The sequence below is a fragment of the Hakea prostrata genome, chromosome 7 (assembly GCF_041222555.1).
Source record: "Hakea prostrata isolate BN-2017 chromosome 7, UWA_Hpros_2, whole genome shotgun sequence".
Lineage (NCBI taxonomy): Eukaryota > Viridiplantae > Streptophyta > Magnoliopsida > Proteales > Proteaceae > Hakea > Hakea prostrata.
In genome coordinates this window covers 10885094-11090183 of record NC_142606.1, presented here as the reverse complement: position 1 = coordinate 11090183, position 205090 = coordinate 10885094, and the positions used below count along the sequence as shown (strand labels likewise).

Here is a 205090-nt window from a genome sequence, read left to right as displayed (position 1 = left end):
TTGTGGTAATCATTTCAGCGTGGTGAAATCGAGACGATGCTTCATCTTCTCAATTTAAATTGAATTTTGATATCAAATTAGTATGGTGTTTTTTTAGTTGTTTGATAAAATAAAAAAATAAAAAAATAGGATACGATTGATTTAAATAATTATAGATAATTTGAGTTTTTACTATGATATTTTGATTTTTAATAATTATTTTAATTGAAGGTAATTTAATATTTTAACTGTTAAGGTGATTAACGATAATTTAAGGTTTAAATTAAAAAAATGTTTTCAGCCACGTTAGATTGGAATTTTAGAAAAATATTTAATGGTAAATATTAAATTTAACCAAGAAAGTTAACAGGTGAAGTTTTTGATATATTTGCTAAGTAAGAGGATAGGTAAGTGACATTATTCAACTAAGAGGGTGCCTAAGTACTATTTGTTCAGCTAAGAGGGGGATAAGTAATATTTACCTTTAATTTTATTAAACTTTTTACAATTACCATGAATAAACACTAAGCCCTATTAATATTTTTGCACAACCATCACAAAAATAATTTTTCTTATTAATCACCAACTTTTAAATAAAAAAAATATTATGAATCACTACATGCTCTTAATGAGTATATTATGAACTGGAAAATAAATAGAATATGATAATATCTCCAATGAATTGAAGATATAAATAAATGATATTCACTATTTTTAAAGACATCTAACCAGTATATATATTAATGATACATTATTAACTAATTAATTTTATTTTACTGATTAATAAAAAAATAATTCTATCATAATCCACTATATCAAAAACTAATAATTTGTCACAGTTTTTTCATGAAAAACAGTAACTGCTATACTCTCACGAAATGCAAGCTAAGTGTGTTAAAGCAACAATTATAAGGCATTTTAATTATGAATAATAGTCATGCATCGTGCATTATTGATTATAATATTATTATAAATACAGAGTGAATTTAATAAAGTCTCCCTACAATTTTTTTCATTTATTTGATTCAAATTCTTGTTCTAAATATAAATTTGAGAATGATACGAAAAAGAATTATAGTGATGAACTTTCTAATGTAAAGACTGAGATATTGGAGAAAACTAATTTGGTAACTATATGTTGATTGTAAAACCTTTAAATTGACTTTCATTTTCAAATCATAAAATTATATTGATCATAGACCGATTAGATTAGTTTTTGTTTAAATTATATAATATTTTTTATTATATTAAGTTTAACAAATAAAAAACATGATATGTATTTCTAGAAGAAGAGACATAAGAATATATTTTTTTAAATGATTGAGATATTTATTGATTGAGAAATTAGATACAAAATGATGTACCTTTGGTTTTCTAGGATCAATCAAAATACAAATGCGACTTTACAAGTAAGTAATCAATCACGGAATTTTGAGTACATGAGAAGTAGCCTATTCCATTTCATAGTCACAGTAATCATTGGTTTCATATAATCTTTTGACCCATCCGGGAACAATCTCATAATCACAATTACAAGAAGGATAAGAATACTATTACGTATAAGAATTTAAGTGAACCCTATCACGTGCATTTTCACATGTAATCTTACTAGTGATAAAAGAAAAGAAAAATAATACCGCATTAGTAGCCAATATAAAAATAAAAATATAGCACACATAGAATGTAAATTATTATAACTTTATCAAGTTGATATACTATGAATAACCCAAGTTAGGAAAGTTACCATCCACAAAAGAAATTGAGATTATCATGTTAATAAAAAATCAATTAATAAAGTATGGTTACATCCCAAAGTTTTCTTTTATCCTAATAATGCCACTCTTTCAAACCGAAGTAAGATAGACAAGCACAAAGAAGAAAAATACAAATAGTATATTTGGTCGATATCGTGGTTTTGGAGGCTCTGGTTGATGTATTTTGGCAAAGTGTTAGTTTTTTATTGTTGAATTCAATTGTTGTCTATTCTCTACCTCTTCAAATCACTCCTTATTCATGCTATTTGGATGCTTCAAGTTTGATTGTTCTGAAATATCTGTAAATTTCTCAGAATTCAGTCTGTAAAACTTATGTTGTCTTATGATTTATTTATTAACTGGTTGAAATTTTCAGAAGCGTTTTGCTTTCATGCTGCACAATTAATGCTGGATATAAGAACGGTTAATGTATTATATGAGAGGCGAAAATAAAAAGAAAAATGTTGTTCTTTTGCACTTCAACAGCACGAAGAAGAATGGAAAAACAGACTGAGTTGGTAAAGAAATGAGGATATCACCTTAAGGAAGTGAACATCACTCCTAAAGATATCCACAGTTTTCATCCAAATCACAAGGACCTGCAAAATGTGGGAAAACAAAAAATGATTTTCAGCAATAAAAAACTTATGGAATTGAAGAAACGACCAAACATGAAGAAACTTAAATGGTTGAATTTGAGATTAATGACACCCATAAGCCAAGCAGCCATGTTCTCTTATACACTCTTAGTGCCATGAGACATTTCTTCTTTACCCATCATGTAAAATTAAAACCAACTTGGAAGGCTATATAGGATAAAGGATGAAAATGAAACTGAAACTGCCATTTTATTTTTATTCAATACATGTGATAGCGTGGAATTTAGACCACGGTGATTATTTTTTAAAATAATTTTTATCTGTGGGTCCACATGTTTTTGTGGTGGAAAACCCGTCAGAGAGCACAGAGCGCTCCCCGTCATGCATATCCGGACTCGTTGGGCTTAACATTTGACAGGAAATGAGAAACTTGGGGTTGCTGTTTCGAGGTGGAAAGGGGTTGATTAGGTTGGCTTTGAGTGTGGGGGTCTAATGTTCAGCGGGTTCAATATGGAAAAGAATTGTGAGCTTTTGGTTTTGTTCTAAAAATTCAATGCTGAACTTAAATTATTGACTATCCATTTAAATAAGAAATATATTAAACTATCCCACTTAAATGAAAAATCTATCAAAATTCTTCACGTTTAATTTTTTTCAAAATATCAAAATTTTAATTATTAGCTTTTTTTATTAACTTTGAAAATGAAATAACCATTTTACCCATTAGGTGAAAGAAAATATAAATTTTAATTTTTACCAAATCTCACTTAATGTTTTTAAATTTATAAGAAAACTCCCTACTGGACTGCTAGTTCAATTAAAGAGATTCAGGAGGACCCAACTGGCTTAACTACTGAGTCTGAATTCTTTGTTTGAGACTTTTTCTTTGAGTATTTCAGATGGTCTAATTCTTGACATAGAAGACCCACAAGGTATATATCAAACTTGTTTATTTATTTGTTTTATTTTAACAATTTAATGCAATTCTAACTTTTTGTGATTTTCTTTCTTAGGTATATCATCACCACCCAGGTTCCCAAGTCTTTCCATGCTTCTGTTTGTAGGATTCAAGACAAGATCTATGGGAACCTCCAAGGGGTAATCAAGGTGGAGCTGATATTTAGGAGTTGTTCTAAAATTTAGAATTCTTTTATTAATTTCTTCTTATTTTCGTCTCTTTTATTCATTAATTTCTTATACAAGTTTTCAGTTTTTGAGAAGGCAAGAAAAATGAGAGAGAATTGGATAGATGGAGGCATTTCATTTTGTGAATTAGTAAACTACTAAACCCTTTTAATGTAAAAATGAAAAATTATACTTATAAATAAACTCTTGTTATTTGATTTTGCACTGTTCAATTTCATTTAGATTACGTGGCAAAATCTCAACATTCAGCTACTGCAAATAAAAAAATCGAAAGGAAGTGTTCTACACAAAAGGGGAAAGGAGAAAATGTGAGCTTGGATCCACCAAACCTTGAATAATATCATTACTATTGGCCTGTATTTAAGAAATTGCTTCAAAGACTGTGTGGTTACTTGAATCTCGAGATTTAAAATCTACGGAGTCATAATTCATAAAATTAACTGTGTGGTTAATCTGAAATCTGAGGATTCATCGTGAATTTTGTGAATGCACAAATGTTTAGTGCCTTTATAGGAAGGGTGAAATCTCCCCATACCCATAAATCCACAGGTTCACGTTTTTAATGTAAATGATGAATTTCTAGACTTCATCAATTTAGAATCACAACTAAACACGTATAAACCTTACATTCATGAATCCAGAGATTTCAAATCTTTAGAATTATAGAACCAAATAGGCCTTTAATGATTGACAAAAATAAAATTGTTCCAATGGGTTGACAATTGTGAACTAGGCTTGAAGTCAGTCCATTTAAGGTTTCAATGATCTGGAAGTAACATTAGAAGCCTCTTGGTGCGGACGTCAGGGTTTCATCTTGTTGATGGTATATGTAATCATCACCACCCCAATTCCTAGTAAATTAATATAAATCATTCCTTTCGAAAAATAAAAAAATTAAAAAAGCTTACAAGTATATTTGATTGCAATGGGAATAAACAATAAAAACTAAGGGAAGGGATTACTTTTCCCCTCTTGTGCCGTCGGGTTACAAGTAGAGTAAAGTAAAATTAATTTTATCAATGTATATATTATTAATAATTTTTTAAAATAATTTATTTTATTAATTTTACTCTCTTTAATAACGAAACAACTTATTCTAATACAATCTATCAAAGGTTCATAATTTTTTATAATTTTTTAATAAAAAATAAAATCTATTTAATTTTTTTAAATGCTAACATTAGTGTTATTAAAACAATAATAAGTAGGCATTTTATTATGAGCAATGGTCATGTAAATTTGCATGTATTATTGGCATGAAATATTATTATAAGTACAAATTAAATATACTATTGTCTTCTTATACATTTTTTTTAATTCATTGATTCACCTTTTCATTTTAAATGTAAATTAAGAGAATAGAATGAAAATAAACTTCAATCATAAACTTTCCTATGCAAAGATTGAGACATTGGAGAAAACTAATTTGGTAATATGTGTTAAACATAAAACCTCTAGATAACCTTTTAATTTTCAACACCTAAAATTAAGTTAATCAAAAATCTTGATATTTTTCATATTTAAATCATAAAAGTTTTCTAAATCATTATGGTCTTTCTATGATTCATTAGGACATATGATTAACAAGGCAAAAATGTGGTAAAGCAATCATAGATCGTCTAAAATTCGTCGAAATTGACCCAACTTAGGTTAGCATGAAATTCACTTTCCTTATTTCGTGTTGGTCATTTTCTTTCACAAGTTATTATCACTGCACAAGTACTACAATTCATCATCAAATTTTGATGAAAACTGAATAGGTAAAATATCCACACATTTGAATTAATTCATACTAGATTATACATAGTTTGAAGAAATTTTTATGTTTTTGTAGGATCTCCAAGGAATGGGAAATGGATCGGAATTTAACTAGGGTAAAAAAAAAACAAGAGACCTCATACTCCAGATGGTCAAAATTTTCAAACATGTATAATCTAACATGGAGCAATTCATCACTGTTTGAAAATTCGACCCTTCTACTTTTCGCATTTGAACTACCCGAGAAAAATCGGAAAACAAAAATAAATTGGGAGACACGTCAGCATGTAGTTTACCATTGCTAGCCAGTTTGATCATCTGGGTCATCTTAAATCTCACATGTTATTCACTATTTCCTCTTCTAAATTATCATTGAAGATTAAACATTAAAAGAAGGACGAATAAAATCAAGAAATGCCAGATTTGAACTACACTAAGAGAGTTGTCCACGCTTCATTGTGGGCTCAGCTCGCCATTCACTTCATTTGCATTGTCCATCTCTTCTAAATGGTCCTAATAAGAACACCTCACACTTTGCAATAAAAAATATGAAATAAGTGAAGTGCGAGATATTATGGTTTTTCACAATATTTTCGTTCATTCATTTTTTTTTCTTTACAATGTTTTTCCTTCAAACAACGATAAATCTTTCGCATTTTTTTCTCTTTTGTAAAGACCGTGTGCGTGGCGTCCAAAAATTCAATTAGTAAACCACTACGTAGTTATACATTTTTTACAAACTATCTGGCAAGAAAACGCAGATCAATATATAAAATTAGATTAGTAAAACTGCAGCACTATTTACATATGTGCATCAAGAGGTCCATTCAGGGGTACTAATAAGCACTGTTAATGTCTTGCAGGGTAGAATGAAGATTTCACTAAAAAAAAAACTATTTTTGGCGACGGCTTATATATATATATTTGGCTACGATTTATGACTGTCGCTAAACTGGTGTCGCGGAAAATCCGCGACGGTTTTTTGGATTCGACTGTAAAACATATTTGGCGACGATTTAACATAAACCGTTACAAAAATAAACTTTTGGGCGATAGTTCTCATAAACCGTCGTAAAAAATGACCTTTTTATTAGCTATTTATCGCATTTTTAGCGACGGTATAAAATATGACCGTGACCAAATTATTATTTTTTTATTAAATTAATGAAAATCATCATCCTAATCTAGAAAAAGACATACACCTAAAATGACAAATAGCATTGAAAATTATTAAAATTCTAATATGTATGCAATCAATCATTATATAGTACAATGAAAAATTGTTACAATTGACTTATGAAGTACATGAACCATTACAACAAAATGAAAGAAAAATATTAGCATTTTTATAAAACTTGCTTTGAAAATGACTGATGTTTCTTGTTATATCAATATATTCCTAGTAGTGTTAAGTACCTTTATGAACTTGGATATCAGTTGCATCAAGTTCATACTCTTTGACTTGACAAATCAACTTTCTCATTCACTCTTGCATCTATTCAAGTTTCTAGAGAAGCAAATTGCAATTTGATTCATTTTTCCATACTTGAAACACACAAGGAAAAATCAGATGATTTCATATAGAATCATAACCACTACATGTATTAATATGCATCAAGGCAAATCCATATCCATATGTTGTAGTGAATTAGTATCATGCATACTTACTAGAGTCATTCTAGTAATAGCCAAAGCAATAGAACGAAGAAACAAACTGTAATTAAAAATAACAATGGATTGAAATAATAATACAAAACTATGCACATTCATCTTCATTGCAAGAAGAATGAGAAGAAAAAAAATGATAATAATAATTTGTTCGTATTCTCTATGTTCAATTTTATGCTAAATCATCATTTAATTTTATTATTTTAATAGAAAAGGTGCGTTTAATATATCATAAGAAACACTTGTTCAAAACTTCAAAAAGGACGTAAAAGTGTTTTGATAAAAATAATGAAATTAATAAAAATTGTTAGATCATTAAGTGTGTGATTTTGTTTAGGTATGAATTGAGTCTGTAACCTTGCTTTCGCCATTCTGGTGTTGAACATGAATTATTGGTTAACCACTTTGGCTGAGTTAGTCCCTTCAGTTCTTTGCCCAATCAAAAAATGGACAGAGAAAGAAATAGCGGAAATGTAAATTGAAAGAAACGAAGACATCGAGTGATGCTCAGAAAATCACCGATCGGAGATGGAGAGGATAAGGGTTTAAGAGAGTCTGGATAACCTTCTCATTTTGTTCTCTTGACACTTGTCACCCCCATAATAGAGATAGGACCCACCTCTTAATACGGTCAAATAGATATAAGGTGAAGTAAATTGAAATTAATTTTATTAAACTATTTACAATTACTACTAATAAATACCAAGCTCTAATAATATTTATGCACAACCATCACAAGAATTAAGAAAAATAAATTTTCATATTAATCACCAACTTTTAAATAAAAACAATAATATGACAAATCACTACATGCTCTTGAGTGAGTCTATTACGTCTTGGAAAATAAATAGGAAATGGAAAAATCTCCAATGAATTGAAGATATAAATAAATGATATTCACGATTTATAAAGACAACTCACCAGTGTATATATTAATGATAAATTATTAACTAATTAATTTTATTTTACTGATTAATAAATAAGAATTCTATCTTAATCCACTCTATCAAAAACTCATAATTTCTCATAGTTTTTTTTCATGAAAAATAGTAACTATTATGATTCATGAAATGCAAAGCTAGGTGTCGACATTAAAGCAACAATTGTAAGGCATTTTAATTATGAATAACTGTCATGTATCGTGCATTATTGATTTCTAAAATATTATTATACAAAGTGAGTTTAATATAGCTTTCATACACATTTTTTTCGTTTATTTGCTTTAAAATTTTGTTTTAAATATAAAATTGAGAATGATATGAAAAAGAATCCTAGTGATAAACTTTATAATGCAAAGATTGAGATATTGGAGAAAACTAAAATGGTAAGTATATATATTCATTGTAAAACCTTTAAATTGGGTTAATTTTCAAATCATAAAATTATATTGATCATATACCCTTTAGATTATTTTTTGTTTAAATTACATAATATTTTTAACTATATTAAGTTTGACAAATGAAAAACATGATATGTATTTCTAGAAAAAGACATAGAAGTTTTTTTTTTTTTTTTGATTTTCTAATGCTTGAGATATTTATTGACTGAAGGAATAGATACAAAATGATGTATATTTGGTTTTCTAGAATTAATCACAATACAAATGCGACTTTACGAGTTAGTAAACCCATTCACGAAGTTTTGAGTGCACAGTTGAAACAGCATTCTCCATCTCATAATCTGCTTTAGAGTAATCATTGGTCTCATACAGTCCTTAACCAATCCAAAAACAATCTAATAATTACAATTATAAGAAAGATGAGATACTCTTACACGTAAGAATTTAAGTGGACCCTATCACGTGCATTTGCACACGAAAAAAAGAAAATTAATACTGCATTAGTAACCAATATACAAATAAAAATATAACACACATAGAATATAACCCAAGTTAGGAAAGTTACCATAAAAATAAAAAAATCGAGATTAACATATTCATACAAAATCAATTAATAAAGTACTGTACAATCCAATGCTTTCTATTATCCCAAGCTAGTGGTGGTGCCGGTCTTTCTAACCAAATCAAGATTGGAACACGAATGAAGTCGAAGCCCAGAGTCGAACAACGATTCTAGGGTTTTTAGTTTACTCAGTTTTCTGGTCGGTAAATTAATTTTACATTTATTATTTGAAATGTAAAAGTAAATTTGGTTGCAAATAATAAATTTTCTAGGACAGAAATATCTTTTATGAGTATATATATATATATATAAAATACTTCAAAATCTCTCTCGCCCGGGAAGAAAGGAGAAGATTCTGGTTTCTGAATTGAAACCTCTACGATCTCATGCCGTGTTCAAATGGGGAACTTGAAGTCTTGAAGATGATCTCTCATCGTGCTTGCTTTTATCGATTTCTGGAAGTCAGGTTTGTTTCTATTGCATTTCATTATTTCATACATGCATGTTCCGTTTAGCTATTTTCCCCAATTCCTTAATTACTGTATATGATTTTTTTTATTTTTTTTATTTTAAATTTTCCTTGAGTCTTTCTGGTTTTTGAAAGAACCTGTTTAACTTTGTATGAGAGTTACTTTTATCAAAATTTGGACGGTGTCGTGGTTTTGGAAGCTCTGTTTTGTGTAATTTGGCGAAGTGTTAGTTTTTGATTGTTGAATTCAGTTGTCGTCTATTCTCCTTCTTCAAATTACTCCTTATTCATGCTATTTTGATGCTTTAAGTTTGATTGCTCTGGAATATCTGTTAATCTCTCTGAATTCAGTCTGTAAATCTTGTGTTGTCTTATGATTTATTAGCTGGTTGAACTCTTCACGGGCATTTGTTTGAGTGCCGCACAATTAATGCTGGATGCACGACCCATTGCTCAATCATATGAGAGGTAAAAAAAGAAGAAGATGGAGAGATACTAATTGTGGAAGATCTATGAGTTGTGGACACTGGACAGTCTCTTCTTTTTTTTGAGCAAGGATAAGATAAAGGGACAACAGATTAGTCTATGATACTTGGACTTAACATTTGACAGGAAATGAGAGAGTTATGGGGTGCTGTTTGGAGGTGGGAAGGGATTGATTGGGTTGATTTGAGAGGGTGGGTTTAATGTGAAAAAGAATTGTGACCTGATTGGTTTTGTTCTGAAAACACAACACTGGACTTATTTCTAATAAAAGTGATAGAATCTCTAAATTTACAAGGCATCTGCTTATACACAAATTGGCAAAATGTAATAAAGTAATCATAGATCATGTTAAATTCATCAAAATTGACCCAACTTAGGTTACCATGAAATTCATTTTCCTTATTTGGTGTTTGTCATTTTCATCCACGGGTTATTATCACTAGCACAGGTCCTATGATTCATCTTCCAGTTTTGATGAAAACTGAAAAGGTAAAATCTCCACAAATTTGAATTAATTCATACTAGATTATAAACTGTTTGAATAAATTTTTATGTTTACGTAAGATCTCCAAGCTCAAGGACAAGAAATCGCAACCTCCCCGTAGTCATTAAGAGGCGCTCATACTCCAAGTCAAATGTTCCAACCATTTATAATCAAACATGGAGCAATTCACAGTTTGAAAATTTTACCTATCTAAATTTCATCAAAATGGAAAAACTCTAGGACCTTGGTTGGTGATGATGATAGCTCGGAAAAGAAAAGGACATCAAGTTAGAACACCATTGAATTTCATGATAAATTGGAGCATTTGGGTTCGCACCCACTCGGTGGCATTAATATAAAAAAGCTCCCTTGAGGATGTAAATCGTGGTGCACGCAAACTCGCCTGGATGAACCTCATATCAAAAAAAAGAAACAGGTCAGCACGTAGTTTACCAAAAAAATTCGAAAATAAAGATAAATTGAGAGACAAGTCAACATGCAAGTTACCATTGCTTGCGAGTTTGATAATCTAAGTTATCTTAAATCTCACCTGTTATTCATCCTTTCCTCTTCCAATTATCATTGAAAAATAAACATTAAAAGGAGGACGAATAAAATCAATAAATAACATATTTGAACTACACTAAGGGGGCTGCCCACACTTGATTAATGTGGGCTCAGCTCGTCATTCACTTAATTTTGCATCATCCATCTCTTCTAAATGGACCCGATAAGAACACCTCACACTCTGCAATAAAATAGATGAAATAAATGAAGTGCATGACATTATGATTTTTCACATTATTTCCATTCATTTCTTTTTTTTCCTTGCAATCTTTTTATATCAAGCAACAATAAATCTAGATCAATAGGCAAACTGAAGGACACAATGCAGTAGACAGTCAAATACATCGGATATGGAGAGGATGAGAATTAGTGAGTTTGAATCACTTTCTCGGCCGGGGACCACAATCGGAGATGGAGAGGATGAGAATTAGGGACTCTGAATCACTTCCTCATTGTGCTCCCTTGATGCTTGGCACCTACATAATAGATGTGAGACCCATCTCTTAATACGGTCAAATAGATCTAAAATGAAGTAAATTGAAATTAATTTTATTAAATTATTTACAATTACCACTAATAAATACGAAGCCCTAATAATATTTATGCACAACCATCACAAAAATTAAGAAAAATAATTTTCTATATGGAATCACCAACTTTTAAATAAAAACAAAAATATTACGAATAACTATTGGAAAATAAATAGAACATGGTAAAATCTCCAATGAATGAATATATAGATAAATGATATTCATGATTTATAAAGACAACTAACCATTACATAAATTAATGATAAATTATCAACTAATTCATTTTATAAATTTTATTTTATTGATTAAAAAAAATTTGTTCTATCCTAATCTTTTTTTTTTGGGTAAAAATTCTATCTTAATCCACTCTAATTTAAAACTCATAACTTCTCACAATTTTTTCATGAAAATTTGTAACTACTATGCTCTCGTGAAATGCAAGTTAAATGTTGTTAAAGCAACAATTATAAGGCATTTTAACTATGAATGATAGTCATGTATCGTGCATTATTGATATAGAATATTATTATAAATACAAATTAAGTTTAATATAGCCACTACATTTTTTTTTCCTTTCTTTGATTCAAATTCTTGTTCTAAATATGAATTTAAGAATGATATCAAAAAGAATCTCAGTGATAAACTTTTTAGTGCAAAGACTGATGAGATATTGGAGAAAACTAATTTGATAGATCGATTTTTATTTTCAAACCATAAATTTTTAACGATTATAGATCATTTGTGGGTTTGATAAATCAAGAGCTAGCCAATCTGAAATGCCCAGAAAATAAGTCTAAAGAAGATGATTAGCAGCTAAGCCAGTTGGGTCCTGCTGAACTCTATAATCTGTAAAGGGGCATCTATCCACTCTTGCTTGTGGCTTAAATCATGGTTCATTTTTTTATAGAAGTAAAAATTATGCACTAAAAACCAGGGAAAACACATATTAAATTTGGAAGTAAAGGAAATAAAAAACAATTGAAAAGAAGGCTCTTTTAAATTCCATCCTTTGTTTTTTTCTTCTTCTTCTGATTGAATTTTATATAGTAGAATTGTTTCTGAACTGATATTTCATCATTAATATTGTCCAATTTGACTGCCTGGCCCCTATTTCCATTATTTCTTCCAATTGAGTTCTTTCTGCATTGTGTCCTTCAGAAAGATGCTCAGAAGAAGAAAAACCTATACATTCCTTTAACTTGTGATTGTTCAAATTTCATACTTTGAGGTTAAATTCATGGATTCCTCCAAATTGACCTGAGTAGAGAAAAACTTGGCAATTTCCAATATTCAAAGGATCAATGTAACCAAACATTTAACTTTATGAACTATGATGCTATGGGTTCTAAGTTTTTCGGAGATTTGAAATCAAAATCAAACGCAAGCAAAATGAAATTAAGTAGCCATTCACACTATAACGAAACTTTCGGATTCATTTTGCATTTGCAGGGATGCCACCAACTAGCAATAATGTGCCATTGTGCCACTTTTATAAAGAACGATCTAATAGTATGTAATAAAATGGTAGTGCTTAAATTTAAATATGAATATTATTCCTTAAGTTCGAAAATAATTTAAATAAATGATTCATCTCACCATCAAATGCATATTCAGCCCCACCTCAAACCCAGATCTCCATGACTCCATCCTCTACAATTCTCATTTTTTTTCAAATCTTTGGATTCATTAATCTGAGAATTATACTTGTTTGGTTGTAAAAATCTCTAGATTCACTTTTTTATACAAAAAATGTGAATCTGTAGATTTATGAGTAAGGGGTGAAATCTAGAGATTTCAAAAAAACTATACATTTACACATTCACAAAAATCAATGTCTAGTTTTTTAGGATGAATCCACAGATTCATTCCACAACCAAACATTTAATTTTATAAATTATGACTCCCCAGATTTGAAATCTCTAGATATTTGAAATCTGCAGATTCATATAACCAAACAAACCCTAAAATTGAGCTTCAAGAAAAGAGGAGAGATAAAATTAGGAGACATTTTAAGAATTCATTATATTTAACTCTTAGTTGGGTTTCAAATTTAATCATTGGATAATTAACTGCCAGTCGTCACAATCCTAAATAGGAATTGTAGAGGGGTGGGAGTTGTAGGGAATGTGAATTGAATGTGTCAATTTCGTACTATGATCATTGGTTTAACTAGTAGCATCAATCCTGACCGATCCTACTGATGCAGAAATGAACAAGGCTAAGAGTCTAAATATCACAATAAATGCTACTTGATCTTGTAGGAAATATATATACTCGTAAGCAATTAACTACTAAAATTGGAAAATGCAACATTAACAGAATTAACAATTGATTCAATCATCTTTGAAAGGATGGAATTATTTGAGAACTGGAAATACACAGAGCCACCAAGACACTGAAGAGTAGAGTTTGCTTTTGCTATTCTAGTCTTGATCATGAAGTCTTGGCTAGCCATTCTGGCTGAGTTAGCTCCTATAGTTCTTCGCCCAACAAAGAAGATGGATAAAGAAAGAAATGGCAGAGACAGATTGGACGAAACGAAAGCATCGAGTGATGCTCGAAAAATCACCAATTGAAGATAGAGAGGATGAAGGGTTCAAGGGAGTTTGGATCACCTCCTTATTGTGCTCCTTTGACACTTGTCACCACGTAATAGAGGTGGACCCACTTCTTAATACGATCAAATAGATCTAAGGCGAAATAAATTGAAATTAATTATATTAAACTTTTTACAATTACCATGAATAAATTCCAAGCCCTAATAATGCACAACCATCACAAAAATTAAAAAAAAAATAATTTTTCATATGAATCACCAACTTTTAAATAAAAACAAAAATATTACGAATCACTACATGCTCTTGAGTGAGTCTATTATGTATTGGAAAATAAATAGAAAATGGTAAATCTCCAATGAAATGAAGATATAAATAAATGATATTTACGATTTATAAAGACAACTAACCAGTGTATGTATTAATAATAAATTATTAACTAATTCATTTTATTTTACTTATAAGTAAAAGAATAATTCTATCTTAATCCACTATATCAAAAATTCATAATTTCTCACAATTTTTTCATGAAAAATAGTAACTACTATGCCCTCATGAAATGCAAGCTAGGTGTCCTAAAGAAACAATTATAAGGCATTTTAATAATGAATAACGGTCACGTATCGTGCATTATTGATTAGAATATTATTATAAATATAAAGTGAGTTTAATATAGCCTTACACATTTTTTCATTTATTTGTTTCAGATTATCATTCTACATATAAATTTGAGAATGATATGGAAAAGAATCCCTAGTGATAAACTTTTTAATGCAATGACTGAGATATTGGAGAAAACTAATTTGGTAAGTATGTTGATCTTAGAACCTTTAAATTGACTTTTATTTCCAAACCATAAAATTATATTAACATAGACCCTTTAGATTAATTTTCGTTTAAATTATATAATATTATTAACTATATTAAGTATTACAAATGAAAAATGTGGTATGTATTTCAGGGAAAGAAAAAAAGACATACAAAGTAAATTTATTTTTTTAATGCTTGAGATATTTATTGACGAATGAATAGATACAAAATGATGTATCTTTGGTTTTCTAGAATCAATCACAATACAAATGTTACTTTACAATTTAATAAGCCGACTCACGGAATTTCGAGTACAGGTGAAGCAGCCTACTCCATCTCATAATCCGCTTCAAAGTAATAAATGGTCTAATAAGTCCTTAACCCATCCGAAAACAATCTCATAATTAGTATTACAAGAAAGATAAGATACTATTAGACCTAAGAATTTAAGTGGACCCTATCACGTGCATTTTCACATGTAATCTTACTAGTGATGAAAGAAAAGAAAAATAATACTGCATCAGTGACCAATATACAACTAAAAATATAGTACACATAGAATGCAAATTATTCTAGCTTTATCAAGTTGATATACTATGCATAACCCAAGTCTCAATTAATGAAGTATTGTTAGAATCGAATGCTTTATTGTATCCTAGTAGTGCCATTCTTTCTAACTGAATCAAGATTTAAAAGCATAAAGAAGAGAAATACAAATAGCACATTTAGAAGATGGGAGCATGAAAAGAAAGTTTTATCTTGATATGCATCAAAGCTCGGAAACTGCAAATTCACACATCAGGGGTTTGTGAAAATGTTGGGTCCTAAACTAGATGGGTTTTCACTCAAAAAGAATAAACTAAACGGGTCTTAAAGTGGGTTTTTTCACTTGAAATTGCCCTTTTCAATCTCAACCGTCCGCTTAGTATATTCTATGTATCACAACGTAAGAGCGCATTAGTGTGCACAACATACCATTTTTTTTCCTTGGAATGCTTTCTTCTGGTGTCTTTCTAGTTTATGAATGAACCTGTTTAATTTTTTCTTAGAGTTACTTTATCAAAATTTGGACGGTGTCGTGGTTTTGGAGGCTTGATTTATGTATTTTGGCCAAGTGTTGGTTTTTGATTGTTGAATTTAGCAGTCGTCCATTCTCCATCTTCAAATTACTTCTTTTTCATGCTATTTTGATGCTTCAAGTTTGATTGCTCTGGAATATTTGTAAATCTCTCAGAATTCAGTCCATAAAGTTTTTGTTATCTTATGATTTATTCACTGTTTGAATCTTTCAGGTGCATTCTGTTTCAATGATGCGCATTTAATGCTAGATCGAGGAATTGTTAATCTATTGTAAGAGAGGCGAAAAAAGAAGAAGGAAACTTTACCTTTTTGCACTTCAGCAGAATGAAGAAAAATCGGAAAAATGCAAACGTTGCTCTTACAGATACCCACAGCTTTCATAAAATCACTAATGACCTGCAAAATCAGGAAAACAAAATTTGATTTTGAACAATAGAACTCAGACTAAATTAAAATTTTAAAAAGTAAATCATTTCCCTTAAATTTATGGTGAAACGAACCTGAAGGAGGAAGCTTAGATGATTGAATTTTGAGATTATTGACACCCAGAAGCCAAGCAGCCATGTTCTCTTTTATCAACTCTGATAATCAATGATTTCGAAGATTATTTGAGCAAAACATCAACCTTCTCAATATTTCAGGAAACTTAATGCTCAGTTTTGTTACAAAATGGTTGGTTGCAACCTTCTAACCTAATTCTAAGGAGAGATGCTAATTGTGGGGGGGAAATTTATCTAGTCCATTTACTTATCAGAAATTGATCATCAATTTTCTTGTAAATGTGTGACATGTATCACAGCATCACATCAAATAGTTGAAATTTATTTATAAGTCACACTAAAGAGTTGTGATTAAATTAAAAAAAATGATATGACTTGTAAATAGACCTCAATCTTTTAATATGATATTGAGACACATATTACACATCTACAAAGAAATGGATGGTCTATTTTCTTATTAGAAATGGACAGGATATTAGTCCTTCTAAAAGATCTTTGAGTTGTTGAGAATGGCTTCGCATTTGACAGGATTTGAGAGAATTATGGGTTGCTGTTTCGAGGTGGGAAGGAGTTGATTGTCTATTTGAGTGGGTGGATATTTTGTGAAAAAAAAAAAAAAAAGAGTGGGTGGATTTGGGGTCAATGGTTCAATATGGAAAAGAATTGTGGGCTTTCGTTTTGTTATGAAAAAACCAATGCTGTTCTTATTCCTAATAATAATAATTTGCATGAAGGGAATTTTTGTTTTTTTAATAAGTTGGATTACATTCTTAATTGTCTACTTAAATGGAAAATATATCAAACTGCCCCAGTTATAATTTTTGCCTACGAAGGTTATTTGATGAAGACATTATTGTTGGATTTTTTTATTTTTTTTCTCAGATTTTGGTAAGGGCATTTTTAGAATTAAAAAAAAAAAAAAACAGTGGATTAACTGTTTGATTAATAGAGTAATCTCTTTAATGAATTGGGGTGTCTGTGTTTTTCAAATATAAAGTAATGAATTGGAGTGTATGTGTTTTTCAAATATAAAATAAAATTGTCAGTGTTTTAAAGCCTCCATTTTGGGTGCTCGTGCAATTTGCTCTTTTCAAAATATCAACTTTTCCACTATTAATTTTTTATGTTAATTTTGAAAATTGAAATAACTATTTTGCCCGTAGGTGAAGGAAAATATTAATTTTAATTTTTACTAAATCTCACTTAATATTTTTAAATTTACCAATCGTTGAGATTCAGGAGGACCTAACTGGCTCAACTGCTGAGTTTGAATCCTTTGTTTGAGAATTTTTCTCTAGGTATTTCAGATAGTCTAGTTCTTGACATAAAAGACCCACAAAGTATATTGAACTTGTTTATTTATTTGTTTTGTCTTGACAATTTCATGCAATTCTAACTTTTTGTGATTTTCTTTCTTAGTTATATCATCACCACCCCAGGTCCCCAAAGTTTTTCAATGTTTCTGTTTGTAGGACTCCAAGACAAGATCTACGGGAGCTTCTTGGGGCTCAGGGTAATTAAGGTGGAACTGATATATAGGAGTACTCGAAAATCTAAACTTCTTTAGTTAATTTCTTCTTATTTTCTTCTCTTTTATTCTTTGATTTCTTGCATAACTTTTAAATTTTAAAAAAACAAGAAAAATGAAAAAGAGTCAGATAGATGAAGGCATTTCATTTTTTAAATTAGTAAACTATTAAATTCTTATAATATAAAATTATATTTACAAATAAATTCTCACACTGTTCAATTTCATTTTCATGATGCGACAAAACCTCAACTTTCAACTATTGCCGGTGTTAATGACTAAAATAGTCATTCTACCCTGACTGGTCCCACCAACGAGTTCAATACAAATGTCTCGACCATAGTGTTAATGGACGGTCCGACCATCTTGTCAAGAGTACTCAATCAGGATAAACTTCTATCATCTGCCAACTTCCTAGAAAAGATAAGTTAGGTAAAAGACTCTTTCTAGAGTTACTTTCTTAACACAACTCTTCTTAGAGTTATATTCGGAGACTAACTTTGATATCTAAAGCCATATAAACACCTCAGGTGGGTTTTATGTAGTAAGTATTCATATTCAGTATGATGAATTACTTGAATTCTATATTAAGTAGTTGAGATCATATCATTGGTACTAACTTGTTCAAATATAACACAAGGTCGGCATGTATTTTGGGGTTCGTGATGAGGGAAGGACGAGAGATTGATCAACAGCCGGCAACAGTAGTTGCAAATAAAAATTCAAAAAAACTACATGAAAGGGGAAAGCAAAAATGTGGGCTTGGACCCACCAAACCTGAATATTAAAATAATGGCTATTTTAAAAGTTTTAATTTTAATATTTGACAAACTCACAATATTTTAAAATTTACCAATGGGTTGACATTTCAGACCCAGTTGGGCTCAACTGCTGAGTCAATCCTTTGTTTGAGAGTTTTTCTATGGGTATTCATCGAGTAGCCTACATAGAGGAGGAGGTCAGGTATATCAAACTTGGTGATGTATTTGTTTTGTCTTAACGACCCCATTCACTAGTAAATTTATGTAGATCATCATTTTGGAATATAAAAAAGCCATACAAGTTCCACAAGTTTCCATGTTTCTGTTGGCAGGACGCCAAGACAAGATAGAAGGGAACCTCTTGGGAATGATTTATTTTTCCACGTTAGGACGCTGATATTTAGTTGTCGAAAATCAAAACTTAATTTATTAACTTTTTTCCTATTTTAAAATATTTTATCACTTTGATTTCTTGTATATCTTTTAATTTCCTAAAAGACAAGAAGAAAGGAGTTTATTGAGAGCCAGATAGATGAAGGCATTTATTTTGTAAATTGGTAAACTATTAAACTTTATAATATAAAAGTAAAAAATTATATTTACAAGTAAATTTTCCCTATTGGTTTTATACGGCTGATTTTATTTTGTTGGCAAAATCTCAATTTTCAACTATTACCATGGATTCTAGCTTTTTGATCTTAGTAAAAATTCAAAAGATATGTCTGCGTTTGTTTTGAATAAGGAGCCGTTTAAAAAAGAATAATAGATAAAAAAATCGGTTAATAATGGGTAAATTTCTTACTTTTCCTTTAAATCCAAAATGGTAGAGTGTTACGCTTTGGCTGGGAAAGTGCGGAAACAAGGTTCCTTAGAATCATAGGCACCCAAATCTATGATTTATTTCACATTTTCAAGTAAATTATTTAAAACCCCATATTTGGTGGCATTTCCAATGAAAGGAAAGTTGGGAAAAGTAAAAAGTGGGACCCACCCGATCACTTTTCAACAAAACCTTTCTTTTCCTTTTCTTCTCCCTCACCCCATTACATTGTGGGACCCACATGTTTTTTTTCCTACCCGACCTTTGAAAACAAACGAAACCAATAGATTTGAACTATTCTAAAGAGCTGGCAGCTTAGATCCCACCAAATCTAAATATTATCACTAATATTGACCTGTATTTAAGAAGTTGATTTAATGATTGACAAAAATAAAAATTGCTGTAATGGTTCCTACAATAAAAAATATGAAATAAATAAAGTGCAAGCTACTATGGTATTTCACATTATTTCCTTCATTCCTTTAATAAATCTAGATCAATGGGCAAACTAAAGGACACAATGCAATAGACAGTCAAAAGCAACAATGGTCAAAAAATCGCCAATTGGAGATGGAGAGGATGAGGGTTTAAGGGAGTCTAGATCACCTCCTCATTGTGCTCCCTTGACGCTCCTACATAATAGAGGTGGGACCCATCTCTAATACGGTCAAATAGATCTAAAGTGAAGTAAATAGAAAATAATTTTATTAAATTATTTACAATTACTACTAATAAATACCAAGCACTAATACTATTTATGCACAACCATCACAAAATATATATATATATATATATATATATATATATATATATATATATATATATATAAATGGAATCACCAACTTTTAAATAAAAACAAAAATATTACGACTCATCCCTAAATGCTCTTGAGTGAGTCTATTACGAATTGGAAAATAAATAAAAAATGGTAAAATCTCCAATGAATGAATATATATATATATATATATATATATATATATATATATATATATATATATATAATATATAATGATATTCAGGATTTATAAAGACAACTAACTAGTGTATAAATTAATGATAAATTATTAACTAATTCATTTTATTAATTTTAGTTTACTGATTTAAAAAAAAATTCTATCTTAATCTTTTATTTGGGGTAAAAAGTCTATCTTAATCCACTCAATTTAAAACTCATAATTTCTCACAATTTTTTCATGAAAAATTGTAACTACTATGTTCTCATGAAATGCAAGTTAAGTGTTGTTAAAGCAACAATTAAGGCATTTTAACTATGAATAACATTGATATATTGTGCATTATTGATATAAAATATTATTATAAGTACAAATTGAGTTTAATATAGTTTTCTTACACATTTTTTTACTTTCTTTGTTTCAAATGCTCGTTATAAATATAAATTTAAGAATGATATGAAAAAGAATCTTAGTGATAAATTTTCTAATGCAAAGATTGAGATATGGGAGAAAACTAATTTGGTAAATATATATTGATTGATTTTCATTTCCAAACCATAAATTTTTGTTCATTATATACCCTTATGCGTTTGATAAATAGAGAGTTTCTCCATCTGAAATGCGCAAAAAATCAGTCATTAAAGGATGATCAGCAGCTAAGTTGGTTGGGTCTTCCTGAACCTCAGAATCTTGAGTTTGCTCATTCAATGAGTTTGCTGGATCATCTTCATTTTAGGTTTGCTTATCCGATGAGCTTGTTGGACCCTCCTCTGTTTCACTTGAATCAGCAGAAATTTCTCCTTCAAAATAATCTAGGATGAGCGGGCTGCCCACTCTTGATTTTGGTCTTGGATCATGATTCATTTCTTTATATAAAATTAAGAATTCTTCAAATTTCATGTCAGTGATTTTACATGTTTTACAAACTACTGAAGCGAAGGATTATTTTGAAGCAATTTCAGTTCTATGCCTTCCTTTTCTTAATTTGTTCTATAATTTTGGATAATTTAAATTGTCATATCATACAAATTATATAAAATTCAAAATATAATAGTGATAGACAAATTTTTTTAGAGGATCAAAATACTTCGATTTTTATTTGCAGCAGTCCTGCTCAGCTGAGGGTGAGGATTTTGCCACATGTTTAAGAAAAAATCCCACAGGCTTAAATCAACTAATTAAGATATATTTTGTTTTTTTACATTTAAAAGATTTTTATTTACAAAAAAAGGTTTATTATTTTTTAAATTTACAAATCAGATCCCTAAATCTCAAGTAGTGCGGTAACAACTCTATCTTTGTAGTTCTGGATTCCTGTTCTTGTTTCTCATTATTTATTCGATTTAGCGCTTGGGAGAAAGTTGTTCGACTTGATTTCCTTTCTTCTGAAACATTCAAATGAAAATGAAAAAAAAATGTACTATTGCATGAAGGTGTTCGATGGTGACAAAAATGACTTTTAATGATTATGCTTGAGGCTCTACTTTGAAGAACCCACCAAAGATTCTTCTTATTTCATGGCTTTTCAGAGCATGTTATTTGATAGTAATGAAAGTTATCATTTATTCTCAATCAGATCCCCAACTGTCCTTTGGTTATATGATTCTATGAATTTCAAATACCTTGTATCATGAAATTAGATTTTTAATAACCGTTTGATTACTTTTATTAAAATAATTCACCATAATCAATAATTCTCTAGATCTTCGAATTTTGTTAAAAACTGGGATTGTTCAAATTTTATAGTTTGAGGTTAAATTCATGAATTCCTCCAAATTGACCTGATTAAAGAAAAACTTGGTAACTTCCAATATTCAAAGGATCAATGTAACAACTTGGGAAAATCATGAGAGAGACAAGAATTAATCAACACTAACAAAGTAGCCAACAATGCTCAATGCATTAACTTTCAATTGGTTTTGTATTCTTGTTTCTTTATTCTGCTTTCACTGTTCACTGTTATTTCATTTTAAATAAAAATCTTTAGTCTAAATAATACTCAGGAAGCTCACCTGCAGAACCTATCTAAACTTTTATAAATAGCTTAACTGTGTATTAATTCCGTTTCAGGCACTCCAAGATACATCATTGATTGTTATAATATAGCAGGACTGGTAACAAAAGAATCATGCAAGAAGTCCTTTTGTTTTACCCCAACCTACGGCTATGAAAAATAAAACTGCAACACCTGCAAGGGTTCCAAACGTGGTCGCCCAGAATTGCTCAGGAACCCCATCAAAGAGGGTAATATGAATGTTCATTCCGAACAAACCCACAACAACAATCCCTGCATTGAGAACTAAGTTTGCTGTAGTAAGCATCACTCCCATTTGCAGCAGTTGATTCTGTTTGTCATCCAACATGATGTTGACATAGTCTTCAGTGTCATCCACATACTCTCTCAACTTAGGACAAACCAGAAAACTTTGTTATTCCAATAAACTTTGATGATTCACGATTTGGAAACAGAAAAATTGTAGAATTTTGATGGTAATAATATTTCTAAAGCTATACCATTTAACAAAATCTGCCAAACTTCAAACATTTCTAAAGAATTAAACATAGACATAAAGAGAAAATACTTACAGTGGATAGTTTGTGTAATGTGCCATCTATCTGGACAAAGTAAGCTTCTAATAGCATTTCCAGTTCCTCAATTTTAGGCTTTACGGCGCTCAACGTTTCACCATAGAATTCAGTCTCTCTTTCTTCATCCCTGGAAATTGCAAAGATATTATATTAACATGTTTAAATGACTAAGAAACAGAGAAACCATGGATGTCATCACAAATAACCTCAAACAAATGAAAGTGAATTTAATGAGAGAAATTTATGCTGTCATCATACTCGGCGGTGCTCCCCATTAGGTTGCTTGGACATGCAGGTAGAATAATACAAAGGCTAGGATCTATGGATCTAACTGAAACTTCTAAACATTTTTCTTAAGGAATCTTGTGAAGAGCAGTGAGGTAGATAGGAGACACAGCTGCAAAAATATAGTAGCCTAGAATTTCTGAATCTAAATGAAACTCTTCAAATTATTGTTCTCAAGGAATCTGTCCACATGCCCTTTCAAACCATTAGAAAATATATAGGAAGAAGCATTTTCTCTCTTCTGGAAAACAGGACCGAAATGGATATTTGCAGGTTCTTAAAATTTGACCAGGTTAGGCTTGACCATGGTGTATCCTAGTTAAGTTATGCTATATTTGATCACTATACGAGCATGCTTGACTAATTGCAAATTTAGCATGTACAGTCATTCCAGTCACAAGCCTTGATCAAATATTGTGGATGGATCCAATATCCCAGCCTTGCAGGTAGTGGACTTAAAGAAGTAACAACTGAATAGGGTTGGCTAAGCAAAGTCCTTGTGAAGGTGAGACATAACAGAAGTAACAAATACAAACAAAATAGTGAATAGCATCAACTACATATTAGTCCTATACAAACTAAATAGTGTCTGCTACAGGGTCCTGGGCATCTAGTTAGCTCTATTGAAGTCATACTTGAAACAAGGCCCAAACTAAGCATGTCTTTCCACCACTTACTCACGGTTCATTTTAGGCCATCACCGTGCTCTTTTGGAGACTTCAATCTGAGTCAAGTCACTCATCTGAACTGGAGTATCTGAAGGCCTCCTCTGGACATGGCCATGCCAAATTAGGCAAGTATTGAAGTTTATCTTGAATCAGGGCTGCTCCTAAACCAGCTCCAATATGAGCATTTCTTATTTATTTTTTCTGGTTTTACCACTTTTCACCCATATCAATATCCTCATCTCTACTATACTTGGTTTATCCATGACACCTAAGTGCGTAATTTAACACTCTATGCAATACATCATTGCTGATCTTATGGGACTCTCCTGTAAAATTTTTCGCTTGTGGGAGAGGTAGAATACATGTTTTAGATGTTCTTGAATCAGTTTGACTTTCACCATCAGCAGTGTTACACAGTAGAACTGGAAATCAACTTCTTTCAATTCAAATGTCCCAGAAACATGCAAGTTATGGTGACATGCCAGAAATATAATCTATTGTATGCGTAAACGTGGTAGAAATATAGTCTATTGTATGCACAGAGATTGCTCAAAGCACCTTCATTGGAACAATGGTAATCTAAATCACTATTTCTAGTCAATGATTGAATTGAATTATATTTATGACATAAATAGATGACTATTATCACCTTTCATCTAAGTTAATTGAATCCATCTCTGATTCACCTCTGGAAGGGGTGTGATCTGATGGCTGACTGTCAAGTTTTTCTGTTAAATACATCTCGGCCATATCATTGTCATCATCCAGTAGATGTTCGAGTTCATCTCTCACCTAAAAACACAAATATGTTATAAGAATGAAAAAGCAATGAACTGAACGTTCTTACTTGGAAAGCTCCTTAATCAAATAAAAATTTTAAATATGTCCAAGGAAGAAGCTTTCATAGCCACCTCCCCTAAGAATGCTTACTTGTCCAGTAGAGAATCAATTTAGGGGCTGAACATAACAGTTTTTGTTAAATTTGCATGGGCATATCTGAAAAATAACAGCTCCAATGTTTTACTAACCCCTGTGCTTGATTGAAGAGATATTGTCAGCTTCCTACTTAGGGTTTATATATAACTGAGGAAAAGAAAAAAAACTTGATAGTTATTGATGGTTGCTGGATGAGCTCAAGAGTGCATTCTCATACCCAAGAGATAAGGTGACTTTCCCTAGGTTCCCTTGAATTCCCAGTTACAAAGGTGTACATGGTTCTATAACAGGTGGTGTAGGAGTAGCCCCAATTGATCCAATATAATTTATATGGTCAAGAAAGAAGCTTCAAGAGCAGTCTAATTAACAAAAACTTGGGCGTGTTTTTCTTGGAGGAGAAAATCAAACTTTCTTTGTCCTGCTAAACTGATGATTCAGAGATCCCTGGGGTTGTATGCAGTAACAAGATCCTTATTCTCTTTCTTTTAGGGAATGTTGCTTTGGAGTGGCAAGGAATCTTTTCTTTGGAATGTTCCAACATTGATTCATTGAACTACTACTTGAATTACCTGAACAACAAAAACCCTGTAATGAGATAAACTATATAGGATGCCTCCTTGAAATGACTTAACCATTGGAGAAAGTTCATCTAAGAAACAATTTCGTCATAATACTTGAATTGGATGTTGTATTTTTCTTAAAAGGCAGATGACTTGTGTGCTTTTGGTTCATGTACACACTTTGGATCAAACACCGAAGTGATCTCACCTAAGAGAGGAATTTCTTGTTCCAAGCATGTTCAGCTACAATGGTTGGTCTTGATTATCCAAATTTTCAATTGTTTCCTTAATTAACTTATGATTTGGTCCATAAAAGAAAGAACCACGTATACACTCAAAAAATGGTTTCCTAGAATTCTCCAAGCTACCATCGTTATTCCCATTTTCCAAAAGTGTACCAATAGCAGAAGATGCAATGACTAAAGTTGCAAAAGATAGATAGTTAAGGAAAGATAATATCTCAATCGTTCCTTGCTTCCCCCCAAAAAAAAAAAAATCACAACATAAACAAACATTCAAGGAATGTCTATTATATGTTAATTTCTCACAACTCACAACATTCAATCAGATGAATCTCAAATATACTTCAGCCTAGAATCATGGAATTAATCATTTCAAGTAATACTGGAATATACCAAGCATAGGATTTCCACTTACCTTTTGTACACGACCGGATATTGCTACTAGACGACTCTTTATTTGCCTGGCACGTTCTAAAGTAAGCGTGCTAATTTTAGAGGTAAGTTCATCCAAAGCTGGATATGCTTCTTGCTCCAATGTGGAAGTCTGTAATAAATCAGAAATGAATGAAAGGGTTAAAAGGAGAACAATTAAAAATAGATGTTACTATGGTAAACTCCCCACAATTAAGATTGGTAGAACACTCTCATAGAAGTCTTATCTCTCTATAGGAAGAGAGAGAGAGATTAAATGGCCAAAAACATACCTCATACTCAAGAGATCTGCAAGCAGATTCAAGGCAAGCTTCAAGTGCTCTGAACTCAAATGGCAACATCATGTTACCCACAGCTCCATGATGAGGACAAAATGAGGATAAGCCCTCTGATTCCTTGGCTGTAACCTCCATGTCATTATCAGAGCTCTCAGTTGCCTTTGAACAGAAAATAAATCCAATAAACAACAAAACATTCATGTCAAACTCAAATAATCCAAGAAGGTATTTAAATTAACTCTCCGGCAAAGAAATGTTTGCAGAGGGAACCATTGGTGAATTCTTTGAAAGCATAAGCATGCATTGTGTCCCAATGCAACAGCAAGAATGAAACAGAGGCCCTCTCTAGCATAACTTCAAGGCAAGATGACTAAACAATGGCACACATATTAAGGAATAATCATTACTATGCAAAATCATAGATTAGGATGTCATAGTTGACTTTTAACCTATTGACTGTGTCTGCCAGGTTGAAATTGCATCGTGCTTACTGAAGACAGACAGTGTCACAGTGTTTTGCCAAAAATAACCATGGTATGAATGTTCCCCCAGAAAAGAAATATGCTTGCAATGCAGTAAGAATATAGCATTTTCAATTCAGGACAGCCCAGAGCAAAAATTAAAGGCTTATAACAATTTCATCTAAAGTTGGAGAACAGTCTCAAAGGTCATAGATGATGAAGAGTTGAAACTTATTATTTCCATTTTTCATAAAATCAAATCCCTTTGACTCTAAAAAAATATATGGAGTTCAGCATGTCCAGAAGCACAAAAAACTTGCACTATTATTCCCCCCATTCAATACTGGGACATTTATAATCATAGCATTACCATACCTTTTCATAGTTGTTCTGGGTGGGTTATTCGTCAGCAGGTGTTTAACTTTCTACGCATTGGAGGCCCTTGGCCAAATAAGTAGTTCTTATGGATCGGACTAGGAAAAGCAAAAGGATATCTGTTTTGGACAGGTCAGTTCAATCTGGGAAAACCCTCGTGTAGTTTACAGAGGAAACCATCAAAATATTTAGATGGGTTTGCTGCTATTTGTCTGTTGAGAAGGTTAAATATTAAAATTTTCATCGGAATTACAGATCAGCTTTAAGATGTCATAGCAAAAGAAATATACAGCTATTTATTAGTGAACTGAAAGCTTCTTTGGGGTTTTGAACACCTGAATATGAAGTGGGCTATAATTCGATCAACAAAACTAATCTAGAGCAATGTCTTCTGCTTAAGCATCTAGTGGACTCTAAAGGTAAAACATTTAAAAAAAATAATTCTAAATCAGCCTGAGTTTTAAAATTCTGAAGCAACCACCGTTAATCTGAAACAGGAACAGACACAGAAACATGGAAAACATTACCTTCCTGGAAGCCACATTGGAAGACACAACACGATTCTGAAGATCTTGAATGAATGGAGCAACAGCTGGATCCTTGGAATTTAGCACGAAAACCTCAGTCGCGGTGATTATTGCCTTAATGTGCTCCAAATTGATGACAATTGCTTTTTCTCTTCCAAAAATCGACGAGGGATAAGAGAGTATTGGATCAAGAACCCTAAGATCACGCGCAGGTAATCCAGTCCTTTTCATGATCGAATGTTTTCCAATGTCTTCGAGATGCGATTGACCAGATTCGGATACAACAAGCCATGTCCTAATTCCAATCCCTTTTCTTCTTATTTGTGGCGGAACGACTGGAGTCTGGTTGAATTCTTCGTCTGATGAACATTTTGTACCTTTCATCTGATCTACCTGCAAAATTTTCTTGGCTCCAATTTTTGGGTTTTTAGGATTCCAAAGACTCGTCAGGTATACATGATTTCAATTATGTTTTCCGAAATGCAACCCTAGAAATCCGTAGTTCGATCCGTATCTGAAAATCGATTAGAAAGAAAAGAGAGAGAATCTGAATAAACGTTCAATAAAGGAAAAAGAAAGAAAAATTATTGGATAACAACTAAAGTTGTAAAAAGCAAACGTGAAACTAGGAATTGTTTATCGTCGAGGAAACTCGGACGAAAATTAAGGCGGGAACTTTCCAACGGTTACTTTCCATTTTGGAATGACTGGAAAGTGCTAGACGTAACGGGAGTTCTCGACTTGGGCCTTTGGGTGTTGTTGGGCCCAAGGGCCCTTGAATCTTGCAAAAAAAATGAGAATTTTAGTTTACTGTGGGCTTGATGCTATGAAGTTAAACAAGCAATCTAGTGATGGGCTTTTAGCGCCTTTTTTTTGTATGATTTTAATAATTATACATTTATTGTATTTTAAATGTTTTTAGAAATAAATCGAAAAGTGATTTCTATAATTGTCTTGACTATAGATAATATTAAATTATCAGATCTTCTGAAAAATATGATGTTACAAACTAAAAAAGAAAAGAAAACTTTTAAGTACACCTCAAAAAAATTGAATAAAAAATAAAGCAAATTGTACTAGCACTCCTGTATTATTGGATATAATGAGATTTCTGCAAATATTGCTTCTTCTTTTTTGGCACATTTATTTAATGTTTTGTCTTTTGACACTTCTATTGGTTTTTATTATATTACTTTTTAGTTTTGGGTATTATACAAAGTTTGATTTAGTTATAGTTTGGATTAAAACTGAATCAGATTTAGCATTTTTTTTAAGGTTTCAGCTTGGCATATTTTTTAAATAAATTTTGATCATTTGGTAAACCTTGTATTTGGTAAAACTTGTATTTAGAGCTTTTGAAGAGATTTTTTTTTGTTAGGATAAGGAATTGGAAGTTGAGCGAACGAAATTTGCATCTTGTGTCGGTTTTCATTTATAATAATTCTTTGAAATATGCTTCATATTTTTAGAATGACAAAAATAAGTTAAAGTTGTTCTGAAAAAAATCTTTTGAAACTCAAAAAATAAGATAAATTAATTTCTTAAAAACAATAAAATGATTCATTTTGCCACAATTTTTTGTCATCTTTTGAGAATGACAAAATGCCAAAAATAACTCCTTGGTCAAAAGTGTATTACCACCCGATCATCTGATTCGACCTAAAACGATTGTTCTCAATCCCACATTATACATACAAAATGAAAAATCTTTGTTAAAAGATATCATTGAGTTGCTTAAAAGATATCATTGAGTTGCTCAGTAGTATCGCATGGTATCGTGAGATACTTTAAACCTTGATGAAAAGGCCACAGGTATGACTTATTGTGATAAATGTAATATTTCGTATCCTCAATATAAATCAATTAATTCCAAAAAATTTGCTAAAAGATTCTAATCTAATGGGTGTGAATCTTCCTTCAAATGTACAAAGTCGATCCTTCTGGACTCAAGGTGCTGCCATTACAGCATCACTGGAGAATTGGGGTTTCGGGGGTTTAAGGGCGGTCGGCGAAGGATAAGCAGATGGCGTGGGCAAGCAAAGCGTGGAGTGGAGTTATGAGATCATCGAACAACAACACAGTGATCCATTTGTTCTTGTTTGGATCGTTTGTGGCGTTGGGCATTAGGTCGGTTGATCAACAAAGAGACATCGAAGGCTTAGAAGCAGAAAAGGATTCGCTTGTTAAGGCTAATAAAACCCTAAAGAAGACTATGTGGGATTGGAAGCAACAGCTATATGCGGAAGCCTCTGATGATTCCTTTCCTGTTCCTCTTCTAAAACTCAAAGCCATTTATGGTGAAGCGCCTGTTCAAGCCCAACAAATTGGTACTGTACCCTCCTTCCTTCTCTCCCTCTCTCTCTGCACACACACACATTGTTAAAGTCCTTAGATTGTTTTCGGGCTTGTACCAATTTTGGCTGCCATTGGTTGTTTCGTGGCGATTGAAAACTCTGTTTTAATGGATTAACGATTGTATTGGGACCCTATGGTTGTTCTGAATGAGATCTGTGACTCGCACCTCCTGTTTCATTAGATTCTCATTGAGAAACTTTTGACATGAATCGACAAATGTTCTTCCAACCGTTGTTATTCTAACCTGTGAGTGTTTTAAGATTTTGGGTATGAGGTTACGAATTGAAATTCTTGAAACTTATTCTAGCACCAGAGGGTTTATGAATCTTTCTAGACTAGTTAAACATGGCCTTGGAGGTTATGTTGCCATCTTTGCCACCACCGGAATTATTGGTGTGGGTTTGGTTAAAGTAAGGGTTTACAGATTGTTGGGGCAGTCTTAGTGAGAGTAGGGAGAGTGGAAGATAATATTTAGATTGTCTCCAACAGTTGTTCATGTGATGATTGATTAGCAGCTTACTTGGTTTCATTCTTTTCCTTTGGGGGTATCGATATCAAGGCTAACAAGGAGAGCAGGCATTTCATATTTTCACCATTCTTGTGCCCATTTCCTTAATACGATTTTCAGAGAATTGTTGAGTTGGTTCATGATCCCTATGTGATCTTCTAAGTACTCATGGATATTGTAATGCTAATGTCACCTGTCACAATCCAATTCCATATTCCTTACTGACTAGAAGATGCTAAGAGATGATGGGAATTATGCTTCCAATGATCCTTGTGCTATTCTGAATTTTAGAACATCATACAATTGAGCTGCAACTATGGGTCGAACTGGAACCCAGACTCCATGGAATAATGTTATGAACTATCTCCGTCTGTTCAATAACATAGATTCTGACCCGATGCCGTACTATTTAGTGAACCCTGCAGCATTTTTCATTTTGATCAAGAAGCTTTTCTACCTTGCATTTGTCAATGTGAAGCTGAATATGATTACAGGATTGGGAAAAAAATTATATTCATTAGACTTGGGAGCAAGCACTGATTTGGGCAGCATCAGCCCTTAATATACCCATTTGCTTTAGTATTCTGAATGGATGTGCTGAGTAGCAGGAACCTTACTACCTATCCATCAAGCTATTATATAATAGATGGTTGTAAAAACCCTGTGTTTGATCCTATTGGAGATTCTTGGTCAAGTTGGTATGAGTTTGACAACTTCTCATTGTCAGTGCATTAGTGGGTGTTTGAGTATTTGAATAGTTGGCATCTTCAGTGTCTATGTCTTGTCATGAGAAATCATCAGGCATTAGTGTCTCATGATTTTATCATCATACATAACAAGTCATGTTATAATTAGGTTAGCTTGTATATGTGCTTTATTACTTGAATTAGGTTCTATGAATTCGTTCTGCATTTTTCCCATTTGATAACTAAGTGAAAGTTGATTTTGTTGGTACTGATTTGGAGATCTGAACCCCACATTAGAGAACTTGGATGTTGTTTGGTTTAGACATTGGTTAGATGGTCATATTGCTTTTCTCCAATTGTTGTCTTGGGACTTATTATCTGAGTGATTTATTTTACTATTTTCTGTTTTTTTCCCTAGATAAATGAGTGAGGCTGAATTGTCCTTATAAATGTATCAAACTTCTTGGTCTCCCTTATTCAACCATTTGATAGAGAGAAATATGATGCTTGTAATGAATGGTTATTATTCCTGCCATCTCTGGTATCTTTTCTTTTCTGACTTTATGGATCCTATGTCCTGAGATGTCTTTTCTATTTTTACTACTTTTTTAATTTTTTCCTGGATAGATGAGTGAGGATGAATTTTACCATATAATTGATTAATTGTATCATACTTCTTGGTCACCCTTAATCAACTTTTGATGGAAAGAAATATGATGCTCACAATAAATGTCCATATTATCCCTGCCATCTCTACTCTAGTATCTTTTCTTCTTACTTTATGGATTCTCTCAGGATCCTCCAGTGCAGGTCCATACTGCCTCTCATAGGATCCCTGTTTTTATGCTTAGCAATTTACATAATCAGCAATCACGGGATATTATTACCTTACCACCTGTCTTATTAATGTTGTTCTTATTGTTGGCTAGAACTAGTATCTATATTTAGTTATTCTTTTTTTATGGTAGAACTAGTAGAATGATTATACTGGCTCATGAAAATAACTGCTCGTCTAGGAGTAGTATTGTTCAAGGAGTCTAGAGTTCTAACCATGTATGCAGTTAATTGAGTGCATTACGTAGTGGGTCTTCTAATATGATTATATCTAATAAAATAGCCAACACAGCATACTTTTAGTTGAATTGATTCGTAGTTGCAGGATGTATTACCAAGATGTTTTCTATTCAGTGATTCACTTTCTAGCCACTAGCAGCTATGATTATCATGCTCTCTGAGGACCAACATGTCTGAATTAGCTCATTATTATTATTGATGGTGGTAACCTGACTTCCATTCAGATATATCAAGAGTTTGGCTCGCCTTCTCCTTCTGCCTAGCTCAGTTAACCTTTTAATACCTAATTGTGATTTGAGGCTGAAATTTTTTATTCTCCTGCTACAGTAGAATAAGGGAAGGATAAAAAAGTGTTTCTTCATGGGTAAAGTGCATCATTGTCTTAAATTACCAATGACTTGATTGAATGGGAAATTTTAAGCATCAAATTTACATTTGGTTTGTTCCTTTAGCTCCTCTCAGTAGGCAGTAGGCATATTTTACATGTAATAGTTTTTCTCGTGGACTGACATATTTTGTGCTCACAAGGATCTTGGACTGCTTCCCATTTTGCAGGTGTAGCTGGTGAGGCTGTAAAGGAAGAGTCAAAATCTTCTGTACCAAAGTTTGTTATATGAGATCCTGTAACAAATTACTGATGAGGCTAATGTTGTTAAAGAGGCTTCTCCAAAGATTCTTAACTGTTGTCTGTACCCGTTAATGTCAATACCATCCAATGGAACAGCTGCTGCTCATAAACACTTAATTTTTGGGGACGAGGTCATTTTCAAGCAAGTGTTTTTAGTTGATAAGCTGATTTCTTGGGTTCTTAGTTCAACAAAACTTACACGTCTTTTCAGCAAAGGATGCTTTTGAAGATCACTATCTTCAAGCTCATGATCAAGAAATGTTCTGCAACTCTGGTTGATTTGTTTTCATTACCTTACTCATGCAAGGGGATTCTAATTCTTAGCATATTGCAGTGGCCAGCGCCCTGAAATTTTATCCGATAAATTATCGGCCTTCCTAAGCCAACCATTTACCATTTGTGCTCAGATTTCCTTTGGTAATAATTGCGAAACTGCTTGTATTCCCTTTCTTTCTTATTTGTTAACAGGTTTGTAGTTTTGACATTGTGTTTGGAATCCAATGCAGGGTAGGCAATACAGAGCAATAGACTAGAAACCTTTGGTTGTTTTCTCTGCAAACCTTAACAAAATTACCAACTCAACCGATTCAAGATATTGTCTGGTCTGTACTCTGCTTTCAAATCATCCATATGTTTTCCTGTGTTTGCAGTCCAAACATGTGAGGGTTGCTGGGATTGCAATAGAAGTTCCCATCTCCTCCAAACCAATACTTGGTATGGTAACCTGGAAAATCATTCAAATTAAAAAGCACTGCTTTTATGAAATTAAGGCCACTAACTTTAGCCAGGTATTCTATGTTCCATTTAGTATGGAACCCATTCGATTTAAGAGAAACGTGAATTTTTCCATCTTGAGATAGCATCTTCTTGGCATTCTTCAAGAACAAAGAAACCAGGTTTTGATGTCGACTGCATATGTTAAAAAGCCTTCTGCCAAACAAGCAGAGAAGGAGAAATCTCAAACCCTACAAGAAGGGCCGTTAATTGCCAGTAACCCATCTAGCAAGTTAGAAACCAAGGGAAAAAAATCATAACTGGTTCGACTTCATCATATATACAGAAATGTATGTTGAATGTTGATCGATTTACTTTGAAAAAAATACTCCTAAACTGGTTAGATTTCATCATAGAACAGTTACACAAACATTGACATCATAATGTTATCTGAGTTAGGGACTAAGGTCAGATAAGTAGGAGCTCAATCGACTGAATCACCTTGAAAAAGAAATCTGCAACAGAATTAGATCACGGAGTACAATAGACCAAACATATATTGGAGATAATGGAAGCCAACTCAACACCTGTGTGGTTCTTATTGATGATGTTCATCAATTCAAGATTCAAGAATAGTATTCTGTGAATAGAAGATTCTTTGTCAACCATTTGTTGAGAGTTTTCCTTGATTTGATATTAAAAATTTAAAATGGCTTTTCAATGGAACATGTTAGGCAAGTTTATGTGCATCTCGACTATACTCTCAGGTATTTTTATATACATATCATTTCAAACAGGCCAACTCTGGAAAAAAATAAAAATAAAGAAAAAGAGCCTTGAAAATCACTTAAAACAGAAGGGGCTGATTTGATTTTTCACAATAAAACGGTAGATGGAACTGCTATGAAAGGACTGAACAGCAGAATAATACATCATACATCTTATATCAAGTAAAAACTTGGTTTTAGCAACCCACACTACAAGAAAAGGATTTAGCCCAGCTTTTCCGCAGTTATAAAACCACCGTCACCTAGTAATTTTTCCTCCGTATGCATAAAAACCGCCCAACAATATCTCCAATGGTTTCTATATAACCATCATGGAAAATGAATATATTGACAACATCATTGTCTTCATCAATTGATGTATATTACAGTCCAAACATGTAAGTGTTACTGGGGTAGCAATTAAAGTTCCCATCTCCTCCAAATCCATATTTAGTCTGGTAACCTGGATAATCATTCAAATGAAACTTCACTTTTTTTATAAAATTGAGGCCTGAATATGATGCCAGAGACTCTATATCCCATTTAGAATGACGCTTAGATGTTTTGTGAGAGACATGAATTTCTCCATTTTCCAAAAGCATCTTCTTGGCATTCTTGAAGAACAATGTGACCAGCTTTTGATGTCGACTGCATAGATAATAAGTAAATCAAGTTAATTAAAATTATAGCCAGAGATCATTCACTTGTGAAAATTGACCAAGTATTAATAGCAAATCAATGTGCAAATGTTCATGTAGCTAACAAGGGTCTCTTGAGAACCTGGAACGTTAGGGTTAATAGCAAATCAACCTTGCTTTCACCGGATTTTTTGCAAATCAAACTCTTAAACTCGAGTTTGCTATATTACAAAAAATGGAGGATGATCAGCATCCTTGCATGAAAAATATAATGTATTAATTAAGACTTAAAAAAAACCTAATTCTCATTCTCTATTTTGCCTATTTAAAGAAATGAAATATGAGAATCATTTTTGGTAAAAAATGAAAATGATTTGATAACTCTTGCCCATAAAAAATTATAAATTGTTGAATGAAAAATAAGATTAGTATGTCAACAGAAATTAAAAATTGATAAAAATAATAATGAAAATTGAAAATAGATCATTAAAGATTGGGAGTAAGAAAATAAATGAACAATATGATTTTTATAAAAAGAATGTAGTTTGCTATTAAACTCTCAATTCTAGTGAATAGAAAAAAAATTTATTATCTAAAATTCATCACAAACAAAAGGTCTATCAAAATTTATTACCTAAAATTCATGCTAAACAAAAAGTTTATAATGAATTTTGAGTGTTTTTTTATTTTTAAATTTTTTAAACAAAAATGTGTCTTGAATGGATTCCAAACACATAAAAATTCCTCAGCTCCAAACAGATTACCTGAGTTGGGATGACTCGGATTCCTTGTGGGAAAACCCAGCATGGGGGAAGTTAAAGATGATCCGATCAAATCTCATGCCCTTAAGGAACTTATTGCCTGACATATTTGTAGCATCGACTCCATGAAGAACCATACATCCTCCACTCTCCAAATCATCAATATTAGACATGGCATTGCTGTAGTGTTTCTTCAAGAAATCTGAAATACAAAACCAACAATCTTTGACAAAAGTGCAAAACTCAAATATTGTTTATAATCTTAAACGAATTTAATTGAAAAACTGAAATACCTTTTGAATTGAGAGAAGTGGCAACCATGTTCTCAGCAGAACCAAAAGCCTTGGCCAAACAAGCAGAGAAAGAGAAATCTCCCTCCCCAACCAACAGTATCTTCTGAGAACTTCTGTAATGCTTTATCTTTTTCTCTTTTGGCAAACCATCTTTGGAAACTTTGATCTTGGCAACAGTAGAGACATGAGCAATAGATTTAACATCTTCAATATCAATTAGAGTTGCCGTTTCATCTTTTGAAGCTGGGTTGGTATATGGGTTAATAGAGGCAGGAGGAGATGGCTCAACAGCTTCTCTGAACTCAGCATTAGGTACAACAATAACTACCTCTCCTTCATCTTCTTTTGAAACTCTTAGTTTCCACATACCTGGAGTTGGGTTGGTTTGACTTCCCCTCATTGCAGGAAGCTAGTGTTTTGTATATACTCTCTTCATCATTTGTCCATACTATCTTTTTTCTTCCAAATAAAATGCTTCTCACGTACGATATGATCTGACCCATCTCAAGTAAGATTCAGTTCAGTGTGGTAAGAACATGAACTTGTAGAAGAAAACCCCTTGCTTTTTTCCTCTTCCTCTTGATTCAGTCGCACATCTCAGATTTGTAGAATAGGAAGAAGCAAATCACACACAGTGAACACAGATATTTTTATATTTTACTTGGTTCCCCTCCATCCAAGGAAGAGGTAGACCTTAAAGAGTGACATTTCAAAGTGGATCCGTCAGTCTTTTCTTCTTTGAGATTAACTTTTCTTTTTGTCTTTTCTCTTTTGAGATTAATTTTTCTTTTTTCATTTAAGAAATGACAGGAATAAAAAAAAATTAAGACTTAGAATTTCAGAAGTTTATTCTAAAGGATTTCATATGTGACTGAAAAAGCAAAAAAGTTAGAACGCTATTTTGAACATTTTTTAATTTTAAAATCAAAATTTTAATTCAGCCTTATTATTATTTGATGTAAGAAGTGCACTGTTGTGCGCAGCAAACAGATGTGCACAAAAGAAGATTGAAGCAACTGATAGACCCATAGGCCACCCATTATAGCATCATATTATATATTATAGATGCATAAATAAAAATTTGCAATTGGATATTTACATCAAGAACAACTTATCTGATTGGATCAATTTCTGCAGCTATTAAAATCCCATTTATCTTTCAAACAAAATTAACAACATGAACTCGTTTCTGAAGGGGCCTGTTTGGTTACATGAACCAAGGATTTGAAATGAAATAGGATTTCAGATCTATGGATTCATGAATTAAAAAAATTAAGTGTTTGATTAACCTCCAATCTATCAAAGTTCAAAAGTGCATTAAGCGAGGCAAAAAAGTAAAATCTTAGCTAGGATTTCATGAATCCAGGACATAATACAACCAAACAGATATAAATCTTCGATTCATGAATCCAAGGATTTCAAATCCCTGGATTCAGATAACCAAACATGAATCCGGATCTTCTCCCCGTCGGGGAGCTCAGAGTGCTCCCCCATGGCTTCCTGACCACAAAAACCAGTGGGTCTCACTGGTGAAAAAGTTTTTTTTTTTTTTTTAAATTTTTTTCAAAAAATGTTTTTCACTATGGGCCCCATTGATTTTTGTGGTGGGGAAGCGTTGGGGTCGCTGATCCGAACTCACCAAACAAGCCCTAAGAACTTTCATCCATTTTGACATGTCCTCCTCCGCAACAGAACGCGTAAGAACAAGCATTGTTTTTCCCGAGGTAAGAGAATATATAACATGAAGACATGGGTGTCTTTTACTAAATAATGTCTTTAGAGAAAGGGAAAGGTATTGATGTGTGTTGGAACATTTTGAGACGGTGAGACTTGAAAGATGAGAGTGCTTTACATCTCATGATCTGGAAATCCCTATTAGATAATTAAAGAGGGAGAGCTATGAGACTTGACAGATTCAAGAGTGCTTTATATCTCATCATGATCTGGAAATCCCCATTAGATAAATAAAGAGAGCTATGTGTTGGGGGTACTCTATGGGTTGCATGGAAGAATGACATGAATGAGAGTAGAGACCCATATATGGTTGCCAATTAGCACAAGGAGAAATAAATTATGGAAAAGTTTCACTTAAGTGGAATTTGAATTACAGAGCCATTTGGGTAGCAGCAAATTAACTAGTGCTCACTGCTTCATGTTCTTTGTTAACCATCTCATCTCCTGTGGCCTTTTATTTCTTCTTGTGCTAATTGGCAACTATAGATGTTAATTCTCATGTCATTCTTCCAACCCATAGACCCAACACATAGCTCGCTCTCCCTCTTTATCTAATAGGGATTTCCAGATCATGATGAGATATAAAGCACTCTTGTATCTGTTCCAACACACACTACCTTTCCCTTTCTCTAAAGACATTACTTACTAAAAGACACCCATTTACTTGTTTTTTTCTTTCAAATAAAATGCTTCTCAGTACGATATGATATGATATGATATGATATGATATGATCTGACCCATCTCAAGTAAAATTCATTTCAAATTGGTAAGGACATGAATCATGTAGAAGAAAATCCCTTGCTCATCACACTTGTTTCAATCATACATTTCAGATTTTGTGAAATATAATATGAAAAATAAATTTTGCATACAATGAACATGCACAGGCACTTTTAATTTTTACTTGATTCGAATCTTGCAGTCTTACGTCCAAAGCAAAGGTAGAACTTAAAAGTGACATCTCAAATGGATCCGTACTGTCTTTTCTCTTTTTTCAGAGTAATTTTTTTAATTTAAGAAATTGAAAAAAAAAAAGTTCAGATTACAAAATTTCAAAAGTTTATTTTAAAGACACATCGCATACTCACATTTGACAGAGAGAGGAATAGTAAACAACATAATTCAAGTAGAAACGTCATTATCATTATCCTTTTGAAAAAGTTAGTTTCTTTGAAGATAAGTAAAGGTTGAACTTCAGTGTTACACATTAAATGCACATAAATAATGCTCTAAAATATATAATATTTACTGTCAAAATTATAAGTTAAATATAATTAAGGTTTTCTTCTCAGTGGTGAGTAACATGTCCTTATTTTTATTTAATTTATTTAAAATTTTAAATTCAAATTATCGCCTTTGAAACTTAAGGCTAGGTGACATTATTGCCACCAACTTAACTTACTAAATAATCTAAAATATACCCTTTATTTCCATTTAACTCATTTAAAACTTAAAACACAAATTACTAAAATACCCTTTTCACAGTAAAATTACAATATTACCCCAACCCTATTTTAACATCTCCCAATCGATCAGAGTACTGTTCTGCTGAATTAGCATTTTGTCATAGAATCCCCCATCAACATGAAGGAGCAGCAACCGGAACCCGAAAACAAGAAAAGAATGGGGAGAAGGCAAAGCCAAAGATTAACCAAGGGGTGAGGAGGAAAAATGGAGGAGATGGGAAAACCAAATGTTAAAGAAAATTAAAGGATTAAAAAACAAGATTCAAAATGTTATGCCTATAGATTGTTGGAGGAAGGAGACAAGCAGAGAAAAAATGGGCACGAATAGGAGGGTTGGGCATTTGCAAGCAAAGAAAAGTGGAACACTTTGTCCGTTTCAGTTTTCCTTTTTCTATTTTCACTTTAGCCAACTTTAATGGTTATTACCGATTTGGACCACCTTGATGGTGTTACATGACTAATACCGTGTTGAGTAAGGTTGTGGGGTAATAGTGTAAGTTTACTGTTGAAAGAGAATTTTGATCATTTGTATTACACACTTTGAATAAGTTAAATAGGATAAGACATTTAGATCATTTAGTGAGTAAAATTAGGGGCAATAATGTTATTTTTTTGCCCAATAAGTATTTGGATAATTTGTATTTTAAATTTAATTCAATTAAATGAGGCAAAGGGCATTTAGGTTATTTAGTCATCACTTAATAGAAAAACTTGACTATAGGTAATTTGTAATTTTGACAATGATTACTAAATAATTTAGAATATATTAGTAGATGATCACTAGTTTTATCTTAATAATAGTGAGTGCCTTGTAAAAAACTCAAAAGAAAATTTATCTTTTAAATTTTTGTTTAAAATTTGTAAAAAACTTAAGGAGTTTTTTTTTTTTTTTTTTTTTGGTTACAAAACGGGGTCAAAAGACCCAAAAAAACAAAACAAATCAAACTAGAGCACAACTCTTGAGACAATCCTCTCTAAGGATGTCATTTCTTGGGGGATCATTGAAAAAGACCAGATCATCTCTTCCAATTAGCCGCCTCTTAGACAACCAATCAGCAACCTTGTTATTTTGACACCTCACATGACTAAATCTAACATGGCCTCGAGAATTATATAAACTTCGAATTTCAGCAACTAATCTTCCCATCGATCCTTGCTCGTTAACTTCTGCTTCCAGTAAGCTTATGGCCTTCAGCGAGTCTGATTCTATTTGGAGTGGCCATGCTCCCATATCCAACGCTACCTTTACCCCTTCTTTAAGGAGTCTTTTTAATGAAAAAGAAAAACAATAGATAAAAAGGAAACAATTATAAATGTGAGGTGATAATTTTCCTTTGTAACAAGGTTTCGGAATATTAAGTGGACTATGTTTTAATAGTATTTTTTTACGGCCCTCTTAAGTTGGGCCTAAATTTTTACTCCTACTTAAGTGGAAAAAATTTTAACCTACCTACTTTTAACTTTTTTTTAAAAATTTCAAGTTACCCATTGTTAAGGTTTTTGGCTTTTAACTTTTAATTTTTTAAAACTTGAATGGTTAATTGACTAAAATATCCCTCTATTTGTCAAATTACTAAAATATCATCTCACTCACTTAAGTGACCCAACCCCTACGTGTGTCTCTTCACCCTTCTTCTTCCAATTAATATAGGGGGACTTCGCCTCTGACCCTGAAGGGATTCAAACTCTGACCTCCTACACAAGTGATTTCAAAGATATAAGAAATCAAATTCAATCAAAGCCTCAAGTTTCTTTAGCTAATAAATAGTCTATTGTAAAGTTAACTATTTCCCTTAGAATGTCGACAGGCACAAAGTGACCATTAGTAATCAAAAAAATACAAGCGCACCTTGGATGGTCAAAATCATAAGATCCATAAACATTAACAATTCTGTGAAATATACTTTTTGAGAAAGCGAACATTATTATTCCATTAACTTGCCAACCCATTAAGGGTTTTATGAATGTGTGATACTTCCACACAAATATTAAGTTGGAGACGTATAATACTCTCATAAACCTCAAATAAAGAAAAACAAAAGTTTTAACTAATACAAGAATCCTCTTGCAAACGAATAAATGATTTTCAATCTTATGGTTAGTGGGTTAGATTAGGCTGCTTCTTAGTAGTGATTTTGATTCGATCGATTTAGGATACAATACATACAAAAGAAAGTTGTCAACTTCTCATTGTCTCTATGTCTTGTGATCAGAATTCATCAGGCATTTATGTATCATGTTTTCATCGTCGTAAATAGCAACTCATTTTATAATTAGGTTAGCTTGTATATGAGCTTTATTACTTGAATTGGATTCTATGATTTCTTTTTGCATTTTTGCCATTTAATGACTGAGTAAAGGTTGGTTTTTGTGGTACTGATTTGGAGATCTGAAGCCTACATGAGAGAACTTGGCTGTTGTTTGGTTTAGACATTGGTTAGATGATCATATTGCTTTTCTCCAATTGTTGTCTTGGGACTTATTATCTGAGTGACTTCTTTTACTAATTTTTTTCCAAGATAAATGAGTGAGGCTGAATTAACCTTATATATAATTGTATCAAAATCATTGGTCTTTCCTAATCAACCATTTGATAGAGAAAGAGAAAAATATGCTGCTGCTGTCAGGACTTGTTTGGTTACATGAATCTGGGGATTTGAAATGAAATGGGATTCCAAATCGATTTCAAATCTACGGATTCATGGTTCAAAAAATCAACTGTTTAGTTAGCTTTAAGTCTATTGAAGTTCATAGAGTTCTATTGGGTTACCTTTGAATGCACAAATTTTATCAATTTTATACATATAGTGAAATTCATGGATTTCACCCAACACCCAAGAATGGCTTAATTTACGTTTTTAGGCAAAAAAATGAAATCCCTGGAATCCAAGGATGTAAATGGATGTTTTACGACCAAACATTTATAAATCTCAGATTCATGAATCTAGGGATTTGAAAAATCTCTAGATTCAAATAACCAAAATGGCCCTTAATGAATGGATCCTGCCATCTTGGTATCTTTTCTCATCAAGAGTTTGGCTCGCCTTCTTCTACCAAGTTTATATAACTTTTCAATCCCTAATTGTGATTTAATAAATTTTAAGCATCCAATTTACATCTGGGTTGTTCTTTTTAAATTATTTATCTCCTCTCAGTATATTTCCTTGCTTTCTTATTTGCTAACAGGTTTGTAGTTTTAACATTGTGTTTGGAATCCAATGCAAGGTACGTAGGCAGTACAGAACAATATACTAGAAATCTTTGGTAGTTTTCCTTGAAAACATTACAAAATTACCAACTGAACCCATTCAAGATATTGTTTGTTCTCTGCTTTCATCATCCATGTGTTTCTCTATTACATTCCAAACATGTATGTGTTGCTGGGGTTGCAATCGAAGTTCCTATCTCCTCCAAACCCATATTTAGTATGGTAACCTGGGAAATCATTCAAATTAAAAGTCACAGCTTTTATAAAATTAAGTCCACAAACGTTGGCCAGGTTCTCTATGTTCCATTCAATATGGAACCCATTTGATTTATGAGAGACGTGAATTTCTCCATCTTCTGAAAGCATCTTCTTTGCATTCTTGAAGAACAAAGTAACCAGCTTTTGATGTCGACTGCATATGTTGAAGAAAAAAAAAAAAAAAAATACAAAGATATTAAATGAAGTTCTGGAAAGGGAATATAGATATATAATCATTAATCTCTTTTGCTCCGAACAGATTACCTGAGTTGGACCTCCCGGGATTCCTCTTTGAAAAGACCAGCATAGGGGAAGTTAAAGACGATCCGATCAAATCTCATGCCCTTGAGGAAATTATTGCCAGACATGTTTGTGGCATCGACTCCATGAAGAACCACGCATCCTCTACTCTTCAAACCATTGATATTAGATATGGCATTGCTGTAGTGTTTCTTCAGGAAATCTGAAATACAAAAACCCAACAATCTCGACAGAAGTGACAAACTCAAGTATTGATAATATTGTTAATCGTATTTAATTTAAACTAGAATACCTCTTGAATTGAGAGAAGTGGCAACCATGTTCACAGCAGAACCGAAAGCCTTGGCCAAACAAGCAGAGAAAGAGAAATCTCCTTCTCCAACCAACAGTATCTTCTGAGAACTTTTGTAGTGCTTTATCTTTTTCTCTATTGGGAAAGCATCTTTGGGAACTCTGATTTTGTCACCAACAGAGACATGAACAATAGATTTAATCTCTTCTACAGACTCAACATCTCCATCAACAGCAGGAGTTACCCATTCATCTTCTGAAACTGGGCTGGTATTTGGGTTAATAGAGGCAGAAAAAGTTGGCTCTACAGCTTCTCTGAACTCAGTATTAGGAACAACAATAACTACTACTCCATCTTCTTCTGATATTCTGGAGTTAGGTTGGAATAGTTTCACCTCATCGCAGGAAGCTGGTGCTTTGTATCTATTCTCTTCATCATCAATTAGAGTTACCGTTTCATCTTCTGAAGCTGGGTTGGTATTTTGGTTGATAGAGGCAGGAGGAGAAGGCTCTATAGCTTCTCTGGACTCAGCATCAGGTACAACAATAACTACTACTCCATCTTCTTCTGAAACTCTGGAGGTAGGTTGGATCGGCTTTACCTCATCGCAGGAAGCTGGTGGTGCTTTGTATCCATTCTCTTCATCAGACGTTGTACAAACTTCATTTTTTGTTCTAAAGAAAATGCTTCTGAGGTATGATATGACCAGACCCATTTCAAGTAAGATACAGTTCAGATGGGTGAGGACGTGACCATGTAATTAGAGACGAAGAAGATGATGATCTATTTATCCAATGTGAAGATAAAAGAGATTTCATGCATTAAAGAGGTGAGAAACTTGGGAAGGTTTGTTGCCATTTCACGAGGAATAGACTAATTGTACAGTACTGGCTCCAAAATACTATGCGTAAGGAGTTGATGCGTCGTTGGCATGGGAAAGCCAAAAGGCATGCAGATTATCTTTCTTGGTTTGTGGGTCTACTCTTCTGCACAGGTTTTTAAGGATAGGTTACACAAAACGGCTCCTTGGGCATTGGAGAATAGCTCGATCCCTACAAGACGGGATTTTAATTACCAGCTATCTTGCAAAACTAAGAAAACAAGGGAAAAAAAATCGTAACTGGTTAATCCATGAACCTGATAATTAATCTTTCAAAGTGAAGTTCACTGCTATCATAAATTCATGCTAGGGATACTATATTCCATTCATAATGCAACCCCGTTGTTGCGAAAGTAACTTTCTGGAGTGGTGTTGGTGTTGGTGTTGTTATTGTTTCGGAGGTTTTGTTTTACATCCTGTGAATTTGTATGGTTTGGTATTATCGCTACTGCTGACAAATGTTGTTTAGCTGCTTCATTAATGAATTTCTAGTTTTGAAAATTAATTTCCATGGAAACCTATCTATTTTATGAGTCTTTTGAATACTTATAGTTTACTCGTTCTAGTTATTGATAATCTGCATGTGCTTTGCCTTGAAATGGATTTCCAACTCTTTATAGTGGCAAATGAAATACTTCAGCTAGTTCATGATCTTGAATATTGTAAATTTTGTTTGGTAAATAGAGTAGAAACAGGTTCGTTGATTTATCTAGCTAAAGGAAGCTGAGAAGTTTTCTCTTAATCAAGTTTGATGGCAGTTCCCATTTCCCCACCCCCTTTCATGGTAAACTTTCCTAATTTTGCCTCAAGGTCTTGATCCTTACGTAGAGCTTAATATAAGTCTTCTTTTAATAAAAAAATAAAAAGAAAAAAATTTAAAAGAGCTCTTTACCTATACAAGCATAAGAGGACAAATGTTAATGTTGGGACTCAAGTACTCTTCATTTTGATAACGGTAAACTCCAACCTATTTGAACTTGCTACTTGGTGATGGATTTGTAATGAGAATCTGGATTGTGGGTAGATGATCCCAACTCTTATAATAAAGAACTTGAAAATGATAAGGTAGTTGATCAGTTTTTTTTTTTTTTTTTTTTTTTTTGTTTTTAAACTGCATTTCAATTAAAGGGGGCCAAGAAAAAGCCAAAACATCCTGATTACAAACATCAAGAAGCCAATGAATGGAATTAGGCCAGAGAATCCAATTTGCAACAGACTGGGCCTTCCTAACTAGATGATCAGTTTACTTGCACGATTAGTAGATAAATAGAGTACAAAAATATTTCCACATGATACCTTTAACACAAATGTAGTACGAAAGCCATAGCCCTCCCTCTTTATCTAATGGGATTTCCAGATCATGATGAGATATAAAGCACTCTTGTATCTGTCAAGTCTTTCCGTCTCACCATGTTCCACCACACACATTACCTTTCCCTTTCTCGAAAGACATTATTTAGTAAAAGATGTTTTCATGGTAGCTAGTGCTTTGTATCTATTCTCTTCTACATTTGTCCATAGTTTTTTTTCTTTCTTTCAAATAAAATGCTTCTCATTACGATATGATCTTGACCCATCTCAAGTGAGATTCAGTTCAAATTGGTAAGGACATGAATCATGTAGAAGAAAATCCCTAGCTCATTCCACTTGATTTAATTGTATTATCTCAGATTTTGTGAATTTTATTTATTTATTTATTTTTATTTTTTTACAATGAACCTGCACGAGTATTTTTACATTTTTACTTTATTCAAATCTTGCAATCTTACATCCAAAGCAAAGCAAGGTAGAACTTTGAAGTGACATCTCAAATGAATCCAAATGTCTATCCTTCTTTGATATTATTTTATTTAAAAAATAAAAAAAAATGATTATTATGACAAAATTTCAAAAGTTTATTTTAAAGACGTGTCACGTGGGTAGAGCAAGGAAGTGATAGTTTGTGTATTAAATGCAAAGAAGTATTGCCATCTTGTAACTTAAAAATTAAATAAGAAAAGGAGAAAGAATGAATTTTTTATACTGCACCCACCATTATTATGGTGAAAACTAATGACTACCCACTATTATATTCTAAATTATATAAAATTCACTGTCAAAATTACAAGTTATCTACAGTTAAAGTTTTCTGTTAAATTATGAATAAAATATAAAATAACTGAAGTGTCCTTATCTTTATTTAATTTATTTCAAATTTTAAATTCAAATTACCCAAATGGCATTTGAAAATTAAAGCGACATTATACATCATAGAATCCCCATCAATTGAATTTTGAATCACAGCAAAATTGCCCTTCTCTCCTCAATCTTCTAGTTCACTCCAAGAAGAATGGCAGTCAATCTCCCTTGGATCGCAGATTTCAATGAGAACAGGATAATAGTAATTGAGTGACTGGAAGAGCAATAAGGATCCAAAAGAGAAGACTTAGGTCTACCTCTTATCTCCTTTATTTTATTACATCTCAAGGTGGTCGAGGATGAATAATAATGAAGATGTAGAAAAAACTCAAATGATTAAAAGAAATTAAAGTTCTGCTAATGGATTGTCGGAGGAAGGAGAGAAGCAAAGAAAAGTGGAACACTTTGTTCGTTTCAGTTTTCCTTTTTCTAAAGTTCGTATTTTCGAATATCAAAGAATGGATTTTCACTTTAGCCAAGTTTGAGGTTTCTCATTCTTCGCAATTGATGAAAATTCTGATAGGGCTTTCTTCTTGTGTAAGACTGATTGAATGATATAAAGTTGCTTTTTCTAATTTCCTTAAAGATTTTTAGAGTAAATAATCAACAATAAAGGGAAAGAAAGAAAGAAAAAGAAAAAAAAAAAAAAAAAAAAAACCTTAAAAATCACTCACAACAGAATGGTTTTTCAGAATAAAGCAATGGATGGAACTACTATAAAAGCACTTATTAGCAAATTAATACATCACACATCTTGGATTAAGTAAAGACTTTGGTTTCCAGTAAATTCATTAGGAATTGATGATCTCCTAACAAAGATATGATATCAATTCACAAAAAATTTAGGACCAACCCAACCCCCCCCCCCCCCCCCCCACCCCCCCCCCACCCCCCAAAAAAAAAAAATTTTTTTCCCGATCTCCGATGGATTACTTTTCTAATCAAGATGAATGCATTTATCCTAATCAATTGGTCTCTTCATCAAATTGTCCAATATTGGGTGGGGGCCACAAAGTTCCCATCTCCTCCAAATCCATTTAGGACGAGAAAAATCGGATAATCATTCAAATGGAACTTCACGGAATATGGATTTTAAAAAAAATCCGGGGCCATGAATCCGATCCGGGAGATTCTATATCCCATTTAGAATGACGCTTAGTCGTTTTGTGAGAGACATGAATTTCTCCATTTTCCAAAAGCATCTTCTTGGCATTCTTGAAGAACAATGTGACCAGCTTTTGGTGTAGACTGCACAGGTAATAAGTAAATCAAGTTAATTAAAATTATAGTCAGAGATCCTTCATTCATGAAAATTGATCAAGTATTAATAGCCAATCAATGTGCAAATGTTCATGTAGCTAGCAAGCGTCTCTTGAGAACCTAGAACATTAGACTCGGAGAATTTACTTAGGATTTTTTGCAAATCAAGCTCTAAACTCGTAAGAGTTTCTATATACCCAAAATGAAGGATGATCCAGCATCATTGCATGAAAATATAATGTATTTGCCTATTTAAAGGAATGAAAATGTGATGAGAATCATTTTTCCTAAAAAATGAAAATGGTTTGGTAATCTTGCCCAGATATATATTGTAGAATGAAAAATGAGATTAGTATTTCAATAAAAAAATAAAAATTGACAAAAAATGATAATATATTGTTAGGGTTTGGGAGTAAAGAAAATAAACGAACAATAGGAAATTTATGTTTACTATTATGTCTCCAATTTAAATTTGAATTTAAGTGGCTTGCACAAATATGAATAGAATGAAAATTTCACCAGAAACTGACAATAACCATCAAGTCTATAATAGATTTTGAGTATTTTCTATTTCTTTGAAACAAAAATAGGACCTAATTAAAATGGATAACAAACAGTTAATGAAAGAAAAATGTCAAAGATGGAGAAATGAAAATTGATACCAATTCCTTAACTCCATAACTCCAAACAAATTACCTGAGTTGGTACTCCTCCGATTCCTTGTGGCGGGAAAACCCAGCATGGGGGAAGTTAAAGATGATCCGATCAAATCTCATGACCTTGAGAAACTTATAGCCTGACATATTTGTAGCATCCACCCCATGAAGAACCATACACCCTCTACTCTCCAAATCATCAATATTAGACATGGCATTGCTGTAGTGTTTCTTCAAGAAATCTGAAATACAAAACCAACCATCTCTGACAGAAGTGCAAAACTCAAATATTGTTTATAATCTTAAACGAATTTAATTGAAAAAACTGAAATACCTTTTGAATTGAGAGAAGTGGCAACCATGTTCTCAGCAGAACCAAAAGCCTTGGCCAAACAAGCAGAGAAGGAGAAATCTCCCTCCCCAACCAACAGTATCTTCTGAGAACTTTTGTAGTGCTTTATCTTTTTCTCTTTTGGCAAGCCATCTTTGGAAACTTTGATCTTGGCAACAGTAGAGACATGAGCAATAGAATTAGCATCTTCTTCAACATCAATTAGAGTTAACGTTTCATCTTCTGAAGCTGGGTTGGTATTTGGGTTAATAGAAGCAGGAGGAGATGGCTCAACAGCTTCTTTGAACTCAGCATTTTGTACATCAATAACTACTACTCCATCTTATTCTGAAACTCTGGAGTTAGGTTGGATTGGCTTCACCTCATCCCAGGAAGCTGGTGCTTTGTATCCATTCTCTTCATCAGTTATACAAACTTTCTTTTTTCTTCTAAATAAAATGCTTGTCAGGTATGATATGACCTGACCCATTTCAAGTAAGAATACAGTTCAGATTGGTAAGGTCCGTAAGGACGTGAACCATGTAATGGGAGACGAAGAAGGTGATGATGATCTATATATCCAATGTGAAGATAAAAGACATTTCATGCATTAAAGAGGTGAGAAACTTGGGAAGCTTTGTTGCCATTTCACGAGGAGCAGACTGCGTAGAGTGGCTCCAAAATAGTATGCGTAAGGAGTTGATGCGTTGCTTGCATGGGAAAGCCAAAAGGCATGCAGATTATCTTTCTTGGTTTGTGGGTCTACGTAGTCTTCTGCACAGGTTTTTAAGGATAGGTCACACGAAACGGCTCCTTGGGCATTGGAGAATAGCTCGATCCCTACAAGACGGGATTTTAATTACCACTAATTATCTTGCAAAGCTAAGAAAACAAGAAGAAAAAAAATAGAAACTGGTTAATCCATGAACCTGATAAGTAATCTTTCAAATTGAAGTTCACAGCTATCATAAATTGATGCTAGGGATACTATATTCCATTCATAATGCAACCCTGCTGTTCCGAAAGTAACTTCCTGGAGTGGCGTTGGTGTTGCTACGGAGGTTTTGTTTTAGATCCTGTGAATTCATATGCTTTGGTGTCTTTTGAATACTTAATAGTTTACTCGTTCCAGTTATTGACAATCTGCGTGTGCTTGTCTTGAAATGGATTTCCAACTCTCTATAGTGGCCTTAGTGCAGTTTATCAGATGAAATACTTCACCTAGCTAGCTAGTTCATGATCTTGAATATTATAAACTCTTGTTTCGTAAATAGAGTAGAAAACAAGTTGGTTGATTATCTAGCTAAAGGAAGCTCGGAAATGAGAATAAGACATCACGGTCAGCAATCAATAAGAAGATTTGTAGGTATGCCATGAGGAAATTTGTTGTCTATGCCTCGAATGGTTATGATCCCTTTGTTAATGGCAAAAATTAGAATTTGATGCAATTTCATTCTCCAGTACCAGGTTCAGAAATGAAAAGCACTCATTGTCAAGTGTGTGAACCTCGTCAATGACCATAACCTTTTTAAGGATTTGGTAAAATAAAAAGTTTATATTTATAACTAAGCCTTATGTTTTCATATAACTTATCCAAAATGTTATTAAATAGTAAATCAAGGGTATCTTTAATCTTCTACCAAAAAAAAAAAAAAAAAGTACTCCTGTAAATAAAATAAAAAACTATTTATCCTTAAATCAGTTTTTGAAATACCTCATAAAGGCAAATGAAAGATGTCAATTTTTTTTACTCAATATGATTTACTTCAAACCTAAGGCCTCAAGGTTTCAAATAAAAATTACCCTAAAAAATAATACAAAAAATACATTTATCGTCTAATATGATCAAAATACTTCGGGTCAAAATTAAGATTTGTATCAAGGTTAATATTAGGATGGAATCCATGGTTAAAATCACGGTCAAAATCAATGTTAGGATCAAGGTCAATATCATGGCCAAAATCAAGGTCAGGATCTGCGACAAAATCAGGATTAGAGTCAAAACTATGGTCAAGACTAAGCCAAAAGTTAAGGTAAAAGTTATAACAAAAAATAGGGCCGGATCGGGAAGAGTTGGGCAAGTCAAATAGTAATTCCAGGCTGGCCCTTAGCCTTGTTTCAAGACTATAATATTTTAACTTTGACGCACCCTTAGGGGGCCAAAATCTTAAGCCTAGACCACTTCAAGCTTAGGACTGATCGAGGCCAGCCAGGCCAAACTTGCACCCCTAAGCCCCCCCGCCACCTCCGCATGTGCTCTTAAACTTTCTTTACCTTGCTCGAGCTTGACTTTACTGCTGCACAATTAATGTGAAATATTGTGCTACGGACGGTCGAGATCGACTGAGATTTTGATCTCGACCGTCCGTTTCTCAAAAATGTAAAAACGCAATTTTAAAAAATAGACAGTCAAGATCTCGATCATGCGATGCAAGTGCTGCGCAGCACCCAAGCAATTTCCATCTTGCAACTTCTGCTGAACCATGTTTGAAAATGCTTACTTATTTGAAGGGTTATCATCTCATTTGGGTCATCCCAAACGTAGGCTGCGACATATGTATTATATAGACTATAGTCTTCTTCCTCGACCGTCAAACACATCTCGACTATTTATATATAATTAATTAATTACCTCTTCGCATTCCCATCCGTTAAACACGACGATTATTTAAACTTTGAAATCTTGTGCGGCGCAATTAAAAGCTCCATGTGTCATCTTTTGGATTTGGATCCATTCTTTGGTTGCAAACGAAATTGAATGGAAATAGAGATGAGGAAATACAAATTTTAAAATGAAGCTTTTCTGTTTCTTTCTTTATTCAACATAATTGTATCAACAGCTAACAGTTTTTTACTTAATTACTTAATAAGAAAGTTTTCTCATAATCTTTTCATAAAGCATCTTTCCAAACTTTTAATGGTAAAATATAAACCAACACAACTACGGTTGGAAGTTTTGATGAATTTTTTCCAGCAGAAATTTAATGAAATTTAATCTCCAAGGGTTGACGGTAAAAGGCCAACACTTCAATATAGAAGGTAATGACTGTTGGAGGAGCGAAGAGTTAATAAAACTGTTTTACGATGATCTCTTAAAACCACTCGTGTAAACTCTCTCTACCTTACTAGAAAACAATGAATAAATATATAATATAAAACCGCTTACTTAATTGGAGGGTTAGCATCTCATTTGGTTCTCCTGCCAAACATATACAAGCATTAGAGGACAAATGTTAATGTTGGGACTTAATTCTTCACTTTAATAAATATAAACTCCCACCGTTTTGAACTTGATAGTTTGTGATGGATTTGTAATGAGAATCCGGATTGTGGGTAGATGATCTCAACTCTTATAATAAAATAAAAATAAAAATGATAAGGCAGATTAATTTGATTGCACGATTAGTAGATTAAAAGTCTCAACTTCCTTAGGGGAGGTCTTGGGTTCACACCCGTAGACCAGCAGGGCCAAACTTGCGACCCTAAACCCTTAAGGCTGAAATCTTAAGCCTAGACCTCTTCAGGCTTAGGACAGGTCGAGGCTAGCATGGCCAAACTTGTGACCCAAACCCCACCTCCGCATGTTCTTTGAAACTCTCTTTACCTTGCTCGGGGTCAACTTCAGTGCCACACAATTAATGCACAAAATTGTGTTGCGAAAGCTCAAAATCGACCGAAATCTCTATCTCCACTATTCGTTTCTCAAAAATGTAAAAACACGTCAAAATCTCGAGTGTTCGCTGCATGTGCCCCCACAGCACCCGAGCAATTTCCACTTTCATCCACTACCTCGCAACTTTCTGTTGTAGAAAGTTTGAAAATGCTTACTTATTTGAAGGGTTATCATCTCATTTGGGTCATCTTGACCGTGAAGTCTTCTTCTTCCTTGACCGTGAAGTCTTCTTCCATGACCGTTAAACACTAGCTTTAATCTCGAGTGTTCGCATTCCCATCCGTTAAACACGACGATTAATTTAACTTTGAAATGCGCAAATCACGAGCGGCCATCCACCGGCCCCGCTGTGGATTTAAACTTAATGTTTTGCTTGTCGTATAAGTTGATCTGAAGACCGGATCATCCCCCGACGGCTTTACAACCACATATTGCAGTGGGGTCCACATTTGAAAAAAAAACAATGAATTTCACATGCGAACCCTACTTATAATATGTGGTTTAATGTGGTTGAAAAGCCGTGGACCGACAGAGAGATGATTCAGAGTCGTGAATAAGACGGTGATTCTTTTCATTTTTTGATTTAGCTCCATTGGTTGCAAACGAAATTGAATGGAAAGAGGATGAAGATATTCAAATTTTAAATGAAGCTAATTCTGTTTGTTTTTCAACAGGTAGGTAGGCATGGATATAGCCTCTACCATATATAGGTGAACCGTTGTAAAAATAAATTCTATTATTAAATTTATTCAATCAAATCTGAACCATCTATGATATATATATTAAAAATTTAAAAGAATAAAGATTTACAGGCGATTGAATTTTTTTTCATTAGCATCATTCCTAATAAGACAGCAAAGAGCTACACGGAGATAAAGGGGGTGAAGATGGAGTTCTTGAACGGATTGCGAGAATCCAGCCAGGAAGTTTGCATAAGAGTTCACTTCATGCAAATTATATTCAAAAGAACATGCAACAAAGTCCCCCAACCAGCTCAAGAATTTGTTTAATCAAATCCACTACATACCATGGCACCCGATAGACCTTTGTATCATCTTAATAGCTGACTCAGAATCGGATCATATCTGGACTCTATTGTGCCCCAAATCGTAAGCTTTCAATAGGCCAACAACAATTGCTTTCATGAAGGATGTTAAGACTAGGCATACCATCGGATATGGCAAAGATCAATTTGCCAGTGTTGTCACGTCCAAGTGTACCGTAGCCTCCATGGCTACATTTTGTGAATCATCGCAATCAATTGCAATCCAACCATCTGGAGGAATCCAACCATCTGGAGGCCGTATCCAGCGAAACATCTTCTTTTTGTCAGATATGAATTGAGCTTGAATTTGTCAACGATATTTTAGATTTAATTCTATCAAATTTAATAATAAAATTTTTGAAACTGTTAACAAAATACACGGTTGTTCAGTCACCGTTTTCTCTTTAATTAATTATTTAATAAAAATAAATTATTCATAATCTTTTCATAAAGCATCCATTTCCAAACTTTCTAGTATTAAAATATATAAACCAGCACAGCTACCGTTGCAAGTTTTGGCAATTTTTTTGCAGCTGAAATTCGGTGAAATTCAACCGGTTCGGTGGATGGCAAATAAAAAAGAGGGCGAAAATAATATTTTCTAAAACGGCCAACTGCCGAATTTATTCTTTTGCTTTTTAAAATCAAATTGGAGAAAAAAGAAATCACCTAAACAATAAATTTTTGTACACCATATAAGGTAAGGACTATTGGGAGAAACAAAACTTAATAAAACTTTCTCACAATGAAAGCAAGGTCCGAAATGTTTGACTATGTCGTCATGTAAATGGCTGGCAACGCCACTGATACTGCGATATTTAGCCGACGGCGGCCTTTGACATGGTGTTGATGAAAATTTGATGCCAGGTTTCGGAAAGTATTTAGGATTTTTTTTTTGAATTTTGTTGTGTAGTATAATTTGAAGCCGATAAACAATTGAGAAAATTATTTTGGCCTAAAACATCACTTAAAATTTAAAATTTTTGATTGACATATGCTCGGCTATATGCGGGCAAAATTGAAAGTTTAAAAGACTTATATAAATGGATTTTAATCGTCTACGGCCAACATCCCTAGCGGCCATCCAGAGGCCGTTGGATGGCCACCACGTGTCAGTGATTAAAATCTCAGCCGTTGACACTTACTCATTTGTTAGAAAAATCACTAAGTAAGTGTCAGCTGCCGCTAGGGATGTTGGCCGTAGACGATTAAAATCCCATATAAATTAATGTAAACATGCAAAGAGAACACAAATACACAACTAATGAAAATAAGTAAAAAAAAATTCTACAATTCATTAATTATGTTAAGTATGCCTCATGCTTCACATTTTGTTGCCGACAGGCGCGGCGACAAACAGGGTCCCACTCCTTGATGAGATACTGAATGAAAACTCAGTGAAAAATCAAATGAAATTTTGTTAATTATGATGAATTTGACGATATTTCGCTGAAAAATCGACTTTTCACGATATATCGCCGATTTTTTGAATAAATTGTTTCGTTAGGAGGAGTTGTGTTGCCGGTTATATATTGCCATATACACATTGAACCTTGGGAGAAAGTCTCTCCGAACCACCCAACCACAACTTGTAAACTCTCTCCACCTTACTCTCCTATCCGGACAACCCTGCTAAAAAACAATAAACAAATAAATTAATATAAAAATGTTTACTTAATTGAAGGGTTAGCATCTCATTTTGTTCTCTTGCCAAGCATAGCGACAAATATATATTTTTAATGACCATCAAATATAATTATTATTATCTTTTTTTATATATGTTCATCGTGATCAACTTACCCACGATACAAGATTTTTGTTTTTTTATCAAACACATAAAAACTTTATTCAAAGAAACATGTACGAGGAAATCCTTCCAATAGTAAATCCTAGCCCACGTGATGACTACATCCATCAAACTTTATACATGTCTAAACAACGGAACGGCCGCTTTAGCTGACAAGTATTCCAATTGATAATTTAAATTATCATGAAAAAAAAAACGAACCTATGACTTTTTTGCATGTCTTTGTCAATCATTTTTATTTTTGGACAACTATTAAAGATGGGTTACTTTGATTTTTTTAAGCCCTTTTTGGCTTTTTTTTTTTTTTTTTGATTTTTCAAATCTTTTGCTCTAGTTAATGCTTGTATGAGTGGATTATCGCTGATTTTTTTACTTTAAAAACAAAATTCTTCTCACAATTTGAAAAATTCAATTTTCTTTATATTGTCCTTGAACCATATATATATATATATTATTATTATTATTAATTTAAATGTTGAACATACGGTTGGGTTTATCCAGACAAATAAATAAACCATATGTTTTTGTTTCTGTTTTTGACTTTTTGTCTAGTTGCATACAGCTGTGTAACACAAACATCATGACCCTTGCATCATTGCAAGCGTCCAACTTTGAAGAAATTTCCAGGAAATTTCAGATGTCATTATCTTTCTTTACTTTTTGTTCAGATGTCATTATTTTTCTCTTAAAGGCTTTCGTAGAGGCTTCAAATGGGGAATCCGTTTATCCCAAAGCAAAGTGATCCGCGCCGAGAATCGGTGAGATGAAATTTCCAAGATATGTCCAAGAAAGGATCTTCTGGGTTCGAGGCAAGTCAAGTTGAGATTCGTTTGTTTGAGTTTTTTTCTATAAATTCAGTTTTTGTTCTTTCAATCCGAAACCGATGTCAGAGCAATTATCGATTCCTATAGAAAGAAAGGCTTGATCACAGAAAAGGGTTAATTTGCAACCTTGAATCTTTCCGAGTCCTTTGTTTTCAATTTAGGGTTTTAAGTACAGGAAAGGGTACTAGAGAAGGAGAGAAACCAACCGCCATGGCTGGGCAGTTCCCTGAAACGGTTCTTCTTACTCCCTCTGCTCAGGAGTTGAGGAGAACGATTTCAGATGTTATTCATAAAACTCCTCAATTGAAGCACTGTTTAGACCAGCTCCAATTTACCTTAGATAGCATAATCCCTCGAATTGAAGAAATAGATCGTTTTAGAGCTGAACCGACAGACCACCAGATACTTGATGTAGGAAAACTTAAGACCCTTTTAGAGAAGGGTGTAAAGCTTGTAAGCAAGTGTTCTTCTGTGTCATCTCGGTTCTGCTGCTTCAAGAATTGTAGGCTTTCGAAAAAAATCCTTCGATTGAATAAAGATTTGCTGCAGTTCTTTAAGATTGATGTCCCTGTTGATATCTGGCTTGACAATAAACATATTCTGGTTAATCTGAGAGACATGATCGCCAAATTCGATTCTTCCGTCGGTTTGAAATCCGAGATTCCTCAAATTAGCGACAAGGTTTTTGGTTTGGACGTGCCTCTGATGGAACTGAAGATGCAATTGTTTAGCGAGGATATGATGGTTGTGGGGCTTTGTGCTCCTGGTGGCTGTGGCAAAACAACGTTGGCTTCCATGATCTGCCGAGACAGCGAGGTTAAAGGTGTGTATAAAATCTGCAAACGTTCTTCTTGTTTACCCTCTCGGTGCCCTAATTTTTCTTCTTCTTTATTTTTAGTTATATTTATTTAAAATTTGATTTTATAGAAACCCTTTTGATTTACTTAGTTCTATTTAGTTCAAACACGTCTACAAATTTAAACAAATTTTTTGACAGAGGTTGCTTTTTAGTCTCCTCCCATGTTTTTCATTGCAAACCTTGTGAAGAAGCCGGTTCTTAGTCTTGTTTCCTTTTTATTTTGTTTTGTGAAATATGTTACCAACTGGTCAAGTTCAAGCTTTTTGGGAACTTGCTTCACACCACAGTTAACCTCATAATATGATTTCACATGCTTATGTCTAAGGTTTTCTCATGGAGACAATCTAAGTTATATACTTTTGTCTTTAAATACCTTTAAGTTTGTATTACCGAAAACATCAACTGTATGCTCTCCTGATTTTATGCCTTCTGTTCTTATTGAAACAGAGAGGTTCAAGAACATATGCTTTCTCAGCATTTCAAGCTCACCTAACTTCAAAACAATTGTACAAAGATTATCAGAACAGATGTTTCCAAGGTCACCAGTCCCTGAGTTTCTAAATGATGGAGAAGCAGAGATGAAGCTGGGAAACCTGCTGATGCTGAGTGAAAAACAGCCTTTACTGTTGGTTCTTGATGATGTTTGGGAGGATTCAGTTGTTCATAAATTTATCTTCAGAACAGAAGGATATAAGATACTGGTTACTTCAAGAACTGCATGCCAATCATTTGACTGTAAATATTCTCTAAAAATGCTCGGCGATGCAGATGCCATGGCTCTTTTCTGTCAGTCAGCTTTTCCTGGGGATGGGAATGGGAACGGTGGAATCTGTGAGGAGCCTGACTGGGATCTTCAAAACAAGGTCTGATATCTTAATCATATCCACTTATATCATGCATTAAGTTTTTGTGTGAAAATGGGCAAGACTTGGACATTTTGTAATGGATGCTTCTGTACTGACATTCATCCGTTTTTTAAATATCACTGACTTTACTGGAAATTGTTAAAATTGCAGATAGTGCGAGGTTGTAGGGGACTTCCATTGGCTCTTAAAGTTATTGGCAATTCATTGCGCGGACAGCCTGTGAAAGTGTGGAAAAACACTGAGAGGATGCTTTCAAGTTGCTCCATTTTTGAGTCCCACAGTGATTTGCTCACTTGTCTTGCTTCCAGTTTAGACTACTTAAATAAAAACGTTCAAGAATGTTTTATGGACCTGGGTTTATTTCCTGAAGACGAAAGAATCCCTGCTTCCACTCTTATAGATATGTGGGTTGAACTCTATGGCATTGATGAAGTGGATGCTTACATCAACCTTCTTGAACTTTCTGACAGAAATCTTATTAACCTGATTGATATAACAAGGTATCCTAGGCATCTCCTGCAAGCCATTATCTTTAGTTCTCTTTTGTGTTTGACGCTCTAAGCCATGAAATTCTCTTGTGAACAGTGGAGATGCTGGGCGAGTTGATGGTAACTTGAATGGGCTTTTCGTTACCCAGCATGATTTGCTCAGAGACCTGGCCATCTACCGAAGCCGACAGCAGGATACAAGATTAATCATAGAGGACAGCCTTCTAAAGACATGGAGTGAACAAAAGCGCCAATTTCTGAATGCACGCCTTGTCTCCATCTACCCAGGTTTCTTAAGACTACCTGTGTTTTATTACTTCTTTAGTGCTTCTCCAGTCTATCATCTTTCTGACCTTCATATCTTCTTCTTATCTGTCAGGTGATATGGTTAAATCAAACAGGTGCAACATTCATGTACCTCAAGTTGAGGTCTTCATCTTGAATTTCTCTGGAACAGAGTATACTTTACCCTCACTTATGGGTAAAACTGAAAAGCTGAAGGTTCTGATCATTTCAAATCATGGGCGCTACTGTGCTCAGCTGAGATGGATGACAGCACCCTGTTATTTATCCAATTTAACAAGACTTACACTAGAAAAGATTTTGATCCCTTCCCTTGATGAGATCACAATGCCAATGAAGAACTTGCAGAAAATTTCACTGTTCATGTGTGAGGTTGGCCAAGCATTTAAGACCTGTAACTTCAATTTCCCTCACATGTTCCCAAATCTTGTGGAGATCAGCATCGACTCTTGCAAGGATCTTGTGGAGTTGCCTAAAGGGCTTTGTGATCTTGTCCATTTAAAGAAGCTCGGCATAACCAACTGTCATGAATTACTTGCACTACCCCAGGAAATTGGATGCATGACAGATCTAGAAGTGTTGCGGTTGAATGCCTGTACGAAATTGTTAGAGTTACCAGACTCGGTGCAAAATCTCCTGAAGCTTAGGTTTCTTGATATATCTGACTGTTTGAATATCGATAGGTTGCCTGAAGGGTTGGGTGAGTTAAGTCATTTGGAGAAGCTTGACATGAAACAGTGTTGTGGTGTGCGAGAATTGCCCGATTCAGTGATGAATCTTGTGGATTTAAAAGAGGTAATCTGTGATGATGAGACTGCTGATCTTTGGGAACCTCTTCAACAGTATTCATGTAAACTAAAAATCACTGTTCCTAGAGAAATCAACTTGGCTTGGCTTGGAGTTGATATTTAGTCTGGCTCAGGAGAAACTTTCGGATCCTTGGTCAGGAACAAAAACATTTGTGTGGGTGTGTCGGGTGTGTATGTGTGTTGTTGTATAATATTAGTAAGTGGCTGTGTATTTGAAGTAACTATGATGGTGAATGGAGCCGTTCATCTTTGGAAACCTCTCTAACAGCTTTGATGTGAGATAAGAAATTTCTCCACCTATAAATATCTACTTCTGTTTGTTTTTTTTGTTTTTTTGTTTTTTTGTTTTCAGAAGAAGCAGCACTGGGGCAAGGATCTAACAACACTTAGTGGTGAATAATATTCTGAGTGGTTATATTGAGCTTCAAAACCTAGAAGGCTAAATACTCTATTATCATCCAAGATCGGTTGCGAGAATGGAGGAGATCGGCATTTGCCGCGCATAATTCTTATAAAATATGTCATCTTTGTTAGAAGTCCTTCTTATGTATGTCAAGAAATAAAAATGGTTTCTATGTATCTTCTTGAAATATTTGAATAATAATAAATTGGGTAAATATTCATCAAATGATATTTGGACTCTTTTTAATTGATAATTTCACTTGCCTCCTCTCTTTTCAAAACTATTAAACACCTCTTAATTTTTTTTCTTTTAAATTTTATTTTTAGTGTTAAATATTTCTTTAAATTCCAAATTACCATTCAACTGAAAATTTGTTTTAATTTAAGTTATAAATTACGTTTAATTATTACAGTAATTAAAATCTTAAATTACGTTCAGTTAATATTATTGTTAAAACTTAAAATATCCTCAATTATTTCAATAGTTAAAATTCTAAATTACCTTTAATTAATTTTATTATTAAAATTTTAAAATGCTCTTATGTTCTTTATCTATATGTTTCTTTTTCATTCAAATTCTTAAAAAGAAAAGAAAATCAATCAAAATTTTTTTTAAAAGAAATGCATCTAAATTGAAAGACAATGGGGGCATTTGTGGATCTTGAAATAAAATTAGTTAAGACTAATCTAATGTTTTAGCTACTAAATTAATTAAGGGTATTTTGAAATTATAATAATAATATTTCTTTGGGATAATTTGGAATTTAAACTAAAATATCTTTTTAATTTAGAGTAATTTGAGAATTTTAAAGGGGTTGGATGAGCATTCTAAAGAGAAGATCATGTTAACCAGCAAAGGCATCCAATTACAAGTCAGTAATAGAGTAATGACTAACATCCACAGGAATCCTTGCGTAATCACACTCCTTGCGGGAGAGATTATAAAAATTAAATTTTTTATGATGAATTTTTTTTTGGAATGATAGGGATGTGAGAAATAAGAGATCATCAATTTTGACAAATTAAATACAATAGATAAATTGGAGGCTGACATTCTTTTGCATATAAATAGGGATTTGATGAAACAAATGATCAAATGCTAGATTTAAGAGAAATATGAAGCAACCATTCAGTGCTATTAATTCTCTTACCAAAGCCAACAACAAGAATCTGATTTCTTAATATAATATCTAAGTTAATGCATGCATGTTGTTAAGACAACATAAACAATCAAGTTTAATGATGCATTCTCATGTCTAATGTTCCAATGTTACTTTGTTAATTTAGTCATAATATCATCCAATCATGTAATAGAAACTAGTGGAATTCGAGCTAATATTTGTAAGTGTTTTCAGTAAAATAATGAAAAAAAATTCATAAAAAAAAAATGTTTTGTAAATGTAAGATTGTAAGTTTTCTAATGTTTTTTTTTTTTAACTCTTAATACAAATAACTCTTAATGAAGAAGTCGCAAGTTTAGCTCTCCCTAATGATATATGTATTATCCCTTTCTTTATATATAAAAAGTGTTTTTGTATCAAAACATAAATTAATAAATTTATTTGAAATTTTTTTTGCTTAATTTCTTTTGAAAAGAGAGAGTGGTGCTGCTGCTGGTGGTAGTTTTCATTAAATAAATTATTTCATAGATTCAAGAATGAGTTAGACATAAACCCCAAAGTGGTTGGTTGACGATTACATTTTATATATATATATAAGAAATAAAAAAAAAACAAAGTTGAAAAATATTAATACTTCGTAATATAAGGTTAAGAGTTTAAAATTTCTTTAAATTTATGTATCTATAATAATTAAAAAATATTTTATAATCAATTATGTCATATTTTGTTCAAGAAAAATCATGTCATATAGCTAACGTAAAGTTGTTCTAGCGGTAAGACTTGTTCCTTTTAATGAAGAGATTGTCGGTTTGACTCTCGCATTTTCACTAAAAACGTAGTCAGAGGTGTACCCAAACGGACTTAAATGAACTTTAGTTCAAAAAAACATTTTTCAATTAATTAATAATTAATTAATTAAATTGTGGATTACTTTTTTTTTTTGGGAGGAATAATACATTAATACCACTACGTTTTTTATTTACCATTTTTTATATTATAGATGATACATTAAAGGTTGCTCAAACGCAAAGAATTAGATTCTTTTCAAGAAACTCTACTTTTCGTACTGGAGAAACTATATTTAGTGACGTGGAAAAAAAAAAAAAAATTTTATTTGGTAACAAATTTTGGTTGTGTTAGTCGACACCATTAATATGCTTATCGCACTAACTTTGATAGATGATTCTCCATATCTCACTTTTTGTGGCACAATGTAGTTGGCACACCACACCATTCATAAGGAGTCCGGATTTGTACCCTGTCAGGGAAGCACTCTGTGTTATTCGACGACTTTTCCATCACAAAAATATATGGGACTCACAGGAATAGTATCAGCTATAAGTTTCCTTTGCTTCATCCAAAAGCTCTTATAAACGAACTCTCTTGAAAATAATACATTAATGTTACTTGAAGACTAGACTCCTCGTCTCCTTGCTTTTGTTTTGGTCATTTTGACACTCGTAAATGTGGCTAGCTCCCCTTAAGAATTCCTTATAAGATTTTGTTTAGTATGTTTAGGGTAGATTACTTTTACTCCCCCAATTTAGAGTTTAATTTATTAATTATGTTTACAATTTTTATGATTTGAACTATTTAACAATTGTATCCTTTTATAAGAATAACAGAGTTAAGTAATGAGTCAGCATATATTGGTTTTTTTTTGACAATTTTTAGTATTATCTTTCTTTATTTCAAAACAGGGTTTTAAAAATGTATATTTAAATAGTAAAAACTCAGTGAACTATCATTAGAGCTTTAAAGTTTTTTCACAAAATCTTAAATCCTTGATAAAAACAAACTCTTTTAGGGCCTGTTTGATTACTTGAGTTTGGAGATTTAAAAAATCTAGAGATTTCAAATCTATAAAGTCATAGTTCATAAAAATAACTGTTAACTTGAAATTTTGGAATGAAATTTGTAGATTCATCTTGAAAAAACATCTATGGAGTCATGGTTCAAATATTTTAGCGTTTTTATACTAAGGGTGAAATCTCTGGATATAAAAATGTGAATTCCTATATTTCATGAATCTAAGAATTCACACAACCAAATTGATATAAATCTCTCATTTGTGAATCCAAGGTTTCAAATCTCTAAACTCCCATCAAAAGAAGTTGATTCACCCTAACTTGTCTTATTTTAAAAAGAAAAAAGAAAAGAAAAGATTAAGATGATCAAGGGTAAATATGTCTTTTAATGTGTTAAACCAACAAATAACAATATGATGCTTGTAATAAAATAATTTAAAAAATGTTTGAAATAAAATAAATCCTAGGGGTATAAATATAATTATTTATAACTAAATAGGGGTATAAATGTAATTTTTAATATATTTATTATCCATGACAAAACGCGTAATTTTCTTCTAGAAATGAATATTCTGCACTGTCTCTTAGCAACTTCTTGGTAAAGTCTCTTCGGCTTTCTAAAATATTACACTGGAGAACACGAGAAATTTCGCTTTATGCCCAAAAGAGTGGAAAAAACAAAAACAAGTAATTTCCCCTTTATGCCTAAAAGAGCGAAAAAAAACACAAGTAATTACTTCACCGGCACTTTTCAGGGCGTGTTTGGTAATTTTAATAAAAATGCTTTTGGTGTTTTTTTCGTCCTTTAGTAGTGGAATAATAGATTAGACGCGTTTGTTAAAATGATTTGTCTTTCTATTCTTTAAAAACAGACTAGTCATAAAAGTGGTATGAAGAACATTTTTACAGAACACTATATTTGTATCAAAGAAATATAAATGAAAGTGATAAAACTTAACCCTAATTAAAATCTTAGAAGTTAGAACGAGTTTTATCAAACACGTTAATTTGAAAGAACATTCTTTTGGCACACAATCATTAAAAAAACATATTACATAATAACTCTTAAAAAGGAAACCTTACCAAACGCATACTCGGTGTTTGTCTTCGTTCTCACTCGCTGCGCGTTCGAGCCAAACTTTTGGAGGGAATTTCTCTGCAACTCTGCAGCTCTGCAGCTTTGGGCTTTCCTGGAAACTTCGTTGAAGTTGCTATCATCAATGAAGGGTATCCATTCTAGCTAAGAAAGATATGTGTCTATAAAACCCAGTTTTAGGTGTTCGAAAATTCAAGATGGCTTGGCAAACTCCAGTTGGGATTATTCTGGGTCCTCCAGCGCAAGAGTTGGTGAGGTTCATCGTCGTTCATATGAACAAAGCCCTGCATTTCAGATCTTATCTCGAAAAGCTTCACAAGACTCTTGAAAGCATCATACCGATGATCAATGAAGTGCATCGTTTAAATGCTGAATTGACAGATCTCCCGAATTCTGATATCGATTGGTTGAAGGGAGAATTAGAGAATGGTAAAAAGCTTATCATCAAGTGCGTCACTGTTCCATCTTGGAACATCATCAACAGGGCTAGGTATTCGAAGAAGATACTTAAATTTGAGAAGAACTTGCGGCGGTTCTTCCAATTGGAAGTGCAAGGGGATGTCTGGCGTAGCAATAAACAAATTCTGCTCGACTTGGAGGAGGTGAAGTGGAAATTCGATAGAATGAGCGTCAGAGTGGGGCATTCATGTCCTTTACCTGAGTTACCGGACAGGACCGTTGGACTGGATGTTCCTCTGAAGGAATTGAAGTGGCAATTGTTCAGAGATGATGTGAGGGTTCTTGGATTGTGTGCTCCCGGAGGTTGCGGGAAGACAACGTTGGCTTCCATGCTTTGCCGAGACAGAGATGTCACAAGTATGAAAGTCTCAAACCCGATTAGTGTTTTCTTGCTTTCGAATTCCCTTTCTGAGCCTGAAAATTTTTCAGTTTTGTCTTCTGTTTGTTACATTTAAAACTGCTTATTAGTTATCTCTGTTTCCACCGAAAAAAATAAAAAGGTTACCTCTGTTCGTCGAAATCTTTTTATTTATTAGCTTTGTCGATAGTCTTATGCTGCAGTAGGGTTTCTTTTAGATGGAATTCCCAATATTTTTAGTCTTTCTGGTGGATCCATTTAAGAGTTATTTGTAAATGCAATCTAAGCTTTGGAATGGATGGTGTAGACTGAAGTGGATTTTGATCAGACTGGCTAGACACAGAGAACGATCAAAACAACATCAAATAGTTAACAAGATTCTTTTTATTGCGGTTTCTGAACTAGCTGATTTTGTGTTCTGTTTACTTCTCTTACAGTTTTCTGCTAACAGGTTTGACTTGTTAAACCAGCATGAAATGGGCCTCCTCGTTCTCTCTCTTTTTGCATGAATCCATGTTAAGTAAAGTAATTCAGAACGAAACATTTATAGATTCATTTAAGGCCAATCAAGTGTGCATTTCAAAGTTCAATAGAGGATATGGGGTGGAATAACATAAACCATTTGTTGGACTTTTGTGCCTTTCAAACCCAATTTGGTAATTATTTATTAATTAAAACTGTACTGTATTATTCGGTGCTTGACTATCCTTGGTATGTACCTAAAATTTTTTTGCAGCTGATAACCGAGGATTGAACATTCTTTTCAGAAGGTTGTTACATTATGTGTTTTTAACAATGGATATTGTAAGCACAGGTGTGAATATTCATGTGTATATTGAACTGGATTACTGTCTGATGTTTAAAATAAGATTTTTGGTACTAGTTCGACATCAATCTTTAGATGTGGGAAGTTCTTATAATTGTAGATAGGTATTATGAGTTATGTTATGTTGATGCTTAGCGTTTCCCTGACTCTATATGGCAATGCATTGAATTTATGATTTCTACTTTTAAGTGAAATTGACGCTTGAAAAGCAATGAATGCATGTTCTTTTTTGGATGAAATTCCAGATCCTGTAGTATTTTTTTAAACTTGTTTAACATAAGTTCTCAAATATCGTGAGTTAATTAATAATTATTTTCTAATAGGCAGAAAATTATTATTTTTTATGCTCAACCAATAATTTACTTTTTGATTATGATGTTCTGATGAACTAGGCTGATGATTGTAAAGGATTTCATGCCCATAGATACATTATGGTTGTATCTGAATAAAGTAGAAAGACTTAATTGTAAGAAAAAAATTAGTACTTGGGGTGATACTTGTTATATGTGCTGTACGCGTCCTTAAGTGGGAGTATCTTTTATCATTAAAATAGATCACTCCCCAACAGAGGAGTACTTCCCGTATAAATATTATTTGGCAGAATCACCCAATGGGGTTCCACCCTCTTGAGTTATATAGCAGCGCAGGCATTATAAAGTGTCATGTAAATAAGCAGCTGAGGGGAGAGTTGATCTTTTTTGTTTTTTGGGTGAAAGACAAGAGAGTTCACATTCCCTCCTACGTTTTTCGGGATCTCTTTTCTCTGTCCTCATGCAAGAGAGTTTTCCATACTCTCTCCTGTGCAATAGAGATTTGTAGGTGCCATGTTTTGGAGGTCATCAACCTCTGTGGAAAGGTTGCTGCAGTTGAGCCTGTGTTTCTTACTGCAGTTGCTCATTTTTTCAAGAGCTGTATTCTCTATGAGGTAGTATGCTTGAGATACATTAGGAGAACCCTAGCTTTTATCTTGTATGATTTGATGATCGATACCCTATTGGCAACATGGAGATTAGACTAAACATTCTAATTCATCAAATCAATAGCATCACTATGCAATTGTAACAACCATTATATTTAATGTATTTATTTCTTTTCTAGGACAATGAAATCAATGCATATCATCTGATTCGGAACATGTCATTGTGAATATTTGGAACTCAACCATAAGAAAAAGATTGTTACTCGCTGTGTCATGGACAAATCCCTTTGAGCTTAGGAATGCAAGTACATTGTCCAAGTTATGTTATAAGTGAAGCCTGATCACAGTGATATTCAGGATTATCTTTATTATTCACCTATGGAGGTAGCCTGTCTTGAGTGGATCACATAAATCACTGTTTTCTGTGTATGTGATTTCCTCGTGTTTTTTTTGCAATTGTTTTTGTGCTTTGCTGTTAAATTCCTAACAGAGTATCTATTTATTGGCCCTGTTAATACTCATATGGGTTACCAACAAGCTGAAGTATATCTTCTCACTGAGTCTGTGCTTTATTCATTCACTATAAAAATTTGAGTTTTTATGCTTTGGTTATCCTCAATGAAGAATATGAATTTTCTTTCTAATGGCAAGTGACAACTGTCTTACTTTCTGTTTGGACAGGCAGATTCAAGAACATATACTTTCTTACCATTTCAAGCTCACCCAACTTTAAGGTGATAGCACAAAAGCTATGGGAGCAGATGTTTCCAAAAAGTCAAGTGCCCCATTTTGTAAGTGAAGAAGAAGCAATTATGAAGCTGGGAAACTTGATGAAGTTGATAGCAGAACCAACACTTTTCATTCTTGATGATGTTTGGGCTGACTCACATGTTCGGAAATTTTTAATTGAAAAAGTGAACTATAAGATCCTAGTTACTTCAAGAACTCAATGTCAGGTCTTTGATTACAAATATTCTATGAAAATGCTCAACGATGAAGATTCCATGGCTCTCTTCTGTGACTTGGTATTTCCTCAAAATGGGAAGTATAAGGAGCCTGACGGGGAGCTTCTAACTAAGGTGCTTTATTATACTTCATACATAAAGATGCTTGCAAATAACTTCAAGTTGCATTCTGCACCAGATGCATATATACTATCGTTTTTCAGTAGCTCCTTCCAAGCTATGACTGATTTTACTGGCTATTGCTTAATTGCAGATAGTGAGAGGTTGCAAGGGACTCCCACTGGCTCTCAAGGTGATTGGCCATTCATTGTATCAACAACCTGCTATAGTGTGGCAACAAAAAGAGAGGATGCTGTCAAGTCGCTCCATTGTTGGATCCCATAATGATTTGCTGAGTTGTCTTGCAACCAGCTTAGATTGTTTGGGTGAGGAGGTTCAAGAGTGCTTTATGGACTTGGGTTCCTTTCCTGAAGATGAAAGAATCCCTGCCTCATCTCTTATAGATATTTGGGTTGAGCTTTATGGAATAGATGAAGTTGATGCTTACATCAACCTTCTCGAACTTTCCTCACGAAGTCTTGTTAGTCTGATCGAAATTACCAGGTATGATATACTAGCTCTCTTCCTCTCTCCGTGCTGCTGTTTTTTTTCTTTTTTCTTTCCCTCTCTCTCTTCTCTTTAAAACCTTGAGTTGGTATACCTTGATTATAGAAGAAATGATTGCAAAACATGTGGTCTAGCTTATTTTGAACTTGGAGCTAATAAAATTGATGCTAGAAGAACACAGGATTTTAGGTAAGGGAGAGGATTAACTGACTTTACCCAAGCCCGGTTAGAAAGAGCTGTCACCGAATTTTCATTTATTAAAATGATTTTCACATTTAAGGTCAAATGCATTTGAACAAGTGATAACAACAGCCTTCAATTGGCTTCCCATCTATTTTGGAGTGAAAAGAAATTAATTGAGCTATTGTAGACAATTCAATGAAATTCTTTAGCGTTTGAGTTCATAGTACTGTGATTATCATGGTTCTTGCAGATCAATACAGAAAATTTGTATTATGTAATTGAAAAGGAATCCTGAAATTCAGATGGAACTGGAGGAGTTCAGGACAGAGGCACCTCAAATTGGGATTGCGAATCTGGTGAAAGATTGGCTCTATCAGAAAATAGGAAGCAAGACATAAAAAATCTTAGATCAGAGCATCAGATTTCCAAAACAGTAGTGCTAATGTTTCAGGGAAAGGCCTTGCTGGTTTCAACCATAACTGAATAACATGGCCTTACAGCCTAAGAAACCACAGGCTTCTGAAATTAAAGCAAAATTACAGGTTCTGCTATGCAATTTCTACAACCAAGAGAAAACTGTGGAAGGCAAAAGGAAAAAGGTTAATGGCTATGTGCCTACGATAATGAAATTGTCATTTTGGTTGACAAGACAAAAGTGTCACCCCACTAAGTCACTAACTAATCCAAGAAAGAACAGGCTCTGAAATTTGGATCAGCTCAATTCTAAACAGCTTATCTTCTCTTTTTGCAGAGAAGTAGGTACCTTTATTCACTCAATCCTGTTGTAAAGAAAATAAAGGAGAGGGAAGCTAAATTAGTTTAAAAAAGAAAAGGCAAACATCATAAAAGAAAAATGATTGCATCATTTTTAGCTTACATGATTGCATAACTCCAAATTTTTCCAAATATATTTATTTACTTTTACTTTACTTTGTAACCAAGTATAAGAAAAGAAAAATGAACTCAAATGTATAATTACTAAATATCATAAAAGTTGTAAATATGTTAAATATTCATGGTTACAGTGAGAAGGTAATCTGGACTCATAGAAGAGCTTATCAATTATTTGTTTGATCTTTATCCATTACATTCTTGCCATTATATAAATTTCTTTTTGAGAGGAAACTTTTTCTTTCTATATCAGTGATGATGCAGGCCAGATTGATGGTAACTTGAATGGATTATTCGTTACCCAGCATGATCTGCTCCGTGAATTGGCTATGTACAAAAGCCAGCAGAAGAATACAAAATTAATCATGGAAAGAAGAGAAGAGGGCCTGCCCCAGAGATGGAGCAGAGAAGAACACCAATTTCAGAATGCTCGCCTTGTCTCTATCCAAACAGGTTTCTACATCTGCATGCTGATGCACAAAACTTTGTTTTCACTGCATTTTCTTTTCTCAAACTTCATGATCTCTGCCTCTTTGTTTGCCAGGTGAAATGTCAAACACTGACTGGTGTAATGCGCATTTTCCTGAAGCTGAGGTTCTAATTCTGGATTTCTTTGCAAAAAACTACACCTTACCCTTATTCATTGAGAAAATGGAGAAGCTGAAGGTTTTAATCATCATTAACCATGGCCGCCACTGTGCCCAGCTAAATTGTTTGACAAGAACAGGTTGCCTGTCCACTTTAAGGAGAGTAAGGTTAGAAAAGCTTGTGGTCCCTTCCCTAAATGAAATCACAATGCCATTGAAAGACTTGCAGAAGATATCATTGTTCATGTGTGAGGTTGGCCAAGCCTTGAAGAGTTGTCACCTCAATTTCCCATACATATTGCCAAATCTTGTGGAGATCAACATCGACTATTGCAATGATCTTGTTGAATTGCCCCAAGGGATTTGCGATCTTGTCCACCTACAGAAGCTCAGCATAACCAACTGTCATCAGTTATCTGCATTGCCTGAGGGAATTGGATCTATAAAAGGTTTAGAGCTGTTAAGGCTCCATGCTTGTACAGGATTGGTAGGGTTACCTAACTCAATACAGGAACTGCAGCAACTAAGGTTTCTTGATATATCTGACTGTTTGAACATGGAGAGCCTTCCTGAAGGGATGGATAAATTGCTTGGTTTAGAAAGACTGGACATGAGAAGGTGCTCGGGATTAAGTGAATTGCCTACTTCGATCATGAATCTTGTGGGTTTAAAGGAAGTGATCTGTGATGATGAGACGGCTTATCTTTGGCAACCTTTCAAGTTCCTTGTGCATAAACTTCAAATTGTGAAGCCCGAAAAAAACCTTCTGTGGCTTGGTATATAACTTTCATGTTTTTCTTATTGGAATAAGTATGTACTATATAGGGTTCAAATTTTTTGAAATTTTAATTATTCATTACCCTGTACCCACATGTTGGTGCTTACGGTATATGTATGCTAAAAGCTCACTATTTACATGTTGGGTACTTGTAATATATGTGTGCACTGAAAATTTCTTTATGAGAGAGTTACAGTTCCTCTTTCGTTGTTTCTTGTCTACAACCCATTTAAGCATTTCATAGTGGAAATTCAGATTTTTTTAAACCTTACAAAAAAGAAAAATGGTGATCGTCCCAGTATTAAGAGACAAGTCTCACAAAAAAGAGGTTTCATTACGCCTGTTAGATTTGAATTTGTGGAAAACATCACAAGAAATGTGCAAGTTTACATCTTCTACAATTCTCAACTCCTCCAATTCTTATCTAAGATTGTGACACTTTGGTCATTAATTATCTAATGATCATAATTAAAATTAAATTAAGAATAAATCTAATAAAATTTCTAAAATTTAAATTCCTCTTAATTTTATCTCTCCTCTTTTCTTGAAGCTTAATTTTAGAGATTTAGTAAATTTAATTTTTAATTGAATTCTAATTTTGACCATTGGATAATTAACTACCATGTGTCACAATCCTAGATAGAAATTACAAATAACTATAAAGAGTCAAAATTGTAGAGATTGTAGAGAATGTGAATCCACAAAGGTGCTAGCAGGTGTTAGACAAAAAATTATTTTCCAAGAATGGTTAAAACCACGTGTTTTGCATGAGATTTAATGATTAGTATGAAATAAAAAGGAAAGTAGAAGACGATAAATTGATAATAATAATAATAATAATAATAATAATAATAATAATAATAATAAGTATCTTTTAAATATACTTGATAAAAAGTCGATGTGCAACTCGTTATTTTCTTAGCAGGTCCTTTTCAAGGCAGACAAAAGAAAAAAATAAAATAATTAATTGGAAGTCTTGTAAGTTTATCTTGTTTTGCACTTCCCAAGTGCAAGGATGACTTACTGGATATACATTCGACTAAATTCTGATTAACAACATTCGATTAAATTTTGGTTGTTTTTCACCTTCTTTTAAGTCTCTTGGGAAAATAGAATTCTTTAAATTGGATTTGTTTTTCTATTTAGAGTATTAGATTTTTATTAATTTTATTTGACTAAAGAGGTTTTCAGTCTTTAGTCGTTGGGAGCAAGATTGTTAAATGTCTCTAAAATTTAGTGGTTACAAGTTACAACTACTTTTTATATGTTAAACAATGTAGCTTATTCTTTTGGGTATTTCAACCAGTTAATTTATTATCATCATTTGATAAAAATAAAAAATAAAAAATTCCGACATGTATATCACCTTATATAGATAAGAATTTGTATATCATGCGTGTTGATGAATTTGCCAATGCCACATGTCAAGCATAAGGATGATGAACAGTCAAATTTCCTTATATATATAAATGGATAAGAATTCCTTGGAATGATATCATTTCAAATTGAGAATGGTCCAGATTGTCACACCTTCATAATACATAATCCAAATTGCTACTCTACGTGTTGATGAATCCATTCTTCGAGCTTTCTGGTGCATTTTTTTTAATATATAATATATATACTAAGATTATTGGCGGTAAATGTATAGTATAAAGTGTTGGCAATATATCGCCAACATAGGGTAATATATCGCTATATTGATGGGGGCGATATAACTTCACCAACGACACGACACATACCAAATGTTGAGATATATAGTGAAAAGTCAATTTTTTTTGTGATAGATCGGCAAATTCACTGTATTTAACAGATTTCATTCGGTTTTCAACGATTTTTTATTCGACTTTTGCCAAAATGACGTAGGACGTCTATAAGTTCCGAGAGCGCTGTTGCCCCCACACCCCTATAGAGTAGGCCTCCGCAGACACAGTCCGTTCACCGAGGAGCAGGACCCCCTTGTCTGTTGGCAGTAGAATGTAAAGCATGAGTCATACTCAGCATAATTGTATAGTGAATTATAAACTTATAACTTCTCTTCACTAATTGAGTATTTGTATTCTTTGTATGTTCACATTAGTTTATATGAGTTTTCCAAACTTCCAATCTTGCCCCTTAGTCCGGCATGTGTCAATCAAAAACTTTAGATTAAATGATGTTTTAGGCCAAAATTATGCTCTCAATATGTTTATTGGTTTAAAATTAGGTTTTACAACAAAATTCAAACAAAAACAACCATAAATACCGCCGAAACCAGGGGTCAAATTTTCATCGACATGTCGGTGAAATGTCTCTAGCCACCGACACGGTGATTTAGTCCGACATTTCGGACCTTGAGTAAATGTAGCATTTAAGTCTGGCCCTATATACCAACCCTCTCCCATGCAAGTTCGTTCTCAGTTTAGAATACCCAAAATTTAAATACACCAACCACCACATGGAAAAAAATAAAACCCACCTAACTCCTCTACATGCACTTACCTTAGAAATATACAACTTTAGAAAGCCATGACAAGTATTACCAAAAAAAAAAAAAAAAAGAAAGCCATGACAAGTAATAAAAGAAAAAGATCATAATTTCATTACAAAACTCTTCCTTATAAGTTTTTCAAGTTATTTACAGAAAGTTAGATGATTCCTTCACAGTAGCCTTGCACACATACTTATATATATATATCCATGGAAAACTTGGGCTTCTCGAACCCATGCATATTTCATCATCTCATCTAATTTGTTGTGAGTTTCAAGAGAAAATAAAACCTGATCAAGTGACTTTTAATGCTGTAGCAGGTGCTGCAAACTGTAGGCAATGTTTGGGAATGACCATATGATGAACTTGCTTCTTTTGTCTTTTCAATACAGAATCAATTGAGTTTTGCTGTTGCTGCTGTTGCTTGTTGCTTGGGACAAAATCTTGTATAAGGAGCTGACCATTTCTTTTCCATAAATCTTCTCTTTCTCCATGGACCCATATGGATTTTCATTTCACTCACCGATCTCTTCGCTGCATCGCATACGATTCGTAAAATTGTATTCAACTTTTCAGGTTTACCAACAAAAAATTCCGGCAGTTGATTTATCAAATTCCGATATTCATCGCATGCTTTTGCCATCTCGAACTCAGAACGGAAATCTAATTCGATCAAGTACCTCGATTCCTTCTTCTGTCCTAATCGACTGTTAAAAATTATATCTATATACTCATGTGTTCCTGCATAATCAATAAGAAACGATTTAAAATCCGAAAAAATCATGATCATCTATGATAATTGATAAGCAATCAAGAAGGATCTACTACCTCCGGGGATTTTTGATTGATGTGTCCATTTGGAAATGCAAATTGCAGCATTGAGTCCTTTATCGCAAAGATGATCGACGACGGCTTGTCGGAGACATTTAGAACAACCATTAAAGCTAGGTTTGCTACATTTACAAAATTGTCTCTTTTTCGCCTTTTCTAATGCTTTTCTAACTTCTTCACGAATCTTCAATCCTGTCGGACGATTATACTCCAGAATTTCCTGCAATTTTAGATTCAAAAAAGGAATTTTCTTTTGAGAATTAGACGAAAAATCTTCTAAACAGAATCAGAAAAATTCCTCAAAACGAATTCGGCTTTTTGAAGATTAATTACCACAAGTAGGTCATGTTTTGATTCCCAAAACGAGGTCTTTTCTGTAGAATCATGATCTCCACTGCCATTTGATTCGCAATCACCAAAATCGTCTTCGAAAGTGCGATCAAAGTCACCGGAATCTTCACCGTAAAACACAGAAATCTGCTCTTCAAGGCTGCTGAGGCAAGGATGATCAACTCCAAGAGCCTTCTCTTCTTGAGAATAAAAACCCATTTTTTCTCCCCAGAAGATGGTAGAAGGCTCTTGCAAGAACGGATGGATGAAGAGATACTACACAGACATATATATAGGATCTTCCACGTCAGCATGATACAGAGACTAATTAGGATTTATTTTTAATTCAAAAAATGGTAATAAAGATTTATTTTGGTTCGAACGTTAAAACTGAAACGTGTTTAGTTAATTGTTTTTGTCAAAAATTTGCTATGGTATGTTTTCAATCGTTGGATGAGAATCTTATCTTTCAAATAATTTTAATTATTTTTTGGTAGAAATGTCAGTTTTTTATTTTTTGCTTTGTGGTTCTATCCATATTTTTTATTTTCGAGTAAAGATATATGAGTTACAAGCTTAGTTAATAAAAAACTATTTTTTAGGGTGTCTATGGATTTGGTTTTATTTCGATTTATAAAATAATGGTGCCTATAGATTTGGTTTTGTTTCAATTTGGATAAGATCAATTTCCATAAGTTACATAGTCAACACGAAATTAAAACATCTATCTAATTAATTTGCCTATTTTTTGCTATTGGACTGTAGTCAAATGAATGTCGGATTCGTTCTTAACTAGTTTTGGCATTTTACATGTGTTCGTTGGCTATTATTGTAAGCAAGTCAACAACTTTATCAATTGATCATGTGATATTATTAATTACTTCCATTGATTTTAGTCAGTCCAGATGGATCGATTATTTATGGTTCATCATGTCACGGGATAATTTTGGAAAGGAAGTTCTAGGGAGGCCGAGATACGTAGTGATGTCTCTTGCTGGGCCTTTGATGATAAACGGTCGGGTTCTTAGTCTTAATCCATCGACTGGCCTTGCTTCGAGCGATATCCAAAGTATGGTTTGCTTGGCCAATTTAGCGGGATCTTATTCGACAACCTCACCCATAGCTTGAAGTCACATTTTTAATGTTCTGGGGCCCTAAAATATAGATAAATGGATATTGAATAATAGAACGTATACATGCTTTTAATTTGCTTGTTGATCTCATCCAAAATAAGGATGAACTTTGATAAGTGAAACTACAATTGGTAAAAAAATTGATTGGAACTTTCATGTCTAAGTTGAACCAACAAACCTATTTTTAGAGTGAGAAGATAAATTAAGGGGGAAAAAAATTGATTAGGAATGAAGTGAGATACTAGGTAAAAATTGATGAAGTCATAGACCAACAAGTTATATCTATTTTCTATTGTTAAACTCTGAGATTTTACCTATTCTTTTGAATATTTACTGTTACTATGTAAACTAATATAGTCATTTGGATGTTGTGTTTTTTAGTTTATTCCAAGAAATCCTAATGGATTTATTTGTATTTCAAAAATATAATTGTCAAATATAAAAGATAAAATAATAAAATAATAATTGAAAATTATTATCAATTAAAGAAAATTTAATAATATAACATATATTTTTTGGTTCAAAGCCAAAATAAAAGTATAATATTAATAAAAAGGTCACATCTTGCTTTTTTTGATGTTTTACATTTTGTCATTGAATTCGTATGGATAAAATAAGTGTAGAAGGTCACACAATGCCACGTTGAATCAACATGAAAATAGCATCCAAAAAAATAAATTGACATGAAAAGCTATGTGAACAACGAGCATATAGAAATTAAAAGTATAAATTAAAAGTATAAGAACAAAATATATTTACATCATGTCATCAAATGAAATAGATACTAATTTTTTTACTTTAATTTGCAAATATGCATTAAATAAAAAATAAAAATACAAACTTTTTTTAGTAGGAAAGAAAGAAGAAAAAAAACAATTTTGACCTTATCAAATAGGAAAGACCTTGTTTCCCCTAATCATTAACTATAGACCAATATGTTCAATCTTGCTCTTTTAAATAATTTACATTTGGGTGGTTTTTATTGGTGGATTAATTGTTTTCCACCACCTTCTATATATATATATATTCAACAACTTAATGATTTGTATTTTTTGATCATTGAGAAATTCAATGATTTAGAATGGATTATGAAGAACAAAGACAAACTTAGTTGCGTTAGTATGCTAAGCAATTAGTATTTTTCAATGATCTTATTTGGTTGTGTTGGCCTATGTTATTTGATGCATAGTCTATTCAATCAATTATCTAATGGAACTTTGTATTATCCTTTACATTATGATTTAGTAGTCTTTTTATTTGATGTACACGTAACATGTCAATAGTGCATAAACATATATAAATGTCAAAACCCGTGTAATTCATGGTAGAGTCATACATGACATCGAATGGTTTTATGTCGCTAGAAAAATAACAATGCTATTTTCCTGATTTACAAGTAACACGTTGATAGTACATAAGCAGACATTAGTGTCAAAATCGTGTAACTCATGGTAAAGTTACCATCAACCTTGAAAACCGTGGTTCGGAAAAGCTAACCAGTCAAACACGACATTGAATGGGTTTTCAGTGCCAGAAAGAAAACAATGTTATTTTCCTCCTTTGGAATATGCTGAAGATTATACGAAACAATTTTTTTTTTCGTGGGAAAGAAAATTAATTATATGAAATAAATTGGGTGAAGATGAAAAAATTGAGAGGATGAGATAGAGATTGTGCAAGGTTACCAAATAGCACAAGTGGGTTTCTTGCAGTTGCCAATTTGGATCAAGATATCCAAAATCTCATACTATAATTGCTTCTTCCATGGATTTCTTGACTTCATTAATTTTGTTCTCTCTCGTTAGGCAAGTTGGGGAACCGGTCAAAACCTGGGCCCACCTTACCTTGACCCGATTGCTTCAAATTCTAGATTCGGTCTATAGAATTAGTAATCTAGATAACAAGTTGAAAAATATTTAGGTCAGTGGGTCGGGTAATCAAGTTGGATCCGATGACTCAAAAGTTAAAACGTTAAAACTTGTGGTCGTTATGGAAAGAAGAAGCATGATCCAATCGGATCTCAACACCGACCCGCTTTCGGGCGCCGACTTCGTGAAAGATACACGTCACCAGTCCAACACGGTTCTGGGAGGTATTCTAACGCACTATTTGACCCAATTTATGGTCAACTCCGGCTTTTTAATTTAAAAACCAGTCAACGCTGACTTTCTGGTTTCTCAACTTATATATTCATTCTCTTCTCTATTCATTTTCAGATCAACAGATTTGTAGATGGATTGCTCAAAAGGAGAAGGTAGTTCTCATGGAGATCAGAAGAGATACAAAGGAGTTCGTTGCCGGAAATGGGGGAAATGGGTGTCGGAGATTCGAATTCCAGGCACCAGAGAACGGCTCTGGTTAGGTTCTTATACTAACCCAGAAGCTGCAGCCGTTGCTTATGATACTGCAATGTTCTGTTTGAGAGGTCCTTCATCAGCAAATCTTCTCAACTTCCCTTCATGTCTCCCTAGCTACCTCCAGGCTGATATGTCTCCAAAATCGATACAGAGAGCAGCGACGAATGCTGCCATGGCGGTCGATTACGAGCTGGGGAAAAGGGCTACTCAGGGTGCTGATGATAAAGCTGTAAATGAAGGTGAACTGCAAGTTCTTCAAACTGAAGGCTGTGAACAGGCAGATGATATTGTTCATGGCATGAATAACGACTTCCACAAGACATCAGAGGAGGAGAACTTGAATATTTCCATTGACGACATGGAAATATATCTTGGGTAGCTGACTTTTTCTGAGAACAACATAGATTTTGTAGTAGCACAGCTTTTTCTTTTCCCCTGTTTTTGAAAACTTTCAGGATAGCTTATTAGAACACTATCTTTTATGTTCTATCATGCTTGATGCTGTTTTTCGAAATTACATTCGATCCAATCTTATGGGTAATACAAATTATGGATCAGAAGGTCGCTTTGTTACAAGGATGATTGCCTCTGGATTCTTTAGATTCAGATATACTGATTTGCTTATTAGGAAAGCCGAGAAAACAGAGTCATGCTCTTAATATTTATATGAGCTCAGCTCAGGTCAAGCATACGAATCCAACATAAACAACATAACATTTGAATCCAAACTAAGCATCATGAAGCAGCAGGAGGTACAGTATTAAGCTTCCTTGGAACAGATGTCTCTAAGAGAAGTCTTCTGGATCTTGGTGGGCTTTCCAAGAGAGACCTTCCAGTGCCAACAATGGATGTTTTTCTTGGACTAGCTGTTGTGAAGATGAAACGAAATGTCCACACTAAGAGATTGGGTGCAAGAACCCTGAAAACCATAAAAACATCATGCCATCTGGGGAATTTTACATATGGATCTCCTCGGCACGCGCTGGCTACAATCAACTTTGCGTATTCTTCCACTGGCCCTCCGGCGACTGGCACCTATACAGCTCAAAGAATATGTTAGAACCCATACTAAGGCTTTCAGTCAAACCACTATGTTCAGTAACTACATTTTTCAAAATGAGAATATGATATATGATAACAGGGAATTCACTAGTCATTCATGTAAAACAAGATCATTCCAGGAATTCTGCAACTTGAGTTAATTATGACCATTTATTGATCCAATTTGAAGTTTCTCTGCTCATCTAATGGAGCACGAGTCATGCAGTGTCAGTGAACACTACTGTTCTGGATCTGGTTATAGTAACCACTTTAGAAACAGACCAGATGATTTGGTGTTGTTTCGAGGGTTCCTTGACCCTGAAGCAAGATTTTGCAAGCCTTATTGTGTGGTGGGTTCTTGAATTTCTTTTGAAGAATCATATAGATCATCAAATTGTAACTTACTTCTCTTTCTTCCTTCCACTGCATCTCTGCACCCTCTTCTAGCATGATCTTCCCAGTTGTCATCTCGCTCCCTATCCAACCATGTGTTGCGATTGTTACTCCAACATCATCTTCCATTTCAATCCTCAATGTCTCATAGAAGTCTATTAGAGCTGCCTTGGCTGCCTAATAATGGAAATTTCAGTGAAAGATAACAATGATTATAAACCTTTTTCCTGCCAAATCAAACTAGTAATCCTTTATGTGCCAGAAGAATACAACAATAAGCACCATAATGATCATTAAGATGGTTCTGAAACGAGGGTTTGGAGATCATAACACACAGAACAGATTTCAAAGTATTTCTTGAAAATGAAAATACACTAAGATCCCAGTTTTCAGTACTCACAGCATACAGGCTCATTCTTGGCATAGGTAACCAGCTCTCTACTGATGCATTAACAATTACTCGACCATGGGTCTGTCTTAGAAATGGAAGAGCTGCATATGTTGGATATACATTTCCCCAGAAATTAATGCCCTGAAATAAAAAGAAAAAAAAGTAAAGAGTGTTGATCACCAACGATTTGGGGATTATATACAAAAACAAAGCTTCTATGATACAATCTCAAAGCTGCAAATATGTATAAATTCTGATAGTACTTACATTTTCAGGGGAAATATATTTAATGGTAGAAATATCCATGGAAACCATAGCTATAAATGGCTACATGTTACTATTGTGTTTTGGATTCTTACTGTGTAAAGAGGAAAAAAGGAAGTGTCTCTGGCTTCCTCGAAGTAGAATGTGTGTCCCAAGGTAGCTGTGTTTACTAGATGATCAACTGCTCATTTGGAAATAACAATGAAGAAGGAACATGAAAAAAGGATTTTGCTCATTTACCCAAAAAAGAATAAGTTAAAAGGTGAGCCTTACCACGACCAAAAATATTTATAGTCTCATGGATGAATCTTCTACAGTCCTCTTCCTTGACAACATCTCCTGCTATGACCATGACATGCCTTGCACCCATGCGCCTTGCCCTCTCGTTAATTCCCCAGAGTCGATTTTCTCTTCTCGCCACCAGTACAAGATTAGCCCCCTTTCTTGCATATTCATATGCAATTTGCTGCAAACAATGTTGTAACACATGCTTGATAGTTCAAGATTGTAAAGAAGCTTATATAGCATTTTCTTGTAAGAAATGTTAGTAAGAATGTGCACAATAAGTAACGTTGGATTGGATTTTTGAACACATGGCACCATCTGAACAACGGGAATTGAAGCAGAGTAGCAGGGGTGTTAGGCAGAAGAGGATCAAAATCCTCACCTACCCCCTCTACATTTCCTGATTCTCTCCCCAAATTGTCTTCTGTATCCTCCTTCGCTGCCCCTCTGTAATTCCTCTGCTCCACCCACCCTGTTTGAATCTCTCTCCCCAGTCATTTCCTCTGAGCAATCCCAACTATGACCAAGCTTCTATTAAGGTATTTGAGTTATATCCAAGACAGTAACTAGACACTCGTGGTGTATTTTTTTTAGCAAATCAAACCCAAAACACTAACAGCTTCTTTCAGAAAAGTGAGAGAATACAAAAAATTCACAAGTCTTACAAATATTACAAGAAGAAAAAAAATACTGTCTAATCCTTTGACATCAGTACAGGATTCCAAAGATAACTATAATACAAATTGGATCACAGCAGGGGTTTTTTTCGTTATGGATGAAAAATAGCTAGAGGGTCCTATCCATTAAATTTTTAACGAACTTTATGAGTCCTAAACTTTTTAATGTCAAAGAGCACAAGAAAATCATCACTAGCCCAGCATGTAGAGGATGAATAAAAAGCAAGAAGAAATCCAAATCATAAACGTGGAAATATCACTGCAACTTACTGTTATATTCTAAGAGAAAACAAGGTTTATAAAGATGAGCACAAACAGAGTAGAACTTGGAACCTACCTCTCCAATCCCAGAAGAAGCTCCAGTTATGATGACTACTTTGTCTGCCATGTTTTCTGTATAGAAGGTATGATAAATCCTCTCACAAGCATTAATGAAACACAATGTTGGCCATGCAAATGCTAGCATAAACAAGCTTGCTGGAGGCACCACTAGATTTAACACAGAAGTTAGAAGACCCATCAGTAGAAAGTCGAAGGAGATCGAACAGAAAATCAACAAAAAAATCTATGGCAAGTGCGTAAGATATTGTGTGCAAAGTTCAAAACCTGGGACTGGTATGCAGGAAGACGGACGGCACGTGGTGATGGAAGTGATGCACGAGTTTCTCACGTGTCATTCATATAATTTTTAAATTAAATATAAATTTTTATGTGTGGGTTCCAATCACACTAATGCTGTTTGTTACCCTTAAATATATTCGAATCTCAAATATGTTGCAAAGATGAAAAATCAATATTTATGGATAGAAGATGGATGCCAGGAGGAATAGAAGTGACGAAATAATCTTGAAGACATTTGACAAAATTTGTTTTGGAAACATTATTAAATTTGTTTTGGAAGAAAACAATACTCTTAGACATATGATTGAGATTTCAAATATAGAAATTTCAAATCTATAGATTTCAAATCATGGAGTTATAATTTATAAAATTAGATGTTGGTTGTGGAATGAAATCGGATTCATCCTAAAACTATTTGAGCGGATTTTTGTGAATTTTGCAAATGATAGTTTTTTGAAATCTCCCGATTTCATCCCTCACCCATAAATCTATAGATTCACGTTTTTAGTGTAAAAAGGTGAATCTATAGATTTCATGAATCTAGAGATTTTTACAACCAACGTTTCAGTTCATGAATCCAGAGATTTGAAATCTCTGGATTCATGTAACCAAACAGTCCCTTAAGACATTTGACAAAATTTATTTCTTTTTCTCCAAAAAATTTAAAAAATTAGTTTATTTATAAAAAATTAAAAAAATTACAATAAACTTTACAAAAATGGTCATTATTATGTTTAGAGACCGACATTTTATAAATACCCTTTCTAAAACTTTGACTTAAATCCCCTCACACTCAATTTTTGCTTTTAAGAAACAAACGTAACAAATTAGAAATGTTTTTTTTTTTTTAAATAAAAATATTCATAAATTTGAATTTATGTTGCAAAAAATATACAAAACAAAATGATTTTAAAGCCGACTTTCTTGCTTCTTTAAGCGAAAACTTAATTAAATCTGATTGGTAATTAATATTTAAAATAAGCGAAAACCTACCTGAACCTCAAGGGGTTGCTAATTCCAAAAGAACAATGCCTTATAGTATGAGTTTAGAGTTTTGAATTCCATCAAACCAGAGAACAAAGCCTCACCCTAAACAACTATCTCTTGAAGATGTACTTAAGATCTCCACATCACCTTATCTTTGGGAGAGCATATACATTTTTACGTGACAGTAGAGGTGGTGGGGTCAATGTAAAATCTATTGTAAGTCTCACTTTGAAATTATTTTATCCATTATTAGATATAAGTTCTATCTTTATTGTATGGTGAAAATATATTAGAAACTCTTCAAATAGAAAAATAATCCGCTATTTCCAATAGAAAAATTGTTTAAACTCGTCAAAATATGTGTAAATTAACCTGACAAATTCAATGAAAAACAAACCCACCTTCTAGTGCAAATTTTCATTGACCTCGCAAACATGCATGATAAATGCTTCCAAATAAAATAAAGTATTTTTCTTATTGGAACGTGCTTAAACTTAATTCTAGAAATTTGACCAAAATACAGAAATTGTCATTAAAGACATGGGAGGACTGGAATTTCATCCACCCACCCGTGACCCGTCTCAATTTGAGATTTTAAATACAGAGGCCGCCGGTCATTAAATATGATATTTATTTAAAAAATGATATCATGAAAATGTGTGGGTCACGTAGGACCCACTCGTTGCACATGTGGCTTTGTAAGAAAAATAGAGGGGGACGGTCCCACTTCTACAAACGAGCCGGCACGTCGTGAGAAGAAACCGGGTCTGAGTCTACTCTCGTGTGGTGTCAGCAAATCTTTCGTCGAATCCTCACAGAGGCGTTCCCTTCACGGGAAGGCCGTGCTTGCTTCGCCTTCCTGTGTTTGATCCCCACCATTTCCCTCAACTCTCTCTTACTCTCTCTCTCTCCATTAACATTTTCTCTCAACCTCAACTAATCAAATTTGATTTTCAGGGAAGAGAGAGAGAGAGGAAGAAGACGACTTGAGTAAGTCAGCCAAGGTCAGATCGTCTGTACACTCTACAACTCTTCTAACCATTCTAACTGTCAAATCCCAAAATCTCTCGGCCAATCGCATTTCTAGGGTTTCCCAGATCCGAAAACCCTTCGCTTTTCTCCTCTCTCTTTTACTACAACTCACATTTTCAAAATCAAAGATTTTTTTCTGAAAAAAAAAAACAGAAAAACAGGAGGAATTTCCCCCCCCCCCCCGGATATTCTAAGTTTTTTTTTTTGGTGTGGGGGATTATCGATTTTTTCTTAGTTACTTCTGTATTTTTTTCTTCATTTTCTCTCTCCTTCCATCTCGATTCTCCAGAAAATAGAATATAGCTCCTGTAATGGCTTTTACCCGTTGAAAACGCAAAAGATTCGAGGTCCTTGGTACCGACACGCCGTCGGAAGTCTCGTCTAGGCCAGAATTACTGCTGTGGGAAATCCTGTTGCCAAATTCGTGTCTCAAGGTTTGATTTTGATTCGTTTTCTTTGGGTACGACTGAATCTGGCCTAATAGCGATTCTGTTCTCGTTACTTTTCTTTTTGACTCGGATGAATTTATTTTTCAGAAAATTTGATTTATTTGGAGCGTTTTAATCGATTTCGTCTGATTTGGGGATCTGGGTTTTTGAGATTTCATTTCGGGTATTTGGATCCTGTGATTCTTGAATTTGGTAATTATTCCTCCTTTTCCCGTTGATTTATTTTCTTTTATTCAAAATAACTATATACTTCCTGGGTTAGGATGTTGAATGTGAGTATTTTTTGGCACTAACAGGTTTGAATTTTCAACTATTGCCCTTGGGGGTGGATTCGGGATTTGGAGCTTTCACCAGGAAAAAAGAAAAAGCAAAAAAAAAGTTAGGGATTTGGAAGAGGGAAGAAAGCAGCTGTTTTGGATTATCTAGCATTTACATTCGCAAGTTTTGGAAGTGGAATTCAGGGATTTAGATGATCAGCAAGAAGGTTCAGTAGTTGGCTAGGATCAAGGTTTTTGGATTGTGGATATTGCGAGAGCAACCTGTCTGAATGTTCGTTAAACTCTGTCCTTTATGCATGAGAAGTTACAGGCAATAGCAAGATACTTCTGCAAGGGAGTTGCAGGAGCCTAGAAGTTAGTGTGACAAAGGAGGAGGTGAGGTGGGATTATGGGTTGCATTTGCTCAAAAGGGGTCTCTAGCGATCATCCTGCTGAGATCCAGACAGAGAAAGAATCTAACAAGTCCTCCAAACGGTTAGTTGCTCCCTCTAGGAGAGAGGAAGTTCTTGTGGAGAGAGAGGATGTTGTTAACGGAGGGTCTGATGGAATGGCATTGCTTAAGGTACGACAACAAGAAAATACTAATTCCGCTCCGATTCCAACTGATAAAGGAGAAAATAAACCACTGGTTGTCCAACCAACGCCAAAAGGCCATCATCAGAGACGGGCTACTTTAGATAACAGCACTGGCCGGGGCCAGCTACCAATGCCAAGGATGTTTAGTCCATCAAATGGTGTAGGAGGGGAACATGCTGCTACAGGTTGGCCGTCTTGGCTTACAGCAGTGGCAGGAGAGGCGATCAAAGGTTGGGCTCCTCGAAGGGCTGACACATTTGAAAAGTTGGACAAAGTAAGTAAATTTTTTTTTTATGTATGCGTTTTTTTGAGTACACGCTTATTTTCCCTATAGAAATAGATGGTTATTTTCACTTTGATTGTGAGGTTCCCCTTCTCAGATTCAACTAGTAATTGTTTTTTTTTGTATGATTCCTTATACTCTATAGGTAGACCTCTTCTATCCCTAAGAATAATTTATTAGCTTCTACTTTCGTCTACTGATGGTATTTTATTTCCTACTAAAGGTTTGTTTAGGGGTGACACTTGATGATCAGTATGATATGTTGATATATGTGGAGAACCAGATGTTTATATTTAGTTTCAGCTCATCTAAAATGTGCAGAATTTGAATAATGAGTATACCCACAAATTTTTTTTATGTGTTTTGTATGAAGAGCAATGAATTGGAAATATATATCCATATTATTTATTATTTTTTGGGATAAATAGGTTCTCAATATTATTTGAGTTCACTGTCAGAATAAGAAACCACTTAGTTGGTGCATATTCAATAAAAATATTGTTGAGTATGAACAGCTTTTTGGGATTGTCAATATTCAGTATAATGTAATGGTATGACGAGATCCAAAGAATCTTTCTGGCTTTCATGATTCATTTCCATTGATGACCAGAATTTTTTTGATTTGTCATTCGTGAACTATTAGCCATTTTTAGCCCTTATTCTTCATCTTTCTCATGCACAACATTTTTCCCCATTCAAATGATATTCTTTTATTTTTTGGCACAGATTGGACAAGGAACTTATAGCAACGTATACAGAGCCCGTGACCTTGAAACTGGCAAAATTGTTGCAATGAAAAAAGTTCGGTTTGTTAATATGGATCCAGAAAGCGTCCGTTTTATGGCTAGAGAAATCTATATTTTGCGTAAGCTTGATCATCCAAATGTTATGAAGCTTAACGGTTTGGTCACTTCACGTATGTCCTGCAGCTTGTACCTTATATTTGAATATATGGAACATGATCTTGCTGGGCTAGCAGCAACACCTGGTATTAAATTTTCCGAAGCACAGGTGCCTTCTCAGTCCTTTTATTTTATTTTATTTTTGTCTTTCTAACCTTCAAGGAAATTGATGGTTTCCACTAGATTCACTGCATAAAATTTGTTGACATATACGCAGGATTCTTTGTGTTTGGACTTTGGAATATGTCATATGTCCCGCTAGATTATGTAATAAATGATCCTTGAAGTATCTAAACGTATTCCTAGGGCATTTTTTATTTTGGGTTCATGTTTTTTCTGGTACTTAAAGATGATCTAATGAATATATTACAAAGAATAAATTTAACATTTTGACAAAGTGTGAAGGATAAACATCATCTAGGAATAGGAAATAACCAATCTGAAAAATATATATGACATTTTTAACCAAGAATTCCTCTGTTGGACCTCTGAATACACATCATTATGAACCATGCAGCATGTGACTGAATTGTAGGCCTAGTCACTGTAATATTTAGACTACGTGTGGTGAGTAGGTTTAATAATGATTTGCTGTGAATGTTTGGTACTTGTCCTGTGGTGTAGCCATCCCTTGATGTTCCTAATGCATTCCTTGGGACCCTAATTTTAATAAATCCAGTAAATGTCATCTGTTTTCTGCACTTATTATTCATGCGGCACACATGCTTTCATTGCAGATTAAATGTTACATGCAACAGCTACTTCGTGGGCTTGAACATTGTCATAATCGTGGGGTGCTTCATCGAGACATCAAGGGTTCAAATCTTTTGATTGACAATAATGGTAATCTCAAAATTGGTGACTACGGGTTGGCAACCTTCTTCAATCCTGAAAACAAACAGCCATTAACGAGCCGTGTTGTTACTCTTTGGTATCGGCCTCCTGAGCTTTTGCTTGGTGCTACAAATTATGGTGTTGCTGTGGACCTCTGGAGTGCTGGTTGCATTCTAGCCGAATTGCTTGCAGGGAAGCCTATAATGCCTGGAAGAACAGAGGTACTGTACTCATCGTGCTTTCTGCTTGGTGCCTTGGAGGGTCACACATTTAATTTTCTTTATGTTTTAGTACTTGATGAAGGCCTCCTTAATTATGAGCTGGATGAACTTTATCCCCAATGTCTACTGTTCACTAGTGCTCCATTTTGGCTGGGCCAGTCCAAAATTCTGATTGATCTGAAGGATCGCCAGATCAGTCAGTGTTTCTTAACCATAAAAATATTGTAATACTTAGAGCTGCAATTTTGATGGGTAATGTTAGGTATATTGTAAACCTGACAGAAAAAATCAATGTAAAAAAAATGCTTATCTGGGTACTTTTACCATAACCCACCTGAAGGTGGTCCACTGGTTTAATCTCTTGATTGTCAGTGCATGGGCTATGTTTTCTGATATATGTAGTATGCACGACCATTCTAAGTGCTTTTACGGTTCATTCTCAGTTTATAGAACTTACTCCTTGAGCAATATATTGTCATCAATATTATAAGTATTTTTTCTAGAGTTCTTCAAACCGATTTCTTCTTTTTAAAAATAAAAGACCTAGTTAGATGCTATGAAGGAATTAAATTTCTGTATCATAATGTAGCATGGTCTTGATCGGTGATGACAACCTCCATATTTTTTGTCTCTAGGTAGAGCAACTGCATAAGATCTTTAAGCTTTGTGGTTCCCCTTCTGATGAATATTGGAGGAAGTCAAAATTGCCACATGCAACTGTCTTCAAGCCTCAACACCCTTACAAGCGTTGTCTCCTTGAGACATTTAAGGACTTTCCTCCCTCTGCTTTGGCCCTCCTAGATGTTCTACTTGCAATTGAACCAGAGGCCCGAGGAACAGCTGCTTCGGCACTCAACAGTGAGGTAATTTCTGCTTCTTTCTGATTTTATGGTTTTTGGTTTTGAAATTTCCAAGCTGGCGATGTCCTGTGCAGTCTAGTTATTTAGAATACTAAAATATTGCACTCTTAACAGCTGACGAGAGCCTCTACAGAAAGATAATTCTACCTTGTTAGAGTTACTTTTGTGTGGTAAACCAAGTCACTGTATATTAGAATTTGCGAAAGATGACAAAATGATGTTATTGCATATATCTAGAATTAGTGTAAATTCTGGGTTGTATTATATGCAAAGTAGTTTTTACAATCATATTAAATATATATTCATGCTATAGACTTGGATGAGCAATTTTTAAAATTCTGCTGGTATAGACATAGTGCATGAAAAAAAGAGGATTCATCATTCGTCATTTTTTTAGTATCATTTATGTCCTACTTAAGAAGAAAAAAATTTGGTGTAACTGTTTATTAACCATTTGAATTAATAGAGTACAAAATTAGAAATTTTTTGGTAACTTTCTATTTGTAAATAATTTAAATTGGTAGAGGGAAAGATTAATAACAACAACAAGAAGAAGAAGCCTTGTCCCAACTAAATGGGGTCAACTACATGGGTTCTTGCCTTCCAATTAGTTCTGTTTGAGGCCATGCTAGATATGAGGCCTAAGCTATGCATATCATTTCTCACCACCTCTCCTAAGGTTCTCTTAGGTCTTCCCCTAGCTCTTCTAATTCCTTCAATCTAGATTATATCACTTTTCTTTACAGGGGCATTTACAGGCCTCCGTTGAATGCGGTTGTGCTACCTCAAATGACTTTCTCATAGCTTATCGATTATCGGAGCTACTCCCAGACCAGCTCTAATATGATTATTATTTATCTTATCCTTCTTAATTTTGCCATTCATCATCTTAGCATCCTCATTTGTGCTATATTGAGTTTATCTATATGATGTTTTTTAACAATCCAACAATTTGCATCATACATCATAGTTGGTTAGACAACGGTTTTATAGAATTTTCCTTTGAGCTTTAAAGGAATACGTGGATCACACAAGATCCTAGGTGCACCTCTCCACTTCATCCACCATGTTTTAATTCTTTGGGAACAAAAGGGTTTGGTTAGATTTTTTCTAGTGCCAGTTGCCGATCTGATGCACCAACCCTCCTTTACTTGATCTTGGGACTGGCAGCAAACACTGGTGAAGTTATTTGTCGTAAAATATAAACCAAATTACACTCGCCCCCCTGATTTCGAATTGTCCGAGTCCACCCTCCATTGTTTGGACATATACATGGACCTCAAACTCTAGACTTAGTTGACAACTGTGGGGCTTACAAGTAAGTCCTGTTGGTTAAGTTGAATCTGTTACTTGAAGCTAAACATTAAAAAATGATCATATTTTCCTTTTACCTCATGTTACTACAACCCTAACCTTGCTGTAGTTTTTTTTACTTTTATGTTACAAGACCCTCTTTATTCGGGGTTGTGCAAACTTTCACTGTCCCATCCGGCAATCTGTTGGGGATTGGCGGGGGGGGGGGGCAGGTTCAGTTATTTTTCTGGATGGATATCCTATGGAGACCATCACTGAAATTCCCTCTCTTTGTCCCCAATTCGAGCTAGGGTTTAGATGCTTGGAAGACTATCCACTGTCCTCCCTGGTGAATTTGGCTCTGTCAATGCTATAGAGGACAGAGTTGATGGAAGTTGAGAGCTGATATCACTGGCTAACAGTCATTGAAAACCTTGCACTTGCTTGCAAGTAGTTCTCAACCTGCTTAAGCCTTGAAGAGCCGAAAAGGAAGTATTAAGAACTGAGTTGAAACGTGTGGAGAAAGAAAAGAGTGTAGCTGCAATAAGCCTCTGACATTGTTGCAAGACAGCAGCAGAGATGGCAATGATGATGGCCATGGCAGCAGCAGTGACTGCAGTGGCAAGACCAGGTGATGGTGTCCATACCGGAATTTGTAGGGGCAGAAGCAGTGGCCATGGCAGTGTTGGTGACTGCAGAAGTGGTGAAGCCAGCATCTCTGGTGGAGAAACTCTTGATTGGCCATGTTTCTCTCTGTCCCTGTCCTCCCCATTTATAGTTAAGTTAGGTAAAGGTTGTTGTGATCTGTCCACCCATTGAAGCTTCTATGAACTGACCACCTAAAGAGCCACATTGAAGGATGATTTGGCAACTTCATCTGTTGACTAGGATGGCATGGTTTTAATTTTCATTGCAAAACTCGTATATTACCATTTTTCTTTTGTGGTGTTGTTTATTCATTTGGGTTTTAGAATATAGAGAATCTTAAAAGCTTCATGCTTCCACATGAATAATTCTGATTGAGTTTAGACATGTAATCAGTTTACCATGGGGCATACTGTATCCAATTTTTTGCCCTATCTTGTCTGCCACATCTGTGCGAGTCCTGTGGTCAAACTGAATTACTGCTTATTTATAATGTGTTGTGTTTTAAAGTAGTAGTTTGCTTGTATCCATGCTTACTCATGCATATCTCAAGTGTATCCATGTGTTTCTTTCTGTAATGTCCCAAGCCATGAAACCACTTTCTTGATATGCTGTGTGATTCCTATCATTTGCTGCAGGCCCACTAGTTCTTGATTTATAGTAATGTGGATGCTTATGTTCTAAACTTGAATCCTTTACAGAAAAATCAGTTTCTTTACTGCATCATTCTATGAGGAAACTTTCTTATCTATTTCTTGTTATTTGCATATGATACGGTATAATGAGTTTTCAATTACAGACAACTGTCTTCTAAGCTACTACTGGCTGTACAGTTAAAAAAAATTACTAGTTCTTGGGACACCTATATTAACTTTGTTTCAATGTCTTTGTTGCTATTAGTAAGATGCTCTTTCTTTTCTTTTTTCAAATCATCTTTCTAATGTAGCGCTTTGTTTTCAGTTCTTCACCACAGAGCCTCTTCCTTGTGATCCATCAAGTTTGCCTAAATATCCACCGAGCAAGGAGTTTGATGCTAAGCTTCGAGATGAGGAAGCTCGAAAGTATGTGGCAAACATATTTATTTCTATTCTCTTTTATTTGACATTATTTTCCTTCCTTCACTCTTGGTATTCTATCCCTGCAATGTCACTAAGGTTGAAAAGCCAATGTATGCATATGAGATGTACTCTGCTTTATCATCTACTTCCTTGGAATTAGCATCAGTAGGGAAAGAACAAAAATATACTGCTAGCGTGTGGAAAATACTCTCTCGCTCATGCACAAGTCCAATAGGGTGGAAAAAGAAATTCTGGGGTCTTCAGTTGGTCGTGGGGTCTATATAACACCATGCTGACTGGAAATTAAATTCTATGACGATACTGTAATATATTTACAGCCATATAATAAGGACCTTATCCTCGATCAATTGTTCATTTTGTTATCCAGGCAAAAAGCAGCAGCAAAAGGGCATGGACATGAATATACGAGGAGAGGTTCAAGAGAATCCAAAGCAGCACCAGCACCAGATGCCAATGCTGAGCTACAAGCATCATTACAGGTATTTCTGGAACTCCAGGGCTCATCAGACTAGTTATTTCCTGTTTTAGACTTCTTACTTTGTGGCTTATTCAGAAACGGCAGGGACAGTCAAACCCTAAAAGCTGCAGTGAGAAATACAATTTCCAGGAAGATGGTGGTTCTGGCTTCCCAATTGAACCTCCTAGAAGAGTTTCACAGAATGGTTTCTCTGGTTCTGTCCAATCAAATCTTGCCAATGGGTATGGATCTTCATTTAGTAGGCTAGAGGGTGACACTGTTGGTGCTCCAAGCCAAGCATATGGATCTTCAGGAAAGAGTGCAGACTTGCGGGGGTCGAGAGGCTACATTCATCAGGCAGCCGAGTTGTCCAAGTTTTCAGGTTCGGTTACTGGAAGTTCACGTATCGGTTCTCAAAGAGAGAGGAGCATACAAGCTGCCTGGCCGGAACAAAAAGTAAATTGCAGATACAACCAGCTGGATGATGCTGAGCCCTCTGAAAAGTCGGAGTGGAGCCATCATTTGTTGGATAATCCTACCCACAAAAAAGGAGAAAAGGTGTCTAGCAGGGAATCCACAATGGTAAGTGATTACTTTTGTTGTCACTTGATATTGTTGACGTGTTAACATCCATGGTCACAATGTTCTGCGTTTTCCTTCATCCTTAGTTTAAACCATGCTCGATGAGCAGAATCTGAATGTGTTTTGTTGTATATTGCATTGTTTAAACATGGATAATGACATTCCCGTCAGAAAAGAAGGATGAAATTTCCGGGGCTGCATTTAGAGCCAGAGATTAATGAATCTCATAGGCATTTATGATGCTTGATTTCACACCTTGTCAGCCATCTTTTTTTATTTGAATAATTTTATCCTTATTCTGCCTTTGCTTCGCTGCAGGGATATGCCCCCAAGAAAAACAGGATCCACTATTCTGGACCATTGTTGCCTCCAGGGGGAAACTTGGAGGAAATGCTCAAAGAGCATGAGCGGCAAATTCAACAGGCTGTCCGCAAAGCCCGCCATGACAAGGCAAAGACCAAGAACTTTTTCAGTGATAGTGGCCAGTCCGAGGCATTATTACGTCCAACGAATGTCCGGTGATGGTTTTGAAGCAATTTCTGCTGTCATTTCTGTTGGTAAAAGCATAGCTCTTATTTACCGAAAAAAAAAAAGCATAGCTCTTATCTGTGGAAAGCAACATTCTTTTCGGGATTTGACTATTCTTGTCACTGTCAAGGGGAAAAGGAACTTACACAGTTCGAAGCTCTTATGACACGCGACAGCTGGGCTTTATCAGGTTATACGTATGTTATCTAAGGAGCATTATGCATTGAATTATAACCTCAGAGAAGCTCATGGTGGTTCAGCAAGGTGGGTAATTGCAAAAGTAAATGAAACTCATGATCTTTGATAGCTGATTTGTTGTCGGAGCCTCTTTTTTTGATCAATCCAGCCGGCTCTGTAACCTTTGTTTGCTTGAAAGCGAGGGATGGGGGGTTTTTGCCACTTTCAGTCTGTTTATGTATATTTTTCTAGGCAGGGGATATGTTTTGTACAGCTTAAAGGGGTGGTTTTACTGGTTCTGGATCACCATCTCCATGTAAGACGACACCCTTACCCAAAATTTGAATGAATATATTCTTACTTTTAAGACATTACATGTTTGATCGTAATTGAAGTCACCTTAGGAGAATTCGTTGTGTTTCTGTAGCTTTACTCGCACTCTTGGATATGGTATATATTGGATGTTGGTTGATGTTTGTGGTATTTATTTTGTTTGTGTTTAAGCTTTCTTTTGCAGTAGGAAATCAGGATATCGTTTTTGTTACCTGACTTACTGATCAAGTACCCACACAATTAACTGGAATTGTTGCAGGTCAAGCTAATTAAAGAAGAAAGGAAGCCCTTTAATCGTGGGGAATAAGGCAGCAAAAAACCAATTTAAATATCAACTCTTTTCCGTTAATTCAGTTATGGGGAGGTTCTGTTTTTTACAATGTATCTAAAACTAACCAACTCAGAAACCATACTAAAAACAAATAGAGTAACCTCGTTAAATTTCTGTCGTAATGTCTCGATGGCACATTTAACTGAAAGCAAATTACTCCCATTTTGGCAGAATTTTGAATTGAAAACTTGGAATTGTCAGGCCATAAAGCTGAATTAGTTTCCCCATTTCAGCACACTGGCTCAATCAGCCGAAAATCCGGTAGCCATTATTCTCTTCACCAGTACTAGAATTTGTTGGTTCAACTTTCAATTTCACCTCCCAAAAAAAAAAAGAACAAAAAAGAAAAGAAAATCTACCTACCCTGACAAGAAGGGGGGGGGGGGGGTGAACATAAAAGAAGTGAAAAGAGTCATCTTGATTGATCAAGAGTAACAAATACAATTCCCTGACGCTTCAGTTGAACTGCACTTCCTCAACTAAAATTGCATAGGATGATGGATGAATAGCGAATCAGCATTCTACTGAACTTTATGTACATTGGTGTTCAAAGATATCTTCACTGACTATCTCGCTTGGGCTTCCGACTCAGTTCGGAGTAGTGACCGCCCATCAGCTGCAAAATTTCCTCCCACAGACCTTCAGATGATGAATCAGGTGAACCACCAAGAATCAAATTTGCACTACATGCAGCGACAAACCAATAATCTGATTCAATCTCCTCTCTCAATTGATCAAATTGCCACCCTGCATACCCAACAAAAAATCTGAAATCCTCTGGATTAAGCATCCCCTTCTTCACAAGCCCAGCAGCTTCAACCAAACTGTTTCTAGCACCAAAACTAAGGCCAGGAATCACCTGCTCAAACCCTGGAAATTGGGAGTTCGCTTCATTCCTCAGTAAGAACATGCTTGCCTCGAGTGGTCCACCAAAATACAGAGAGCAATCGGCAAAAGTGGTTGCTAGATCCAGATTTGAGGGCTTCATTTGTTTGATTCTCTTGTTAAGTGGACGGTTGATGACAACTCCAAAGGGCCCTTCATATGGGGATCTATTTCCAGACCTGAGGAGGAGGACCACTGTTCTTTCAAAAGTGCGAACACCATCAAGCTTCTCGGTGGCAACAAGCACACAGCCAGCCTCTGGAACAGGAATTGGATGGGCCCATTTTAAGCCAAGGGGTTTGGAGTGATGCAAATCTGCATCTTCACCAGGAATTTCAGTATCCTTTTTTTGCACCTACAGAAGAAATGTCAAGCATAAATTTCTTTTTGGCCAAAGGTGATAATTTCAAGCACCAACCATTCATCAGCATGACCAAAATAATTGTACATTTCTTAAGAAGGTGGCTTTCCATTATTTGGTCCAAATCATCTCAAATGCCATCAAAAGTACTGCAAAACAGGATTCTATGGTGAAATAAATAGCAACATACTTCCTGGTCCCCTAAGCAACTGTTTTGTGGAATCCCAATTATTCGGATCCATCAAGACCAACAAGGTGCCTTTTGGAATACCAAGTGTTTGGAATCATCTAGGCTAACAAAGTGCTTTTCCCCATCTGAAAAAAGGTTCTTTCTTTCCTGCATCTTTTCACACATAAAAACTTCGATAGCATAAGGGAAAGTCCAATACATGGGAATCCCATACAGTTGATGCTGCCAGGGGAAGGAGGCAAGTAAAAGGGCATTTCTACCAAGATGCAGGATCTGGCTGCCACATTATCTTGATGAGATCATGAAAGCCCCTTCCTTATATGCCAATAAAAGTAGGAGAAAGAATCAATATCTTAAGAGTCTTGACCATTTTCCCCCACAAGGAAAATGAATAAAATTAAGACATAAAAAGGAATAAAAGCCTAGTCCCAATCAATGGGAGTTTTTATATAAATCCTGTTCCACGATTTCCAGCTCTATAGAGCAACAATCATGGCCTAGCATGATATCCAAAGGCGTAACTTTCAGAACTTCTGTGCAAATGATTTGGCCAGAAGCAACTAATGCAGGTTATGAAATATATATATAACCCTGACTAATTCATCTTCAAACAGGCAGTGTAGACGCCAGCAAATTAGATGTTTCATCATGAAACTCAACAAAGTAACCACCAAATATGAGAACTTCCTACATCTTATCATTTTTCAGCCTAGCTTAAGAAAGAAAGTGTAATTTCAATTTGAATTAAAAGAAAATGCTACAGTTTACCTGCTCTTTTGCAACAAGATGTGCTCTGAAGGTTCTCCAATCTGAAATTAATTTGCCAAAACCATGATTCTTCCCTTTAGATCCATCTTTCCCTGGTGTGGATTCATCACCATTTCCTGTTATAGAAATCACCCAGAATATACAACTAGTATACATTATGGATCTTGATGTACATATCATGGAAACATACACAACTGAATAGTACCTAAAACTAAAACAGAGTAGTAATTTAAGGGGAAAAAAAGGAGTACCATGCATAATATGGGGAAACTAATTCTTTCTTTCCTGAATGCTATATTTTTTTTTTCACAAAACCCCAAAAGAAAGGCTCACCAAAAAAATTCAACAAAATGAATAAATTTATAAGACCAGAAGAAGAATAAATATTTTAACTAGCAATGCAATACTGGGGATAAAGAACTTAGTAAAAAGCATACAAGAGAGAGAGAAAGAAAAAAAAATGATGTGTTCTGTAAACAATAAACATACTGCACTGATTCAGGAACTAAGGGAGTACTACACATTACTTGTTCTTCATGTGGATAAATGACAAGTTTTCTCTAAGATGGGTGTTGATGATATATGGAAATTCAAGGATGGTTTGTCAATGGAGTTCTATATAACATGGTATTTCCACAAATTTTCTCCATTTAAATTCACAAAAACAGCTTTTCAATAGGTATGCTGATCACAAAACCATTCTCTCTCTCTCTCTCTCTCTCTCTCGTATTGAAAAAACAAAAAACAAAAATAAAAAATAACTCAATTTCACCCAAGAAGATTTGAACCTGTCTCTTGTGGGGAAAGAAGGTCACATGTATCATAATGGGCAACAAAATAATAAATTAATAGATAGCAATGGGCACCAGTTTAAACTTTGATATTTGACCTGCATGCTAGTGATCCCTTGTCCTAAAAGGCTCAAGAGCAGTCTTCCATGGGATTTTACTCGTTTCAAGAATTCCCAATTATAGATCAAAATGACTAAAAACCTTGAAACCTTCATGCAGAATTAACAGGGAAGTTGAAAAGTTAAATGGCTAGAGATGACTGGAGTTATAAGGCTTTCACATGTTAGGCAATCCATTTTTAGAATAGAATGCGAGCACCAGAAGCGAAAATTGTCTCACTCAGGTATATCAAGAACTAAAAAGCTATTGTCCAAGAACATCGGCATCTACAGTTTTGTTTAACTATATCAATGCATTCAAGTAAATTGAAAATCATCTCTTCAATTGGAAGCAATCAAGAGTAAACTATAACAATGGAAAGAAAAAACCAACATAAAAAGCGTCGGGATCACAGATATCAGTCTGTACCCAAAAATAAAAATTCACAAATTCTTATAAACCCACATCATTGAACGCTCGCCAGATGCTTAAATAGTGAAAAGAAAAGAAAAAGATGAAACTAACTCTTACCAGACGAAGATGGGTTGTGACGATTCTTCTTTGCCATCGCAAAGATCAGAGATCGACATGGGGAAACCTTATACTTCGGGATCCTACTCTCTATTAACCTTCCATCTTCGATCCTGAAAGATGAAATCTTTCCCAAATTGCAAGAGAAGGGTCTCTCTACCCATGTACTTCTGTGTGAGAAAGAACAAATTTTAGCAGAGAAAAGGCCTTGGTTGCTGTTCTTCACTTGAAGGGACCGGAGATCCATGCCCCCCACTTAGAAACAGTGCTCAAATTTTCTTTTACTCTGAGATTGAATTTTTTTTCCTTCTTCCCTTTCTCCTTTCTTTCTCTTTTACTATTTCCTCAGCTTCACAGATGAGCATATGAACTAGGCCCCAAGAGGAGGTGATCAATACCAAGTGAAGAGATCAATGCAGAGAGAGAGAGAGGAATATGCTAAATATTCTCAGCTTAAAAGAACCATTGAGCGCATCAGACGAAAAGAAGAGAAACCGTTAACACACATTTAGCAACGGATGTGATGTTGATGGTCATGGTCATGAATAAGATGGAGACCCATATGCATGGTGATGAACCCCCGGTCTGAATTCAAAATTGATCAATATCGGTCTCAGCAATTCCCGGTTCAATATTGATCTTCTTTGGTTATAACTTATACCTATCCTTATTTAATTTTAAATTTTATTTTTTTCGGTTCATTAACTTATATATTAATTATTATTGTCAAGCTATTACCTTTTAGAAAAAACGTCAAGAAAGCACATACCTCTCCTCTAACGAGAATGCGATCTAGAAATCACACAATGGGGGTGAGTGGAGTCCGTATAGGACCCGTTGCACAATGGGGGTAGGGTTTAGGGCCCACTAAAGGTCCTACATTTGATTCATTTTGTCAATGATCAAAAGTGAGTCCCACCCCCACTGTATGGTGAAGAAATATGAGAGAATCATAGATATCTACCTAGTAGATGGAGGATCGAGTCTTGAATAAAATCTTCTATCCACGAAGAACAAGTTCAGTACTTTGAAACAATAAAATAAATAAATAAATGATTTTTTCTTTGCAAATTTTTTTTTTGGGTGTAAACTTGACATTTCAATTCATGTCTTTATCAATAAAATTAAAAAAGAAAGACAAAAATTGGCAAAGTCAAAGATAAAAACTAAACAAAATGAATATTCAGATAAAAGAAGATAATTAATTAGATCCATTTGATAGACTTTGTCAATTAAATATATTGTCCAATATCATCCCCAGTTGAAGGTCGCTGCTCAAATTAGTCTGTATGAACTATAAATGAAAATATAAACTATTGAAGAATTGGGTTCAACTGATGATTAGTCAAAAACCAAATTTAATTGGGAATTAAGAAAAATTGGTAGGCACTTCCGTCGGTTAAATTAGTTTTTCTATTTACTTGGTGAAAATTAAATAAGTAACAAATTTGTTTTCTTTTTCTTCGTTATCTTATTTGAGCTTATTAATAGAAAAAGAAATGGAGTTTAAAAACCCTAGCTCCCACAACTTCCAGTGGGTATTGTTGATATGAAATCCTGCTCATCCTTCTCGCCAAGTACTTGCAAAACACTGCTCGACCTAGGGGGTTGAGGTATGTCTCCGACGAGCAAGTCAATACCAATGAGATATGATCACAACTACTCAATGAAGAATTCAAGTAATTGATCACACAGAATATGAATACTTACTTTCTTACCTGCTTGAGGTGTTTATATACTTCTAGATATCAGAGTTGGATTAGAATATAACTCTAAGAAGAGTTGTATTAGAAAAGTAACTCTAGAAAGAGTTATTTACCTAACTTATTCTTCTAAGTAGTTGACTGGTGATAGAAGTTTACCTTGATCGGTGTCTATGGGAAAGTATCCCTAAAATTTGAATTTAGTGCGAACAACTTAATTGTAGAGCAAAGTCTCTTATGGCTAGGGTTTGATAGAATTAGAGCTGTAGGGGTAAACCAACTGATTGAAGAAATTTAATGCTTAAACATATAATGAAAAGTGAATCAAAGAATTGGTTCCGCAATTTTGTGGAATCGGGTTCAAAATCATGTTTCTAGGGAATCATGAGTCTATGGAATTAGGTTCTGTAGAGTCATATTCCTAAAAAAACCGTGCTTGGTTACCTTGATTTTGAGAAGAGAATAACCACTGCAATGTCACTGGAGATGGAAAAGATGAAGAAGACCAGCCGCTTTTGCAAAGACAACGCTACGGGTGAAGCTTAGTTAGAGAAGAAGACAAAAAAGAAACCGACAATTTTTTGGAGGAGATGGTTCGATGGTCTCACCACATCGAGTTCACGATGCTGAAGAGAAGCTTATGCAACTAGGGTTTGGAGGAGCTTCTGGTTCGATGGTCAAGCTTCGATGGTCTCACCTCTTTTGCAGCGCTCAGGAAACGAAGAGGAACTAGTACCGGTGACGGAGAAACCAAAACCAAAACCAAGGGAAAAAAACCCAAACCAAAATCAAGAGGTCAGACGGCACATTTTGGGAAGAGTTGCAGAAATTTTACAGTAGAAGAGAGGGATGTCGAAGGCGAGGAGAAAGACAAGAATTTCACGATAATGGGTGATTCCCATATTTATATATGGGTTTGATTTGGGTGTGTCTGTTTGGAAACCACCTCAAGAGGTGGTTTCCAATGGATTCCGATTTTTAGGCTAAAACGTGGATTTCAAGTGATTCATGGAATCACCTGGATTCCGACTCAATTTTTAACCAAACACGTTTTTTTGTTGGACTCATGATTCCCTGGAATCAGATTTCAGGGAATTGTGGAACCAAACACCCCCTAAAGTGATCGAACAAATAATGTATCTGAAGGGATCCCAACTGGTGAATCCTGCTCTCTAATCTAACACTTGTCACCTACTGCTTATTTACAAAACAAAAGAATTTACTAAAAAAATAATTAAAAAAGGGATAATTACTATTGGCCCCTGTACTTTGATTTTATTACTACTATATACCCTGTACCTTTCAAAATTTTTAATCCAACCTTTAACTTTTCTACAATTACTATTGCCCCCTACCGTTAAGTTCCGTCAGTTTACTGATGATGTAGCATCTTTATATTTTCTCAAAATACCCTTATACTTATCTCTCTCTACTTATTTACCCTTTTGTCAAGTTACAGTAGTACCCTTAATTAACTGTGGAGAAAAAAGTAACTATAATGCGTTTTATTCTAAAAAAAAAACCACAAAATAAAGAAAGAATGAATAAACTCAAATAGAAACCGAAGAAGAAGGAAAATTGAACTCTAACTCAAATTGGAAATTGAATATCACCTAATATATTTTTAAAATAAATGAAGTTTAGTGAAGGTGGGAAACTAAATTGGATTTGGATTTTGCCCATTTCATTAATTCAAAATAAATGAAGTTTAGGGTAAGATTGACATTATATCTAGTTTTTATAAATGGGATATCATTGTCTTTTGATTTGTCTTTTGATTTCTTAATTTTAATGAAGGGCAAATTAGACATTACATATTCAAACTTAACGGCTACTTAACACCATTATAAGAAAGGGGGGCAACAGTAATTTCGTAAAGAATAGGATTTTATTAGTAATAAAATCAAAGTACAGGGGGCAACAGTAGTTATCCCTAAAAAAAAAACTAAATTAGAACATATGATCAAACAATCTACACAGAGTGATCTTCTTGTGTTTCTTCTTCTTGTGTTTCTTGTGAAATTTCTTCCAGTGACTTCCCCTTGGACTCTGGGACCAAGAAAGTGAAGCAAAATCCCAGAATATTTACAACTGTAAGCATAATAAGAGAATTCCTCACACCAATCCCAGGAGAGAAACCTTTGTCAGTCTTTTTGGGATCTCTGCTTTGTGCAGCATACAAGAATCCAAAAGCTCCCACAATTGCACCAGCTTTCCCTGATGCTGCTGAGATACCATGACATGTTGATCTAAATCTTGCTGGGAAGATCTCAGCTGGAACAACAAATGTGGTACTGTTGGGTCCAAAATTGGCAAAAAAGAAGGTAAGAGCGTATAATACAATAAACCCTATGTGGTGGCCTTTCGTAGTCCAGTAATGGTAAGGAATGGCAATTGAACCCATGAATATTGTCATGAAGAAGAAACCCATCAGTTGAATCTTAAACCTTCCAATTTTATCAATGAAGAAGACAGTAAACCAATAACCAGGCACGGTACCAAAGAGTGCAATTAGGGTTTGTGCCCTTGAAATCATGAAAAGCTCCTGGATACCATTCATGGTTTTTGCAGAAGGAATCCACCCAACTGCACTAAAAATATCCTTCTGAAACAGGTTCTGACTGTAGTAAGCAATGTCCAGCAAAAACCAAGTTGTTGTAGTTCCCAACAAGTGCATCCCATGACGTTTGAAGAACTCAGCTGAGAATAACCCAAAAGAGTTGTTTGGATTATCTGCCAATGCAGTCGTCCTGACTTGCTGCTCAGCTTGTTCTATGTCAACGTCAAGCATCTTTGACATATCTTTTGCAACTTTCTCAGCATCTTTAGCAACTAGAGCAGTGTAACGAGGTGTCTCAGGCATCTTCAGACGAGAGTAAAATGTTAATGCTGCAGGAATAGCTCCAAACATAAGAATTATACGCCAAACATAATCAGCTTGAGGAACAGTAGACCCAATTGGATCTTTAGAGTAAGGCGGTGCGGGAAAATAATGGTTGAAAGAAGATGAAACAATTAGGGCTACTGCTCCACCAGCTATAATCCCAAAACCTTGCATTGCAAAGACAGCAGCAATGAAAGCCCCACGAGTCTTCTTGTTGGAATACTCCGACATGATTGTTGCAGAGAGAGGATAATCTCCACCAATTCCAAATCCAAGCCAGAAACGAAAGAAACATAGGGTACCCATTACAGTATTAGGTTTACTCCCAAAGGATAAACCAGAAGCAATAGAACACAAGATCATGAGTAAGAGTGTCACGCCATAAACAGCTTTTCTGCCTAATTTGTCACCAAGCCAACCAAAGGTGAGTTGCCCAGCTAGGGTTCCACATAATGCAACACCATTCACAGCTGATGAAACATTTGGAGGAAGCGTTCCTGGTTCTGAAGATCCTTCTACATGATAGTATATGCGACCAAGAAGCTTAGTCACTAGGGAAATGCAGAAGAGATCATAAGCATCTGTGAAAAACCCCATTCCTGCAACAACTATTGCTGTAATTTGATACCATTGTGTCTTTGCAGAGTCTAAGGCACTCAACACATGCAGGTCTTCTTTCGCCATTGCCGACCCAGTTCTCCCGGAACCTTCAACAGAAAAACAGAAGTTACAAAAAAGCTGGGCGCAGAAACATAGTTAACAAGGAAATCAAATACAAACCAGGAAAGAAATGGAGTGTGATCCTCAAGAAGAAGCCTAGAAAGAATTGTGTGAGTGTGAGTGACGGGGGAGTTGTGAGAATAAGAGAGAATGGATATAAAGATGATGAAAATCGAATATTCTCAAAGAGGGTTTTTTACGTACTAAGTGGAAGGAAGTTCAGGTTTGAATGAGAACTGAAATATACGTGGATGCCTTGGAGACATCAATGCAAACTGTTTTCTGGTCTCAAGGAAATAGTCAACACTTTGAGCGCGGATCTCTCCCCGTACATTTGATTGTTGAGTACTCTCTATTGAAAGTGATTGCAAAATTGAGCACGATCTTTAGGAGTTGGTTCAGGTATTTCACATTAGTTTGTTAGTTAGTTACAGATATGCTTCTTAATTGTGTGCTCCTTATTTTTATGTGAGTTTGTTAGTCAATTGAGGGATACGTGTATTCCTTGCTTTTAAAAGAGTTTTTTTAAAGAGTCAGGTTTTTTAGGTGAGTTTGTTAATCAATTGCTTTTTTTTTTTTTACTGTTGGATGAATTGTGAGGTGGAAAATGTGATTGCCTCCAAGTATAGTTTTCCATAGTTGTAAATGAGAGTTAATTGCTGTTACTGTCAATTTTGTTGTTGTTTCTATTAATTAAAGTTTATAGAATTCTTGCAGATTTGACTACATTTCTTCCTTTCTATCCCTTACACTCCCATTTCTGGGCAGCAGTTGCCTTCCTGCAGACAAATTTATCCAAATGTTTTGGTATTTTGATGCAATAGGACGCACAGATGATAATCGTTTGTAGCCTTGCAGGATATTATTAGTTAAGGATAATGATTCAATTTCTGGAACATGAAAGGAAAAAGAAATAAAAATGAAATGCTGGCAGAATTTGAACCCATGATTTTTACATGATAATGGAGATAACAACTGTTGAATCTCATTCAACTCACATGAATACTTTCAGAATCTCATAAGATTATTGATCCCACACAATGGTGCCCAGTAAATTAACACCAAGTTACAATAGAACTCTCACACCTGGAAGGGCTACCAGCTGGCTGTTGAAGTCACTGATGATGGATTATGCGTCCCTAGCTAATAATGTTCTTTATGTCCTGTTTAGTAGTTCAATAGACTAAGGCAGACATCTAGGTTGCATTTTAGTGTAAAAACAAGAGCATCAACCCTTTCGAATCGAAAATTCTAATATTAAAGAGTAAATAATTAACAACAAAAAGAAACACAGAAGCTGCAAATCCCCTGTTGGTGTCAGCTCTGTTATTTTCTTCCCAATGGAAAAGTGAGGATCTGGGTAGTCTAAATTTGAGGTGTACATTCTCTGTCTTGGTGAAATGGTTTTGATGAGAGTTAAGGAAAGATGATCGGTTGTAGGTCTTTAACTGTTAGATATGGCTGGGCAAAATTAGATGGATCTCCTACCCTCCTTTCTGTATTTCTGCTGGAATAACACAACTGAATAACATGGCATTAGATGGATCTCATAGTTTGCACTTGTTGTTCCTAAATACATTGAAGCTAATTATTAACTTCCTGTGCCAGTCTTTAGCTCAAAATGGAAACTACAGGTCCGCCCCTGGATTCCTCACCCGGCTAAAGCGCTCAGTGCTCTCTCTCTCTATATGTGGGAGATATCGTCCAAAGCCTCCAAGGAAGAGAATGTATCGTGAATGAATTCTATTCTATTCTATTCTATTCTATTGAAAGCCCTAATATTTTACAGAGAAAAACAAGTGGAGAGAGAAAGAAGGAGAACCCTCCCCATGCATCTTTTTCCGGTTCTTACGTCTCTCTCTCTCTTGTTTCTCTCCTCACAATCTCCCCTCTCTCTACCTATTTTGCCTCGCTCTCATCTACCTCTCTTCCTTTCTCCATTTTCAGATTTAAAACGAAAAATATAGTCCTTAATATCAGATGTTTTTTCCTTACGAACTAAGAAGAAAATTTGATCAAATTTCTTATGAAGTGCAGAATCTTTTATGATCCAGTTTCAATATTTTCTCCAAGCTTGAAAACAGAAATCCATTCTTCTTCATCAAGAATGAAAAATATTACTTCAAGAAACTTGTCATAGTCTGCAATCTAAGCTACCTTCCAAAGTTCTTCATCTTCTCGAACTCTTCTGTTAGCTCTCTTTTGCTCAAACCCTTCCAAGGAGCCAAAAAGCTGGTCATGTAATTTTTACGTCTCTGTTTCTAGAATGCAAAAAGACAGGTGAAGATCCTACTTTCCTTCCTTCTTCCATTTATTGTCTCTCTTGAAAGCTCTCACACAAAAACTAAATTAGGAGTCCATTTTATTTATTTATTTATTGTCTTGCATGCTTTTGATAAGTAGCATACTGGAAGTTTGAAATGAATACTATATATATATTAGTAATGACACACGTGTTCAAGCACGTATGACGTGTTTTTGAATATATATATATATATATATTTTTTTCTTTGAGTTAAATTTTTGATAAAATAATGATAATTATTATATTATTTTATTAATTAATATTGTATCTATGAGTTATAATTACAATTTATAGATAATCTACAATTTATCCATCACATTATATTAAGTTGGAATGACGATCTCCAAATTATTGACGACAGATTTTTGATGTCAATTCAAAATCACCTTTCACAACGAATCAGATTTCATGAATCTAGAGTTTTCAACCAACGGTTCATGAATCCAGAGATTTGAAATCTCTAGATTCATGTAACCAAACAGGCCCTAAATGATTTATAGATCGAATGAATTGTATAGACAAGGATCTTTTGGAAAAGATAAATGTAATCATGTTCAAATGTCCTTTGAGTTAATGCCAATTAATGATAATTATTATGGTATTCTATTAATTAATATTGTGTTTATGAATTATAAATACAATTTTGGATATGTTTGTTAAAGGATTCGAAGATCTAATGAATGGAATGTAAGGATATTTTGGAAAATAAAAATATAACTATGTCCTTTGAATCCATACTCAATGAATGAAAATTGTTACATCATTCTATTAATTAATAGAGTCTTTCCTATGAATCGCTTGAACATAAAATAACTTCATCATATGCATCAACCCAATTAAGCTCATTAAGTGATTCAAAATCTTAGTCAAATTTGCTATACAAACTCGACCGCTTAATCTATTGAAATTGTAAGATATATGGTAAGCCCAAAATGAAGGAGTTACAAATTTTTATCATGACATCTCATACAATCTTATCTTATATTGACACTTCACCTGATTGTAGATTGACTATTGGGGAGGCCAAATAATGAGTTTGGATCACCTGTCCGTCGGACAAGTACTAATATTTTTTCACCATATACATTATGCGGACCAATGCGGGACTCACACTGCGTCCTACCTCTGAATTATTTTATTATATTTGGAAGTAGGGTCCACATTAAAAATTTAGGTAAATTAATAAGAGGAATAAAATATAGATAACACAATTATAAGTAAATTATATAAAAAAAAATATTGAAATAAAGCATAGGGGCTAAAATTGTGGGGAAAAAACTTTAAAAAAATCGTGAAAGAAAAAGGTGAAAAATAAATTGTGGGAGACATTGTAGGAAAAAACATAAATTTGAAGTCTATTAACTAAATATGAGAAAAACAGTCAATTTCCATATTAAGTAACAAAAAAAAATTCAATGATTATGATTAGATCTAATAGTATTAATGGCTGAAATTCCAAACATCAAACTAATGAAATTTGAAATTTAAAACTTAAATTGCTATTAGTAGGAATCAAAAGTTTAGGGGATTTAAAAACAAAATTAAATGATTATGATTAGATCTGATAAAATTCATGACTAAAATTCTAATCGATATTTAAATTTCTAAATAAAAAATTCAATATGTTTTCTAAAAAGAATACTAGAAAAATCATGAATGAGTGTGAGGGAGAAGAATAATTTGAAGAAAGGAGAATAAATACCTGATAATTGTAGAGAAGATTTATAAAACTTCAATGTATACCAAGTACTCTAAAGTTTTGTGAGACACGTGAGATAAAAAAAGAGAAATAAATAAATAAAAGAGGAGATTCAATAGACAATAAATAAGAATGAAAATATGACAGAATAAATAAGGAGAAATTCATGGATTGTGAGTTAGTTAATTTTTAATTAAGACTTAACTTTTTATTCCTTTAAAATATGAGAGAATAATTGGGGAAAACTAGGGTTTAATGGTAGCCATAACCCATAGCCCCCCGGCCCTAATGTGGCTCCACCACTTTATCCTATTATATAGTCCTTAGTTATGTAAATAGGATTAGAAAACTCTATTCCTATAATTGTGTATTTCATCTATGTAATAATTATATTAAAAAAATTCTTCTTGCATACATTCATTGAGGCTTAGTATAATATACACATCCATTGCATCAAACATTTCTTGTGTTTATTTTGTTAACACAAATGTTTTGATTAAGTGTAATTTTCTTCTTCTTTATTACAATTTATTTTCAGCTCTGTGACATGGTTAGTGATCCCCGGAGTGGATTCATATGACTGTAATTGAGTTTTCTCCAATGTGATAGTTGTACATACAAACACCACAAAGGTTGAATTTCTAAGGTCTGTATTCAACTTTTTTCCCCATTTATATTCATCACTTGGTTTATAATATCGCTCAGCCCATTCCATTTTTTAATTTATACATTGGTTTTAAATAGATACAATAATGTCTATTATGTATTCTTTTATACATTGGTTTTAAATAGATACAATAATGTCTATTATGTATTCTTTTTAATTACAAGCCTCGAGAAACAAACAACAACAAAAGAAGATACGGGAAGTCAAGCTATGATTGGGGAATCAATGTCATTTCATCTTTTCTTTTCTTTCTTTATCTGGGTAATCAAGAGATTACGAGAAAATTCACCAATAACCAAGGTTTGATCAATTCGATTCTTCTTTGGTCGACAGGTTGGTCTATTATAAATTGTCCATAACAATATCCATTAAATCCAAGAAGACTGGATAAAAATACAATAATTTTACTACAAATAAACACTCTTGGGTGGTAAAATTTTTGCGGTGTTTGTGTAATTATTAGACGTAATAAAAAAAAATCATCTCTATCTTGTATAATAGTAATACACATGGACCAATATCTTATCCATTTCTGATTAGGAAATGGACCATCATTTACTCGTAAATATGTGCCATGTGTCACATCATCCAGTTTCCTTTCAGCGTTTACTAAATAATAGACACCATGAACAATTCAAACCCAACTTAGTAGGATCACATGTTCCTTCTTTATATAAACTTTATTTACTCAGCTGAGATGATAATCAAGTTTTATCCAGTCTCACTTCAAGCTTCACACTTCACTCAGGTTGGAGGACTAGAAACACAGCAAACATGTGCAACTCCACAGAGAATCAAGCTACTGTTAGTATTCTCTCCTTTCTCCTTTTGGTTTCCCAGGTTTCCATTCGTTTTTGAAGACAAAATGCTTCTCATCTTGGATCTCACCGGCTTTGCAGCAAGATTCAAGAACCGAGGAAGAGAAGAGCCTGGATAATTGGCTGCCAGTGACAGCATCTAGGAATGCAAAATGGTGGTACTCTACATTCCACAATGTAACAGCTATGGTGGGTGCAGGTGTTCTTGGGTTACCTTTTGCAATGTCCCAGCTTGGATGGTATTATTATTCTCACCTAAAAAACCCATGAAATATGTTTCCAAATGGGTCTCCGTTTTTAACAATTTTAGGTTTTCATCTCATGTTTCATGCATGCAGGTTTCCTGGACTTGGTATCTTGGTTCTTTCATGGATTGTCACCTTATACTCCCTTTGGCAGTTGATTGAATTGCATGAAGTTGTACCTGGAGTACGTTTTGATCGTTACCCAGAACTAGGGAGTCATGCTTTCGGCCGAAAAAGAGGTTATTGGATTGTAATGCCTCAACAATTAGTGGTTCAAGTAGCTACAGACATTGTGTATATGGTCACAGGTGGAAACTCCATAATGAAGTTCTGTGAGCTGCTTTTTCCAAGCATGGGTTCCATTAGAAAAACCTATTTCATATCATTCTTCGCCGCTGTACAATTGCTGCTTTCTCAAACTCCCAATTTTAACTCACTAAAGAGTGTGTCATTACTTGCTGCTTGCATGTCTGTTTGGTAATTACAATTTTGCTTCGGCTTCTAGACTTCTAGTCTTTCAGTGTGAGATTTTTATTTCGTTGTTTCAGCTAACATGTACAGATCTAAATTTTGATTCTATGAACAATGTCTGCAGTTACTCTACCATAGCTTTTGTTGCATCTGCGATAAAAGGCACACAGAACAGGAACCTCCATGTACAATATGGGGTTCGAGCAACCACAACAGTAGGAACTGTGTTCGACGTCTTCAATGGCATGGGAACTATGGCTTTTGCCTTTGCAGGCCACAGTGTTGCTCTTGAGATTCAGGCCACCATCCCCTCCACACCTGAGTTGCCATCAAGTAAACCTATGTGGAAAGGAGCACTTGGAGCATATTTTTTTGTAGCATTTTGCTACTTCACTGTTGCTATCTTTGGCTACTGGGCTTTTGGCATTCATGTAGATGATGATATTCTTGTGACACTGAGCACCCCTAAATGGCTTATTGCAATTGCTAATCTTATGGTATTCTTCCATGTCGTCGGAAGCTATCAGGTATAGAACTTGACACTATTAATCACCATATAAGTAGAGGATTCAAACACTATTAAGAACAGGTTTCGATCAGCATCTGAATATGGAATTTATTTTCTAGGTTTTTGCAATGCCAGTGTTCGACATGATTGAATGCTACCTTGTAAAAGATTTAAAACTCACTCCTGGCATCACTCTACGCCTAGTTGGACGCAGTGTTTATGTTGGTGAGTATGCTTCTCATCCTCATGAATTGTATCTGCTTTGCCTGTGAAATCAACCAAATGCTCAGTGCCAAATCTTTTTATATATATGGTCTCCATTTTTTCTACCCTAATCTGGTTTTTTGCCTTGCATTTTCAGTTGCCACAGCTTTTGTAGGGATATGCATCCCTTTCTTTGGGGGGTTATTAGGGTTCTTTGGTGGACTTGTCTTTGCATCAACATCATATTCTGTGAGTGATCATTACCTGATCTAGTTTATATCTATATTTTTTTCAATGTTCCTGCTTAGATATATCAGAAAGGCTTTTTGATCCATATATTAATGGTTTTGATGTAGCTCCCTTGTGTAATCTGGCTTATCTTGAAAAAACCAAAACCATGGAGCTTCCACTGGACGGCAAGTTGGTTCTCTATAATATTTGGAAGTCTGATAATGATTCTTGCGCCAATTGGAGGACTACGATCAATTATTCTTTCTGCCAAAGAATACAAGTTCTTCTCTTAGAAGTTGTTGCAGAAAATTTGTTCAATTTTGCTTTTTGTTTCGGTTTGTTTAAATTTTTAATTTTTAATTTTTGGTTGTGAAATATCAGTTAATTTCTGCATTTTGGTAAATATTTTGACCAAAGATAATGCAAAAAAAAAATGTAAATATGACATGATAATAAAAACTTCTGTCGATTATGTAAATATAATAAAGACTTTTGTTACTCTCCCCAGGGTTCATGCATCAAGCTCTTCTCCTTTTCCCTTTTGGGCATTTTTCCAAATAATTAATACGCTCAGACTTCTTGATTAGGAATTGCTAGAGAGGGACCGGAATGAAAACATATCCTACAAGAAAAGAATGCACATTTCCATGTGTGAGAGAGAAAATAGGGTTGACACTTCATCTTATTTTGTATTTTTATACTCTATTGTATAGTCTTTATTTGTGTATATAGGATTAGAAAACTTAATTCACATAGCTGTGTATTCCATCTATGTAATAATTATATTAGAAAAATCTTCTTGTATATATTGCTCATTGAGGCTCAATAATCAATACAATATACACTAATGCATTTGAATCAAATATTTCTTGTGTTTATTTTGTTAACACAAATGTTTTCATTAAGTGTAATTTTCTTTTTCTTTATTACAATTTATTTTCAGCTCTATGACATGGTTAGTGATCCCTGGATTGGATTCGTATAACTGTAATTGATAACCATACCTTACACTAGGACAGTTTGCAGTGGAGGAGTCACATTATGGCCGGGGGCCAAGGCCCCTTGGATTTTTTAAAAATTTGATTTGTTCTATAGTTTTTCTTTATTCTTCTCACTTCACATGTGAAATACCATTATTTCCCCTTCCCCAAATTAAATATATATAGAAGTTTAAGATAAAAATGATGGGTATATATGTCATTCTTAATCATTATTTGATGGTTATCATTAATCCCCTAGTTTTAAGAAATAAAAAGTTAAATTCTAATTAAAAACTAATTCAATAGTGTTGTATTTGCTTAGCTTTTTGAGTCAACCATTTGGTACAAAAGTGCATTGTGGTGCACAGCAAATGATGTTTTCTCAAATCTTCTCCACAATTATCAAGTATTTACTCTCTTTATTTCAAATTATTCATCTCTTTGTCACTCAAGATTTTTCTAGTATTCTTTAAAAAAAAACATAATTGATAGAATTTTGATTATACTAATAGCAATTTAAATCTTGTTAGAATTTAAAATTTGATTTTATCAGATCTAATCATAATCATTGATTTTTTTTTTTTAATCCTTAAACTTTCTCTTAAATTTCAATTCATATTAATAGAAATATAAATCTTGTCCTAAACTTTCTCCTAAAATTTCAATTCATATTAATAGAAATTTAAATCTCGTTTAGAATTTCAGCCGTCAATTTTATCAAATCTAATGTAATAATTTTATTTTATTTTTGAATTTCTAAACTTTCGAGTTCTACTAATAGCAATTTAAATTTTATTAGCTCGATGTTTAGAATTTTAGCAATTAATAATCACAATCATTGATTTTTTTATTTTTTTTATTTTGGTAAATATCATTTTTTTTTAAACTTTTACCGTTAAATATTTTTCTAAAACCCAAACAACCCTTGGCTAAAAATATATTTATTTTAAACCATAAATTACCATAATCACCCTAACGTTAAATACTAAATTACTCTCAATTAAAATAATTATTAAAAATCAAAACATCATAGTTAAAACCCAAATTATCTCCAATTATTAAAAGCCCAACATTCCTTTTTTTTTTTTTTTTTATCAAACAATTAAAAAACACGTACTACTATTAAGTAAAATTAAAAATGCAATTAAGTAAAAGAAAAGGTATGTTGATAAAATTAAACACGTCCTATTATTTTGGATTTTTTTAATTGTTTAATAATTTTATTTTATTTTTTTGAAAAAAAGGGTATGTTGGGCTTTTAATAATTAAAGATAATTTATGTTTTAACTATAATGTTTTGGTTTTTAAAAAATATTTTAATTGAGGATAATTTATTATTTAACTGCCAGGGTAATTACTGTAATTTAAGGTTTAAAATAAAAAAAAAAATTAGCCAAGGACAATTTATAGTTTTAGAGAAATATTTAATAGTAAAAGTTAAATTTAATCAAGAAAGTTAACAAAGATAGGTGTTTGAAACATTTGTTAGGTAAGAGAGGAGGTAAAAGTGACATCATCCAATACATCACGACTGGTATTTTCACTTGCTTCGACATGTTATTCTCATTCTCTTAAACACACTAACCACTAAATGGATAGGAAATAATTTGATATGTTAGAGTATCCGTGGGTCGAAACTCTTATTGAAAATTTGGGGTTTTCGTGATGAATGAGCGCAAGCAAATTATGATGGCAGACACACTGATTTGAATCCCCAAGAAACCATACATCCAATTAGTTGCGTTTTGGCCATTAGAGTGGTTAAGTCACTCTGCTATTAGGATTCCAATTGTCACACAAAATTGGAACAGCATGGTGAGCGACCACCTGATCTTGAGTGAAGCAATTTGTAATATGAACAATGGAACCGCTTGTATTGTGATACCTCAACACCATGGGAGGTATGATAATCTACCACAAGCACTGGAACAGCCTTGTCAAATTCACTTTCTAGGGTATTATTACCTTCATGTAATTTCTAGGGTAGCCTTGTCAAATTCACTTTGTGCCAAAAGCCCAGTAGCCAAAGATAGCAACAGAGAAGTAGCAAAATGCTAAAAAAAATATCCTCCAAGTGCTCCTTTCCACATAGGTTTACTTGATGTGGCCAATTGCTAATCCCTTTCTTTGGGGGGTTATTAGGGTTCTTTGGTGGACTTGTCTTCGCATCCACATCATATTCTGTGAGTGATCGTTACCAGATCTAGTTTATATCCTATATTTTTTTTCCATGTTCCTAGTTACATATATCATAAAGGGTTTTTGATCCATTAATGGTTTTGATGCAGCTCCCTTGTGGCCTTGTGTAATCTGGCTTATCTTGAAAAAAAATCGAAACCATGGAGCTTCCACTGGACGGCAAGTTGGTTCTCTATAATATTTGGAAGTCTGATAATGGTTCTTGCGGCAATTGGAGAAATTGCTTGATCAATGGTTCTTTCTGCCAAAGATTACAACTTCTTCTCTTAGAAATTGTTGCAGAAAATTTGTTCAATGTTGATTTTTGTTTGGGTTTGTTTTTATTTATTTATTTATTTTATCCAAACCGAATTTACTTGATTGAAGAGATCTAAATAGATTTTTGCACGGTTTGCTGGTCTAGTGAAGGTTTTTTTTTTAGGGTTTTTTGGTATCTATTCTCACTCTCATATTTTTTTTTTAGGAATTTGATATCTATCAATTTAAATCCTATTTTTATTTAAAAGAGTAAAAAAAAATCTCAAAATCTGTGATAGACTTTTTATCTATTATGGATTTTGGTCAAAAATCCATTCTATTCATTTTTAGACAAGCCACATAAAATTCAAATGCAAATTTGAGAGCATAAAAATAAAATTATATTATTTTTATAAAAATCCTATTATTTCACATTTTTCTTCACTCCCCAAATTCTAATCGTGTATTCTTAATTTTTCATTTTTCATTTTAATATACCAAACTTATTTTTCATTCCATAATCAATTCTTGATAAAAGGTACACCCTTTTTTATTTTTGACCAAAATTAAATTCTTGTATTCATTTATTTTAAATAGATAAAATGGAGAATGAGAATTAATACCCAAAAGGCCCTTAATAAATGAGAATATTATTTGATTCATCTCAGGTTCAAGAAATTCTAGTCCTTGACATTCTACAATGAAAATCAACACTAGAGCCGAAAATCTCCACAGAAGAAAGAAATAAAACTGATTCATTGTTATTTCTCAAAAAACAATTGCAGGAAGAACCTAGGAGAGTTTTAAAATGGAAAGTAAAATAGGGGAATAAGAATTACAAAAGAAAGGAGAACAAATAAATATACATTTTCAAAGAATAGTGAAGTGAAGTGGAACTGGAAAAAAAAGAGGGTGTAACCGAATCAGATACCCTTCTCATCTAAGCTACATTACGCTCCCCAGGTTATCAAAAGAGGGTAGAGGGGGCTGGCATGCCACATTTATCATACACCTTCTTGAGCTTGATCATGCTGGCAGCCTCTTCAAAACATTTAGGAATTCCTCTTCAATAATTTAACATCTTTCTTTATCAACAATTCTTTTTAAGTTAAAATTCCCCAACTGCAGACAATTTGATAGCACCACATTCATGCTCCCATGCATTTTACAGAACTCTTGAGTCTCTATCGCAAGTGCTTCTGTGAATAACAGCCGCTGATCACGAGGCTGCAGAAGCCAACACTAGATGGTCTCGCCTACTCTGCATGAATCTTTGCCGGAATACATCAAATTCACCCTCCTTGATTGCTTTCCTAATCGATCGGAAGAATCCCAGATAATGATGAGTATTGTGTCTGCAAAGTGTAAGGAAAATTGATCTCAGATGTAGACACAGAGTATATAAGTAACAAAAAAAGCAAAAAGATACAAAGAGAAAACTACTACATTTCCAGAAGAATCTGTGCCAGCATTTCATGAACATTCAGCAGGTGGTTGATATAGGCTTTGGTATGATTCTGACATGTGTAGCAGCTACAGCCATCAGCAATTGGAGATGTATCTTTCCTGAACATTAACCAACAATAAAACCAGAGATATTTTATTCGTGTCATATTCCATATTCTGGCATCACAACTTAGAAGAAAAAAAAAGCATTATATACCAAAATGTAGCAGTGATGCTGGTACTAATTAAGATAATGTTTTAATGTACCAATTCAACCACCTTAGATGATTAACCCTCTGCAACCCCTTCCCCCCCACTTCCGTTCTCCCTCTTTGACAATACCATTTTTTGTACAAGGACAAATAAATGAACACCTCACAAGGAAATCGAGGAATAAGGATTTGCTGTCAGTATTTTTATTTTAGGGTGTACAGTTTTTTTGTCTTGTCCCGTAGAACAAGTAATAAAAAATAAAAATAAGTATTCCTTGATTTACCAATTCCAATAAACCTGAATCAGATTTAGGGTCAAACGCAAATACAAAGAACCAGCAAACCATTAAGCTTGAACTACCAATTATAAAAAAAATTAACAAATTTTGGAGTCTTAACATTCTAAGAATGACAAACTCATCCAACTGTACTTCTTAATTAGTATGAATTCTCAAACCCCATATCCTTAGAAAATTGAAAAGTTCAGTCACTTGGCACAAAGGAAAATCAACCCATGAAAATAGAGGAAAAACACATTTCTATCCCCTGATTATGAAACAAACTGATTTAAGCCCGCAGTATTTTCTTGGTAACAGCCCTCCAAATCAAAAGTCAACTCAGATCTCACTCTTGAATTTTAAGGAGTTTTCATCTTATAGTTTTGTTGGTGATTGAAAAGCCACAACCAATCAGATTTGTATCCTCACAAATGCAACTAGACTATATCATATCTACAAGGCCAGATTTGGCCTTAGAACATTAGCCAGCTCAAAGTCAAATCCTTTACCAACATTAACATCCATCTTCATTGACTAGGTAAACTGCATAGAAAACAGAGAAACTGATTCTTTACATCAAAAGTGAACATTATCACAGATATGACACCTATAAGGCTATAAATTCCAGAACATTTGGAGTAAGCAAAAGTAAATATAAATCTTTCTCAACTTAGAAGGAACCAAATGTAGCTAGAGTAGTAAATTGGCGACAAGAATCACATGATAAATATCAAAAAGATCAATGCAGCAGTGATCAGTCAATAAGCATCCCAGAGAAATCAAAAAGACAGTATCTCGTACAAGCTAAAGAGGTATTTTATGTATTTTCAAAGCTCATGAGTCACCTGTAAAGTGTTGCTCGTAGATTTATCTTTGTGTGGTCACTACCTAAATCACTGAGCTGTGAACCAGAAATGTGACTGTCAGTTCCATCTAGAGGAAAGGTGAGTGCAAATCCTCCAAGTGTAAGCTGGTAAATGTACCTGCCAAATTGTAGTTGTTTTCCTCAGACCGATGGAAGATGAAATCAATATAGCAACAAGGTAAAGAAACTACAAACTGAACCCAGGGACATACGTTGAGTCAAACAGATCAATCCCAGCAGCAACTCCCTGCAAAATCTCCTCTGACATGAAAAATAAAATGTTAGTTCATTGAGGGAATATATTGGAAAAAATTATAGTGTACCTTACCTGAATCAAACCATATCAGTCTGGTACGGTTGTGTAACCTCTATAAGTTGATACAACGTTTTTAACAAGTATTATATTGATACCCACAGATCCTGATACATATCAGATAATGCAATGCTTAACCATAGTTATAATCCTTCTGGAAACTATACAGAGAACAATTCACTGCTATCCATATAGGGATGTAAATACACAAAAGCCAACACTTCCCTCAGTTCACTTAAAAGACCAAAATGGTACTAAGAACTGAAGCAAATAAAGTGAGTAAATATGATTCATGACTGGGTCAAGCCTCTAAATTGTAAGCTCACTTCATTTAATAACCTGAGATGAATTTTAATGTTGTTTTTAATAATCAGAAACAAATTTTTATTTGTGATTATAATGCTACAAAGAAACGAATTTAACATGGAGGATGCAAAGACTAGAATGAGAAAGGAACAAGAACCTTTTGCCAAATATTATATGCACAAGTATGTCAGTTTCTCCAGAAAGAATTAAAATTGCTAGTTAAAAGGAGCAGGAAACAGTTGGATTACCTGGAAGTCCAAGCCCACAGACCTGGCGTGGCCTTTCATGAGGTAACACATCCTGGTTTTGAGGGAAGTATTAGTTCTCTGAAATTATGGTGCAAAAGATAAATTTTCAATCTAAAACATTACCTCTGTAACAATAGTGAGTTTGTAACAACATACATGGTGAAACTGAAAGTTCCCCCTAACAGCCTTACATGTAAAACTCAAAGTTGATTTAAGCACTAAAAAGGAAAGGCTTAACACAATCCTTACTGGGTACGAAACCTAAATTGACTTGGAAGTGAAATAGCTCAAACGATGGCAGGACTAATAGAATCCTAATCCATCCAATTAATAACAATTATTTGCAACTTAATTGCACAGCATACAACCAGATCAGTTGTAGCTAACACAAATCAACTTAAAATAAACCAAAAAAACAAACTAGCTATAATCCATATACAATTCTATTACCCATACTTTAGGCCCATTAAAGTGCCATACTGAAAAACCCATGAACCAATGACTTTTGGTCCCAACATATCTACAACCCAAAGTATATTCCTGAGCAAGCATGTCTATGACCAAAGGTTTACTCCTAAGAAAACAAGCACAGCTTGGTGATGAATCTGTATCAGCAAGATCTGCTTAAGACCCACGTTTCAAATGTCAAATTCAAGACAAACTTCCAGCCATCACAAAGTTATTTGAAAACCCATGAAGTCAGAGATCTAGACTGGCAGCTGGAACACTACCAGACACAGTAACAGTTCCAGCTTTCTGGAAACTACTTATTTGTACTGGATACTTGTAGGGAACTCCATAACATCATAAGCTTGAAATAATGAATATTCATATTCCATGAATGAAGAGTTTGATAGACTTCTCTTTTTTATGATCAACCATCTCTCCAATGAGTTTAATTGCCCAAAATTTAAGAAATGGCATGAGAACCCCAGGGTGATACCTACAATGGTAACATATGAGTGCAGTTCACTCTTAAAGGATACCCACCCACGCACGCACACAAAACAACTTTTGGAATTCATATTTAAATGCCAGCTAGCAAGTTGACAACTTTTTTTACCAGCAGTCCAGCAAGATTGAGGGTTATCATACAAGTAATATGCTAAAAGTTAATCGTACATGATACACTCTAATTAATAATACACAAAAAGTGAGTAATCCGCAGTCTTGACATCGGGTGCTCATTATCAAGATACACAAATGTTTTCAGGACAGGCATAAGATTCCCAACAAATGTGAATATTTAGGTTGGCATAGACTAAGGGCTCATACTTACAATCACAGCATTAAGAAGAGCAGAGCGCTCATCAATACTCTCTCCAAGTCCAAAACCACCAATCCAGAAACCTGTAACAAGCTTTTTCTCAGAACTATCAGCAAAGCAAAATAAGAAAATGCAATCTTGATCTGTGCACCATATTCAAAGCCTGACTTACTTTCACATTATCAAAAAAACTAAGAAGTATGGAAGTTCAAAGTTCACAAGCCTAGAACAGACATAGCGGATAAGAACAGGAGAATCTGAGTAACTCATTTTCACTTTTAACTTTTATCCAGAAGAATTCACCCAGATCAAATAATCAAGATGGTAAACGACATGAAAAGGTTTACTCATAACCTGTAAATATGTTATCCCATTACCATGAAAAAATGGTATGAATAACATAGTCATCATATCTATTTCAAACACAAGAAGAGAGTTATCGAAAAACTATGAAGAGCTAAGTCACCTGATACATCTCGCCTCATTACTTCTTCAGCACAACGACGACGTTCTTCTAAGCTAGAACCCCCAACAATAGCCCCGAAAATTGCTCCTCCATTTGCCTAAATTTCATCAAATAAACTGATATGAAAAAACCAGGTTCTAGAAGACAAACGAAGAGTGTTCTTAAAAGAAGCCCTAAAGAAGGATTTTAACACTGGAAGAATCTCCATAAATAAAGAAGAAACTCAAGATTGAATACAATAGGTTCTAATGTCAGAAACAGCTTCTATGTAGATGCAGGGTAAGGCTGCATACAGTATGCCTCTCCCCTTGCAGTGGCAGGAACCTCTTGCACTGGGTACGCCTTTTTCTTTCAGGCTCTGGTGCTAGAAGAAGTTTGCACTAGAAAAGTAAGCGATGGAACTTTAAATCATGACTTTAGACTACAAGCTTTCAAAACTAACTTGCCGACCATAGTGTACCTAGGCCATAGAAAGGAGAAAGAATATGAATATAACTTTTTTATGAATACTGCAGGAATTTTAGAGCTGGTCATTTAATTATTGATATCACAGAACAAAAATGGTTTCAGAGAATTTCAAATAACAGAGATCAGATATAGTTTATGTCACTTCCAAAATGAATGAAAATATTCCTTTTAAATCCCATTTCAGATCAGTTCCCAACAGTCTCCTTTTTATCACCTCACAATAATGACAACAATCTTCTGATTTACTAGAGAAGAGGAAGAAGAAGAAGAACCAAAAATTTAAAAATAAACAAATAATAATAAAACAATTACTTTTACGTTTTTTCTTCACATGTTGCATAAATCTTCATTGGCCTGGCAAAGTTATCATCAACATATCATACGTGTGGCATATTTGGGATCATGTTAGATACCTTTTGTTGTAGATCAAACTTCTCCCACCCCAACATCAAAATTTTATCATGTCAAAAATGAACCATCCATTTTCCTCTGGATGAAGGACACATGTCCATCAGTCACATCCAAAGGTTGAGTTAAGATTTAGAAGATAGAATTTTTTTTATTTAACTTAATCTTAACATTTGGATGTGACTAATGGACATGTGTCATTCATCCAAAGGGAAATGGATGGTCCTGATAAAATTCCCCTCCAACCTCCCCCCCCCCCAAAAAAAAAAAAAAAAAAGAAGAAGAAGAAAGAAAGAAAGAAATAAACTCAATTTAAATATATAGTGCAAGCTGCACTGGCACCCCAAAACGGAGGCCTCAAGGCACTAGCACTCCCACTTTATGTTTGAAAAACAGACACCCCAAAATTGGATTTTCATTGGACACGCTAGTCCAATTTGTCACTGAAAACTGTTATATCACTGCTTTTTTTTTTTTTTTTTTTTTTTTTTTGTTTTGGGGGGGGGGGGGGAAGTAGTACCTCCTTTAGGATATGAGAGGAAATAGTCCTTTTCAAGAAAATAGTGAATTATATTTCTTACTAAAATACCAATTTAGTGATTATAGTTTCAAGATTGAGGTCTAGGGTCCCAAATGCAACCTTGATGAAAAACTTGACAACCGGATATAAATAGAAGCAGTAGTTCTGCATGGGCTAAACAATGGTAGGATCTCCACAGCTACTCACTGGGATCACCTTATCTGTTGCATAGCTGCTAATTAGTCATCAGACATTGGAAGCATATTGCCAACATTGACCCCTGTCCATGTAACTATGTAAATTCCATCTCAAAAAGAAACATATCATAACAATCATTCCAAGACTAGTCAATATCAATAGTCACCCTACTATCTGTTGAATGGTTGGGAAAGATCAGCCATACATCATTTTAATGGCTGAGGATACAAGGGGAAGAGATTCAGCAGATGGAGAGCAATAAGATTCAGATGGAACACGAAGTTTGACATTTGGGTAAACCCCAAGGGCGTTCAAGCTTTCCAACAGTGGGATCAGCCTTCATATGGCAACCAACCTCTCTACAATTAGAAATTACTCTGCCTCAATAACATTCGATGCAAATCTAGGCAAAAGTTGAGGTTGTTTGATCCAAAGTGTTCGCAACTCACACTACGATGAAATTTACTGATAAGGACAAGCAGAATATGAGCCTTGGTATTGGACTGATAATAGGTACATACCAGGTTTAAGGCAATACAGTCATCAAGCCAACGCACAGTTCTATCCACTGAAGTCTTGTTCCTTTTCTCAGAAACCCATGCAGGGACCTCGTCAGCCAAACTAGACCATATATTTGGTTCCATTGAAGAAATCAATTCGATGTATTCTTTTGGTTTTATCTGCACACAGAAGTTCAGATAGGGACATTCTCAATACACTTCTACAAGAAAGTATAATAGCAGAGTAAAAGTTAATGCTTATCAAAAACCATTAAGTAAGTGATACTTAGAAACAACACAAGGGCATTACCAGTCGGCGACCGCAAGGTGTCTCAAAAGAAGCTCCAATTTTGTTAGTTCCATCATAGTCTGGAAGGCAGTGAATAGAATCCCTTGGGGCAGCTACAAATCCATAATCAGTCAATCCTACCATCTGGTGCAATCCCCCAATATCTGAAATTGTTTTTGATGAAGGGCACTCTAAGCTGAAGGAATTCCCAATGTTAAAAACATGTCATCAGCCAATATATGCACAACTTTCCTATTTTTTTAAACCTTGATAGACAATATCAAATATTTCGACAAACAGAAAATTTTAGAACCCGCAACAAAGGATGATAGGTTGAACCAAGGATCCTATAGAAGTTTAAAAACCACCCATAAATAAAGAACAGAGCACACATTTTCAACTCAGCTCTTCCCACAACAAGGAGTCTAGGGGAAAACATTGCCCAAAAACTCCCAAGTATATTACTAAGCATTGATTATCTAATGGTAAAAGCTACCCTAATAAATTAACATATATTACCACTTAAGGCAATACCTGAACTGCAACCTCTAAACATGAAAATTTAAGCACAGTTTGGATGATGGGAGACCAAACTGCAGTGAAGTCCTAGCAGTGCCACCATGCACGTTCATAACTTCACAATGGTGTTCCATCACCAAAGTCAAAATCACATACAACTTACGCAGGCAAGCAATTGGTATGGAATACCCACTTGCCCATAAGGACCAGAACCCCATGACCAAATCACAAACACCATGTTTGCAACCCACAACTTCTACACAGTGATACCTGCTTCCACGTGGCCAGCATTAGCAAGCAAGAGAACATAACCCAGAACCAGTGCTCCCATTGAACACTGAAGCATCTAAAGCAGCATAACTTTGTGTTAAGTGAACTAGACTTACAAGTGGAGAGGGCTTGTTTGTAGCAGATGAGAATCGGGAGAAGGGAGGAACTGGAGGAGATTCGGAGCAATGAATACGGGCAAACCCTTCCTTGTAGTGAGCAGAAGGGCAGGAGTTTCTATTGGGTTCGGGCAGCTGCTCAACTGGAGAACTCCTGCCCGTGCTCTTCCATTGCTCCATGCTTTCACTGCGAACTTCATCTTTCCCTACTTCAGTTCTTTTTCACACCACGGAAACCCTAGCAGCTCCTTCCTGAATCCTGACAGCGAAACGTAACAGATTCTCCGTACACTACGAACTCTTCTATTGAAATAATCCGAATCTCTATAGTCCGGATCACTCCGGTGACGGGTTTGTTTTTTATTTTTTGGTTTTTTTTCAGGTAAAGATCCGCGTTCAGCAAGGGGCAGAGGCCCAACAACAAAAGACGACGACCCATCAAACGATGAGTAGAACAATGGTTACTCAATCCTAATAGGTATGGTGAGTGCCTTCCTAGCTAAGGAGTGGACAAGCCCATTGAAATCCCAAGAGAGATAAGAAAAACTACAACTTTCAAATTCTTCTAATAGCAATTCCATATCAAACAAATCCCGACCAAAGATGAGGGAGGAGGAGGTTATGATCTAATAGTAACAGGACAACAGATTCATTATTAGAGTTAATTCTGATGTTTTGACCACATCAATAAGGTGGAGGCTTATTGAATAAATATTTAAAATTAGTAAAAAATGAGAATCCATTGGGTCTCACCCCTATTTATCTATCTATGGTCAAACATCAATTGTGTTCGGGCTACCTTCGGTAACCCTAACCGCTAGACTAGCCAATCCTAGACCGCTAGACCAACCCTAAATCGCTACACTAGCCTAGACAACAAAGTTTGTGTGATTGAAAAGGACATCCATAGGTGGAGATTTTGGGAGTTTAGATCCTCTATTCATATGTGTTCCTCTTTTTTATTTATATATATATATAAATTTTTTTATCATACATTAAGAGTTAAATTCATTTTTTAATATTGACATGAATAAGATGTGAGATCTTCAGTAGGCTCCACTCTTAATGTGTGGTGAAAAGTATGAAAATAACACAGACATTTATCCTGCAGAATAGAAGATTCAAACTCGTATTTTCCTAAGATTCTAGAATGGTAGAGATATATGCAACTCTCACATCTGTCCACCACATAACAAAAGTGAGATCCATTGAAAATTCACTAAGGGTCATACCTTTTATTTATTTTATTAGCACTTAAATGGTGGTCTTCACCCTTAATTTGAGATTTAAAAAAAAAAAAAAAGCAAGGGGAGCATAGAATTCTCCAATCAAAACCTTAGCCTTAGAAATCTCCAATGGAGAGAGAAAAAAGGACCCCCTAATGGGTTGAATCAAAACCTGGCAATATTCCATTTTCTGAACCACTACCATGTTGTGGAAACAGTACTGGCTTCACCTTCCAATATAAAATAGCAATATTCCAACTACAAAAATATTCCTTCACCCAACTACAAAAAGAAATCAAGAAGAAAAACGCACACAGAGAACCTAACTTGCAGGTCCACCAACTAGCTACCTACCTGTTGTTCTCATGTCTCATCAATCATCTACTCTGTTTTACCTTCACTTCCAAGAATCCATGAAAAAATAGCCAAGCAAACAATATCTTGACTCCATCTTAAGTTATCCTTAGTATTTCTTCTCTTTCATATCAAAAAGCAAAATATGTAATTCCAAATCACACAATCCCAAACTAACCTCTTCATTGTTAATTATAATCCAAGCCCATCATTCACCATTTTTTTACACACAACACACAATCCATTTCTTAAATAGAGCTGCAGGAAAGCAGAACAATGAGAACATCAGCAGAACACACAAGAAGAAAGATGAAACCCAAAACCCAAAACTCACCCAACCTTAAGCTTCTCATCTTTGGTTTTGTCCTTGCCTTCCTTCTGGTTCTCTTCATACTAAGATCAAACTTCTCATCATCCTCAGAACCATCAAACAGCAGCAAGGAAGAAACCCAGTCTTCGACTTCTTCTTGTCCACCTCATGATCATTCAACATCCACTTGCACCAAAATCCCATCTTCTCTAGTTGAAGCTCTCCTCCATTACACAACATCAAACATTACTCCGCAGCAAACACTGAAAGAGATCTCTGTTACATCCAGAATATTAGAGAAGAAATCCCCTTGCAACTTCCTAGTCTTTGGCTTAGGCCATGACAGTCTCATGTGGAGTTCACTCAATCATGGAGGAAGAACAGTTTTTCTTGAGGAAGATAAATCATGGATCGATCAAATTCAAAAGAGGTTCACATCATTAGAATCTTATCATGTCTTCTATGATACCCGGGTTCGAGATGCAGATGAACTGATGGAGATTGGCAAGGGAGATGAATGCAGAGTTGTGAGTGATCCAAGGCATTCAAGGTGTCAACTTGCACTGAAGGGTCTGCCTTCTGAGATATATGATATAGAATGGGATTTGATAATGGTGGATGCACCAACTGGTTATTTTGAAGATGCACCAGGAAGGATGAGTGCAATTTACACTGCTGGCTTAATGGCAAGGAACAGGAGAGATGGTGAAACTGATGTGTTTGTGCATGATGTGAATAGGGTGGTAGAGGACCAGTTCTCTAAGGGCTTTCTGTGTGAAGGTTACATGACAGAACAAGAAAATAGGATAAGACACTTCACAATTCCAAGTCACAGAGCTGATCCGGGCAGGTCCTTTTGTCCAGAGAGTTAAGAAATATTACTATTTTCTGACTCATGACACTACTCCATTTCTTTTTACTGTCATTTGAGACCATTTATTTTTCTGGTGGTGTATTTTGTTTTGTCAGAGTTATTTCTTTTCTTTGAAGATTTTTATTCATGTAAAGGCACAGAAAAATAGCTGTTTATCCCTCAATAATATAAACTCTTTTTTTTAATTCCTTTCCCTGCTCCCTCCCTCTTTTTCTTCTTTTATAAGGTCCATTTTTTTTACTGTAAGAGTACTTTAATACATACTTGGGGATTGGAGGGAGGGGAGGGAGGGGGAGTTGTTGTGGACTATTATACATACCACGAAGAAGAGTCGAATCTGTTATACGTACATTGCTTATGAATAACATTTTAAAACAAAAACAATGAGTTTTTAACACTCCATCTCACTATATAATAAAGATTCCGCCCCAACAACCAACACCATGGAGCATTGTTTATACCATGAATTAATTAAAGGCATGGAATGCTTATATGACAAACAAGAACAAAATTTATCTTTTCAATCATATATAAGCAAAAATATGATTTTCCTAAAGAATAAAAAATGGCTTACCGACGGATGGGAACTCTACGAGATTTTTATTCCAAGTGGATCACCTGAGGGTGTAAAGACTCAAGTCAAAGTCTATGAGTTACAAATTCCAACGGACAAGCCGCAGGGTGGCTGCCAACCCCAGTGAGGAGTTGAGCTTAAACTGGCGAACTGAAGTCACTTTTGGAACCATACTCCTATAGCTAAGACATATCCAGTTTAGCAATAACGTACAATGCAAATAAATGTAAGTTGCTATACTGAATTCCCCGCTGACCATTGTACTACCCAATGTGTGTACTCTATGTCTGGGGAGACACACGCAATAGAGAGTCTCCCACTTCAATATATTAAAGAAGTTCTTCCACAATTTTATCGAGAAAAAAATTTTGATTTTTAAAATTTTAAGATATATATGGACCAGTTTACAGGTACTTTGACTACATCTTCAGATAGTTAAGAAAAAAAAAAAGAATTATTTAGGCATTATTTAGGCATGACTAAAATTGAGTCGAGATAAAATAAATAATGGCCACCTGCCTTTTCAAAAAGTTTTTCCTTTTTGTTGTTTTTTAATTTTGTACGCAAATTTTGACCATGCATGTAGATCATGAGTTCATGACCATGTATGTTATCATGTACCAAACAGGAAGAAAAAAAAACAAAGGAAAGAAAAATAAAAGGACGAAGAAGAGAGATTTGAACTACTAAAAACAACCAAACAAAAAAAGATATTATCGTGACGTCCACGTCCAGATTATTTGACGTGTAAAAATATAACATCCTAACCACTTGATAACTCTGCAAAGATTCCATAACAGCGGTCTTTGATTTGGACATATGAATGTCTTTGTGGAATCTTAGGTTTATTTAATACAAACCCACCTAAAACAGCAGAAAATCATCCAATCATATCACTAATCTAAAAGATTAATTAAATTTTAATACAACCCTAACCAAATAAAACAAGTAGTAGTTCCACTAATGACAGCCAAATTCAATAATTAAGATTAGATAAGATTCTAATATTCTAGAGATTTAGAGAAGCTTATCTCTTACTAAATATTCCAATCCAACGAATTGAAGCACAAACCCAACTGTGCTGCTCAATTATGACACTCGGTGCGACGGCTCAAATAAAAGATTAAGAAATTCTTAACAGCTCTTACCGTGGTTGACATTTGTCTGCCACTACCTAAAATCCACCAGCTTTCTTGATTAGTGTGGTGAATTGAAAATCGATAAACCTGGTGGGTTTCTCACTTTCTATCCCAAGAAATCTCTCCCCCATTTCTTCCAACCCCAAACCCAATTCGAAAACACCGCAAAAATGAGCTCTGCAACTCAATTACCTGTTCAAATCAAGCTTCTCATCTTTGGGTTCTTCCTTGCATTCATTTTCTTGATGTTCAGGTCAAGCTTCTTACCTTCTTCTGCCCAGAACAACCCATTATCTCCAATGCCAGAAATCAAATCAACACAGACATGTAACAAGATCCCATCACCATTAGTTCAAGCTCTGATCCATTACACAACCTCAAACATCACTCCACAACAAACATTCAAAGAGGTTTCAGTCTCAGCCAGAGTCCTAGAAAAGAAGTCCCCTTGCAATTTCCTTGTTTTTGGCCTTGGCCGTGACAGTATCCTCTGGAGCTCGTTGAACTATGCTGGCCGAACAGTTTTCCTCGAAGAAGATGAATCATGGATCAAGCAAATCAAGGAGAAGTTCCCAACTGCAGAATTAGAGGTTTATCATGTTGGGTATGATACCAAAGTGAGAGACGCAGAGAACCTTTTGAGGATTGGTAAGGAGGAGGATTGTACAGTTGTGACCGACAGAGAGAATTCTAAGTGTCAGCTCATGTTGAAGACATTGCCCCAAATTGTTTTTGAGGTGGAATGGGATCTGATAATGGTGGATGCGCCAACGGGCTATCACGATGATGCACCGGGGAGAATGGGAGCTATTTATACTGCTGGAATGATAGCTCGGAATAGGAAAGGAGGAGAAACTGATGTGTTTGTGCATGATGTGAATAGGATGGTGGAGGATAAGTTCTCTAAGAACTTTTTGTGTGAAGGCTACATGAAGGAGCAAGAAGGTCTTCTTAGGCACTTCACAATTCCAAGTCACAGAGAGAATCCTGATAGGCCTTTTTGCCCTTCCAGTTCTTCCTAGAGAAGTTAACAGAAAGGGTTGATTTGTTTGCTCATGCTGCAACCATGGTCCTTCTCATTTGTTGAATTTTGGAGATCTAGTTGAGACCATCTGGCAATTTATGTGAACTGCAACATTCAAGTTTGAGTTTCTTGGGGAACCAATATTGTAATTGCATCTACAGTTCATGTGATCTGGGTTCCAAGGCTTTTGGGGCTATGGCTTGGCAGGATGGAGATCAGTATGTATTTATAATTTGAATTTTCCTGTTTCTCCCTGTTTCTCTGGGCTTTCAGTTAAACATAATGTTAGTTTTTCTTCGTTTCCCCTTTCAATGTGAAAACAGCTAGATTATTTTCCCCTAATGTAGTAACAAGTGATGAGTTCAACCATGCGAATTGCTTCGAATATGGTTTCTTGGGAATCAAGCATAGTTCCAATTTGTTCTTGTTTATTCACAACTATCAATCAGTTGGAATTGTGGCATATTGCATCTTAATTCAGATGATCTGTGTTTTTAAGGCTTTTCTGGCTAGGGTTTGGTGTGATGGAAATGGGAATGTGGTTAGATTTTAAATTCTGGCACTTCCACTGTTCTTTAACATTAGAATTGAAAGAATTGTGACTCAATTTCATTGCCAAACAGAGTGGTGAATCACGTCATATAATCTTAATCAGTGGCCTTTCTTAAGGAACATCAGTTCTCTAGTACAACAAAATGCATATCAATGAAGACTGCTAATTTAAAGACAACTGACTGTCATTTCTTGTTCAGAAAGATTGTTTAACCTTGATGTGTTCTTAGAGTCTTGTAACCTGACCATAGCATAGAAGTACTTTCTAGAATCCTTTTGGTTATTTGACATGATATTAGATTATATCCTAAAATGAGGAAGGGAAGTCATTTTTCCGGTATAGTGACCTCAATTATGGGCTTGCAACCAGGCAGAGACTACCTTGATCTGGGGCTAGAGATCAAACACAGAAGGGCACTTCAAATGCACAGGTTTGTATATCTAATTCTACTAATGCATAACTATTCTATTTGCTCTCTTCCACTTTTTGAATTCTGTGAGTTCCATATCTGAAAAAACTCTTCACAAAATAAGTTCTAATTGCAAGATGTCTAGTCAACATTTAACTCCGATTTTCAAAAGTCATAATGTGGTAACAGATCTCTCGAGGACAGAACCTAGTTTAATTCATGACTACTTTGGGTGAATCTGTTGATGTGCTTCAAAGTTTTTCACATTGATATCTTGATGGATGAGCAAGAGATTCAAATAAATCCAATCCAACTTGCTTCTTCTACATCTTTTCACATTCTTACCAACAAGGTGAAAGATGTCACTAGGATGCAGGAAGTGATGAGTTGAAGAATTACAACTCCACATATAAGGAAGGGGGAGGACCTTGCTTACTGGCCATACAAAATTTATGCATGCTCTCCAGTGACCAGTCAATGTCTCAAGAAAAAGCACAATGGTTTAACCCAGAGGACTCAACATACACCATTGCCAAGGACTACTACCTTTGATGCAGCATTAAGCATGGATGAAGTCTACACAAACAGTGATCCATGAAAATCTGGTCATTTCCTGTTTTGCATTGTTGTATAACTTCTAAGGGGTGAAGAGCTGCTCAAATAACATTGTCCTCCTGCTCATGGAGATTGGCATTCAAAAGGTATTACATAATCAGTTTTTGAGCTGAAATTAGCCTGAATTGGAGTCAGTCCAACAATCATCTTGATAAGTACCAATATGAGTAGTGCAGCCCCTTGAATCAATACTGATGCTCTAGAAACCAGAATTTAGCATTGTCATTGAAGAACACTAAAATTGCCATGGACGCAAATTATTCGCCCATCGTTGAAACACAAGAGTATCTCACTGAAAGATTTTCATTAAGTTCAAATGTGAGCCTCCTAGTCCCTGTCTTCTTCTCTTCCATCATTTTGGCTGATATTTATGCCTTCACTGTCTTTGTTCTTTTGGATTACATTAGGTGGCTCAGGCACCTGGGAGGATTGATCCATGAAGACCCCTTTACTCCTTCAGCATATTTTTAATGACTGCAAAACCCTTATTAACTGAAAAATAACAAATACTGAATGTGAATGATCATTGTACACTCCATCAAGCTGGTTAAGCTTTTTATGCTTCAACAGATGTCTTGTAGTAGTAGATTAGTTCATATATATGATTCTCAGATGATTTCCTTATAGGAATTCGCAGCAAGTGTACACAAGAATATATGATTGTTTATTGGCTTCACCTTATTCTCAGGAAATATTTCGTATGATGGAACAACTTAAGGTTATTAGAGATTTTTGGGCCTCTCCTGGGGAAGGTTGAAGTTTTTTCTAAACAGTTTGTTTCTTTAAGTGGATGAATTGCACTTTTTTTTTTTTTTTTTTTTTCGATTCCCTAAATTGAAACAGGCTGATTTAGTTGTCAAGTTCAGACCAATTGGACCATCCAACTTCATTTACAATATCACAGTAACTTGTTTCTGGTGATGCATCTGCCCTCCTGTGTCGCTGACACCAGGCCACCGTGTTGCGTATGTAGCTGACAGGTTAATTCAAGGGAACATTCTCTTTGCTTATGAAGCTTCTCATACTGTTCACAGGACAAGAGGGAAAACTGTGCCTCATGGCTCTTAAGATTGACATTTTGACATAGCAAGTGAACACAATGAATTCAAATGGTGGTGTCAAGGACTCACTGCTTATTATCCAAGGTGGGTGGGAGACATCTCCTCAGGAACCAAACTCAATGGTGCTCTATTCTGCAATAAACTTGCCAGTAGTACATTGAAGAGAAAAGCATTCACTTGACCTCACCTCTCTGTTCATCTAGCTTTCCAGAAGATTATGAAAATCTCATGACGAGAGTTCAATCTCTCTGTTTTGCAGGCTCTCTCTCAACCTTGATATGCTTAGTCAACTTACAAGTATATAGAGGCATTATCAATTTATCATCTGTGAGACTTCAAGCAACCCTCATCAGATTTTAAAAATCTATAGACTAGCAAATATCCAACACTTCTGTGGGGTGCAGACCATGCAGAGGTGCATTTCAATGTCAGAATCCTACTAAGGAGATTACCATTTCAAAGATTTATGAATCACCATGTATAGATGATAGATCGTACTGGTTTGAATCGTCGGAGAATCGGTCTGAATCTGGTTTGAACTGTCGGAGAATCGGTCTAAATCAATACTGAAACGGATTGACTCGGTTCAATGCCCCGGCGCAGGAACCACGCGACCAGTAGCTGTCTTACGTGTCACCATATGACAGGTGGTGTAGAATACAAACTTCACGAAGTGGTTGGGTATAGAAGGAAATAGATAAGGACCGAGACGAGAAAACCTTCTAATCGAGTCACCCGAGTTACCTACGGAAGCAGTTGAAGATGAAGAAGGAGCTTCTTGCTTCTGCCCCATGGAGGGATGTTGAGAAACCAGAAAAATTTCAAGACGCTAAGCTTAAAGCTACTAACCAGCCTGGAACGACTCCTAAGATGTACGTTCCTCGCAAGAAATCAATCTCTTCAAATTCCTCGACTACCGAAGACGATGATTCGCTGGCCGAGCTTGACCCTGAACTCAGATACAGTTTCCAGAGGAACTTCCAGGTCTTCATTGTTCTGAAACTCGATTTTCTGCAAAAACTTCTCTCCCGTCTTTTCTCTAAGTTTGATGATGCTTTGAATTCATTAACATATGTTTGTTTATCTCTTTATGCCACGTCTGATTCGTATTCTCACTAATATTTGATGAATCTCAGTAAGTTAGGTCGATTAGAGAAATTGACTAATTTATCTGAAATCTTTGTATGATTGAGTGAATTGTTTGTTTGCCCTGGACAACTCCCTCTCAATTGGTCAACATGCAAGGTTTTGTGATAAATAAACATCTAATTGGGTTATGTTTCAAACTCATTTCCTGTCAAATAATTAATTTTCAGTATCAAAGAAGAATGCGAAATTTCCATCCTCCAAAAAGGCCACCAGGAACCCAGGAAGCATAAAGTAAGGACTCATCATAGTAGAGTTGGTTTGGCCAAAAGAAAAAAAAATTCATAATAGAGTTGGTTTCGAAGTTGCTAGAAGAAAGGATTTTGAGGTAGTGCGGCCATGTTCTAAGGAAGCCTTTGGATGCTCCAATTAGAAGAGAGATTTGATTCAGATTGAAGGAATTGAAAAAAAAAGCTAGGGGCAGACCTAAATGATCCTGAGAGAATTGATGAAGAAAGACATGCATGGATTATGCCTTGTATATGGTATGATGTCAAATAGAGCTGTGGGAAAGCAAGGAGATCCATGTAGCCAACACCATTTAGTTGGGATAATGCTTAGTTGTCGTGTCAATGTCTTCATACTTGCCCTCCTCTTGTTGGGGTTTTTTTATCAGATACTGAGGTTGCCAGTTTTCTTCCTCTAGTTGCACTGGGAAGAAGTCTTCTTATTCTTTGTTGATCTAATTTTCTCCATTTTTATGTAAACTTGGTTGCCTTCTAAGATCTTGAACGAGAACTTCTTTATTCCTGCCTTTCAATGGTAAACTATCTAGTGCTCCTTTATGGCCTTCTCAAATAATTTCATGAAGCTTGTGTTGTTTTTAACTGATTAACTCAAATTCTACCAGCATCTTATGTGAGGTCATTGGCCATGGTGCTTGTTAAATTTATAAGTAGGGCACTATTTCGTAAATCTTGGATGATTCTGTATTCAGTATTAATGGAATGTAATGTATTATCTCTTGTATATGCAGTTTCTTCAACGAGTCTTTAGCATCGACACCATTGTGAAGCCTCTTCCTCCTGCAATGGCATATAATGCTTCCCGCAATCTCAGCTTTTTCACTCGCATTTTCACTCAGTTCTTTGGTGAGTTTTATTTGATATCCTGTGGCATTAAAGAATTTCAGTTTTGTAGCCATGGGGATTGCTTACATCTGATGCAATGCTGGTCCAGTTCTTAACCTAAACGACTGACAATTTTATGGCCATTTTGGAGTCTGCCATATAGTTGGTGTTGTGTTTTTTTTTTTTTTTTTAATTTTTTTAAATTTTTTATTTAATAGATCTTCCCTCTTCCTCATGGCCTTCATGGACTAATGATGGTTTGAAACTAGAAAGCATGAAAATTTTCTAGTCTTATCGATGTGGAAGAGGATCTCCACTGTGTCAGTATGGGGAGAAGTACAACATAAAAGATAAATGCTACAGCAGCAAAGATAAAATCTCATATCGAGTCCAGTACCTGCTCCCCCTTACTGAAATTCACCTAAAATACCTGCAACATAAAGAACAGCTTTGGCCGAACAACCTCAGATTTTGCTAAATCATTGGCAGCTTCATTTCTGTTCTCGGTAGTCCCTTGGAATCTAGACTGTGTTTTTAGAATGAAGATCTGTTTCGGTCTGAAACAAGGAGTATGAAACAAGGTTGATCTACCGACTTCTTCATCCATTATATAATATGGACTGAATGTCCCTCTATAAACTGCAGCCTGCAGGAAGAGGAAGGGGTGGGAGGGAATTTTCCCCCTTTCCAGCTGTATTCTAGAAGAATTCAACAGCAGCAGCTTAGGTGTTCTGCTAGTTTATTATGCAGAATAATGAAGTTAATCTGTCATAAAGTTCTGGAAGTCTAGTTGCAGGTTAGAGTTACTAGTTTTTTGTGTTTCTAAGTTGGTTCCTATTTTTTTATGCTTGAGTTACTTTTTGCAAAGCTTGTCCTCTAGTATCAAACAACCAAGATGCCTACATTATAAAGAGGCATTGGGCTCCCACAAACAATAATGGTTTTGATCAAATTATGTTTGTTATGTTTAGTTTGTGTCTTTGCTTCCTCGTTGTATGTGCTGTTTATTAGTTTTTGGCTTTTTCAATAAATTACACATAAGATGTCCTTACTGTTTAATTTCAGAATTTTTTAGTTATCATTATAAATGTGGTCACACGGTTTAGAAATCCAACCGTGAGCCTTCTCTTTCCCCCTCCTTCAGTGCTGGCCTGGGGTTTATAATGAAAACCCTCGCATATAAGATTAGTGTGTTTATTCTGTTCCCTCATGTTGCCATCCAATGCATCTGGCTGCAGGATTGAGCTTCCATTTTCCTATTTTCCCCCTTGGTATCCATGTTTCAACTTGAATGAATGACGGGGTTGTTGGGGGGTGGGGTGGGGGGTGTTGTAATGAGGCGCCTATGAATGAAAAGTCAACCACTTCACTAATATACATATTTTTGGATGTTTAATTTTGTTCATTTCTCATCATTTTCTCTGAAGCATAATTAATGTTGCCAATTTGCTTTTCTGACTTCCTCTTCTCTCCTCCTCTCAGATCCTGAAGGCATCTCAAATGCCCAGAAATCACTTGGATTAGGACAAGAAGAGAGAGTACGCCGTGTTCGTTGAGAATAATTTTCCAAAAAAAGCACTAATGTGATTTCTAGGTTCATTTCATTTTCAGTTTTGATCAGGTTGTTAAACATATTCTGTGTTTTGTATTTGATCAAGCAATGAAAGATTTTAATTGTTTAATTTTATTTCTATGCCATAGTATCTTATGACTTGCCTCTTAGGCTATAACACACCTGTTGTGTATTTATTTAATTCAGTTTCTGTAACTTAGGATCATAATTCTCGGGGAATTCTTTTGTTAGTTGATAATGAAATCACCCTTTCCCTCTAGGCAACAGAGGTCAAGGTACAGATGAGCCAAGAAAATCTTGGATGTCAAAAGCTTGAATCAATTACAAATGATACATTCATCAAAAATGAAAACCTGAACGAAATGTGTCACTGTACATTTCCTTTATAAGAATCTACAAACTACATTATCACACCATGTGCCAGATCCACATAAAGATCAGCTTTGCCAAGTAGTGAATCAATCTGACGTTACAAATTTCTCATAGCCTTGAGCATAACCAGTTCTAAGACAGCATTTATTCTGGGGAACCTCCACGCCAATACCCGTATTTGTTCATTCCACATTCTGATAGGAATTTCTGATATGTTGGTTCGAGCTTACCATATGCATGAAAGGGATCTTCAAAAGGAACTTGAGACTGATCTTCTGGATATTTCTGCACAAAATATGGAAAGTTCAATTTCATTTAGTCGGAGAACAACGAATGTTTTCGCACTATGAACAGCAATGCTCTGTAGAAACACCCCTTCCCCTTTTTTAAGAAAAAGAAAACAAAATTAAAAGAAAGTCATGTACAGAATCGTCAATAACCAATTTTTCTAGAAAAATATATGATTGCAAATGTATGATCACAAGACAAGAAGAGAATTTTCAAACATTTTAACTATTTCACATAATGTGTACGATGATGTCAGTCTGATTATGCTTCCAGGCCCCCAACCAGCAGTTCCTAGGAACTTTCTTATCTGTTCATAATACACTGATCACGGACCAAGCAAAGGAACTTCTCAGATCTCAAGACAAACCAACAAAAGTATCAGAATATGGAGGTGGTATATGTGAAGGCTATTCTCATTTAAAAGGAGAATACTAACTTCTAAATGGTATAAAGTCATTTGTAATTTCTAGAGAAACATGGCATTTGTTCAACAATAGCTTTTACAGAAAAAAGGATATCGGTGAACAAAAAGAAAAGGCCTTCACAATTTCACCCAACTAAGTCCTTCCTCCTTAAATGTGAAACAATCTCTCGTCCCTTTGCATCCCAAGCAAGAGGTCTGTGAGCCAAAATCCCTATTGGGTTGGTCAAGCACTCATGCTTGGTCATGGGATCAAGTCCCAGAAACAGCCTCTCAAAAACATACAAGGCTGCCTACATCTAACCCTGCTAAATGCAGGTGTCCTGTGCACTGGGTATCACCTTTCTATATGGGTGTACAGGTAGGAAAGAGTTAGATCCCTTCATTTCAAAGTTCTTTTTACTAACTTGATGCCATGTACTTCTGCCAAAAGTTAGAGCTAAGACCTTTGAACCCACTGGAACATTGAAATAATCATACACCAAGCCCTACCAAAAGTTCTATACAATTGTAGCTTCTAGAGTTCTCTCTCAATCAAACTAAAGACAAATGCACTTGAACTGAAGGACTTGACAGAATAGTTGTCACGGCACCTTGAAGCTGAAGGGGAAAGTTTAAGGCAATGCCTAGCCCTTCCAGCAAAGGGAAACTGAAAGCCTAGGCACCACCTTGACAAGCATGCTTGATGAGTTGGTTTTCAGGAAACCAGGATTTCTACTTGAGGAAGGTGTTTGACTTTTTATAGAGTATCTAATCCAGAAGCAAATAACCCAGGCTAGCAAGAATAACATTAATAGATTAATGAATTTCAGCATACTTGCTGACAAACCTATATCTTTTTGTCCTGAAAAACATGATAGCAGGAAAAACCATTTACTACTTACGGCAGAATCCTGTCTTGGTTCAGCATGCAGGGCTTCTGGTTCAGTCATTTCACTTAATGCAGACTTCCAGCGCATGGCTCTGGATCCTTGGGAATGTGCCTTCAATTCACGTACAGCTTGATTCTTTAAAGTTTTGTCAACTCTACAGTGAAAGGCCCCCATAATGCATCTCAAACAAAATGCAACAAGAGGGAGCAGAATTAGAAAATAACCAGTCCGCCTAACCTGGCATTTAAAATAGACGAGCCTGTTGAGAAGCACATTTTAATTATATTGAGAGAAAAAGAAATAATGACTCGATCTCTAGTAAGTTCAGTATAAAGGCACTAAAAAAAGAAACCCCTACACTGCAAACATCTCTTACAAGGACAAACTGATTGGAGGATAACATGGTGAACATCCTGCGGTCCTCAAGACTGCTGAAGAGATTCAGAGCATTTCGACATCGCTCCTGAGTCTTACACCTAAGTACCCAACTTTTCCAAGTGTAATCCTGGATGAATACCAAAAGTGGCTTTAATAGAAGCTAAAGCAATCTAAACCATCAGAAAGTCAAGGCCCCTCTCAAAGAAAAGAAAGGAAGCATCAAATGGGGATGAACAGTAGCACTTCATATTAACTTTAAAAATTAAAAGAATGTCTATCTCATGATTTAGATCCAACTTTGGAAGAAACAGAAATCATAGTACTAGATTATGCGTCACCAAAACCTTGCAGCCTACACATGCTGCTGTACTGTAGGTTTCATGGACACGGTCCACAGACCACATGATCCTTGATGGGAGAGGTTGTCTAAAGATCCTATTGTTTCAAAACAGTGACCAGCATCCACACAAACTACAGACATACAGGCCCGAGGGCGATCCACCCCCCAATACTTAGGCTGAGCTTGGACTTTGATGCCACAAGAATACAAGAGTGAATGCAAGTAATGCTGGATTTTGTGAACTAGTAACATAAAGTGAAATGAAGTAAAGAAAATTTCTACTAAAATAAGCAGGCAGAAAATGAGACATTGTCCGGTTTCAATTTTTATTTTTATTGAGAAAGTATAAAGCACTGGGGAAAAAGGCAGATGACATGGGGCCTACACTTCTTGACTTTCATATAGTCTTTCACAAACTCCAACCAATTCAAGTGTGATTTTTGTAACAAGCCTATTTGAAAAAATAAAGTGCATTGGAATGGTGAAATCGCTAGACAAACTATCTAAACAGTTAAACAGGTGGAAGTTCAAGAAAGAGGGGAAAAGCACTTTAACAGTTACCAGCACTTCCAGAGGCTTTCACATTACCACAGAGCCCTTAGGCCAACCATGGAAGTCTCCAAATACTCAGATTACAGAATTACTCATTAGCTTCTACTCAAAATATTTAAGAAATACTAACATAGAAATGGCAGCATAGTCATAAATCGCCAGTGAGCAGACATTTATGATCTAAGAATTTGTTACACAAATCCAAGGTATCAATTCTTAACCAGATGACCCACCTGCCGAAATCCATCCTGACCACTGACTAGCTTGCCTGAACCCAACCCAAATACTAAAATGACTGTTATTGGATTTGGTTTTCCAACCCAGTTAACAAATGAGGCATGGGATCCTGACCCGGCCTTAGAAAACCCCCTACTCAACGTTGCCCAACTCCACTTGATTGCCTGCCTTCCTACTTTTCTAAGTTAATATATTTGATCACTTGTTAAATTTTAATTTTCATGAGAACCAAACAAACTACACAATTTTGAATGGACTAGACAAACAGCATGCCTACTTCCTGTCCATTCACTACTAAAGTCTATAAAGGCCATGTGGCCCAAGCCATACATAGCTCACAGGAAAATGGTAATCATAGCTCTATGAGATTAAGAACTTCAAGATATCCACTGCAATTTCATTTTATTTTATTTTTTCAATTTTTGTGGGGTCAGAAATATCAATTGAATTTAGTATAACATATGTACAATTTCTTTCAGCAAAGGACTGATTGTTCCTATTAATTTACCAGTGAAAAAATATCTACATCGACAAAGTTAAAGCACCATCATAGATCAGTATAGTGCTACAATTAAATTCTGAAATTAAATCTGCAGACCTCTTTTTTTTGACACATACTTGAATTTATTAGTATAGATAAGAAAGGAGAAGATAAACCAAATTAAAGCATTAAAGGGGAAAAAAAAACCCTACCATTGGACTTCCCTTACAAACATGGACAGGAATCTTAAGGCACTGTCCTTCCAAAATAAGGTCAATGTCAAGAATTGTGGCATTAACTTCTGCAATTTCCTGTATCGGTACATCATACATTCTTGAGATTGATGTTAAAGTTTCTCCCCTGTCAATGTCACCGAAAGTTCTCAATTTTCACTATGAAGCTATTAGTACCACTTGGTCATTGGATACGCTCTATAGAGTCTAAGGAAATTAACATAATGCCTTACTTTTTGACGACATGAACTGAGAACTGCTTGGTATAATCCTGACCCTTTGAAAGCTTTCCTTTATGTAGTCTCCATCTCTGTTGCCATGGAAAATCATAAGTTCAATTAGCAGCTCAAGTAAACTACGAATCTACAGACAATTAGAATGAACATGGATGTTTCAGTTCACAGGAAGATTGGGGAAGGAACAAACAAACAAACAAGCTTTATTAACGTCGAAAGAATGATATGAATACCTCTGCAAGTCCTTGGAAACGCTTGGTTAAATTTTTCCTTTTATCTACCAACAATTTGAAGTTTAATCTGCGCAATTAGTTAAAAGAAACCTCGAGCTAAAGTTGATGGTTGAGAATTCAAACGATAAATTTGAAAGCAAAAAAACACTGCAGAAATGGAAGGCTTAAATGGCAGAGCACGATTAAAGACCTGTGAGGATAAGTGGTAGAGTTTGCAGGAACACGGAAAGCCCTAGATTTGAAACAATGGATCTCCAGCCCATGAATGAGCTTCACTTCCATCAGCGGTGACTGATGAGACAATCAAAAAAATTAATTTGTCTAAAAAAACAGAATTAAGATAAAAACAGAGAGATCAAGATTATGCTTCCGGCGAGGCTCGAACTCGCGACCTTCGGCTCATAAGACCAACGCTCTAACCAACTGAGCTACGGGAGCGCGCACAAGAATCTATCGAGAAAAATATATTAATAAAATAATATAACTAAAGGATGCAATAAAATATGAAAGGCCAAATAAGAGTAATTCAAAATTCTCTCCGGGAAACTTCATAATAATACACAATAGTAAGAATTTTTTTTTGGTTTTGGGGTGGGGTTGGACACATTATTTAGAATGAAAATAACAAAAATATATATACGAACGAATGAGCTATAATATTCCAAAAGAGACTCCTCTAAGTATACAATATAAGCTTCAATATTGCTCAAGTCTCTCGTTTTCTATCATGGAATTTGAGGTTTTTTCCGATGGACTACTCCTAGTAAGAATAATGCAAATCCAACATTTGATTTTATTTTCTAATTATCGGGCCCAGCGGGGCCCGGCGACGCGGGGATCCCCGGGGAAGGGATCCACTTGCCCCAATCACGGATCAAATAGTTTGGTGCCTCATTCCACCAACATTTAATTTTTAATTTGCTCATAGATTGAAATTATTTTGAAATCTTTAGTTTTGAATCTCACTCACTATAACCATGTCTTAAATGAACAAAGCTAGCCTCGTGATTGGGTTTGCACTGATTTAGTCTTTTAGATATTTGTATGTTTAGTTTAAGTTTTTCTTCTTTGTTTGCTCAATTTATCAATAAAACCCCTATTACAAGTCTTTCACATATTATCTTGTTTAAGGGGCCAAAATCTTTTTCTTTGTGAAGATTTGAGTGGATTCTATTCTATCACCTTTTGTTTTTTGTGGACATCAATTTTACATATTTATCTGGAAAACTTATGTAGTTTTATTATTTTTTATTATTTTCAAATGTTTTAAAAAAAAGTCTCTACGAGCAATTGTTGGACCATGATTTTATGTTACCTCTTACAACATTTACGTACCAAATTTAAGAAAGATATTAACAACGTGATTAATTTTTTTTCTTAAGAAAAAACTTGTATTTTTTATTTATTTTTTAAGTGAAAAGAGTTGTATTCGTTTTTTGGTGAAGAAGACTCATCTTATCGTGTGAAAGAGTACCCACTTTTATTAATGTTTGATTGACCTAGTTAAGCCAGATTTCGTAAATGCAACACGTTTTAATAAATAAATAAATAATCTATAAAAAATATAATAATAATAAAAAACCCAATCCTATTTGGTATGCAATTATATCATACATACAGGGAGACGCATTCTACACTATAATTACCAAAAAAATTCTATATTATAATTACCAAAATAGAAGACGTGAGAAATAAACTTATAATGTTAAGATTTATATATAGAATCCCTGATTTTATATTAATTAAAAAAGAATAAAAATTATAAAGAAAAAATTGTGTGGCACCCCATAACATTTTTTTTTTTCTGATATAAAGAAAATATTATATTAATATAAGAAATGAGAATATTATATATATTTTAGCGGGAGTTGAATCCACACCCTGTTCACCACAACTTCACGCATGTTATTTCGATTTCTATTATACTTTTATATTTTTAATTAATATATAATTAATGAGACCAAATCTTTAGAACCATGAGAAGATTCCAATATCAGAATATCCAATATTCTAATGGGTAGAATGGTACAATCACAACTCCCATTCCCTCGTTAATACGTTACCACATTAAATTCGATTAACCGGCTTTTATAAAGAATCGGCAAGTTTATGGCAAAATAGTAATTTCACACCGAGTAAACCGAATTTATGGTAAACCATATCGCCAAATTTCGGTTGTTTCGGCGGCAGTTGGCGAGTTTTTTTTAAACCGAACCGAAAAGGTTTCGGCCAAAAATCGCCGTTTCGCGAATCTGTCGTTCTACGGTTCGAAAGAACTCGTCTGGCGTATATTCATCTTTTTCAAGCATATTTAAATAATGAAAATTAACTGAAAAGGTGGAACAACTGTTAACAACAACAACACTTCACAGGCGAAGAAAAGCCTTTTCGTCTGGCTTCATAACTAAACCAAACCGAAAGCAAACCCTAAGCAAGAAGAAATCTCTCTCTGCATTTCTTTCCTGATCGAAATCTTCAAGAATGGGCACTGAATAGTAAGATTCTTCTATCTCTTCTTTATATTCACCTTTTGTTTCTTTTTCTCCCGTTTAATTTTTATGTTAAACTGTTTGGTTTTTCGTTTCGGGCAGCGATTATCTGTTCAAGCTTCTTTTAATTGGAGACTCTTCTGTTGGAAAATCTTGTCTTCTCCTGAGATTCGCAGTAAGTTGTGATGAAGAGCTTCTTCCTTTATAGATCTTGTAGTATAGAAATTTGTATTGGGTTTGACTTTTGAGGTATTTTAACCACCTCTGAAATGGTCCTTCTATTGTCTTTAGGATGATTCATACGTTGACAGTTACATCAGTACAATTGGAGTTGATTTTGTGAGTTTACTTTTCTTATCCTCCCCCCCCCTCTTTTTCTGTATGTCGATGATTATGGAATGATGTTAATGTTTACGAAAATTCTTGTTTGTTTCTCTTGCTGCAGAAAATTAGGACGGTGGAACAAGATGGAAAGACTATCAAGCTGCAAATTGTGAGTGATTTGACTTTTCAATTATCGTAATTGGGTTCTATTCTTGTATTAGCGCTTCTCGCTACGTTTTGTAAATTTAGATTCTGAAGCAAAGTTTTACCTGATGTTTTTATGTATTTTTTGCTCTCTTGCACGAATCTTAGCGAATGTTTCATTTTTTAGAACTAAGAAATTTATGCAGAGGTTATAATTATATTAAATCATCTAACACATAAATGGTACTGTATTCTCATGTCTCAAACGGAGATTCAAATGCTAGCCTAAGAAACTAGTTTTTCTGATGCTGGCCAGCCATTGGTGCGTTTTATCATCTCAAAATTTTCAGAATCTATTTGGATTTGTGTTTTCAGAAATGATTTCAGCTCCTATAAAATTTGCCTTTGTAAAACTTGGGGGTTCAGGTGAATTTTGGTGTTTATTGACTACTCCACAGAAACAGTTCATTGCTGCTTTCTGGACTAGTGAACTTGTGCAGTTTTACATCATCAGTGACAAATTACCTGAAGATTGCAACGTTATATTTTTATTCTTCCCCTCTCACTACCAACGAAATGTGAAATAACACCTGCACTTGATGCTTCCACAAGCACTCCCATAGGCCTGATGTGGGGCCCATGTTTCCCATAGGAAGCACTTCCCATGTATTGTTGATTAATGACATGGATGTATCTTCAGGATTGGAGTGGGTGATAGGTGGATGTTTGGTGTATGTGACTTTTTATTCTTAATTCATATTGGCGGAGAGTGTCAGTGTATTGTATTTCTTATGTTGGGTTGACTATGTACATGAAGCTCTTTAAAATGGTGAACAAGAAGAAAGAATGAAGGGATAAAATAAATAGGCTTTGGTCTACCATTCGTGTGCTCCTGGAGACAGTTGCAACATATCATGGTTTGTACTTTGGATGCTAGATGGGATGCTCAGAGGCTTTGACTGATGCCTGCTTCACATCTTTTTTCTTCTTTTGCATGGAACAAGAAAAAAAAGGAAAATGAACTCTGTTTTTTTGTTTCTGTTCATTTTTATGTTTTCCGTCTTGTTGCAATTGATGTTTCTTTCCCTGGTTGGAGATCAATCTGCTCTCCATTCTCTTGTTTTAATTTCTTGTATTTCATTTATTGTGAGAAAGATCCAAGCCTAAATGAATTTATCATTATATTATGCTTGATCATGTTCTCCTGTAACCTTTTGAAATTTGTCTTTTTGGGTGTTTTTGTAGTGGGATACTGCAGGGCAGGAGCGGTTCAGGACTATAACCAGCAGTTATTACCGAGGCGCACATGGAATCATTGTATGGAATTCTTCCTAATTAGTTATGTTTGCAATATTGTCCAGTTATCATGTTGTTTCTGCTTCGAATTAGTTGCTTTGCTTATCTACATTTTGCTGCTGCCTTATCTTTATCTTTGTATTTTTTTTCCTTGCGGGGTAATCATCTTCATGTATGTGTTGGTGTTATGAAAATTGAAAAGCCATGAGCTTATGTATGGGATCTCATGTATACTGAATTCCATGGTGAATAATTCAGATCCCTAACAAACTGTTAAATTATATCCTTCCATATGGGCCATTCATGTTATTGTTTAATTTTTCGAATGATGCCTCTATAGGTTCTTTTAGGACTTGCACAACTTTTTAATTTTGCATTGTCTTACTCTCAATAGTTATGTAATGCAAAGCTAAAAAGGTTTTTCCGAAAAATTGACTCATTACATTATTCATTTTTATGTGAAATGACATTATCAACCTTCATTAATAAGAAAGTGCGTTATACTAAAGGGGAAAAAAGGTAAAGGATAATAATATTTTGACATCTACATGGGTGCGAACAATAAAATCCTCTTGATATATTTAAATATTTTTGAAGTTACACTGTCACTTTATAATGCATTTTTGGTTATTACCAGGTTATATTAAATCAGCCATACTGTTAATAACCTTATTTACTTGCTGCTAGGACTGCTTATTCCTTTTCCATTTCTTTTTTTTTGGTATATAAATTTTATTCCCCTGTTTTTAAAAAGAAGAAGAAGAAAAGCTGGTCCCTTAGTAAAACTTTCCCTGGTACTTAGCATTCGTCTTTCTGACTCAACTAGGCCATTAAATTTGATTTATGGTTGGATATTACACTTACAACGGTTTGTGAGTAAGCTGGTTTGTGGCCCTCCTTGAACTGTGCAAGTATCTGGTAAGGGTAATAGCTTTGACTTGAGGTTAGAAGAGCAAGGGTGGTTTCTCACGTTGTTTTGGTTGTATTCAACTTAAGTACATGTTAATAGATTTTCACTTATTTTTGTATTTCAACAGATTGTCTATGATGTTACCGAGATGGAGAGTTTCAACAATGTCAAGCAGTGGTTAAATGAGATAGACAGATATGCAAATGACAGTGTGTGCAAGCTTCTAGTTGGAAACAAATGTGATTTGGTTAACGAGAAGGTTGTGGATACAGAAACTGCAAAGGTAATTTGTTGTGATCTTACGGCTGTTAAAAGGCTAAATTTAGTCCATTCTTGTTCAGAATATGTAGTTGTTAGAATCCAAGTGAAATTGACATTTCCTTATTTTCTCACTGCCTTTTTTCCCCAAAGAAAGAGATATTTCATTGGGTAGTAAAAGGGTTACAAAGAAAACATTTAGTTAAAAGAGTGTACCCATTGCTTAAGGATCCTGCCACTTTGGGGTTGGGTTGGGTCATAATCAACTCAGCTTTACCTGAAGTGAATCAGATCGAGGGCCACACCAAGGGCTGAAACAGCGCCTAGGGTGATAGCCCAACATCCTATGGCCCTATAGGAGATTGTGCAAGATTAGGGGCAATTCGGGTAATTTTGCTTGTCAAATTAGGGTTTGTTAGATCCAGTATGTTATTCAGATCCCAAATCTACTGTTATTTTTTAACGTGGTTTAGTTCTGTACAAGTTATTGAAGAGTCTCAGTTAGGTTAGGAGTCCCAATTATAAAGGGATTCGTTTAATTACAGTGTACTTTTTACAAGGAGTCTAGATCTACTCTTTTTTGGTATCTAGGACATCCTAGGAGAAGTTATGATAGAAACCTTGTTAAGTGAGAGTCCCAAGTGAAGTGAGAAATCTGTGTTGATGTTAATTCTCTCCCCAAACAATTTTAATAGTTTATATTAAATAAACACAACTAAATCTTTCTTGATATATTGTATATACTGTATTGACTTTCCATATGCTTTGGTGTAAAACACCAATAATATTTAATAATTTCTCAACAAGATACAGAAAGATCGAGAGAATCACATGTAGCAAAGTGCATATAAATTCCATAATTTCTTACAGATCTTATGAATATCATTGTTATTGATAAGTATAAATTACTGTCAAACATGAGCAACGGGACAATGCATGTTTAGTTAGGCTCACAGTATACTGGTTATGAGTGTTTGTTAATGGCTTTTATATTGTGCAAAAAGTTTCCTTTTAAATTTTCCGTAATTTTGAATGGTTCCCTTATTTCCGTAACTCTACAATTTCTAAGTACATGACTACATGTTAACTTATTTTGACAAAATATTTGGAGTTTCTCACTGGCCAGAATGTTGACCAAAGTATTCTTCCAGAAAAAGCAAAAAATATACACATTCTGTTAATTTCTCTAATATGTATTTTTTTTGGGGGTAAACCACAAAAAGTTAAAGCAAAGAAGATATGTATGGTGGGAATATATTGTTCTCAGCTATTTCTTCCACGGTTAAAAAAACGAATTTCATGCATATGTAATCCAAGTTCCTGTTCTTCTATGTTTTTCCCTATGAATTTAGTTGTTCATATTTAGATAAACCTATGAAGAATTATGCAGAATATTGTATGTGAGTAGTGGAGCTTAAAAATGCTTAATGTATGTCTCTGTGTAAATGTGAACATGTTTTCAACCATGCACCTTTTCAATATTTTTTAGGCTGCTTTTGAGAATAACAAGTTTGTTATTTATTCCTTCGTCTATGGGTGCCTTTTTGTTTTCTAATCAAGTAACTATGAACACGGTGTGGTTATAGACTTATAGTCTATGCTGGTTGTTGTCTTATCTTTGTCCAGTAGCTATTACTTTTATGCTTTTTGAGTTTTTTTATTCTGACTCTACCATTTGTACTGCAGGCATTTGCAGATGAACTTGGGATTCCTTTCCTTGAGACTAGTGCCAAAGATGCAATTAACGTGGAGCAGGCTTTCTTGACCATGGCTGCTGAGATTAAGAAAAGGTAAACTATAGTTACACCTTTTTTACTTCTTGTTATGAGTGCCTCTCTATCTTTTTTACTTCATTCTAATAAGTTGAGTGATACCTTAGTCGGCGGTGTTGAAAATCAATCTTTGATTCTGTTTTGAGTTTTCTAGATGAGTTTTAAGGGGCACAATTATCATATCCAGAAAAGACAATTAAGATTATGAATTAGAAAAGCCTAAGATGATGCCTGTGGTGGACTTGACATGAAAATAGACACCGCATTTAACTTTGTTATCTATGAGATTCCCTGGATGTCTTATGCCTTTGAAAGAAAAGAAACAACATAGCCATTCATTTATATAATTTTACTTATGTGTTGCTATATTTTTCTGATTCTTTTTCATAGTGGCCTGGGTTGCAGTCCTCCATCATTTGGATTAAGTGATTTGTCATTTGACATTGTATCTCCTACTTTAAACATCAGGATTCAGGAATCTGTAGTTCAATATTAAAGAATTCTGTATAGTTGGGTTGGTGTGTCCCCAGGTGCCACTGGAGTTTTTGGAAGATTAAATCAGTATTCTTTAAAATATCAATCGTTCGTTCCTGGTTACTTCATCTCACCTTTCAAAATTAGAATTTCACGGTTATAATAATTATTGTTTTACTGCAGAGTCGGTAACCAACCCAGTGCCAACAAGAAACCAGCGAACACCGTCCAAATGAAGGGGCAACCAATTCAGCAGAAAAACAACTGCTGTGGTTAAACAATTCAATTATTATTGTAATTTTCTTTCATACTCATACATGAAGCTGCTAATCTCTGATCTTTGGTAAATATGTTTGAACATTATTTGTTGCCTTGTTTGAATCCTCTTCAACTTGATCTGAATAGTGTTGTCAACCTTAACTCTCCCGTGTAAATACTGGAATTTGATACTGAACAGGATCCCAAAAGGATTTATTATCAAGAATAGATGATTTAATATTAATTATTAATTAAAAAAAATAATAAAAATAAAATAAATGTGGTACCCACATTCTTCACGCATATTTATTGGGGTTCAACTTTAGTGCTGTCTCGATGGTTGGCAGCAGATGTTGGGCATTAAATGTGCGGCATTGAGATCTGTTCTTATTTGGGTTCCAACTAAGTGCTGCGCATTTAATGCACAGCATTGTGCTGTCTTAATATGCAACATTCAAGACTGTAAGGCGTGCAAAATTCTCTTTTTTCTTTTTCTTTTTTGGGTAGTAGGACATTCAAAATTCTCTGGTAGACAAAAACCACATTCCATTCTTAGACCTCTTCAAGAATTATGAACGAGGAGAGTGACAGCCGACTGTATGAACTCAACATGCATCACTGCGCCTTGTCTGTTTTAAAACAGACATGTATTGGCCAGGTACCTTGACGCGGCAATGTTGCCTACGAATATTTCACATTTGGACATGAAATCATAATTCCAGAATCTAGATATTCTTCTTCCTCATCCCCTTATTTGTCCCTTCTTTTCTACAACCTTGATTTGATCTAGCCCAAGTGCCTCTCCATATAATAAAACCTCTCACCTGACCTGGGCCACTTTTGTCAAGGTGAGAAGTGAAACACACGACTATTCCACTAATCCTCCATTGGCTTCATTAGACTTTTCTTACTAATTGTTTTGAGTGCTATATGTCTTTCGCATTCCTTGAGAATTTTCAGTTCACAATATTGTTGTTGTTTGAGCACTCTTATATGCTTCCTGCACAAGTGGGTGGGGAGTGGAGCTTAGAGGCTATTTATGATGAATCCCAGTTGTAAATAAAGTGGGGGCAATGCAATGACAGCTTAGGAAACTACAAAGTGTTTCTATTTCTTGGATGTTTTGTGCCTTCGAAAGAAGACGACAACATAAAAATGTTTGTTTTTTTCTGTTTGGCAGTGTAAGTGATGGCCTTTGAGCATGTCTTTGCGAAATTCTCCAGCTTCTACTTTGGGTATTTTACCTGAATTCATAAATGAGGGTGTTCTTTCATTGCTATCATTCCTGTTTACCTCGTCACCTTAAAAACATATCATTGAACTTGGAAGTTAGAATTTCACTGTTACAATTCTTGTTTTACTGCAGAGTTGGTAACCAACCCAGTGCTTGATTTCATGCATGAGAGCTTCTATTCCATTGTCCTAATCATTCAAATGTAGATGGTCAAGTGGCACCAAGTTCCATCTGACACGCCAAATTTCAAGACCTCTGGATTTGAATCGGTGAAAAAAATTATTAAAAAACAAGTCTTTTAGAATTAATGGACACTTGAAATGGAAAGGAAAATTCTCAGAACATTCTCAGCATAAAAGAAATGGAGGATCCAAATTCTTGAAGTTCATTATTACAAGCTACTCACAATAAGATATTCTGAGTTGTTGAATTGTAGATGAAGAATTACTCTAAAATGAGGATACAAAGCTGTTTAGGTCAACTACATTGGTCGCCTACCATTGCCTACTGCATAGTTTGGCAATTGCAGGAAAGAAAAAGGATGGCAAACTACTTACAATTTTTAATTTACCGATGAATGAGATAAACAAAATGATGTACTTCATGGGTGGTGGTGGTTCAGTGCTATTGTTTGTATACACTCAGATAGAGTGAACAATTGGTGTTGAAACATTAAGAATTTCAGTAGAAAATTAGTACAGTAATGCCGTCGAAAGAATGTGCTGATACTTGGCTCATTTGCCAATTCAACACTAAGTTTCGTAGACTACAGTTTCTTCACTCATGCAGTAAAATCTGAATACCTCCATCTGTTTCTGAGATAATGAACAAAAAATACACTAAAATTTCAAAAAGAAAAAACTTCAAAAATACCTCATGCAAACACTCCTATAAGAACAATCCATGCAAAGATAGAACCGGTTCATCTGAAACTGCAATTTTCCAGAATAATATCCAACCCCCAACCCCAAATGAAACAGAAGTAGAAATCACCCTTAAGAAGAAGAGCAGCATGACTTGGTGGTGGTGGTCTCTGATCCTGAAACATCTATTGTTTTCCCTTCTTTTATGTTTGTGGGTGCAGGTTCTCCTGAAGAGGAGATATTCTTCTTACTAATTACCCGGTATATTTCTGCGAGGATGGTGTGGAAAGCCTTCTCAACATTTGTGGCTTCCAGTGCAGAAGTCTCAATGAATGACAGACCTTCTTTCTCAGAAAAGCCTTGAGCATCCTCAGTTGCCACTGCTCGGAGATGCTCCAGATCGGTCTTATTACCGATGAGCATGATTTTAATATTTGCGTCAGCATGGTCCCTCAGCTCCTTCAACCATCGACTAACATTATCAAATGTTGTTGGTTTAGTAACATCATACACCAAAAGTGCTCCAAGGGCACCCCTGTAGTAGGCACTGGTTATTGCTCTGTATCGCTCTTGCCCTGCAGTGTCCCATATCTGTGCTTTTATTGTCTTCCCCTCAACCTACTCAGGAAACAGTTGACCAATAAAGTTAGTTTTTCCTCCTTTTAACAAATCCTGAAATAAGATTCTCTTGAAGACATAACAACAAAACAACACAAAAAATAATACTAATAAAGGAAGATAACAGAGATACTTGATCATTACATAAAATTAGTATACCCAATTCCTTAAGACTCTGTTTTCTCCCAAGTAATGAGAAGATGTTGAAAAATCTACCACTGTTTATTTCTAAGAGGTAAACATGATATAAGATTTTCTAATGTTTGTATGCCAATTACTTACAGGGTAAGATCATTTAAGACAATTACAAGAAACTCTCAATTATATTTAACTATGATCAATTATATTATATTATTTCATGAATAGCATGAGACATGTATATTTTGGTGATGGTGACAGTGGTGGATGTCAACACCAGGCTATGCACCTGTGCTTTTCCTCAGTTTTTTATTCGAAAATGTATTCAGTAGAGCTAACAGCATCATGAGATGATGAAGGGAGATTCATGCATGCGAACCCTGAAATAAGTACCAGGCAGAAGAGGAAGGCTTGAAGGTGCTGAAAGTCAATATACACTGGCTAAGTATTTCCCAAGGTATCATCCAAGTCCTTTTAAATGCTGAAAGAGGGATGGACTTGGAGTGGTGGGTCACACATTTGCCCAAGCATGTCTTTCACTGGACACCCAATAAAATGTTTTCTTCTAATGGAGATCAAGAGAAGGTAACAAAATACTAATGATCTTGCTAAACATGGAGTGGTTCAGCCAAGAATTTGTTTTGCATCCTTCCTGTATGAGACTGTATCTTCCTTCTTTTCTGCCAATCGTCCTTGTTTTCTATTTAATCTTAGAATCAGATTGCTCAGGCTGAGGCTAAGACTGAGATATTTACCAAGAACTTTATTGTTGTACCCTGGAACTATCTCTTACTCAATAGTTTGTTATTCCTTTAAAATTAAGAATACAGCATAGGGCGGACTGGCAGAGAGACATGCATCATAAACTAGAATAACTGAATCAAGGTTTAACTGGGCAAGGATAATTACTTAAGCGTGGAATCTGTAAAGATCAAAAGGGAGGAGCCCCTGCAAATCCAGTTGTCTACCTTATTGATGCATTGTGATTTCCTATGTTCTTAGATGTAAGGCAGCAGGATAAAAGCGAAGATGTACCTGGTCACAGTTTGGGGTTTTGGTATTAGTGGATGCAGGCAGCACTTGGTAGTTGTGAGCCTTATATGTATTATTTCATCAATTGCATAATTATGTAGATTGTGGTTATGGTGTGGTGGATGTCAAGACCAGGCTATCCAGCTATGCTTTCTTCTCTATGCGTAATGGAAATGTATCATAAAGCTACAAGTGTTTTGTTGTTCATGAATAAAGATGGTATGATATTTCTTCTAATTCTAAAAATCAAGTGATATACGCAAGTTTAAAAGGACAATGAGAAGCTCATCGCATTTCTCACTTCAGAAGAACTTAGAGAAAGATCCTCACATAGTGAACAAAAGGCTCATATGCCCATAAATTCGTCTCAGTTACAGTTCCACATATTCCAACATTTCAATTTATAGGTTAATTGAATACATTTCTGAGAACAAATTCAAATAGTTTTTTTTTATATTTTTTATTATGTGTCTTTCAAATTACATTTTCCTAATACCATGACGATGAACTGACAATATCGTGGATCGTGGGTGAAGTACACTAAGGTGACTAAATTACCAGTGGTCTGTAGCTGGTCATCGAGATTATATATAATCCACAACATCAGAAAAACAATGAAAAATAAATTGCAAAACCAGAAAGGAATTCATCTTCTCAGATCTTATAAATCTAGTTGACTTATATATTGAAGTACATCTAGCAATAAAAAATAAAAGGGAAAGAACAGTTAATAATAGCAAAGCTAAAAATCATATGCAGAATGAAGGAATTTAAGATTTCAATCACTTCCCAGAGTTCTCAAAAACCCAATAACAAATCCAGGTACCAAGAAATAAAAGCATATCAATCAACAACAGAAAAAGAAAATCCTTAAAACAAATGGTGAAAAATCAAATCAAGTTACGATTCAAGTCTTGATTGGAATAATACTCAAAACATAAATCTTATCGGTGCCAGGCAACCTATCAATGAATGACGACGCCGGTGATCTCTTGTGAAAAGATGAGACCGATTTGTAAGGTTTGTTTTCTTCAATAAAAACTAAAAACCAAATTAAATAGAATTCAGTTTATTTACGAATTCTACGAAATAAAACTGGATCTCGATACGATATTCACAATAGCGTATTGCTTTCAGATTTAAAATCCACAATGAAAGGAAAAGGAAAGGTTGCAGTAATAAATCGAAGTAGTGAATCTACAAAATCCGTTCCCTGTCCATTCCATACTCATTCGCAAACAGCAATTGATTTAGTAAAGTCACAATCACACAAAATTCAAGCAGAAATTCCAAACATTCGAACTAGCAATTAAATCTGATACACTTTTAAGACTACAAATCGCTATTCAAATCCAACGGAGCGGAGGAAGACGAGTGACATATACTAAAAATACATTATACCTGGACAGTTCTGGTGGCGAATTCGACTCCAATTGTGGATTTGGACTCCAAGCAGAACTCATTTCTGGTGAATCTGGAGAGTAAATTAGATTTGCCAACGCCGGAATCTCCGATTAATACGACCTTGAAGAGATAATCATAGTCTTCGTCTGGTCTTCTCGCCATAGATTTCGATTTTGGTTGCAGAAAATTAAGGGAAGTTAAGATCTATACAAGAATCAACAAGAAATCAAGAACAAGTCTTCCTATTGACTCCAAACCCTTATAAATGACTCGCTCACTCGGAATTTAAATTTTGAGAAGTACAGCTAAGAAAACACAAAAGAAAATAATATTAATATAATAAGAAGGAAAACTCGTCTACGAGATCCACCGCTTTATCAAAAATGATAAGCCCGACATAGAAGTGATAGAACACATGGTGTTGCAAAGTAGATGCTTAGCTGGCCATGTATTGGATATTAACCCTTCTAGAAACCGGAATCTGCCAGTAGACTGCAACAAAGATTCTTATTCACGACTTTCGATTTGAATCGTGGATTTAGGTATCGGTGTCGGATTGGTTGGACCGGTCAAATTGTAAATAATAGAGCAAATTCCACTGGCACTCCAAAATAGAGGTCTTAAAGAATTGACACCCACTTTATGTTTAAAAAGCACATAAACCCAATAGATTGTTTGAAACTGAGTGCTCAAAATCAAGAAAGGATGACAAGGATTATTGTAGCAATTCAAAAATTAGTAGATTTGCATGGAAATATCATGATTACTCACTAATAGAGAAGCAAATATGGTTGTCGATTGGATGGGAAGAGAACAACAACATTAGAGTCTCCTACGCATTTCTTTCAGAAACCCCCTCAGGTTATAGAGGAATTCCTTCAAGTAGATCGTTTGTTTGACCAGCTCTCTTTAAATTGATTTGATTTTTTAACCCCGTTTATGTATAAAAATAAAAAATAAAAACACAGAGACCTAAAATTGGATTTTCATTGGATATATTTGTCTAATTTGTTATCAAAAACCTTTCAAACACTGTTTATTATAAGAATATTTTTTAAAATAAATAGTGATTTAACAGTTTTTAGTGATAAATTTGACAAGTATATCTAATGAAAATCCAATTTTGAAGTCTCTATATTTTTTAAACATAAAATGGAATGTCAATGCTTTAAATCCTCCATTTTAGGGTGCTAGTACAATTTGCTCTAAATAATATAGTTTGACCTTATCAAGGGTAAAATTGTAAATAATATGATTTGACCTTAAAGAATATATCCTTTTTGAGGTAAAGAGATATAAATGCCATTAAATACTTCTTTACAATAAAAGCTTCATCTAATGCAATTTTCCTCCTAATCTTGACCATAGTATCCTATACACACAAATATAAAAATTATTCACAATATTAATTCTTAATAATAATACTAATACTAATAATAATTATTTTAAATTTTAGAATTGAGGTCCTGCCGGACAAGTTTATGTGTATCTTGCCTTACTCCTCAGTGAATAACTGTTTGCATATAATATAAATAAAGGTGGGGCTTCGTCTCGCACCCTTGGGGTTTGGAACTCTAACCTCATATATAGAAAAGTTGGTATTTTACCAAGTGAGTCACCTTTAGAAGTAATTGAAGAGGAAGGTGCTCTCACAACTGAGTCGAGGGTGAACGAATAATCGCACTGTGGTTGGAGTTAAAAGGAAAATCAAAGTGTTTAAACGAACAATGATTACTATTTCATATGTGCCACATGAAATAGTTAGTGTTTTATCAACTGAGCCCCCCTTGAGGTTCTAGTTTTACTTTTTTTTTTATCGTACCTGTGAGTAGTAGTTCCATTTGAGAAACAGAGACAAATAAATTTAGTTTAAACGAGAAGGTTTTTATTTATGAAAATCAACTATTGAATATTATTATCCAATAATGCAACAACAGCCGACATTAGCAAAATTTTCACATGCACCCTTTGTAAATCCCTCTGAAATGCAACTTTGATTGCAAACGCTGTCGGAGTCGCACTTTTCAATATCACACTTTATTCGTGACCATTGTCCATGCACAATGTTACCATTCATGATTTCTTTTCTCTTTTCTGATATCGGATCCACTGGAATAGAAGCATAAAAAAATATATTAATTAAATAAATGTGTGTAAGAGAGTTTGATCAAAATTTTAATTAAAAATAAATAAAAAATAAGATTAAAAATTAATATATTAAAAAATATATATATAAAAAAATTATGATACAAAGCATAATTAAGTAGAAGAGATACTACTACCCATGGCCTCAGATAAGAGAAGCAAAGCAAGAACGCAGCCAAATAGCAAATGCTTGCGATATTCCATTTCTTTTAACTATGGAGACCTTTCCGAGCTAACTCTTCGGCACTCTAGCTTTTATAATAAGAGCTACTAATTATAGGCAACATTTCAAAATTTTAAAATTGTTATAAATAGTATTGATTGTGGATGTCCATCACCTTCAAATAGCTAATACTTTAAATTGAAAAACTCAACCACCTCAACATGCAATCTTGGTGATTTATATTTTCATCTTAATTGAAGATTATATGATCTCAACACACAATGTTAGTATTTGGTGATTAAAGACAACATTTCAAACTTTCAAAACTGTTATAAATAGTATTGATTGTGGGTATCCATCACCCCCAAATAGATAATACTTTCAATTGAAAAATTCAACCATCTCAATATGCAATTTTGGTGATTCACATTTCTGTCTTAATTGAAGATTACAGTAATCTCAACACACAATGTTAGTAATCAATATTTCCATTCTATGCACCTTCTATCTTGGGTGACAATCTATCTTTCCATATTAAGAACATGTTATTGTGTGTAATAATCAAATATTGTATTTCTTTGTAGACTCTGATATTTCCATATCAGCGAAGATGCTACTTCTACTATAAATATGTAATGCACTCAACTCATTGAATAGTTTTGATTGATTTTGTTCTAGTTTTTTTTTGATACATTCTCTTTATTTTATAACACGTTATCAGCATGATTCCACTCGAAGTAATTGTGAGCAGGGGCGGAACCAGGATTCAATAGTAGGGGGGCCGAATAATAAAAGTTCAGATTGGGGAAGCACGCCTACATATATTTTGTGGGGCCCACATATATTTGACAAAAATAGATAAATTATTAATAATGATATTTTTTTCAACAAGATATAGGTAAATTAAAGCATCAATTAAAAAAAATGGCATTTTGAATATTTAATAATAATTTTTTTTCAAAATTTTCCTTAATCCACATTTATAGAAGGAGAATAAATAGGAAGAAAAGATGTGAGAGATAAGAGAAGGGAGAATAAATAGGGATTGATGATTTATTTTTTAAATAGGGATGACAAATTGAGGGGGGCCAAATAGTGATATTTCACATGTGAGAAGAGAAAAAAGCTGAAAAAATGAAAGAAATTAATATAAAAAATGAAAACTTAAGCAAATAATAAACGTGTTTAAGGAAATCAACTTGTTAAGCAATGCCATGTCAACATTTGCCACATTGGCCTCCAATCAGTTTTGATGATGACAAACACTTCACTAATGATTCAATTTAGATGTGTATTGTCCAGCTCATCACCACAGTGAATATCGATGCAATATGACCAAATCAAAGAATCATCGGAGAATCAAGATCAAGACTAATTCAAACCATCTTAGACAAAGATCCAAAGTCAAGATTAGTATCAAGACCGTTGCACAAAATCAAGTCGAAGATCAAGACTATAAATTCTTGTGTTGTAATTGCTTTGATAGTATCAAATTTCATTTAAATCTTCGATTTATTTTAAAATTGTAATTAAACCGATAATTTGGGATAATCCACTAGATATAACATAATCACCCCCTTTAGGTTGTATTAACACAACTATTGAATATTATTATCCAGTAATGCAACAACAGCCGACATTAGTAAATTTTCCACACACACCCTTTTCAAATCCCTTTGAAATGCAACTTTGATTGCAAACGCCGTCGGAGTCGCACTTTTCAGTATCACACTTTATTTGTGACCATCTTCCAGGCACAATGTTACCATCCATGATTTCTTTTCTCTTTTCTGATATCGGATCCACTGGAATAGAAGCATAAAAGAAATATATTAATTAAATAAATGGTGTAAGACAGTTTGATCAAAATTTTAATTTAAAATAAATAAAAAATTAAAATAAAAAAATCAATATATTAACAAATATATATATACACGAGATTTGAGTAGAAGAGAAGAAAAAAATTCTGATACAAAATAGAATTAAGTAGAAGAGATACTACTTACCCATGGCCTCAGATAAGAAAAGCAAAGCAAGAACGCAGCCAAATAGCAAATGCTTGTGATATTCCATGTTTTTTTTTTCCTTTTTTGAGAAACCTTGACGAGCTAGTCTATGGCACACTAAGCTTTTATAATAAGAGCTGCTAACAAAGGCAGCGTTCCAAATTTTCAAAAACTTTTTTTCCTGTATGGTAACAATTTTCAAAATTTATTTGAGGGCATTAATATCCAAAAGAGATATAAAGGATATTAATGCCCTTAAATAAGTTTGAGGCCAAATTTTATTGTTTATCTATTTAATGTCAATATTTGATAAATTTGAATTATTTTCTATAAATTATTTCATTTAAATTATCATTTTTAGTCACATTTAACATGTTACTTTATGAGGCCTAAATCATTTGGACATAATTGGAATTATTACCGTTCACTTTGAAGATTCCATTACAAAATCCCTTTATAATTTAAATTGTTTCCATAAATTATTTTATTTATATACTCTTTCCTAACTACATTTGGTATGTTAACTTTTGAGGCTTAAATCACTATAATATAATTGGTAAGATTGTTCATTAATCTTGAAGTTTTTCCGTCTTAATTGAATATTACAGTGATCTCAACATACAATGTTAGTAGTCAATATTTCCATTCTATGCACCTTCTATCTTGTACGACAATCTATCTTTCCATATCAACATGTTATTGTGTGCAATAATCAAATATTGTATTTCTTTGTAGACTTTGATATTTCTATATCAGTGAAGATTGTTACTTCTACTATAAATATATAATACACTCAACTCATTGGATAGTTTTGATCGATCTTGTTCTAGTTTTATTCTTTATCTCTGATATATTCTCTTTATTTTATAATACGTTATTAGCACGATTCCACTTGAAGTAATTGTGAGCATTTCATATTAGTTTTTATGTTCAAACATTCTCTTTATTTTTCATTACCTCGAATATTAGAATATGCACTTATTATTTAATGTTTACATAAAATTTGATTTTATCTTTTATATTAGCTTACATCATGTTAAATCTTACGAAATTGGAATTTGTGGCCCTCGATATAACGGGCAAGAATTACTTGTCATGGGTCCTTGATGCTGAGATTCTTCACCTTGACGTTAAAGGTCTTGGAAATGCAATTAGGAAAGAAAAATATGCATTCAATCAAGATAAGGCAAATGTCATGATTTTTCTTTGTAATCATCTCTATGAAGGATTGAAAGCAGAATATTTGACTGTAAAAGATACACTTTAATTGTAGATTAATTAAAAAGAAATGTATGACCACCAAAAGACTGTAATCTTACATAAAGCTCGCTATGAATGGATGCACTTGAGGTTGCAATATTTTAAAACGGTAAGCGAGTACAATTCTGCGGTTCTTAAAATTAGTTCTTAATTGAAATTACGTGGAGAAAATGTTACTGATGATGATTTTTTAGAAAAAACTTTTTCAACTTTTCATGCTGTTACAAGTTACAACATCAATATCTTGAAAAGGGTTTTAAGAAATATTCTGAATTGATCTCATGCCTCCTTGTGGCTGAGCAAAATAATGAATTATTAATAAAAAATCATGAAGTCCGTCTTATTAGTTATGCTCTATTACTTTCAGTGAATGCAGCAATTCATGATAATCATGAAAGAAGACAAAATTATAATTGACTGAAGACAAAATTATAAATGACTTACTCACTCGGAATTTAAATTTTGATAAGTCCAGCTAAGAAAACACAAAAGAAAATAACATTAAAATAATAAGAGGGAAAACTCGTCTACGAGGTCCACCGCTTTATCAAAAATGATAAGCCCGACATAGAAGTGATAGAACACATGGTGTTGCAAAGTAGATGCTTAGCTGGCCATGTATTGGATATTAACCCTTCTAGCAACCAGAATCTGCCAGTAGATTGCAACAAAGATTCTTGTTCAAGACTTTCATTTGAATCATGGATTTGCGTATCGGTGTCGGAATGGTTGGACCGGTCAGACCGTAAATAATAGAGCAAATTGTACTGGTCCTTTAAAATGGAGGCCTTAAAGTCTTGACACTCACTTTATGTTTAAAAAATAAAGAGATCCCAAAATTGAATTTTCATTAGATATATTTGTTTAATTTGTCACTGAAAACATTTCAAACACTATTTATTATAAGAATATTTTTTAAAATAAATAGTGATTTAATTATTTTCATTTGATAAATTGACAAATATATCCAATGAAAATCCAAGTTTAAGGTTTATGTACTTCTTTTTTTTTTGTACAAATGCGCTTTTTATATATGGGGATAGGGATATTACATATGCCGCCGGTAGGAGATGAACCCATGACCTCTCCACTGAGAAGCAGGTTCTTAACCATCCTACTACTCCTCCATTGGCAGGTCTATGTACTTTTTAAACATAAAGTGGGGTGTAAGTGCTTTAAGGCCTCTATTTTGGGGGTGTTAGTGCAATTTGTTCTAAATAATACGGTTTGACCTTATGAAGGGTAAAATCGTAAAAAGATATTTTATTGAAACTGAGAATCGTCAATCAAACAAAGCTCTCTCGCTCTCTCTATGCGAACTGGTAGGGGTAGGGGGGTGTTTTATTGGGTATTAGATAGAGGGTTTCCGACGAGGCTTGCGAGTGAAGACGGGAACAACGGGAGGGAAGATGATAGAGTTTCCGGCTAGGGGGCAACAATTTATGGCAATTCCAACTTTTATGTGTATCTTGGCTTACTCCTCAATGAATAACTGTTTACATATAATATACATAAAGGTGGGGCTTTGTCTCGCACCCTTGGGGTTTGGAACTCTAACCTCCTACATAGAAGAGTTGGTCTTTTACCAACTGAGTCACCTTCGGAAGTAATTTAGATTTTTACCCAAAAAAAAATCTGCATTGAGATAATTTTTTAAAATTACACTTTGCACGGATCCTTCTAAGTGTCATTGTCCATCGTATCTACCAATGTTAGCCAACATAAACAAGTTAAACTACTCAAATTCTAAATCCAAGATCTTAATAAAATGATAGAGGGGCTCAACATTTGCCTCCAAATTCGAATTCATATTTGCTTAAAGATGTCTAAATCCAAAAATAATTTAACGAGAAAATATCCCCCGATTATGTATATAGAGGGGGTCTCACTTTCTCAACTTTTAGAGGGTGAACGAATAATCGCACTGTGGTTGGACCAGTTAAAATGAAAATCAAAATGTTTAAACGATTGATGGTTACTATTTCATATGTGCCACGTGTCGCCCATCTTGTAGCGGCTGCCAGAATGGGCGTTATAAACGATTTGGGCCCGCTTCGCTTTTGGCCTTGAGGAATTCGATCTTTGACATCTTACTTGAAGTAGTTAGTTTTTTACCAACTGAGCCCCCATTGAGGTTCTAGTTTTATTTATTTTTATTTTTATCGTACCTGTGAAGTAGTAGTTCCATTTGAGAAAAAGAGACAAACAAATTTAGTTTAAACAAGTAGGTTTTTATTTATTAAGATAAGGAAATCAACTATTGAATATTATTATCTAGTAATGCAACAACAGCCGACATTAGCAAAATTTTCACACGAACCCTTTGAATATCCCTTTGAAATGCAACTTTGATTGCAAACGCTGTCGGAGTAGCACTTTTCAGTGTCACACGTTATCTTTGTCACTGATCCAGGCACAGGCCGCACAGCATTACCATCCATGATTTCTTTTCTCTTTTCTGATATCGGATCCACTGGAATAGAAGCATAAAAGAAATCTATTAATTAAAAATAAACGTATGTAAGACAGTTTGATCAAAGTTTTTATTTAAAATAAATAAAAAAAAGTATATATATGAGATTTGAGTAGAAGAGAAAGAAAAAAATCTGATACAAAGCAGAATTAAGTAGAAGAGATACTACTTACTCATGGCCTCAGATAAGAGAAGCAAAGCAAGAACACAGCCAAATAACAAATGCTTGCGATATTCCATTTCTTTTAACTATGGAGACCTTGATGGCTAACTCTTTGGCACTCTGTGAGCTTTTATAATAAGAGCTACTAATTAAAAGGAGCGTTTCAAATTTTCAAAACTTTTTTTTGTACGGTAACAATTTGGGCATTAATATCCTAAAGAGATACAAGGGATATTAATGCCCTTAAATAAGTTTGAGTCCAAATTTTATTGTTTCTCTATTTGATAGCAATATTTGATAAATTTGAATTATTTTCTATAAATAATTATTTCATTTAACATGTAACCTTCGAGGCATAAATCATTCGAACATAATTGGAATTATTACTCGTTCAACTTAAAGATTCCATTACAAAATTCCTTTATAATTTAAATTGTTTTCATAAATTATTTCATGTATATACTATTCCCTAATTACATTTGGTATGTTGACTTTTGAGGCTTAAATCACTATAAAATGTTTTCCTAATTTAGATTATTTTCAGAAATTATTCTATGTATATACTCTTCCTTAACTACATTTGGTATGTTGATTTTTGAGGCATAAATCACTAGAATATAATTGGTAAGATTGTTCATTAATCTTGAAGATTTTGCTATAAAATGTCTTCCTAATTTGAATTATTTTTAGAAATTATTCAATGTAGATTCTCCTCCCTAATCACATTTAGCACACAATTACCTTTTGAGTATTAAATCATTGGAATAGAATTGGTAAGATTTTTCATTGATTTTAAAGATTTTGCTGTAGAATAGTGAGAAAATCACCTAAAAATTGCAAAAATGGCTAAAAAATCGCAAGATATTTTGGCGATATATCTCAAGAAATAGCAAAATATCGAGTTTTAGTTCGCCAACTACCGAAACGCCCGACATTCATCGATATTTCGCCGAATTTTGGCGAAATAGTGTATCATGATAATAACACAATATATTAAATAACATGAGGGGCATTTTGGTCCCTCAACGTTTAAAATTCGAATATACTTAACAGCGACTAACGGTGTTAGTCTCATTAGAATCCACACATAATATATTACACTAGGGACCTGTTTGGTTATTTGAGTCTGAAAATTTAAAAAATGTAGAGATTTCAAATCTATGGAGTCATGGTTCATAAAATTAATTGTTTGATTAGCCTAAATTTTTTGAATGAAATATGTAGATTAATCCTGAATAAACATATATGGAGTCATGGAAATGCACTAATTAAATAGTTTTGACAAACTTAAATCAATTCTGGGTTCTGGTTCTAGTTCGATTTCGATTAGAACCATTGATTCCAACCTTTAAACCAGAGCCGAACCAAATCTAATTTGTGATTGAACCAAATCTGATCCGGTTTAAGGGTCGACCCGATCTGGTTAGTTCGACTCGGTTTTGGATTATTACATAATTTGACACGCTTAATTGGTGGGCCTTTAAGAGGGCCCATCTGAGTTTCCTTTTCTCAAATGGCTCACGAGACATCACCATCTTCACCGCAGATAACCTACCTTTGAACCTTTTTCCCCAACCCCTTAATTAAAAGGAGGAATTCAATGACGTATCACTCACTCTTGAGGGCTCTCATGATGTCTTACTCGTCATATTCTTCTCCTGAAAGTCTACACATACATCACAAGAAATCCATTAAAGCAAAGCTTGCCAACATGCCAAGGATCGCACAGGATTTATATAAATGTGAGCTAGCTAAGGGAAGATATATCGATCCCATTGTCAAGAACTTCATCTAGTTCTAGCTATCATGAGAGGGTTTAGTGATCAATTTGTTTTGGTGTTTACCTTGGTGGCTCTGCTGTGGCTATGTAATTATAGAGCTATTTCACAGAAGCTTGAAGGTGTGCCATGTTTCTACATCTTTGGAGATTCCTTGGTCGACAGTGGAAACAACAATGGGATAATTACACTTGCTAGGGCCAACTACATGCCCTATGGCATTGACTTCCCTCGGGGTTCCACTGGGAGGTTCACCAATAGTCGAACCATAGTCGATGTCTTAGGTTCGTATTTTATTTGTTGGGTTAGTCCCTTCATTTATATAGCTCTAGATTTCTTATAAATTGACATTCTCTGTGCACATCATTGAGAGTGGGATTTCTGCCTTTCATCAGTGTGTCTATATAGTCATTTTGCCTTCTTTACGTCTCAACATGTCATATAAAAAAGATTTTGATTGACAAATTGAATTCATCATTTCAGCACAACTTCTAGGGTTTCGTGATTTTATACCTTCATATTCAACAGCAAGAGGTCTTGAAATGCTAAGAGGAGTAAACTTTGCATCAGGAGCAGCTGGTATCAGGGATGAAACTGGCAACAATCTGGTAAAGTATTTCTTCTCTCTAAAGTCTAAACCATGGCAGCCCGGTCCATACTTTATTCCGGCTCAACCAAGTTCAATTAATTGATCCAACTGTGTTTCCAAATTTCAAACCATGCACTTATATAGGAGATTCTTTATCCATTAGGGTGGTGGTCTATGCTCTGTCATACTTCTCGATAAAACTTATCTCTAATGAATCAGAGGTGGAATTCCATTAGGTTCTCATGTGAGTCTACTCTTATTGTATGGTAAAGAAAATGTGAGGAGAGCATAGAACTCTACCTTGCTAGGTCGGTCTGGTTTGATTCTGATATCTTGCCATGCAGGGAGATCATGTGCCTATGAACCGGCAAGTATCAAATTTTGCCAGCACGGTGCAACAGATGAGGATGTTTTTCAGAAGAAACGAAACTGCAGTTTCTGGTTATCTAAGCAAATGCATCTTCTATTCTGGTCTTGGAAGCAACGATTACCTGAACAACTATTTTATGCCTGATTTCTATTCAACTAGTAAACAATACACTCCCAAAGCTTTTGCTGCTTCGCTTCTTCAAGACTATTCCCGCCAATTAACGGTTAGTAATCTCGTAAATTCAATTTTAAAAATTTAGTTTTAAAAATTAGTCGTTAATAGGTTAATTACTAATCTTTGACAGGAACTATACCAGCTTGGGGCACGAAAGGTGGTGGTTACGGGAGTTGGACCGATTGGTTGCATTCCTTATGAGCTAGCTCGTTATAACGGCACCGGCACCGGAACCGGCACAGGAAAAGGAAAAGGAAAACCAAATAGTAGCCGTTGCGATGAGAGCATCAACAACGCGATTGTTCTCTTCAACTCGGGCCTCCAAAAGCTGGTGGATCGTTTCAATAAAAAAGGAGGGAGTTTTCCTGGAGCAAGATTCGTATATATGAACATGTTTGAAAGTTCTAAAAGTCTTACAGCAAATGCAGCATCTTATGGTAACATTTAGATTAATGACTCGCTAATTTAATTTCATAATGAGTTTGAATCCTCTACCTGTCATGGAATGGTCTGTGCTCTCCTCCTCATGTTTCTTATTTTACTACACAATAAGACTGGAGTCAACAAAATAAATCAAAAATGAGACCTTCAGTGGATTTCACATTGACTCCTACCTTTATTGTGTGATGAAGAAGCATGAGGAGAGCACATACCTCTCCCCTAACAAGTGGTGATCGGAACTCTTTCATAATCTCTTCTTAATGGCATATGGTTTGCAAGTTATTGAGTTTCTAAACATTTTGGGGCATGCCTACAGGATTTGAAGTGATTGACCAGGGTTGCTGTGGGGTGGGAAAGAATAATGGCTTGATTACTTGTCTTCCACTGCAACCACCCTGTGCGGACAGATCAAAGTATGTTTTCTGGGATGCATTTCATCCTACTGAGGCTGCAAACATCGTTCTTGCCGGAATTTCATTTGCTTCCAAGTCTAGTTCATTTGTGTACCCCATGAATATTAAACAACTAGCCATGCTCTAGGACTCTCTCATGGATTTCCTTGTTGATTGATTACTTTGTGTTTGGTATTTAGTGTACTTGAAAAGCTGTGTGATGTTTATTTATTCTATGCAAGCAAATCCTGAAGAAATAAAAAATTATTCATAAATGTACGACGTCACAATTATAAAATGATGAACTAGAGAAAGACATGCAAAGTTGTACATGAGACGTGAACAATACTAGCTGTGAGATTCTTCGGAAGCTCAATTCAAAAGAGACATTTGAATCGAAAATGTTACAATTGCAAGAGTAAAGCTAGAGATCAAGATTTGCGAGCTGTTCAATGTTCATGGGATATGCAACATTGGTGTCTCCCTTGAAAGCCTCCTTCCCCATAATGACATTTACAGCTGAAGTTGGGTGGAAAGCGTCCCAAAACACATACTGATCTCTGTTGGCACAAGGTGTCTCAAATGGAAGACATGTGATCTCTCCACCATTACGCCCAATTCCACAACACCCTTGGTCGATCACACTAAACCCTAAAACACAATAACAATATATGCCAACCAGGTTATTATATGATATGATAATGATAAGATCATTAGATAGATAGAATAATTCATGTGTCTGGAACATATACCATATTGGCTAGGGTTATTAAGAATGTCTTGAAACATGCTATAGATGTCGAGATAGATGAACTTGGAGCCAGGAAGATTAGTGTTAAGGCTATCAACCATCGACCTGACATTGGAATTGAATTGAACGACGAGCTGATTGACGGCATCGGAGCACCGGCCGGAACTGTGTGCCAGAACGTTTGGACAACAACCCAGGACTCCCAACGCTGATATCACAAATCTTCTGGCTCCGAGGTTGTATAAGCTCTACATGCAAATGAAACCAAATCAAATTCTGCATCAAATAAGCCCAAGCCCATTTATTCAGTGGGCCCAAATCGCTGAGTCAAGGAATTACCCACCGTGAGTTGCTGATTGTATTGTTGAGTCAATAGATCGGCGAATTGTTCACCATTGTATTGATCCTTGGTTGGATAGTTAGGTAGCAAATAGTTGTTGAGGTAATCGTTGCTCCCCATGCCAACAAAAAATATGCACCTTTTGAGTGCGTCTGCCATAGAATCAGCACCTAGATTGCCAGTCATCTGATCAAGGGAGTTCTGAAAGTTTTGTATTTGCTGGTTGAATGGTATGCGTCCCACCTGATCAAAACCCACATCAGCATTTTGCATTTTTTTTAAATTTCACGGAGTCAATTATGAAAGTGGTGAAGAGACTTACAAAATTTCTGCCAGTGATGTCAAGAATACCAGCAGCAGCAGAAGCGTAGTTAAGCCCATGAAGCATTTGATCGCCAGAAGCTTCAGAATATGGTGGAATCAGTGGAAGGCCAAGTAATTCAGCTGCAAAGAAGTAAACATTATCAGAGACATGCATACATATATGCATGCATGCATGTAAACGAAGAGACAGAGAGAAAGAAGCTAGGGTTTTGAATGGGGTTTACCGATTTCATCAACCATGGTGTAACCATTAGAGAAGCGACCAGTTGGGCCTTCATCAAAATCTACTCCGTAAGGGTAGTAGTCGGCCTTAGCAAAGGAAGCAAGATTGTTGTTATTGCCATTGTCGATTAGAGAATCTCCAAATATGAACATGGCTGGAACTAACTCTGGTGTTGTTCCATCATCTTGGCCTGAAACACTACTACTACCGAGTAACAGGAAGGTTAGAAAGGAGAGTGAGAAGAACATTCTGCTAGGCATGGAGATAATGAACTGCGTTAATTTGCAAGTGATGAGTTGGTTCGAGCTAGGTGAGTTTAATAAGCAATTTGAAGGACGCGAGGTAGGTGGAACTGTAGTTAATGTTCTCTGCTTGCCCATCTGTTTTTTAACTGAGCAGTAACTGTAAGCTTTTATTACAGGCTCGTGGAACTTCTGATGCATGGTTTCGTAAAATTACAGTTCTTCATCGTCATATATGGTATAACAGTAAACACAGAGGGCATCTCATCTTTGCAGAGTTGGGTTCTTTTGCAGAGTAGAGAAGATCAATAATGATTTTCATGGTCAGACAAGTACAGCTAGCTAGGGTTTTCTTCTGGAGTAAAGACTAAGTACGTTAGGTAGAATTTACCTACTTGCCGGGGCCTGTTTGGCTAGATTTGTAACGAATCACCTTTATCATTTATACCACCAAACACATTAATGGTTTTCCTTCAAAATTGAGAGACGAATTTTACGTTACCTTACATGGTTTGGTGGTTAGAAGTTGACCCACTCGTTCATTAACTCTATAATAACTAGTTGACTTATTGAGCTATGTTGACTTTTTGACTACCACGAATATGGGACCCGGTAATCTAAAATTGTGAAAATTTACTCGAACCGGTCAGGTCAAATTCATCCTCATATATATATATATATACATCCTTATTGTCAAATCTTCATGTGTAATAATTGTCTCATAGAGGGTCTGTTTGGTAGAGCCCAAGAATTAATATTGGAGAGTTGTTAGTTTCTCTACACGGTTTCTGTGCGAAGCAGTGGCCGAAGCTGTAGAGCACTGGAGTGGGATTTTCAAGTTTCAATGGAGAAAAATTGGAGGGAACGAGCAGTAAATGTATATATTCAGGTGATCTGGGGAGTTGGGGAGCTTTTGCTATGAGAAACGTTTCTCTCTGTTAATGGATTAAGTTGAAAGGGAAAACACAGAGAAGAGGTTGGAGTATGAAGCAGCCTTTATGAGAAACCAGCTGCTCAAACCTTGGCACTTGTCAAAGGACATTGATGGAAACTTTCGCTTTCGTCCATGCATGGTGATGCATGTGAGAGTGATCAGAAACCATTACTGCACCATCTTATTGCTCTACAAACACAATACTGGTTTGGTGCAATGCTTCATTATGTATATGGCTCTTCATACCAGAAGCTGCTGGTTCAATTCTTAGCTAAATGGTACTTCAACGACAAAAATTCTCTTGTACCAAACCCACATTTCTGCTATCCAAACAGGGCCTCAAGATTTTTCATGAAAGAGAAAGAAAGCATGCAGCAATTATGTAATTTACCCCATTTTTGCTCAACCTTATGATGCTACTACAATACATCAAATACACAATCACACAGCCATGCACACCACTCGTATTTAGGTAGTAATTAATTATACAAAACAAACCTTAAAAGAGAAAACTAATGATCCTTCACTACAATCTTCCAGTGTTGTTATAATCACTGGTTACCTAACCATCTAAGTCTGGAATATCTCATTTTGAATTGTTAGTGGATATGAAAGTCCTAGTAGAGATGGTGGCATTTCAAATATCCCTGTTTGCTCAAATATCTGCAATAAAAATAAGAACAGAGAGAGAGAGAGAGGGGGGCATTTATGTCAGTATATAATGTAAAAATTCGGGTGAAAATAGAATGATAATTCCAAACTATTATATTTCAATATATACCTTGCCTTGAAGATACCCATTTGCTGCAGTCAGTATTCCCTCCTTCAAATCAACATGGAGAATATATTTTTAGGAATAAAACAAAGATAAATTGCATTCTAAATGCATGTAATGTCAATTGATAAATAGAAAATACTATGTTTCTTATCAATTATATTCGAGAAATGCTGTAGATTTGACAGGTATAAGGTAAAAGAGGCACCTTTAAAACACCTCAGCCTTATCCTGATTAAATGGGGTCTGCTGTATGGATTCTAAGTCTGGATTAGCTATTTATTGAGTACTCTAATTATCATTATCATATTTAGTTCGGAGATACTCTCTTGAGTAAGGCTCTCTTTGGCATGATTTTCATTTTTAAGTTTTACTTATTTTTGAAAAATCAATAGAAAATTTATTTTGGATCAAAATATGAAAAATGTTTGGTAATCAATAGGTAAAATAGGTTTTTTTATTAAATAAAATACATTTGGTATATATTCCTATAAAATAATTTTTCTTTGGTCATCGGACATAAAGGGGTTTATGGAGGAATAAAGAAGGAAGATAATGAGGGTTTTATAAATGAAATTGAATCTACTGTTTTAACCTCACTCATAACCATTCCAGTCACATGTTTTAAGAACCACCACAAAAAAAACAGATGAAAGCTAATTTCATAGAAAAATTAAAAACAGGTTCTCAACACTTTTGAAATAGAAATAGACTGTATAAATCGTATCAAATGCTTCCATTTCTATTTATTTGGGAAAAAATAAAAAATCAAAATCATGCCAAACCCTGCCCAAGTCTCCCACTTGATAATGATATGGTGAGTGATGGTGTGTTGGAGACAACTATTATTGCAGGTTTAAGTATACAATGTTTCTTGTAATTTCTTTGTTTTTCTCTTAATAAAGTTGATAATTTTTTATTAAAAAAAAAAAGTTTAGGGCAACAAACCTTCTTCTTCAACAATTGAATCTCTTCAAACATTATTTGCATCTGTGAAGTTAAAAGTTTAAGCAATTATTATTTCTCTATAAAATAAAAACCAAATATATATCATATAATCATTTAGAATTAAATTGTCAAGTGATTTTCCTACCTTTGTTGTACGAATATGGCACATCCAAATCTCAAGTTGTTTCTCTAGAGCAAGTAATTCATCCAATGTCATATTTTCGGTCTTCCCACCATATATACACCTGAGAGAAAAGAAAATGCTCATCTATATTAATTAAAAAAAAAAATCTCTATATAAATACCTATATGGAAAGATATACATATCTCTTCTAAGCTGTCTATAAGCCCCTAGATCTCATTTAGAAAATTTTGCTCCAAGGTGGAACGTTCGAAACGCATTTTAGTCTACAAGAAGTAATTTCAAAACATTAACAAACTTAGATTATAAGTTCTTCTGATAGTGAAGGGGCATTTCTATTTTAAATTTTCTTTTTGATGATATTCTTTTGGAACACAGGAGGTATAAGGAAGAAGACGAGGATCAATGCTCTGTAAATGTGAAACACAGGGGTGTGAGGAAGAAGACGGGGATCAATGCTCTGTAAATGTGAAACACAGGGTGTGAGGAAGAAGACGAGGATCAATGCTCTGTAAATGTGAAACATAGGGGTGTGTCGAAGAAGACGGGGATCAATGAGGAAGAAGACGGGGATCAATGCTCTGTAAATGTGAAACACAGGGGTTGTGAGGAAGAAGACGGGAATCAATGCTCCGCAAATGTAACTTTTCCTGATGTAATTTTTTTTTTAATTCTTAATACAAATGAGCTCTTAGTGGGAAAAAAAAATTAAAAATTTCTAGCCATTTTTGAGATGCAAATTTCGAGTATACACATGTATTGCCATATGCAAGATCATGAAGCAATAAATATCATTATTCTATTAGAAATTAATAAAAAATTTTAATTTAATTTTCAGTTAGATAATAAACATAAATATGTGTTTAAAATGTAAGAGCAGTAAAATCTTACCCAAGTCCTTTTTGGAGAAGCTGAATCTCTTGCTTTAAACTGTTTATTTCTTCTCGTAACTCCTGATGGAAATGAATCATAACGTATCAACAATTACAATCAGTTAAATTCAAGAAGATCATAAAAATATCATTAGCTTTAGACACTAAGTGGAAATGGAAGAAGAAAAAAAAGTCGATTTATTTTTATTGGAGGAAACAAAAATTATTCATGATTGACATGTGTTGTTCTTGCCAAGTTCTTATTAGGGCTGGAGATCAGTAGCTACACTTTATGTGGTTGATGTCAAATTAGAAGACCAAAGTGTTCTTCAGCTAAGGGAGACCTAGATTTTTCTAAGAAAACTTTCCCCAGAGAATAAGTAAATAAGAAACATAACATCTCACCATAGGCCAAAAGGCATAAGATCTGGACATGGTGGAAGAACTCGAGGTAGCTCTAGTGGCAGCCAAGATCACGAATTTTGGGCAGATGAGTTGGAAAAAGAAGGATTTGATAAGCTGGCTGCTTATGTTTCATTAATGTTTTCCTTTTTGTATATTCGAGCTTACTCCTTCACTATTTGGCCTGCTTGGTTTGCTCTTCCTTTTTATTCTCAACGATACTTTTCAGCTTATATTTGGAGGAAAAAAAAAAAAAAAAAAAGCTTAGTAGAGATGAAGGTGTGTATACGTAGAGGAAAAAGTCCCCACATCTCAAACATATGAGTTGTTGATGTCAATATAGGAGGTGCAAATTTAGATTGCTTTCCTTTCCTTCATAGGTAGAACACTAGGGAGGAATAATATTATCTTCTCTTTTTAAACCATTTAAGGAAACAGGGGAACTTACCAAATTAAACTTCTCTTCAGCTTCTCCAATTTGAGCCCCTTGAGTTGATTTCATGTACCTCTCAATCAACTGTTCCATGCTTCTTAAACAAGTTAGAGAAACACTGTAAGTAATCACAGAGAGATATAGAGATGAGAGACTGAGACAGACAGAGAAAGATAGAGTGAGATACCCTTTGGTAGCAAGCTCATATAGCTTGCCATGGGTGGAGAAGATCATAATACCAATCTCAGCATCACACAAAATTGATAACTCCTTAGCTTTTTTGAGAAACCCAGCTCTGCGTTTGCAGAAGGTGACTTGCCTGTGGACAGGATTCTCGATCCGCTTCAACTGTACTTTACCTCGTGCCATTGATGTTCCCTCCTCACTCTTTCTCTTTCTCTTTCTTTTGTTCTTGTGGGCTTCTTTGCAGGCTCACATCCAACCTCCCACTAGTTTAAACTAGCTTCGAGGTGGTTGTTCACCATTCTTTCTCTGTCTCTCACTTCAATTTCTTAACACTTGTCTCCTTCCATTGTTCAAGGCAAAAAAGGCTTTTTATAGCCCTCCCCGGTTCAAACTTATTCTACTGTCCTAAAGGAATACAATCACTACTAATTAATAATGTTGGAAACTCCCCTCACACATCACTATGGGCTCCTCAGTCCTTCCATCATTATTCAATTCATCTTCTTCAAATGATACCCCTTTTCACCTTCATTACCCGATTATTTTCAGAAAACTCTTTGTTCACATGGATCTTTAGACTTGAACAGTTCCCATTATGGAACTTTAGAGAACTCAAAACATTTCTAGAACCTGATAAAACCCCCCATCACTTCTTGTTTGTATGAACCTTCCAATCACTTGCCATGTACAGCACCCACCTGGAACCCACTGCCTCCTTGTGGGTCCTCTGGAATCCACCTGGGTGGGTGTGCTGTGGGCTTACTACAAGGAGCTGAGCTGCACTTCTGGTAAACATGGCCGGCCGGAATCTTTGGCTGCTCTAGCTATACTGTAACTTTCTCTGACCTCAGTTACAAAGTTTTAGCTTCTCTTTCACGGGCAAGCCAAATTTAGCCAAGCCAAGATGTTCAAAGTGGACTATTATTAGAAAAAAAATATGCTAAAATTTGTGGTGTTCACGTGTTAGTGTTTTTTGTCGTGATTTAAAAAATTTTAGGGTTTAAAAGTTTAGACCAATAAGCTTTTCTAGTTCATTCTTTTATGATTAGTTGTGCAATCAAAGATAATAAAAAGTCAACATTCCCCACTTCCCTGCACCTTTGCTTTCAGGCTAGAAAGAATCTTATCAAATCACAGTCCACTCAATAGAAACCCTAGACTGCATGAAAGGTAGCGTTCACAATGGACACGTAGTAGCTAGTTTTACATGCAAAAACTTGAATATTTGTGCTTTAAGGAAGTAGACCCTGTAGGGTCGTCAAGAACCTAACAAGAAGCACAAATTAAAATTGAAGTGTTGGAGCCAGATATGATGGATAACTATCAAGTACTTCTGTTTACTGTTATATATTTCTCTTTTTATTCTTTTATTATTATGTGTTATTGATCTCTCTTACTTAACACCGTGCCTTTTTATGTACTTAAAACTAACAGATTTTTATGGTTCTTTACGTAGTTAGATTAAAGACCTATAGCTCATTCACTAAAACCAAAACCTATATTCGATACCTCGTTATTGTTTAAAGTACAAATGATCTAACATGACGTATTCTTTTGGTTTTAATGGCAACTTGATGTAGAATTCTATGTTCTTGGGAAACTGCTGTTTGTGTTACCATTGTCTATTAATGCCTTCTCTAATGGTGCTTCTCTTTTTTTTTCTTTTTCTCCTCCAAATTTTGCTTTAAGAGCTTTAGTATGAAAGGTAGAACATCAAACTTTATGGAACAGTAAAGTGTAGGAAGCCGATATGATAGACAATTATAGCTCATTTATTTGCAAATTTCTATAAATAAAAAAACTATATATACACATTTTTACATGAAGGAACCAGAGTTGGAGTTGGCACTTCTTTTTCACCAATCCCTTTTTTATTTTATTTTATGTATGTGTGTGTTGATTTTTATGATTCTTTAGCTAGATTAAAGAACTACCTAGTTCATCCATCATAACCCATAGCTAGAGTAAAGACCTAGTTCATTCCATCACAACCCAAAACCATTATTGTTAGAAGCAAGTAATCCAACATGACATATTTTTTTCGTTTTAATAGAGCAACTTGATGTGGAATTCTATATTTTTTGGGAAAAGTATTACTTGTGTTACTATTATTATCAGCCAATGATAATGTTTTTTTTTCTCTCTCCAAATTGGACCCTTTAAAGACCGAAGCATGAAAGGTAGAACACCAAAATATTTAAGACACAGTAACCCTTTGGTCCCACTCATCGCTTGCTCCCAACACGAACACAAAGAAACGAAAAGAAAATTTCTTAATTGACATATCCCTCAATGGCGCTCTTGTCCTGATGTGAGGAGGGCAAGCAAATTATGCAATATTCTTCTCTAAAAATATATCTCATAATTAGGGATATAAATGGATAATCGAAATCTGCTTTTGAATTCACATCCGTATCTGTTTAGGAGTATTCAAATCCATCTAATTACTAATAAGATGTGGATATGACAATATCCTTTCCGATCGACTATTATTTGTCCAATAAAATTATCCGATAAAGTTGCTTATTTGGATTTGTTTTCTTATGTTTATAAATTTCTTACTTGAGATATGTAAATATTTTTCTAAATTTTCTACTAAAATAAATATCAAAGTTGCTAAATTCTTCCACAGGTATTAAAAAACTTGTATTCAATTTATATTTATACCTGGTTAGAAGAATTAATTTTAAAAAAAAAATCATCCGACTATTATCCGAATCCAACTGAATCTGTCTGAAAACCGATAGAATATTATCTGAATCAGTCCGAATATAAAAAAATACAAATATGATATTACTACTATTCGATTCGAATCCAATCTGTTTACATCCTAAATAATAATTGATCTTATAGAATTTGATCTATATTCTTACCAAATGAAGGGTATGAAATAAATTAGATTGATTTTTTACAATAAAATGTTATGTAAATTAGATTGATTTTTAATTGATTGAAATATGAGCTTGGAGAAACCTCTCCACAGTTAGATTTGAAAAATCTTTAGATTGCCACCATCAAAATTCAACATATATAGATATTCTTTTCTATCCCCTTTCCCCCTTCCAAACATTCATATACATATAAAAGGGATTTACAAACCCCATTGAGAGATCTTCTCTTTTTCTTTTCCTTTCACATAGTACCAAAACAAAGGCTAACCAACCATGTATTCAATAAAGCATGTCCATAATCCATCTCGAAAGTTTGAAACCCAAAGAAACATATCATCAAGAATCCCACCTAAAGCAACTTTTCTTTAATTATGTCTTTGGTGATGGCTTTAAATGTTATATACAGTCGATCATGAAGTCACTTAATATGCCAATGACAATTAAATAATTAGATTACAAATAAACAAGTAGATCAAAAGATGAATGCCAACAGAGATGTCAACTTTAAGTTCTATGTTTTTTCATTGGCTTATACATAATGGGTGCTGTTAGATTATACATGACCATTCATTCACTTTCTTTGAGCATAATTTAACGAGGGTGACTACCATTGGAAAAAGGAAGAAAGACCATCAAATGGATACAAAACCATGACTTAGAATAATCCATCAATAAGAAAAAGGCATCAAGCTTAATTAAAGCCAAACATTAATCACAAGTATGAAAATGAGATTGGATCCCAAAACTTAGGTTTCATATCCCAATTACTAAAATCACCAATTTGCAAGCATCTTCACAAATTTTTTTTTATTTTTAAAATCCTTTAATATAGGAGAGCTTTCGGTGTCAATATGCAATCTAAGGCTCGAATTTCCAGGTGAAGTGACTCATAGATACAAGAGAGAGAGATTTCCAGATGAAACTCCACGCATGTACAGATGAGTAAGAATCAAATTAAAGTCATCTCAAGAACAATTATTCTATTAACATGTGAATATCCAATCCAGAACCTCAAACTTTTGAAAGGACGTAATGTCAGATAGAGGAGAAAGTAGTAGAGTTTTTTTTTTTTTTTAAGAGTAATCAATGTTAGACTAATTCCTCCAATATCCATCAAATCAGTTTTTTATTAAATTACCTGCAGTGTTCTATATTCCTCGCTTACAGTAGTCTTGAATGTTTACAGGTATTGTTTTATTATTATTTTTTTAAAATGTAGACTGATAAAATAACTGGCGAGATCATGTGGCCACCAATAAAAATGTTTGGAATCTGTCCACTAAGATTCTTTAAACATAACTTAATCAGATAATTAAAGAAAATATGCTTTCCTTTCTTTTCTTTTTGTTCCAGTGAGAAAGTTAATCTTTATCTTAATCATGGAGACTGCTTAGAAATATTAATTTAGTCATCACTTTTATCAAGTAGACGATCTGCATGTGTGCCACTACAAACTTCAGAAATATTTAAGTCAATAGGATGCGTTCTAAGATAGAGAGAAACTGTTTAAGAAAAAGGATGATATGAATTCTCTCTCGACTGAAACAAAAAGGCTGTGAAATTTTCATTAATTTGAAATATTTTTGAATAATCTAATCATGAAAAACGTTCATTCATGCACCCAAATCATTTTAAATTTGTTCTTGTATTAGATTATAGAATGAAGTAAAAATGTTGTAAAGTAGAAACCAGAAAGAAAGAAAAAAAAGGGCTGGGGAGGGTAAGCCAAGAAAATAAGGGAAAGGAAATATAACACATACATTGCACATTCATTTGTAGGAACAAGCTAGGGTCCAGTTCTCTCAGTTTTGAACTGTAGATTCAAGAAATGGATAGTCTGTGTAACCAACAACAGGATCAGGTGTGTAAAAGGTCTCTCTATTGTACTTGTTAAGGGGAGCATCAAGCTCAAATCTTTTTGTCAAATCTGGATTGGCCAAGAACAATCGACCATAAGCAACAAGGTCTGTATAATTACTAGCAATAGCTTTGTTGCCATCGTCCTTATCATATCCTCCAGCAACAATAAAGGTGCCACTGAATGCTCTTCTCATAGGTAGAAGACTATGGGGAGTTTCAACCTTTTCTCCAACAGTTTTCATCCTTGGCTCAACCATGTGACAATAGAGAATTCCATATTTGTTGAGGGATTGAGCCATGTAAAGCCCTAGAGCTTCTGGGTTTGAGTCTCCAGACTCCATATAACCGGCAAAAGGTGAGAGCCGAATCCCAACTTTATTGGCACCAATCTCATTGACAATGGCCTCAACTATTTCGAGAGGGAAGCGACAACGATTTTGCAGGCTTCCACCATATTCATCTGTTCGGTCATTAACTCGGTCTTTCATGAATTGCTCAAGTAAGTACCCATGAGCCCCATGGATCTCAACTCCATCAAATCCTATTAGAAGTAAGAAAATTAGTCAAGCAAAATGATTAAAAATGAGTATTAAACAATAAAGATCACCAAGATGAGTATTGAGGCCAAGAAAATGCATTGTACCTAAAATGAAGGCTCCAACCATGAATATTCAATGAATTACAAAGTAACTTTTGGCAGATTTTTTAAATACTTCCTGTGAGGGATATACTAATATCTATGGGAATATGCTGTTTTCCTATCAGGTTATAAATCAAGAATTGCTGAAACAAGTTGCATCATGCAAGCAAAAGCTTTAGGAGATCAACGAGGAGGAATTGAAAAGAAGTAACATACTACAGTTTGTATAATCAAAGTCACAAAAGGCAATGGAATCAATCTATTTCAGTACTATACTTCCTATTTTTATCTTCCCAATTTTATTTTTCATGTACTTAAACTGAAGAAGAGCTTCTATCCTAACTAAAATCTACTGTATTCGAACATATTCAAGGTATAGCTCATAGTTAAACTGCTTTCCAAAGATAATGAAAGTAGGATCGAGTTTCAAGACCATGCATCTTTATCAAATGGTAGTTCCTTCTGTAGAGAATTCTCCAAATTTTGGCCAATCAACTTTCCAACAATCATTCATCAATAACAAACTTTCCAACAATCTTATGCATTAAGTTTTGATCTCATTAGGGGAAATTAAATTTCTTTTGAAACCTTACCAGCTTCAATTGCATTTCTAGCAGCAATTCTGAAATCATTGACAATTTGAGGGATTTCCTCTATCTTTAACTGTCGTGGAGGTGTGAACTCCACTACATCAATGCCATTTGCACGAACTGCTGGCTTCAATGGTTTTTCTGTTGATGAGATTGGAGCTTGTCCATTTGGCTGATATTCTGCACAAAGTGACTGCATCAGGAAAGTTGAAAATCATGAACAGATACACTTTCAATGGAATATTTAGGTCACCCAACATGTATATACGTAAAGACCCATCATCCCAATTCCCAAAGCCTTGAAGCATACTACTAACTCTTTTTTTTTTCCCTTCTCCAAACACCAGTCCTATCGGGTGAAGAACGAAAGAACTGGTTCATACTAGTGGAACCCAGTAACCTAAGAGTCACAATTTGTAATGTAACCGTCTAAGAGGTACAGTTAAAAATATCAACCTATTCAATCAAATGCAAAGAGAGAACAGAAAAAGGTAGGGAAGGAAATTCCACATGTCAGGAACAACTAATAGTGCTACAGGGGCAAAAAGTTCTGGACATTACATAATGTTTAACGTTCTGTGATTCTGCCACTCTTTCTAAAGGTCTACCATTGCATGAAGCTCCCATTACTACAGGGTCTGCAGGGGGAAAATGTAAGTAGCCTTACCCCACTTCATGAAGAGGCTCTTTCCATGCTGACACTCTCTATAACCAAAATGAAAAGAGCATCTAGATAAAGCGAAAAAAAGAAAGCAGTGGAAATGAAATGAAAGAAAAACAATTCTATTTGTTTGGTTATAGAAATCCAGGATAAAGAAGAGAGAGACAGACAGAGGAAGGAGGAACAAGATCCTAGTGTTCAATGAGGTTTCTTTGGCCAGAAAGAAAACAGTTAAATTCATAGGACTGAACTCGTCACAAACAAATGGTATGAAAATGCACTACATAGTATTGGATAACTCACAACTGTAAACATGGGTATTAAGTGTTCTCTTCCATGTGTAAAATGGCATTTCCAAGCCAACTAATTCAGAGTAAATTCATTGTTAAGATAAAAAAAACTAGAGCCAGACAGTAGGATTGTATTCGAACTCCCCTGAGACAGACAGCAATTCTTATCACCAACAGAGGTGTTAACCTTGGCACCATGAAAATATGCAGTCATGGCAAAATATAATCACTTAGATGGAAAAAAAATAAATAAATAAAGGTAGTAGAATCAAGAAAATACCAGAACTAGATACCCTGCCCACATGCCAAATCTGGCAAAAAAAGACACCACCCTTTGCATGAACAGCATCCACTATAGGTTTCCAGGCTTCCACCTGCTCTTTTGTCCAAATTCCAGGTGTATTTGGGTACCTTCCATTCAGAAAAAAAAAACAAAATATATATATATATTTCAAATAAAGGAAAACACACAATAAGCTTTAAATTCTGGTAATAGAATGAAAAATAAAAATTTATATCAGGAACCATACCCTTGTGCAGTATCAGAAACACCTGTGGCTTCGCTTATGAGAAGTCCCCCTTTGGTGGTTCTTTGAGAATAATATAAGATAGCATGTGGTTGAGGGACATTGTTGTAAGACCTCTGCCTAGTCAAGGGTGCAAAAACCACTCTGAAAGTTCATAACACAAGTATCCTTTATTATTTTGAGTGCTCTAGTTTCTCAATTTGGATATCCAATAAACCAGAAAACCAGTAAAACAGAAGTTTATAAGAAACCATAATAAGGGAGAGATCAAAATCCAACCAAAAAAAATCTTTGAAATGAAAATGGATCAATCCAGATTTAATTTTTTGGGATAGCCTTAATGGTCACCTCCTGGTGTTTGGATGGTCCAATCTAACAGTTACAAAGCAAGTATAACTCTGAATACTGAGTAGTCTGCAGTATCCAGATGACTTGGTGGTTTCTCATTCAAGAACATGTGGGTGGGGGAGAATTAAAGGAAAACAGAGGTCAGATTAAGAAATCTCTGTAGAAGACCTCTTTTTGCCTGACTAGAAGTTGAGAGAAGTCCTTGTAAGTGGTACTATTGTCAACTGAGAAGCAGAGCAGAAGGTTTTGCATGTACATTGACATGAAAACAATGGCAAACCTCAGAGCAATGGTGAGGTTGCTCTCCTTTACAATCTATTGCAACCTGTTGGGTGTGGGTTTGAATAAGGACACAAGCTCCCCATAAAAAGTGGCTGTTAGACCGCATATATATACCCTTCCCTATACCCTGCCATTGCAGAAGCCTTGTACACTGGGTACACTTTTTTTAGCATTGACCTCAACATACAATGAGAATTTACATTCATCAGATCCACATTGATCCCAAAGGGTATTAATGCAGATACTTATGTTGGACTGGAGGTCTAAAATGAAAGAATAACTAACGTACTACATATCTCTCTTCTTAATTGGTGCAAATCTGAAAAGTAATAGGCCCACAGCTTCTAGAATCAAATAACCATGTTTTCAGTATCCAACCTGGAAAAGGCAACTCTAGTATGCTGATTTCAGCGTCATTAGGGAATTAAACAACATGCAATCGAAAGATCAAAACTAAATTTGTACAATAACATTGACCACTAAAGACTTCGAATAGTTGCTCAAACATTGTATTTAGGATTGATTTTCTAGTCATTATTTTAGTGAAAAACAAGCAAAATGATGGCATTCTTTTATATAGATGTGTGCATATTCAAGTCTTTTCTGCAAAGGAACAGAAGAGAAAGCACCAGTTCATATAGGTAGGTGAAAGTAAAATGGCTGGAGTCTTAGAGAACTAAATTGTGAGATAGACAAGAAAGACAAACCTAATGAAATGACCTTTGTTTGATACAGGGGAACGTAAAACCCTGATGAACCTCAAAATAGGCAGAATTTTTTCAAACTGTTCCAGTTGATTTAATTCGGGCTATACTGACATTCAAATTTGGGAAAGAGAAATCCAACCTCATCCACTATAAGGACTGGGGATCAAACATTAGGTCAGAACACTAACGACTCTCTAGAGATTGAAAAGTAAAACTTGATTTTAGTCAAGCCCATCTTCGATAAACCTGGATACCTTCAAAAGATAAAGCCTCTTTTCTGCAAAAATAACCAACAGTGAACAGGGTCGAAAAAAGAAAGAGTCAACGTGCTCGATGATGATTTTGTAAAAATTTCAACCAGCAATTCAATACTAAATGGGACAACAATCTAAAACTCCAACTTGCAGATATCTAAAGAAAATTCAAGACTCTACGGCCCTAGAAAACAAGAAATGATCAGAAAGAAGTGTAACTATAGACAAACCTGTGAGAAAGTTGAAAATTTCCCATTCTGTATGGAGTGAGAAGAGGGAGATTTTCGACTCCGGCCATTTTTAGATTCTAAAACAATAATGAGCCCCTGTCTCCGACATTGTCATCGTTCGTTTCATATATATACCTTCCATTCTTATGGACGTAACGCGTGACGCATATGGACATGATGTTCATAAAAGTTTCTCTTTATTGAATAGAACCCAAGTGGCCTGTATTTTGACACGTTTGCAATTAAAATTTTGTATTTGGTTGGGATTTTGGACAGATTCAATGTCTATAGCAATTAAAAATGCACAAAGTCTTGGGTTCTCAACCATTCAGCAGCATTAATTTGAGGATGTAATCGTGGTGTGCGCAAGCTGTCTCGGATGAACCTCATAAAAAATATATAAAAAAAAAGAAGAAATTAAATTTGGCAAAAAAAAAGCAAGTAATAATGCACAAAGTCTCTTGCGATAACACGCTCGTTGCTGTTAACGGTTGAGATTTTGATTTCGACGGTTGGCAGCAAGTAATGTTCAATATTCATGTCTCACCCTAATTGATGTCATCTCATAAATTGAGATTTCGATCTTGACCATCCATCTCACAGTTGTTGCGCATTTAATGCACATCATTCAAGTATTGCCTTAATTGATGTGATTTAAGACTCCAATTTGAAGACAAATTAAGGAGAAGAGTGTGTTTGGAGAGTTCACATTGGATGTTGAAGTTGTTCGAGCAAAATTACTTCAATGCTGCACAATTACCATGCAACCTCTGGTCCAGATTGAAACTTGTGGTCGAGACGAAATCTTGACCACTCGTTTCAAATAAATAATTTTTTAATAACCAAAACCGAATGATCTGAATTTTGTGGAGTTTGGAATCAAAACAACAACAGAGTATCCTAATTTGAATCAAATAAGGTTAAGGTAAGAATACTTGGAGAGAGACCGCGAAATTAGCGACTTTGATTTCAAATCTGAGTCGTTTATTTGGGAACAAATTCGAATTTTGTGAAGTTTCTAATTTGATTCAGACAGTATTTCTTTCACTTTCCAAATTAGAAACTACGACGAATCCAACAAACGTAGTTCGAGCTGGTATTGAACTCAACAAGAACCCTGACCTATATATAGTTTATGCTGCCAATTGCTTCTCAGCGTTTTTGTTCTCATCGATTCTTCTGTGAACCGAGTGAGATTGAGGAATGGAGGGATAGAAGACGAGGAGCTGAGGAAGAGAAAATAGCTACGATGGAAGAACCAATGTGTTGGTCAAGGTGAAGTCTTCAAACAGTAAGGAAAAGCTGGGAGAACGCAGCAACGCAGCACTGCAAGAGTTTATCAATCAATCACGTTCGAGGTTGGATGAGATAGAGAAAAAACATGCCCAAGAATCTCTTCCATCAATGAAGGTGTTTGATGCTACCAATCGTCCTGAAAGCAGCAAGCAAGCAGGGTTTCACCCAATGGTTTCACCTGAACCAGCAACGTTTGGTACAAATAAGAGGAAAGTGTCTTCAAATTCTGGAAAGTGGGAATGCAAAAAGGTAAAGATCAATCCACCTATGATGCCTTCAGAGCTTATGAATGAGATCACAAGGATTGGTGGCGAAGATGTGACGTGGGTGATCAGGAAATCACTACTAAAAACTGACTTGAGTAAGAATCATGACTGTATATCCATTCCTGAAAGCCAAGTAAGGTTAGTTGAGGATAGCTTAACAACAGAAGAGATGAATCAAATTAAAAATGGTAATGTTATAGGAGTTGATGTTTTGGTATGGGTCACCGGAGACAGGGACCCCCAACCTAAGGTGAGAAAATTGAAATTCAGTTGGTGGAAGATGACCAAAAATGGTACTTACATACTAAGCACACATTGTTGGCAGTTGGTGGAGCAGTACCTCTTACAAATTGGCGATGAAGTTCAACTCTGGTGTTTCAAACAACCAAAGAATGGAGGAAAAGAGAAAAAGCTTTGCTTTGCAATTAATGTTCGTCGTGCTCATCTGGGAATTCCACATATTCTTTTTTCTCCGTTTCACATCATTTCCTTTTCAACTCTTTGAATCTAGAATTTAGGTTACATATATATGTATTTTATGTTCGTCTATTATATTATTGAGAGATTTGAAAATTTTTATTAGCATTTTGGGTGAGAGTTCTTGTAACGCATTTTGGGTGAGAGTTCTTGTAACGTTGTTCTTGGTGATTGATTGTAAAATCTCAATTGTTTTTCTTCTACATGGTGGAAAAATTTTTCTTCTTCGCCTGTAGACGTTGCATACCACATCCATGTATGAACCACATTAAATTTCTAAGTGTTTTTCATTTTTTGTTGTTTTTCATTTTTTGTTTTTTTTTCCGATTCGCTATTACGTGGTGTTTGTGTTAGAATGTTAATTAAATATTCCATGTAAGATGGGCTTCAATGATAGTGTTACACACTTACACTTTGATTTGATGTCTTTATTATTTGTCCGATATGGGTAATATATAGTTACTACTGGCTAGTGTGGGCTAATAGAGACCGTTAAATCTTGATGGATGATCTAATGGATTTGCCTATATAAAAGATATTTCGCTACACTTTGTACTACAGCATTTTTAACCGATCTTGGATAGAAATATATTGTGGATAGCCATTGTACAATAAAACATAAATTTATGTAAGACATGGGGATCCCATGTTTTCCAATTCAAAATTTATTTTATTGATTACAATTCATGATTTTAATAATCTCTTGGTCACGGGACGCTAGCTTACAGTTAATTAGGTGACGATGCCAACTGCAAATCATGCTCAGTCTTTCTACAGAGTTGAAGCAAACCCACCAAACAAACAAATTTATATTGTACACTTCAATACCAGATTCACGGATTGTATCTTATTGTTGTATAGTTAAAACATTGAACATTCTTCACTTTAATGCCACATAAAGTTCCTTCAAACAAGACAAGAATCAACCACAAACTAGCACCCTCCTCTTAAATTCGCAAAATTTAAGTAGCAGATTCAAGAAAAGGATAATCAGTGTAACCGATAACAGGATCCGAGTTGTACAATGTTCGTCTATCAAACTTGTTAAGAGGAGCATTAAGCTCAAATCTCCTAGGCAAATCTGGATTAGCCAAGAATGGACGACCATAAGCCACAAGATCTGCATAATTGGTGGCAATTGCTTTGTTCCCCTCTTCCCAGTCATAGCCCCCTGCTGCGATGAAATTGCCATTATACGCCTTTCTCATGGGAAGAAGATTGTGGGGAGTTTCACACCTCTCTATAGCCATTTTCATCCTTGGCTCAACCACATGGCAATAGAGAATCCCATATTTGTTAAGAGATTCAGCCATGTAAATGCCAAGAGCTTCTGGGTTTGAGTCCCCAGCTTCCATATATTCAGCATAAGGTGAGAGTCTAACACCAACTTTATCGGCTCCAATCTCATTGACAACAGCCTCAACAACTTCAAGTGGGAAGCGGCAACGATTTTCTAAGGATCCGCCATATTCATCTGTTCGGTCATTAACTTGGTCTTTCATGAACTGCTCTAGCAAGTAGCCATGAGCCCCATGGATTTCAACTCCATCAAAACCTGCAATCCAAGGAAATTTTAATCGAATCAACACCATCATAGCTTTCTCATGGACAACATCAGATGCATTACATATCAGATTTGGAGGTTCTGAATTGACACATTAATATTTCCTACTTTATATATGCAACTCAGTGGAAGAAAACCTTTTCATTCTAGAATTCTTTTTTTTTTAAGACTAACCAACTGTAATCTGCAGACTGACTAACTTATAGCAGGATTCTCAAAGTCCAGTATCCCTTTTCTGAATTATACAATGCTTCTTTTCAGAAAGAAATTGGCTCCCTAGGTTTAGCCAATAGCTTTCTCATTAAAGCTCCAACTTTCTAAAGTTTTAAAAACACTTTCACATTTTGGTGAAACTAAATTTATTTTGAGAACTTACCAGCTTCTATAGCATTCCTAGCTGCAACTCTGAAATCATTAACAAGTTGAGGGATTTCATCGGTCCTTAATCGTCTTGGAGGTGTGAACTCTGCTCCCTTCGGTGGTTTGTCTGTGGATGAGATCGGAGCTTGTCCATTCGGTTGAAAACCTATAAAGGAACTCTATCAAGACACTTGGAGAGGATAAGCCATCATTAGGAGTTGGGACACGAACTTTCAAAGGAATCAACTAGATGAGACAATGAAATGGATATTTGGGAGGTGAAAAAACTCACTAATAATTGAAAAGGCATACTTGAGAGTAAAAATTAAACAAGATAGCACAGTTCATCTGAAATTTGGTTCATTTGTGTGAAGAAAAGACAAAATAAATCCCCATCCTAGAAGGATAAGAACCATTACTTATATGTTTACTAACTCTTTCTTCTTCTTCTTTTTTTACCCTCTTTTGAAAAAAAGAAATATAGTTCTACGCCATGAAATGGTATATTACTTTTTTATTTTGGGTGCAGAAACTGAGATGGCATGGCATATTACTTGGTTTCTATATATATTACATTCCCCAATATATCAACATTGGAAGTTTTTCCAGTGAGTAACTACAAAGAAATTGTTTTCATAGTAACTTGACCAAACAACTTAACCCTTCCCAATTTTTCTAGAGTATGATGATCCTATCACATACCTATAAAGCTGAAATGGTAATAGCAATTTATCTACAAGTATCAACATGGCATCATATTGCCAAAGATCAGGTGTGAGTACATTCTTCAGAAAGCAATTCTAGCACAGTTGGAGCAATAATTGAGAGGCAAAAGATGAAAATCAAAATCAGGACTATCAGACCAAAGAACCATTCAACCAATCATCAAGATACACAATCCCCTTCTCAAGAATGACATGTAGAAGTAACAAAACTTCATAGATAGCCTGGAAGAAAGAAAGAAAAAAAAAAGGGAAAGTGTTATGACACCTTCTACAACCTTGCACACATCTCAAGCATTTGGATGCCTCTTGTTCACAGGTGTTGATTGCAATTACATCTTTAGTTTGGAGCATAAATTCAATTCTCAAAAACAACACCATCATAATAAGATAACATTAGGAAATATCAGAAAACCAAGAAAGGGTACAAGGGGAAGAGCATACTTGAGCTAGACACCCTTCCCACATGCCAGATCTGGCAAATGAAGACACCACCCTTTGCATGAACAGCATCCACTATAGGCTTCCAGGCCTCTAACTGTTCTTTTGTCCAAATCCCAGGTGTATTTGGGAGCCGTCTAGTAAGCAAAATAGAACATTATTTTACTTTGAAATAAAAGAATGAATTAGAATAACCTCTCCTTTTTTTTTTCACTTTTACAACAAAAATTTTTGATTAACAGCAGTTTTACCCTTGAGCAGTGTCAGACACACCTGCCGCTTCAGTTATGAGCAATCCCCCTTTGGTGGTTCTTTGAGAGTAATATAGGATAGCATGTGGCTGAGGAAGGTTGTTGAATGACCTCATTAGAGTCATTGGGGCTAAAACAACTCTGAAAATACAAAACAAAGTAAAATTTTCTTATTTTGATTAGTGAAACATTTCAGTAAAAATAAAATAAAAAACTAGCTCAGGAACATAAACTCATGGTTGACTTCTTATCAAGGCAATACAGAGTGATCCAACTGTGATAACTCTGTTTGGCTTATAGATCCTTTCATGAGGATAGCCCTTAAAAAAGGCCAGACTACACTAGTTTTATACTTTTATTCTGTTCGGAACACTGGCACAGGGTTGGGAACTTTAACCTGTTCGGTTGAATGCTTACCCTATTGTCCAGTTTTCTAAATCACTCCTTACAAACTGAAATTAAAAAAAATGAAATAGATAATCAAAGCAACAAAATAGACTTGACCCAACTAAATGGGGACCAGATGGATCCTTGCTCTCCAAGAATGAAAAACAGAACATACTGCTCGATTAACCTCCAACTACACATAAAAGTAATTACAGAAGCCTCTTAATGAATGACATGATCTTAGAAGTTCAGTTCCAGAATAAAGCCAAATGTTAACAGCTCAACCGGGATATTGTCAAGAACATTTAAACCATTTAGAATCATATAAGGGCAGGATCAGTATATAGATTCGGGAAAGAGAAAGGGTCAAACCATTAGGTTTGCCAAATAGAAAAAACATTATTGGAATAAATCGCTTGCATGGAACCAGTAAGGCACAGATAGATAAAGGAACAAACAGTCAAGTAAATCCTTGATTTTCCAACCCAAAGCAACTATCTCTAAGTCCATGTGAAACTTCTTCCTTTTATTAATTATTAACAAAGAAACGACTATTTCAAGATTTCCCAATCTGGAATAATAACGCACCCTTTCCTTTTCAACATCAATTTGCTAAAGCAGAGAAAACCCACACGAAGAATCAACAGCTGCTTGAAGATGACTGAAGCAAATCTAAACCAAAACCCAAATCTAGAAAACCAAGATAAAATGGTTAGTGGAGCAAACCTGTGAGAAAGCTGGAACTTTCCCATCTTGTACGGAGTAAGGAGAGGTATGGGATTGACTTTACCATCAGCCATCTTGTATGATCACTCTTCACAGCTTCCCTGTCGTCTTGGACAATAAGATCGTCCTCTTCTAAGCTGCATTCGTTTCTTCCCTTTATAAAAACTAACAGTTGGGAAGTGCCAACTCGTTTCTCCTCTGCCCTCTTTATTGCCTCCACGTTGGAGCTAACTGTTATATTTAACATACTGAAATATATAGAGTGCTTCTTTCTTAGCTTGCTAAATTTTTCAACCTTTCGCTTTCAAGTACACGTTAACCGAGATTCTTAATACTTTAAGATTGTTAGGATTATGGTTTAAGTATGAAGTTGCTTACAGCATTACACCCTGAATATTCAAATTGGAATACCTAAACACTAGCCATGTACGTTAGATCGTAACTAATCTAATTGCCCATATTAGAACATAAGTTGTGTATTACGCAAATACCTCAACACTAGCCAATGTAGGGTTAGTTCAATGGTAAAGACTCATACTTGTGGATGAAAAAACCCCCGCTGGGAGACTCACCCACCTCAGCTAGGTGTGCGACGCGGGTCAAACCATCGGTTTATAAAACCAGGGTTGGCAAACAAAAAAAAAAAAAAAAACCACCACCTCAACACTAAGTTGGATATAACTTGAATAACTCAACATAAGTTGAGTATGACTCAAATACCCGAACACTTGATACCAACATGCATCGGATTATTTTCTTCAAAATGCAGAGGACTAGAGTTGAGTTGAAGATGTCTATTTTCTATAGTGTTAACAATCAGTTATGGCTCCATTGAACAAACGGTTTTCCTTTCTCAGTTTTCTTGGACAACTTCATGGATTATAAGCATCTCACTGGATGCTCTGGATGTATTAGTCCAGAATTGATTCCTTGATAACAGCATTGATTAGATTCCTAATCACAATTTATGTCAGTGAACTACTCAAGACAGTTGTCTTTCTTTCTAACAGCCATGTTAATTTGTATCGTTTAAGTAGCTCAGCATTGTATCTTTAGTTCTATGAACATTCTAAGCTGAACGGCCATTGCAAGCCATAATCAGGGAGAACGGTCATAGGCTCATAGCCTTTTGTCGAAGTATAATTGGCTTCGTTCTGGCTGGATCCAGATAGAGCTTCATTTGTGCGTAGGGAGACTCTTGGCATTGAAGTGTTGTTACCGCAATGCTTGGTTTATCCATTCTCCTGCCGTTGGGAGTCTTGGATTGGGATGATTGCTTAAATGAAAAGTCATCAGCTTGGGATACCTTGGCATGGTTTGCAGTTTTGGTAGGCATGGCAGGCCAATTGACAAACCTTGGTATTGTAACATGGATGTCAGATTGTGTGGCCAAATGCCTTCAATCTTTTTCATTGTGCTGGCTTGTCACAGTGGTTCTTCAGTGTGCTTATTTCTTCATTCACTATTTGTTCGAGAGTCAGACCGGTCATGTAGGTGCTTTGTTCTCTGCATTTTTGCCATGCATCTGGCATCTGGAGTTCCTGGTGTTCTGGCAGCCCAGGCTTTGGCACACAACACAAACTTACTTGGTGCACTAACACATTATAGTAGTGGTCAGGCTGCTGGGTGTTACAGAGGTTTTCCTCAAAAACGTCTTTACCATTTGATTGACAAATTTATATTGTACACTTCAATACCAGATTCACAGATTGTATCTTATTGTTGTATAGTTAATAAATTGAACATTCTTCACTTTAATGCCACATAAAGTAACTTCAAAGAGACAAGAATCAAGCACAACTAGCACCCTGCTCTTAAATTTGCAAAATTTAAGTAGCAGATTCAAGAAAAGGATAGTCAGTGTAACCAACAACAGGATCAGAGCCGTACATTGTCCCTCTATCGTGCTTGTTAAGAGGAGCATTAAGCTCAAATCTCCTAGGCAAATCTGGATTAGCCAAGAATGGACGACCATAAGCCACAAGATCAGCATAATTGGTAGCAATTGCTTTGTTCCCCTCTTCCCTGTCATAGCCCCCTGCTGCGATGAAAGTGCCATTATACGCCTTTCTCATGGGAAGAAGATTGTGGGGAGTTTCACACTTCTCTATAGCCATTTTCATCCTTGGCTCAACCATATGGCAATAGAGAATCCCATATTTGTTAAGAGATTCAGCCATGTAAATGCCAAGAGCTTCTGGGTTTGAGTCCCCAGCTTCCATATATTCAGCATAAGGTGAGAGCCTAATACCAACTTTATCGGCTCCAATCTCATTGACAACAGCCTCAACAACTTCAAGAGGGAAGCGGCAACGATTTTCTAAGGACCCGCCATATTCATCTGTTCGGTCATTAACTTGGTCTTTCATGAACTGCTCTAGTATGTAGCCATGAGCCCCATGGATTTCAACTCCATCAAAACCTGCAATCCAAGGAAATTTTAATCTAATCAACTCCATCATAACTTTCTCATGGACAACATAAGATGCATTACATATCAGATTCTCACTTGTATCAGAAAAAGAAAACAGTTCTTCTATTCACAGATTTGGAGGTTCTGAATTGACACATTAATATTTCCTACTTTATATATGCAACTCAGTGGAAGAAAACCTTTTCATTCTAGAATTAGATTTTTTTTTTTTTTTTTTAAGACTAACCAACTGTAATCTGCAGACTGACTAACTTATAGCAGGATTCTCAAAGTCCAGTATCCCTTTTCTGAATCATACAATGCTTCTTTTCAGAAAGAATTTGGCTCCCTAGGTTTAGCCAATAGCTTTCTCATTAAGGCTCCAACTTTCTAAAGTTTTAAAAACACTTCCACATTTTGGTGAAACTAAATTTATTTTGAGAACTTACCAGCTTCTATAGCATTCCTAGCTGCAACTCTGAAATCATTAACAAGTTGAGGGATTTCATCGGTCCTTAATCGTCTTGGAGGTGTGAACTCTGCTCCCTTCAGTGGTTTGTCTGTGGATGAGATTGGAGCTTGTCCATTCGGTTGAAAACCTATAAAGGAACTGTGTCAGGACACTTGGAGAGGATAAGCCATCATTAGGAGTTAGGACACAAATTTACGAAGGAATCAACTAGATCAGACAATGAAATGGATATTTGGGAGGTGAAAAAACTCACTAATAATTGAAAAAGCATACTTGAGTGTAAAAACTAAACAAGATAGCACACAGTTCATCTGAAATTTGGTTCATTTGTGTGAAGAAAAGAAAAAATAAATCCCCATCCTAGAAGGATAAGAACCATTACTTATATGTTTACTAACTCTTTCTTCTTCTTTTTTCCCTCTTCCAAAAAAAAAATATATAGTTCTACGCCATGAAATGGTATATTACCTTTTTATTTTGGGTGCAGAAACTGAGATGGCATATTACTTGGTTTCTATATATATTACATTCTCCAATATATCAACATTGGAAGTTTTTCCAGTGATTAACTACAAGAAAATTGTTTTCATAGTAACTTGACCAAACAACCCTCCCCAATTTTTCTAGAGTATGATGATCCTATCACATACCTATAAAGCTGAAATGGTAATAGCAATTTATCTACAAGTATTAACATGCATCATATTGCCAAAGATCAGGTGCAAGTACATTCTTGAGAAAGCAATTCTAGCACAGTTGGAGCAATTATTATGAGGCAAAAGATGAAAATCAAAATTAGGACTATCAGACCAAAGAACCATTCAACCAATCATCAAGATACACAACCCCCTTCTCAAGAATGACATGTAGAAGTACCAAAACTTCATAGATAGCCTGAAAAAAAAAAGGGAAAGTATCATGACACCTTCTACAACCTAGCACACATCTCAAGCATTTGGATGCCTCTTGTTCACATGTGTTGATTGCAATTACATCTTTAGTTTGGAGCATAAATTCAATTCTCAAAAAAACAACACCATCATAATAAGATAACATCAGGAAATATCAGAAACCAAGAAAGGGTACAAGGGGAAGAGCATACTTGAGTTAGACACCCTTCCCACATGCCAGATCTGGCAAATGAAGACACCACCCTTTGCATGAACAGCATCCACTATAGGTTTCCAGGCCTCTAACTGTTCTTTTGTCCAAATCCCAGGTGTATTTGGGAGCCTTCCAGTAAGTAAAATAGAACATTATTTTACTTTGAAAATAAAAGAATGAATTAGAATAACCTTTTTTATTTTACTTTTACAACAAAAATTTTGATTAACAGCAGTTTTACCCTTGAGCAGTGTCAGACACACCCGTGGCTTCAGTTATGAGCAATCCCCCTTTGGTGGTTCTTTGAGAGTAATATAAGATAGCATGTGGTTGAGGAAGGTTGTTGAATGACCTTACTCTAGTCATTGGTGCTAAAACAACTCTGAAAATTCAAAATAAAATAAAATTTTCTTATTTTGAGTAGTGAAACATTTCAGTAAAAATAAAATAATAAACTAGCTCAGGAACATAAAATCATGGTTGACTTCTTATCAAGGCAATACTGAGTGATCCAACTGTGATAACTCTGTTTGGCTTATAATAGACCCTTTCATGAGGATAGCCACTTAAAAAAGGCCAGAATACACTAGTTTTATACTTTTATTCTGTTTGGACCACTGGCGCAGGGTTGGGAACTTTAACCTGTTCGGTTGAATGCTTACCCTAATGTTCAGTTTTTTAAATCACTCCTTACAAACTGATATAAAAAATTGAAATAGATAATCAAAGCAACAACATAGACTTGACCCAACTAAATGGGGACCAGATGGATCCTTGCTCTCCAAGAATAAAAAACAGAAACATACTGCTCGAGCAACCTCCAACTACACATAAAAGTAATTACAGAAGCCTCTTATTGAATGACATGATCTTAGAAGTTCAGTTCCAGAATAAAGCCAAATGTTAACAGCGCAACCAGGATTTTATCAAGAACATTTAAACCATTTAGAATCATATATGGGCAGGATCAGTATACAGATTGGGGAAAGAGAAAGGGTCAAACCATTAGGTTTGCCAAATAGAAAAAACATTATTGGAATAAATCGCTTGCATGTAACCAGTAAGGCACAGATAGATAAAGGAACAAACAGTCAAGTAAATCCTTGATTTTCCAACCCAAAGTAACTAACCCTAAGTCCTTGTGAAACTTCTTCCTTTTATTAATTATTAACAAAGAAACGACTATTTCCAGATTTCCCAATCTGGAATAATAACACACCCTTTCCCTTTCAACATCAATTTGCTAAAGCAGAGAAAACCCACACGAAGAAACAACAACTGCTCGAAGATGACTGAAGCAAATCCAAACCAAAACCCAAATGTAGAAAACCAAAATAAAATGGTTAGTGGAGCAAACCTGTGAGAAAGCTGGAACTTTCCCATCTTGTACGGAGTAAGGAGAGGTATGGGATTGACTTTCCCATCAGCCATCTTGTATGATCACTCTTCACAGCTTCCCTGTCTTAGACAATCAGATCGTCCTCTTCTAAGCTGCACTCGTTTCTTTCCTTTATAAAAACAACAACAGTTGGAAGTACCAACTCGTTTCTCTTCTGCCCTCTTTATTGCCTCCACATTGGAGTTAACTACTATATTTAACATATTGAAATCTATAAAGTGCTTCTTTCTTAGCTTGCTAACTCTTCATTAGTTTCTCATTAGAAACTTGTGGAGAAATTGAAAAGGAATTTTCTAGGGACAACCCAAGTGGCAGAAGAATTCGTCCAGTAGATTCGAGCAGAAACCCGATCTGACTATGATTTTAGCAAAACGACAGCCACAGCCTAACTAGTAACACCGACAATCCAAATTTCCAGAACGAGTTAAAAGACGACACTTACCACCAATGATATAAACCCAAAATGGAATTTGAATTTCGAACACGCAAATGAGGCAGAGGTGTCGAACGATCTGGCGTCAATGCTTACCAATATAAATAAATGAATGAGCCAAATCAGTAGTAGAGTAGTCACTAGTCAGATCAAATAATGGGTGTCTTTCAAACTTCGATGTTACGTCTTTGACCAAAGCATTGAATCCGGAGAACTTTCTAAGCGCCTGAGCGCGGGAGATCCCATTCGGATTTTGCTCGAGTCATGCGGCATTAAATGCGCAGAACGGTCACGCGTCCGTCCGATCAATCATCGGTCAATCTGCACCTTTAATGGATTTTCAAGAGAAAAACGTAATACTTTTTTTAGCAAACAAGCGGTTGGTTTAATGGTACGAACTGCTTGACCGACTCCGAACTTCTTGCTAATGCTTCTTAAGAAAACGAATAAAGAGTTTGACAGAGGGAAAATATGCGATTTCTAAACTTCTCTGGCAACGACGAGTTGAACCCCTCAATTTATCTACTCGTTGATTCCCTATTTAATGATGTGGAGAAAAATCTAATTACAACCCTAACCCTTGATGAACTCCTTCCTCTTCGACTGTGAATAAAAACTCGAAGAGAGAGGTGAATCCAGGAACAGAAAATGCTTTTTTTATGAATTGAAAATTAGTCTCACAGTTGTTTGGTTTGATTCCAAATGAGAGGAAGTGGCTTGCGAGAAGATAATCTTAACTCAGGTGGATAAATATCAATGCTCTCTTCCCACCTCTTCATTATACATATAGTTCTGATAAAAAAAAAACAAAAATAACCTCAAAACCAATGTGTAGTGGAGAAATTTTGTGGAGAGCACAAACCTCAACCCATTAGGATGAAGAATCCGGACTAGAACCCCCTCCAAATGTGTAGTGAAGAAGTATAAGACAAGCATAGACTTCTACCTCTGGAAGATTCAGCATTCAAAAGCTTAAAATTGACAGCATTAAATCAAATAATCAAAACTTAGAATTCATTGCTTGTGATTTTTTAACTATTGAATCGAACATTCTCCACTTCTATGCCACCCAAAGATGCCTAACAAGAAATGGAAGAATCACAACCAACTAGGACCTGCTTCAAATTTTAAGCTGCAGGTTCAAGGAAAGGGTAGTCGGTGTAGCCTAGAACAGGATCACTAATGTACATTGTCTCTCTATTGTGCTTGTTAAGAGGAGCTTTAAGCTCAAATCTCTTGGGCAAATCAGGATTAGCCAAGAACATTCGACCATAAGCCACAAGATCAGCATAATTAGTTGCAATTGATTTGTTCCCCTCTTCCCTGTCATAGCCCCCAGCTGCAATTAAAGTACCACTAAAAGCCTTTCTCATGGGAAGCAGACTGTGGGGAGTTTCACACTTCTCAAAAGCCGTCTTCATCCTTGGCTCAACCACATGGCAGTATAGAATCCTGTATTTGTTGAGGGATTCAGCCATGTAAAGGCCCAGAGCTTCTGGGTTTGAATCTCCAGATTCCAAATATTCAGAAAAGGGTGAGAGCCTAATGCCAACTTTATCAGCTCCAATCTCATTGACAACAGCCTCAACAACTTCCAGAGGGAAGCGACAACGGTTTTCTAAGGTCCCACCATATTCATCTGTTCGATCATTAACTTGGTCCTTCATGAACTGCTCAAGTAGGTAGCCATTAGCCCCATGGATCTCAACTCCATCAAAACCTGTACAAAAATTCTAATTAAGAAAACAAACAACATTTAATAAAATTTCTTCATGGACCAAGCCATGAAGACATTAAAAGCCACAAATGATAAATAACTTCTATTGTCAAATAAAAGTGAATAAACTGTGTTCCCAACCACTCAACTGTAAAGTATGAGGGTCAGTTTCATCATCTCACATGTTATTTTGTGTACAAATGCCATATCTTGTACATTCCAGAATATCAGTACTGCTGTACTTATATTTTGGAAGCTTACAAATAAATAGAATACTTTTTTGGTGGATTGATCAAGGAGATCACCTTCCAAAAACAGATATGTATTTCAGTTTCTTGGTGACACCTGATTTACATCGTATCTGGACAATTGGTCTGTATGATGCACAAGAAAAGCAGTTTCTCACTAACTCCCCTGACTTGAAGAAAAAAAAAAAAAGGACATTGGATTGATGCATGTATTTTATTTCCTGCTTTGCAAGTGCTACTAAGTGAAAATTTTCCATTCTAAAATTCATTTTTACTTCAACACATAGCAATCTGCAAACTGAATAATCCTATAGTTTTTTGAATCATACAATACTTCCTTTTAGATGGAAATCAATTGTCTACACTTAGCCAACCAGCTAACCCATTAAGGCTATAACTTCACAGTTTTAAGAAAACTTTCACAATTTACTGAAACTATATATTTTTTTTGTAGGCCTTACCAGCTTCTATAGCATTTCTAGCTGCAGCCCTGAAATCATTAACAATTTGAGGGATTTCATCAGTCCTCAACCGTCTTGGAGGTGTGAACTCAGCTCCAGTCAGTGGTTTGTCTGTGGATGAAATAGGAGCTTGTCCATTTGGCAGAAAATCTATAAAGTAACTGTGTCAGGAAACTTGGAAAGGATTAATCATGACCAGATTAAACTTTTCAATGGATCAAATTGGATCGGCCAACAAAATGGACCTCTGTGAGATGGGTCTGATTCACAAATTAAAATAGAACAAATCCACCTGAAAGTTAAATAAAAAAGATAGCAAGGATCATCTGGAAATTCCAGAAGAAAAATATACTGCTCCTTACATGTTTGATTCTTCTTTTTTCCATTCAAATCAGTTCCAGGGGCATGGAATGGCGTTACTTGAGTCATTGTGTTTATTACATGCTTTACTAACTTAACGACGACACTTATTTTATTGTAAGAACCTACAAAAGCAATTTTTTTGGGTGACTACCTACAAAAAAAAATTTGTTTTGCATAGTCCACAGACAGTTAAGCTTTTCCACTTTTGCTAGTGTAGCAATTCTATCATATAACTAGAAGCCCAATTGTTAGTAGCTTACCGAGTTATCTACAACTATCAACATGCCATTGCATCAGCCCAGAGACTGGCGCAAGTACATTCAAGAGAAAATTTTCTAGTATAGTTGAAGGAAGCAATTCACAGAGAAAAATGACAAAAATAAAAATGAGGACTATTAGTAGCTTATCAATTTATCTACAACTATAGATATGCTATTGCATTAGCCAAAGGACAGGTGCAAGTACATTCAAGAGAAATATTTTCTAGCATAATTGGTGAGGACTATCTGGATGAATCAATCAACCATCAAGGTACACAACCTTTCTCAAGAATGACATTTTGGAGCAATAACCTTTCTTATATAGCCAGGAATACAGAAATAGGTACAGCATAATCTCCCCTTACACAATGCACATCCATAGGAATTTGGGTCCCTCTTTGATGTTGTTAATGGAACATAATCCCACAGTACAGAAACATAATAATCCTATGTTAAGGATACAATACGTCAAAATAGTAAAATCGAAATAAAACAACATGGAACAGTCAGATGGAATGGAATTTTGAATCAGATCCTGAAGCTCCTAGGACGAGATGTCCCTCCAAAAACCATAACAGATCAAAGAGACGAATGCTGGAAGCACACTTGACATACCAAGTTGGGTAGGTAGTGGTGTTTCCAGTGGCAAAAGGGTGAGTAACACACAAGAAACTGCCCTTGGGAAGGGAACAATAGCCAGAAACAGCTTCTAATACCCAAAAAAAGAGCAGGAAAAGGATCTTGTTATCATCTAAAAGATCAATAGAATGGGAGAAACAAAATAAAAAGTTGCACTGAGACAGGGAGGTTTGGATCAGTAATGCTGGAGCAACAAAAGATATTGGAGAAAATTATGCAGGATTAGACATTCAACAGAGAAGAAAAAAAAGTAATTCAAAAGCAATACAGAAGGATGCTGAGATTCTTCATCACAAAATATATATTTTCCATGACAAAAATCGTGGGGTTATCCCTCCCTCCCTCCAAAATCTGTAACTCTCTAAAAGCTATTACAAGAAACAGAAAAAAATACAAATCCAATTATTAACAAGCCTGTGCTCCCTGCAATAATTTTCAACTCTTCATCACTCTTCTTAACTAGTGTTTATTATTAACATGCAATACAAAGACAAAGCCCACTAAATGTCTAGAATTTTATGGTGTATTAGTTCCCCAACCCACCAACCAAAAAAGAAATAAAATGTAAGTTGATCACTCCACTATCTCAGGCTTAAGAGTACAGGAGAATTTCTTTTCCTGAAAAAATCCTTTTGTATCACTCAACTATCACAGCTTCATTCCTCCCACTGTGCAGCATTGATATCATTAGCCAAATGAATTAAGTAAAACAAATCTTCAAACTCTCTGTCCAGTTGGATGCTAAAACAAGGAGATGCATTCGTGCATAGACAGTAATTCTCAATCTTCACACTAGTTCATTTTACCAGACCTAGTCAACATTACAAGATGGTCAATACATTTTCAGAGAGACACTTATGATACTTCACTTTTTCATAACTCTTTTTTGGACCTAATTCAATGATGTCAAGGACAACATTATCATAATCATGGTATAAATTTTGACCAAAATATCCGCAAAATGAAAATGAAACAAAACTCCAAGAATCATGGTATAAATTTCGACCATTTCGTAAGTTTCGACAAAAAAATCGCAAGTTTCAACATTAAAACTTAATTTTCGTTGGTTTTTGTTGATTTTTATCCCATTTTCACCTAATTTCCACAACTACTTTGCTTGCAAACACCTCTTTTGCTCCTCTTTTGCCTTCAAACACCTTTTAAGCTACAACAGCTATTCATGGGCCTAAGCCCAAACTACAAAAGAAACTCGTCGGCAACAGAATGTGAAGCATGAGTCATACACAACAAGTCCAAACTTCCCATTTTTCTTCAAGCCTTAAATGATCTTGTATTGCTTTGAAATTAATTTATGTTTAGCCTACGACTATTGATATATGATTGTGTTGTTAAACTTTTGATTATTGCAACTATTTTTTTTAATTTTTTTATTTTAAAAACTATTTTCTAAATTTCAGAATACATATATATACATGACATATAGGCTTGAACTTAATACATGTGAGACACCATCACTTGATCTTGTTGGTCATTGCATTTTGTTGACTTGCATATATAACCATTCTAATCAAACAATTCAATATGCAAATAATTCTATGCATGTATGCAATATAGTTTGTACTTATTGGAACCAATCATTTGTTAGTATACTTGAATGATAACTTTTGAGTGGCTTTTTTGGGCAAAATACTAGTTCTTTTTTTTTTTTTTGTTGCCAACCCTGGTTCCAAGGCTTTGCCCTGACTAGTTCTATTGTATTCATTATGCTTCAAATAGGTAGAAGGAAAGAAATCAAATGAAATAGAGGTCATATAAGGCCCGAAACCTAGGGTCAAAATTTTTAAAAAAAAGTACCAGGTTTCCACCGAAATTTTGGTCAAAACCTAAAAATTTTGAGTTCTTTGCTGGGCCAAAACTTAAGTTTCGACCAAAATTTTCTCCATTATCATAATACATTGACATCAAGAAATATCAGAAAAATAAGGCAGTGTATAAGATAAAGAACATGTATACCAGCATTTGATGCCCTTCCCACATGCCAAATCTGGCTAAAGAAAACACCACCCTTTGCATGAACAGCATCCACTATTGGTTTCCAAGCTTCTAACTGTTCTTTTGTCCAAATACCAGGAATATTTGGGACCCTTCCAATAGGCAGATAAAACAGTAATATGATTTGAAGGAAGAGAAAAAATTGAAATAATAATGATAAAATTGACTTTCTTTACTTTCACCCAAAGAAAAAAATACTGAGCATAAGCCAGTTTTACCCTTGACAAATTTCAGAAACACCAGTGGCTTCACTTATGAGCAATCCCCCTTTGGTGGTTCTTTGAGAGTAATATAACAAATTATGTGGTTGGGGAACATTGTTGAATGACCTTGCTCTAGTCATTGGTGATAAAACAACTCTGAAAATTCAAAAAAGAAAAAAGGGTAACATTTCGTTATTTTGAGTGGTAAAACGTTTCAGATCAAATTTAAGAATAAACAAGCTCTGAATTACAAAATAATGGTTGGTTTCTAATCAAAGTTAAGGACCACTGGACCAAGCAACCCACCGTGCTCAGTCCATTTGTACTGCAGACCCTTTAATGAGAATGGCCCACTTAAAAGGAAAACATAAAATATTGGATTTATTCTGTTTGGATCATCAGAGCAAACGCTCAGGAAGGTGAAATTGCAGAGTATCCTCAGTTGAACAGTTCTATTTTAGTACAGATTTAAAAAGGTTGCTTCTGATAAGCATATAAGTTGAGTCAGTAAATTGCATTATTTCATTATCATATTTTACTTTTGAACTAAAAGGAAATAAATAATAAAAAAAAGCCAGTCAGTTTCAATCCCAATCCGGCCCTGATGTTCACGTACAAGAAGCTTCTCCAAACAGCAAAAAGAAAAAGGAGTTCTGTCCTGCGAATTATCCATAGAAGAACTCTTTCCGCACCAATTAAGATGTGAAAGAAGTCCTTGTATGAGATACTATCATCAAAAAGCAGGCAACACAGGGATTCCTGTATTGGCCAGACTCCTAGTTGAAGTCCTACCAGGAATGTCCTGTATTACAATTTTGTTGGAATCCTGAAACTAGAAAAGACCTACATATAGAGTTCAATAATAAAAAGCTGCATATCAATCAAGGAAAAACAAAAAGAATAATGAAAAAATTAACCAGCACAATCACTTCCAGTCATCCAAGCATATTAATTGGAGAACAAAAGAATTCTGCTAAAGAATGAAATGAGGCATGATCTACCAGAACAATATGATTTTGATCAGAAAAGAGGCAAAAATAGAGGAGCTTTCCAAAAAGAGAGAACCTTAATTGGAATAACCTCTAGCACATTGGACCGGTAGGGCACAGCAAGCTTGCTTTATGGGATAAAAAGCGAACGACAGAAGTGTGAAGCCATAAAATCCATCTCATTTTCTTCATTAAGCGTAAGGAAACAAGCAGTTAATTAAATCCTTTATCTTCTCATCCCAAAGCAACTATCTCCAAGCCATTTGAAGTTCATTCTTATTAAATTTCAACAAGAAACAGATTATTTCCAGAATCTTCCATCTCCAGAATAGCAAATTTGATGGAAAAACATAAAAACCACACTAACTTCAAGAAATGCTCGACAGAAGACAGAATTTGAAGCAAATCCAAAGCCGACCCAGCACAAGAAAACCAAGATAAAAAAGAGATAAGAGGGCAAACGTGACAAACCTATGAGAAAGTTGGAACTTTCCCATCTTGTATGGAGTTAGGAGAGGCATGGGAGTAACTTCACCACCAGCCGCCATCTAATGATCACCCTTCTCAGCTTACCAGTCTTACAGAAACTGTTTCTCCTCTGCTTTGATTCCACCCTCTTCTTCTTCTCCGATTTTTCTTTTTAACCGCACTTACGCTACCTATTATCGAAAAGATGATCTAAGCTGTTCGAGAGAAGGACATTTGAACTTTCTCATCATGTTTTAGAAGCAAAAATTGAGAGATCGTGCATCATTATTATCATTGGAGCTTGAGCCCAAAAAAATAAATCGTTGGAGCAAATTATATTATATGTACCTGGGTTTGCATACAATTACGTTTAGACCCTCTAAAATCCTTTTTATTACATTTATACCCCTGAAATCCACCTCTGACAATATTCTGTACCCAAAAAAGAAATAAATTAACGATTTGAACTATGACATAATCATTATGTTCAAATTTTATTTTCTTCAATACGCAAAGATACTAATACAAGTAGTACAGAAAGGAAGCAACAAACTATCAAATTCTCTTGCAATGCTCGACCTGTAACAGGATCACTGAACTTCTCTTAAGCTTCTCAATTTGGAGTCGTAGAATCAAGGAATGGATAGTCAGTGTAACCAATTATGGGATCAGGTAGGTAGAACGTTGCTCTATTGTGCTTGTTAAGAGGAGCATTAAGCTCAAACCTCTTTGGCAAATCTGGATTGGCCAAGAACATGCGACCATAAGCCACGAGATCTGTGTAGTTGGTAGCAATTGCTTTGTTCCCATCTTCCCTGTCATAGCCCCCAGCTGCAATAAAAGTGCCATTGAAAGCCCTTCTCATGGGTAGAAGGCTATGGGGAGTTTCAGCCTTTTCATTAACTTTAATCATCCTTGGCTCTACCATGTGGCAATACAAAATCTTGTATCTGTTAAGCGATTCGACCATGTAAAGGCCAAGAGCTTCTGGGTTTGAATCTCCAGAACTCTGATAATCAGCAAAAGGTGAGAGCCTAATCCCAACTTTATCAGCACCAATCTCATTAACAATAGCCTCAACTACTTCTAAAGTGAAGCGACAACGATTTTCTAAGCTCCCACCATATTCATCTGGTCGATCATTTATATGGTCTTTCATGAACTGCTCAAGTAAATATCCATGAGCCCCATGGATCTCAACTCCATCAAAACCTGTAGTCAAAGAAAAAAATTTAGTGAGGTAGGCAGGTAAATCTAAAACTGAAGTAGACACTCCAACATGGTTTTGTATACCCTGTATTAACTAAATAGGCTGATAGCTGATGAGGATTAATTCCAACCAGCAAGGAAGGACTAGAAAATGTTCATTAAGTCCTTTGTTCTAAATACTGTAAAGATGGTAAAACATAGATATGGAATTTACACAGATTAACAGTAAGTTTTGACTACCTCATATGTCAGGAATCTATGTTGAGATAGGTTGAAATCTGAGACCAACATAGCTATAAGAGAACAAATCAACATCAACCAAGTTTGGAACCATGGATGACTCCATGTACCAATGGGAAGTCCCCATGAACAGCTTGCATTTGGGTTGGATAATTCAATGTGATACAAAAGCCACCACTGATAATACCAACAATGGTGCAAACTAATTATGTGGGACCTCACATGCCACGTGGCATGTGGGCAGTCAACCTTGAGGGGCTATACAGGATGGTTAATGTTAGGGAAACAAATCAGCAAAGTCTGGGGCCTTCAACAACTGCATTTACCAGTTGCGACTCCTCAAACAGCCTAGGCTTTTGGGTTGGATAATTCTATATGTAGTAATTCAATTTCTTTTAAACATTACCTGCTTCTATTGCATTTCTAGCTGCAATTGTGAAATCATTGACTATTTGAGGGATTTCATGTGTCTTTAACCGTCTCGGAGTTGGAAACACTGTTGCATCAGCACTACCGGGAAAAATAAATGGCTTTGGTGCTTTGTCAGTCGATGAGATGGGAGCTTGCCCATTTGGCTGCAAAGCTATATAGGGGAACTGGGTCAAGATAATGGGAAATCAACAATCATTGAAGTACATAAACTTCCAAAGTAGTTAACCCAATGAACAACAAAATGAATGTCTATAATGAACTAATTCAACAATAACAAAACAAGCATCTTTAATAGTAGACATAATTTAAATAAAAAAAAAGATAGAGTAATTCACTTAAAAAAATGATTCTTTAATTTCACACAATAATGTCAGGTCCTGACAGCCCAAAAGCTAGAAGCAAATATCCACTCTCCTTTCCCAATTCATTTTTTTATCATTTAATCAGTCCAGGTGCATAATGGGAAAGCCCCTAAGTCCCCATGTTTAACAAATGCTTTTATAAAGCAACAATAGCAATTCTTTATTTCTCAAGCCACAACAAAATTGTGAGATAAAAGGTTGAAAGACTTATTGAGCATACTTAGCATGCTGAGAATCACCCAATGATTTTTCTCTACTTGTCTTGACAAATGGTTGGTGTTTTAGATTCTCTCCCTCACTTTATTTTAAAAATATAGTACATCTAAGAGGAGAATGTCTCTGCTATCTCCTAAGGAATTCACAGAGACAAAAAGACAAAATGAACCAGGTTTGGGAGTATAGTATAATCTTGTACAATTCAAATATTTTGTTCCATGCAGTGCTATCTGAAACACTAACTGTAGGCATTTATATAAGTACAACCAATATATAAGCATAGATTCATGATATCACGGTGGTTATTAAATAACACAAAAGTTAAAACTACATGCTCACATAGTCATATGTCATCACTAACCAAGAAAGGAACAAGTAAATCAATCATGGAGACACCAAACAACACTTAGAATATCAATAACTTAGAGAGTATCAAAACCGGGGGCTTAGATTTCACGTGTAGCACAAGGCAATATGCTCAGTAACTTAAAGAGTATCAAAACCAGGGGCTTAGATTTCACGTGTAGCACAAGGCAATATGCAGTGAAGGATAAAAACTTCCACTCAATCAATATTAATGTCTAGGAATGTTAGTTTATGATTTTGGAACAATGATTTTACATGAGAGTGTAATGGTACAAAACCAGTACCTCTCAGTCATAATATGAGCCTGTGTTTTCCAAATTAATAGTTTTAGTGAAATACAAAGGCTAAACCCAGTGCATAAGGCTCAGGTGTCTAGCAAGGTCCGGGAAGACTGAAATGTGAGCAGGCTCACCCCTGTCTCAAGAGATGTTGTTTCCAGCTCTAGAACCCATGACCAAAGAGTTATTATTGCATTATTTTCTTTTGGCTCATATCATGCTCTAAAAGATGATAAGTTTAACATCTTCAATTGACATAAGAAGAAAACTATATGATCAAGAACATACCATATGTAGAAATCCTTCCCACGTGCCAAATCTGGCAGAAGAAGACACCGCCCTTTGCATGAACAGCGTCCACTATAGGTTTCCAGGCTTCTACCTGCTCTTTTGTCCAAATACCAGGAGTGTGAAAGTATCTACAAATTAAGGAGAACAAAATGCCAATAAGTAAACACAATAATTGCAATCTAAACCTTTAGATGAAAAACTTATTAATAGGAAACTTTACCCTTGAGCAGTGTTAGAAACACCTGTGGCTTCACTTATGAGCAACCCTCCTTTGGTGGTTCTTTGAGAGTAATACAGAACAGCATGAGGTTGAGGGACATTGTTGAAAGACCTTTGTCTTGCTAACGGTGCCAAAACCACTCTAAGAAACATAGCAATATTTTTTTAGTAGAAAGAAACATAGCAATATAAGTTTTCTTGTTTCGAGAGGTGACTCAATTAAAGTACAACAATAAGTTAGCCAGATTTCGAGAAAGCCAATTTCAATTTAAGCTTACAAGAATTAAATCATCAAATTGTTTCATAAACAGGGAAAAAATAGAAGTAATGTTGAAGTATAGAAACGTCAATTTTTTAAATAATAATACAATTCAAACAATACAATTCAAACTTAAAAGGTTGGAGTTTGACTCACTACCAAACTCAGTTCTACGAAGCAGACATCCCCAAAGCATCCTCTAAGTAGAACTGGAGTAGAAAAGGCAGAAAGCTAAAGGAGTTCAGACCAAATGCTAGACTCTCCAAGAGACTAAAACCCACAGGGTATTGTTGTCAATAATAAGGGACAACTGGATGATACGATCAGAACTTAACAAAAGAATGTGCATCTTTTGGGTTATCTCCCAGATGCACTGCAGGAACATTTTCTTGGAATGACCTCAATACATCTCAAAAATAAAAAACTGATATAAATGGCATCCAGTTTTGAACAATTATACTCCCAGGAACTTAGAATTTTTAGAAAAACCTTGCTTCAGGAACGTATGGTATATCCAATTTGAGCCATTATCTATAAAATGAATGACATCTAAAGTTCTCATGTGAATTAAGCTGAACATTGACTGCTTCAGGCAGGATTCCAATAAGAATGTTTGATCCATCAAGAATTAGGAGAAATATCTAATCTGCATGTACGTGGAAGACCAAACACTGATTTACAGAACTAGAAGAATATAAGATGGTTAGGTCGTCCCCGTTTAATAGGACATGAAACAAGTGGCAACTTCAACGAATGAGCTCACGTGCATCAACCAAGGACCTCATATCGACTCAAATAAGAGATATAAAACCATAAATACACAAATATCCTAAATTGTCTAATATGACAGAAAAGAGTCCAAGTTTCTCTACACAAGAACAGAGGCTAACCTGAGTTCTTTATAAGCAAAGGAGAGGAGGAAGAAGAAAAAGAATGGGCAAATTTCCAGAGATTGATAAATGTATTTATGGAAAGAAGTTGGCAGATTGAAGGACCATTAATGGAAATTTCATCTACTTTAACAACGAGAACTAAATGGGATCAGCCACTTGGATCCTTGCCCTCCACTCAGCACTACTCAAGGTCCACTCGGTGCAAGCCTAAGCTATGCATGTCTTCCCTCACCAATTCTCCCACGGACATTCTAGGTCTGCCTGTCTCCTTTAGTTCTTTCATTCTAAAATAAAATGATTCCCCAGAACTGGGGCATCCAAATTCCAAAGGCCTTAAACATGCCCATGTTGCCTAAAATGACTCTCTCTTAGTTTATCATGTATCAGAGCTACTTTCAAATCAACTCTACCATATGATGTGTTTTTTTTAAACTGTTATATTTTTGTCACTCATCAATCTCAACATCCTCATCCGAAAAGTGTCACCACCGCATTTGCTTTAGATGGGTACCAAAATTAGAAGACAAGACAAAATAACAACAATATCAGGAGCAAAAAGAGCACTAACTTTTTCATCCCAAAAGAAGAACAATAACACTAACTTCAATTATGTGCCAGAGAAGAGTGAAAATTGATTTCTAGCAAAACCCGGCTCAAACATTCCAACAAAAACAAGACAAGACTGGATAAAGTGCCAACCTGTGAGAAAGTAGAAACTTTCCCATCTTGTATGGAGTGAGAAGAGGGATAGGATGGACTTCGGCACCAGCCATCAGATGATTCTTCTCAGCTTCTGCGTCTCTCGCAGTGGATTCCACCTCTTTTTTGCTTGCATCCATTTTCTTTTCTTTACTGGTAATATAGAAAACTTTTGCTTCTGTTCATTTTGGACAGGAGGATGTCCATTTATATAGCCAAGAGCTGAGCTTTGTTGAGCTCTTGCAGAATCATACTTCAATTCGAAAACCATCATGTATTAGAATTCAAATGAATCCTCAAGAGAAAATCAACTGAATCTTCCACAGAAAATTAGACAGATTCAAGTCGCAAACTATTAGCGACTCTGTTAGAAATTTTCATAACTTTAACCTATAATACGATGAGGTCGTCTTATTTCCACGATTTCGGCAACTTCACGATGGAAGACAGAAATTTTCCCGTAAATGGAGCATTCTGGAAGGAAGGATCGCCAGTGGATGGAATCACCAGTGACGAACTCATCAAATGAACACCTCACCAGTGACGAATTCATCAATGGATCGCCTTCTTTTCTTGATCGTATTTGAATTGAAGAGAACCTTCGCATTTTGAGCGGTAAAATGAATGAATTGAAGAAAACTGTGTGCTTCGTACCTAATTGATATCCTAGGGTTTGGCCAAAAAAATTTGATATACTAGGGCGTCGAAAACAAGGCCGAGCTAAAAGCCCATTCTGATCCCAAATCCGGCCGACACAGAGACGTGGGCCCAATTCTGTCCAGCTCAATCAGAATGGACCCTTATTTTCGCTTAAGTGTGGTTGACCTAGATGGGCCTGATTGATCCCAACTAGCTTTTTCTCTTTTTTTTCGAGTCCATGGGCTGTGTTAGATTGGGAATTTCCAAGTCCAGGATATGGTAAGGTTGCGCTGAGCAAGACCCAAATTGACTTGGTCCTTTCTTATTTAATTTCCACATGTTTGTTCCATTAATCGAGATGTGTCTAGATCCTCTACCGTCAAAATTTCCTTCTCACAGCTCACCTGATATAGTTGGGCCTGGACGATCTATAACAAGTGGGCTGTGAGAGGGGATTTTTGGGGTATGGGGTCCTGGGGGAGGAGGATTTGTGAGAGGGGGTTTTTGGGGTATGGTGGTCCTGGGGGAAAAGGATTTGAATTAGCTCTTGATGCAATGGTTGGTAGACCACAGCAG

At 34.9% G+C, this 205090-nt stretch overlaps 27 protein-coding genes, 1 non-coding gene and 2 pseudogenes across 35 annotated transcripts; 11 read left to right on the top strand and 19 right to left on the bottom strand.

Annotated features, from left to right (window-relative positions):
* Positions 1-22272: 22272 nt before the first annotated feature.
* Positions 22273-28269, bottom strand: LOC149009734 (magnesium transporter MRS2-F-like). The gene is made up of 6 exons (XM_089163623.1): positions 27702-28269; positions 26333-26497; positions 26044-26172; positions 24540-24682; positions 22935-23064; positions 22273-22753 (listed from the first exon to the last, which is right to left on the bottom strand). Exons 1-6 carry the CDS (start codon positions 28083-28085, stop codon positions 22475-22477), a joined length of 1230 nt encoding a protein of 409 aa, XP_089019749.1. The 5' UTR covers positions 28086-28269; the 3' UTR covers positions 22273-22474.
* A 1394-nt stretch (positions 28270-29663) lies between these two features.
* Positions 29664-33636, top strand: LOC149009733 (uncharacterized). Its single transcript, XM_089163030.1, has 2 exons — positions 29664-30028; positions 32880-33636. The coding sequence occupies exons 1-2, from the start codon at positions 29725-29727 to the stop codon at positions 32939-32941; spliced, it is 366 nt and encodes a 121-aa protein (XP_089019156.1). The 5' UTR covers positions 29664-29724; the 3' UTR covers positions 32942-33636.
* A 1155-nt stretch (positions 33637-34791) lies between these two features.
* LOC149009732 (uncharacterized protein At4g26485-like) lies at positions 34792-36806 on the bottom strand. Its single transcript, XM_089163555.1, has 3 exons — positions 36126-36806; positions 35836-36034; positions 34792-35081 (listed from the first exon to the last, which is right to left on the bottom strand). The coding sequence occupies exons 1-3, from the start codon at positions 36523-36525 to the stop codon at positions 34817-34819; spliced, it is 864 nt and encodes a 287-aa protein (XP_089019681.1). The 5' UTR covers positions 36526-36806; the 3' UTR covers positions 34792-34816.
* Positions 36807-42549: 5743 nt separating this feature from the next.
* LOC149009731 (uncharacterized protein At4g26485-like) lies at positions 42550-44273 on the bottom strand. Its single transcript, XM_089163756.1, has 3 exons — positions 43346-44273; positions 43057-43255; positions 42550-42946 (listed from the first exon to the last, which is right to left on the bottom strand). Exons 1-3 carry the CDS (start codon positions 44058-44060, stop codon positions 42682-42684), a joined length of 1179 nt encoding a protein of 392 aa, XP_089019882.1. The 5' UTR covers positions 44061-44273; the 3' UTR covers positions 42550-42681.
* A 3111-nt stretch (positions 44274-47384) lies between these two features.
* Positions 47385-51251, bottom strand: LOC149009730 (uncharacterized protein At4g26485-like; annotated as a pseudogene).
* A 4614-nt stretch (positions 51252-55865) lies between these two features.
* LOC149009729 (putative disease resistance protein At5g66900) lies at positions 55866-59582 on the top strand. Its single transcript, XM_089163220.1, has 5 exons — positions 55866-56822; positions 57306-57721; positions 57875-58224; positions 58310-58500; positions 58592-59582. The coding sequence occupies exons 1-5, from the start codon at positions 56210-56212 to the stop codon at positions 59425-59427; spliced, it is 2406 nt and encodes an 801-aa protein (XP_089019346.1). The 5' UTR covers positions 55866-56209; the 3' UTR covers positions 59428-59582.
* A 4174-nt stretch (positions 59583-63756) lies between these two features.
* LOC149009728 (putative disease resistance protein At5g47280) lies at positions 63757-70529 on the top strand. Its single transcript, XM_089163095.1, has 5 exons — positions 63757-64567; positions 66995-67392; positions 67532-67881; positions 69212-69411; positions 69503-70529. Exons 1-5 carry the CDS (start codon positions 63949-63951, stop codon positions 70327-70329), a joined length of 2394 nt encoding a protein of 797 aa, XP_089019221.1. The 5' UTR covers positions 63757-63948; the 3' UTR covers positions 70330-70529.
* A 2395-nt stretch (positions 70530-72924) lies between these two features.
* LOC149009727 (uncharacterized) lies at positions 72925-74198 on the bottom strand. The gene is made up of 3 exons (XM_089163679.1): positions 73958-74198; positions 73622-73844; positions 72925-73534 (listed from the first exon to the last, which is right to left on the bottom strand). Exons 1-3 carry the CDS (start codon positions 74171-74173, stop codon positions 73188-73190), a joined length of 786 nt encoding a protein of 261 aa, XP_089019805.1. The 5' UTR covers positions 74174-74198; the 3' UTR covers positions 72925-73187.
* A 3121-nt stretch (positions 74199-77319) lies between these two features.
* On the top strand, positions 77320-77999 carry LOC149009726 (ethylene-responsive transcription factor ERF020-like). The gene has a single exon (XM_089164194.1). The coding sequence runs from the start codon at positions 77320-77322 to the stop codon at positions 77821-77823; it is 504 nt and encodes a 167-aa protein (XP_089020320.1). The 3' UTR covers positions 77824-77999.
* A 180-nt stretch (positions 78000-78179) lies between these two features.
* On the bottom strand, positions 78180-81015 carry LOC149009725 (11-beta-hydroxysteroid dehydrogenase B-like). The gene is made up of 6 exons (XM_089162373.1): positions 80833-81015; positions 79807-79999; positions 79629-79714; positions 79279-79410; positions 78891-79055; positions 78180-78479 (listed from the first exon to the last, which is right to left on the bottom strand). The coding sequence occupies exons 1-6, from the start codon at positions 81013-81015 to the stop codon at positions 78180-78182; spliced, it is 1059 nt and encodes a 352-aa protein (XP_089018499.1).
* A 1843-nt stretch (positions 81016-82858) lies between these two features.
* Positions 82859-93096, top strand: LOC149009724 (putative serine/threonine-protein kinase At1g54610). 4 transcript variants are annotated; one of them, XM_089160312.1, is made up of 10 exons: positions 82859-83569; positions 83672-83776; positions 83881-84712; positions 85448-85732; positions 86361-86678; positions 87314-87541; positions 90437-90537; positions 90923-91034; positions 91109-91594; positions 91913-93096. In XM_089160312.1, exons 3-10 carry the CDS (start codon positions 84251-84253, stop codon positions 92114-92116), a joined length of 2196 nt encoding a protein of 731 aa, XP_089016438.1. In that variant the 5' UTR covers positions 82859-83569; positions 83672-83776; positions 83881-84250; the 3' UTR covers positions 92117-93096. The 4 variants fall into 4 exon arrangements, with proteins under 4 accessions (XP_089016438.1, XP_089016440.1, XP_089016439.1 ...); XM_089160314.1 differs by lacking the exon at positions 83672-83776 and having other exon boundaries at positions 82859-83107; XM_089160313.1 differs by lacking the exon at positions 83672-83776.
* Positions 93097-93190: 94 nt separating this feature from the next.
* Positions 93191-97074, bottom strand: LOC149009723 (electron transporter, putative (DUF179)). Of its 2 annotated transcripts, none has more exons than XM_089160316.1 (3): positions 96589-97074; positions 95168-95259; positions 93191-94203 (listed from the first exon to the last, which is right to left on the bottom strand). In XM_089160316.1, the coding sequence occupies exons 1-3, from the start codon at positions 96833-96835 to the stop codon at positions 93523-93525; spliced, it is 1020 nt and encodes a 339-aa protein (XP_089016442.1). In that variant the 5' UTR covers positions 96836-97074; the 3' UTR covers positions 93191-93522. The 2 variants fall into 2 exon arrangements, with proteins under 2 accessions (XP_089016442.1, XP_089016441.1); XM_089160315.1 differs by having other exon boundaries at positions 95168-95283; positions 96589-97072.
* Positions 97075-100263: 3189 nt separating this feature from the next.
* On the bottom strand, positions 100264-101859 carry LOC149009722 (inorganic phosphate transporter 1-4-like). Its single transcript, XM_089162326.1, has one exon. It carries the CDS (start codon positions 101857-101859, stop codon positions 100264-100266), a length of 1596 nt encoding a protein of 531 aa, XP_089018452.1.
* A 5612-nt stretch (positions 101860-107471) lies between these two features.
* LOC149009721 (lysine histidine transporter-like 5) lies at positions 107472-109336 on the top strand. Its single transcript, XM_089163372.1, has 6 exons — positions 107472-107623; positions 107723-108106; positions 108225-108627; positions 108728-108833; positions 108970-109061; positions 109169-109336. The coding sequence occupies exons 1-6, from the start codon at positions 107571-107573 to the stop codon at positions 109334-109336; spliced, it is 1206 nt and encodes a 401-aa protein (XP_089019498.1). The 5' UTR covers positions 107472-107570.
* A 3634-nt stretch (positions 109337-112970) lies between these two features.
* On the bottom strand, positions 112971-121573 carry LOC149009720 (uncharacterized). Its single transcript, XM_089164259.1, has 10 exons — positions 121149-121573; positions 120265-120439; positions 119976-120134; positions 117861-117957; positions 117407-117477; positions 116128-116179; positions 115473-115521; positions 115241-115378; positions 113906-114025; positions 112971-113814 (listed from the first exon to the last, which is right to left on the bottom strand). The coding sequence occupies exons 1-10, from the start codon at positions 121346-121348 to the stop codon at positions 113679-113681; spliced, it is 1197 nt and encodes a 398-aa protein (XP_089020385.1). The 5' UTR covers positions 121349-121573; the 3' UTR covers positions 112971-113678.
* Positions 121574-122881: 1308 nt separating this feature from the next.
* Positions 122882-124095, top strand: LOC149009719 (glucuronoxylan 4-O-methyltransferase 3-like). The gene has a single exon (XM_089164258.1). It carries the CDS (start codon positions 123005-123007, stop codon positions 123908-123910), a length of 906 nt encoding a protein of 301 aa, XP_089020384.1. The 5' UTR covers positions 122882-123004; the 3' UTR covers positions 123911-124095.
* A 1590-nt stretch (positions 124096-125685) lies between these two features.
* Positions 125686-127198, top strand: LOC149009718 (glucuronoxylan 4-O-methyltransferase 1 pseudogene; annotated as a pseudogene).
* Positions 127199-130018: 2820 nt separating this feature from the next.
* Positions 130019-133232, top strand: LOC149009717 (zinc finger/BTB domain protein). The gene is made up of 3 exons (XM_089164257.1): positions 130019-130271; positions 131410-131524; positions 132986-133232. Exons 1-3 carry the CDS (start codon positions 130050-130052, stop codon positions 133057-133059), a joined length of 411 nt encoding a protein of 136 aa, XP_089020383.1. The 5' UTR covers positions 130019-130049; the 3' UTR covers positions 133060-133232.
* Positions 133233-133287: 55 nt separating this feature from the next.
* On the bottom strand, positions 133288-138031 carry LOC149009716 (uncharacterized). Of its 2 annotated transcripts, none has more exons than XM_089164254.1 (7): positions 137910-138031; positions 137720-137786; positions 137484-137560; positions 137230-137377; positions 135388-135534; positions 135042-135266; positions 133288-133733 (listed from the first exon to the last, which is right to left on the bottom strand). In XM_089164254.1, exons 1-7 carry the CDS (start codon positions 137999-138001, stop codon positions 133593-133595), a joined length of 897 nt encoding a protein of 298 aa, XP_089020380.1. In that variant the 5' UTR covers positions 138002-138031; the 3' UTR covers positions 133288-133592. The 2 variants fall into 2 exon arrangements, with proteins under 2 accessions (XP_089020380.1, XP_089020381.1); XM_089164255.1 differs by having other exon boundaries at positions 133346-133733; positions 135406-135534.
* Positions 138032-138083: 52 nt separating this feature from the next.
* Positions 138084-138157, bottom strand: TRNAI-UAU (transfer RNA isoleucine (anticodon UAU)). Its single transcript has one exon. It is a non-coding gene; the product is annotated as a tRNA-Ile (tRNA).
* Positions 138158-140057: 1900 nt separating this feature from the next.
* Positions 140058-145871, top strand: LOC149009714 (ras-related protein RABD1-like). Its single transcript, XM_089160483.1, has 8 exons — positions 140058-140214; positions 140311-140383; positions 140500-140547; positions 140654-140701; positions 141922-141993; positions 143010-143165; positions 144827-144930; positions 145570-145871. The coding sequence occupies exons 1-8, from the start codon at positions 140201-140203 to the stop codon at positions 145661-145663; spliced, it is 609 nt and encodes a 202-aa protein (XP_089016609.1). The 5' UTR covers positions 140058-140200; the 3' UTR covers positions 145664-145871.
* A 1592-nt stretch (positions 145872-147463) lies between these two features.
* LOC149009713 (ras-related protein RABA2a-like) lies at positions 147464-151233 on the bottom strand. Its single transcript, XM_089160482.1, has 2 exons — positions 150931-151233; positions 147464-148359 (listed from the first exon to the last, which is right to left on the bottom strand). The coding sequence occupies exons 1-2, from the start codon at positions 151093-151095 to the stop codon at positions 147874-147876; spliced, it is 651 nt and encodes a 216-aa protein (XP_089016608.1). The 5' UTR covers positions 151096-151233; the 3' UTR covers positions 147464-147873.
* Positions 151234-160926: 9693 nt separating this feature from the next.
* Positions 160927-163203, top strand: LOC149009712 (GDSL-like Lipase/Acylhydrolase superfamily protein). The gene is made up of 5 exons (XM_089161453.1): positions 160927-161205; positions 161405-161529; positions 161855-162103; positions 162185-162491; positions 162812-163203. Exons 1-5 carry the CDS (start codon positions 160950-160952, stop codon positions 163033-163035), a joined length of 1161 nt encoding a protein of 386 aa, XP_089017579.1. The 5' UTR covers positions 160927-160949; the 3' UTR covers positions 163036-163203.
* Positions 163177-164785, bottom strand: LOC149009711 (GDSL esterase/lipase At1g71691-like). The gene is made up of 5 exons (XM_089161454.1): positions 164527-164785; positions 164301-164422; positions 163982-164221; positions 163640-163886; positions 163177-163538 (listed from the first exon to the last, which is right to left on the bottom strand). Exons 1-5 carry the CDS (start codon positions 164783-164785, stop codon positions 163312-163314), a joined length of 1095 nt encoding a protein of 364 aa, XP_089017580.1. The 3' UTR covers positions 163177-163311.
* A 1314-nt stretch (positions 164786-166099) lies between these two features.
* On the bottom strand, positions 166100-169908 carry LOC149009710 (MADS-box transcription factor 26-like). Of its 3 annotated transcripts, none has more exons than XM_089162961.1 (7): positions 169461-169904; positions 169289-169367; positions 168458-168519; positions 167570-167669; positions 167425-167466; positions 166483-166524; positions 166100-166364 (listed from the first exon to the last, which is right to left on the bottom strand). In XM_089162961.1, the coding sequence occupies exons 1-7, from the start codon at positions 169640-169642 to the stop codon at positions 166272-166274; spliced, it is 600 nt and encodes a 199-aa protein (XP_089019087.1). In that variant the 5' UTR covers positions 169643-169904; the 3' UTR covers positions 166100-166271. The 3 variants fall into 3 exon arrangements, with proteins under 3 accessions (XP_089019087.1, XP_089019086.1, XP_089019085.1); XM_089162960.1 differs by having other exon boundaries at positions 169289-169370; positions 169461-169902; XM_089162959.1 differs by having other exon boundaries at positions 169289-169908.
* A 4004-nt stretch (positions 169909-173912) lies between these two features.
* Positions 173913-178861, bottom strand: LOC149009709 (putative 12-oxophytodienoate reductase 11). The gene is made up of 5 exons (XM_089164170.1): positions 178740-178861; positions 176922-177062; positions 176672-176802; positions 175444-175620; positions 173913-174751 (listed from the first exon to the last, which is right to left on the bottom strand). Exons 1-5 carry the CDS (start codon positions 178805-178807, stop codon positions 174153-174155), a joined length of 1116 nt encoding a protein of 371 aa, XP_089020296.1. The 5' UTR covers positions 178808-178861; the 3' UTR covers positions 173913-174152.
* A 2638-nt stretch (positions 178862-181499) lies between these two features.
* Positions 181500-185438, bottom strand: LOC149009708 (putative 12-oxophytodienoate reductase 11). The gene is made up of 5 exons (XM_089163580.1): positions 185230-185438; positions 184117-184257; positions 183869-184002; positions 182719-182868; positions 181500-182333 (listed from the first exon to the last, which is right to left on the bottom strand). The coding sequence occupies exons 1-5, from the start codon at positions 185301-185303 to the stop codon at positions 181741-181743; spliced, it is 1092 nt and encodes a 363-aa protein (XP_089019706.1). The 5' UTR covers positions 185304-185438; the 3' UTR covers positions 181500-181740.
* Positions 185439-186860: 1422 nt separating this feature from the next.
* On the bottom strand, positions 186861-191150 carry LOC149009707 (putative 12-oxophytodienoate reductase 11). The gene is made up of 5 exons (XM_089163391.1): positions 190576-191150; positions 189460-189600; positions 189217-189347; positions 188092-188241; positions 186861-187651 (listed from the first exon to the last, which is right to left on the bottom strand). Exons 1-5 carry the CDS (start codon positions 190647-190649, stop codon positions 187059-187061), a joined length of 1089 nt encoding a protein of 362 aa, XP_089019517.1. The 5' UTR covers positions 190650-191150; the 3' UTR covers positions 186861-187058.
* An 805-nt stretch (positions 191151-191955) lies between these two features.
* Positions 191956-198506, bottom strand: LOC149009706 (putative 12-oxophytodienoate reductase 11). Its single transcript, XM_089164169.1, has 5 exons — positions 198415-198506; positions 196970-197110; positions 196713-196843; positions 193477-193626; positions 191956-192770 (listed from the first exon to the last, which is right to left on the bottom strand). The coding sequence occupies exons 1-5, from the start codon at positions 198489-198491 to the stop codon at positions 192178-192180; spliced, it is 1092 nt and encodes a 363-aa protein (XP_089020295.1). The 5' UTR covers positions 198492-198506; the 3' UTR covers positions 191956-192177.
* On the bottom strand, positions 198487-204519 carry LOC149009705 (putative 12-oxophytodienoate reductase 11). The gene is made up of 5 exons (XM_089164168.1): positions 203876-204519; positions 202026-202166; positions 201803-201933; positions 200267-200443; positions 198487-199623 (listed from the first exon to the last, which is right to left on the bottom strand). The coding sequence occupies exons 1-5, from the start codon at positions 204013-204015 to the stop codon at positions 199025-199027; spliced, it is 1188 nt and encodes a 395-aa protein (XP_089020294.1). The 5' UTR covers positions 204016-204519; the 3' UTR covers positions 198487-199024.
* Between the last annotated feature and the right edge of the window lie 571 nt (positions 204520-205090).

Excerpts from the sequence above, each read along its gene's own strand:
- LOC149009734 (XM_089163623.1), bottom strand. The coding sequence starts at position 28,085 with ATGAAAGGTACAAAATGTTCATCAGACGAAGAATTCAACCAGACTCCA. Across the intron at positions 26,498-27,701 it reads CCAATGTGGCTTCCAGGAAG|GCAACTGAGAGCTCTGATAA; the intron begins GTAATGTTTTCC and ends TTCTGTTCAAAG. Across the intron at positions 22,754-22,934 it reads CATTACACAAACTATCCACT|TTGAGAGAGTATGTGGATGA; the intron begins GTAAGTATTTTC and ends GTTTGTCCTAAG.
- LOC149009733 (XM_089163030.1), top strand. The coding sequence starts at position 29,725 with ATGGCGTGGGCAAGCAAAGCGTGGAGTGGAGTTATGAGATCATCGAAC. Across the intron at positions 30,029-32,879 it reads TGTTCAAGCCCAACAAATTG|GTGTAGCTGGTGAGGCTGTA; the intron begins GTACTGTACCCT and ends CCCATTTTGCAG.
- LOC149009732 (XM_089163555.1), bottom strand. The coding sequence starts at position 36,525 with ATGAGGGGAAGTCAAACCAACCCAACTCCAGGTATGTGGAAACTAAGA. Across the intron at positions 36,035-36,125 it reads CACTTCTCTCAATTCAAAAG|ATTTCTTGAAGAAACACTAC; the intron begins GTATTTCAGTTT and ends TTTGTATTTCAG. Across the intron at positions 35,082-35,835 it reads TCCGAGTCATCCCAACTCAG|TCGACATCAAAAGCTGGTCA; the intron begins GTAATCTGTTTG and ends TTATCTATGCAG.
- LOC149009731 (XM_089163756.1), bottom strand. The coding sequence starts at position 44,060 with ATGGGTCTGGTCATATCATACCTCAGAAGCATTTTCTTTAGAACAAAA. Across the intron at positions 43,256-43,345 it reads CACTTCTCTCAATTCAAGAG|ATTTCCTGAAGAAACACTAC; the intron begins GTATTCTAGTTT and ends TTTGTATTTCAG. Across the intron at positions 42,947-43,056 it reads TCCCGGGAGGTCCAACTCAG|TCGACATCAAAAGCTGGTTA; the intron begins GTAATCTGTTCG and ends CAACATATGCAG.
- LOC149009729 (XM_089163220.1), top strand. The coding sequence starts at position 56,210 with ATGGCTGGGCAGTTCCCTGAAACGGTTCTTCTTACTCCCTCTGCTCAG. Across the intron at positions 56,823-57,305 it reads CCGAGACAGCGAGGTTAAAG|AGAGGTTCAAGAACATATGC; the intron begins GTGTGTATAAAA and ends TTATTGAAACAG. Across the intron at positions 58,225-58,309 it reads AACCTGATTGATATAACAAG|TGGAGATGCTGGGCGAGTTG; the intron begins GTATCCTAGGCA and ends TCTTGTGAACAG.
- LOC149009728 (XM_089163095.1), top strand. The coding sequence starts at position 63,949 with ATGGCTTGGCAAACTCCAGTTGGGATTATTCTGGGTCCTCCAGCGCAA. Across the intron at positions 67,393-67,531 it reads ACGGGGAGCTTCTAACTAAG|ATAGTGAGAGGTTGCAAGGG; the intron begins GTGCTTTATTAT and ends GCTTAATTGCAG. Across the intron at positions 69,412-69,502 it reads CCTTGTCTCTATCCAAACAG|GTGAAATGTCAAACACTGAC; the intron begins GTTTCTACATCT and ends TTTGTTTGCCAG.
- LOC149009727 (XM_089163679.1), bottom strand. The coding sequence starts at position 74,173 with ATGGGTTTTTATTCTCAAGAAGAGAAGGCTCTTGGAGTTGATCATCCT. Across the intron at positions 73,845-73,957 it reads CAAAACATGACCTACTTGTG|GAAATTCTGGAGTATAATCG; the intron begins GTAATTAATCTT and ends CTAAAATTGCAG. Across the intron at positions 73,535-73,621 it reads TCAATCAAAAATCCCCGGAG|GAACACATGAGTATATAGAT; the intron begins GTAGTAGATCCT and ends TTGATTATGCAG.
- LOC149009726 (XM_089164194.1), top strand. The coding sequence starts at position 77,320 with ATGGATTGCTCAAAAGGAGAAGGTAGTTCTCATGGAGATCAGAAGAGA.
- LOC149009725 (XM_089162373.1), bottom strand. The coding sequence starts at position 81,015 with ATGGGTCTTCTAACTTCTGTGTTAAATCTAGTGGTGCCTCCAGCAAGC. Across the intron at positions 80,000-80,832 it reads CTTCTTCTGGGATTGGAGAG|CAAATTGCATATGAATATGC; the intron begins GTAGGTTCCAAG and ends CATTGTTTGCAG. Across the intron at positions 79,411-79,628 it reads CCTTTTTTCCTCTTTACACA|GGCATTAATTTCTGGGGAAA; the intron begins GTAAGAATCCAA and ends TTTTTATTTCAG.
- LOC149009724 (XM_089160314.1), top strand. The coding sequence starts at position 84,251 with ATGGGTTGCATTTGCTCAAAAGGGGTCTCTAGCGATCATCCTGCTGAG. Across the intron at positions 84,713-85,447 it reads CATTTGAAAAGTTGGACAAA|ATTGGACAAGGAACTTATAG; the intron begins GTAAGTAAATTT and ends TTTTTGGCACAG. Across the intron at positions 86,679-87,313 it reads TAATGCCTGGAAGAACAGAG|GTAGAGCAACTGCATAAGAT; the intron begins GTACTGTACTCA and ends TTTTGTCTCTAG.
- LOC149009723 (XM_089160315.1), bottom strand. The coding sequence starts at position 96,835 with ATGGATCTCCGGTCCCTTCAAGTGAAGAACAGCAACCAAGGCCTTTTC. Across the intron at positions 95,284-96,588 it reads TCACAACCCATCTTCGTCTG|GAAATGGTGATGAATCCACA; the intron begins GTAAGAGTTAGT and ends TTTCTATAACAG. Across the intron at positions 94,204-95,167 it reads ATCTTGTTGCAAAAGAGCAG|GTGCAAAAAAAGGATACTGA; the intron begins GTAAACTGTAGC and ends TTTCTTCTGTAG.
- LOC149009722 (XM_089162326.1), bottom strand. The coding sequence starts at position 101,859 with ATGGCGAAAGAAGACCTGCATGTGTTGAGTGCCTTAGACTCTGCAAAG.
- LOC149009721 (XM_089163372.1), top strand. The coding sequence starts at position 107,571 with ATGGTGGGTGCAGGTGTTCTTGGGTTACCTTTTGCAATGTCCCAGCTT. Across the intron at positions 108,107-108,224 it reads GCTGCTTGCATGTCTGTTTG|TTACTCTACCATAGCTTTTG; the intron begins GTAATTACAATT and ends CAATGTCTGCAG. Across the intron at positions 108,834-108,969 it reads TGGACGCAGTGTTTATGTTG|TTGCCACAGCTTTTGTAGGG; the intron begins GTGAGTATGCTT and ends TTGCATTTTCAG.
- LOC149009720 (XM_089164259.1), bottom strand. The coding sequence starts at position 121,348 with ATGAAGTTCGCAGTGAAAGCATGGAGCAATGGAAGAGCACGGGCAGGA. Across the intron at positions 120,440-121,148 it reads CAAACAAGCCCTCTCCACTT|CTTAGAGTGCCCTTCATCAA; the intron begins GTAAGTCTAGTT and ends GAATTCCTTCAG. Across the intron at positions 120,135-120,264 it reads CACCTTGCGGTCGCCGACTG|ATAAAACCAAAAGAATACAT; the intron begins GTAATGCCCTTG and ends TTCTGTGTGCAG.
- LOC149009719 (XM_089164258.1), top strand. The coding sequence starts at position 123,005 with ATGAGAACATCAGCAGAACACACAAGAAGAAAGATGAAACCCAAAACC.
- LOC149009717 (XM_089164257.1), top strand. The coding sequence starts at position 130,050 with ATGAAGAAGGAGCTTCTTGCTTCTGCCCCATGGAGGGATGTTGAGAAA. Across the intron at positions 130,272-131,409 it reads GTTTCCAGAGGAACTTCCAG|TTTCTTCAACGAGTCTTTAG; the intron begins GTCTTCATTGTT and ends TTGTATATGCAG. Across the intron at positions 131,525-132,985 it reads CATTTTCACTCAGTTCTTTG|ATCCTGAAGGCATCTCAAAT; the intron begins GTGAGTTTTATT and ends TCCTCCTCTCAG.
- LOC149009716 (XM_089164254.1), bottom strand. The coding sequence starts at position 138,001 with ATGGAAGTGAAGCTCATTCATGGGCTGGAGATCCATTGTTTCAAATCT. Across the intron at positions 137,561-137,719 it reads GTTTCCAAGGACTTGCAGAG|AGATGGAGACTACATAAAGG; the intron begins GTATTCATATCA and ends CCATGGCAACAG. Across the intron at positions 135,267-135,387 it reads TTGTAAGAGATGTTTGCAGT|GTTAGGCGGACTGGTTATTT; the intron begins GTAGGGGTTTCT and ends TTTAAATGCCAG.
- LOC149009714 (XM_089160483.1), top strand. Across the intron at positions 140,548-140,653 it reads GTACAATTGGAGTTGATTTT|AAAATTAGGACGGTGGAACA; the intron begins GTGAGTTTACTT and ends CTCTTGCTGCAG. Across the intron at positions 144,931-145,569 it reads GCTGCTGAGATTAAGAAAAG|AGTCGGTAACCAACCCAGTG; the intron begins GTAAACTATAGT and ends GTTTTACTGCAG.
- LOC149009713 (XM_089160482.1), bottom strand. The coding sequence starts at position 151,095 with ATGGCGAGAAGACCAGACGAAGACTATGATTATCTCTTCAAGGTCGTA. Across the intron at positions 148,360-150,930 it reads TCGCCACCAGAACTGTCCAG|GTTGAGGGGAAGACAATAAA; the intron begins GTATAATGTATT and ends TTTCCTGAGTAG.
- LOC149009712 (XM_089161453.1), top strand. The coding sequence starts at position 160,950 with ATGAGAGGGTTTAGTGATCAATTTGTTTTGGTGTTTACCTTGGTGGCT. Across the intron at positions 161,206-161,404 it reads AACCATAGTCGATGTCTTAG|CACAACTTCTAGGGTTTCGT; the intron begins GTTCGTATTTTA and ends TCATCATTTCAG. Across the intron at positions 162,492-162,811 it reads AGCAAATGCAGCATCTTATG|GATTTGAAGTGATTGACCAG; the intron begins GTAACATTTAGA and ends GCATGCCTACAG.
- LOC149009711 (XM_089161454.1), bottom strand. The coding sequence starts at position 164,785 with ATGCCTAGCAGAATGTTCTTCTCACTCTCCTTTCTAACCTTCCTGTTA. Across the intron at positions 163,887-163,981 it reads AATACAATCAGCAACTCACG|AGCTTATACAACCTCGGAGC; the intron begins GTGGGTAATTCC and ends ATTTGCATGTAG. Across the intron at positions 163,539-163,639 it reads TAATAACCCTAGCCAATATG|GGTTTAGTGTGATCGACCAA; the intron begins GTATATGTTCCA and ends ATTGTGTTTTAG.
- LOC149009710 (XM_089162959.1), bottom strand. The coding sequence starts at position 169,642 with ATGGCACGAGGTAAAGTACAGTTGAAGCGGATCGAGAATCCTGTCCAC. Across the intron at positions 167,670-168,457 it reads CTTCTCCAAAAAGGACTTGG|GTGTATATATGGTGGGAAGA; the intron begins GTAAGATTTTAC and ends CTTTTCTCTCAG. Across the intron at positions 167,467-167,569 it reads GCCATATTCGTACAACAAAG|ATGCAAATAATGTTTGAAGA; the intron begins GTAGGAAAATCA and ends TTAACTTCACAG.
- LOC149009709 (XM_089164170.1), bottom strand. The coding sequence starts at position 178,807 with ATGGCCGGAGTCGAAAATCTCCCTCTTCTCACTCCATACAGAATGGGA. Across the intron at positions 177,063-178,739 it reads AATTTTCAACTTTCTCACAG|AGTGGTTTTTGCACCCTTGA; the intron begins GTTTGTCTATAG and ends ATGAACTTTCAG. Across the intron at positions 174,752-175,443 it reads TAGAAATGCAATTGAAGCTG|GATTTGATGGAGTTGAGATC; the intron begins GTAAGGTTTCAA and ends TACTTCTAATAG.
- LOC149009708 (XM_089163580.1), bottom strand. The coding sequence starts at position 185,303 with ATGGCTGATGGTAAAGTCAATCCCATACCTCTCCTTACTCCGTACAAG. Across the intron at positions 184,258-185,229 it reads AAGTTCCAGCTTTCTCACAG|AGTTGTTTTAGCCCCAATGA; the intron begins GTTTGCTCCACT and ends TTGTATTTTCAG. Across the intron at positions 182,334-182,718 it reads TAGGAATGCTATAGAAGCTG|GTTTTGATGGAGTTGAAATC; the intron begins GTAAGTTCTCAA and ends CTTGGATTGCAG.
- LOC149009707 (XM_089163391.1), bottom strand. The coding sequence starts at position 190,649 with ATGGCTGATGGGAAAGTCAATCCCATACCTCTCCTTACTCCGTACAAG. Across the intron at positions 189,601-190,575 it reads AAGTTCCAGCTTTCTCACAG|AGTTGTTTTAGCACCAATGA; the intron begins GTTTGCTCCACT and ends TTGAATTTTCAG. Across the intron at positions 188,242-189,216 it reads GGGAAGGGTGTCTAACTCAA|GTTTTCAACCGAATGGACAA; the intron begins GTATGCTCTTCC and ends GTTCCTTTATAG.
- LOC149009706 (XM_089164169.1), bottom strand. The coding sequence starts at position 198,491 with ATGGCGGCTGGTGGTGAAGTTACTCCCATGCCTCTCCTAACTCCATAC. Across the intron at positions 197,111-198,414 it reads AAGTTCCAACTTTCTCATAG|AGTTGTTTTATCACCAATGA; the intron begins GTTTGTCACGTT and ends TTGAATTTTCAG. Across the intron at positions 196,844-196,969 it reads GTTTCTGAAATTTGTCAAGG|GGTCCCAAATATTCCTGGTA; the intron begins GTAAAACTGGCT and ends GCCTATTGGAAG.
- LOC149009705 (XM_089164168.1), bottom strand. The coding sequence starts at position 204,015 with ATGGATGCAAGCAAAAAAGAGGTGGAATCCACTGCGAGAGACGCAGAA. Across the intron at positions 202,167-203,875 it reads AAGTTTCTACTTTCTCACAG|AGTGGTTTTGGCACCGTTAG; the intron begins GTTGGCACTTTA and ends TATGTTTCTTAG. Across the intron at positions 200,444-201,802 it reads GGGAAGGATTTCTACATATG|CTTTGCAGCCAAATGGGCAA; the intron begins GTATGTTCTTGA and ends TCCCCTATATAG.